This window comes from Dreissena polymorpha, chromosome 6 (assembly GCF_020536995.1).
Source record: "Dreissena polymorpha isolate Duluth1 chromosome 6, UMN_Dpol_1.0, whole genome shotgun sequence".
In the NCBI taxonomy this organism is placed as follows: Eukaryota; Metazoa; Mollusca; class Bivalvia; order Myida; family Dreissenidae; genus Dreissena; species Dreissena polymorpha.
The window spans coordinates 39832173-40074546 of record NC_068360.1 but is presented as its reverse complement, the minus strand read 5'-3'; the positions used below and the strand labels follow the sequence as shown (position 1 = coordinate 40074546).

The following is a 242374-nucleotide window of genomic DNA, read 5'->3' as shown; positions in this document are numbered from 1 at the left end:
CAGTGCTTTGTTTCTGTTAATAAGTTTCGACACATTTCTTTCATTTTGAGTATTTTGGAGTTAAATTAGTCCCAAACATGACTACGCAATACTTCCACAACGAATGGATACACGTTCTGCCTCGGTCTGGAATTCTGCGAGTCACGCGACATCGCTATCTTATCAATTTTGGCTGATTGTGAAAATGGTCTATTGCCTCATCAAAGACATTCGCACGTGTTAATCCCTTTGTAAAAGCACCGCAGAGTAAATAACAGGGCGGTAGAATTGCTAAGCATGTAAGAACACCCGACACTACATCCAGTTTTTTTTCGGATTTTCAATTCAATTAGTAAACTGCGCAATAACTATTTCTACAATGCAGTATCTAAAAGCACGGACTCTGCCACTTATCCGATCGCAGCGAGAATAATAACTAGAATGTGTCCTAATTCAAACTACACTTCTATACGCAATACAATTCAACTGCTACCATAAGACCAGATCGTCAGATATTACGGTGAAAACAATATGTGCAGTGTAACCTTTTCTTTCGCTTTGCTCTAATGACAATTCACAACTTCCGCCATAAACGGTGTTTTATCAAGTTCATGTTTTGAGCATTTCACAACAAAATACACGCAAATTGATGTTGATAGTAACAGCCTAACAGGTACTGTGTTTGTAACAATGTAGTAGGTTGATTGAACTCGATTTTATAGACATACGTGATACATATATTTTTTCCATTAAAAATGGGTTACAAGGAAGAACTCTGAGCTGTACGTATGTACTCATAAAAGCTCAGAGCATTCAAGAAGATCTGAGCTGTACGTATGTACTCATAAAAGCTCAGAGCATTCAAGAAGAACTGTACGTGTGTACTCATAACAGCTCAGAGCATTCAAGAAGAACTAATGACTGTAGGAGAATTTCCAGATCGGAATCCCCCCCCCCCAAAAAAAGAAAGTGTTTTTATTGGAGACAATTTAGTCGGGAAGATTATGAGATGGAATCACTCATTCAATCATAAGAAAACAGTGCCGAACTTCTTCATTTATAAAATTAAAATGTAAACACAATATCAGGAATTGAGAAAGGTCACGGTCGCCATTTTACTTTCGTTTTCAGTTGTAAATATGTTGGTTTTTGTCGATATGTTGGGCATATAACCATACAAAGTACAGCTGATTTAAATAATAACACTTACCTTCTTTAAAGTCAAGTTAAATCCAAATACTATTATTCGCATCAAGCTAAGATCGGTATCAACATGTGTTGAAGAATTTTCTGCGGCTATATATCGGCAATGGCCAACTTTGGTAAAAGGGGAGTAATAGGTCAACTCATTGAATTAAAAAGGTCAAAAGCAACTATTTGTTTGATCGAAAATACTTTAAAGGACCAGTGTGTGCTGAGGTATATATTACTTAAAAAGATAGAATTACTAATAACAATAGGCAATTTTAGCAAAATTAAGCGCAAATTTAGCGACGTCATTTTGAGTGACGTTTTCTCACAATGAGGCTTGCCGAATTAGGACCAAAAGTCTCAGAACATATTATATATATATATATGTAACGAATTTATGAACCATATAGGAGTATCATGGATGTTATGGATAATCTGGACTTAGCTGTTTTATGTTGATTTATAGGACAATGTGTATTTTAAGGATTGTTAGTACATGGGATTAAATGGATCATTTAGGGCTATAAAGGGACTTGATTGTTAGTGTAAGTTGAGTTGCTTTGAGGTGTTTAAGATCAGTTGTGTTGGATGTTAATTAAGGTCTGTTACTTGTGATTTATTGGATATACTGTGAATTACGTTGTTATTGTGTCTTTGGGATAATACAGCTAAAACGGGTTAGAAGTGTTTATTATTCTTGTGTTGCTACACCTGTCCAGAGAAAACCAAAGAGCGTTACATTGGTGGCAGCGGTGGGATGCAATTCCTATGTGGATAATTGCATCTCACGAACAATCTACGTTGGGGTATTCTCGAAGTTCTGTGATTTGTGATTAACGGTGAACATTACTGGCCAGGATGTCCACCCCTGAAAGTATTTCAGATCAGAACGGACAGGATGTCAAAATGAAGCCGAGTATAAATTCTCCGACCGCATGTTCGACTCCCATAGGGTATAACTCGGATTCAACGGATCTGAAGCCACGTGCTCCATCCAAAGATTCAGGAATAAGTCAAGTATTTTTCCCAGATGATTTTGATAGTGACGTGAATACCTTGTCTCCAATTTGGAATAAAAAGGACATTGTACCAGTTGTCACAGGCAGACCAAAGAGAATAAGATGGATAAAGTTTGTAACATTCTGGATGATAGTCGTACTGGTGGCTGTGCTACTCCAGTATCACAGAAATAGTATTCTGGAGATCCATACACATGTTTTGGAGAGGGCGATGGTTTCTGTAAAATAATTTTTGCCACATCTAGTGCTGGTATGTTCCATTTTAGTATCGTCTCTGTTGCTTCTCTGTTATGACTGTTTCTATGAGCGTCCATTAGGGACTGATAATAAGTTTTCTGGTGTCGTGAATTATGAAGTATCAAATGTTGCGACCTAAAATGTGCACAATGTTGATAGAAAGGAGCAGTATACTGCAAAGTCTTCGTCCCGTGATTTCCCGTGTCGTAGAACATTCAGTGGAACTGGAAGTGATGTTTGGCATGATTTAAGAAGGTACTTCGATAATTTGACCACTTTGAATAATTGGTCCAAAGAGGAGTCTAGGAGAACCTTTTTGTGTTCCCTGCGTGGTCAAGCTGAAGCTTATGCTTACGGATTACCGTCAATAATGCAATCCGACTGCGACCTACTGTTTTCAAGAATGGAACAGAGATTTGGCTTAATCAATATGAAGGAAAGCTATTTAGCAGATGCCAGATTGAGAAGAAAGCGGCAAAACGAGACATACAGAGAATTTGCCCAATCCATTGAGGACCTTCTGAGGAAAGCCTATCCAGACTGTTCAGAACTAGTAGGGGAATTGTCGTTGAACACTTTTCTTTCAAATTGCCACGATTCAGCCGACTTTAGAGTCTCTGTGAAAAGAACCAGACCGAAAAATTTGCAAGACGCGGTTACAGCTGCAATTCAAGAAGTGTGTTTAAGACAGACAGAACGTGAAAAACAATGAGCTGACCACAACAGTGGACGTGTTTTTCACTTAGGACGTTTTCGTGGCCGTGGAAGGCGTGGCAACTCATCTTGGAATAGTCGGAACTGGAATGGACGGCGTAAAGATCATTCAAATCCAAAGGATCAATGGGAATCTCCGATTAATCGGGATCCCAAGGATTCATCGGAAAACTCGGATCGACCGTCTCGAGAGGTCAGAGCACGGTCGAACTGAACATTAAAGAAAGACCTCAACAAAGTGACGTGAGTGACAATAATTTGAAGTGCATCCGAGTTAGACTGAAGAAAGAAATGAAAGTCTCAGGAAAGGTGTGTTATCAACAGATAAACTGGAAAATTGACACAGGTGCGAGACGAACATTTATTACATCGGATACATTTTAAAGCATTCGTTATCGAAATAGGCCTGGACTTAAGACAACAAGGTGCAAATTCAAGGCTTCTAATGGGAATAAAGTGATTTGTGATGGTGAGGCATTGGTAGTGCTAAACTTCCAGGTTACCGAGATATTCTTTCCAGTTATCGTTGGTGGTGTAACGGAAAATTTATTAGGAGATGACTTCATTGAAAAATTTTAGTGCAATTTCAATTATAGTAATAGAGAGTTTCTCATAAATGTTGTAAATGACGTTGTTGAAAACACGCTTACTTCATCTGCAAGTATGTACAACGGAAAAATGTGAGGTACCGGCAGGCTGTGAAGTACTAGTAAACTCAAAGGTGAAAGGTGACGTTGCGGAAAGAGAAGGATTCCTTGTTCAAGATAGTAAATTTGTGGAACAGCATAGCATGTTAGTTGCTAGGGTCTTGGTTGATTGTGGAAATACTTTCCATGCCAGGATTTTAAATCCGAATAGTTCAGCTGTAATGATTCCAAAAGGAACAGTGATTGCATTATTCGAGCCAATTCAAGAGATTGCTGAATATGATTCAAATGAGGACTCAACAGTGTATCGTGTTACTTAACAAAAACGCTGTGATTTGCCGCAATATTTAACCAATACATTCGAAGATGGCAAGTAAAATCTTGATTCCGATCAGTCCGACAAATTTCATTAACTACTCTTTCGACGTCAAAATGTGTTTGCAAAGCCAGGAGAAGTGGGCCGTACAAATGTCGGTTTACATAAAAAAACTCTAACGGATGAGACTCCAATTAAAGATGCACCTAGGAAGATTCCATTGTTCAAACGCAAAGCCATCAAAGAAGAAATTGAACAGCTCGAAAAGAAAGGATTGATAGAAAAATCAGAGAGTCCTTGGAGTTCTTAACTTGTGATGGTTCGTAAGAAAGATAATAGTTGGAGAATGTGTTGATTATCGTAAACTGAACAGTAGAACTGTTAAGGATGCATACCCAATTCCAATAATACAAGATAATATTGAATCATTAGTTGGTGCAAAATGGTTTTCAAGTTTAGATTGTGAAATAGCATATCATCAGATTCCATTGGAAGAACGGGATAAAATCAAAGACTGCTTTCGCAACGCCAACAGGGGGCTTATACCAATATACAACGATGCCTTTCGGATTGTGTAACGCCCCGGCGACTTTCCAGCGTATCATAGAGACAGAATGTGTTGGGCTCCAATGGGATATACTTGCCCTCTACTTAGACGACATAGTTGTGTACAGCCGTTCGTTTGAAACTCATTTGACAGATTTGGAAAAAGTGTTTAATAGGCTAGAGAAATCTGGACTGAAGCTTAAAGCCAGCAAGTGTCATTTCTTTTATAAAGAAGCAAAGTTTCTCGGCCATATTGTTTCACAACATGGAATAAGGTCTGATCCATCCAAGATTGAAGCTGTGACTTCTATTAAAACTCCGGAGAACATCACTGAATTACGTAGTTTCCTTGGTTTCACGTCGTATTTCAGGAAGTTTGTGAAAGACTATGCTGTTATAGCAAGACCTTTGTATGATCTCACACAGAAAATGGCTGTGTGGGAATGGAATGGAGATTGTGAAAAAGCGTTCGAAAGTTTAAAGTGCAAACATACATCAGCACCAATTCTAACATACCCTTATGTCGATGGAGGTGTATTCATTTTAGACTGCAATGCCAGTAACTATGGGATCGGAGCTGTTTTATCACAGGAGCAACAAGGTGTTGAAAGAGTGATAGCGTACGGGATTAGAGTGCTCGATAAAGCGGAAAAGAACTATTGTGTTACCCGGCGCGAGATGTTATCTCTAGTGTACTTTACTAAATATTTCCAAGAGTATCTGTTGGGTAGGAAATTTCTTATACGTACGGATCATGCTTCATTGAGGTGGCTTCAGCAGTTAAAAGATCCGGATGGTCAAGTGCACAGGTGGTTGGAGCAACTTAGTAAGTTTGATTACGATATAGAACACCGCCCAGGATCGAAACATGCAAATGCTGATTTTCTGTCTAGAGTAAGCAGAGGTGATGTAATTGAATGTAGACAGTGTCATATGTCATTAGAGAAAGCAGAGCATCTACAATTTGAGAAAGAACCAACAGTGGTAGTCGATATAAGTGCCCTTGGGAATACAGATGAAAGTGATATAAAAGTAGAGATGCCAATACCACGAGTGAGACGAAAACGAAGTCGGAAAGCGAATAGGCAAAATCAATCAGAAAATATTCCTGAACCGGAAAATTCTCTTAGCAAGCAAACACTCTATATTGCTCAACGTGACGACAGTGATATAAGCTATGTTTTGAATTTAATTAGATCGGGAGCAAGTAAACCGACATGGTCGGATATTGCAGATAAAAGTGCTGGTGTGAAATTTTGGATTTCAAGATGGGACTTATTGGCGATAAAAAATGAACTTCTCTGTATCAAATGGGAGTATTCGAAAAGGGACATAAAATGGCGGATATGCCTGCCGCAGGAAGAAGCGAAGAAAGTATTATGGTATCTTCATGACGCAAAAGTGTCAGGACATTTTGGTATAAAGAAGACTATGAATAGGGCCAAAACATGTCCATTTTATTGGATGAACATGCGCCGTTCTGTGGAAGATTATGTAAAGTGTTGTAGAATATGTTGTGAGGCGAATAATCCTAACAAAGGCAGGAGACATCTGTTACAAAAATACGTAGTTGGTGAACGTTTTGAAAGAGTGGGTATTGATATAGCTGGTCCTTTTCCTGAAACGGACCGTGCCAATGTCTACGTGTTAGTGATTATGGATTATTTTTCAAAATTGACGGAACTATTTCCTCTCCAGAATATCCAGGCAGAAACTGTGGCTGACTGTGTGGTACGAGGATGGGTGAAAAGATACGGATGTCCTCGTAAAATTCATTCGGATCAAGGGAGGCAATTCGAAAGTGCAGTCTTTCGCGAAATGTGTAATCTACTTCAGATAAACAAGTGCAGAACAACACTACTTCATGCTCGCTCAAATGGATTAGTTGAACGTATGAACAAGAATATTCAGAATATGTTATCCAAATATGTCTCTGAAAATCAAAAAGATTGGGATTTGCTGCTAGATTACATGGTGATCGCATATAATAGTTCAGTGCAAGAAAGTACAGGCTATAGTCCCCATCGAATAGTATATGGGACGGAAATGTCGTTTCGATTAGATATTCAAACCGGAAGTGAGTGTCAAAAAAACGCAGCAGCAGAACAATCAAATAGCATCCCAAGTTTCGTCAATGACCTTCAAGAAAACCTAACAAAAATGTCTAGTTTTGTGCGTGAAAATCTGTCAAAGTCAAGTGAAAGACAAAAGAAGCATTAGGACTGTCGCATAAAGATACATAATTATGATGTCGGAGATTTGGTGATGAAAAATCAGAAGAAAACAGTGCAAGGTGTTAAATCGAAGATTGTGCGTCACTGGACCGGACCATGGATTATTACAGAAAAGCTTTGTGATGTGCTGTTTAAAATTCGCTATTAAGAGTCGTCACCACCCGTTATAGTTCATGGTGATAATCTTAAGAGATTCCATGGTGATTCAAACCTGCATATTCCGCAAGAACACAATGAAACAACGGAGGTACGGCAACCGAATTTGCGAGATTTTATTCTGAACAATACAGAAACAAACAATAGAACTTTTGCGGAAAATGGAGATAAACATTCAACGAGAAATGAGACTGTCTTACACGATATAATGAGAGGAAATCAATTAAATACAGACGCACATCGTACGGACGGACTAACGGACCGTATAGGAGCAGATCAGTACATAACGGATCAGTTTGTACAAGAGGATCAGTTGGATCAATCGGAGCGGTCACCTGAAGTGGAACGAGCACGGAATGTCCATGCAGAAAAAGGCGCGAAAGACAGTTTACGAGCACGGGTTTTACATGCAGAAAAAGGCGCGAAAAACAGTTCAGCACGCCCTTGTGATAGAAGCGGTGCAACTTTCAGCCGAACAAGACGTGTTTTTAAAAAACCGAAACATTTAAAAGACTTTGTGTTATTAGTAGAAATGGGATATTGTTGTGATACGTGCGGGAAAACATTCAGCACTAAAAGTAATATGAGGAGACACATAAAAGAACGGCACGCATCTGAGCAAAAGTACTTTGTGTGTACAGAAAAGAAGTGTGATGGATTGTTTGTCAGGCAATCGTATTTGAGGTATCATTTGGAACGGAAACACGGACATAGTGCTTCTAGAGCGAAACGTGTAAGTGGATGTGCTCGATTGATGACGACGAAAGAGTGGCGTGACGCTTATTACAGTGATGTTAGTTCAGATGAAAGCTTCTTTGAAGGATTAGTGACTGGAATTATCGAAGAAAGTTCTTGTGCCCAGCAGCAGCAGTTTCAGCAGCCGCAACAACAATCTTCAGCTGTTGAAACATTGGATAGTGATGTTGACCATGTCGATGTGTCATCTTGTAATTTCGGACAGAAGGTTCCTACAGCGAACGAGACACAATCAGCGTGTGTTGATGACGGAAGTCTGGAAGCCATCCCAGATTTTGAAGACTATTTAAAAGCTATGGAGGAGCTAGACGCCCCCATGGGGATTACTGTGCAGACTGTTTTTTATTATAGTACACGTGACAATACTGAATCCAATGTGCAGTGCGGTGATGAAACTGCAAGTGCAGTGAGTGATAGGACTATTTTGCAGGATGAACATGGTGAGGCTGCAGCATTTGTGAGTGAACCGGACACGAAGCAGCGCCTATGGACGAGGATTTTAAGGAACAAGTAAATCAGGATACGGTCGATGATGGCGGGGTTGCCGACGACGAATCAGCGCCTAGGTACGAGGATGTAAGTCAGGCCGATGACAGTGATGACGTCATCATCATTGATGACGTCAACGACGAGGATCAGCATGAAGAGTATGTTGTTTCATCAATTAACCTTACTCTTCAGCGCACCATAAAACTTGTTAATGGAAACCCTACCGAGGTCAAGCGCACGGCATCAATTGGCTACAGCGAGACCATAGACTTTAAAGAAGTGACCCCTTGGAAATTATTTGAGATGTTTCAGGACGAATTCAAACATTATGCATCTCAATATCATGACAATAAGTAACTGGTAATTCCAGGACGGAATAGACTAATAAATATCAGTGCTTAATATGATGAACTCTTGATATTATTTTTTTTTGTCAAAATATTCATAGTGAATGAATTTATTTTGCGTTCTGTTAAAGTTTAATTTGTTTTGCATTTTTAATTTGTTTTGCATTTTATAGGCATAAGTTCATGTGTTAATGAACTACGAACAGTGTAAGTTCTGTCTCCTAAGGAGGGAGCAGTGTAACGAATTTATGAACTATATAGGAGTATCATGGATGATATGAATAATCTGGACCTAGCTGTTTTATGTTGATTTATAGGACAATGTGTATTTTAAGGATTGTTTGTACATGGGATTAAATGGATCATTTAGGGCTATAAAGGGACTTGATTGTTAGTGTAAGTTGAGTTGCTTTGAGGTGTTTAAGATCAGTTGTGTTGGATGTTAATTAAGGTCTGTTACTTTTGATTTATTGAATATACTGTGAATTACGTTGTTATTGTGTCTTTGGGATAATACAGCTAACACGGGTAAGAAGTGTTTATTATTCTTGTGTTGCTACACCTGTCCAGAGAAAACCAAAGAGCGTAACACATTATATATATATATATATATATATATATATATATATATATATATATATATATATATATATATATATATATATATATATATATATATATCATATAAGACATATAATGTATACATGTATATGATCATAAAACAAAGTAATACTATGTAGCAGCAATAATGTTAAAATATGTTACACAAGATATGCTAATATGTGGTTTCCTTTTGATAAAAAAAAAAGTTTATATGTATTTTTTTTTCTTAAGTTGGTTGTGATAGGTGTATTTAAAAAAACAAACAAAAAAAACAACAGAATAGTTAGGAATAATGATGAGTTGCATAAAGTGGATAGAAAGCATACTGGACTTGTTATGAAAATTTAATGTTTTTCCATTTTTGTTCAATTATATGAAGTGTATCATTGTTAAGGGCAAATTCTTGTTCAATTTTAATCTTCAGTTTTAAATAGTTGATGAAACAGTTCATTTAAGGTACTTGTTTTCTGTATTTCATGCTGAATATAAAATATTTCATTAATATAATTATGTAATTCACGGCGTTATTAACATCTTGTATTTTGAAGGTATTTACCCCCAAACTGATGCCTAAGAGAGATAGTTTAACATTTAATTGTTGTGTCTGTAGAAAGGTTGTCAATTCATTCCACTGAGGTTGAATATGTTTACACTCCCAGAAAAGGTGTTTTATTGTTTCTATATGTTCACTACACATATCAAATAGATTCGTGTTAGATAGGTTGCACTTAAAAAGGTATTTATTTGTGGCTATAATTCTATGGATGTATTTATAGTGAAAATTTCTCAGAATACTATCAGTAGTTGATTTATATGGCATGACAAATATTTGTTTCCAATTAAATTCTTTTTCGCCAAGAAGGTTTTGCCATTTAGTTTGAGCTTTAGATATTTCGGCAGGGTTTTTAATTGGAAGTGTATGAAATATTTTGTTTGTTTTGCAATTATGTTTTCTATGAAAGTTTTTTTAGTACATTATTTGTATTGATAGCATTTTTAATATGTATGGGTATTCTTTTGATCAATGTGTAGTACATCAGGAAATTACTTGTAGGTATTCCGAATATGTGGCATAAGTTATCAAAAGAATAGAAGTCGTTTATTCTGTAGTCGTATAATTGATCTACATATTTTATGTTTCGTTCGAACCAATTTTTATAGAAAAACGTATTATTATTAGTAGTTATGTCTTTATTGTTCCATAGAATGATTTTACTGTTTATTTTGGTTTCTAAATTAACTTTACACCATTCCGATAGAACATTCGATAGAAATATGTTTTTTGTTGATATTTCGTCTAAGATACTTTTGTCAAAATTGCATTCAAAAAGTAAGGCGTCACCATATATTTTAAGGATTTTCTGGTAGAACACTTTCAATTTACTCGTATTGGTGTTATCTAAATATCTTTTGACCCAACTGCATTTGATTGCGTTTAGGAATGAATCTATATCCGTTAGTCTAATACCCCCATATTCTACTGATTGAATTAATTAAGTTCTCTTAATTTTATCAGGTTTACCGCCCCATATGAAATTAAATATGTCTGATTTTATATCTTCAATAATATCATTTGGTGGGTTTGGGAGAACTGTTATTGTATAAATTAATTTAGGGAGTGCAAACGTTTTCAACTCGGTGTTTTTTTTCCAATTAGTGTAAGTTTAAGATGCTGCCATGATTTTAAACAATTTTTAAATTTTTGTAATTGAGGTAATATGTTTTTTAGAATTGTTTCATTTTCATTGTTTGTAAAGTTTATTCCTAACGTTGTTGCTTTATCTGATGTCCAATTGAATTTCATTTCTTTTTTAAGAAAATATTACTTTGTTTAAATTTACCTACTCGTAGTAGAGTGCATTTACTTTTGTTTAGTTTAAGACCAGATGCATTTCCAAAAGGGGTTAGCGATTCTATAAGATTATCGAATGAGTCACTACTGTCATTTTAAAATTAGTTGCATCGTCAGCAAATAGGGACTGTTTAATTTCTTCGTCGGGTTCTTGCGATATTCCTTTTATATGATTATTAGATTGGATATAGAGTGATAGATAATCGATGCATATAATAAATAGCGAGGACGAAAGTGGACAGCATTGTCTTACCCCTCGTTCGATGTTAAAACTGTTTGAGAAACAACCATTGTTAATAATTATACTGTAAATATCGGTGTAAAATAGTTTTACCCATTTAATTAGACTATCACCGAAATTCATGTTTTCTAAACAGGAGAACATAAACGAATGGTCTAGTGAATCAAAAGCCTTTTCGAAGTCTGCAAAGAAAATGAGGCCAGAATTGTTTGGTTGGTTAAAATAATTTATGCATTCTTGTATCAGACGTACGTTTTCACCAATGTAACGTCCTTTAATGAAACCAGATTGTGATCTTGAAATGATTGATGGTAATATTTTGTTCATTCTGTTTGATATACTTTTAGTTGCAATTTTATAATCATTGTTCAGTAAACTAATGAGCGCTTATTTGATAAGGATTCTAAGTTTTTTCCAAGTTTTGGAATGAGTGATATTATACATTGTTTTTATAGTGTAGTTAAGTTTTCGTTGTTAAATGAATAGTTAAGTGAGACTATTTTATAAAATTCGATTGTGATGCCATCAGATCATGGACTTTTGATATTTTGCATTTCTTTTAGTGCTAATCCACATTCATATTCATTAAGTAGTCCTTCGCACAGTAGTTTTTCCTCTTGATTTAAAGCATGATGTGTTTTTTTAAAGGGTGTTATTTACAACATGTTTTCGTTTATAGATGGTTTCAAGAAATAAACGTTGTTCTTCTAGAATTTGAGTTCTGTTTGTTATATCTTCGCCAATGACTACTAACTTGTGCACAGTTTTTTGCGAAGTATTTTGTATTTTTTCATTGTGTTCAACATGCTGTGTGCGTGCTCGTAGTAGTATTCCATTAAGATGTGTATGGTAAATTCCTTCTAATACTTGTTATTTTGATGTTATTTTATTTTCAATGGTTTCGGTGTTGTAAGTGTTTGTTTCATGTATTTTTTTTCGAAGTGTTTCAATGATTTTAATGGTTTCAGTTTCAAGTTTGTGTGTTTCTTTTTGTTTGAATGATGTGTATCTTATTGTTATGTTACGTATATTTCCTTTAATTACTTCCCATGAGGTGTTTGGGTTCGCATCTTTATTATTTCGAACTGTATTGAATATTTCTTGTTTTATTTGTGTTTGGTATTGTGTATCTAATAAAAAACTGTTGTTAATTTTAAAGAATCCTGGGCCTCTTTCAGGTTGTATTTTGTGTAGTTTAAGTTCAACTAGAGAGTGGTCAGTCATAAATCCTGGTTTAATGCTACATGTTTCAATAATGTTGCAAAGTGACTCAGATATTAAAAAATAGTCTTATCTACAAAATATTATCGGTTTTGTATTTGAGTGCCACGTGAATTTGCTTTCGTTCGGACTTACTGTACGCCAGATGTCTATCATATTATAGTTTTCAATTATGTTATTTAAAACGTTTCTATTTTAGGATGAGTATAAAGGTTTCCCTTCTTTTTATCTAATAATGGGTTAAGAACAGTATTGAAATCACCACCGACTATAATGTTTTTATCTTGGTTTTTAATTATAAAGGATTGTTTCGTAAAATGTGGAATCATCTGTGTTAGGGCCGTAATCGTTGATTAATGTTAATTGAGTTTCGTGTATTTTGATATCTATACTTGCTTGTCTGCAAATTATTATTTCGTTGAAGTTATCGACTGTGATCCCTCTATTATTTTTTATCAAAAAGACAATGCCTTGTTTATTAGTATGTTGTCTACTAAGATAAATGTCTCCGTCCCACTCATCTTTTAAGATTTGTGCTAAAGTATGTGTCAAGTGACTTTCTTGTAATAGGCATAAACTTTTTTTTTCGTCTAACCATCTGAAGATTTTTGTTCGTTTGTCTTTGTTGTTTAGCCCTTTTACATTAAAAGTACAAATATTAATACTCATATAAAAGGACGGTGGAGTTCATGATAATTCTTGGTCTGCGCGTCCAGTTGCTTTCTATTACAAGCCATAGATAATATATTTTCATGTTATATTAAGAGCCAGAGGGAGGTATGGGCTAGAATAAAAATTTATTTATGTAATTTATCAAAACTGAATATATGTGTGTACTCATGTGCTTGTACGTGTGTTGTTGCGTGTGCGTGTACATGTAATAACGTAAAGAAAAACAGTGGGTCGATGTTTGAAAGTTAGTTAGTATGCGTGTGTGTTTGTAAAACTATTTAAAGTAAAAACGTGTTTTCATTTACATGTTTGCACAGCACTTGTTAAAGCAGTATAATGAAAAAAAGCTTGACATATACTATATATACGAATAAACTATACTGTACATGACATATTATAGACAAACGACAACAAACAAAACTTAATGTGAGGTCAAAATGTCGTTTACAGTGTAATACGATGAAATAGAAGACAACAATGTTAACATCAAAGTTAAATGTATCCATTTCTATAAGTTATCCATTTAGTACGAGGGTTGTTTACAGGTTAGGCAACTTTACTTATTTCACAATTTCAGTACGTATCAAAAGAGAACCATGCTATATATGCTATATGTATATAACTAAAACAGAGTAGCAGTAAGATAACCCAATTTCATCTGCAGCAAAAAAAACACTTCAAGATTATCTTCTAAGGAAAAAGAAATGTCAAGTGTATTGTTGGTATATGCATTGATTTTCTCATAAAAAACAACATTATCTATTACATGAATACCCTAGATTGGAGATAAGTTTATATCTACTTCACAAAAAAAACAGTCTTACACTGGTAAGCTAACATCTTATTATCATTATTTAGTAAATGTCCGAGAATGTGCTATTTTCAAGTATACAAAGACATAATTAAAGAGCGTATTTAATTGTTTGTGGCAATTTCACAAATATAGGTCAATACAACCTAATGTAGCTGCAAAAAAGAAACGAAAACTCATGTTATTTACCACTTACAAGTATTTTTAGTTTAAGACGTTTACACAAAATTAGGTCAATATACCAAATTTAACTGCATTTCTGCATTTGCGAAGTTCCTTGCTATTTACAAGTAAACACGTTCAACTAATTAAGCCTCTAAAGCAATAGCAATTTACATGTTCACGGAACTATCAAGAGCGAACACTTGTTGTTTTTTTTGTAGGCTCACGGAAAAAGGACAGCAAAGAAAACAACGTCAACACCCAATAAGGGCGCATATTTGTTTTTGGCAAGCTCACGTACACAAACAAGCATAAAGAAAACAAAGAAACAAACGTTAATACCAACAAATGTATCTTCAAAACTAATATTCTTTGAAGAGAGTTCAAACATAAAACTACATTTTTATGCGCAGAATAGAAGACAAATGACTTTATTATTTTTATTTAAAAAATTCAGTGTTTTGTTGTTCCAAAAAAACAAACACAACTTGTTTATTTGCGCTACTTTGTAAAACATACTGGTCAAGTGAGCAAATGCTTATAAATTTTGAGGATAAACAACTAGACGAAAAATATATGTATTCCATTAAATTTCAAACAAGCATATATATATACTATATCTTTTCTTTAGCACATATATATATATATATATATATATATATATATATATATATATATATATTACGTATATATATATATATATATATATATATATATATATATATATATATATATATATATATATATATATATATATATATATATATATATATATATATATATATATATATATATAAATATATATATATATATATATACGTACACACACATACACATATACACATAAACACATACATACACATATATACATACATACATACATATACATATATGTTTAAACACATACATATATATATATATATATATAGATATATATATATATATATATATATATATATATATATATATATATATATATATATATATACATATATATATACACACATATACACATATATATATATATACATAAACACAAACATATACATACATACATACACATACATACACATACATATATAAACACATTTACAAAAACACATATACATACACACATGTATATATATATATATATATATATATATATATATATATATATATATATATATATATATACATACATAAATATATATTTATACACACACACATACACACACACATACATACATACATACATATATATATATATGTACATATATACATATATACACATACATACATACATATACATACACACATATATATATATACATACATAAATACTCATACATACATACATGTACATATATATATATACATACACACACATACATATACATCCATACACAAACATATACACACACGGTGAAAAAACGTGAATACATGTTTTATGTTTTTATCTAGAATGTACAAACAATTTTTCAGTGAACATAATGAAGATACGCATTTATAATACTATATAATCACGTACATTAAAAGAAATAACAACATGCTCATGTAAGTCTTCATAAAGAACACATTTTAAATACTACTTAATCACGTGTATAAAGAAAACAACAATAATATGTTCATGCATGTTTTAGTATTTTGTACCATTTATTTAAGATTAGATATGTGTTAAAAGGAATTATAAGCCTGAGTCTTTATTTCTTTAACGAAATCGTTACATCAGACTTTTATTAAAGTAGCGGATCTTCGAAAACTAAACAGTGACAGGGGCAGTTTGTAAGATTTGTGTATGTTAAAAGTTATATTTACGTGTAGTTACTAAACCTCATATATATGATGTCCCTCAATGATTTTAGGTGTTGCTTTTTTCAAAGCATTCCCCCTATATCGAACGACCTAATGCCAAGCTAGGTTTATCTAAGGGGTTGTACGTTAGAATTATTCTATTTCTATCAATCTAGGGTTGAAAAACGAAAAGACCTAGATATTTTGATCCGGAATTAATACTAAGAATAAGTTGATATAGAACCGCTCCGTATAACCATGTTTGTACGACATAAACAATTATAAAAAAAGGAAACATGTATTTTTAATGCTGTAAAGTTTATTGGTGACCATATTAATTGAGTTTCATTCATTTTCTTAGAGTTTAATGTGTTTTTTTTACGACCTTCGAAGTTAAACTATGTGACAATAGAATAAAATATATGTATTTCACTCATTAATTATATATTGATATCTAAGTTCAACAAATCAGTGTTTATTAAAATTTAACGTTTTTGCTCGACTATAATATATGAAATATATATAGTGGAGCTATCCTACTCACCCCGGCGTCGGCGTCTGCGTCTGCGTTAGCGTTAGTTTGCAAATGTTAAAGTTTTCGTACTACCCCAAATATTTTCTTTGTCCCTAGACATATTGCTTTCATATTTTGCATACATATTTACCAACATGATCCCAACCTATATACAAGAGCAGACAACTCTATCAAGCATTTTGTCATAATAATGGCCCCTTTTCCACTTAGAATATGCAGCAAATGTTAAAGTTTTGCTACTACCCCATTTATTTTCATTGTCGCTTGACATATTGCTTTTATATTTTGCATACTTGATAACCAACATCACCCCAACCTATAAACAAGAGCAGACAACTCTATCAAGCATTTTGTCATAATAATTGCCCCTTTTTTACTTAGAATATGCATATTATTGATAAATCTATCTTAAAGGTTGCACACTACCCCAAATATTTCCTATATCCTTTGACATATTGCTTTTATATGTTGCATACTTGTTAACCAACATGACCCCAACCTATAAACAAGAGCAGACCACTGTATCAAGCATTTTGACATAATTATGGCCCCTTTTACACTTAGATAATTGAACATTTTTGCTAAAATTGCCATAACTTCTTTATTTATGATCACATTTTATTATTACTTTGACAAAACAACACTTATCTGAATACCACAATGGATTCCAACCAAACAATACTCCACGCCCCTACCAGAATTCCCCCCCCCCAAACCTCACCCTCCCCCCCATTTTTTTTTTTAAACATCATCTAAACAAGAGCAGACCACTGTATCAAGCATTTTGACATAATTATGGCCCCTTTTACACTTAGATAATTGAACATTTTTGCTAAAATTGCCATAACTTCTTTATTTATGATCACATTTTATTATTACTTTGACAAAACAACACTTATCTGAATACCACAATGGATTCCAACCAAACAATACTCCACGCCCCTACCAGAATTCCCCCCCCCCCAAACCTCACCCTCCCCCCCATTTTTTTTAAACATCATCTAAACAAGAGCAGACCACTGTATCAAGCATTTTGACATAATTATGGCCCCTTTTACACTTAGATAATTGAACATTTTTGCTAAAATTGCCATAACTTCTTTATTTATGATCACATTTTATTATTACTTTGACAAAACAACACTTATCTGAATACCACAATGGATTCCAACCAAACAATACTCCACGCCCCTACCAGAATTCCCCCCCCCAAACCTCACCCCCCCCCCCCCCAATTTTTTTTTAAACATCATCTACTAAATTACCACACCTCACATTACACCCCCCCTCTCACCCTCCACCCCCCTACCCCCCAACTCCCCCTCAATTTTTTTAAACATCATCTAAGAAATTATCACACCCCACATTATACCCCCTCTCACCTCCCCTTACCCCCCTACCCCCCCCCCCAAAAAAAAAAAATTATTTTTTTCCTTTTTTTATTTTTGTAGGTGAAGGTCATCCTTCAAGGTCAAATGTCAAATATAAAGCGTTTGTCTGTCTGTCCGAAAACTTAAACATTGGCCATAACTTTTTAAATAATGGCGTGCATGCGTATCTCATAGAGCTGCACATATTGATTGGTGAAAGGTCAAGGTCATCCTTCAAGGTCAAGGTCAAAGGTCAAATTTTGCAATATTGAAGATAGCAACTCCATATTCGACATGCATGTGTATGTCATGGAGCTGCACGTTTTGAGTGGTGAAAGGTCAAGATCATCCTTCAAGGTCAAAGGTAAAATATATTGCTTCAAAGCTGCGCAGCAGGGGGCATTGTGTTTCACAAACACAGCTCTTGTTTAATATATTTTCTGCACATTCCTTCAAAAAACTTACATCAATACATGATTTTCTTCGTTAATTCAATCATTCCTGACATACTTGTGTACATATTTCGCTTACATTTTGACGCGCGTAGGTAGGACCGCATTACCGCTTCCGAAACGTGTATTCATACTATTGCCTTCGAGGAACTTATCTGATGTTTTTTTTTTAAAACATCATCTAATAAATTACCACACCTCACACCTCACATTATACCCCCTCACCCCCCCCCTACCCCCCCCCCACCCCAGCCCCCCCCCCCCCCCAAAAAATATTTTTTTTAAACATCATCTTATAAATTACCACACCCCACATTATACCCCCTCTCACCCCCACCCCCCCTACCCCGCAACCCCCCCATATTTTTTTTAAACATCATCTATTAAATTATCACACCCCACATTATACCCCCTCTCACCTCCACTTCCCCCCTACCCCCCCCCCCCAAACAAAATTTTTTTTTTTTTTTCCTTTTTTTATTTTTGTAAGATCGTCTAATAAATTATTGAATATGAACAATTTCCCCATGATGGCTTACGTTATACTCTCAATTACTCAAATAGTCGAGCGCGCTGTTAACAAATTAATGTATATCAATATTTTACGTTTTTATATATAATATATATATATTAATTTCAGCAGTATTTCTAGTCTATTTGTTGCCATAGCAACCATCATTTTTGATGTAGGAACAAAATGAAATGACGTGCATAATGTCCATATTGCCATCTATCCGTGTTTCAAGTTTCATTAAAAAATATTATGAACTTTAAAAGTTATCGCAGGATCCAGAAAACCACCATTTTCAGCAGTATTTCTAGTCTATTTATTGCCAAATCAACCAGAATTTTTGACGTAGGAACAAAATGAAATGACGTGCATAATGTCCATATTACCATCTATCCATGTTTCAAGTTTTGTGAAAAAAATATTAAGAACTTTAAAAGTTATCGCAGGATCCAGAAAAGTATGACAGACTCACGGACTGACGGACACACAGAGCGCAAACCATAAGTCCCCTCCGGTGAAACCGGTAGGAGACAAAAATGACCCGCCCCTGGTGACCATGTTTTTCAACCAACCAGACCCTTTTTTGAACTTGTCCAAGATAGCATTGGGACAAATCTTCCTAACAAATTTTATGATAATCGGACAATAAATGTGGCCTCTAGAGTGTTAACAAGGTTTGCAATTGACATATAAGGAACAAGGTATCATGAGAAAAAATGTTCTGACGACATTTCAAGTAAATTGGACAATAAATGTGATTTCTAACAAAGTTTTACTATAGCCATATAAAGAAAAATGCCCTGCACCAAGGCAGGCATGCTTTTCAACCAAACGGAACCATATCCAACTAGGCCAAGATATCATTGGGATATATCTTCTGACCAAGTTTCATACAGATAAGAAAATAAATGTGGCTCTTATATGTTAAAAAGTTCTTACTGTAGCCATATAATGAAAAATGCCCCGCCCCCTGGCTACCCTGGTTTTCAAAACAGCGTTCGTCACTTTGACAGTACTCAGAATGTGAAACCAAACGTTGGCCATGTAGATACTTGATATGATCACAATCAAAATAACAACGATGACAGCATTTGGGATTTCTAATGTTTGTAATGATTATAGGTCATGTTGGTTTATTTAACTTAATGGTATAACACAAACTATATAAATACCAAAAGCTAACACTTCACCTAAGTAGTAACATGTATCCTGTAAATTTAATATTGCAAAACCAATATGGATATACCATTATTGTTACATTTCCAAGTATATAGATATGGGGATCATAAGCAAGTGTTAAAATAAAGTCAATGCCAGTAAAATGTAATGATTTCGAAAGAAACTAAGTGAACAAAATATTGCCATTCAGTGTGAATATGCCATTATTGTTTCTCCAAGAATATAGGTATATTAATCTCCAGTGTTCAACTCCAGTGTTCAACTCAGTTCCGGTGAATGATCAAAATTTTGAAAGCAACTCCAGTCAGTTAAATATAACAACTCCAGTCTCAACAGTGTGGGTATGTTATTATGGTTTCAACTCCAAGTATATAGATATATGGATCAGTAATCAGTGTTTAACTCCAAATTAGTGCCAGTGTAAACTCCTTAGATCCAGTAACAGATAAACATTTCGAATGCCACTCCAAGTCAGTTTAATATACTGACGGAAAAAGTTTAGCTACATATGTTCACATGCATATAAATATTGACACATTAAAATTGTTTCCAATTTATTTTTAAATATTGAAAGATTAACCATTAAGCCACATTTCTGTATCAAAACAAATTCATTTCTACAAGTTCATCTGGTCAAAAATGTTACGTGAATTTTGGCATATCATAATCCAATGTCACATACTGTCAATATATGTTATGGCCTCCCGCTTTAGCAATAACTGCCATGCATCTTCGTCTCATGCTGCCAATAAAATCACGTATGACTCCAAGAGGGATCATAGCCCACCCTCTCTGAAAGGCCCGCTCAAGGTCGTTTACGTTGTCGACGTCATGACGTTTACGTACTCTTCCGCCTAACACGTCCCACATGTGTTCAATTGGAGAATGGTCTGGAGATCTGGCAGGCCAATCCAGTGTTACAATATGGTTTTGTTGTAATACAGCCCGTGTATGACGTGCAGTGTGAGGACGGGCATTATCCTGTTGAAATATTCGGGCGTGTCCTTTGCGTATCATGTACGACAACAGGTCTGATTATCTCGTCGCAATATAGAACGGATGTTAGTGTCCCGGGGACGTGAACAAGATCTGTTCTTGACTGGTGACTGATTCCACCCCACATCATAACACTGCCACCTCCGTATTTGTCGTGTTCCTTAACGTTGGCGTCATGAAACCGTTCGCCACGACGCCGCCAAACCCTCACTCTTCCATCGGCAAAATCAACGGTGAATCTCGATTCGTCCGTGAATAAAACATCGTTCCAGTCGGCACGTGTCCATCGCTGATGAAGTATCGTCCATTTGAGCCTTTCCTGGCGGTGGCGTTGTGACAACGGCAATCGAACGTATGGTCTGTAGGCACGTACTCCTGACGCTCGCAATCGGTTGCGCACAGTCCTATTGCAAACGAGCGTCCCTGTAGTGTTGTACAGCCTAGCGGCAATCTTACCACTCGTCCAAAATCGATGACGCCTCGATGACGTCACGATGTTATTGTTTTCACGTTGGGTGGTCTTTTTAGGCCTACCGGAGCGAGGTCTGTCTTTAGCGCTTCCACTTTGCTGATACCGTTTCCTTAGGCGACTTACAGTACAACGTGATTGGCGACGTCATTTACGGGCATGCCAGCAACAAGCTTTCCAACGTCAGTCCTGGAACACGTCCCATTTGGAATATCGAATTTTTTTATCCGGCTTTCTTTATGTCACTCCTCTACCAATCTACACATTCAAATCGTTTTGTTTTTACAAAGCATAAATTGCTGTGAACTTGCACGACGTGGTTTTGTGTTTTTCCGCCCGTATGCTTTCAAGGAACAGTATTACACACGATAACATATTGAACCGATTTAAGGATCAACACCCCAACGAAATGCAAAGATAAACAAAGCCCAAGGTCATTTGATATTTCTTATACCGTAACATTAACCATGTAGCTAAACTTTTTTTCGTCAGTATATAAGAACTCCAGTCTCAACAGTGTGGGTATGCCATTATGGTTTCAACTCCAAGTATATAGATATATTGTTCAGTAATCAGTGTTCAACTCCAAGTTGGTGCCAATAAATATTAAGACATGGAACACCGGCTCTTAACTATTGATTTCAGCATAAATAAATTTTCTTTGATACCAACGTTTTATCTCCTATTTTCCACTGATAAAAAACACCCATAGCAGGTACCCATGTATGCGCAACTGTAGTTTTGAAATATAGCACGTGATAGAACAAAAAAGTATTTTATTTTTTTTTAATTATTATTAAATTTTTTCAGCAAAATATATTAATGTATGGTCTGACCAGTAATTTTCTATTACACTTGATAATCGTTCAAGTTGAGTGAATATCAAATCTAGAGTTGATCCAAAGTCTGTTGTGGCAGAATTGATTAACTGTTTACATGCATACGTGTCCATCATCATTTGACAGAGCATGTTGTCTATTTGAGCATCAATGTTAAAATCTCCAATAAATATTGTATCTATAGATTGAATTAAATATTGACTTACATGGAATTGGAATATTTCTTTAAAATGAGTGTTTGACAAAGACGGCGCTTTGTAAATGAATACAATTTGCTTTTCATCACAACCAATTTTTACATAAAGGTACAGAATGTCAAGGTTTTCATCACTGAAAGTAATGCTGTTAAGGATTTTGAGATCTTGTTTAATATACACAATCAAACCATGTGGAGGTCTTCTATTTGGATTTTTTTTCATTTTTCTTCCTTATCACACTGAATCCTGCAATAGAGTAGTTTCCATCGGCATCTTTGGAATATAAACGTGTTTCTGCAAATGCAGCAATGTGTGAAGATAGTACATCATGATCAACCTTTATATCATCAAAATACAAGTTTAAAGACCTGCAATTATTGAAAACAATTTTGAAAAACTGATTTGAATCAAGCTGCTCTAAGGGAGTATAACACAGTTGAAGTGAAGCATGTTATCGCAATCTTTCCATTTCTGCATGCACCTTTTCATCAACGTGCAATGCAAGCTCATTTATATTCAAAATTTGTAATTTTGATAGAGATCTTACTCTACTAAGTGCAACATAATGCGGATGTGGCAACTTTTCTAATTTTGCGCTGTGATAAATCAATCACAACTTTGTCTATTTAAAGTACTTCCCTGAGCTCTGTGCACAGAACGACCTCCTGATGGCTGTAAAGGAAACTGAATTCTTTGGAATGTTTTCCTGTTGTAAGTAAAAGATCTTTCAACATCAAAAATATGTGTCCAGTTAGCATCAATTTCTCCATGATAAAATCCACGATTCTTGTATTTCACTCTTGTTTTCTGTCCGGCTATTTCATTATCTAACTGGACCCAAATAATGCTTGGACGAGTGGTTTCTGTCTGTTTGTATTCAATATACTTGACAACACATGTTGCACCATTTGCAAACCCATCTTCTGTATGAATGTTCACAGTTAAGTCATAAATCATGTCAACTACTACAGTTAGGGAACTGTGAAGGTTTGCAGTTTTATTTGGATCATTGGGCAAAGTCCTAATTGCATTTTCTTGCCTGTCTCTGGTAAGCTTTGGAGAAACCACACTGGTATAACTTGATATTATAACCTTTTCTGTAACCATTTTACTGATAAGGGAATCATTGAAATAGTGCATGAAAAAGTTCTCTGCAAAGAGATGCGGGGCATTGATGTCATACAAAGGAGAAGAAACGCTAATTTCACAAAGTTTGAGTCTTACCATATCAACATCTGAAGCCTGATTTACTCTGAGCCTGTTGAGTAACTCGGAGAATTCAAGGTCGTCTTTTTGTTTCATTACTTCAGTTAGTCCAAAAATGGTAAAATGTTCTTTCCAAAGTTTGGAAGCTAACGCTGTAGCATCACAAGTTAAATCATTAAATATCCAATTTCCACTAACAGGTTTTAACTGATAGAGATCACCAACAGCAATGACACTTACACCACCAAACGGTATTCTTGTTCCTTTAAGTTCTTGAAGTCTTTGATCAATGAAGCAGAGCGTGGTATTGCTGACCATCGAAACTTTATCAATGATTACTACTGATAAATTCCTATAGTTTGATCGAAATGAATTCAAATTGTCACTAGTTAATTTTTGATCAGATTGCTTATACTTTTGCCTAAATGCTGATGAAATAGTTGAGTCATTTATATTGATGGCAGCTGTGCCAGTAAAAGCACAAAGAAGCACTCTTACGTCATCAGCATTTTCACCATCTTTCATGTTTAAAAATCTATATAATGTTTGGTACAACACTTTTATTACAACACTTTTTCCAACACCAGTACCTCCAGTAAGAAATATGTAAATAGGCACATCTCTGGTTTTGATCCAATGAATTACACGATTGTAGAATTTGTTTTGTTTTGTATTTAGGTTACGTATGAGTTTTCTGTAGTCAGTTTCAGATAAAATGTTTTCATTTGTTACAGTTGTTGGAACAGAAACATAACAACCTAGTTCATTGCCAATATCATATTCTTTGTATTCAAATACTTTATCAGGATTGAAGTAAATAAATGATTCAGAATCAATAGCTTTTTCTTCAGCAGTGTCGCCTTCTATTTGTTCGGTACTTGGTGCTATGTCATCAAACCCATCACAGTCTGCTTCAGCTACATCTCAAGCTAGCTCTATTTCGTCTGCAAAATGTTCATACTCTTTACATTTGGCATCAATGATTCTCCGCATAGACAGATAGTGAGATTTGAAAGTATCAAATTTCCAGAGCAAATCTTTATCTTCATCTTTCCTTGGATAAAATAGCAGCAGCTTTTCTCTGACGTGATTTTGTTTATCAGTATGTTTTTATTGAAACGGACATAACGAATGACTCTCTTATTTTTCCTTCTACAGATTTTTACACCATTTTTTAATCTAAGAATAGTATTATCAGTTCCAAATGTGATATCATCACACTCATGAGAATCCTTGTCATCATCTGCAACTAGATTGTCCTCACTTTCTTCATCATTTAATTTAATGTTGGCAAATTTTCTGGAAAATGAATGTTGATCTGAGAAACATAATCAGCTAAGCACCAATTGTTTAAAGCTGATGGACGCCTAGAATATGTTTTTAAGAGGTTGTCTGACATAACATCTGTTGAATCATTTGGCATTTCATCAAGCAGTGATTTTTGCTTTAACAATTGAATACGTTGATTTTGAGGGGAAGTGTTGATGAATACAACATCTCTGGAGCTCTTTGTGAGTGACATTCCAAGAACTAAATACACAGCTTCCTGGGCACTTACTTCAACACTATTTGAAAAGATAAAGCCAATGTGTCGCACTTGTCTCTTGATATCAAGATTTCCATTTCTTGCTTCTTTTGCTGCAGCATGCATTAAATTACTCATACCTCTCTATATGATTTACTTATGCATGAAACAATGTACATTGCACATGCATAAGGGTAAAGAACAAACTGAATGTCTGTTTGCCTTCCAAGCTTTCAAAAGAGATTCATTATATAAATTGACTCGTTTGTCTTTAGGAGATCGCTTTAAGAAGACTTTGGACGCTGCCAAAGAACTTCGTATGCACTTGTTGTATTCTGCTTCAGGCATCTGCACAACAGCTTTGAGAAACTCCTCATATGTAATATCATACCCATCTTTGTGATCATTTGTTATCGTTTGAAGTTTTTGATACAACTTATTATATTTGTCTTTGTCTTCTTCAAGAGGATCTAAAACCATGGTCTCAGGAAGTGGAGGCAGTGGATAGCCAAACCGACACAATTTGTCGTCTCTCAAGCGACAGGTTCTTGAGTGTTTATGAGTTGCAGTTCATTTAAGGAGCCAGGAGCATCATTTTTAGAACAGCACTGGAAAAATTGATTCACATAAAAAGATATTTCTTCATTGATGTTAATTCCAAACTTTGGAGCATTTTCTATACATACAAGCATGTGAATGTGTGGAGAACCACGCTGTTGGAATTCAACTCTGTAAAAATAGTCTGTTAATTTACCAAGTGTTGTATGCTCACTTTTCAGCACATTGTTGATAAACTCCTGAAGACTGTGGTCAAACTATCTTGATCATGTTACAGGATCTTTTTGTATTAGCTTTATTTTTTCTTCTCAAGTAAGATTTTCAATCTGTGTTTTATTATATTCCTTGCCTAGATTCAAATTTGAGAGCATTTTTAGTAAATCAGGCCACCTAGTATCAGCAGAAGATAGTGACATAAACCATGTTGGCAACCCTAATTGCCTAATCATAGCAAAAACATCTTTTTTCTTTGTTTCCAAGTAGGCCGGAGAATTGCGCAGTTGCCTGAATATGTAATAGCACTCATCTTTTTTAACCATATTGTCCATAAAATTTGGATCTTTAGCCTGAATGACAGTAATGTTCGTTGTGCTATCTTTGCATCTTCGAACAGCGTGATTAACTTTATCATTTAATTGTTTCATTTGTATTTTCTTCAGTTTGAAAAATAAGTTTGGAACACTGTTAGCAGCTCGTCTATCTTTACTGCGTAATTCCCATTTAGCAATGTCGCTATAATGAACTGGAACAAGCCTTTGATCGTTATCCAATCGTCTCTGACCACAGAAAATAGCAGGAAAACAGAGATATTCTGCATCTTTATCTTGATATAAACTCAATGGCCTTTGACCCTCACCTGGTGCAAATGTGAATGTTGCATTTCTATTTTCAATATTTGCATCATCTTATAAAGTATCAATGTTTCCAACATTATCTTGATCCACTTCTTCAGCATTTGTTTCATAAAGGTCATGTTTTGATTCATTTTGATTTGAAGACTCAGAGTGAGTACCATCAGGTAGTGAGTTAGCTGATTTGTTACACAAAAAATGTTCTACTTCATCAGACTTAGACTCGGTAACAGCAGGTACATCAACAGGTACATTTACAACATTTCCTTTTATAGACAACTGTCGTCCCCTGGGCAATTATCGTATCTGCATGAAAGGTATTCTTAAAGCAATTAAGCGTTCCTCTAATGGATGAAGATCCAATTCTTTTGGCTTAACTGGCCACTGCATACCATTTATTACTGACAGCTTTACTATTTTTCTTTGGGCGATATTTACTTTACATGTAGTACAAATCCACTGTTTTGCATCAACAGACACTGAAGTAGTCAAATACTTTTCCTTTTCTTCTTTTGACAGGCATGTAGCTTCAGACACACTTTGTCGGAACCAGGTTTGTTCACAACAACTGCAGATGAAAATTGGCCCAATCTCAATTGCTGCATGAAATTTTTCAATACAATCATTCATAGTTTTACCTGACTTCCTTTGTTTACAAGCAATACATTCATGCTCTAGGTAATCATTACTTTTTATTTTTGCTGCATTTTGCAATCGATATTCTTCAAAATTGACCTCCATTGTTTTGTCTTTATTCTTTCTGTTTCTTAATTATAAGGATCTCATCTTGCTTTCCTCATTGAATTAAATGTTCTTTTTTTTTCGATAAGTTGTATTTTAGGTGATTGCCTAAAGATTTTCTTTGCGACCTTTTTTTTTTAAATTCTTAATTCTGCCTTGCTTTCCTCATTGAATTCAATATTCTTTCTTTTTCAATAAGTTGTACTTTAGGTAAATGCCTAAAGGTTCTCTTTGCGACCTTTTCTTTTGCTTGAAATTCTTCGTTTTGCCTTGCTTTCCTCATTGAATTTGAATGTTCTTTCTTTATCAATAAGTTGTAATGTAGGTGATTGCTGAAAGGTTCTCTTTGTGACCTTTTCTTTTAAATTCTTCATTCTGCCTCGCTTTCCTCATTGAATTCAATGGTCTTTCTTGTTCAATAAGTTGCATTGTAGGTGATTGCCTAAAGGTTCTCTTTGTGACCCTTTCTTTTTTTTTAATTCTTCATTCTGCCTTGCTTTCCTCATTGAATTCAATGCTCTTTCTTGTTCAATTAGTTGTACTGTAGGTGATTGCCTAAAGATTCTCTTTGCGTCTCTTTCTTTTAGCCTAAATTTGTCAGATTACCTTTGTCTTTGTTTATACAAAGGCAAGTATGCTTTTTTTTCAATGTTCTGTGTTTGTTTATGAATTTCGTGTCTCTGTTTTTGATCATTACAATATTTACTTATCAAAGTTGCTGAATTGTCTTTAGTGCAGATATGCGGAAAACGTTCTTCATTACATAAAGTATTGTTTCCTGTTTGATAACTCATTCTTTGTTTAGTAACAGAACTATTGTTCACATTTTTCTCCCCAACAGTCCACGTGTCATGTGCTTTAACAACACCAATATCATCATTTGTGAAGTCTTAGGAGCTATCATCAGCATAAGTTTCACAGCAGTCATGATCTGTTTAACAATACAGTCCAACAGGCAGCAATTCAGTTTCTCCAGTGATGTCAATATGCATACTTGTATACATAGAGTACAAGAAAAGTACTAAATCTTCTTAATTATTGAAAGTTGCTAAGGCTGATGTGCCATCAGGAGATGATAAACCATCTGGACCATGAGAGTGGGAGTCAAATAAAAAATACTTCTCACATTTTAGGAACACTGCTGAGCAAATGGCACCAGTCATAATCAGTGTGTATGAACTTTGATCAAAAGCAGTATGGAAGGCTTCGTATAAAGTTGGCAAATGAGAACTATTGAATGTTTGTATGCATACACTTGAAACAATGACATATTTATTTACTATTATTTGTCTATCAATAATATTCACTGAAATAGGAAGTTCTTCAAAGCACACTAGCTTATTAATGGACCTGTTCGCTCTTTTTAATGTGGAGACTGTTTTATTGTACACAAGGTCTCCATCACACAGTATCTGGTCTAAATGTTGTGATGTTTCAACATTATAATATTTTGTATAAATCAAAGAACATTAAGCATTTATTGAACATTGGCTACCACGAGATTTAAAACTAAATCGACCATCAGACTGATTGAAAGATCCTGTAACTATATTTGAAAAAGCCATCCCACCCAATATATTTATGTTCTGTTGTGTAGACTTTGACATATATTCACTGTAAGGATGTTTTTGTTTTGCACACTGCAAATTTGTTGGCTCATACCCATAGACAAAGTTGTTTTTAATACTTGTGAGGTTTACATTGTGAATGTTAGCATCAAGGTCGTGAACATCTTTTGTTTGTTTTATGCCTCTTTTGTTTTGAGGGTGTTTTGGAAGTTTCTAATTGAATTGTCAGCAACTTATTTGTAGACGTTTTACATGAACTATTCTGACAGTGGAAATCTTGATCGTAACTGTTTGTGTCCATATTTAACAAATTTTGTTTGGCTTCATTACACTTCTGAGCAGATTTGATTTTTTATGTATAATGTCCTTGCATGCTTTCTGTTTTGTCTCTCTATTTTTTAATTCAGTATGAGCACGAGCTTCTCTAACCGCATTCTTTATAGTTTGTTTAGACTTCATTGCATGTGCTTGCTTTCGCATACATTTCGTAATTGATTGTGCAGCTTAAGATGTAGACGTTGTTGCTTCAACCACACTTGTAGTACACTTCAGAGCAGATTCTGTACCAATCATCATATCTGAGGTACAATTTTTAGCAATTTCTGCGGCATTCACATCACATGTGGTTTTCATGGAGTTCATATATAAACAACTTGGCTCAGATGTCACAATAGGGTGAATCATACGCACATCTGAATATAGCGACCTTTCATAAAGAACTCCGTCACCAACACCCATCTCTGAAATTCTTTTCTGCCTCATCATCTCCCTCCTGGCAGCACTTCTTTGCTGAACAGCTTTTTTAGCTCGGGCATCCTCCTAAGAAAATTTATGTTTCGCATGTAGCAAAACAAGACTGAAGACATTTTTTTAAAGCCTGTGGTAAGATCTGGGTAACATTTATCTATGATAAACATAATGATTTCTTGTGTAATAAAAAGAAAATAATCGAGACAACATCAAACATGGCGTTTAGCTTGAAACAAGGTCTAAAAGCATACATCAAATTCAAAAGTACACTTTATAATGGGCGGGTTATACGACTTGGAAAAAATATTATGCTCATAAAGATTGTCACCATGTTTGAAGATGATATTATTTAAACTCATTGAGTAAACAAAATAAAGATATCATAAGAACATGTGTACTCGGCTAGTATCATTAAGATTAAACTAAGAAGGTGACTAACAGTATAAACAATGTTTCACGAGAGACATACAAAGAAGCCTTGATTTTAAACAAACAGAAATTGACTCACCTTGCAATGATAATTCCAATTAAAAAATCAATAAATACCGTTTAAAACGTAAATCTTTGATAATCACACAAAAAATGCACAACTCATCAATAAACTCAAAAAATAAAAAAATCCTGTTCAAAACACAAATATATGATAATCACACACAAAATTCACAATTCATCGATCAATAAAGTCAAAAAAGTCAACAAATCCTGTTAAAAACACCACACCTCATAAGTTAAGTGAATGCCTCAAAATGACTCAGAAATCAAAAGTCTTTAATGTAGTTTCCAGCTGAGGCTTTCCAGACATCAAAGGTCTTTGATGCAGTTACCAGCTAAGGACTAGCACATGCCAGACGGTCAAAGGAGTTTTACCAGACATCCGATCATTGTTGACCACCTTTGATCTCCCAAGTACTGCTAGATTCACAGCATGAAATGGCACCATTAATTACAGAAGCTGTGCTACACTGATACATGATACAGGTGTTACACAATATTATAGGAGATGGCCAGACTGTACCCATTTATTCATGCTGATGGTTACGGTGAAAAAACTATAACACAGTGTATTTAGAACACAGAATAACTTTTATTAAACAATCAGAATATGCAGATCCAAATTATTGAAACCTCTGTTTTGAGTTATCATTAAATTTCATGTAACACAAATTATTTATAGGTGTTTCATGTAAAAACTCAATTTAATATCAATATTAAAAGTCAGCATAATATGAACGATTTCATTCATATTTTCAATGCCCTATTTACACTTGCTGATGCAAACATCATAATGAAAAAATATGTTCTTTCATTTAGATGAAAAAGCGTATGAAAATAATTAGTTATCATTAATATAATGTATATATAACAGCACTGTTAATACCTGAACAACAGAGGTTTTTCTTTGAAAGTCAAAAATCATTTGTGTGCAAAATATTGTAATCTAAATAAGCATACAAAAGGTTACGAATAATATGAAAATGAATGTACCTTTAAACACTATAAATGCTTAAATTAATGCACATTAAACATACAAATGAATCTGCAAGGGAGTAAATTGGAAAAATGTACATTTGCTCTTTTAACAATATTGTAATATACACAAATAAACGTATTTGATTTTCTTAACGTTTCTTGTCTAGAAAACACATATTCTGACCAAATTTCATGAAGATTGGAGCAAAAATGTTACTTCTAGAGTGTTCACATGTTGTCACTATATACATATAGAGAAAACAGCCCCGCCCCCTGGCAGCCATGTTTTTTCACCGATCTGGACCATTTTCGAACTCGTCCATGATATCAATGAAACCAATGTTTTGATCAAGTTTCATGATGATTGGGATAAAAATTGTGACTTCTTGAGTGTTCACAAGGTTTCGCTATAGCCATATAAGGAATACTGTCCCGCCCCCATCCCCTGGCGGCCATGTTTTTCAACGGACCGGAACCATTTTTGAACTCAACTTTTTTGTACCTAGTGACCTAGTTTTTTACCCAGCATGACCCCATTTCGAACTCAGTCGAGGTATCAATTGGACAAATGTTCTGACCAAGTTGCATTACGGTCGGATAATAAATGTGGCCTCTAGAGTGTTCACAAGGCAAAATGTTGACGACGTACTACGTACTACGCACGACGGACAAAAGGCGATCACAAAAGCTCACCATGAGCACGTTGTGCTCAGGTGAGCTAAAATGAGGAGTGCAATTTAAAAAAGAGGAGTAAATGTCACCTCTATGCCACCGTATAAAAGCCATCGATGTGCTTCGTTTGCTTTTACAATATAAACACGCACCATGATTAATAGTCTAGTTACAAACGAAAACAACAACGTAACGTCTACCAACATGCTTTATTGTTGTGATCATAAAGGACAGATACGTTGGTAACAGAGATTGGAAACTCGCTCATAGTGTATAATCCGGCGTGCCGAGTTCTCACACGTTACGGGATTTCGCGAGACTTGAAGAAAAATATAGACGACGCCATTTTATTTGCGAAGCGGGTAAAAGCTACAAACTTAAGAGCGAATTTAGAGCGAGTACTTTGTTGACATTGACTGAATGTTACTTTTAAATTGCTGGGTAATGTTTTCACCAGACCAGTTCAGTAAACAAGCGACATCATCGGAGGTTACGGTAAGAATCGTTACAAACATTACTGCATTTTCACGCTATTCTCGGGAAACACACGTTTTGCTCCAATTGCAGTAAACTTGTGACACATTTAACTAAGAAAATAAGACCTGAATATTATTAAATTTGATTTTTGTATTAAAGTAATGATTCGGTTTAATGAATTCACACTTTTTTATAGTGATATTCTGTAAGATAATAAAATTACACCAGATTGTATTTACCCCATTTATTTATATTCTGCCGATGCATTTGATTTTCAATTTAAACTCCTCATAGTTTTAGCGAATAAAACTTCGAATATAAACTATGGATCACATCATATATGGTATCATTTTAAAGTGCTGATTGGGTTTTATGTCTGCCCATATTTTCATTGTGATATTTAATTAAATAATGAAGTTGTGCAAGTTTTAATTTTACCCAATTTTTCACATACTTGCTTTCAGCCATGTTCGTTTTCCATAAAAAAAACATGACTATTTCCAGTGACATAAGCTATAAAAGGGTGTGTTGCATCATATCATAACTGATATTTATTTAAAGTGCTAATTTTATTTTATTTTTTGCACATATTTTCATATTGGTAACTGGCTTTTGGGGACATCAACTGCAGTAGTCTGTTATATCTTATGGGGAAATTGTCATTATTACAATATGCAGTAACAAGTCAATTGAACACCCCGAATGTTGTCGGATTGCTGATAGAAAGAAAAAGAATTCACCTATGAAACATTATAAAATGCATGCTTATATGCATTCTTTATTAACTTCATTAGGCCTTAATATTTTTTTATCTAAATTTAGAATAACGTATACTATGATTTGGTGTTCATCTGATATGCTCATTTGTATTTTCAGTTTGGCCATGCCCAGGAGGAAGCGACTGAGTTATGGGGTGCAGAAGCAGCACGAGCAATCTTGACATTTCGATTCACCTGACATTTCCTGCTCGATGAGGATGAATCCATAACTGATAACGGAGGATGATACTTCTCTCAACACCGCATTGTATGAAGACAAAGCAACTCAGGGTGGTTCGTCATCGTCAACAACAGAACCAGACTCAGCTGCCGTAGGAGACTGTCAAGTTGAGATCACTGTGTCTATCAGGGTTGAGTGTTACATACTGAACGAAATGATCCAAAGCCATATTTGTCAATACGCACGCAAGAGACCTGGACATGCTCTGTTTACATTCAGATCAAAGCAATGACATAACATATTTAAGTATGAAAGTATGTGTTAATGAAGCAGGACAAACTACTGTGTATGTTCATGGTTAGAAAGTTGCCCATGACCATTTTTTGTGGGAACAAATTTCTAGTGATTATCTTTTTGCCCTTTAGCTCACCTGAGCACAATGTGCTAATGGCGAGCTTTTGTGATCGCCTTTTGTCCGTCGTGTGGTGTGTGTTATGCGGCGTAAAATTTGCATGGATAACACTGTAGAGTCCACATTAATTGTATAATCTTAATGAAATTTGGTCAGATCATTTGCCCCAATGATATCTTGGACAAGTTAAAAAATGGTTCCGGTTTATTGTCCGTCATCATGAAACTTGGTCAGAAGATGCGTCACAGTGATATCTTGGACAAGTTCAAAAATGGTTCCGGTTGGTTGAAAAAAATTGGCACCAGTGGGTGTGGAATTTTTCTTTATATGTCTATACATTGCTATAGGAAAACCTTTTTAACACTTGAGTCCACATTTATTGTCCCGTCTTTATGAAACTTGGTCAAAACATGTGTCCCAATGATATCTCGGACAAGTTCGAAAATGGTTCCGGTTGGTTAAAAATATGGCCAGGCAGCGGGGCATTTTTCCTTATATGGCAATGATAAAAACATGTCAACACTCTTAGTCACATTTGTAGTCCAATCTCCATGATGAAAAATTCTAATGTGATTATAAAAAAAATTCAGAAACATTAGTACTCTGCTTCATACCATAAAGGCTCTTATGCTTACATGTTTGTTGCCTGCATAACTGCATAAATAAAAGCTGTTTTCTTATAATACTATTATGTTATTTGTAATATCAACAACTTGCTTAATATGTGTTATGTTTTATAAATTGCTTATGTTTTGTTATGCCAGGTGTATTGATATATTTGTCCATGAATTATGAAGTTTCGATAAATATCATTAAACTGTAAAACTATTTTCATGCATTCTTTTATTGCACAAACTAAAATTGTTACTACAGAGGTTTATGAAGAGACTTTATCACATAAATGGTTGCTTAGGCTCCTCTGTAGATGCCGGGACACATTCCATTTTCTTAATCGTAATGTACATAAGAGGACATAATTTTCAAGTTTAGATGATGCTTTATTTTACAACATACGGAATCCGTATGTTTTTTTCATTAACTTTTGCATTTTGTGCACTCATACACAACTGCGTAATGTCCTGAACAAATTACAAAAAATTATAAATTCATTTATTCCAATAAACCGTTACTGGATCTTCTAATGTATTTTTTTGTGATTTGTGATACTGATTTGTGCGTATAAACTGATTTTTTTTAACCTATTTCATTACTTCCTTTTTTATGTATAGTTGTGTATACATACAATTGACTATATTGTTTATGAAATATTTCCTTTATTAAATGACTAGCGGATGTTATGAATATTTTAATACGTGATCATTGCTGTGTTCCGTCGGTGATCAATAATAAAATACTTATGTATTCAATAGCTATAAATTATTACAGCGTAAGTTGTATACATACAGTTTAAATACAACTTCCAAATAATACAAATAGCTAACATATTTAAATTTAACTGTTCGATTTTTCATTGAAAATGACTAGGAAATGAGCAAGTATTGTCTGTAAAATGAATGGCAGCAAGATATTTGCATTCGCTTCAAATAGAGCCGTGGCCTAGTTGTTAGGTAGAACGCTAACAGTGATTGAGGTTCAAAAGGCACTCAGGGCAGGTTCGGACGCCGTTTGCCGTTTGACAACCCTTCAGCTTTTAGTATCGAGGGATTTCGTTTGTTTTCCTCAAACCCCTAATATAAAGGATATGAATCCAGAGTAAATATAGTGCATTTGTAAAGGGGTCTCACATAATAAACTTGCAGGCGCTCTATCGAGAGGAGTTACACATAAATAAACAGACACTTTACTGATAGAGAGGAGCTACCATAAATAAACAGACACTTTACTGATTTAGAGGAGTTACACATAAATAAACAGACACTTTACTGATAGAGAGGAGTTACACATAAATAAACAGACACTTTACTGATAGAGAGGAGTTACACATTAATAAACATACACTTTACTGATAGAGTGGAGTTACACATAAATAAACAGACACTTTACTGATAGAGAGGAGTTACACATAAATAAACAGATACTTTACTGATAGAGTGGAGTTACACATAAATAAACAGACACTTTACTGATGGAGAGGAGTTACACATAAATAAACAGACACTTAACTGATAGAGATGATTTACACATAAATAAACAGACACTTTACTGATAGCGAGGAGTTATACATAAATAAACAGACACTTAACTGATAGAGATGAGTTACACATAAATAAACAGACACTTTACTGATAGAGAGGAGTTACCATAAATAAACAGACACTTTACTGATATAGAGGAGTTACTCATAAATAAACAGACACTTTACTGATAGAGAGGAGTTACACATAAATAAACAGACACTTTACTGATAGAGAGGAGTTACACATTAATAAACATACAATTTACTGATAGAGTGGTGTTACACATAAATAAACAGACACTTTACTGATAGAAAGGAGATACACATTTATAAACAGACACTTTACTGATAGAGAGGAGTTACACATAAATAAACAGACACTTTACTGATAGAGAGGAGTTACACATAAATAAACAGACACTTTACTGATAGAGAGGAGTTACACATAAATAAACTGACACTTTACTGATAGAGAGGAGTTACACATAAATAAACAGACACTTTACTGATAGAGAGGAGTTACACATAAATAAACAGACACTTTACTGATAGAGAGGAGTTACACATAAATAAACAAACACGTTACTGATAGAGAGGAGTTACTCATAAATAAACAGACACTTTACTGATAGAGGGGAGTTACACATTAATAAACAGACACTTAACTGATAGAGAGGAGTTACACGTAAATAAACAGACACTTTACTGAAAGAGATGAGTTACACATAAATAAACAGACACTTTACTGATAGAGAAGAGTTATACATAAATAAACAGACACTTAACTGATAGAGATGAGTTACACATAAATAAACAGACACTTTACTGATAGAGATGAGTTACACATAAATAAACAGACACTTTACTGATAGAGAGGAGTTACACATAAACAAACAGACACTCTACTGATTGAGAGGAGTTACACATAAATAAACAGACACTTTACTGATAGAGAGGAGTTACACATAAATAAACAGACACTTAACTGATAGAGAGGAGTTACACATAAATAAACAGACACTTTACTGATAGAGAGGAGTTACACATAAATAAACAGACACTTTACTGATAGAGAGGAGCTACACATAAATAAACAAACACTTTACTGATAGAGAGGAGTTACTAATAAATAAACAGACACTTTACTGATAGAAAGGAGTTACCATAAATAAACAGACACTTTACTGATAGAGAGGAGTTACACATAAATAAACAGAATCTTTACTTATAGAGAGGAGTTACACATAAATAAACAGACAATTTACTGATAAAAAGGAGTTATACATAAATAAACAGACACCTAACTGATAGAGATGAGTTACACATAAATAAACAGACACTTAACTGATAGAGATGATTTACACATAAATAAACAGACACTTTACTGATAGCGAGGAGCTATACATAAATAAACAGACACTTAACTGATAGAGATGAGTTACACATAAATAAACAGACACTTTACTGATAGAGAGGAGTTACCATAAATAAACAGACACTTTACTGATATAGAGGAGTTACTCATAAATAAACAGACACTTTACTGATAGAGAGGAGTTACACATAAATAAATAGACACTTTACTAATAGAGAGGAGTTACACATTAATAAACATACAATTTACTGATAGAGTGGAGTTATACATAAATAAACAGACACTTTACTGATAGAGTGTAGTTACACATAAATAAACAGACACTTTACTGATAGAGTGGAGTTACACATAAATAAACAGACACTTTACTGATAGAGAGGAGATACACATTTATAAACAGACACTTTACTGATAGAGAGGAGTTACACATAAATAAACAGACACTTTACTGATAGAGAGGAGTTACACATAAATAAACAGACACTTTACTGATAGAGAGGAGTTACACATAAATAAACTGACACTTTACTGATAGAGAGGAGTTACACATAAATAAACAGACACTTTACTGATAGAGAGGAGTTACACATAAATAAACAGACACTTTACTGATAGAGAGGAGTTACACATAAACAAACAAACACTTGACTGATAGAGAGGAGTTACTCATAAATAAACAGACACTTTACTGATAGAGAGGAGTTACACATTAATAAACAGACACTTAACTGATAGAGAGGAGTTACACGTAAATAAACAGACACTTTACTGAAAGAGATGAGTTACACATAAATAAACAGACACGTTACTGATAGAGAAGAGTTATACATAAATAAACAGACACTTAACTGATAGAGATGAGTTACACATAAATAAACAGACACTTTACTGATAGAGAGGAGTTACACATAAACAAACAGACACTCTACTGATTGAGAGGAGTTACACATACATAAACAGACACTTTACTGATAGAGAGGCGTTACACATAAATAAACAGACACTTTGCTGATAAAGAGGAGTTACACATAAATAAACAGACACTTTACTGATAGAGAGGAGTTACACATAAATAAACAGAATCTTTACTGATAGAGAGGGGTTACACATAAATAAACAGACACTTTGCTGATAAAGAGGAGTTACACATAAATAAACAGACACTTCACTGATAGAGAGGAGTTACACATAAATACACAGACAGTTTACTGATAGAGAGGAGTAACACATTAATAAACTGACACTTTACTAATAGAGAGGAGTTACACATACATAAACAGACACTTTACTGATAAAAGGGAATTACACATAAATAAACAGACACTTTACTGATGGAGAGGAGTTACACATAAATAAACAGACACTTTACTGATAGAGAGGAATAACGCATGAATAAACAGACACTTTACTGATAGAGAGGAGTTACACATAAATAAACATACACTTTACTGATAGAGAGGAGTTACACATAAATAAACAGACACTTTACTGATAGAGAGGAGTTACACATAAATAAACAGACAATTTACTGATAGAGAGGAGTTACACATAAATAAACAGACACTTTACTGTTGCGCATTAGTGAGGTAATCAACTTTACATTTATTAGTGGTCAGAATAAGCTAACTACAAAACATGATTGCACGATAGCACGTCACGATACAGTTATCAATCTGCACAGAAAGGTTTCTACTTAGATCAATGCTATCTGTATTAAGGGTTATCTTGTATATCGAGAATCGAACTGGTTGGCCATCATTACGTGTGGGAGATCACCAAAGAATTGCATGTACTTCGTTTGCTCTTACAATATAAAAATACGTCATAATAAAAAATTATGACCGAACACATCATCACAACATAACAAACTTTACTATGCTACAAAATTGTATCAATTATGATTATTAAAAAAACATCATAGACCAGTCGAAATAGGTGTATTGTCAGTGTGCACACATATTTATTGATGCGCAAAAAGTGTGTCGTCATTGTATTAGTTTAATTTATAGTACATAAAGTCAAAATGAAAGTCCAGAAAAATTATTAGGAGAGTATGTGTTGTTACCATTAGCCAGCTGTACACTACGGTGTAATAAATACATCTGTTACCATTAGCCAGCTGTACACTACGGTGTAATAAATACATCATATTACCAAACAATAGTTAAAAGATTAAAGATGTATTCACCCCCTTAGAACAATCATTGAACATCATTGATATTTCCTTGACAAATTTTAATATTTGAAGACTGAATTCAAGAAATCAAGTAAATTTCGTATATTGGGTGTAAACAGATCACTGATAACAACAAATCACAACACAAAACACCCATACCCATGTGTGTGGAACATCTGCCAGATATTGCACTTTTCTTTAAACATATTATGTTTACTTCATTTTGTTAAGCTGCATGTGGTTGAAACCAGTGCAGCTATGTTTAACAACAAAAAAGCATAACATTTAACATGAAGACAGTGAAAAGGAAGTTCATGATATCAAGATACCTAATGCACAGTTTGTGGCTTCAAGATGAACGTCAACAGTTGAATGAAAGCCGATTATGATGGAAGTTGCAGCGTAATTAGTACATGTATATTTGAAACTATCGATACAGCATGTTATTTTGACATAATTCTACATAGACAGTTTGGCAATACATGTTGCTGTCTCAACGGTGGAGACAACAAATACAACAGACATTGTTCATTATTTGAAAGTTTTACCAACTGCAAACGGTACTAGTGTAGTTTCAATAAAAAAGATGATTTTCTTCAATGTGATAATACAACTGTATAATACCAATAATTAATATGCCATGTATATTCGAATAATTTAACATATTTTTAATAATATTCAAACGCAAATTTATTAATCGTTTTGCTTCATATAATATTAATTTTGTAAGACACGGCACGAGCAAAGGATAAATGAAAAATGTAGTTATGAAAATAAAATAATCGGATATAGGAATGGAAGTTTTTCAGTCTGCTGTTAATTCAGTTTCGCACACAATGGTAAATGCGAGGTATCTTATTAGAAATCAAGTAAACACCCTTGTAAGGAACATATTTATTTCAATAATAATATGACACATACAACCCCACGGAAGCTATTCATCTTGGTAATGATTTAGTAAACACCATCACAAGAAGGCTTGTATTGTGCCTATTGCAAAGCTTCACTTGATAAAGATCTGATCTGAGCACGCTATCTGAACAATTCAATCCTTACTCGATTATCAAATAAGGAAGCCACATGATACAAAAACAAGCCCAACGAAGCCAAAAATGGCATCTTTTTGACAATGCTATCAAACGCATCAGGAAGAAAATATTTTTACCTGCAGTCTGATGTTTTTGTAACCAATCTTAATACTTGATCTTTCACTAACGTACCTAAGAGTCTTGGCATATTCAAGTATTCTTTAACCTTCATCAAGTGAAGTTTTCTTTGTTCCGTACAAACCTCTTGATTCGGAACGAGAAAATTAGTTACAGAACCGTTCAAAAAGGGGAAGAAGGAAACACAATTATTACTTTTTGCAAAAAATAGTATAATGACTTAAGGCTTAAAATATTAACTAACCACTGCACTTATTCTAACATTATGATGCATACATAGTATCATGATAATTCTGTTATATATATTACCTATTTTATATTCCAATTTAATATTATATATTAAATGAGACAATAGCCAATACAAGCTAAGTTTACTTGATATATATCCCTGCACATAAATGGTACCACATTAGGCAAACAATATATTTATTTGTATATGTAATAATGGACACGTTAAGACAGACGATGCTAGTTGCAAAATGAATGCATCATATGAAAAACATGTTTATGTAAGAACTTGATCAAACATATATTTACAATGATAGTTTCGCATGCTTTGCTGTTCTACGTGTGGTACGTAATAGAACACGTAATTTGCAAACTCCTTGCAGTGGTTACCCCCACCCCCACCCCCAAATGCGGGTAAATGGAACCTATTGAATTCACACGTTAGATTCTTTCAGATCTTAAAGCATGTTCTGTTGAAACCTTTACCTAATTATTCTGAAAATCATACAAGTATCTATGGTTGTAAGATATATATCGTTTGGTTATGACGCATGCATAGTTACATTACAAATGTCTATCAAAACAGAGTAAAGTTAATAAATAGTAAATAAACAATATTCGTGTAGATCTATTAGGCTATCATGAAGTGGTGACTAATGACGCCAGGGATTTGATACGAGATATGATTGAAACCAATCGAATGTCTACGCGAGGTGGATATATGTAAGCAATGATACGTAATAAAAAACAATACTTATCTACACTTTTTGTTTTCGTTTTAAAACAACAATATACACATACATTCAATGCCTTTAAATTTTAACCTTAAATCACATCACCCCAGCTTTATAGTGCTGCAAACAGGCGCACATAAGTCGCTTATTTAGGGGAGTAACTGGCCACTGATCATAAACAAAGAGTTTTATATACAGAAATGTTCGTCTGGATCTGTAGATTATGGTATGAGATTTCATTTGTTCGAAAAGTGCTGGAGGGCTTCAAAATCCAAGATTGCGTTTAAGATGGCCGCCAAAAGTGTCCAACTCACTGTATACATTACAACTTTTATTTTAGGTGGGGAAAATTGCTATCCTCCTTCTAAATTAACATTAAATGAAAGGGGTGTGTATCTTAAATGCTTTATTTACCTATTACCATGTAATGGAATGCATTTTTGTGCATATTTTACTGAACATCTGCAAAAAATGCTCCAATTTTGGGGGCAAAGTCTAATATCTTAATGTATAACTATCAAGTATTTTATTAAAATGTACTTAAAATCAGGTAAAATTAATAAGTGTATTAATATCCTTTAAAACAAATGAAAAAGAAAACTTTATGGTCAAAAATACGATCCAGATATCATTAAATAATATTTTAATTGATGAAGTGATTTGTAACTGTACTTTCATTTGATACATTGTGTTAATTCATAGCTTAAAACTTAAATTATGATTTTATACCAGTAATATGTTATCCATTTAAATGAAATTATATACCATATTTATGAACTGAGACAACTTTAAACTCTGAAAGCTATGACAAATATAATAATGTAAAGTATTATTTTATTTTAGATACTAAACATTTGTTGAGTTACTCCCCTTTGATATAAATTTACCATATACATAAAAGTTAGCAGACACCAATGTCAAACTTGTTTTGTCATTTTCACAGTTTTCATGTCCATGATCATCATGGAGTCACTCCATGTACATCTAATATGGTAAGTATTTAACATGTGTATTCATTGTTAGTTTCATAACTACATGCTATGTTTAAAGATTTTAATTGATTTAACATTTTGCTCAAACATCATCACAAGGAATTTTTTCTGCAATGTCATTGATGTTATTCATCACATATATTTACTAAAATCCGTTTGAATACATGCAAAAGTAATGTGCGTGAAAAATTGAAACCCTAACATGAAACCTACACTGTCTTTTGTATTTAATAAGAGGTGCTAATATTTGTTTTTCCAAAACTTGAGTAGTACTCGGATAGGTACTAGTAAGCGGATATTTTCACTCATTTTATTACTTGTAAATTAACGTATTTGAATTTTTTATATATTTTTTCTGTTGATGAATTATTGTGTATGCCTAATATATGTTAATTTCTGCCTATTCTAAACTATTGTTTGGAATATATTAATAGGTTCGACAAAAGAACTTCATCAGCCAAGGGAATGCCACAGTCTGCGGGGAAGAAAACATGGCTACATCTGGAGAGAACTTAAAGATCTTAAAGATGACTGCAAAGTAAGAAAGTATGTATTGTTAATTGTAATTCTGTTGATCCATTATTACAGTCATTTATTAAAGAGGTTTGTGTATCCTAAATAGTTAGATATAAATGTACTTACAATGAGAACACAGGCAAGTTATAATTATTATTAAATCAAAGATGATTTTTGTTTGCTTCAAAAAAATGAAGCAGAGGAGTGTACTGAAGACATATATGACAACCATGTGGTGATCCTGGTCTGGTATGACAATGGTAATGATATTCATAAATATCATAGTTTGATTTCTCTTAAACATGATAATTGAGAGTAGAACATTAATGTCATTTCAAATTCTCTATTTTTCTGCAAAGGATTTTATATGTATTTCTGTTTTTCAGGCCCAGATGGTCCTATGATGACTCAACAATGGATGACAAGGAAAACACAAGAACACCTTTTTAAGACGAGGTCCACTTTTGAGAACTTTGAGTGGAAATCATAGTGCTTCATTTGTGGCGAAAAGTGCAGCCGTCATAGAGACAATATATCAAGAGGTTTTAGCAGAAGTTGGTCCCTAGGGCCAAACAAAAAAAATCGTGTGTTTCGGGAAACGGCTGAATTTTTTTTAGGTAAGGTAGGTATATTTTTCTGGTCTTTGCGATGGCTCACATGCTTTTGCAATGGGAATATCCGGAAAAAAAAACATCGTACCGAAGTATGCGCGTGCTAGAAATTGGACCATACTCCGTTTCTTGTTGAATTCTAAAATGCGCATAATTTAATTTGTAATCCGAAACACTCTTCCCTATTTTTTTTACTCGACGTTATCACATTCTTTAAACAAACTGTAAATGTACAGTGTGTTTTAAGCTTTTCTCTCGAGAAAAGCGCGCGCAAATTATTCCCTACATGAACAACGTCACGTAAAACGCATGGAAAGCGTGCGTGCATTACATTTCCGTTTAATGTTCCATGGTAAATTTTAACAGAATGATATAGCGAATGATTTGGACTTTTACATTTCCTCAAAATTAATTGCAAATCAAACACACTGTATATTAATCGTTACGGACGTTTACATAAGTCACTATTGAAACAGTTATTGTACTGTATACTGGTGCAACAGTAAATCCAGACAAAACTGGATTAAGTGTTGGGTGTTGTCAAAACGAATCCCGGAATAAACCCCCTTCTGAAGAAATACCCTTCCCTAAAAACAGCATAGCGGAAGAAACCCCCTTTTACATTTTGCATAAACGGAAGAAACACCCTTCTATAGCGGAAAAAAACCCTTCCAGTTTTCAGACAGGCGGAATAAACCCCCTTCATAACTGTTATTCAAACTGTTCGAAAAACATTGACACGTAATTCGATTCACAATTTTCCTGTTTGAAGCAATAATAAACATTTTGTATATTACATGCTAGTATCACTACATTATATATATATATATATATATATATATATATATATATATATATATATATATATATATATATATATATATATATATATAAGTACCAATAGGGATCGTCGTCAACCGGGTTTCGTGTTTTAGTTGTATACGTATACCAGGCCACTTTTATGTACTGAAAAGCATTTAAAAAAAACAAAATTATGAAAAAAATAGTGGTTGATGTATTACAACAAAAACACAAATAACACTATTAAATAGTCTTATAAGCAATACGTTCACCATATCTTGTGTCAATTTCATAGATCTATATGTGGGCTTTTAATTGCTAATTATATATATATATATATAAACAGATTGACATAGTTATACACCGAAGTTTGACAGGGAGTTATGTAGGAGTCACGCTGTTGGGCGGTCGGTCGATTGGTTTTTCGGTTGATTGGTTTGTTTGTTTGTCCGAATCAAATGTTTAAAGTTTGTTGAGCGACTTCATTTGTAAAGCTATTGAATTTAAACTTGGAATATGTAATCCCCTTTAAAGTGAAGATGTGCAAGACACTTTTTCATGAGCAGTGATCCACACGTTCTTGATTTATTTAGCCTTGATAGTAAACCTATTATGACAAACGTATACAATTTTCTCCGTTTGTGAAGTGATCTTTTTCCATATTTCTCAAGCGTTAGAATTGAAACTTGAAATATGGTAATAACATGAAGTGTATGATGTTAAAGACAGAATTTTGTTTGCTGTTTCAAAGTGGTGAGAGGGTATGTTAAGTCGTGTTTGTGACAAAGCTGTAGTTTATGTACGTAAAATGCATCACGTACAACGATCATGAAGTTTAAACTTAATTAGTTTAAACCCAATTCCAAATCATAGAACAATTGTTAATAGTTTAATGGACAGATATATTGACTTTAATTTAACATAAATGAAATAATGCATAATGCCACTTTTAACCTGAACTTGTTTTTAAATAAACCTTGTAAAATTCTACTTGCAAATTATCTGATAACCTGTGTACTTATTATATTATGCTTGCAAAAACTGTGCATATTTGTTTTAAATGAGACACTCCATACATATATATCAGCGCATGTAATTTAATCATGAATAAGGCACAATTATAATATTGGGAGATTAATCTCCAAGTATAAACATGCTTGACATTGATGTCAATAGATGCTACAAAGTGGTTCATTTCTGCAAGATTCTACACATCCATGTTCTCAACAAGATATTGTTTCCAAACAGTCGATACTTACAGATAATGCTTACTCACTTTAAGATCAAAACCGTCGGTGGATACCGTAATCCTGACAAGTAAACAAAGATGAGAAGCTATTTATCATACGTGATATGGAGAGTCCTCAGTTAATCTGCACTAATCGGAGCAAATTATCAGCTTCATTTGTTCGAGTGGACAGAAACCAACGCGTTTATCTTGTAATCTAAAAGTGCTCAGTTTGAAAATTATTATAGGGCGGTTAACTGCATTGCTTGTAAAACTTGGTTGACAAATTAAATTGTTGCAAAATTTTGCCCAGATCTTCGACTTTAATAGAAAAAGCCATATATACATGAACATAATAATCTGCAATTCTGTCGTGTGTGTTTCTCTCCCCATAGTAATACTGTATTCGAATAGTAAAGCTTAATACGAGTGAACTCGTTTATATTCGAGGGTGAAGATATCTTACTAATAGCCCTCTACTGCTTGATAACCCAAGCTAAAATAAGTCGTAGCTTGCTGATTCAAGCCGTAATAGGTCGCAGTTTGCAACTTCGATGATACGCGTGTCACAGTACAGAATGCATGCTTAAATATACGTAGTACGTATGAAAAAAAGAGTCTTGCTAAACTACAATTAGAACTTATAAAACAAAGTGTCTTTTATTTCATTGAAACGAATTTTACTTGAAGAAAAAAATGTGTCTGTTCAAAAGCGCTTGGTGCGATATATATGTTTACTTATTTTTGCGTGTGTACTTAATCGATTAACTCTTAAGGCTTCTAGCGCAATCGCTTGTATAATTCTATCTATGCAATTAATTATAGCAAATTGTTCGTTATTCTACCGATTACAATGCGTTTTTTTTCAGTAACGTGTTCATCTAAATCATATTTTTTCCAAGTGTGTTTGGAATTGGATTAAAGGTAGATCAAAAAGTGTGCTTCTGCTCGTTGGCGCTGTTCGGCAAATGTTGCTGTAATTTCACCCGACTTATATTTTAAGTTGGGTCCAAATACATCCTTGCTTGAAATTAATTCCTGAGTCAGACAAAAAAAATGTGATAAAAGTCATAAAACTTATCCTCGGCGGTAAAACAATTTGGCCGCCTGTGAGAAGTTTGTTTGAAAAGCTCTCCATAAACAAGGATTTTATCATTACGTGTGGGGAATCTTAACTCTGCACAAATGTAAAGACAATTATCCCCATCAAGTGATTTCTACTGATAGCATGTTCTGATTTCTTCGCCAAGCTGTTTTTTTTTTCACTGCTGAGGTGTGCACAATGATTTTATCTTATCTGAGTACAGTGCTCACGAAGACCTTTTGTGACAATATTGTGTGCGTCGTCTGTTCGTTATCATGTTCCATATTAACACCAGAGCACACATGGATTGCTCAATTTTCACAAAACTTTTTCAACAAATTTGCCGCAATGATATTTCGGACAACGTCACTTGGTCAGATTTAAAAAAAAGGACTTGTGAAAACTCTAGAAGAAACATGTGTTACACAATGGTCATGAAGCGTACCCAGAACATGTGTTTTTATGATATATCAGCAGAGTGTTTGGAAACGATTTTTGTTCGTTAAAAACATGGCTGTCTGCGGGATGGGGGTAGCAGCTTTTATAACATGGGTATAGTCAAACCTTGTGACACTCTAGAAGTCTGATGTTTTGCACAATCATAATGAGACTTGCATAGAACCTTTTTTTTCAAATGATATATCAGCATAGTTTGAAAATGGCCCTTGTACTTTAAAAAAAACATGGCCGCCGTTGGGTAGGGCAGTTTTCTTATGTGGCTATAGTGAAACAAGGAGGTGAGGCAGTTGTTCGAGGCTATAGTGATATATTGGACGCGCTATAAGACAATCATCATTAATTTCGATCAGAACAATTTTTAATGATATATCGGCTGAGTTTGTAAATGATTCCGGTCTGGTTTTTCTTCTTTTGCGTCTGGGAAACCATGTAAACACTTAAAAACACATAACACGCTTAGCGGTTCTACTGGCCTTTTGTGTAGACAGCGATATGTCAACAAAAGGGATTAAAATGTGCGCAAACGACTCTTACGGATAATGGGTCGTGTCTGTCAAAATCGTCAATACTATGCGTATCCTTGGAAAATTATGAAATTCTACGCTGGATTATAGTGTGCAATCGATAATTGCCGGGCGTAAAATCGGATGATTGATAACGATAGCGGAAGTGGCAAATGCGCGGTCATTTTCGGGCACTACTTTTTTCAGAGATCTTTTTTTTTTACAAGACGAAAACAAGTAGGGTCGGGACCAAAATCGTAGGTAGGGTCGGGTTACCCGAAACACACATTTTTTTGTTTGGCCTAGTTGAAACTTCTTTATCTTCAGACTCTAACTCTATATATCGCAAAGTGTAAGATATTGCTACTGCAATACATGATGTAGCCATTATTGACTGATTGGAAAGTGTTCCAAATGGTGATCTTGTAGCAATTGAGGCTCGATATCATAGAAAAAAGGTTGTTTGACTTATGCATTTTCCGGGCTGACACCCAATAAGGCCACTTCTGAAAACCAAACAATTTCATACACAATAATTGATGAGATAATTAAAATGAATTTGAGTATTGTATTGTTGTTGATAAAAAGGTGTTTCTTTCCTACATTAAAAACGTTTTGTTGAATCAGAATGATGTTCAAATGATGCAAACTCTTATAAAAGTTCCAATTTGAAAAGGTTGTTTGAAAAATTATGGCCAGATATATCCTTTATTCATCAGCATGAAAAGCCTGACCAAGTGTGTTCGTCTAGTTTGACTATAAGTTATGCTGTCAGAAAGTCAAAGGAGATGAAACAGGTCATTCAAGATGACAATGAGTGTTCATACGATGAACTACCAGAGTCAGAGGACGACACAGATGAAGCTGTAGTTCATAAACGATGGGTATTTTGAGAAGACGAATTATAGAGAATAATCCTAAATTTGATGACTTCTTTTACGTTCCAGAAGAAATCAAATTGTCGGATCAGAAGAAGTTTGTGGAGCCTCTTCTTCACAAGGCAGTGTGTTGGTTACATGACAAAAATGCTACAAGGAAGCTTCTGAGAGGACCATTACAAGATGTCTAGCTGTTGCTTGTGACCTTAATACACTTGTCACGTAAAACCCATCCCCTAAACACATGGGCTTAGGGATACACCTCAACAACGAGTTTGGCAGCCGCCATCTGATTGAAGATATGTACTCTCTTGTTTATTCCATCTCATATCCAGATCTTCGGTTGTTCTTGACATCAGCAGCCCAACAGAACATTGCATCACACAAAATAACAGACTCTGGTGGTATTGTACCAGACAATATACTACCTAGAGACCAAAGGGGGAAGCTTGTAGTGGCAGTTGCTGATAACTGGAATCTGAATGAGCGAACAGTTGATGGTAAAAGGACGACTCCTGCGATGACAAGCATGTTGGTCAGCAGTGCGCCAGCCGAGTCAACGAGGATTCCACGACTTCCGAAAGCAACAAGTAGGACGCTTGACAGTCAGTCGCTTCCTGGTTTACAGGAGTCGTTTTTCAGAGTTTGTAACTTGAAAACATAATTTGTTATTTGCTTCATTTGTATTAGTAAATACAATGTAAAACCTCATAATTTACAACATTTGTAAATAACGTTTATGAGTCTGTATCAAGCACTAATACCTGGTTAGATTTGATTGTTGAATAAATATTTATTAAAGATTAAAAGCTTAAACTTATTAAACTTGATGGTTATAATGCCAAATGACTTTCCACGAACCAGGAAAATGGCCACATAGAGTATGTAGTCTTGGTTACCATGGTTACCAACACAATTTTAGGCATTTACTTTTGTTTACAATGAAGCTTGTAAATGTGGCTATATAATAAAGAGGTAAATTATCACAGCAAATGTAAAGCATTTGAATTAAAAAAGAAAATGATATGTCAATACTCAAATTTTCGTTAATTTTTCCATTTTGATCATGAAATCACCTTGACCTTGACCTTTGGTGACCTTGGTGATCTGTTTGGTAGAAGCCCTATATCAATGGATTACTTCTATCAAATATTAAAGTCAGTACATATAGGTGTTCAATAGACGTATTCAATTCATCTTTATTAGTAATTGAATCATTAAACGGCGCCCATCTTGGACGCCATCTTGGATTTCTAAGCCCTCCAGCACTTTCCAGAAAAACGACATCTTGTTCTGAAATCTACAGACGCTGACGAACATTTTTGTATATTAAACCCTCTGTTTATGAGTTGTGGCCAGTTAGATGTTATAAAGCTTAACAAATTTGCAGCAATATTAGTCATTTTAATGTGAAGTAATGTGTCGAATGTTATGTCAAGTATCGTGCATGCGCACTTTACTTGTCCTTAGTAAAATATCTGCGTATGTAAACATTTGTTTCTCTACTGATACTGTTCCTGAAGATTCATGGTTCCTATGGATAATGAACTCAAAGCAGTAAACAAACATTATGTTTATGTGGCCTATGTTTTGCGGGCTATAATAGCATTCAACAAGCACCTGAATACACCATTACCTTTCAGGTGAGTTGTTTAAACCACATCTCTGTTTACTTTAAAGTAAACAATCGTCGCATTTAAAATGAAGAAAGGGGTCACATTTTCTCTGTGTGTGCTTAATCTCGTCGTGAGAGCACTAACCATGGAGCCATCTTGCCCTGTGTGTTCCAAATATGAATATGAAGAGAAATTGCTGGAGCGAGTCTTGCGGAATGAGCATGCACTGGAGCACACACTTCATGACATCAAGGCAACACATGCAAAAGTTGTGGACGCACTGAAAACGATTCACGACAAAATTGGTTCAGTCAATACTGCTATTGGTACAATGGATCGAAAGCAGATTGTTATGGAAGAAACACTCGACAATGCCATTAAAACAGCGCAGACAAACGTGTCTGAATCTCTGTCTCACATTCTCGCTGAATCGGGACGGGCGATCAAAGTCATTGAGGAAAGAGTAGACCGTATTAAAGGTAAAATACATATAAAAAATTATTCATATATTTAACAAATATCATTAGCTTGTTAAAATTATATAATAGTCCTATTTTAAAGTTGGACTATGCATTTCTTACTTTGAAATTATCGCAACCTTTCATTTTAGGAAGGGCGATACTTTATGTTTATAAGAATCATGCGTGTGCTCTCAATTACAATTTACATTTAAATGTTACATTAATCACAAATCATGCAAAGTTTGTTAAGAGACCATCGTCATATTCGCAATAAATGATATTCATACTAATGTTTTAAAAGTATAAGACTATAATTAAAAAAATTGAAATATTTTCTCTAACGGAATAAATCATTGCGTTGGATTGTTACATTGAACATTATTTATTAATTCAAACATAAAATGCAATATGTTACGTACAAACTCTTACAAGAATATTAAGTATTTATAATTACATAAAAACGGGTTAATAAATCTTAATAATAGGCAACTGGTTCTTAGACAAATTAAAACTAATTATAGTACACACAAGAATTACAGCGCCTATGAACTGATATTGCTATAACAAGTCAACCAAAATAAACACTTCACTTTGTAAGCGTTGTTATTTCAGGAGATTTGAAGACCCCCACAATACAGTTTCGTGCCCAGCTCGCCTCCTCTGTAACTGTCAACACGGGTCAAGATGTAGTGTTTTCACGAGTTGAGGTCAACGAAGGTCAAGGCTATGACAGTAGAACAGGAAAATTCACCGCTTCCGTTGCCGGTCTATACAATTTTGACGTACACTTTTGCGTTCAGCAAAACTATTGGGTTTATCTGGAGATAGTACACGTTGGCAGGTCTGTACAGAGATTAGCTCACCACAATGGTGGTCCCCACGGTTACCAGGGCTCTTCTCTGCAGGCCAATATCGTGATGTCAATGGGCGACATTGTGTGGGTGCGAGCTACCTCGACATCTTACTTTTATCAAACTGATAGTTATTGTACTAATGCTTTTTCCGGAGTACTGATTCGTGTATGATATCCACAAGTGTGTATACATGTATACCGTACTTTGAAGTTAAGTTAACGATCGATCAAGAATTAATTGTAACTTCGCATTCTTGTTACAAGCAGTAGTATGCGATTTAGTATGCTGGTATATTGAAGAAAAACGTGTATATATTCAAACATGTTGATATTTATATTTGTTAATGAAATATACTTGTGTTCAAGTATCAAATATTAACAAAACATAATTTCTCAACGTTTCTCATGCTTCGCACTTGCACAGGCATTGTTGCAATCTAACAGTTATAAGACTCTCTATACATTTTAGTTGCATAGTGTAACTAAATACAGACTATAGATAGCTGCATGCTTGAATAACCTTACTATTATATATTGTACAGTGAGCTGATAAGCCAGTCTCACTTGAGTCGCCAACGAATTAACATAATTAAATGTTATAGCGCACATAAGTGTTTGTTATTACTATGATTATCCACATTCGTGTAATAATATATTGAACACAAGTTCAATAACAATGCACATAACATCAACAACAGAAACAGCTTTGAGAATTGTTTTTTATAGTTACACCAGCTGGCTTAATACTCGGCTTCACATTGTTGACCTGTTTCGACCTAGATCATTAAAAATAAAACATATTTATTGTATGATTTAGTTTTTCGTAATTAAGCCCAAGCTCATTAAATGTGTTTACATATTCAACATAATTACACGAAAATGCATTCATAACATCACAGTAAACCATTGAGTTATAAATAAAACACACTATTCATAAACATACTAGATCACATTAATAAGGTTCGACTCGACAATAAAATGCATTACTGCATCTATAAGATTCTGACAGATCACAAACGCCGAGTTCATGGTATTATTTCAATTGGATTTATATTTAACTTTTCGCATAACTTCATTTTATGTTAAGTGTTATTGCGTTTACATGTAACGTACCGCATTGTATAGGAAATCGACCACTTGCCTGGACAAATCTCGTATGATAATATTTCTCAAGTTCAAGAGTTTCAATATGCAATAACTTATTAATAAATGATAACTTATAACAGTGTAAGTTGTGTAAATTTTGTTACATCACATCTACCGAAAAATACAAATAATACAAATTTCTAAACAAATAAGTATTTTTTCAGTAAAGTGCAACCGCGCGTTTGTAATATGAAGTCCCCAAACTGATCCGAAATTTTTCTAACCGTTTAAACGCGCGGTTGCACTTAACTGAAAAAAATAATTATTTGTTTAAAAAGATCATGAAACCTATAGAAAACTCTTACGAATGAGCGGGCTTTCCACTTCATCCCATTACAAATGGTGAAATATTTAAAAAGAGACCCTTAAAAATGTTAACTGGGTCGCGCTTTATTCTCCCAACACAGATCCGAAAAAGTCACGTGGTATAGGCACCGTGTAACCAGATGTTTGACCGAGACCGAAGAATCCTATGGCCATCCACGTGGTTTTCACAGAAATTTAGCTGACTGGAGGCACCTTTAAAATTCATGCAAAATTAGCCTTCAGAGCTAGAAACCAGCATGTACGTATTTCATGACCTTGACAGCCCAGCAGAGACAATGACTATGCACTGGACACATTTTCGAATTCACTAAGCATGCATTTCCAACCACCGCCACTCAAATCTGATACTTTAAACTTGTAAAACTCTATTATTGCTGCTTAGTTTCATCGTATCCTTATTTATTTCTCCCCTGCCAATTCGACACAAATGCTAATAACTGTATAGTGCTACCGAAGGCGTTTCTAATGAGTTTCAAACAGCTTCCGGGACACGTTATGACGTTTTCGGTTACCAGCCCTGCAGCTATTTAAATCGAGGGATACCGATTTTTTTTCCTCTCAAGCACCCGATAACAAGGATAAGAATCCCGAGAAAAGACTTGTAATTGATAAAGATATCTCATCTCATTAGTCAAAACTTGTTGGACCATCATCGAAACGGGTTAAAGTGGCCTTTTCACAGATTTCCGCATGTTTTGAAGTGTGTCATTAAATGCTTTATATTGATAAATATAAACATTTGATATAAAAGCTGCAGTAAAAAATCAAGAATAATTGTTTTTAAAGAAAAAAAGTAACCCTAAGCAGGACTCGAACCACTGACCCCTGGTGTCCTGGAGTAAAAAGTGTACGACTTAGACCACTCGACCATCTTTCCGGATACAATATCAGACGTATTTTATACTTTATATAAGCAATCTTCGTAGTTTCCAAAAATGTAACGACAACAACAGAACTCTCCAAATTATTAATTCGTTTCGCGTTGCAACGCTTTATAATTTTCGGGTATTTAAATTGTCGAAAGATGCGTATAATGGCTATTTTAGAGCATGGTATATGTTCCTCACAAATATCATAACTAATATTTTTGCAATATTAAAGATAGCAACTTCATATTTGGCATGCATGTGTATCTCGTGGAGCTGCACATTTTGAGTGGTGAACGGTCAGGGTCAATGTCATCTTTTAAGGTTATAAACCTATAGAAAACTCTTACGAATGAGCGGGCTTTCCACTTCATCCCATTACAAATGGTGAAATATTTAAAAAGAGACCCTTAAAAATGTTAACTGGGTCGCGCTTTATTCTCCCAACACAGATCCGAAAAAGTCACGTGGTATAGCACCGTGTAACCAGATGTTTGACCGAGACCGAAGAATCCTATGGCCATCCACGTGGTTTTCACAGAAATTTAGCTGACTGGAGGCACCTTTAAAATTCATGCAAAATTAGCCTTCAGAGCTAGAAACCAGCATGTACGTATTTCATGACCTTGACAGCCCAGCAGAGACAATGACTATGCACTGGACACATTTTCGAATTCACTAAGCATGCATTTCCAACCACCGCCACTCAAATCTGATACTTTAAACTTGTAAAACTCTATTATTGCTGCTTAGTTTCATCGTATCCTTATTTATTTCTCCCCTGCCAATTCGACACAAATGCTAATAACTGTATAGTGCTACCGAAGGCGTTTCTAATGAGTTTCAAACAGCTTCCGGGACACGTTATGACGTTTTCGGTTACCAGCCCTGCAGCTATTTAAATCGAGGGATACCGATTTTTTTTCCTCTCAAGCACCCGATAACAAGGATAAGAATCCCGAGAAAAGACTTGTAATTGATAAAGATATCTCATCTCATTAGTCAAAACTTGTTGGACCATCATCGAAACGGGTTAAAGTGGCCTTTTCACAGATTTCCGCATGTTTTGAAGTGTGTCATTAAATGCTTTATATTGATAAATATAAACATTTGATATAAAAGCTGCAGTAAAAAATCAAGAATAATTGTTTTTAAAGAAAAAAAGTAACCCTAAGCAGGACTCGAACCACTGACCCCTGGTGTCCTGGAGTAAAAAGTGTACGACTTAGACCACTCGACCATCTTTCCGGATACAATATCAGACGTATTTTATACTTTATATAAGCAATCTTGGTAGTTTCCAAAAATGTAACGACAACAACAGAACTCTCCAAATTATTAATTCGTTTCGCGTTGCAACGCTTTATAATTTTCGGGTATTTAAATTGTCGAAAGATGCATATAATGGCTATTTTAGAGCATGGTATATGTTCCTCACAAATATCATAACTAAAACGATAATTTGCGAATCTGAAACAACTTTTTTTCAATTTTTTCAATTTGTCCAAACGTGAAAAATTCCCTTTTAAACGATAGAAACAAACGTTTTTCTTCTACTTGCTAGGGAACTGCCATGCGTTCGATGTCGGTGATGCCAAAAGTCTTCAATGTGCTTCGTTTGCTTTTACAATATAAACATGCATCATGATTAATAGTCTAGTTATAAAGGAAAACAACAACGCAACTTAGGATGATCACCATACCAACATGCTGTATTGTTGTAATCATAAAGGATCATCATATACATGTTGGCTAACGTATGTTATCAATATGAATATATATTAATGACTCAAAACGATATTGAGATCCGCTAAACGTTCTTGGTCGGTACTATTAAGTGTGTTGGAAGCCAATTGTTATCGTTTACTTACTACTATAAGGCCATAATGAAACTCCGCAAATGTATCGGTCGAGTTATTATAGCTACCTCAGCTTATATGATAATACGATCCAAGAAATACATCAAACACAAATAGTTAAACGATATAAGCCCATAATGGGGAGTTGTAAACTTTACTTGTATGCGTTAGTATTTTAAGACTGAATATTCGAAATCATATTATTTTCCCATTTTCCGGTATGAACAAATCTAGTGATTGAACAAATCTAGTGATGATACACACAAAAAACTAATTAAAACAATACAATTTGTGTTGCCTATCTGTTGGAAGAAAAGCAACACTGCTGTTTTCTTTTAGATGTGTGGGTCTACACCAGGTCAGCAATTTTTAATATCAACAAGAAATGTGTTTGTCAGAAACACTATGTCCCCTACTGCGCCGCTTCGAAGCTATATATTTGACCTTTGACCTTAAAAGATGACATTGACCTTGACCTTTCACCACTCAAAATGTGCAGCTCCACGAGATACACATGCATGCCAAATATGAAGTTGCTATCTTTAATATTGCAAAAGTTATGGCAAATGTTAAAGTTTGACGCAAACACACAAACAAACAAACCAACAGACGGGGCAAAAACAATATGTCCCCCACTATAGTGGTGGGGGACATAAAAATTATAAATTGATTTATTCCAATAACAAGTTACTGGATCTTCTTACGTATGTTTGTTTTGTGATTTGTGATACTGATTTGTGCGTACTCGACAACTTATCGAATGACATGTATGATTTTACAAACATTTATGATGCCACTTTTTACGTCGTTCGACTAGTGTATGTTTCTTCATTGAAATAAAATCGACAAAAAAAATCATCTGTGCGAACTGTTCTGTGAAGATTTATTCATACGACTGATAGGCGCAATTTTGTGGCTGTTGGTAAATACCTATCCAACTTCAACAGCATAGTAACACACCAGCTCATTCACACATACACACACACACACATATATGTATACATATATATATATATATATACATATATATATATATATACATATATATATATATATATATATATATATATATATATATATATATATATATATATATATATATATATATATGTGTACAAAGATATGTGTAAACAACCAGATACGCAGACATACAAACAGACATATTCCTATTAAAGACTTCGGAGTGGGCGCCTTGCTACGATGCAGAATGAAGCTGACATACTGTGAAATCCCCATCCCCATTCAAAGATGGTTCATTCACAGTTATATACCCCACCCTACCACCGCAACACATCTCCTAAGTTGGAACAGTTTTACATACACAGAAGGGACAGTTACATTGGCATTTATTCACAAACATGAAACCATAGTAGTATTCGGGCACGATCCGATCAGGATTCATAAATACCCTAACACTATGTTAGAGACACTGTGGAAATACGTTGGATCTAGAAGATATAGTGAAATAATGAGTATTTTTGTGTTTCAAGGGAGATAATTATATTTCACAACAACGTTATTTCCATTTTCCGGGATCTATTACTAGATACTCGTTCATAAATATTATTTATAAATATGGAGAAAGATATGTGTGAACAACCAGATACACAGACATACAAACAGACAGTCTCATACAATATACCCCCCTCCACAGCAAATTTCACTGTGTATAATGTATCCTGCATACTTGTGTTTAATGCCACAGGATGTTGACAATGGAGCAGGAACATCAATATATATATATATATATGCTCCCAGCTCCCCCCCTCAGACTCATGACAATCATACACTTACGTCATACCTTGTTTGAATGTGCGATCTTTGCATGACCTTGACTATTACGATGCCCTGTGTTTGTTACAAACGGTTATACTTAAAATTGTACAACTCTTGTTGTAACATGTGTTATGGTTAAAGAACAATTCTCTGTTATTTGAAGTATTGCAAGGATTAAAAAATATTCTTTTAACTTGACCTCTTTGGAATTGTTTGACTTTCCGGCAAATGTCATCTTCCCTGCACATGTTAGTATATATTGTGCCTTGTTCCTTTTCCGTGCAACCTTACTCTTTACCTAAGCCACTTATGGAATTTACTGCTGCACTAGACAGCAATGGACGCGACACACAAACCTCTCATTTTCGACATGTAATTATTTCTTTAGTAAAATAATTGATGAAATTATGTATTACAACTATCACATAGGATTTGTTCAAGAAGTTTTTTTGATCTATTTGTGCGAAGTTTCTCAGATTGTTCCCTACGTTTTCGTACCTTATACTCATACAGTAGCCACAGTGTCTGTCTGGTTTAATCAAGTTCTATGGAGCTCCAACCTTCACATTTAGCCCAGAGCCTATCTTTTATAATATGCCATTATTAACATACTGACAACACGCACACACAACAAGGGCTATTTGTAAAACATGCATGCCCCCATATGGGCTGTCAGTTGTAGTGGCAGCCATTGTGTGAATATGTTTTTTGTCACTGTGACCTTGACCTTTGACCTAGTGACCTGAAAATTAATAGGTCTCATCAAAAAGCCATGATCAATGTACCTATGAAGTTTCATGATCCTAGGTGTAAGCATTCTTGAGTTATCATCCGGAAACCATTTTACTATTTCGAGTCACTGTGACCTTCACCTTTGACCTAGTGACCAGAAAATCAAAAGGGGTCATCTGCCAGTCATGATCAATGTTCCTATGAAGTTTCATGATCCTAGGCGTAAGCATTCTGAGTTATCATCCGGAAACCATTTTACTGTTTTGAGTCACTGTGACCTTTACCTTTGACCTAGTGACCTGAAAATCAATAGGAGTCATCTGCCAGTCATAATCAATGTACCTATGAAGTTTCATGATCCTAGGCCTAAGCATTCTTGAGTTATCATCCGGAAACCATTTTACTGTTTCGAGTCACTGTGACCTTTACCTTTGACCTATTGACCTGAAAATCAATAGGGGTCATCTGCTAATCATGATCAATGTTCATATGAAGTTTCATGATCCTAGGCGTAAGCATTCTTGAGTTATCATCCGGAAACCATTTTACTGTTTCGAGTCACTGTGACCTTAACCTTTGAACTAGTGACCTGAAAATCAATAGGGGTCATCTGCCAGTCATGATAAATGTACCTATGAAGTTTCATGATCCTAGGCCTAAGCATTCTTGAGTTATCATCCGGAAACCATTTTACTATTTCGAGTCACTGTGACCTTGACCTTTGACCTAAAAATCAATAGGGGTCATCTGACAGTCATGATCAATGTACCTATGAAGTTTCATGAACATAGGCCTAAGCGTTCTTGAGTTATCATCCAGAAACCATCTGGTGGACGGACGGACCGACAGACCGACATGTGCAAAACAATATCTTCTTCGAAGGGGGGGCATAATTAAAACATTAAAAACATTAAAAAGTTCTGTGATCACCACATCGTAAGGCTAAATGCATAAACACATTTGGGGCAGTAGTACTAAAAACAAATCCGAGTTGAATGTTATTTTACACTTTAATTTTCATTCAATACATTCAACAAAACATACTAAACTGAAGATGAAGCCAAGTATATCTGTTTCATGACATGATATTAAATCAACACAGTATGCTACAATTCTCTGTAACAGGATAAATCGCCCCCTTGGTGCAAAAAAGGTACCATGCAACATTGAAATCAAACGGCACATGGTACCTTTTTGCATCAATCGGGCGAAATGTACACGAACCAGTGACTGTGTATTTTTTTATAGCATCTATAATAACATTAATCAAGGGTGTGATTTAAGTACCACCTCGAGGATGCAGAATACCTGAACCTCCAGGGTTCAACTAAATTCTTCATTTGTATATAGATATAGCAAAGTTAATAACTGTTTTTAAATGTTTGTAAAATTAGTTTGAGGTTGAAAAGGAGAAAAAAATCACACCTCTGAGTAATTTGAAGGAATAGATCACCCCAAAAATTATCTTAACATTTGAGTCGCATTCTGAGAAAACTGGGCATAATGCTTGTGCGTAAAGTGTCATCCCAGATTAGCCTGCGCTAATCAGGGAAGACACTTTCCGCCCTTAAGACATTTTTTGTTTAAATGAAGTCTATTGTTGGCAAAAATCCAATTTAGGCGTCAAGTGTCGTCCCTGATTAGCACAGGCAAATATGGAACAACACTTGACACACATACATTAAGCCCAGTTTTCTCGGAACGCCACTCATCTTAACATTTTGATATGCAAGTTTTCACATTGATTCTGATCAATGCATAATTTCAAGCATATTTCAATACAAACAAAAAATGTAAACAGTTAAACCATTGTATGCCTGGGCATGCAATTCTTAAATAAAGATAACAAAGTGTTGAAAAGTGCAACAGTAACAAAATGAATATATAATACAATTTGTCATGAACAATGTTAAAACATGTACACACATTGACATCTATTAAAATAATACTTGCAGAAATATCATAAAATGTTGAATTCATTGCAAAAAGATATAGCATTACACAAATGCATTTGAAGTAAAAGCAAAAATTTGTTCTAAACTATACCAAAATAATTAGTGAAGTTATGAAAAAATATACATAAGTAGGTTTCTTTCTACTGCATTTTAAAACACAAATGAATAATGTTTTGTAATAAATATTAATGTCTCACTAGTATTCAAGCGGACAATAAAGATGTTATCTGAAATGAACAAAACCACAAAAGAAGGTACTTTTATACTAATGCGTGCTTCAAATTTTTAAAATTCCATCTAAACATGTAAGTACATTTTAATTAAGAAATAATATCAGATACCCTATTGTATTTTGGTCATCAAAAAATACATTAACAATATTGTCAAGTTGTGAATTGCAAGATAAACCATAAAGATGTTTTAACCCATTTATGGTTAGTGTCTAGAAAAAAGGCCTTGGCAAACAGCGAAGACCCAGATGAGACGCCGCATGATGCGGCGTCTCATCAGGGTCTGCGCTGTTTGCTTAAAGGAATTTCTGTAAGAAATATTCTAATAATAGAAATAAATATACTAGACATCCCTAATTTTGGAAATAAATTGATCCAATTTAGAAGGATAGGAGAGTCCACTTGGCATAAATGGGTTAAGTTCCATAAGTTAAAAATCTAAATGAGCCCACTCGGGAAAAAACATGCTTCATTAATGTGGGAAAAGTGTTGTATAGATTAGCCTGCGAAGTCAGCACAGGCTTGATATGGGACGACCCTTTTTGCTTTGACTGGATTCTCATTTAAAGAGTATTTCTTTTAATGATTTTCCATTAAAGCGGACTGCGCAGGCTTATCTGGGACATCACTTTACACACATGCATTAAACCCTGTTTTCTTAAAGACAGACTTAATTAAACACAATCTTCACACAAGTTTCACACATGACCCTGTATTTTAAATACAGTCAGGAACAAAAACTTCATACAAACATTTTCCATTTTACGTCATTCGTTCTTTATTACCTCTTTAAAGTCTATATAGTGTTTCTAAACAAATAATTGAAAAATATATTATGCGTTTATGCTTAAAGTGAAACATAAATAAATAAGACTGTGAGAAAAGTTTGCAAAGACAATAATGAAACAAACGACTTGTTTAAAACAATGTGATTGAATTTTAGTGGCAATATAAAATTAGCAGAGAGCTATTTTAACCCTTTAACACTCAGAAGCAAAGTGTAAATAGCTTTTGTGTAAATAGCTTTTGTGTAAATAGCTTTTGTGTAAATAGCTTTTGTGTAAAACTATTGTGGCTAGTGTAAAACAATCATAAAACTAAAACAGTCTACAAGTAGCTCGAAGGCTGTTCATGTGATATGCTCTTTGCTGCTCAAAGTATCGAAGAGTTGGAAATGAATTTAAAAACTTGAATCTAGTAGGAAAGGTCTTTATCTTTAATTGATTTTTAAGGGACTAAATACGCGTCAGAGTGTGTACCTGAGTGGTAAAGGGTTATCAATATTAAACACAATAACTAATGTATCCATAGTTAATACAGAATGGAGAAAAGAGACATAAACAATGAAAAACAAACACATAATTATTTGCAAAAAATAACATCAATACGAATGATAACAAATGGCGACACATTTGACACCAACAGTCATACAAATATGTCACAGTTTCCAGGACAACTGCCCTGTGATACGCAGCAGAAAGAAGTCACACTTTGGTACCATCACTTACACTGAATCTGCTTCTTAATGATTTGATGATGACAATGTCTTATAAATAGAGCCTCTTTCTGGGAAAACCTGGCTTATTGCATTGCGTTAAGTGTCGTCCCAGATAAGCCTGTACTATCCGCACAGGCTAACCCAGTACAATACTTTCTGTTTTTATGGAAATCTGCCCTAAACACAAATCCAGTTAAGCGAAAAGTGTCATGCCAGATTAATCTGGGACTACACTTTAGCCCTTTCACCCATAAGAAGCAAAGTGAAAATGGCTTTTGCAACCAGCAAAAAACCAGAACAGCCAGTGAGTAACTCGCAGTCTGTTCAGGTTTTATGCTGTTTGCTGCTCATCAGTAACTAAGGGTTTGAAATGAAGCCTGTAAAACTTGAATCTAGTAAGAAAGGTATTTAACAAACTGTTACTTTCTAAGGGACTACAAATGCTTCAAAATGTGAATTTAAGTGGTTAAGGGTTAAGCCCATGCATTAAGCCCAGTATTCCCAGAACAAGGCTCACATGAGTTAATGAAATGATGATGACAATGATGTCTTATAAATACGTGATGATGAGATATGAGAGGTCCTGATGGCTGGCTGTACAGTCTGTGAGTGATGAATCCCTGCTGTGTAATCTGCAATAAAATGAAACCTGACAATCAGTATTGTCTTCTTCGGATGGTACAAGGATCGTTACTGAAACTGTGCTATCTGACAAAGAACTATTCAACAGATACAACTGTTTTTCAATCCACTCTCATTGATTGTCTGTTGTTGTTGTTGATTTTATTAAATTTTTCAAAATAATATTAAACTGATTGCTGCCTAAAAGACAAATTTAAAAAAATGCCATTCAAAATAATTAAGGCACATTTTAGAAACTAGAAAAAGACAAATACAAAAAATGCCATTTAATATTATGAAGGCATATTTTAGATACTAGAAATCTATGAACAGTCAATTACAAATAAAACCTCCATAACAAAGAAGTATATAGGCATATAAAAACATAAAATTCCAGACCTAAATTTAAATTCTAACAAATCTCCTATTCCAATTCATAAAGGTTTCCATGTAAAAATCTTGCTTAAGTATATGGTACACTCACAATTATTTGTGGAACATTAATTTTTGTTGATTTTTCACGGTTTGATGTATTCATGAATTTAACAATGACAAATCTGAAAATGGCCAGCGCAGATTCCTTTTTTTCCAACATAAAAATCCAAAACTTTACATATCCACAAAAAGCAATTTAAAAAACACACACAAAAAACACACACATCCTAACTTTGATGCCTACAATTATGATTTAACAGTAAGTGTACCCCCTACCTAGTATGTGGTCCCTCCGTACCTAGTGTGTGTTATGATACCTAGAATGTTTTACCACGTTCCCATTTTGTGGTCACCCCGTACCCAGTATGCGGTTCCCGTACCTAGTAAGTTGTTCCCGTACCTAGCAAGTGGTTCCCGTACCTAGCAAGTGGTTCCCGTACCTAGTAAGTGGTTCCCTTACCTAGTAAGTGGTTACCGTATCTAGTAAGTGATTCCTGTACCTATTAAGTGGTTCTGTACCTAGTAAGTGGTTCTCGTACCTAGTAAGTGGTTCCCATAACCAGTAAGTGGTTCCCATACCTAGCAAGTGGTTCCCGTACCTAGTAAGTGGTTCCCGTACCTAGCAAGTGGTTCCCATACCTAGTAAGTGGTTCCCATACCTAGTAAGTGGTTCCCATAACCAGTAAGTGGTTCCCGTACCTAGTAAGTGGTTCCCGTACCTAGCAAGTGGTTCCCATAACCAGTAAGTGGTTCCCATACCTAGTAAGTGGTTCCCATACCTAGTAAGTGGTTCCCGTACCTAGCAAGTGGTTCCCGTACCTAGCAAGTGGTTCCCGTACCTAGTAAGTGTTGATCTGCCTGGCAGGTAGCTGCATAGTGAAGCTGTTATAGATGGCAATGAGATCTTCCAGTCGGTGCTGGTTGAGGACTACAAAGCCCTCCAGTTTGGGCTGCATCTTCACACTGCAGCCCTGGCAGTGCACCACAAACTTGCTATCCTGTTCCTTCACGAAGAGGATGTTAAACACCTCCACCTGGCAAATGTTAATATATTTCCTAATCAAGTTCAAAATGTAACAATCTTGCTAAAATACTGTACAATCATAATAAGTTGTGGAACATAAATTTGTGTTGAGTTTCGTGGATTGACCACATAAAGAATTTAACACAAACACATTGAAAAATGACCAATGCAAATTCCTTATTTTTATCCCTCATATCAGAAATCTACCAATTAACATGTCCACAAAACAGTCATATTTTGAAAAACTAAGAAATTTCATGCCTAGAAATATATATTATTTAAATAGTTTGTGGTCAACCCAGTGAATGTTGAACATCTCCACACTGCAACAATACATTAGCAACCACTTGAATACTGATGATTTTATCATCTCATTCTTGCCTTTAATGTTATTTGGAAAGCATGTTGGTATGTGCCTTCGCAACATCAACTACAACAGCAATGATGTTGTACAGAATATATGTCATGTGGCCTCATTGTGTCAACCACTTTCCATACTATTACAAAAAGAATTCAAATGAAAGATAAACCAGAAAAAAACACTAAAATTGATATCCCCCACCGTTTAATATATGGGTGCAGAACTCAAAGGTAATGTGAAGGGTAAAGCAATTTTCCTCATTGATATCTATACACCCATGAAGTTTCATGCTAAATTATTGAAATATTGTAGAGTATCTGAGATATAGCCCTCAAAAGTTCAATCATATACAAACAACAAAGGGCATTAACTCTATTTTTAAGTGCATGATAATAGTTCTTGTGCACTCACCTCGCACACGTTACAGTAGTGTGCAGCCTCCCCCACCCTACTATGTAGCCCACTCACCTCGCACACGTCACAGTAGTGTGCAGCCTTCCCCACCCTACTATGTAGCCCACTCACCTCGCACACGTTACAGTAGTGTGCAGCCCCCCCCACCCTACTATGTAGCCCACTCACCTCACACACGTTACAGTAGTGTGCAGCCTCCCCCACCCTACTATGTAGCCCACTCACCTCACACACGTTACAGTAGTGTGCAGCCTTCCCCACCCTACTATGTAGCCCACTCACCTCGCACACGTTACAGTAGTGTGCAGCCTCCCCACTCTACTTTGTAGCCCACTCACCTTGCACATGTTACAGTAGAGTGCAGCCTCCCCACCCTACTATGTAGCCCACTCACCTCGCACACGTTACAGTAGTGTGCAGCCTTCCCCACCCTACTATGTAGCCCACTCACCTCGCACACTTTACAGTAGTGTGCAGCCTTCCCACCCTACTATGTAACCCACTCACCTCTCACACGTTACAGTAGTGTGCAGCCTTCCCCACCCTACTATGTAGCCCACACACCTCGCACACGTTACAGTAGTGTGCAGCCTCCCCACCCTACTATGTAGCCCACTCACCTCGCACACGTTACAGTAGTGTGCAGCCTCCCCTCCCTACTATGTAGCCCACTCACCTCACACATGTTACAGTAGTGTGCAGCCTTCCCCACCCTACTATGTAGCCCACTCACCTCACACACATTTCAGTAGTGTGCAGCCTCCCCACCCTACTATGTAGCCCACTCACCTCGCACACGTTACAGTAGTGTGCAGCCTCCCCACCCTACTATGTAGCCCACTCACCTCACATACGTTACAGAAGTGTGCAGCCTTCCCCACCCTACTATGTAGCCCACTCACCTCACACACATTACAGTAGTGTGCAGCCTTCCCCACCCTACTATGTAGCCCATTCACCTCACACACGTAACAGTAGTGTGCAGCCTTCCCCATCCTACTATGTAACCCATCCTACTATGTAACCCACTCTCCTCACACACGTTACAGTAGTGTGCAGCCTCCCCACACTATTATGTAGCCCACTCACCAAACACATAACAGTAGTGTGAAACCTCTCCCACCCTACTATGTAGCCCACTCACCTCACACATGTTACAGTAGTGTGCAGCCTTCCCACCCTACTATGTAGCCCACTCATCTCGCACATGTAACAGTAGTGTGCAGCCTCCCCACCCTACTATGTAGCCCGCTCACCAAACACATAACAGTAGTGTGAAGCCACTCCCACCCAACTATGTAGCCCACTCACCTCACACACGTTACAGTAGTGTGCAGCCTTCCCCACCCTACTATGTAGCCCACTCATCTCGCACATGTTACAGTAGTGTGCAGCCTCCCCACCCTACTATGTAGCCCACTCATCATACACATAACAGTCGTGTGAAGCCTCTCCCACCCTACTATGTAGCCCACTCACCTCACACACGTTACAGTAGTGTGCAGCCTTCCCCACCCTACTATGTAGCCCACTCATCTCGCACACGTTACAGTAGTGTGCAGCCTCCCCACCCTACTATGTAGCCCACTCACCATACACAACAGTCTGGTGAAGCCTCTCCCACCCTACTATGTAGCCCACTCACCTCACACACGTTACAGTAGTGTGCAGCCTTCCCCACCCTACTATGTAGCCCACTCACCAAACACATAACAGTAGTGTGAAGCCTCTCCCACCCTACTATGTAGCCCACTCACCTCACACACGTTACAGTAGTGTGCAGCCTCTCCCTCTACCCTGCCGTGCCATTTGATGTCCAGTCCCATGTCGGTCACAAAGTCCATTGTAAACTGGATGTTACGTAGAGAGGACATCAGGGTGGACCTGCAACAAGAAACCAATAACATAGTAATGATCAATACAAATAATTGTGCCTCATTTTGGGAAAACTGGCCTTAATGCATGTTTGTATAGTTTAATCCTAGATAAGCCTGTGTGGTGTGCACAGGCTAATCAGGGACGACTCTTTCTATCACAGTCGTCGAAATTCGCACTAGTCCGACAGCAAAAAACTAGTATTTTTTCTTTCGGGCTTGTAGGAAATCCAATATTACAAGCCCGACGTGCTTGTACAATTCATTAAACAGAAAACGAGTTCCACTTTCATTTTCAATATTTGTAAACAAAGTTTTGAGCCGCTTAAATCAACAGCCGCTTATGTTTTAACACACTGCGCACACGTGCTGGGCAATCAGCCGATAATTGGATTACTGCGCATGAAGGGCATGGTTTTGTGATTCCCGGATTACTATTATATAAAATAAATGTTTTGCGTTGCGTTCGGGACACAGAGAGTAATGGCCGAACAGTTGTCATTAAAGTACGTCGTTGAGGAATGCGAATCTGAGGTAACTGTGATTGACGCATTTGTCAACTGGCTTTTTGTAGAATAACCTGGCTTTTTTTTTTAAATTGCTTATATATTTTCAGGTGGTTCAGGTTTGCTCTCTCTTTCACATGGATATATGGGGTAGCTTTCTGCTAATTTTTTACTTAAACTTGATGTATATATTTATAATTGTGATTTGATTGAAATCCGTGTGTGAAATGAATTTCTTCTTATTTCAGGATCCGAAAGAGGCTGGCTCAGATGACGAGGAAGCTAACTTGGATTAAGATGAAATTAATAAGAGATTTGTATTGTGTTCTAAAGATTGAATAAATGAATCAGAATGCTTCTTTTGATGTTTTATGTTATGTTTATCTGCATTTTTAACAAAAATGTTTGGGCCAGTAAAATCTGACTCGGGCTTGTTCAAATTCCCATAGTTCTAGCCCGACTTGCTTGTAGATTTAAATCTCAATTTCAGTAACTGCTATCATGAATAGATTTTTGTTTAGAAGAGGCTTCCTTTACACAAGAAATTCCATACAAGCGGCAAGTGTTGCCCCTGATAAGATTGTACTGTTGAATGCATAATTATGTAGGACATATTGATTTTTATAGAGAAATAATTGCAATATGTGGGTCTATGTTAACAATTTAACTACAAATTTGATAAAATAATCTGCAAAAAAAATTCTTGTTTCATTTGCATTTTATTTTTAAAAACACCCACTTTGCATGGTTTTATCAAGAAGTAATTTTACAGGTACCGGTATAGAAAAGGCTGACATACTTGAGTTTATCACATGCCATACCCTGTTTCCCATGTAATATAACCATTACATATATTTTTATCTAACACATGTGTAATATACTTTTTAAGGATTTCCATTGGCTTAGTTTTTGTTTATTGACCAATGGCATTTTGTTATTTTGTTGAAATGACGTTGCAACGTCAAATGACGTCACGAAATGTAATAAACATTCGGGATTTATCATCATGTTTGCGTAAATATTTATTCAATTTGCTCATTTAAAAGCATCTGATAAAAAAGATCGGACACTTGTTGTCATATCATACCAAATTTTATTAAACTCGTCCAGGAGATTCGTTAGTAAGCTTGCCAAAGGCTAGCTTACTAACAAAATTCCTGAACTCGTTTAATAAAATATGGTATGATAGGACAACTTGTGCCAGATCCTGTATAACTCTAACAGTTTCTAGTCTATTATTTGACATACTTTTATCTTTTATAGTTATATACTTATCTGACATACTTGAGTAAGTCGAACAGTTTCTGGTCAGTAATTTTCACATTCTTTGCGATATTCCACACGAGGTGCAGCATGGGCACAATGGACTTGTAGTTCTGGAGTTTGTTGAACTCGTATCGTTCCAGTCCCATCTGTAGCTGCCGTGTTGTCATGGGGCCCACGTTCCAGGCAATGTTGTTACACCAGCCCTACAGCAGGACACACAGTAACATAATTGAGCTGCAATCTGGGAAAATAGGGTTTAACCCATTTATGTCTAGTGGACTATCCCATCCTTCTAAATTGGATCAATTTATTTCCAAAATTAGGGACGTCTAGAATATTTATTTCTACATTTAGATAATTTCTTACAGAAATTCCTTTAAGCAAACAGCGCAGACCCAGATGAGACGCCGCATCATGCGGCGTCTCATCTTGGTCTACGCTATTTTCCAAGGCCTTTTTTCTAGATGCTAGGCATAAATGAGTTAAATGCTTGTGCGTTAATTATCATCCCAGATTAGCCTGTGCAGACAACACTTTTTGCCTAAATTGGACTTTCACTTAAAAGAGACTTCATTTAAAATGTTATTACAGCAGAAAATATCATCCATCGCACAGCCTTATTAGGCAGGCTTTCTGATGTTATGACATTTTTGTTGAAAGGAAGTATCTTCTAAACATAAATATAGTTTAGGCAGAAAGTGTTGTCCCTTATTAACCTGTGCTGACTACACAGGCTGATCTAGGATGACACTTTATGCACATGCATTAAGCCCCATTTTCTCAGAATGAGGTTCACATTTGAACAATTGACAAAACCCATGCATTCCATAGCTAGCATACCAACGCTAGCACAATAGGACTCGGAAATGATGTCTTTACTAAGACCAAAGTATAGAACAGCAGTCAACATTCTACACCATATCAGAAATGATATCTTTACTAAGGCCAGTATAAGTATAGACTGGCAGTCAACATTCTATGCCATGTATACTCACAATAGCCTGCACCCAGTGGACACACCCCGGCCCAACCCAGACCAGGTCCCCGGGCTTCTGTATGAAGCGATACACGGGCACATTCTCATCATACAGGTCCTCCAGTATGGGCCACCAAGAACCAGACGCATAGTCCACGTTGTTCCTAAAACAGAAACATGCATTGGAATTATAAGAACTGAAATATGCTTCTCTCTACAATGACAAATTTCAAAACGTTGTTCCTGATATGGAAACATGCAGTGAACCTTGTTCTTGAAAAAACTGGTTAAAATGCAAAGCGATAAGTTTCTACCCATATTAGCCTTAGCATATTGCACAGGCTTATCAGGGATAACACTTTCGGATTGTATGAAATTTTTCGTTTAAAGGAAATCTCAACTAAATCTGTTCAATCTAAATACCTCTCACACATGTTGCAGATCACACCCCAGCACCTACCTCTAACACATGTTGCAGATCACACCCCAGCACCTACCTCTAACACATGTTGCAGATCACACCCCAGCACCTAACTCTAACACATGTTGCAGATCACACCCCAGTGCATACCTCTCATACATGTTGCAGATCACACCCCAGCACCTACCTCTAACACATGTTACAGATCACACCCCAGCACCTAACTCTAACACATGTTGCAGATCACACCCCAGCACCTACCTCTAACACATGTTACAGATCACACCCCAGTGCATACCTCTCATACATGTTGCAGATCACACCCCAGCACCTACCTCTAACACATGTTACAGATCACACCCCAGTGCATACCTCTCATACATGTTGCAGATCACACCCCAGCACCTACCTCTAACACATGTTGCAGATCACACCCCAGCACCTACCTCTAACACATGTTGCAGATCACACCCCAGCACCTAACTCTAACACATGTTGCAGATCACACCCCAGTGCATACCTCTCATACATGTTGCAGATCACACCCCAGCACCTACCTCTAACACATGTTACAGATCACACCCCAGCACCTAACTCTAACACATGTTGCAGATCACACCCCAGCACCTACCTCTAACACATGTTACAGATCACACCCCAGTGCATACCTCTCATACATGTTGCAGATCACACCCCAGCACCTACCTCTAACACATGTTACAGATCACACCCCAGTACATACCTCTTACACATGTTACAGATCACACCCCAGTACATACCTCTCACACATGTTACAGATCACACCTCGGTACACAACCCAGTACATACCTCTCACACATGTTACAGATCACACCCCAGTACTGCTCTGGCACTGCAAACCACTCCGTGTCCCCAGGGCCGATGTTGATGTTGATAGAACAGAAGTTGTTGTTCTCTTGGTGGCCTAGAAAACCAGCAAACACAGTTTATTCATAATGACAAAACTCATATAGTGTAACAGTACAAATGCAGTGTTTTTTCTCTGTATTAAATTGCTACTGGAAAAACTCAACCATTCCCAGACACATTTTCTGACCATTTTTCCTATTTGATGGTAACAATTTCCAAAATATTAAAATAAAGCATAAAAAAGACCACAAAAAGATTTATATGTTTTTATTTTATTTTTATCAATAAAACGCTTGTAATTTAAATCAGTGCTCTTTAAACTCTAGGGGAAATAACTGTGATTTGTGTCGCTGATTATCAACTGCCAATACAAGTCAATGCATGCAATAAAATTGTGTGTGAGAAAGGGAAGCAGCCAACCTGGTGTCCTAGAGCCTGGCACCTTCATATAGAGCTGCAGGGTGTTCATGCCCAGTATGGTGTGGCCAAGGTGACTCAGCATGTTGCTGCCGGACACCAGGCGACAGAACGCTGGCAACTTGGCAATCTCCTGCAGCTGCTGATACCACTTCTTGGGGTCAGATAGGTCCACATTTGTGCCAAACTTGATCATCTTAGCCTTCTTGCGCCTGCATGGATGGGGAATAGGATAGCCATTACATCAAGTAATTGTAATATCTACGAAACTTATGCTGGCTAAACATAGTTATACTTTCTCCCAAAGATAAATTTCAATGAATGGAAAATAGTTTTGGTTCTACCCAATAACAAAATCAATTTTTTTCATAAATTAGCCTACAGCTTAAGAGACAATAGAGGTCAAATAACAGGTTTTAAACTTCAAGTATTCTCTGATTTAACCATCTACAACTAAGATATGAATTTTTAATGATTTGTCCCTTAGAAAGTTATATTTCATTTAAAACCCTTCTTTCTAGATTCAAGTTTTTCAAGCTTCATTTCCAAACCCTAGATACTGATTTGCAGCAAAGAGCAAAAAACCTGAACAGACTGCTAGTTATTCACATGCTGTTCTGGTTTTATGCTGTTTGCACATAGCCATTTTCACTTTGCTTAGAAGAGGGAAAGGGTAAAAGATAATTTTTTTGCTTTATAATTTTACAGCCTTTAGGATTGGAAAATAGCATGATACATTAGGACATTGGGAAAAATAAAATAATGTAAGTATTAATAAAATGTTATATTATTAAATCAATAAAATACAAATTACAATGTCAAAACGAATTTTAATACAAGAGCACCACATAAGGGGTGCCACGCTCGGCTGCGAAAGCTTGTCAGATTTTTTTATATTTTTTTTAGAGGTCACAGTGACCTTGACCTTTGACCTAGTGACCCAAAAATGGGTGTGGCGTGTAGAACTCATGAAGGTGCATCTACATATCAAGTTTCAAAGTTGTAGGTGGAAGCACTTTGATTTTAGAGCCAATGTTAAGGTTTTAGGCTGACGACTGTGGCGGACGACGAGCTGGCTATGACAATACCTCGGGTTTTCTCCGAAAACAGCCGAGCTAAACATTAAGTTCTACTTCAGAATCTTCTCATTCAATTAAATCATAATATTCAGTTCCTATTCTTTTTATTGGCCATCTTTGAGAAATTTAAGGTTAATTTTTTATGCAAATAATTATTGTTTTACATTTGGAAACAGTGCAATTTCTGTGCTAACTTTAAGCAAAACAACATACAGTGTAAAATGGAAGAGTTGCTAAGGTGTACAAACCTTGAAGTAATGGATGAGTTGGAGTCACTGTCCGACTCCTTAAAGATGCCCTTGGCCTTCTCATGCTCCTCCTAAAATGTACAAATAGCAAATATAGAGCTACAGCTGTAATTAAGTGGCCAATTATATGGGACAATTCTTCATGAAGTCATAGGAGCTAAGGGATGTAACTCTTCATGGAGATGTTGGAGCTAAGGGATGTAACTCTTCATGGAGTCATCAGAGCTAAGGGATGTAACTCTTAAAGGAGTCATCGTAGCTATGGGATGTGTCCCTTCATGCAGTCATTGGAGCTAAAGGATGTAACTCTTCATGATGTAATAAATTGGAACTAAGGGATGTAACTCTTCATGGAATCATTTGAATAAAGGGATGTAACTTTTCATGGTGTAATTGACATTAAGAGATGTAACTGTACATGGCGTAATTGGAACAAAGGGATGCTACTTTTCATCTTGTAATTGGAACTAAGGGATGTAACTCTTCATGGTGTAATTAAAGCTAAAGGATGTAACTCGACGTTGAGTCCTTGGAGCTAAGGGATGTAACTCTTCATGGTGTAATTAAAGCTAAAGGATGTAACTCGACGTTGAGTCCTTGGAGCTAAGGGATGTAACTCTTCGTGGTGTAATTGGAGCTAAAGGATGTAACTCTTGATGGAGTCATTGGAACTACGGGATGTAACTCTTCATGGTGTAATTGCAGCAAAGGACTGTTACTCTTCATGGTGCAATTGGAGCCAATAGATGTAACACTTCATAGTAATTGAGGCTAAGGAATGTAACTCTTCATGGTGTTGTTTTAAGAAGTGTAATAACTAAGCACCCATCTGCATGATTAATAAATTTCTGCAATTATGTTGATTTCCTTCAAATCTTTTAAGAGCCCTTATTTAAGCAACACAATTATGGATCATATGCTTTTGTGTAAAGTGAAAATTTTATTTACTTAAATTGAGCCTCACTCAAGGTCACCCAAATCAAACAAACTGTGAAATGCCTATGCAATCACTCACTGTCCTCCAATATTGCCATACCTTGAGAGACTCCTGGAAACTGGCGGCCTGGTACTGGGCATACCGGGCTATCGTGGTGCGGTTACGTGAACTCTCACACTGCCACACCTTGTTACCGTACTGGTCCCTGTTCTCGTCTGGAGCCTGCATCTTCTGTGTCCTCACCTCCACAGGGTGGTCTGCATTGGCCTCCACCAAGCTCTTGGTGGAGAACAGGCCGAGATCTGGGAACACAATACACAATTGAGTTGCGCTCTGTGAAAAGGGGGTTTAATGCATGTGCCTTAAGTGTTGTCCCAGATGAGCCTGTGAACCCTGCTATCAGGGACAACACTTTTGGCCTACACTGGATTTTTGCTAATAAGAGACTTTCTTGAAACCAAAAGATCATAAAAGCGGAAAGATTCTTGCCTTGTTAGCCTATGTGGACTGCACAGGCTTTTCTGGGACGACACTTAATGCACACCAATTAAACCCCTTTTCACATATCACAGCCCATTTTAAAATTCTTTTTCGGATCCGGTAGAACAATCATCAATTTAAAATCAAGCTTTTTTGCAAACAAATTGGGGTACTTAAGTTTTAACCTGTTTATTTATATAAACTTATTGCATAGATAGCCTTAGGTTATTTGAAACACTTGTGTTAACTTCCTTGGACTAGAACCAGTACTTGGTATCTTTGGTGGGGTCCACCCCGTGACCTCCCGGTCGCTAGAACTTTTCAGGGTATGGTTGGAAATATACACTTTCAAGTCCTCCAGATTGTTTTTAATGACTTTTCAAGCTAAACATTAATTTTTAGCACTTTTCAAGGTCTGTGTGAACCCTATCGATTCAGAAACCTTATTTGATGTTAGAAGAACGGCAATAGGAAATGACTATGATGAGATGAACATGATGTGACCCACAGCAGAAGACATAATTTATTTTTCTTGGAAACTTCTAATAAATTAAACCTTGTGCTGGGACAACTAGGCTTAATGCATGTGAATGAAGTGTCTCTTCACAGGTTATTCGGGGACAACACTTTACCCTAATGCATTTATTCCACTTTAACAAATCCCAAAATGATGATAAATATCCCTTTGGTTGCATCGCAAATCTTTACATATACCTGAGGTTACACATACCAAGTTTGAGTGCGCTGGCCATGCCACGTATGACCACAACAGGTTGGGACTGGCAATACTGCTGGAGCTCCGGGGAACTGGCATCCTTCTTCAGCTCCAACTGTGTATGATAATCATATAAACAAACTAAATGCAAGTTTGTAAAGTGTCGTCCCAGATTAGCCTGTGCAGTCTTAACAGGCTACTTAGGGGAGACACTTTCGGCTTTAAGCTCCGGGAACTCGCATCCTTCTTCAGTTCCAACATTTGTTGGCCAGTCCAAGGAGCAAAAGTTTCTTTAGTTTAAACTGATCTTTTCACTATTTATTTTAGCTCCATTGCCTAAGGTTTATTGAAACACCCCAGTCTGTTCCTGAGTAGATCCAGTCTTTGTTTTCTATGGGGAAGATTTTAAGAACCCTCCCTAGTGGAGATAAAATACATAACCTCCTGATCGCTAGGGATATATATCCACTATGCCATGGTGACAAGTTGCTTTGATGAGCAGATCTCAGATATATCTCACTAGCTTTAATATAACTTATACCTCATAGATGAATATATTTAAGTATTCATGAAGCAGGTGTGTAAAGAAATTGCCTCTCAAAGCTAAGTCCACACAATTTAGTATAAGTATATCCCCTGGCAGGGAGTCCTACTCACATATACACTGGGTGTTGGGGGGTTCAGGCGGTCCTTTGGCAGAGGGGGTTGTGGGGGGCTGGGCGGGCGAGGTGGGGGCCGGTCACCTAGGATACCAGTCTGTAGACCACTCTTCCCTGAATACACAACAAACAATGAAAAGCCTAAAAATGTAATAGAAAATTTAGGAAGAAAAGTATCCTCCTAAATATGCCATAGAAAATATCACTCCTTCCTGAAAATACAAGAATAACAAATATCACTCATTCCTGAATATACAACTAACAAATGTAAGTATTAGCCTAAATATGCCATAAAAAGCAGCAGCCTTATATTTATACTGATATCAAAAATACACACTGACTATGCCATGGAAAACATCAGACTGAATATGCAATGAGAAAGAAGTAACGTCTTTTATATGCAATAAAAAGAGTAAGCCTAAATATGAAATGCAAAATACCACATTGAAAAATCACTATTTTACATCAATACCAAATAAATACAAAACATACATTTATTTCAACTATTTAGTTAAAACCTATTTTTTTACATGACTAGATGAAAAGCTTTGTCTTTATATAGACACACGAGACTCTATTCCTTGGGAAAAACCAGAGCTTAGAGTCTTTGAACAGATCTTTAGAAGACTCACACCTCGTGGTCACAAGATTATATATCAATTACAGATTTTCACTAATTCAAGCTTTCAAACTAAAGTGACCTCAAATCTTTTGTCAATGTGCATATATTAATGTTACACAAGGTGATTGCAGTGATGAGGATTAGTAAAGTTCCAGACCATGTCTATTTTGCTGATGGAGTGCATGAATATCAGGCATATTGAGCCTTTTTCTGGGATAAATGAGTTTAGTGAATAGGGTGAAGTGTCATCCAATGTTAGCCTATGCAGTCTGCACAGGCTTATCAGGGACGTCCAGGGCTTACTCTGCCATTCGCCAAATTAGCCAATGGCTACTAATAAGGAAATTTGGCTACAAAACAATTCATTTGGCTACAAAGGATTTCTACATAATAACCCATAAAATATCCAAAATGATAAGAATTAAGACATAAAAAGGTAAATTTGGCTACAGAAAATTTTGAGCCAGAGGGAGCCCTGGACGTCACTATCCCATTCGGCTGTATTTTCCTTCAGAAGAGCATTCCTTTAAACAAATAATGCGATGTCAGCAGGAGGTGTCCACCCAGAAAATACAGTGCGATGTCAGCAGGAGGTGTCCACCCAGAAAATACAGTGCGATGTCAGCAGGAGGTGTCCACCCAGAAAATACAGTGCGATGTCAGCAGGAGGTGTCCACCCAGAAAATACAGTGCGATGTCAGCAGGAGGTGTCCACCCAGAAAATACAGTGCGATGTCAGCAGGAGGTGTCCACCCAGAAAATACAGTGCGATAAAAGTAGGAGGTGTCCACCCAGAAAATACAGTGCGATAAAAGTAGGAGGTGTCCACCCAGAAAATACAGTGCGATAAAAGTAGGAGGTGTCCACCCAGAAAATACAGTGCGATAAAAGTAGGAGGTGTCCACCCAGAAAATACAGTGCGATAAAAGTAGGAGGTGTCCACCCAGAAAATACAGTGCGATGTCAGCAGGAGGTGTCCATCCAGAAAATACAGTGCGATGTCAGCAGGAGGTGTCCATCCAGAAAATACAGTGCGATGTCAGCAGGAGGTGTCCACCCAGAAAATACAGTGCGATGTCAGCAGGAGGTGTCCATCCAGAAAATACAGTGCGATGTCAGCAGGAGGTGTCCATCCAGAAAATACAGTGCGATGTCAGCAGGAGGTGTCCATCCAGAAAATACAGTGCGATGTCAGCAGGAGGTGTCCACCCAGAAAATACAGTGCGATAAAAGTAGGAGGTGTCCACCCAGAAAATACAGTGCGATAAAAGTAGGAGGTGTCCACCCAGAAAATACAGTGCGATAAAAGTAGGAGGTGTCCACCCAGAAAATACAGTGCGATAAAAGTAGGAGGTGTCCACCCAGAAAATACAGTGCGATAAAAGTAGGAGGTGTCCACCCAGAAAATACAGTGCGATGTCAGCAGGAGGTGTCCATCCAGAAAATACAGTGCGATGTCAGCAGGAGGTGTCCATCCAGAAAATACAGTGCGATGTCAGCAGGAGGTGTCCACCCAGAAAATACAGTGCGATGTCAGCAGGAGGTGTCCATCCAGAAAATACAGTGCGATGTCAGCAGGAGGTGTCCATCCAGAAAATACAGTGCGATGTCAGCAGGAGGTGTCCATCCAGAAAATACAGTGCGATGTCAGCAGGAGGTGTCCACCCAGAAAATACAGTGCGATAAAAGTAGGAGGTGTCCACCCAGAAAATACAGTGCGATAAAAGTAGGAGGTGTCCACCCAGAAAATACAGTGCGATGTCAGCAGGAGGTGTCCACCCAGATAAAAGCAGGAGGTGTCCACCCAGATTAGCCTCTGCACCCTTCACAGGCTAATCAGATATTGCACTTCCCCCTTTTCTTAAAGAAGAGACTTTTAAGAAGAGACTACACAAGTACTCACCGTATCCCCTGCAGGTTTCTATGATCTGCTCCCCAGACATGTGGATGTTCAGACGGGGCAGTGCGCCATGTTTGGATCCCTCGGCCTCAAACTTCAACATCTCACTGTCAAGCTTGAGTATCTTCTCAACGCTCGCACCGCCGAGCCTTATATCCTGAGAATTACTGGAATGTAACCCACCGCACACACCCCCCACCTCCCCGAGTCTTATATCACCGTGACTAGATTTCCCGTCTCCTCGAGTAGTCAACTCCACAGAGCGAGAGTGGTTTCCGAACTGTTCCAACAGATCCTGGGCAAACTGAGTGATGTCTTTCTCGTTCACTGCACTAGCACTGCTGTGTTCCAGATGCGGGCCCTGAGACAGTGCCCCATATGGAATGTTGCCCGGATGGCTAGAATACCCAGGCGGCAGCTGTGGCCCTTTTAAAGGGCTACCTTTAAAACCAGAGAGACATAGCATATTGTGCTTTGCAGTCTTAATGTTAAGCAATATAGCAAAGTCTACCTTTCTAGCATATTTTGCCATAAGTAGTTTATTTGTTTGTATTGTATTGCGTACATGCATATAAGAAGAACTAAATAAATATTGTTCAACCTAAGGACTACCTGCGCTGTTACCCTGAGGGGGGAACTTTGGGAGCCTATCTAATTATGTTTGTATTGTATTGCTTACATGTGTATAAGAAGAACTAAATAAATATTATTTTATATCAAATACTTAATTTTATTTAAATTTATTATTTTTATCTAAAATTTTATTTTATTTATACATAACATAATTTTATAAACATAATTATTGTTATATTTAATTTAATTTTAAAATTATTTATTATAATTAAAAAATGCATACAAAATAAATGTTACCTGTGGTAGGGAGCTGTGAGAACCTATCTAGTGATGAAGGATGTCCCTGAGGGTAGGGGTCCTGGCCCCTGCTGGTTTCGGATGCGCTGGTTCCCGGCGTGGTAAAGGGCTGGGACTGAGATCCATTGGAGGGGCGGGCACCGTACAGGCCGGACTGTGAGCTGGTCCCTGAGGTCTGGCCTTGATGACTCTGAAATACACAGTGCTTATTGATTTCAGGGTTAACAGGGGTCAAATTTATGAAGCAACTATGGGGAGGGCAATACCCTAACCCCAGTACAGGGTTTAAATAAACTCATTTGTATATAGATTTAGCAAATTTAATAACTTCTGGTAAAATAAGTTTGACATTGAAAAGGAGAAAATCTGCTGAAATGATGAGAAATCGCACCCATGTAATAACGAGAATCGTTCTGGGGAAATGGGGCTTAATGCATGTGCTTAAAGAATCGTCCCGAATTAGCCTGTGTGGACTTGGAGACGACATGTTCCACTTGAAGTGGATTTTCATTAAGAAGAGGCTTCCTTTTAACAAAAAATACAATAAAAGAGAAAATGATCACTGATTAGCCTGAGCGTGCTGCAGAGGCTAATCTGGGACTGCACTTAAAGCACATGAATTAACCATTGTACCTAACCTTTTACCACTCGGATACACCCTTTGATGTGTTTGTAGTCTCTTAGACAATCAAATTACATTTTACAACTTTCTTAATAGATTTATGTTTTAAAGCCTTCATTTCTAAGATACAGGTAATGAGTTACTCGCAGGCTGCTCTGGTTTTGTGCTGCTGGTTGCATACAGCCATTTTCACTTTGAGGTCACTGTGACCTTGACCTTTGACCTAGTGACCTCAAAATCAATAGGGGTCATCTGCGAGTCATGATCAATCTACTCATGAAGTTTCATGATCCTAGGCGTATGCGTTCTTGAGTTATCATCCGGAAACCATTTTACTATTTCGGGTCACCGTGACCTTGACCTTTGACCTAGTGACCTCAAAATCAATAGGGGTCATCTGCAAGTCATGATCAATCTACCCATGAAGTTTCATGATCCTAGGCGTATGCGTTCTTGAGTTATCATTCAAAAACCATTTTACTATTTCTGGCCACTGTGACCTTGACCTTTGACCTAGTGACCTCAAAATCAATAGGGGTCATCTGCGAGTCATGATCAATGTACCTGTGAAGTTTCATGATCCTAGACCCAAGCGTTCTTGAGTTATCGTCTGACAACCACCTGGTGGACGGACTGACAGACCGACCGACAGACAGACCGACCGACAGACTGACCTACAGACGGACATGAGCAAAGCAATATACCCCCTCTTCTTCGAAGGGGGGCATAACAATTACCATAAAATGATAAAGATATAAATCCTTTTCTTATTTTCCAAGTTCTGAAAACCCACAAATACAAGCAAATAAATCAATCAATCATTTTTGCCAATGTTGTGCATCTAAGGGAGATCACTGTACCTGCTGATTGAGTATACTGAGCTTGTCGTGTTGCTGTTGTAGAAACAGCTGGCGTTGTAGGTCCTGCAAGATTTGTCTCCCCTGGGCATCCAGGTTTGGCTGCAAAACATGTGGGAGTTGAGAGTCAGATACCAGTTATACGACTTGTATTTCATTGTGAACTAGATCTTTGTTACAAATGTGACTTGTTCTCATTAACCAACTTATCAATAGGGGTGAACAACCCAATCTAAAATGAGGGCCATTCAACAAAGTATATACTCCTGTAAAATTTTCTATCTGAGATAAGAGTAATCCTCGTTTTGCATAAAAATTGGGCTTAACCCTTTGAGTGCTGGAACCGAATTTAAAAGGCCTTTGCAAACAGTTTGGATCCAGATGAGACGCCACAGAACGTGGCGTCTCATCAGGATCCAAACTGTTTGCTATTCTGGTAATATTCTTTGAAAAAAATCGAAGAAAAATGCTAATTTTAGAAATTAAGCAGACAATATTTTAGCAGACGACAAATTTCCCAGCATGCAAAGGCTTAATGCCTGTGCATAAAGTGTTCAGTCAACACAAGCTTACCAGGAACAACACTTCATTATTTTACGGAATAGTCCTTTTAAAGCAAGTCTTTTCTACACAAAAACCAGTTAAGGCGGAGAGTGACGTCCCAGATAAGCCTATACGGTCTAAACCTAAACTAAGCTTGTGCACCTAAACTGGATTTTGGTTACAAAAAGACTTCCTCTAAATGAAAATTGTTAAAAACTCCGAAAGCATTGTCCCTGATAAGCCAGTGCGGACTGCAGAAGCTAATCTCATATGAAACTTTTTGCACATGAAATAGGGTGTTAAACAAAATGCCCAGTCCTTGTTACCTCGTTCTGTCTAAGCTGGTGCAGCAGTTGTAGCTGCTGACTGGAGATCAGTTGAGGGGCGGCAGACTGGGCAGTGGGTGAACTGGACTGCTCCATCTCAGATGAGGGCTGCCAAACAAGTACAAACAGACATGTAGAGGTGTTGTAGTTAGGGTTGTTCACAAAGTCATGATATTGTTTTTTTTTATATGCTACAAAAGAAAAAGAGTTCAGCAGCCAATTGAATAAATATGGATAACTTTAGCCAATCAAAAAGATAATCTTTATTCAGATAAAGATAACCAAAGTCAAATACCTTGGCTAAATCTTATCCAAAATGCAACCAAAACGCTCACCTGTTCGGATACATGAATCTATTTGTTTATACAATCGCTAACCAAAAAGATATCCTAAAATTAAAGATAACCAAAAGTTATCTGCTGGATAAAAGTTATGCAGATTTATACCATTGGCTGCATATGAATAAAACAAGATCCCTAGTTTTTTACCAAACAGGACCCAGTTTTGAATGCAACAGAGATTTCATTGCAACAGATTTTCTGACCAAGTTTCATAAAAATTGGACAATAAATGTGACTTCTACATATAGTTGACAACTATTATTCTCACTGTAATACAATCAATTGGAATGTTTTGCTCAGAAAACTTACCCGTTTTCTTGCCTGCATTTTCTTTTTCTTGTCGTCAATTAGTGAGCTTTGGGCTCCAAAGGCCTGCTGGCCGGGTGCTGGACTGGCTCCCCCAGACTGTGGCACTATGGGGGACTTCTGTACCGTGTGAGGGGTACCAGAGCCTTGACGGGACGTAAGCTCTGCGGGGATAGGCAGGGCCCAGGCTTCCTCCAGGCTTGGCAGAGTCCTGGGCCTGTAAGCAATACACAGTTTACAGCGTTTTAACTCTTTCAGTGCTGAACCAAAGTTTGAAGCCCTTTGCAAACAGTTTGGATCCAGATGAGACGCCACAGAACATGGCGTCTCATCAGAATCCAAACTATTTGCTATTCTGATAGAATTCTTAAAAAAAAAATCGAAGAAAATGCTTATTTAAAAAATTCAGCAGACAACATAATTAGCAGACAACAAATTTCCCAGCATCCAAAGGGTTAACTCTTTATCCCTCAGAAAGGCACACTTTGACGCATTTGAAGTCCTTTAGAAAATTTAATTAAATTTAAGTCTCTTCTTAATATATTCTAGTTTGAAAGGCTTCATTTCCAACCCTTAGATTCTGATGAGCAGCAAAGAGCATAAAACCTCAACAGTCTGAGAGTAACTCGCAGGCTGTTCTGGTTTTATGCTGTTTGCACATAGCCATTTTCACTTTTGCTTCTGAGTGGAAAAGAGTTAACCACCATATTGGGAATGGGGAAGGATTGGGAAAAATTGCGTTCTCTTTTCCAACAACTGGAAAATTTGTGTTTTCTGCTAAGAAAAACTTTATAATTGAGAATACAAGTTTTCAAAATTATTTTAACCAAAGTTTTATTAATACAGCTGAGAAGTTCACTAAAAGCTGAGATTTATATCATAACTTGATTATCCTTCAGTTGAGAATTTACGGCAGTCATTTTGGAAAAAATATTCTGACATCGGCAATTGGGTCAAATTTCTGCTCCAATTAAATTAAAAATAATATTTTTATTTAAGAATTCCACAGTTAGAACTATTATCAGGGCATGACTTTGGTCACAAAAGGGGAAAAAATGTGTGAAAATGACAGATAGTCAGTGGTCAGTATGGGGTCAAGGGTTAAGGTTGCAAAGTAACATAAATCTCAAGGTCATTGTTCATTTTGTTTGTTATGCAATAAATGATTTTTCATATAAAATAAGAAAGACACTTTTACATTAATTGTTCAGAATAAGCTGCATTAAGCACATGATGTCAATACTCACTTGCTTTGGAGATGTTGCATCACCTTGGACAGGTGCTGCTGAAGAAATTTGATCTTTCCACCTAGTGAAGGGCTGACTATTCCTCCTGCAAGAGACATTTACTGCTCATATGTATATACTAGTGGCTATCATGTAGCATTGGTGTAGCACATGAGTATAGGAGTCACACTCTCTGAGAAGGGTTTAGTGCATATGCGTAAAGTGTCGTCCCAGATGAGCTTGTGCACGGGCTAATCAGGGATGACACTTTCCATCTTAACAAGATTTTTGCTATGAAGAGAACTTCTTTAAATGAAAATACCATTAAATTGGAAAGGGTCATCCATGATTAGCCTGTGTGGACTGAACAGGCTAATCTTGGACAACATTTTATGCACATGCATTAAACCACCTTTTCACAGAGCACTCCTCGTATAGTTGTGGCTGTTTTTGTAGCATCAATGCACAATACGTACTTTCGTTTACTGTGTGGGGCGTTAATGTAGTAAACAATGTAAAACATAAGTATGCACCTTTGGCAGTTGTTGCAACATAAATGCAGCACATACCGTTTGCTGATTTTGTAGCATAACCAAAGCACATACCATGACTATTTTTGTAGTGTTAATGTATCATAAACCTTTGCCAGTTTTTTGTAGCATAAATGTAGCATAAACCTTTGGCAGTTTTTGTAGCATAAATGTAGCATAAACCTGTGGCAGTTTTTTTAGTGTTGATGTAGCACATGAATACATACTTATGACAGTTTCTGTAGCGTTTATTTATCATATGAGTCTATATTTATGGCAGTTGTCTGAAGCTCATATGTATCATTTTTGTGCATTCCTCAACAATTGGTGTAGTTGTTCTGTAGCAAAAAATGTAGGGTAGTTATGATTAAGGTAGCACAATAATGTTTACCTTTGGCAGTTTTTGTAGCGTTGATGTAGCAGGTGAGAGCGTCCTTAGGTTGGCTGCAGGTTTCATATAGGAGTCCCAGATCGGTCCAGGCGGCAGAGTGAGACTTGTCGAGCTGCACAGCACAGATGTACGCCTGCAGAGCGTCCATAGGCTGACTCTGCTGCTGGTACAGAACCCTGGAATAAACAACACACACAGATGGATGGTACATAACTCTGTAATAGACAACACACACAGATGGGTCGTACAGAACCCTGCAACACTCCACACACACAGATTTATGGTACAGAACCCTGGAATAGACAACACACACAGATGTGTGGTATAGAACCCTGGAATAGAAAAAACACACAGATGGGTGGTACAGAATCCTGGAATAGACAACACACAAGGATGTGTGGTATAGAACCCTGGAATAGACAACACATACAAAGGGATGGTACAGAACCCTGGAGTTGACAACACATACATATGTGTGGTATAGAACCCTGGAATAGATAACACACACCGATGGATGGTACAGAACCCTGGAGTAGACAACACACACAGATGTGTGGTATAGAACCAGGGAATAGACAACACACACAGATGGATGGTACAGAACTCTGGAATAGACAACACACACAGATGTGTGATATATAACCCTGGAATAGACAACACACACAGATGGGAGGACCAGAACCCTGGAATAGAAAACACACACATGTGTGGTATAGAACCATGGAATAGACAACACACACAGATTGGTGGTACAGAACCATGGAGTAGACAACACACACAGATGGCTTTGTACATAACTCTAGAACACACAACACACACAGATGGATGGTACAGAACCCTGTCATAGACAACACACACAGATGGATGGTACAGAACACCGGAATAGACATCACACACAGATGGGTGGTACAGAACCATGGAATAGAGACACACACAGATGGATGTTACATAACCCTGGAATAGACAACACACACAGATGGATGGTGCAGAACCCTGGAACACACAACACACAAAGATTAATGGTACAGAGCCCTGGAATAGACAACACACACTGATGGATGGTACAAAACAATGCAACATACAACACACGGATGAATGGTACAGAACCCTGTCATAGACAACACACACAGATGGATGGTACAAAACCCTGGAATAGACAACACACACAGATGGGTGGTACAGAACCCTGGAATAAACAACACACACAGATGGGTGGTACAGAACCCTAGCATAGACAACAAACGCAGATGGATGGTACAGAACCCTGGAATAGACAAAACCCACAGATGGGGGATACAGAACCCTGCAGCACAAGTTACATACATACGGTTATATATTTGTGGAAGTTTCTATAGCGCAAATGTAGCCCATATTTAGGTACCTTTGGCAGTTCCTCTGTGTAATATCACCATTACCCATGGCCCTGGATATGATCTCATGACATACAGTCTCAAACATGGTCACTGCGCACTGTCACTATGCACTATCACTATACACTGTCACTATGCACTATCACTATACACTGTCAATGTGTTCACAACTATCTGATTTTGTTCACCTCTAGTAAGGTATATAAGCGCCTTAGTAGAGTTTCTTCAATAAATTGTGATTTAATTGCAACCAGAAATGAGAAAGAAGTTATATTTTTCTACAAGCTAAATATTCTGAAGTTTCAATAATTTGACAAACAAAAACATTTGGATCTACCATTCAAATTGTTTAAGTTTACATGAAATGCCTTTAAAGTCTCAAAATAGTTCTTAATCTTATTTCATAAACATGTATGTAAGTCCTTTTAAACCTTCAACTTCTCTCTTCAATATTTCTCAACTTGTGATACAGCAGATGAAAGCAGTTTCAGTATTTATCATGATTTATTCCAAGGAAAAAAGCATAAACTAGTAATAATTGACTTTCTTTCCCAACAGCATAAGTGAAAAACTACTTGTTAAACAACAATGTCAATCCAATACACTGATACTCAGCACATAGACTTCATATGAAACCACAAGTCTTTCCCTGTAAACCCACTCAGATCATTATTTTATAAGTACTATATCTTATATATACACCATAAGGGATAACGTTGCCAATACTACTGGTTGTGAAATTCCAATAGTACTACAACTACAGCCAGACTGATCAGTTCCAGAACTAGGTCAGACTGCACTCATGCTACCACATGGCTGTTAATCACTGGCACCACCTCTTTTTGGAGATGCTTAAACCCTTTATTATTTTAATATGAATCTTGGCATGTTTGTAATCTCTTAGAAATTCAAATTTAATTCATACCTTACTAAATATATTCAAGATTTTAAGGATTTAGTTCAAACCCTAAGATACTGATGAGCAGCAAACAGCATATAACATGAATAGACAGCGTGTTACTCTTTATCTCCACACAGAGGTGGTGCCAGTGATTAACAGCCGTGCACCATGTGAGTGATGTATCTTAGGTCTTTGATGCCACTTTCACAGTCTCTTCAAACACAGATCTAGAACAGACACAACGATCAATTCAAGAATTGTTTGGGAAAAATGGGTCAGCCGACATCTCCAATAGACAATGATCAGTGACAGTCTCAGTGGCTTCAGAAAAATATTGGTTTTACATTGAGTCATATACAACTATACACAGAGGAAGAAAATGGTACAATAAATCAAGACATGTGCTCAGTTCCTTTGACATATAAATCTACCAGATATAATGTGAGAAAAAATGATGCATATGAGCTTTACTCTGAGAAAATAGGGCTTAATGCATGAGTGTAAAGTGTTGTCTTATATTAGCCTGTGCAGTGCCTGTGCAGTTTGCACAGGTTAATCAAGTACAATTTTTGCTTTCAAGGGATTTTTAGTTTACAGGAATCCTCTCCAAAACGAAAATCCAGTCTAGGGGAAAAGTGTCATAATAATGTGATTAGCCTGTGCAGACAACAGAAATAACGTTATATTTATATGCAGGTTAAAGAGAGAAAAAAGAAAACTAGAGAATTCTTGTTGCAAAAAATGGTATGGTAATTCATAATCAACATAGTACTGGATTTCAAACATAATACTATAAATAATAAGGGCACCGGATTCTCTTAATAGTACATAATGTGTGACACGGAGAAGATAGTACTAAATACAGCACACATAAGGCAAAGATATGCAAAAACAAGGAATTGGACTCCAGTCCTTAACTGTCACACCCACAATAGTATTATATTAGACATGTCCATATAAATATATTGTCATGTTTCTGATACTAATACAACCCACAGACAAACTGATGCTACTACTTTATGCACATGTGCAATAGTATTTGCAATATTTGTTTTACCAACGCTGCACACACTTTTGACATTTTCATTCACTAGCAGACGATTTTTAGCCAATTACTGCACTACAGTTACCCCTAACATTATTGGTTACGTACAATGAGATGTTGTCAACGTAAGTAAAACCACCTACGTACGCTGAACACTCCTCCATGACTGTAAATCACGTGTTTTTTTAAGAAGTTATTATCTCAGTCCGAATTTAGTGATAGAAGACACTTGTGGTCTTCTAGAAATGGCAACATTGGCTTATAACTAGGATAATGTTACAGAAGCTCATGACATTCGTCATGGCTGTTCGCCAATTTTCAGAAGAAGTCAGTTTGTTTATCAACATATTATGAAATATCACGATTTCACATTTTAAAAGCTGTATGTTTTATGCAACCATAAAAACATGAACATAAATCATAATGGTTTTGTTTACTCAAAATCAACATTTGTATTTTTAAAATGTGTGTAATTCTGCTTGTAAAACTATCTCTTACCCTATTGAACACCAGGTGTCGGCGCTGGCCTCCGACTTGTCAATGGATTTCCGGTACGAGACAAACGCATCATGCACTTTACCAAGGCTCGAATAACACCTGAAATATGGTTCAAATTTAAATGTTTTCTATAAGAAAAATATTTGTGAGTGACCATAGACTTATAGTTGTTAGTGTGTACATAAACACATTTGGCTTCACTTTGTTTAAAATCTTTGTCGAAAACATCAGAACCAAATTAACCCTTTCCCACTCAGAAGCAAAGTGAAAATGGCTATGTGCAAACAGCGTAAAACCAGAACAGCCTGCGAGTAACTCCCAGTCTTTTCAGGTTTTATGCTGTTTGCTGCTCATCAATATCTTTGAGTTGGACATGAAGACTTTTAAACTTGAATTTGGTAAGAAAGGTATTTAATTAAATTTTACTTTCTAAGGGACTTCAAATGCATAAAAAAAATATCTAAGTGATAAAGGGTTAATGGAGTTGTGGATGTTTGCACTTTCATTCTAATGGGGAAGAGTGGAGACGGGGTATAGAAAACAGTCTGTTAATTCACTCATCTGTTGTGAAAGCATAGACCAAAAAATCATCTCACTCAAATAACAAATATTGTACAAATATGAGCCTAGCCATTGGTACACCAGGTCTTCATGCACATGTGTAAAGTGTCATCCAAGATTTGCTGTGCAGTCCTGGGCGACACTTTAAGAACTTGCATTAAGCCCAGATTTTCCAATGCGGGGGCACAAAAATAAAGACTCTCTTGTGCTCAAATAAAGACTATATTGGGCTCAAATATAGACAATCTTGTGCTCAAATATAGACAATCTTGGGCAAAAATATAGACAATCTTGGGCTCAAATATAGACAATCTTGGGCTCAAATATAGACAATCTTGGGCTCAAATATAGACAATCTTGGGCTCAAATATAGACAATATTGGGCTCAAATGTAGACAATCTTGGGCTCAAATAAGGACTATCTTGTTGCTGGTGGGCTGTGCCTACCTGCCCAGGAGGTACCAGGTCTGACCGTTCGACTTATCGTAGTTGAGAGACTCCTTGAGGTGCTGTAAAGCAAGCTCCTCCCTGACAGTCTTCTCTCCCAGACAGTCTACAGTGTGGTACAGCCAACCTGAAATATAGGGTACAGCTAGCATGGAATATATGGTACAGCCAACCTGAAATATAGGGTACAGCTAGCATGGAATATAGGGTACAGCCAACCTGAAATATAGGGTACAGCCAACCTGAAATATAGGGTACAGCTAGCATGGAATATATGGTACAGCCAACCTGAAATATAGGGTACAGCTAGCATGGAATATATGGTACAGCCAACCTGAAATATAGGGTACAGCTAGCATGGAATATATGGTACAGCCAACCTGAAATATAGGGTACAGCTAGCATGGAATATATGGTACAGCCAACCTGAAATATCGGGTACAGCTAGCATGGAATATATGGTACAGCCAACCTGAAATATAGGGTACAGCTAGCATGGAATATATGGTACAGCCAACCTGAAATATAGGGTACAGCTAGCATGGAATATATGGTACAGCCAACCTGAAATATAGGGTACAGCTAGCATGGAATATATGGTACAGCCAAACTGAAATATAGGGTACAGCTAGCATGGAATATATGGTACAGCCAACCTGAAATATAGGGTACAGCTAGCATGGAATATATGGTACAGCCAACCTGAAATACAGGGTACAGCTAGCATGGAATATATGGTACAGCCAACCTGAAATATAGGGTACAGCTAGCATGGAATATATGGTACAGCCAACCTGAAATATAAGGTACAGCTAGCATGGAATATATGGTACAGCCAACCTGAAATATAGGGTACAGCTAGCATGGAATATATGGTACAGCCAACCTGAAATATAGGGTACAGCTAGTAGTGTTTTTCCCAGGCCATTTTAGCGTGGCGAAAAGCCATGCCGCCCTCCTGGATCGCCACGCTGCCCTTTTTAAAGGCAAATTTCGCCACGCGCCCTTTTTTTCAAAGGCAAATTTCGCCACGAAGTTTGCCTTACGATCTAACTTGGTCCGCAAAATCAGCTTCCTTGATTGTCTGTGACGCTCCGACTGTGCTTGATTTACTCGAGAGGCGTCAACGTTTAATCGACTATATTTAATTGAGCAGATTTAATCTATAACAGTGCTCGATTAGGTCTTACTGGCTGCCCCAAAGCTGTGAATTAGTCAAGCGTGAATAACCCCGTGTCAGTATCAATCGATAATGCCGGAGGCTATGTTATACCAAGCGCACTTTTCGCTCGGCAATGTGTATTCCTCCACGATATAATCATTACTTCGGAGACATTTGATGAAAAACTCGATGTTATTCTTGTGGCAATTGTGCTTTGCATGTATTATTCAGTTATATCAAAACATATTTTTTTACGCATAATTACTTTTAAATTCACAAACAAATTTATTCTTTATCGATTTCGTCTTTAAGATAATTAGATCTAATTATTGAAATAATTACCGAGACGTATACCAATTTAACAAAATACTAATCGCGTATACGATTTAACGTTGCTATGCGCACCTGTCGCTTACATCATTTGACATTTTATCAACATGGCGGACTATACAGAATTAAATTGTGACTCGGCAAAGATGGCAAATAACGTCGTAAACGATCGAACTAACGATGGAGATTATACATTAAGAAGGAATAAATGAAATGTCTGTGATAATCAACGATGCATAAAAATGTTTTAGATAGCAACAACATAATTTATTTATTTGTAATCTACTCGGTGGATGTATGTCACGGAAACGAGTGTTTGCATATTGTTAGAGATCAATTTACTCGCAATGTTATTTTAAACATCTGTCGAGATTATTGTTAGAAAATGGGATAAGACAAACATGGTTTCATTTATATGTTAGTGGATCTGTGTATAATCAGATTCATATGCATATATTGCTTTATTATGTTTGTCGTGCTGTACAGTTTATTGAAACAGCATGGAACTTAAATGTTCATTGCAAGGTAAATATATTAATATAAATCATAGTAAGTTAAATACATCTATTACCATTAAATGTGCTTGTTTATATGTTATTTTTTCCACAACTGCTTCGTGGAGCAAATAACATGGAACGTTTTTGCCCTTTTTTGCCTAAACTGCGCGCTAAAATGCCCTTTTTGAAAGTAATGCGCCATGCCCCTTTGCCCTCCTGGGAAAAACACTAGCTAGCATGGAATATATGGTACAGCCAACCTGAAATATAGGGTACAGCCAACCTGAAATATATGGAACAGCCAACTTGAAATATAGGGTACAGCTAGCATGGAATATATGGTACAGCCAACCTGAAATATAGGGTACAGCCAACCTGAAATATATGGTACAGCCAACCTGAAATATAGGGTACAGCTAGCATGGAATATATGGTACAGCCAACCTGAACTAGTGACCTCAAAATCAATAGGGGTCATCTGCGAGTCATGATCAATCTACCTATGAAGTTTCATGATCCTAGGCGTATGCGTTCTTGAGTTATCATCCGACAACCACCTTGTGGACGGACCGACATACCGACCGACCGACCGACATGAGCAAAGCAATATACCCCCTCTTCTTCGAAGGGGGGCATAAATATAGGGTACAGCTAGCATGGAATATAGGGTACAGCTAGCATGGAATATAGGGTACAGCCAACCTGAAATATAGGGTACAGCCAACCTGAAATATATGGTACAGCCAACATGAAATATATGGTACAGCCAGTGTGAAATATGGTTCAGCCAGCCTGAAATATATGGTATGGCCAGTGTGAAAAATGGTACAGCCAACCTAAGATATAAGGTACAGTAAACCTGAAATATATGGTACAGCCAGTGTGAGGTATGGTAGAGCTGTGAAATATTGTACAACAAGTGTGAAATGTAGTACAGCCAGTGTGAAATATGGTTAAGCCAGTCTTAAATATATGGTTCAGCAAGTGAAAGGTACGGTTCAGCCAGTGAGAAATATGGTACAGCCAGTGTGAATTGTGGTACAGCCAGTGTGAAATATGGTAAAGCCAGTGTGAAAAATGGTAGAGCTACCACAAAAGATGATACAGCCAGTGTGAAATATGGTAAAGCCAGTGAGAATTGTGGTACAGCCATTGTGAATTGTGGTACAACCAGTGTGATATATGGTACAGTCAGTGTGTAATATGGTACAACTAGTGTGTAATACGGTACAGCCAGTGTGAAGTATGGTACAACCCGTGTGTAATATGGTACAAACAGTGTGTAATATGGTGCAGCCAGTGTTAAATATGGTACAACAAGTGTGATTTATGGAACAGAAAGTGTGAAATATGATACAAACAGTGAGAAATATGATACAGCCAGTGTCATATATGTTACAGCTATGTGAAATATGGTTCAACTAGTGTGAAATATGGTACAGCCAGTGTCAAATATGGTGCAGCCAGTATGAATTGTGGTACAGCAAGTTTGAAATATGGTACAGCCAGTTTGAAATATGGTAGCCAGTTTGAAATATGATACAGCCAGTTTGAAATATGGTACAACCAGTTTGAAATATGGTACAGTCAGAGTGAAATATGGTGCAGTCAGTGAGAAATATGGTACAACTAATAAACCAGAATAGTGACTAAAATATACCACTTCTCAAACTTCTTTTGCGGGAAATATTACAATCCTTCCCAAATGGTGTCTCTATATACCTGGACCCTTCCCTTGATCCGTCCCTAAGCCCCTATCTGCTTCCAGTGTATTTTTTATTCAAAGTTTGGTCTTGTAGGGGACCCATTCCCAATAGAAAGAACAATTCTATATTTTTCCCATTTGGGACCTACAATGTCCAAACTGCATGGTTACAATAAAAAATGTATTTGTTGTAAATAAGTCTCATCAACTAGTACATTTTCTATCCAGTATTATAAGTTAAACCTCACTAAATGTAGAATATAAATACCTTTCATTCTCAATTAAAAAGTATTTTTAGCAATCATATCCCAATTGAAGTGAAAAATAACAAGATTTTTCCCAATCCAAAGGAACCTGGTCCCATTCCCAGAATGGTGAAAAACACTGCTGCCTCCCTGCCACTATGTACCCCTCCCTGCCTCTATGTACCCCTCTCTGCCTCTATGTACCCCTCCCTGCCTCTATGTACCCCTCTCTGCCTCTATGCACCCCTCTCTGCCTCTATGTAACCCTCCCTGCCACTATGTACCCCTCCCTGCCTCTATGTACCCCTCTCTGCCTCTATGTACCCCTCTCTGCCTCTATGTACCCCTCCCTGCCACCATGTACCCCTCCCTGCCTCTATGTACCACTATGTGCCTCTATGTACCCCTCTCTGCCACTATGTACCCCTCCCTGCCTCTATGCACCCCTCCCTGGACTCACCAAGCTGTTTGTGTGCGGTGGCCTTGTACAGGTCCTCACTACCGTCCTCAGATGCTATGAACTGCTCATAAGCCTCCTTGGCTTGCCTGTACTGGCCCTGAAATGAGACAAAATTATATGAGCCTCGCTCTGTGAAAAGTAGGTGAAAAGTAATTTATTACTAGACTCATTTCTCGATTCCACACTCATCATTTAACATGTTATGATTTCGTTTAACATCAAACAATCATGCATGGAGAAACTCAAATAAATCTTTCATTTAACAAGGGCTGTTTGTAAAACGCTCATGCCCCCCAAATGGGCTGTCAGTTGTAGTGGCTTCAGGTCACTGTGACCTTGACCTAGAGTCTTGACCAATGTCCCCATGAACTTTCCTGATCTTAACCCTAAGCATTTGTGAGTTACATGTAACATCCAGAAACCATTTTACTATTTCGAGTAATTGTGACCTTGTCCTTTGACCTAGTGACCTGAAAATCAATAGGGGTCATCTGCCAGTCATGATCCATGTACCTATGAAGTTTCATGATCCTAGGCCTAAGCGTTCTTGAGTTATCATCAGGAAACCATTCGGTGGACGGACCAACGGACGGACCGACCGACATGTGCAAAACAATATACCCCCTTTTCTTCGATGGTGGGGGCATAATAACATGCAAATCACAGCTCAGTTAACAACTCACTAACTTTACACCAATATCCAAGAAAAACAACAAAAAACAAAAAATGCAATAATAAAAAAGGCAACACTTTTTTTATCGATCATCTAAATTAAATCCAAATCAAAAACGTTTGAATCACAATTCTCTCTTATATAAACCTTTAAAAAGTCCCCTGGGAAAAAAAACTGAGAAAAACAGCAATACTAAATAGGCAACACGCTTGTTAATCAGTCATCCAAATATAATTTAATTCAACACCTTTTTAACACATTTATCTCCCTGCAACCTTTTAACAGAGTCCTGTAATGGTATTTGATATGTTTCACATTCATGCCTTTAAGGTATGCAGTTATTACTCAAGATATCAGATAATCTCTTTATTCTGGGTCAATGGTTTAAGGATGGAGACCAAAGGGTGTTGATCCTCCTGTAAATACATGTGTCATCAATGTAAACCTGTAACCATTATGCTTGCAAGGATTGCCCTATTTCACTGAACTGAACAACTGTAACCTCCATGGGTTTTCTCAATAGGATATTTTCATCAAGGGCAGCTGCGATTGGGAGTGGGGCATGTTCTATTGAATGATGGTTAATAATTGATATTTATAATAAATTACTGGATTGTAGATAATGACTTGTAAAAAGTATTCATCCAAAATAATTAACACTCCTAAGATAAAGACGGTATGAGTGTATGAGTGCAGCAGAGGTAAAAAAGTTCAAGATTACACATGAGAAGAAAACTTATATTGGATTTTTCAGGAAAAAATAGCTCAGTTCCATATGCCCAATTACAACAGAAAGCACCCTAAACATGCTTGTCATGTTATAGCAAAACAGATAACACTATGTATATGAGTCCCGTTCTGAGAAAACTGGGCATAATGCATGTGCGTAAGGTGTCGTCCCAGATTAGCATGTGCAGTCCCCACAGGCTAATCAGAGATCACATTTTCCACCTAAATTGGATTTTTTGCTAAGAAGAGACTTCATTTAAACGAAAAATGTAATAAAAGCGGAAAGTGTCATCCCTGATTAGCCTGTGCAGACCGCACAGGCTAATCTGGGACGACACTTTACGCACATGCATTATGCCCAGTTTTCTCAGAACACGACTCATATGCTAGTCATGTTTATGATTTCACTTGAAAGACACATTTTCTTACAAAACAGACCCCATTCACTCCTACCTCAGTGATTCACACTAAGCAGTACTCCCAGTGGCTTATCAGTCAAGCCTTGCTGTGGGAAAACAGGGCTTAATGCAAGTGCACAAAGAGTCATCCCTGCAGATCAACCTGTGCACTCATCTGCAGACAGGACGACTTCCCAGTGCCACTGAACAGAACCATCCCCTACCCCACAATATCAGATATCAGATTGCAAGGTATTAATACTAAAACTACGACATATGTGTAATTTTATGCAGGAGGTCTATCTTCATAAAACTGGAATAGACAACTCACAAGCTTAAAGTTTTCACCCCAACTCTTCAATATTTAACACATCAAGCCAAGAAATTAAAAACTAATTGTGATGCACATGTGAAATTTTGGCACTCAAGATGAAGAAATCAGTTGAAGGAAATGAGACCACATGATTGTCCTCACCCTAAGACCTCACAGGCTTAAGTCAACTTCAAGAATTCAAACCATAATTTCTCATCCATGCACCCCCCCCCCCCCTATCCGTCCCTACCTCTATAAACTATTGACACATCCATTATTGCAGTGATATTACGGATATTAATGGCTGAGGGAAATCACCTACCCCCCTGCTCATCCCCCCTAATACACCCACACTTATTATTGTTCATTTATCTTTAACACCAGCATTGAGTTATATCTCGGTTGAGTAATGCACACCAACATCATAAAAAGTAAATATTTGTCATGCATTGTGAATAATTCTACACCTATTCAGGCGCCTTTACCAATAACAGTGCACAGCCATTAACATTACATGAGTCTTTAAAAATATAAATGTGGCTGAATTTGTAAACAATCTAAAGCAATCTTAAAAGCTTTTCATCAAAGCATAAAATAATGACATTTTTTTTAACCAACTTCACTTGTCAATATTTCAATATCTTATTGCACATCAGTTAACAACAATGAAAACCGTTAACTAGACTTTTAAACTGCCTGCGTAAAAAGGGTGTTTTCATACTTCACAGACTGATGTAAACATATAAATAAAAAAACTTTCTTTTTAACATTTTGTAAAAGAAAGAAATGTGTGTAAATAGGATTAAAATGGCTTTAGGGACAATTCTCTACATAACAAGCAGCAACCCTTTCTAGAGAGATTTATGTTGTCTTGTGATTATAAATGAGTCTCGCTCTATGAAAATGGGGCTTAATGCATATGCGTATAGTCGTCACAGATTAGTCTGTGCAGTTTGCACAGGCTTATCAAATTTAAAGGCATATGACATATGCTATGGTACTTCTTTGAAATTGTAAGGAAGTATAATTTTTGCACACAAATAAAACTTTCAAATAACACTTTTTTCAATTGTATATCATTACCATATATATGTAAAAAAAATAATTCTTATTTCTGTTATCATTAAGACTGATTAAACATTTGCATCATGAAATTCAGGGTATAAGATGATCCTTGTACTAAAAAGAACAAGGTCTGGTAAAATCTGGTAAGGTCCAATGCCATTCAAAAAGTACAGGACCTTTTTTGTTTGTCTTAAATAAGGCTGCCTTCGACTTAAACAAAACATATTGACTCTTAACATTTAACATTTTACCAAAAGTAATTTATAACCAAGACTTTTGACCTTTAAATTATTGTAAACTTTATCATTTAATGTTCACTTGGTTTGTGACCTAAATAACAAACATTTTGCTCATGTCAAATTTACTTGAAGATATATTTAGCAATAGCTTCAGGAAAAATTGGGCTTTATTGACTTTAAATACTTCTTTTACCTCACAGTTAATTATTGGCAATGCAGAGCAATACCGTTTATGTCCTTATTGACGCGCACTGTGCGTGTTTTTTCAAGACCCCTGCGCGTTTAATTCAAACAACTATTACTTATTCCTCATATTTGAACAGTGTAACATTTTCATTACCTGCCACTCACAACATTGTTTAATCCAATCTGCTGCAGACCTGCTACATCGCAATGTCCAATTTTACGAAAATTGTCTGCGGATCCCATTTTATTTTTCATTGACTTAAATATTTACCCATTAAGAGACGCTCACCATTAAATACAGTTTGACCCTGTATTTTTGCTTTCACTGCATCTAGTTGATAAGTATTTATAGCGTGACGAACAATACACTCCAAAGCTCAATACCATACAGTTGGCGTCATCGGCGTAAAGCGCACATGCCACCCATGACATCGTCACTGACTGCTGCCTTGCACCCGAGTTACACGCAGTCCTCGAGGAATATACATCGAAAACATATATATGGATGTGGAAACAGACTATGATAGCGCTAAGGCCATCAGACAAATATCATTTGTTTGTCTCTAAGAAAGAAAAAATACAACGCCTGTCTATATCTATAACATTTTCATTACCTGCCGCTAATAACATTGTTTAAGCCAATCGTATGTATGACATAGTCTGCTGCAGACCCATTACATCGCAATGTCCAATTTACGCAAATCGTCACCTGTGCTGAGGACCATAATAATTATTTTTGTTGGTTTGTAACCTACGTACATGAAGTATACTCGCATGGTAGCATATTTATGCAGAGATCGCAAAATCATCGATAAATGTGTTCGTTGTTTCAATGCTTTGGGCCGAGTAATTTCGGCGAATTGGAACTCAACTTGCGTAAAACACTTGCTCAATTAACCGTTAAACTCCACCTCCGTTCTCTGCAAAAGATTCGAAGGCGGAGCTATGCACGTGCTATAATTAAATTTGACGATTGCCATTGAGGAACAAACAAGCGATTGGTTCGGCATGTTGATTGCTAGACAAAGGAAGCCAATTCTGTCGGCAAGAAATTTGTCGCTTTATTGCTTCAGACAGGAAGCAGCTTTCAATTGATGACGTCAAACTATCAATTTACACAGAGTGCAATTTTTCTGAAGACTTTACCTGACTCTTTGTTTACAATTTCAGTAAAAAAAACACTTGCTAACATTAAACTTTGCATTAAATTATCAAAATAAAGCAAATCCGAAGCTGAGAAATTTTATTAAATTTATTCGCGTCAGTTCAAATAAGACGTTTTGGGCTGTAAATCAACGAGTTTTCATGAGAACCAAAACAAACAATACCGCAACGACGCGGGGATCGATATACCTCGATTTTTTTCCTGAACGATCTCATAAGTCGAAGAGCAAACAAATAATTTGTGTAAGAGTAGTTTATCTTATATAAGATTTAAACAACGGGCATCGCATTGCAAAATGGTGCGCATCGAATTACACAAATGATGCACACTTTTTCGTTTTAATTAGAAAAGAGTGCACTGCGCACCTTTATACCGATCTAAGCAAATTACGGTGTCACCGTGTTGCAAACAAAATGGCTGCAGAAACGATGTTTTCAGATGTTATGTCTCACTCTTTAATGGATTATGGGCTACATAAATCTTATCTTATGGTTCTGATAAATTCCGATCAACCCCAGATAAGACGGCCTGCGCGTCTATTAGGGCATGAGCGTCAATAAGGACATATACGGTATAACCTATTCCAGAATGCATAACAAAATCAATATCACTTAATACAATGATACAGTTATGAATGAACATTGAGGCACTTGCACTTAACAGCTTGGTAGCTAAGTTTGTTTAAATGCCTTTCAAGATAAAAAAAATCATGAAGGTCAAAATTGATTTTACATTCCTATCAATTGCTGGTTCAGTGTAAAACAAATTTATCTGTTATAGAAATAAAAAGTACATAAAACAGTGTAACATTAAACCCACTGTTAAATCAGGGATGAGATTTATTGAAATTCCTTCATGACTTTCATAAACTTCTAAACAGAGATCCCCACTTAATGCAGACATGTTTCCATTCATTATTCCTTGAAATAACTTTAGCAAGAACTGATTTCAATTGGACAATGCCCGAATCATGTTTATATGTAACTATTATTTCCTGTCATCCAGTGTCACTATAAACGTGACATTACTACATGTCACACTGACGTAATAAATATGGGCCGTGCTCTGTGAAAAGGAGGTTTAATGCAGAAGCGTACAGTGGTGTCCTAGATTAGCCTGTGCAGTTTGCACAGGCTAATTAGGGACTACACTTTCCACTTTTATTATATTTTGTAATAAAGAAAGTCTAATCTTAGCAAAATCCAGTTAAGGCCGAAAGTGTCACCCCAGATTAGCCTGAGCGGACTGCACAGGCTACTCTGGCGGACTGCACAGGCTACTCTGGCGGACTGCACAGGCTACTCTGGCGGACTGCACAGGCTACTCTGGCGGACTGCACAGGCTACTCTGGCGGACTGCACAGGCTACTCTGGCGGACTGCACAGGCTACTCTGGCGGACTGCACAGGCTACTCTGGCGGAATGCACAGGCTACTCTGGCGGACTGCACAGGCTACTCTGGCGGACTGCACAGGCTACTCTGGCGGACTGCACAGGCTACTCTGGCGGACTGCACAGGCTACTCTGGCGGACTGCACAGGCTACTCTGGCGGACTGCACAGGCTACTCTGGCGGACTGCACAGGCTACTCTGGCGGACTGCACAGGCTACTCTGGCGGACTGCACAGGCTACTCTGGCGGACTGCACAGGCTACTCTGGCGGACTGCACAGGCTACTCTGGCGGACTGCACAGGCTACTCTGGCGGACTGCACAGGCTACTCTGGCGGACTGCACAGGCTACTCTGGCGGACTGCACAGGCTACTCTGGCGGACTGCACAGGCTACTCTGGCGGACTGCACAGGCTACTCTGGCGGACTGCACAGGCTACTCTGGCGGACTGCACAGGCTACTCTGGGATGACACTTTACGCACATGCATTAAACCCCCTTTTGACAGAGCGTGACTGATATCTACAAATGCAGCTACCAAGCAACTTAAATGGGGTTTTAAAGTATATCATTACCAAACAACATCTTTCAAAGAAACTGAATACACTGTCACAAGTATCAAAGTATTGTATTTCTCAAAATCACCACTTGCATCAAGGACAGAAATGGAAATACTCTAGCATATGAAACAGGAAGAACACTCAGATAATGTTACCAATCTTTTCCCATTTGTATTATTTTATTTCCTTTTTTTTGAAAATTACTCTCCCTCATTATTCTTTTTTTAACCTTTTTTCTTTTCTTAAATACAATTTTTGCATTTTTAAACAAATACTTTAATTCACAACGGTTTTTTCTTACTATTTGTAAGCATTATATTTCAAAATTATAATATTCTGCTAGGTAATAACTATTTGGTATATAATCAAGTAGGATATTCACGTTTTAAACAATCTATAAATTGCAAACAACATTCACTGTCAATTGAAACAACTACTACATGTTACCCACAAGACAGCTAGGATCATTAACTTGTTACACCCCTGATGTACACAGATTTAAAAAATAAGACAGTTTAACCTATACCCAGTCCTGGATTATCCATAAGGCAAGGCAGGCAACTGTCTATGGGCCCCGGAACTTTTAGAGGCCCCATATGACCGTTATGAAAATTATATTACTTACGTACTTGGCCTGATCTGATTACTTGCCAAAGCCAATTATTTTATATCAATGCTATGTGGCTTGGCACTGGATGGCTTATTTAAACCAGTGAAATTGACTGGCCACTGGTGTTATGGTCGGCTTTAAGCAAACTAGGGGCTGGGGGCTGGGCCCCAAACATTTAACCGCCTAAGGACCTCTACATCGCTTTCCGGCACTGACAATACCGAAACTAATACATTTCCTGGATGCCCTACGATTTTTTTCTCTATTGTTTATTCTTCTCCCATAGCACATACAACTTATGGATTCTTACCTGAACTTCATACAGATGGGCTATATGCAGCTTGACTGAAATATGAACACAGTTGTATTAAACACTGCATGATGTGAATTTTGAATAAGACAACAATCATGGAATGGGCATCATTTTGGTGATTTTCTAAAACAAAGCTGTTGATTTCAATTTCTGAATATAGTTGTGTCACATTCTGTTTATACTTACAGTAAAATAAGAAATTTACATGACTTTTCAGTTATTGCATTTTCTATCATTTTAACTGTATTTGTAGTAAAATAAATTGAAGATGCAATACATATACAAGTCTCTATAATTTCATTGCCATCAATGCATATTAAAAACTGGATTTTCGCTACGAAGAGACTTGCATTAAACGTAAAATATCATTGAAGGGGAAAGTATTGTTATGTGGAGCCCATATCATTGAAGGGGAAAGTATTGTTGCTGTAGAGCCAGTGCAGACTGAACAGGCTAATCTGCAACAACACTTTAAGCCAGTTGAAGTTTTCACAGAGCAAGGGTCTATTATGTCAAGTCAGCATAATTTTTATCTTGGCAGATCACAAACAAGTGTACATACACTTACAAACAAGGCGTAACTTACTTTGAGCTTTTGTCAGTGAGCAGGGATTACAGTCCGACAACGCGTTACGGAAGTGCTGAAACACACAGGTTTATTGCGGGTCAATGGCTGATCAAACACAATTCATGTACACAGCTCATTTTTATAACTTTATTATACTTAAAAACATTACTAATGTTAGATATAATTTGTTAAACGATTGTGACTTGTCAATTGGGTACTAAAACATTTAAATGTAATTAACAATATGTTTCATAAAGTCACATCTGGGCTGATATTTTCAGTAAGTTTAATTTAAATTTAATTGCACTAACTGCTCAACAAGCAACTTGAAAATAAAACTATAACATTCCGAAATCTCAATTAATTCATATAGATAAGTTTGAGTTAGAAACATATATGTTGTATACAACAATGGTCCAATGAGAGGGCTGCTAAAAATAACTTCTAAATGCTACCGGTATATTTGAATGTGATCTTAAACAGAGGACATTGAGATAGACAGACTTCCAGTACATAGTCCATAACTGAAGGATTAAATTCAATATCATATTTGCAGTGGCGTAGCCTGCCTTTCTGTGAATCTGTGAATATAAAATTCAGTGGACAGACTACATTTTAATGGAAGCACTGCTCTCGACATGTACAAAGCTTTCATGCCAAACCAATCTTGGCAAAAATAGATTATTTAGAATGACGTTCAACATTGACCTAAAGCAAAGTTGGAAAACCATTACAAATATGGCTTCTCATTTAAAAATACATGTACTGGCAAAAAATGCTGAAACTTAAACCAAATTGTCCTGCTTCTTTTCTAAGAATCTCTTTTTATGACATAGAGAACTGTCAATGAAGCCAGATCACATGTGTCTCAATAGGATTCTTCTTGAAACTGCACTTCTGACATTTTCTCCATGTGTAGTTTATATGAGCCGCGTTCTGAGAAAACTGGGCTTTTAGTTTCAAGGAAGTCCCTCCTTACCGAAAATCAAGTTTAGGCGGAAAGTGTCGTCCCTGATTAGCCTGTGCGGACTGCACAGGCTAATCTGGGATGACACTTTACGCACATGCAGTTTGCCAAATTTTCACAGAACAAGACACATATATTCATAGTGTTTCAGAACGTGCCTCCATTCATGATTGCTAGTAGTACGTAGTACCAGTACCTTGAGGCTTTTGTCGAAGTCTTTGCCAATCTTGAAGATGAAACCCAGGCGTATATGGATTTCGTTGGCGCGCTGGAATCCTGGCTCAGTGTACAACACCTGCTGGAATGCACGAGTCGCCCTGGAAACACAAAAACAACTGTAGAATGATGGAGCAACATGTACAGTAGAATTTTGGGGCAACATGAACAACATCGACAACAGAAAAATTATGGAGCACCCAAAACCGAGAACATCAAAAACATAAGAAACAATTGAGCAACAACAACATTATAATAATGGAGCATCATGGACAAAAACAACAACAATCGAAACAATTGAGCAACAACAATAGCAGAATGATGGTCAAACATGAACAAAAACAACAAAATCATAGAATCAGATAAGACAACAACAACACCTGAAGGTTGCAGCAACAACAACAATGTTTAACAACAATAGATTCAAGGATATTGAAGTTCTACAAAATCAATTCATGCAGAATCATGCCTTTTGATATAAGAACATTGCAATTTGTTTATAATAGAATCGAGAAAATGAAACTGCCTTGAGACATTTAGACAAAAACGAAGAAAAAAACATTTTGATACACACAACTGCACAGGATTATCAGGACAACACTCACAAACACATGAATTAAGCCCCATTTTCCCAGAACAAGGCTCATATATCAAGAACATAACACGAAGTCTTCACTGATCTTAGCAGCTGACAACTTAACCCTATGAGCTGGTTGCAAAAAAATCTGCCTATTTTTGCACAATTACTCATTGAATTGGGCTGTTGACATGTGTCTCCAATTGCAAAAACCTCTGTGTCTACATTTCAATAGTTAACTAACTGAAATACCACACTAAACAGGAGTATAACATGTCAGGTCAAGTTGTAAGGCCTACAACATTTACAGTTGTGTTTCTGTAAAAAAAAAAAGGTGTTGAATGCATGTGCGTAATGTGTCGTCCAAGATTTGCTTATGAGTGGGAAAGGATTAAAGAAGACCAATGCCTGTGCAACAGCAATCAATAGTTACTTCTCTGGCAGTTATGAATTGACAATTTTTATGCATTTTATGTCTAACACTTTCAAGATAATGGTTTTTGCTTTTATTTTCCCAAATTTAAGCCACACACCTTGAAATGACATACATGTTAATCTATACATATAAAGATGCAATTTGAATTGGTGCAAAATTGTCATTAAATCTATAGCCTAGTTAGCAAGTAATTTATTTATTTTTTTAATTTTCAAACCGAAAGTAGGATTTCTATATGTATACGTCCATTCAGACAAACCCAATTATTTTTAGGTTTTAAAGCGCAAAAAAAGACGGATTTCTACCTTGTAACAATGACCAGATAATTTTATTCTAATTGGCATAGATAAAATTAAATCTATAGCCTAGTTAGCAAGTAATTTATTATCTTTTTAAAGGGTGCCGCTTTTAAAACTGAAAGTAAGATTTCTATATGAATACGTCCATTTCTACAATCACGATTATTTATAAGTTTTAAAGCGCAAAATAGACAGATTTCTACCTTGTAACCACCAGATATATTCTAATTGGCATAGATAAAATATGTTTCTTATTTATAATTAAATTTACTATGCCATGTATTTCATTTTAATGTTCTTGGATAAATACGTGTAGTAAAACTTTCATAATCAGAAAATTATTAGTACCTAATTAGTATACATGTTCTTATAAAACTTTGTTTACAAAGTAATTATTCAACTTGTGATATCGGGGTCATTAGAAACATTACAATGTTCTGGCCTAAATATGTAGACATCTAGATGTTTGTATAGTGATTTCCACCACTGTTGATAAACTAGGCTAAGTACCATGTATGTGACATGTCAGGCTGCATTTTATCAACTACCTGGCTAATAATACACTGATTACCAGACACATTCATGAAAGGCCTTCTTGGCTTTATACAATCTGAGGCACCAAACAAATGGGAACACAATGGCATCAAAATTTACCAAATAAATCAGTATTCTGATAGTAACTATTCTGTTTTTTCTTCAGGATATGTTGAACAAAAAGACATACACCTGTATACTTATGGGTAATTTCTGCCAAATAGTTGTTATAAGCAATGTGCATTAATACATATTTTGAGAAAAAAAAAGATCATAAGTGCAACAAAAATAACAAAACAGCAGCAAGTAAGTACTTTTGTGTAGTTTTTTCATATAACAAACTGTTAAAGCAGACTCTTTAACTTCAGGAAAATTCTTTTTAGTAACCACACACTATCTTAAGCCTGCCTCTCTAAGTTATTATAAGTAACCACAAGACATTCCTTCCACAGAAAATGTGCCGCACACATGCCAACAAAGACATCTGCCTGTGGTTGACAAAACCAACACCACGATAAGCGCAAAACCATTGTATCCGATACATCAAATACTCAACAAATACAACAGTTTTAAACTCACATCTCTTTGACAAATCTCTGTAAAGATTGAGGTTGGAGTAATACACCTACGCTGCTTTATAACTTCAAACCACATAACCCACAATTAAAAAGCTCTCATAACAACTTAATGAAATAAAATTAATGCTCAATCATATAAAAATTCTACAAAGCCTGCACTCGGAAATATTAACCAAGGATTACTCAGAATCTCAGTTTCATATGGCCTAGGCTTGTACAATTGTCTTTGTCCAAACTAATTCAAGTAACAGTGATTGTTCTTGCCCAAAACTACAGCGTAAGAATAAAGAATACACTTAAAACCAAGAAAAATATGTTCAGTATTTGAATATTTGACTATCTTTGGTGATTATACCACGAACAAAATATTCTACAGTACAATGGGTGAAGTTTGACTAAGAACTTAGGCAATTCTTGAAGATATTCCAATTTAAAGAATATTTTTATGCTTAGATTAACCCATTTATGCCTAGCGTCTAGAAAAAAGGCCTTGGCAAACAGCGTAGACCCAGATGAGACGCCTCATCATGCGGCGTCTCATCAGGGTCTGCGCTGTTTGCTTAAAGAAATTTCTATAAGAAATATTCTAGATATAGAAATAAATATACTAGACATCCCTAATTTTGCAAATAAATTTGATCCAATTTAGAAGGATGGGAGAGCCCACTAGGCATAAATGGGTTAAAGTCTAAGAATTGTTTGGTGATTATGGGCCCAGTTCCTATTGGACTGTATTCTCAACAATCTCTGTAATCTCCCAGAACATACCACAAAATAATAACACAGCATAGAAGCAGAAAACTGTAACAAATACAACATGTTAAGGAGGAAACTTAGTTTTGCATCCAAGCTTTCTTATTAGGGATCAAGATCATACACATAGACTTAAAAGTTATTTTGACACCAAATGAAGATCAAACTAGCCATTTATCACTATTACTTCATTCATCAATTGTTTGATGTAGTAATAATGCTGTCATGCCTAGTGTGTTGACTAAAGAAGAGTTTGTGGTAGGCATGAATTCAAACATTCAAATAAAATCAACTGTCTTCATACTACACTTAAAGGCTCTACAAAGGTCACAAATCCAATTATTATGCATATCAACTGGTCTAATTTTTACCGGATTTGAGTTACTTTTGCATAAAAACTGCTAATAACACAGCTTAGGTACAAGGTTGTCAAGAATTATGGAAGATAAACCCGTTTCATAATTGGAGAAATGTTTACATTTTTGCAACTAACATGATGTGTAGCCTCAGAGCGTTGACATATGCTAAAAATAGCCGAAAGAAAATTCAATTTTAATTCTATTTTAACAACTTTTTACCAGCACAAAGTAACTTATTAGATCACTACAAACGTTTTAACCATTTAGAAGAGACCTACTTTGTGAGTGATACCGGAAAACGTTAAAAGTCATCGTTATATTTTTGGTGACCTGAGTCACTTTCACTCTCTCTTTCGCTAGAAACAGCGATGTAAATAAACTGATTGTTTGTAAACACAATTGACTTGAAGGACACTTTATTTTGAGCTCAAAACAAGTTGTATTGCTCATTTTTTTTATTATTATGTCCTATAGCATATATATATTGTTTTTTGAAAACCTTTATAAATAAAATATGAAAAAAATATTTTAAAATCTGTAAATAATCACGTATCTTCACCTTTATAGAGCCTTTAATAACTTCATAATGATTAACCCATAACTTCTCAGCTAAGCATTTTCACCAGTTTGTAGTCTCATAGAAAATACAATTAAATACTTTTTAAAAGATCAAGTTTTAAAGACCACATTTCCAACTCTTAGACACTGATAAACAGCAAACACCATAAAACCTAAACAGACTGCCAGTAAGATTACCGGTTTTTATGCTGTTAGCATTTAGCCAATTTCAGTTTGTTTCTGAGTGGGAAAGGGTTAAACAAATTTAAGTCTTACAAATAATTTATTATTGAAATTGGTGTTATTCTTAAAATGAGAAACATATTACAGAGGTAATATTGACAAAAATGTAATCGCATCAGGGAAAGTGTTACTGACTGGGGATTTTACTACTTTCAGGTGTTTGGTTGACCCAGAATTGGAACACTGGTAATCAGGAATGGATTAATTGGCCACCATCACAAACCAGAGATCATAAAGATAGAAAGCATGCAAGAACCAAACTGCACTCAATAATGCTATATTGATGATGTGGAAGCTTGTACAAATAGCCCAGTGTGTAATCCAACACATGCCTGCATTGATGTCAAAAATGCCAAGATCAGTGCACAAGTGGAAATGGGCCACAAGAACTTAATTGGGCAGAAAGTAGTGCAGGTCTGATGTAAAATGTATACGTCTGGATGGATTAAAAATAAACCTTGAGCTGTGTTACTGGGTCAGCCAGACTTTGTTTGGTTACATTACACTCATATTAGGTTACATTATATGCCTGTCACAGAGCAACAAAGGTAGGCAGTCAGGTAATGACAACTGTATTCGATGAACAAAGCCCATACAATATCTCATGTCAGAAAGCTCCTGCTGTCATTTTCAAACTACTCTTAGGATTTGAATTCTGACAATACAACAGTGTGGGGCATTTACAGCTGTTATTTTCAAATTGACATGATCATGTTTTTTTCAAATTGACATGTTTATGTTATTTTAAAATTGACATGTTTATTAAGGGTTAATTTAATGTTCTGTAATTTGTGGGCCATTCAATACTGACTACACTATGATGAAACAAAAGACATCAATAGTAGACAACAGAAGATAACTACAGCCCTGGCCTTAATTACCCTATCTGGCAAATGGAGCAAACAGAAAATAGCACGGATGTAGCATGTGACACTGCCATATCTGATTCACCTATTCTATATAAGATACAATAGTTGTGTGCTCCACCCTCAAAATTATCAGGTTTGAAGCGATTTACTAGCAGTTTATACTAAATGCAATTTTGCACAATAAACATTAAAATTGTGTCCACCTTTTCATTTTAAAAAAGATAATTAAAACCTGTAACCCATTTTAAACCAAACAATAACAGGGAAAAATCATTGTAAATATATAACATTTTAACCTTACACTACGCGACCCGTGATTGCATTCAATCTAAATTTAAATTCGCTCATCTAATGAAAGCTGTGTCCCATAATGAACTGTATTCTAAAGATTATTTTTTCGTCATTGATATTGTAATTATATTGGATTATCGGATAAATGTGAACATTAGAAAAGCGGTATGTATACAGTTATGGACTATGATTCGGTTTATATGCATGAATTGGCAAATCACCAATGTCACCAATATCCACGGCGAATCGCGGCAAATAACCACAAAATTGCGAAGATTATCTTGCACTCGCGGGACGATGGAGTGACGAATTACATGATATCTCTGTGATTTTCCACTAAAAAATCAAACTGTGCACTGTGACTCCGCGAATATGGCAAAAATCACGGGTCGTGTAGTGTATTTGTGTTAGGTATTTTAACGTGTATCAAAACATCAATGACAAAACACATTGATATGCCACATGGAATCAAAACACTGAATGCAGTAAGCTTCTAAAGGACAGCTCAGACAGATGTGTGAGGAAGATACTAACAAGGGCTGTTTGTAAAACATGCATGCCCCCCATATGGGCTGTCCGTTGTAGTGGCAGCTATTGTGTGAATACGATTTTTGTCACTGTGACCTTGACCTTTGACCTAGTGACCTCAAAATCAATAGGGGTCATCTGCGGGTCACGATCAATGTACCTATGAAGTGTCATGTTCCTAGGCAAAAGCGTTCTTGAGTTATCATCCGAAAATCATTTTACTATTTCGGGTCACCGTGACCTTGACCTTTGAACTTGTGACCTCAAAATCAATAGGGGTCATCTGCAAGTCATGATCAATCTACCTATGAAGTTTCATGATCCTAGGCGTATGCGTTCTTGAGTTATCATCCAAAAACCATTTTACTATTTCTGGTCACCGTGACCTTGACCTTTGACCTAGTGACCTCAAAATAAATAGGGGTAATCTGCGAGTCATGATCAATCTACCCATGAAGTTTCATGATCCTAGGCGTATGCGTTCTTGAGTTATCATTCAAAAACCATTTTACTATTTTAGGTCACCGTGACCTTGACCTTTGACCTAGTGACCTCAAAATCTATAGGGGTCATCTGCGAGTCATGATCAATGTACCTATGAAGTTTCATGATCCTAGGCCCAAGCGTTCTTGAGTTATCTTCTGACAACCACCTGGTGGACGGACCGACAGACCGACATGAGCAAAGCAATATACCCCCTCTTCTGCGAAGGGGGGCATAAAAATGCTGTATGTTCCATTTATGTCTTTAAGTACAAGTATACCCCACCCCTGCCCTCCACCCACACTACAGGACCAAAAAAACACAGATGTTCTCCCAGGAACAAAGGTTCAGTACAAGTCTCAGATTATTGGGGCAATTCTATTTGCCAAAATTTAACTTTTTAGGCTGCTAGATGTTAAAGGGACCTTTCCATGTTTTGGTAAATTGACAAAATTGAAAAAGAACTGTTTCAGATATGCACATTTTCGTTGCAGTTGCATGTATGTTATTTGCGAAGAAACACTAATACTGAACATTAACCATGCTTATATGCAAATTTTGACGATTTGAAAACCTGACAATTAGGCCACGACTTTTTTTTTTATTGGTTTACAAAAATTATTTTGAAAATGGTCCATCGGGCGGTCGAAAAAAAAAAAAAAAAAAAAAACATCATTGGAAAAAAAAGTTAATACTAATAACATCAGAACAAAGACAACATATCTTTTATAACCTTAACACAGAGACAAAAAATCCAATTATGCAATGAAACACATCTATATCTTCAAATGAAATGAGTCCTAACAGCACCTTATGTAACATCAGGCAATTTTAAACACTCCATTACATGACATGCGTTCTTCTCCCATTAAAACGAAAAACTGCGCTTCATTTCCAAAATTGGATGCGCACCATTACGCAATGCGATGCCCGTTGCATAAATCTTATATAAGATAAACTACTCATACACAAATTACCCGGTATGTGTTTGCTCTTACTCGACTTATGAGATCGTACATGAAAAAAAATCGAGGTAGATCGATCCATGCGTCGTCGCGGTAATGTTTGTCAAAGTTGTTGTTGTCATGAAAACTCGTTGATTTACAACGCAAAACGTCTTATTTGAACTGACGCGAATTAATTCAATCATATTTGTCAACTTCGCTTTTGCTTTATTTTGATAATTTAATCCAAAGTTTAATGTTAGCAAGTGTTTTTTTTTTACTGGAATTGTAAGCAAGGAGTCAGTTAAAGTCTTCCGAAAATGTGCAGTCTGTGTGAATTGACAGTTTGACGTCATCAAAGGAAAGCCGCTTTCTGTCGGAAGCAATTAAGCGACAAATTTCGCGCCGAAAAAATTGGCTTCCTTTGTCTAGCAATCAACATGCCGAACCAATCGTGTGTTTGTTTCTCAATTGCAATCCTCCAATTTAATAAAAGCACGTGCACTCCGCCTTCGAATCTTTTGCAGAGAACGGAGGCGGAGTTTAACGGTTAATTGAGCTAGTGTTTTACACAAGTTGAGTTCCGATTTGCCGAAATTACTCGGCCCTAAGCATTGAAACGACAAATACATTTATCAATGATTTTCCGAGATATACCGATTCGTTCCGATTTCCAAACTTTCTGTACAGTTCCTATAAACTATGGCGGACGTGTTTACAAAATTCCTAAACACATATATCGTAAATAATGGCAGTGTTTTATTGGATTATTTATACTAATTATCAAATACTATCGGGTTTGTTTAATATAATTAACATGTTAAACAATATAGTTGCGTCACAGACACGGAAATAAATTTTGATGGGGTCGACATTTGACTGACGCTGATTTTCTTATTGTCTGTAATTTTTACCCGAAATAAATTTTGAGAAGTGCCCATAAAAGGACTGGTACATAATGTGTCACATTGAAAAATATCCCGATCTCTGCAATATATGTGAACCAATGGTTGATTGTACTTACTTGATTTTATTCGCAACCGTACTCAAACCGGATCATTTTTTTTCTCGTTTCGCTCGTTTTGCAGTGCGGTCGGGAATAAAATATTTAAAAAAAAGACGATTTTCCGATTTTATTTTTTTTTCCATTTTCCAAAAATTAGGGTCGGCGGTTTTGTAAACCAAGAAATATAAAAGTCGTGGCCTTACAAAGCGTTACAAACGCAAAATGATTGAATAATTTGGAGAGTTCTGTTGATATTGTTATACTTTGTTATATTACAAGGATTGCTTACATAAGGTATTAAATACATCACTCATTTTATGTGCACGGTTGGCCCAGTGGTTTCAGTGCTAGACTTCTACTCCAAAGGTCAGTGGTTTGTGACCACTTGTGGGTTAGTTTTTTTCTTTCTTTAATTGTATTCTTGTTTTTTACTGGGGCCATTTAGTTCCATTGTTAACATTCATCAAATTTAAAGCATTTAATGACAAACTTCAATACAAAACTAGAAATGGCGCGGCAGAGGCCAAGGTGTCTCCCCATGTCGCATGTTTGACCCAGGGGTAACGCCAGGGTTGGTGGTGGGGCCATGGATAGTTGAGATTGACCGTATTGTCATAAGGGATCAGGGGTTTTTTACCTTATATAACAGACGCCGAATATCGGCGTCTTCCCCCACCAAACTAGGCTGGGTTTTTCCCCTTTCAGAACCAAAATTTCCCCTTGAAAAAAAAAATTTTTTTTTTTTTTTTTTTTTTAATAGAAACATGTGTCTCATGATTATAATATCTCAATTCTATTTCAATTTAATCTTGCAAAACGTAATAAATTATGAAACAAGAGTGCCAAACTGTCACAAGATACGCCCGTTTGAAGGTTTTGGACAACTTGATAGCTTTACCATTTGAGTGGCAAAATGATATATTTTTGAAAATTAAGCAGCACATATTTGAACTTGACCTAGATATCAATTAGACACAACTTCTGACCAAATTTGGTAAAGACAGGATGAAAACTACTTCAATTAGAGAGCGGACACCATGCTAAATGCTTGAAATGCATTAAGTGACCTAGTTTTTGACCCAGCAAGACCCATATTTGTTCTTGACCTAGATATCATTTAGACTCAACTTCTGACCAAATTCAGTGAAGATCAGATGAAAACTACTTCAAGTAGAGAGCGGACACCATGCTAAACGCTTGAAATTCATTAAGTGACCTTGTGACCTATTTTTTGACCCGCCAAGACACATATTTGTTCTTGACCTAGATATCATTTAGACACAACTTCTGACCGAATTCGGTGAAGATCGGATGAAAAATACTTCAATTAGAGAGCGGACACCATGCTAAATCCTTGAAATGCACTAAGTGACCCAGTGACCTAGTTTTTAACCCAGCATGACCCATATTCGGACTTGACCTAGATATCAACTAGATGCAACTACTGACCAAGTTTGGTGAAGATCGGATGAATACAATTTGAATTAGAGTCCGGACAAAGTGGCGCCGTTGAAAATGCACTAATTGACCCTATGACCTAGTTTTTGACCCGGCATGACCCATATTCGAACTTGGCCTATATATCAACTAGATGCAACTGCTGACCAAGTTTGGTGAAGATCGGATGAATACAATTTGAAATAGAGTCCGGACAAAGTGGCCCCTTTGAAAATGCACTTATTGACCCTATGACCTAGTTTTTGACCCGGCATGACCCATATTCGAACTTGGCCTAGATATCAACTAGATGCAACTGCTGACCAAGTTTGGTGAAGATCGGATGAATACAATTTGAATTAGAGTCCGGACAAAGTGGCGCCGTTGAAAATGCACTAATTGACCCTATGACCTAGTTTTTGACCCGGCATGACCCATATTCGAACTTGGCCTATATATCAACTAGATGCAACTGCTGACCAAGTTTGGTGAAGATCGGATGAATACAATTTGAAATAGAGTCCGGACAAAGTGGCCCCTTCGAAAATGCACTTATTGACCCTATGACCTAGTTTTTGACCCGGCATGACCCATATTCGAACTTGGCCTAGATATCAACTAGATGCAACTGCTGACCAAGTTTGGTGAAGATCGGATGAATACAATTTGAATTAGAGTCCGGACAAAGTGATGCCTTCCGCCCGCCGCCCGCCGCCCGCCGCCAAGGGGTTTCACATAATACGTCCCGTATTTTATACGGGCGTATAAAAAACAATAAATATAGTGCAAACATGTACAAATGTATTGTAATAATGAGAGAGTAAGTAAACGAATCCCCCAAAAAGGGGAACGCCGCGAAAATTCCCATGCGCACAATTTTTCCCCAAAGTGGAAAATCCCGCGTAAAATTTCCGCCACATAAGGGCTAAAGGCCCCTTCCCCCACAACCCAAAAAAAACCTGGGGATGTCCAGTAGCAATTGGAAGTGAATCGGTGTAGAAATGAAGAACTTAATGTAAAATAACATAAAACAAGAGATGTGTTTGTCAGATTGCGCCGCATTTTTTTTTAAATTATCATTTGGCAGGCTCATTACTTACCTCCCTTTAAAGCTTATTACTTCCCTTGGATTTGTTTTTTTTACCTTTGACCTTGAAGGATGCAGACCTTGATCTTTCAGCACTCAAAATGTGCAGCTCCATGAGATTATAACACATGCATTCGAATCAAGTTGCTACAGTACACTCCACGCGTTTTCCCCAAAAAACGCGCTCCCTCCGCGGTTTTTTCTGCTAGCGAGTGTTCACGCGGCGTTGGAAGAGCGAGGTGAACTCGATAAAACGCTCGGCGTTACGCCGCATTCGCTAATTCCCGCGGTGTGTATTACTTTAGGCTAGTCAGTAAATGCAGACACCTTCCGTTCTTATCAGTGATCGCCGCGCAACGCCGCGTTAGCAGTGTGCTACTGGGCATGCCAAAAAATAAAAACATTGTTATAATAAATTGTTTAAATACTGTAGTACATGTATAAAAAGATAATTGTATAGAAAATTAATACGTATAAAAATTATGTTTTTTAATTCACAGGTACGTCTACAATATGAATTAGTCTAATATAATACATTTGACAAATTAATATTTTAATCATAACACATACGACATAAGAATAAATGTTCCGTAAAATTTCCAAATGAGAATAATAATTAGTAATCAGAAACACACTACGATTTTTAATTGTTAACACGACGTTTACAAATGCTTCCAATATACAGTCATGTATATTTACCGACAAAAGCGCGCGAAAATTATGCTGCAATGTACAAGGTCAAGGTACAATGTATACTCCTGCAAAGCGTGCGTGTATTGATTTTTTTTATACAAACTTTGTAGCGCAGAGAACATTGTTGATTTCGTTTAAAAGTTTCTTTGGTATTTGTTAACGAAATTATATCGCGAATAAGTTGATATTTCCTCTAAAATAATTTCAAATCGAACACGCCGAATCTTTATCGTTACGGTATTTTAGTAGAGTAATTATTTTAACACTAATTGTACTGTAAACTGATTACAGAAGACATCTGGGCGGAACTGGATTTTAAGTGTTTGACGTTATGAAAACACGCAAAGCTTGTCTACTGACCTATTGTGTAGACTGCTGTATTCGGTGTTTTGACAAAAGGGATTAACATGTGTGAATGTCACTCTGCCGATTTGGTCCATAATTACTGGTAAACATTGTTTAGAATGTCGACGCAACAAGAATACAACTGTGAATATTAAATGCAATTATCAACTCAATAGTTACCACCTTTTAGCAATCATTGGAATAACCTACAAACAAAGAGAAAATCAATGCATTAGCGAGCAGAGAATAGACTTTGTTCCGACAATTAAAACCATTCCTTATGCATTCGTTGAACGTGTTTACTTGAGTAAGTTATGCCTTTAGACAGGAAGCGGCTTTTCTTTGATTACGTCAAACTGTCAATTCACACAGATTTGCGAGATTTTTAGGGTCCTTGGTCATTTGTATACATGTTCATTATAGAAAATCACCTGCTAACATGAAAACTTTGGATTAAATTATCAAAATAAAAACAATGTTGCAAACTGTGTTTATATTAATTGGTAAGTATTAGTTAAAAGACGACGTTTTGTGTGTCGTAAATCAACGAGTTTTCTATACAACCACAACTACTTCTACAACCACGTCGGGATCGATCTATCTTGGTTGTTTTTTTTAATTGTAAATATTATACTACATGTACATGTATGTACTTGTAATAAATGTAATTTTATTTGAAAATCAGGAAGTCAAACAAAATTAAATTGATCGTTATCTCGTAAAACGCGGAGTTTCCCCGCGTTGCCAACGCCGAGGGCCGCCGCGTCGGTTTATCAGTTTTGCCGATAGTTAACCGCCGCATCCAAAATCATGCAAACGCCGCGTATAGCGGGATTTTCTTAATCTCCCTCCAGGTCGAAACCCGCGGAGTATGGAGGGAAATTGGGGAAAACGCGTGGAGTGTACTGTATCCTAAATATTGCAAAAGTTATGGCTAATGCACCATACCGGAGGCATAAAAATGAGGGAATATCTCTGACCCGGCCCCACCTCAACCCCCATAACTTTTGACCCAGGGGTCAGATCAAAATTCCAAATAGTGCAGGGTCGCACATATGCTCATAGCTACCATGTGTGTAAGTTTCAAGGTTCTAGTGCTTATAGTGTAGGAGGAGATAGTGGCCAGGACAGATGGACGGACGGACAGACGGCGAAGATAACCACAAAATCCCCACACTTTTAAAAAAGCGTGGGGATAAATATGAGCCGCGTTCTGAAAAAACTGGACTTAATGAATGTGCGTAAAGTGTCATCCCAGATTAGCCTATGCAGTCTGCACAGGCTAATCAGGGAAGACACTTTCTGCTTTTATGGTATTTTCAGTTTCAAGGAAGCTGCTTACCAAAAATCAAGTTTAGGAAGAAAGTGTCGTCCCTGATTTGCCTGTGCGGACTGCACAGGCTAATCTGGGATGACTTTATGCACATGCATTAAGCCCAGTTTTCTCAGAACATGACTCATATGTGAAAATGTCCCTTTAAGACTACTTCTGGAGATTAACATTTGCGTCCAAACCAAAACCAGAATCAAAGATAGCGACTTCTCAGTACTCTCCCAATCTGTTGAAAGGCTTGAGATATATCTCTAACAGTGCAGGCTGGTAGGATAGCAGATATTATGGACAAAAGCCAATGAGGAAACACTTTCCCTCTGGTCTGTATAGAGCTCACACAGTCTTACTTTCCTTCCAACATTATATACCAGCTGAGAGCAAAACAGCTTCATCTCATCTAGAAATTCCATACAGATACAAATATACAACAGTCTGGAGGCTAAGAGAACCAGATTGCCAGTTTCCCAACTCTGTCTGGAATCAAGCCATTAGGATGGCATATACCCAGAATAGAAACAGCTTACTACTAATATTTCATGGAATACAGCCTCATCAATATATAAATACCTACTGACTGAGTTCTCCTGGCCCAAAGAGAAAACAGTTCATCAGCAAATAATTAAGCCTTGCTAAGGCAAAATGGGGTGTAATACATGTGCACAATGCTCTCAGGTTAGCCTGTGCAGTCAGCACAGGTTAATAAAGAACGACACTTTCCGACTAGACTGGATTTTTGTTCAGAAGAGACCTCCTATAACCAAAATATTCCACAATATTACACCTCAGAGATATTGGTCCTTCTATATCTATATGACCGGTTATAATATTACACCTCAGAGATATTGGTCCTTCTATATCTATATGACTGGTTATAATATTACACCTCAGAGATATTGGTCCTTCTATATCTATATGACCGGTTATAATATTACACCTCAGAGATATTGGTCCTTCTATATCTATATGACCGGTTATAATATTACACCTCAGAGATATTGGTCCTTCTATATCTATATGACCGGTTATAATATTACACCTCAGAGATATTGGTCCTTCTATATCTATATGACCGGTTATAATATTACACCTCAGAGATATTGGTCCTTCTATATCTATATGACCGGTTATAATATTACACCTCAGAGATATTGGTCCTTCTATATCTATATGACCGGTTATAATATTACACCTCAGAGATATTGGTCCTTCTATATCTATATGACCGGTTATAATATTACACCTCAGAGATATTGGTCCTTCTATATCTATATGACCGGTTATAATATTACACCTCAGAGATATTGGTCCTTCTATATCTATATGACCGGTTATAATATTACACCTCAGAGATATTGGTCCTTCTATATCTATATGACCGGTTATAATATTACACCTCAGAGATATTGGTCCTTCTATATCTATATGACCGGTTATAATATTACACCTCAGAGATATTGGTCCTTCTATATCTATATGACCGGTTTCAGTCTGTAAAATGCGATAGAGAAACCTAAGAGTATATGGACCGGTCACTATTTTTTGTATATGGACCGTTCGGGGTTACACACCACTAAATGCGCACTGTTTTGAAGCGTTTTATTGAACAGTATTGATACTTTTTCAGGTTTAAAAAGAGTAAACAAAAAAAAACTAATTTAGAATAAACGACACGCTTATCTCGATGCGAACGTTAATCCAATGTTTATAACAATAAAGTCGAAACGATATTCACTTCCATTTTCTATTCTTCCATCACTTTATCGAAACTTATTTTAAATCACACTATTTTATTGTAGATCTATTCCTATCGAAGTTTACAATTATGTATGATAAACACACAATCCGAAATACGTTTTGCATTCGTTCGATGCCTTAAACAAATAACTAACTGTTTAAAAAAAAACACCACGTCCGACATGTACTTAACATAAAGAGAATTTAGCTTCAACTGGAATGTTTCGTCAGAGAAACTACGTCACACAATATACGTCATCGTTTGCGCATTCAGTTGCACGAAAAATAGAAGTACGGAAAAGCCGGTACAACACTGTACAATGATACAGGGGACACTCTTCAGTGTAATATAATAAATTATAGTAAACTCCACTTTGGTCCCAATGTCATTATAGTGACCAGCCAGGCAGCCTCAGGCTTCGGTCCATATACGGTTTGTGGCTGCCTGGCTGGTCACTATAATGCCATTGGGACCTCAGTGGGGTTTACTATTTCTTAAATAGTGTAAAGTATCATCCCTGATGAGCCTGTGCAGACTGCACTGGCAAATCTGGGACAAAACTTTCAGCATGTGCATTAAGCCCTGTTTTCCTACAACACAACTCATACATATACACTTTCAAGCGAAGGACAGGGTGCATGGTAGATAAATACCAGAGATTGCATTCATTAGTTTGCACATGAATTGGTACTCAAAGATATCACATTGCTTTCAATAATTGAAGCCTATTTAAACCTTCTGTAAAATCAAACATTTTTTTTTATTTCTTCAGAGCAATAAACCAACCATTATGCGCAAAACAGGGCAATAAACTAAATATGATTATTAACGAAAGATAAATCAGTGCTTTCCACAGGATTTTTGTCAGGCGCCCCAGGGCTGATAGGGGTGGTTCGGGAGGGGTGTCCCCTCCCGACGTTGATTTTTTTAACGTGTCAATTGACGCTCTGTGGTGCGTTTTAACTCAAAGAAAAACAGCGTCGAAGAACGTCAAGTTGCTATCTTCAATATTGCAAAAGTATTCATAAAATGAGCGATTTTGGCCACATATATTTGACCTCTGACCTTAAAGGATGACCTTGACCTTTCACCACTCAAAATGTGCAGCTTCATGAGATACACATGCATGCCAAATATGAAGTTGCTATCTTCAATATAGCAAAAGTTATTGCAAAATGTTAAAGTTGGCGCAAACAAACCAACAGACCAACAGACAGGGCAAAAACAATATGTCCTCACTACTATAGTGGGGGACATAAAAACCTTTGACAACTCAATCATTTGAGTTATAAATAATCAAAATAATAAATCTGACAGTAACTGTGAAAAGAACTTCAATTCTTGGTACAGGGTTTTCATTAGGATTCTTTGTAGCAGGCTTTTGAGTTATTTGAGGAGGCCAATTTTTTTAAATAAAGGTGCCAAATCGTGGCTTTTGAGCGATTTTGGGCACATATTTTACATGATTTTCCTCAGTTAAAATAGAGGATGTTAATGTGAATTGTAAAGTCCTCAGGTTACATCAACTCTCAGGGGTGTCAATTGTCCCAAATTTGAAATCCTGAAAATAAAATCTGGGTGCCGATAGGGCCACGGTGGGTTCAGGGCACACCCTGGACAGGGGTGCAGGGGGCCAGAGACCCCCGGAAGCACCTGCAATTTAACTTATTTGAAACAAAGAAATCGCTTCTCCTGAGCTTTAAGACACCTGTATTTTTAAGAGATTCAAAACAGAAAAAATACTTTGGCTAGCAAATATCAAAATCTATTTCTTTAAATTTTCATGTAGATGCATGGGTCTGAGGTGGAATGTCCCCGTCGGGGGCGAAGGGCCCGGGCCCTAGCTTAATGTATAATTTCTGTGCAGTACATAACATGTATTCTTTACAGTATTAATGAAAATCTGAATTAAACAAACACTGAAAATTTTAACATTTTAATAAGTTGTAACTTCCAATAATGACTATGACATTTCAAAATATATAACTAAACCAATTTAAATGACTAGTCCACAAGTAGTTATTGCAAATAAGAAGAAACAGTACACACTGTAAACATCTTTATCACATGTCAAACAATAACATTCAATATAATTAACCTCTACTTAACACGATCCCATTTTACCAAGAGTATGTGAATAGCAATTCAAATACTATTACCAAAGGAGTAAATTACCTTAAGAAAAATAAAGTCTGATAAACATCACAATAATTAAAACAATAATACTGAAGCATTTTATGAGCAAATACCTGAACATTTATAAGTAAAACTGTGTTAAGAGTACACAATGACTGTCTTTTTCTGAAATAATTGATTATTAAGTTTATAAAGATTGTGTGCCTGTTGACATGAGAATAATTGTTTTTTTTATTAACTTAGGCAATTATTTGGGAAAAAAATCGGGCATATGTTGCCCCAGCTGATGCAATCTTAGGATTTAAATATTTTGCTGAGGAATCTTCTTTGGGCCATTTTTTTCAAATACACATTTGGACATAGCTTAACATTGCAGTGCCAATTCAATATATTTAGCATTTAAGCCAACCAAATCCGACCTTAATCAGGAAAAAATCAGGAGAGTTTGGGGCTCGAGAGTTTCATTTATCCTAATGAAAGACTCACCCTCCTGTAAAATGTGGTAACAAATAAATCCACTTACCGCTCGGAGGATCAAAACTCCGCGGAAAAAAAAACAAACATCAACGAAATCTGTCGAAAATCGAATAAAAAACGAAATGTAAGTGTAGCAGGAAAGTGCATTTATCCGGAGGTGCCGGTAAATGATAAACGTTAAAAAAACTGGAACAAGATAACTTAAACAGCGAACTATCGTTCTTACTCGAAACACAAACGAAAAAGTCGTTTATTTTTCTTTTTTTTTACATATCCAATTGTTGACTTTGTCACAGTTTGTGACCTTGAATCAAAGTCGTACAGTCTCGTTACCCGCTCCGCGATTGGACAATTATATCGATACGACCAATGAGAAAGCAGTTAACATACTGTGAAACCATTATTAATCGTCAGGCACTAATTTTCATAAATTTCGTCTGTCGACCGATCGGCGAATTTAAGATCCTAACGAACAATCATGCTCTATGTTTGAACAAACACAAACACTAAGTTGAACAATATTTTAAAACTTTACCGTAGACATGCGGCATTAAATTCCAACATAATCCATGCACACATTCACTGCTGTTTCGTAATCAAGATTAATCCGGTTTAGACACAAAGGGATGTAGATTACACAAGGTACTTAACTGACACGTTACACTTCTTTAAAACGCATGTGCAGTACAGCTGTATCGAATGCGTTAACTCCGTTTATGTAGAATGGTAATGAATTAGCGCTAATTGTTTATAACTTTATTACCCATTAGGTGCATTGTGTTTTTCAGGGGTGTTGCATATATGCCATCACGCATCGAATGCAGATGAAAGACAATAAACCAAATGAAAAGATGACGATGTGTGATCAACATGCGTATTTATCACAAATTAATAATAAATATTTTAATTGCTGTTTGTTGTTTGATTGTTTGCGTTTAACCACACTTACTACTATTTTATATGTATCAATCTATTTATTTTTAAATTATTGACATTATTGATCTTTATACCGGTAGTTTACTTTTGGCAATTATAATAATAGAATAAGACTAATTGGCAATTGGCTTCGTTGTAACAAACACTCGCTAACGGTTATTCGATCCCACTTGTCCGCTAATCATAACAATGAACATGTGAATGGCATACATTAAGAGGGTCCATTACTGTCCCTTGATAACAAAAGACTACTTAATTGGCATGTGACAAACAGGCCCCACCTCCTGCAGTGATTCTCAAGTGTGTTCCCGCATTCGTACCACGATTTTTCGCAACTGCGATTAATCGCGAATATGTATTACACACAAATCGGATATTGACTGACGCTTTTTAAAAAAATTAAAAATAAGAAATCGGCGAATTTAAGTGCTGACGAAATCGTCATTTTTATAAAAATGACGAAATTTTGTGCTGTCGAAAATAAATGGTTTCACAGTATATCGGTTAAGGTTGTTTACTTCCGTTTCAGACAGTTAGTATATTAACGAATACTAAATATCTCGTCATCATCGTGAAAATTTGCCGATGTTTTGTTTTAATTTTCTTTCAGAATTTGAGCCGGCCTGAATAACATTTGAGGCGGTCAAATCGGCCGCCGGCCGCCTCCTAATGAAAACCCTGTTGGTAAGGAAATATATAATATGATATTTATAATTATATAAATTACTTCCCTTGAAAATAATTGTCGCTTACAAATCTCTATTTTTAGTAGCAAATAATTAAAAGCCACAACCGTGACTGTGATTGACCACTCGAAATGTGCAGCTCCCTGAGATACACATGCATGCCAAATATATAAAGTGGCTATGTTCAATATTGAATAATTATCTCCCTTTTTAAAGCTTATTACTTCTCTTAAATTTGTATTTTTTACCCTAGACCGTAAAGGATGACCTTGACCTTTTACCACAATGTGTTTATCAGAAACACAATGCCGCCTACTGCGCCGCTTTGATTTATTTAACAAAAATATATACGTAGGCAGGTCAGATAACTATGTCCATTTAAAGCTTATTACTTCCCGTGACTTTGTTTTTTCGACCCTAGACCTTGAAGGATGATGTTCACCTTGAAATTTTACCACTCAAAATGTGCAGCTCCATGAGAACCACATGCATGCCAAATATCAAGGTGCTATCTTCAATATTTAAAAAGTTATGGCCAATGTTAAGGTTTTAGCATGAGGCCTACGGCGGACGGCGGACAACGAGCTGGCTATGACAATAGCTCGGGTTTTCTCCGAAAACAGCCTCGCTAAAAACTGTGTGAATGATAGCCTTCGGCCTTATAGTGTCATTCAACCTTCAACATGTCAAATTAAAACAGTTAACTACAACATTCATCAACACACAATAAAACATACCTAGTGAAGGTCAACCTTACAATAGAAACTCAGTAGTTTTTAAATCCAATCTGGCTAAAATGCTCAAAATGCAAAGCTAAACACAATCACAAAGTCTCAATTAACACACTCTTTACATATATCCTGATCTAAACAAACACAAAGAATGTCAAGTTACACAAATCCTGATCACTAAATCCCTGTACTCCACTGAATGGTCTATACTACCAAATGTACAGTCACTGCACTGATCAATAGTGATATTGATTGACTGACCTACTTACAAGAGTCAGTACACCATACACCTGTTCAAATCACTGAACTTGTAGTGGTCAGTTAGTAACTGCCCAGGGGTCAATATGCCGGTCAACCACCTTCAGTGGGGCGCCCAACGGGGGAAAACATTCTTACAGTAGCAAGCAGAATATGACCACTGTGGTTTAAACAAGTAATAAATAAAAGTAAAATTAGTTATAAGCAATTTATGAAAAATCTTGATAATAATTATTAGTGGCAATTACTTATAAAAAATCTTGTTTTAATTGAATCTCTGTTTAAAAAGTACTTATTTTCCATTCAGTTAAATTGAATGGTTTCCCGGTACCCTATTTTGATACAGCATTCCTAAGCATGTGAGAGTATGCATGGTTGTACACTGGTTTAAATACGTTCATACAGGATAATGACTTGAAATCCTGCTAGTTTAACTATGGGCCATGCTCTGTGAAAAGAGGGTTTAATACATATGAGCAGTCCACACAGGCTAGTTAGGGATGACACTTTCCACTTGTACTGTATTTTCATTTAAAGACAGCCTCTTCTTAGCAAAAATTGAGTTTAGGCGAAAAGTGTCATCCCTGATTAGCATGTGCAGACTGCACAGGCTAATCTGGGACGACATTTTACACACATAAATTAAACCCCCTTTTTCACAGAGCATGGCCCGTATATAAGCATAACCCCAGGCTTACACAAATCATGAATGGAAAACGCATAAGATTGAGCTAATTTTGACATTTTATAGCACGAGTTAAAATATGAAAAACATGAACTCTCATCATTGTATATAAACAATCTATAAATTTAGGTCTAATGTAAACAATCATAGAGTAGATATTGCATACAGTATAAATTCTGTCTGACTACTGCACAGTGTTTGGCTTGCAATCTGAACAGGTAGAATAATCTCTCTCCTCTGATGTAATGTCTAAACATCCCAGCCTTTTGTTAACAGATAGGACCAGAGATAGCAACATCAATATGAAGATAGATTGTGTACATGGCACAGTTTGTTTTGTATATGAAATGTCATGATTTAGCACTTTCAATATTAAAGCTACCTTAATACTGCAGACATAATTCTATTATAAATTTGACAGTAAACTCTATAATATCTATATTTCCTAATTTCATTCAAAACCACTTGATTTTTCTGCTTTCAAACAGCGCTAGCTCCATTACTAAAATAGTTTTAAAAAACACCATTAGTCTAGCGACTTAACAATCTAAACAACAAATAAATATCACACCTCTGTCCCAAAATATAGACCAAAGTTTAAATAAAATATACATTTTGCAGAAAGAGACTTTGAGGCTGAGAACAGAGTTAACCTGAGACCCACTTTGGATTTGAAAACCATCTATCATCAGTTTATTCATTAATGTAAGCAATTTGGCCACTGTTTGTGCAACATTACAAATCATCAAATATTCATAACATTATTAGTTTAAGGTCTAGGCATGTCTTTCATTAGACTGCTTACTCAATTTCAAGACACTAACCCAAAAAATAATTTCAAGACACAAACCTTCACTTCCACACAGCAATGAAATTAAGTCATGCTCTCGGAAAACTGGGCTTAATCAGGGCTAGCGCTGGCCCAAAATTTCTTCTAGCCAACCAGTTTTCGTTTTTTTGGCGCGCGAAAACTGGTTTTGAAATAATAATATATAAAATCAACTTGCTTATATTTCTTTTAATGACAAAAAGGGCATATCACATATCATAATTTATTACATACAGTTTTCAATATAGAAATAATGATTATGGTACTTGTCAAAGTACAAACATAAGTTATTTTATACATGTACATTTAACATTGGTGTTGATATGTCTCAAATTTGAAATCTTGAAAATTAGGCCAAGGGTCTTAAAGGAACCGCAGCCGTAGGAACCGTTGAACCCTAAAGGAATGGGCAGAGCCTCCACCCCACCCAGAGCCCTTACTAATTGTTCTTTTTTATAGTCTTTCCAATTGCAATTTCAGGTGAATACAATTCGATATATTACAAACTTCACCGTCCGTATCACCGCACGTGTATTCGTCATTCTATTTCTTCTATAAAGAACTTCGAAAATAAATTATTATCAACGAAAAATAATGTATCCGAAAACGAATGTCCGAAAAAGTGTGTGCGTTTTGCACATGAAATAAATGTGTCGTTTGACTGCAGATGATGAAAACCAGTAACCTAGCAAATACGTAATTAATATACAATTTGGTTGACATATTGCTCAGAACAATAGCACAGTTTGTGGGTAAAAAACAACTTAATTATCACCATTTAATTTAAAACAATAATCAGTAAAAACTGAGAAGTGTTACAGCATCGACATAGAACTAATTATATAATTAGGCCTATCATCCTTTAATTCTGATCAATAGTCGGTAGAAAGGTGAAAAGTGATCAGCATAGAAATTATTTATTTATTATTACGATTTTTTTTCATTTGTTTATCTTTAAATACGACGTTTGCCATCCGCCGCTATGTTGTTGGCAAACTGGCAGATGACAATATAAACTGTGTATTTCAAGTATCCAGTGTCTGCGCATGAATGACCCAATATTATGTGTGAGCGAACTCAACGTTGATTGGCCAGCTACCACGTGCGCTTCAATAACAATAAGGTCAAGCGATGGCTCATGTTTTGGTGCAGATCGGTTTTGCAGACATTTATTGTTCAATTGCGAACACTTTCATTGAAACAAAGAGAACACTATAGAAAACCAGTCTGGATTTAAATGGAGGATGTTTTCAATGAAATTTTACGAGATTTTAGCATTTTCGCAAATCAGATTTTTCTTGAGCCAAATTCTCAATATTTTCACATATGGCTCAAATGGCGAACGACAGCGCGTGCCCTGCTTAATGCATGAGCTTTAGGTGCTGTCACGAATAAGCCTGTGCAGTCGGCATGGTCTTATCTGGGACATCTCTTTCCGCCTAAACTGGATTTTCCCTTAGAAGAGAGATCCTTTAAACACAAAATACCATCAAAACAGAAAGTGTAGTCCCTGATTAGCCTGAGCGGACTACATACATGTAGGCTAATCTGGTACAACACTTTAAGCGCATGATTTAAGCCAGGTTTTACTAGAATGTTGCTAAAATTATTTATAAAATATGCTCAATTTTAACCTCTTTTACTGCATTTCAACTTTTCTATCTCTCGATCTCCAACTTCCTCTTTCAAGTCCTAGCTTAGCATTGTTACCCTTCTTCATAACATCACTGTTCTTGAAGCTGAGTGTAAAGTAGCAAGCTCCTGTTTTCATTGTTTCCTCATGCTCCCCAATATTATCTCATGCAAATTTTCGTTTCCAGTAATTTTCTATCCAGTTGAGGCAGAAAGTGTCATCTTCACAGAGCAAGGTTCAATTATTATTTAGTACAACATTTAATACACAAATATATAGCTAGAGCATACATTACATGTATTATAATAGCAACACACAATACATTCAAAAAGTCAATCAATGCATTGACATCAAGTTTATTCAACTCAAATTCATCACCTTTCAATAATATAAACTACCAATCACAATCATGGCAAGTGTCTCTACAGTCAATAGAAACATCACAATGCCAAGGTCATTCATGTTTCCACTCTGAGAAGCAGCTGCTGTTAAAAAAGATCACAAAGGCCCAGGTCTCCAATATCCAGTAATTAATTGAGGATGTTACACTCCATCAAATACACACCAACATCAAGTTTACATCTGTACCAACATAATGATGCAATACATGAAAGCATGGATTCTTCACAAGTTTCTACTCCAGCAACCCTCATCATTTCATGTGCATAATCTATCCATGATGCAGAAGAAAAATCCTGCTAAAGCAGGACAATTGCAGTACTCATGTCACTGCACATCCATAATATAACTTACCTGCAGTCAAATATCCAAACCACAACCACAACAGTCCCAATCAAAACACCAATATCTACTCTCTGCACCCACTGTCCAAAAAGGGCCACAACAGGCTATCTTAAGCAAAGACCCTATTCAAAAGCCATATTTTCAAGGATGAATTCTTAAGGAAGTCTATTTTTAGCCATCTCAGCTATGCAGTGGAGTCAAGACTCAAACTGATTGGGTGAGCAAAATCAATAATGTGTTAGCAGGCTAAAGTCTGTATCAGCAACTCTGGCTCTGCATTGGAGTTATTGACTCATGCAATGGTACAAGGAAATATGGGAAGAATCTCTCACAATTTCTTTGCAGGTTGTGTCTTTCTAGATAACACTTCAGGGAAATACTCCAACCTCTTGAGATCCTTGCTTGCTTTTGAGTAAATTTTCCCTCTATTCTGACATTTACTGCTGTATTCTGACATTTACCAAGTACTCTTTAATGTTAACACTGCAAAAATGAGTTCATCATTTATATATTCAAAGAATTCTTGCTAATAGTAGAATGACATTAAAATGAAATTAACTGCAGTGTACCAACACTTAATTTTAAACAAGTCAACATACAAGCTCAAGAAAGAGAAATTATCATACATTAATTAACACATTAATAATTGGATATAAAAGTACAGAATAATAAAACAAGAGCTGTGTTTGTGAAACACAATGCCGGCACTACTGTTTGTCAGAAACACAATGCCCCCTTCTGCGCCGCTTTGAAACCATATATTTGACCTTTGACATTGAAGGATGACCTTGACCTTTCACCACTCAAAATGTGCAGCTCCAGGAGATACACATGCATGCCAAATATCAAGTTGCTATCTTCAATATTGCAAAACTTATGGCCAATGTTTAAATTTGACGCAAACCAACAAACAAACCAACAAACAGACAGGGCAAAAACAATATGTTACCCAGTAAAGAGTGGGAGACATAAAAAAGTATATAATTTCCCCAAATTCGACCTTAAAATTCCCAATTGAAGGTTTAAAAGAAAATATTATATAGTTTGTACATAAATCTCAACATTTAGTTCATCTCCCGTCAAAAACCTTAATTTTTAATCAGTTAATTTATTTAAGCCCCTTTAATTCTCAATATTAAAGTATTTCATAGCAAAAAGACAGCAACACTTATTTGCCAATTGTAGCCAAAACAACTGATTTTTCCTAATCTGAAGCGACCTGGCCCCATTCCCAGTTAAATGGTGAAAAGAAAACAATTATATCTGTATCAGTGTAAACTTGTTTGCAATTTAAGTTTATTCAAAGTAAACAATATTGGATTAATGAATAATGTTTAAGATTGTTAATAATTTTAAATAACATTCCTCGTTTATATGCATATGTTGCTTAAGATTGGGAAGAAAAATGTGGACAGTAAAATCTTACATACTTGATCTAATATGAGATAGAATGACTCACAAATTATGTCAATAATAATGCTGCCAACATCATTTCATGTTATATTTGTAATGCCAGGGTTTTTTTGGGGTTGTGGGGGACAGGGCCTTTAGCCCTAATGTGGGGGAAATTTTACGCGGGATTTTCCACTTTGGGGAACAATTGTGCGCGTGGGAATTTTCGCGGCGTTCCCCTTTTTGGGGGATTTGCTTACTTACTCTCTCATTATTACAATACATTTGTACATGTTTGCACTAAATTCATTTTTTATTCATAATTTATTACGTATTGCAAGATTAAATTGAAATAGAATTGAGATATTATAATCATGAGACACATCTTTCTATAAAAAAAAAAAAATTTTTTTTTTTTTTTTTTTTTTAAGGGGGAATTTTTGGTTCTGAAAGAGGAAAAAAGCAGCCTAGTTTGGTGGGGGAAGACGCCGATATTCGGCGTCTGTTATATAAGGTAAAAAAATCCTGAATGCTCCAAATACACTCTTTAGATCACAAATATGTGCACTCACATATAAAAGGTCAACGACCTGACAGAATTAAACAGATGCCTATGTCAACTGCCTTATGACTATCTACAACAATGAACAATCTGATGTCAGTGAACTTTCTGTGGATTTAGGTCAGTGCTTTATTTCTAAGAGTGATCAATAAGCTATTGGTTCCAGGAAAACAGTTACATTCATGCTGCACTGAAGTACAAAATGAAAACAGTGAGTATAGGCCAGGAAAGTGGGTCAAGTAAAATCAAGAAGTGGGGCAATTGATCTCAGAGGAATTGAGTTTCAGTAAGTCTGGACAAAGCTGTACTAATGGAAATTTTACTTTTGTTTCATATTTGCAGTCCCTAAAAATTGAAAGTTCAATCTAATTTAACACCTTCTTAATAGATTCAAGTTTTAAAGGCTTCATTTCCATCCCTAGGATATTGATGAGCAGCAAACAGCATTAAACCTGAACAGACTGCGAGTTTCTCCCAGGCTGTTCTGGTTTAATGCTGCATGGTTGCATGTAGCCATTTTCACTTGCTTCTGAGTGGGAAAGGGTTAAAATGACTTGCACTTTTTAAGGATGAGGGCCATACATGTCTGAAATAAGGCCCTTGCGAGAATGACATATGAGCAGCCCTCTGCTAAAATGGAGCTAAATGGATGTGCATAAAATGTTGTATTATGTTAGCCTGCGCAGATCACACTGACCGATCAGGGTAGACACTTTCCACCTTGAATTGATTTTCATATACAAGAGACCCTCTCCAACCCTTTCCCCCATAAGAAGCAAATTGAAAATGGCTTTTTACAACCAGCATAAAACCAGAACAGCCTGCAAGTAACTCACAGTCTGTTCAGGTTTTATGCTGTTTGCTGCTCATCAGTATCAAAGGTTGGAAATGAAGCCTTAAAAACTTGAATCTAGTAAGAGAGGTCTTTAATTAAATTTAACTATCCAAGTGACTTAATAATACCTATCTAAGTGGTAAAGGGGTTAAGCAAAATATACCAAAAAAATGAAGTGTTGTCCCTGAACAGCCTGTGCAGACTGGGACAACACTTGAAGCACATGTAAAAGTCATTATCTCTCATGCTGTTAATTTGTTTCACTTAACTCTTCAACACCAATGCCATGGCATGACATACCATCATGGGGTGTGAATTCTTCACATGTTGCTTTGAATTGCTATGCTGAAACATGTTCTCATCTTTGTTTGGGATGTGAATTCCCAAACATTAAGGGTTCCATGAAATTAATCAACATGACCTAAATACACAGACTTAATTCATATCTCATCCAGCGATTTTCCTCCTTCTTTATAAAGTACCGGTAAACGGTACTTTCCCAATCGAACGAAAATTCCCAAATTCCCAAAACGGTACTTTCCCAATCGAGCGAAAATTCCCAAATTCCCAATCGGCATCTGGAAAAATCCCAATCAGCGTCCGAATTTTTTCTCAAAACGATAGAAAGTTTCGTAAAAAAACCAACTTTCGGCGAGCGAACAAAGAAAATCGTATAGTTGTGTGTAACCACGCGCTCGATTAATTTCGGGTTTTATTATTCAGCGCATTCAATCAATAGAGTTGTTACTGTTTCCGGTTCTTTTGCCAGGCAGCCAGCGTACTGTTTTACGTCGGTTTGTAACCTTATCGTAGTTTGAAATGAGTCATAATAGCAAATATTATGCCAAAAAACCAATCGGAACCATCAATCACAGGACACATTGACAGCAATAATGATGCTGTGCAGGGAGGGATGCAAGCAACTGAGTGATGATTAAACATCAAAGATTGTTGAAATTTCACAAAAATGAAAGAGAGAGACATTGCTTTAAAAGAGATTAAAACAACTAGTAATTGATTTGGTGTGTTCTTTATAATATTTTGTTATTTATATAAACTTGATAACTTAATGGTCATTAAGGCATGCCTGCAAATGATTATTTAAATGGGTATGTTCAATTAAGTATGAACTGTATGATGTATTCAATAAGACCCAAACTTCACGACGCGATTTTCCCAATTTCAGGATTTCACGACTCGATTTTTCCCAATTTTGAGGTTTTCACGACTCAATTTTTCCCAATCGGACCGGTACGGGTACTTTTCCCAATTGGACAAGGAAAATCGCTGTCATCACACTGAGCTGGAAATTTTGTAAACATTTTACCATGTTTTTATCATGATCACATGTCTGTGTCAGTAGTGAAAGCTTATTATCATCATATTCATCGTGAACAATGCATCATTGTCACCATCATCAGGTTTTTTACCCTAATCTTTAGCAGGGCCTTATAGGCATTATAGGCCCCTTCCACCAAAAGAAAGGCCCCTTCCCTTAAAGAATATCTTTAAAATGATGCAATTTCCTACAAATTTTAAGCTTACTTTGGGAATGTCTTCCCCTTTTTTCAGTTTTGTCATTTTTTCCACAAAATGGAAGGCCAAGCCCTTTCCCAAAATCATGAATTTTTCTTATTTCAAAATCATTATCAAAATAGGCGGTCATTAAAATACTATGATTCCTGATTGATAAATAGGTTACATTTTCACTAAAACAACATCAACCACATAAGTTCAAAGAGCTTTGGGAAAACAAGGCTTATTTAATATATGTGCCTAAAGGGTTGTCTCAGCTCAGCCTTACAGTCCGCACAGGCTAATCAGGGACAACACTTTCCACTTAGAATTTTTCATTTAACCCTTTGCATGCTGGGAAATTTGTCGTCTGCTAAAATGTCGTCTGCTGAACTTCTAAAATTAGCATTTTCTTCGATTTTTTTCAAAGAATACTATCAGAATAGCAAACAGTTTGGATCCAGATGAGACGCCACGTTCTGTGGCGTCTCATCTGGATCCAAACTGTTTGCAAAGGCCTTAAAAATTCGGTTCCCGCATTGTAAGGGTTAAAGTAAGTCTCTTATAAAGGAAAATCCAGTTACGGCGGAAAGGGTCCTCCATGATTAGCCTGAGTGGACTGCACAGGCTAAATTGGGATTGAACTTTTTGCACATGCATTAGCCCTGTTTTCCCAGAACCAGGCTCATAAAAACCCAACAGGCCAGTAACATGCCGATAGGCATGCTATCATTATAGGCCTACATGCCTTTAGGCATGATATCATTATCATGGGGGATTATCAAATGCATGACCTGACATGACTAGCGGAAGATATTTGTAAACAAATAAACCCCATTGGTAATCAAATAAGAGTTGCATACCACTTAAAAATAAACAAACATGCTCTGTTAACACTTAAAACAGCAAGACCACAAAATGTCAAACAAAATCTTATCAAATTACGCGATTAAAACATCAAATGCTCAAAACCCCAATGAATTTGCAGAATTCTGCAGAGCCAGCATATTTCTACTTACCAGTAAACATGAGAGATCAAGCTTGTCTAATCAATATTTCCTTTGTTTGACTCCACTAGTTACAATCTGCTCTCATTCACAAAATAATCCTCACATTTGGCCACTGACACAGAAATTCTATCCACAGAGACTGTGTAAATCACGTACATACAATAATTGTGAAATTTAAATCATTAATAATTCAATCACACAAACTATTTTCCCAACTCAAAATGTTAAACAATTAATTTAAGAAACAATTCAAAACATAAAAATCACTTGAAAAAACTTAACACCAAAATAAAAAATCCTCGATCACTATCCAAAAATATTCAAGTCCCTTGATCACTATAAAGGCTATAAATCATAACTGAACACTTTATGTGTAGGTCTAACTTAAATTAGATATATAGACTAGTACATTGATGGCAAGCAGATAAAAACCTGCTCGCCAAAGCAAAGAGGTCATAGATTGACTTTGTGATGTGGTATATATAGAATTACAAGCAGACATAGTTATGTCCTTATTTTCGGCTACACCTCTTTGTCTGGGGAGACCAAACAAAGCGGCCTACATTAACTGCCAGAGTTCTCAAGTGTGTGCAGATGTTCAGAAGGCAGTGGGAAACAACAAAAAAATCTACCACAAATAACAACAACCAATTAGTTCTCACTTGGTTGGACACAGGGAGTAGAGACATGAGTATGGAGCACTTGTTATGATTTTTGCTTCATTTAATTGGCAACTTCTCTGTCACAGGGGGAACAGGAATGACTGTAGTCATGTACGCCACAGTGAATGGGGGGCTCCCCATGGGAGAAATTGGGGCCCATAAAAAAAACTGGTATAAACCAGGTACCCAGGCAGATCAGGGGTCACATAACTGTGAGGTCAAGATGAGAAAGGGTTCACACACTGTCAGGGTTCATTTGAAAGTCAATTTACAGGGGTCCAAGGGTTAAAAATTATTTTAAAGACAAATCAAATCACATTTATCTCAACCTAAATGCCTTCATTGTGTAATTAATTGTCATAGCATTGTGAAAGGGGCCTCATTCAAAAATGATGCAACTACTGTTGATAAAATAGTTCCTTGCTGTAGTGCACACTAAAATATGAAAACAGAGGTTGTCTAATGGAGACCCATACTGACAAAATTGGGCTTAATGCAGTCCGCACACGCTAATCAGGGATGGCAATTTCAGCTTTTATGGTATTTTTAGTTTCAAGGAAGTCCCTCCTTACAGAAAATCAAGTTTAAGCGGAAAGTGTCGTCCCTGATTAGCCTGTGCGGATTGCAAAGGCTAATCTGGGACGATACTTTACGCACATGCATTAAGCCCAGTTTTCTCAAAACGTGGCTCATTTTATCAATATTACCCTTTAGGAAAACTGGGCTTAGTACCATTTTGCACCTTAACTGCATTTTCTGTAAGAAGAAACTTCCTTTTTACAAAAAATACAATAAAGTGAAAAATGTTGTCCCTGATTAGCCTGTGTGGACTTCACAGGCTAATCTGAGACAACACTAAACAAATGCATTTAAACCCATTTTCCCAAGGCGTGGCCAATATAATGTGTATAAAATTTTATATATCTTACAGACCCAGACAGTCTACCTAACTGCTGTCACATATTTTCTACTAACAATTAAACATGTTGTGAAGCTAATATACATGTAATTATTTAATGAATGTATTGGTAAACAGTCATTTTCTGATTGAATAATCCACAATACTGAGCACTGCATAAGTAATAAAAACACTCGACCCTTAATCAATCATCAGAACCATAACCTGAACCACATTTTTGGAAAAATGGGCTTAATGCATGTGCGTTAAGCATCGTCCCAGATAAGCCTGTGGAGTCAGCACAGGCTAATGAAGGACGACACTTTGCATGAGGAGATTTTTGTTCTGAGCAAACTTCCTTTAAATGATAATTTCGTAAAAGTGAAAAGTGTCATCCCTGATTGGCCTGTAGGGACTGCACAGCTAATCTGGGACAAAGCTTTAAGCACATGCATTAAGCCCATTTACCCCAGAATGAAGCTCATGTGGTGTCTTGAGAAGGACCACAATGGCATTGGGAAAATAGTATTTTTAAATAAAAGCATTCCAATTGTGTATAAGTGCATGTTTAACTATTAAATTTATACTCGTACACACACACAACATGTAAGTGCTATGGTAGTATATTGCTGCAATAAAGTCAATAAACCATTGATTGAGTTTATTTAAAAAGTTTGGAACCATTTTGGGGAAAATTTTTGTCAGATTTTGGCTTATTTTCTGCAGTCGGGAAACAGCTTTAAGAGGCTGTAATTTTGGTAAAACAAGAGCACCGCATAGTGGGTGCCAATGCTCGGCTGTGGGTGCAGTTTTGAATGTATGAAAGCTTGTCAGAAGTGACCTTGACCTTTGACCTAGTGACCCAAAAATGGGTGTGGCCTGTAGGACTCATCAAGGTGCATCTACATGTGAAGTTTCAAAGTTGTATGTGGAAGCACTTTGATTTTAGAGCCTAGTTTAAGGTCTTAGCACGACGCGGACGACGGACGACAGTCGCTGGACCAAGATGTGGCTATGAGCATACCTCGAGTTATCTCCATAAACAGCTGAGCTAAAAATCACTGCCATGGAAAGATAGACCAGTGTACTTACAGTTGGTAGGCATTGAAATGGAAGTACACGAATCCAAGTCCATACAGGAACGGGGCATTCTGAAACAAGGAAATAGTGTGATATCAACATTACCTGTAACAAGTTAAATTTAATTGTAATCACTTGGGGGATTCAGTACCGTTAAATTGCTCTGTGAAAAGGGGGTTTAATGCATGTGTGTAAAGTGTTGTCCCAGATTAGCCTGTGCAGTCCACACAGTGCGACACTTTATTTACACACATGCATTAAACCCCCTTTTTCACAGAGCGTGGCCCAAATGATTGGAATATGCATCTATGATTTATTATTTATTGCACACACATGTATATATATCCTTGGATATAAACTGATAATTGACTAACTCAATACTTGTTTGAAAAGTTGCATCTAGTACATTTTACACTTAAGCTACAGTTAACTTGCTGTAAAATGCATACTTTGCACTTTTTTAGAAAAAAGCTTTTTTTTTTTAAATAATATAAAACATCAAACAATTACACATTTTGTTCATTTCAAAATACTCAACAATAACAATATACACCCACAGGTAAATTATGTTCACATTTTACAACAAAGGTACAACATGACTGCTATATATATATAAATATCATTTTACATAACTGTATCTAATAATACCATACTAATAAATTTGTTTACTTCAAAGCCATGTGAGCTGCATACATTTGGACCATGCACTGTGAAAAGGGGGTTTAATGCATGTGCATAGTGTCGTTCCAGATTAGCCTGTGCAGTCCACACAGGCTAATCATGGACGACACTTTCTGCTTTTAGGTATTTTTTGTTTACAGAAAGTCTCTTGTTTGCAAAAATCCAGTTAAGGCAGAAAGTGTTGGACAGGCTAATCTGGGACTACAATTTACCCACATGCATTAAACCACCTTTTCACAAAGCACGGTTCATATAAATTAAAAACGTGTCTTCTACATGCACACACAAAACAACTCTGTTCTTTTGACACACACTAAAGAAAGTACCTTAATATTTCAAATCAATTACTTAGTTTAACTTTAACCAAAAATAAGTTACAAACATTTTTAAATACTATTATTCTGGTGTTTGTGAGAGTTCTTATTTTATTCAAAAGAGTTCTATTTCTACACGTCTTCAACAGTGTTTAAATGAGCCTTGCTCTGAAAAAACGAAGCTTAATGTTCCTGCGTAGTGTCGTCCCAGATTAATGTACGTGCGTAGTGTCGTCCCAGATTAATGTACGTGCGTAGTGTCGTCCCAGATTAGTCGTGTACGTGCATAGTGTCGTCCCAGATTAGTCATGTACGTGTGTAGTGTCCTCCAAGATTAGTCATGTACGTGCGTAGTGTCCTCCAAGATTAGTCATGTACGTGCGTAGTGTCCTCCAAGATTAGTCATGTACGTGCGTAGTGTCCTCCAAGATTAGTCATGTACGTGCGTAGTGTCCTCCAAGATTAGTCATGTAGGTGCGTAGTGTCCTCCAAGATTAGTCATGTACGTGCGTAGTGTCCTCCCAGATTAGTCATGTACGTGCGTAGTGTCCTCCAAGATTAGTCATGTACGTGCGTAGTGTCCTCCAAGATTAGTCATGTAGGTGTGTAGTGTCCTCCAAGATTAGTCATGTACGTGCGTAGTGTCCTCCAAGATTAGTCATGTACGTGTGTAGTGTCCTCCAAGATTAGTCATGTACGTGCGTAGTGTCCTCCAAGATTAGTCATGTACGTGCGTAGTGTCCTCCAAGATTAGTCATGTACGTGCGTAGTGTCCTCCAAGATTAGTCATGTAGGTGTGTAGTGTCCTCCAAGATTAGTCATGTACGTGCGTAGTGTCCTCCAAGATTAGTCATGTACGTGTGTAGTGTCGTCCCAGATTAGTCATGTACGTGCGTAGTGTCATCCCAGATTAGTCATGTACGTGCGTAGTGTTGTCCCAGTAGTGTCGTCCCAGTAGTGTCGTCCCAGATTAGTCTTTGCAGTCCACACATATACTTCTGCTTATATGGGATTTTTCGTTTTCTTCTTCATAAAAATCCAGTTAAGATGGAAAGTGTAGGCGCTCATTAGCCGGTGCAGACTGCTCTCCACAATATTCCCAGAACAAGGCTCAAATAATAATTCATTGGCTATAAAAAAAAAATCTTTTAACCTTTTCCCACTTAGATACGTTTCATTACAAATTTGTAGTCCCTTGTAAAGCTAAATTTAATTAAAAGACCTTTCTTACTAGATTCAAGTTCTAAAGGCTTTATTTCTAACACTTAGATACTGATGAGCAGCAAACAGCATAAAACCTGAACAGACTGTTACTTGCAGACTGTTCTGGTGTTATGCTGTTTGCACATAGCCATTTTCACTTTGCTTCTGAGTGGGAAAGAGTTAAATAGTGCAGCCATAAATTGACACATTGAGGAACAGATGTTAAATAATAATTGCATGTCACATCTTGCAACAAATTTAATAAAGTCCCTAACACAAAGAAATATTGGATTTCAAATTCATAAGTGGGTAAGATGGCATGTTGTAATAATTTAGGAAACGAGCATATCTTTAACATTTGTAATAATTTCATAAAATGTTCAGATTAAAAATAGTTTGCATAATTTTTTCATGGCATTATGGACACCAATAAACTGCACTTCCAGAAATTCCCAGATATACAAACTTGATAAGCATCTTATAACAATGCTTTTTGTCAACATTTTGGGGAACAGTCCATGAATAGGGACATATTGGGTCATTTGCACCGGGACATATTGGGTCATTTGGACCGGACATATTGGGTCATTTGCACCGGGACATATTGGGTCATTTGCACCGGAACATATTGGGTCATTTGGACCGGACATATTGGGTCATTTGGATCGGACATATTGGGTCATTTGGAACAGTCAACATTTTGGGGAACAGTCCATGAATAGGGACATATTGGGTCATTTGCACCGGGACATATTGGGTCATTTGGACCGGACATATTGGGTCATTTGGATCGGGACATATTTGGTCATTTGGACCGGACATATTGGGTCATTTGGACCGGACATATTGGGTCATTTGGACCGGACATATTGGGTCATTTGGATCGGGACATATTGGGTCATTTGGACTGGGACATATTGGGTCATTTGGATCGGGTCATATTGGGTCATTTGGACCGGGACATATTAGGTCATTTGGATCGGGACATATTGGGTCATTTGGATCAGGACATATTGGGTCATTTGGACCAGGACATATTGGGTCATTTGGACCGGACATATTGGGTCATTTGGATCAGGACATATTGGGTCATTTGGACCGGACATATTGGGTCATTTGGACCGGACATATTGGGTCATTTGGACCGGACATATTGGGTCATTTGGACCAGACATATTGGGTCATCTGGACCGGGACATATTGGGTCATTTGGACCGGGACATATTGGGTCATTTAGATCGGGACATATTGGGTCATTTGGACCGGACATATTGGGTCATTTGGATTGGGACATATTGGGTCATTTGGACTGGGACATATTGGGTCATTTGGACCGGACATATTGGGTCATTTGGACCAGACATATTGGGTCATTTGGATCGGGTCATATTAGGTCATTTGGACCGGACATGTTGGGTCATTTGGACCGGGACATATTGAGTCATTTGGACCGGGACATTGGGTCATTTGGACCGGGACATATTGGGTCATTTGGACTAGGTCATATTGGGTCATTTGGACCGGGACATATTGGGTCATTTTGACGGGGACTTTTTGGAATGTGTTTTCAACACTGCATATATTTATATTCCTTGGGCACTCAATGAGTAGCTACTTATATAGAACAGTATTGTTGGTCGATCTCGTCAGATGTTTTAATTAATCATTATAACTGGGTGGAGAACATGCGGTGAAACATTTATTTTTATGTCTTTTCTGCATTATTTTGAGGGCTTAACATCAATCGCCAAAAAAGGATTAAGTTAGCAACAAAAAATATAAACAGTCAACAAAACGAAAGTTCCAACCGTCATGGAAAAATAATCGACCCTAACTTTGTTTTATTGTCTCCAAGCAATGAAGAATTGATTCCAAGCCTGCAATAGCTGACCGACTGGTATGTGCATTTCATACATCTTGTTAAATAAATGTTAACTCTTTCAGTGCTGGAACCGAATTTTGAAGGCCTTTGCAAACAGTTTGGATCCAGATGAGACGCCACAGAATGTGGCGTCTCATCAGGATCCAAACTGTTTGCTATTCTGATAGTATTCTTTGAAAAAAATCAAAGAAAATGCTAATTTTAGAAATTCAGCAGACAACATTTTATCAGACGACAAATTTTCCAGCATGCAAATGGTTAAAAACATGCAATTAAATTATCACCCACCAACTTACAAATATAGTTTCTAACAGGTAAATGTTATCTCTCAACGAAAAAATCCTGGCAATAAATTCAAAAGTGCATCACAAATGCTATACCATAATTTTTTGAGAAACTAAAAATGAGAGTGAGATGTCTGAAAACCTTGTGTTAATTTGATAAGGAATTGATTAAAAGCTTGCGAGATGTCATTTGGACACACACACAAATACTGTACAACATTTACAAATTCAGTTGCCACACATTTTAAGCAAATGAAATGTTACAGTACCGTGGCTGGATTGCCCTTTTTTATAGGGCTTTTTCTTTAGCAAGGGCCTTAAAGGCCACTTCCCAAAGAAAAAGGCTACTTCCCCAAGAAAAAGGCCCCCCCTGCCCATATGAGAATTTCTTTAAAATGATCCATTTTTCCCCAAATGTCAAGCTTACTTTGGGAAATGTCTTCCCATCTTTTCAGTTTTGTTGATTAAAGTTTTTCACAAAAGGGAAGGCAAGCCAAAGGTTAGAAAAAAAAACTGATTCAAGATGTATCCATAATTATTCAAATTTTATCAATCCATAACAAATTGCTGCAACACCTCCCCCTCCTCTACTAAAGTACACCCACAAACAACAAAACATTTCTTTGTTATCTTGGCCTCTCCCAACAATGATGCAAAATATTGGCAAGTAAACCAAGAGGGCCTGCAGCCAATGTTCAGTCTATCAATGGTTCAAGCCATGTTGCAAGAATACTGAGCATCTAACAATTGTCTTAGCTTGGCACAAAACTAGGAAGAAGTAGCCAATATTATGACTTCACAATACAGTATTGCTTTTTTGTTCAAAATCGGGGCCAGTATTTGGCCCCATTCCAAATAGAACAAGAGCTGTCAGAGGACAGCGCGCTCGACTATTTGAGTGCTTGACAGTATGACGTGAGCCATCATGGAGAGGGGGGGGGGGGTATAATGTGGGTGTGTGGTCTTTAATAGATGATCTTTCAAAAATAAGGAAAAAAAATATTTGTTTAATAAATTTTTTTGGGGAGGGAGGATTCTGGGGTGGGGCATGGGGTATGGTTTGGTGGAGTGCATTGTGGTATGTCAGGTAAGTGTTGTTTTGTCACAGTATGAATCAAATGTGATCATAAATAAGGAAGTTATGGCAATTTAAGCAAAATGTTCAAATATCTAAGTATAAAAGGGGCCATAATTCTGTCAAAATGCTTGATACAGTGTTCTGCTCTTGTTTATAGATTGGGGTCATGTTGGTAAAGAAGTATGCAAAATATAAAAGCAATATGTCAAAGGACATAGGAAATAATTGGGGTGGTACGCAAACTTTAACATAGATTTATCAATAATATGCATATTCTAAGTATAAAAGGGGCAATAATTCTGTCAAAATGCTTGATACAGTTGTCTGCTCTAGTTTATAGATTGGGGTCATGTTGGTAAAGAAGTATGCAAAATATAAAAGCAATATGTCAAAGGACATAGGAAATAATTGGGGTGGTACACAAACTTTAGCATAGATTTTTCAATAATATGCATATTCTAAGTATAAAAGGGCAATAATTCTGTCAAAATGCTTGATACAGCTGTCTGCTCTTGTTTATAGATTGGGGTCATGTTGGTAAATAAGTATGCAAAATACAAGAGCTGTCAGAGGACAGCGCACTCGACTAATCGAGTGCTTGACAGTATAACGTAAGTCATCATGGGGAAATTGTTCATATTCTATAATTTATTAGAGGATCTTTCAAAAATAAAAAAAGGAAAAAATAAATAAATTTGGGGGGGGGGGGGGGGGGGGGTCTAGAGGGGGATATAATGTGGGTGGGGTAATTTATTAGATGATGTTACAAAAAAATTGTTTGGGGGGGGGTTGCAGGGGGGGGGGGGTAGGGGGGTGAGAGAGGGGTTATAAAGTGGGGTGGGGTAATTTATTAGATGATGTTACCAAAAAAAAAAAATTTTTTTTTTGGGGGGGTTGAGGTTGGGGGAGGGGGGGTAGGGGGGTTATAATTTGGGGTGTGGTAATTTAATAGATGATGTTTAAAAAAAATGGGGGGGGGGTGAGGTTGGGGGGGTAGGGGTGAGAGGGGGGTATAATGTGGGGTGGGGTAATTTATTAGATGTTAAAAAAAAGGGGGGGGGGGAGGTTGGGGGGTAGGGGGGTGAGAGGGGGGTATAATGTGGGGTGGGGTAATTTATTAGATGATGTTACAAAAAATTGTTTGGGGGGGGGTTTGCAGGGGGGGGAGTAGGGGGGGTAAGAGAGGGGTTATAAGGTGGGGGGGGGTAATTTATTAGATGATGTTACCAAAAAAAAAAATTTTGGGGGGGGGGGGGTGAGGTTGGGGGGAGGGGGGTAGGGGGGTATAATGTGGGGTGTGGTAATTTAATAGATGATGTTTAAAAAAAATGGGGGGGGGTGAGGTTGGGGGGTAGGGGGTGAGAGGGGGGTATAATGTGGGGCGGGGGTAATTTATTAGATGTTAAAAAAAATAGGGGGGGGAGGTTGGGGGGTAGGGGGGTGAGAGGGGGTATAATGTGGGGTAATTTATTAGATGATGTTAAAAAAAATGGGGGGGGGAAAGGTTGGGGGGGAGGGATCCTGGGTAGGGGCGTGGGGTATTGTTTGGGTGGAACCCATTGTGGTATTCAGGTAAGTGTTGTTTTGTCAAAGTTTTAATAAAATGTGATCATAAATAAAGAAGTTATGGCAATTTAAGCAAAATGTTCAATTATCTAAGTGTAAAAGGGGCCATAATTATGTCAAAATGCTTGATACAGTGGTATGCTCTTGTTTATAAGTAAGGGTCATGTTGGTAAACAAGTATGCAAAATATAAAAGCAATATGTCAAAGGATATAGGAAATATAATTTGGTGTAGCACGCAAACTTTAACATAGAATTATTGATAATATGCATATTCTAAGTATAAAAGAGGCAATAATTCTGTCAAAATGCTTGATACAGTTTTATGCTCTTGTTTATAGGTTGGGGTCATGATGGTTAAAAAGTATGAAAAATATGAAAGCAATATGTCAAGGGACATTGAAAATATTGGGGAAGTACGCAAACTTTAACATTTGCTGCATATTCTAAGTGGAAAAGGGGCCATAATTATGACAAAATGCTTGATAGAGTTGTCTGCTCTTGTTTATTGGTTGGGGTCATGTTGGTAAACAAGAATGCAAAATATGAAAGCAATATGTCAAGGGACATTGAAAATAGTTGGGACAGTACGCAAACTTAAACATTTGCTACATATTCTAAGTGGAAAAGGGGCCATAATTATGACAAAATGCTTGATAGAGTTGTCTGCTATTGTTTATAGGTTGGGGTCATGTTGGTAAACAAGTATGCAAAATATGAAAGCAATATGTCAAGGGACAAAGAAAATATTTGGGGTAGAAGGAAAACTTTAACATTTGCACGCTAACGCTAACGCAGACGCTCACGCCGACGCCGTGGTGAGTAGGAAAGCTCCACTATATATATTTCATATATAATAGTCGAGCTAAAAAAGTATATATTTTTCCCAAAATGGGACCTAAAATTCCGAATTGAAGGTTTCCAAAAAATATGTATAATTTTTATTTAGATATCAACATTTAGTTCATCTCCCATCCAGCTCTATAAAGTGAAGCTTGGTAAAAATAATATTGAAAACACTTCTACTCTCGATTTCGAAGCATTTGTTACCAAAACAACATCACTAATTTCCCAATTTAAGTCAAAACGCCACAATTTTTACCAATCCAAAGGGCCCTATTCACAAATTGTGAAAAGACATTGCAATAGTGCCGTTACAATGGATAGCACCCTATACATTTAAATGTTAAAAAGACTGCACGGTGGGGACCAATCTTTGGAATTGCAAGACAGAGGACCAATGCTTCTAAGTCATTTCTATGGCACTCAAAAAATTGTTTCTAACAATTAAAATATATAACTCAAAATCACAGGATGTTAGCAAGTGGCTATGATATTAATCAGTGAAAACATCATTTTGACTGATAAATAATCAAATAATAACGAAATCACAACTTTTCTGAAAAAAAATCACTTTCAAATATATATATATAACAAGGTATTCAACTCAAAATCACCCGAAAACGGGGTGCATTGCTTTGAATAGACATAAATTCATCAATTGTGCAGCGATTTTCACTCAGTCTTATTCAACGCAGGAATAAATTTCCTTTCTGGAAATGTACATATCTTGGAAAAAAATTACAAATGCTGGGCCAAATTTTAAGAATATTATCATTCTTAATTAATTAACAAGGTAATTTTCACACAAAATTGACCCTATATAACCACGTATTTGTGTAAATATATTCATTCTTGAACAGGGTAATTTCCACCCAAAAGAGGCTCTAACTAAACAACTAAACACTGTAGTGTTTTTCCCAGGCCATTTTAGCGTGGCGAAAAACCACGCCGCCCTCCCGGATCGCCACGCTGCCCTTTTTAAAGGCAAATTTCGCCACGCGCCCTTTTTTTCAAAGGCAAATTTCGCCACGAAATTTGCCTTACGATCTAACTTGGTCCGCAAAATCAGCTTCCTTGATTGTCTGTGACGCTCCGACTGTGCTTGATTTACTCGAGAGGCGTCAACGTCTAATCAACTATATTTAATTGAGCAGATTTAATCTATAACAGTGCTCGATTAGGTCTTACTGGCTGCCCCAAAGCTGTGAATTAGTCATGCGTGAATAACCCCGTGTCAGTATCAATCGATAATGCCGGAGGCTATGTTATACCAAGCGCACTTTTCGCTCGGCAATGTGTACTCCTCCACGATATAATCATTACTTTGGAGACATTTGATGAAAAACTCGATGTTATTCTTGTGGCAATTGTGCTTTGCATGCATTATTCAGTTATATCAAAACATATTTTTTTACGCATAATTACTTTTAAATTCACAAACAAATTTATTCTTTATCGATTTCGTCTTTAAGATAATTAGATCTAATTATTGAAATAATTACCGAGACGTATACCAATTTAACAAAATACTAATCGCGTATACGATTTAACGTTGCTATGCGCACCTGTCGCTTACATCATTTGACATTTTATCAACATGGCGGACTATACAGAATTAAATTGTGACTCGGCAAAAATGGCAAATAACGTTGTAAACGATCGAACTAACGATGGAGATTATACATTAAGAAGGAATAAATGAAATGTCTTTGATAATCAACGATGCATAAAAATGTTTAAGATAGCAACAACATAATTTATTTATTTGTAATCTACTCGGTGGATGTATGTCACGGAAACGAGTGTTTGCATATTGTTAGAGATCAATTTACTCGCAATGTTATTTTAAACATCTGTCGAGATTATTGTTAGAAAATGGGATAAGACAAACATGGTTTCATTTATATGTTAGTGGATCTGTGTATAATCAGATTCATATGCATATATTGCTTTATTATGTTTGTCGTGCTGTACAGTTTATTGAAACAGCATGGAACTTAAATGTTCATTGCAAGGTAAATATATTAATATAAATCATAGTAAGTTAAATACATCTATTACCATTAAATGTGCTTGTTTATATGTTATTTTTTCCACAACTGCTTCGTGGAGCAAATAACATGGAACGTTTTTGCCCTTTTTCGCCTAAACTGCGCGCTAAAATGTCCTTTTTGAAAGTAATGCGCCATGCCCCTTTGCCCTCCTGGGAAAAACACTACACTGGTGTGTGTACTCACCTTCCAGTGGTTCTCTTCTAGATGGTAGTACTTCTGATAGGCTGACAGGGCTGTAACACAAACACAGAGTGAATAGGTAACACAAACACAGAGTGAATAGGTAAAACTAGAGCTTTGTCACAGACATGATGTATACCCCCACGTGCTGTATTGACAGACTATTTTGCATGCTGTCTTCACAAAACAAGAGAATCTAATTGATGGCGATTTTTAAGAATTATTATGCCATTATCATTTATTGCCATTTCGACCTTTGAACTCTTGAATTCTTTCGCATGACACGCCGTCCAATGACTGTGAACAAAATTAATGTACTGAGTCATTTTCAAATCTCACAATGAATGACATAGTTATGGCCCGGACAAGCTCATTTATGGCCATTTTTTACTTTTGAACTTAATTCTTTCGCGCGACACACCGTCCAATTATGGTGAACAAAATAATGTGCCAAATGATTTTAAAATCTCACAATTAACAATATGGCCCGGACAAGCTCATTTATGGCCATTTTTTACCTTTTTTGAACTCTAAGTGTGACCTTGACCTTCGAGATATCGACGTAATTCTTTCGCGTGACACACCGTCCAATGATGGTGAACAAATTTGCCAAATGATTTAAAAATCTCACAATAAATGATAAAGTTATGGCCCGGACAAGCATTTGACCTTTGAACTCCAAGTGTGACCTTGACCTCGGAGATATCGACATACTTTTTTCACACGACACACCATCCCATGATGGTGAACAAATGTACCAAGGCATTTTAAAATCTAAAGATAAATGAAATAGTTATGGTCCAGGGCTCGCGCTGTTGCTCGCCATTTGCGAAAATATTGAGAAATTGGCTCAAGAAAATTCTGATTTGCGAAAATGTTAAAATCTCGCAAATCATCATTGAAATTATCCGCCATTTAAATCCAGACTGGTTTTCTATAGTTTTCTCTTTGTTTCATTAAAAGTGTTCGCAAATTGAACAATAAACGAAAACCGGTCTGCACCAGAACATGAGACATCGCTTGACCTTATTGTTATTGAAGCGCACGTGGTAGCTGGCCAATCAACATTGAGTTCGCTCACACATAATATTGGGTCAATCATGTGTAGACGCTTGGAATACACAGTTGATATTGTCGTCTGCCAACAATTTAGCGGCCAATGGCAAACGTCGTATTTAAAGATAAACAAATGACAAGAGCAACAATAAATAATTTCTCAGCTGATCACTTTAGACCTGTCTACAGACTATCGATCTGAATTAAAGGATGATCATTAAATAATTAGTTCCATGTCAGGGTTTTTTTTTGCCCAATTTTATAGCCAAAATTCGGCTATGTTCCCAATCCCAAAAAGTATACTTTTTTCCCAAAATGTGGCAAAAAATTCCCAATTTAAAAAAAAAAAAATTTTTTTTTTTTTTAGAAAGAAGTGTCTAATGCGTATTTTATCTCAATTTTAATTCAATTACATATAAAAAAAGTATTATATGATTTTGTTCTTTTAATTTGAATGATTATAAAGAGGCTAAAGCATAAAGAGTTATATCACATTTAGTATTTCCCTAATCAGTGGACTTTTCGTGTGGAAAAAAAGGCTAATTAATTTATTTTCCCAAACTTCATGAAAATGCCGAAAAAATTCCCAATTCAAAAGCCATGGGCTATCTTCCCAAAAAGTGGGGAAAAAAAACCTGCATGTTGATGATGTTACACCTTTCTGACGATTATCGACGTTATCGTTTGAAATAAAGGTGATAATTAAGTTGTTTTACCCACAAGCTATGCTATTGTAAAGAAAAATGGTATATTTATTACGTATTTGCTAAGCTACCAATTTTCATTTTCTGCAATCAAACAATATGCAAATTTTATTTCAAGTGCAGAACACGTACAATTCATATAACTGTCCTTTTCGGATACATTATTTTTCGCTGATTTAAATTAATTTTCGAAGTTCTTTATAGAAGAAATAGAATGCCGAATACACATGCGGTAATACAGGCGATGTGGTTTATATTATTTCGAATTGTATTCACTTAATATTGCAATTGGAAAGACTATAACAAAGAACAATGTGTAAGTCTCTGGGTGGGGTGGGGGGCTTTGCCCTTTATTCCTGTTGGGTTCCTGGTTCTAAGACACACGGGCTAATTTCAGTATTTCAAATTTGGGACAACATACTTCACTGTTAAGTGTACATGTACACATTAGTTTATGTTTGTACTTTGAAAAGTACCATAATAATTATTTCTATATTGAAAACTGCATGTTATATTATATGTGATATGCCCTTGTTGTCATAAAAAGAAATATGAACAAGTTGATAGTATATATTATTATTTCAAAACCACTTTTCGCGCGCCGAAAAAACAAAGTCTGGTTGGCTCAAAGAAATTTTGGGCCAGCGCTAGCCCTGTGGTCCGGACAAACTTTCGGTTTAAAACACGCTAATTGACCCTTGGACCTTGTTTTTGACCCCGCATGACCGGTAACTTGACCAAGACATCATCTAGATACAACTTGTGACCAAGTTTGGTGAAGATCGGATGAAATTTTGGGACAGACGGACAGAGCGACCTACAGACAGACCGACAAAGTGACTCCTATATAGCCCCCATTACCAATGGTAATGGGGGTATAATAAACACAGAGAGAAAAGGTAACACAAACCCAGAGAGAATAGGCAATACAAACACAGTAGTTTACATGGGCTAGTTCTAACTTGAAAAGTTTAAATTTGAATATACACAATAAGATATTGTTGGTCCAGCGAATTCAATTTTGCATGGCAGGTTTTGAAAAGTTGTCCAGACTTTTAGGGGGGCTGATTTTACAGCCACTATTAGGTCATATTCAATATGGCAAAAAGGTAATTTTTTTACAAAAATGACAAATCCAGTGCCAAAATTCCCAAGTGATAGCTGGACTTTTAGATGTTTGGAACTAGAACTGTTAAAAGTAGACAAAAATATATTGAAGTATTAATTTTCAATATACTGACAAGCTTATGTATATAAAACAAATTAAGTCAGTTTTATCAAAAATCATTTATAATTGAAGCAAATTGATACTTCAATGCCCAATGTCACAAATATAGGTTGTATTCACAAAATTGTGACAAAAAAAGCCAAGCTGTTGAACCGATTGTCGGACACTTTTCTGGGGCGTTCTGGAAGTGTTTAAAATTATTTACTTTTAAATGCTTGCGAAGGATTTGATACACACATGTAAACTAGCATTTTTATTCTTTTCAGTATTTTACAAACATCATTTGAGAATTCATAATTTCCCTTCTGTATCTTACTCCCAGACTGTCTTATTTTTAAGTCCAATATCTCACCTTTTTCATACTGTTCCAGAAGTAGCAGTAGGTGACCCAGTCTACAGAAGATGGCTGACTCAATGGCTGGCTGGCCTGACTTGTCTCTCTTGGCCTGCCTCACTGCAGCCTTGATCACGTACTCGTAGAACTTCACGCCCTGTAAATGTAAACCAACCCTGCTACACAGCTTCAAATGATCTGCATGGTCAATGTTTTTCAAATAATTTTATTTTTCAAAATATAGTGTTATATAGTGGTTTTTTCGTTGACATTTGGGGCCTGTATACAGCCTCATTCCCATCTGAAAAACAAGATGTGTTTGTGAAACACAATGTCCCCCTATATGATGTTTGACCTTGTAGGATGACCTTGACCTTGTGAAGGATGACCTTGACCTTGACATTTCACCACTCAAAATGTGCAGCTCCATGAGATACACATGCATGCCAAATATCAAGTTGCTATCTTCAATATTGCAAAAGTATTCATAAAATAAGCGATTTGGGCCACATATATTTGACCTCTGACCTTGAAGGATGACCTTGACCTTGACCTTTCACCACTCAAAATGTGCAGCTCCATGAGATACACATGCATGCCAAATATCAAGTTGCTATCTTCAATATTGCAAAAGTAATCATAAAATGAGCGATTTTGGACACATATATTTGACCTCTGACCTTGAAGGATGACCTTGACCTTTCACCACTCAAAATGTGCAGCTTCATGAGATACACATGCATGCCAAATATGAAGTTGCTATCTTCAATATAGCAAAAGTTATTGCAAAATGTTAAAGTTGGCGCAAACAGACAGACCAACAGACAGGGCAAAAACAATATGTCCCCCACTACTATCGTGGGGGACATAAAAAGTATATATTTCTCTCAAATGAGACCTACGGGTTTCCAAAAAAATATGCTTAATTTATTTCACACTATTATTTCCTGTACTTAAATCAACCATACGTTCAAATTCCCTTTATTAACTTACTTTACTTTGTCTCTCCCGGACGCTTGAAATTGAGGCCTGTAAAATTAACAACTGGCCTGTAAAATATTTTTCCTCGTCGGCCAGTATAGCCTGTAAATTGTGATGGTTATTCGCCATAACTGGTAATGTGATAGAATCTCCCTACCTTTTCTAACAGCAGTTTAGTTTGTGCTTCATCTGGTTTATCAAGCTTCAAAAATCCAAAGTGACAACTGAAAAGAAACCAAACTTTAATTTAACAATAATTTAACTTAACTCTTCCAGTGCTGGAACTGGCCTTTGCAAACAGTTTGGATCCAGATGAGACACCACAGAACGTGGCGTCTCATCAGGATCCAAACTGTTTGCTATTCTAATAGTATTCTTTGAAAAAAAATCAAAGAAAATGCTACTTTAAGAAATTCAGCAGATGACATTTTAGCAGATGACAAATTTCACAGCATGCAAAGGGTTAACAATTACACACTAGTCACTTGTCTAAGTTAAGTTAAAATGTGTTTCCCTACTGTTTAAAGTTGCTTGATAGTTATACGGGTGAAACAATCAAAGGCAAATATTAAGATAGAACACAAACTTTAATTTAAATTATTTAACATAGTGGCAAATTTCATTAGTGACACCATAATTTTTGTCTGTGCTAATTTGTATAACAAGAAATCTGGTCTTGTACCTATCAACGAAGCATAATAAGTCCTAAGTACAAACAAACCTAAGGGTAATTCTTGTTATTAGATCACTAATTGGCCCTTTGTTCCTGATGGGAGTAACATTAAGTGGCAGATTATCTTTAACATACAGTACGGGCACCGTGTACTTAAACAAACGCCACTCGCCGTGGTGTTCATTTCACTGTGTTCGCTTACCAATTAAACACCGCGATGGGTGTTCTGATCAAATGTCGCGGGGGCCGTTTGCCATAAGGCAAACACCGCGGACCCATAATATCTACTGCGGTGTTCAGCGTGTTTGCTTTAAATAAAAAAATTGAACAGGAACATAATGAATTGATCCCTTTAATTTAAAAGTGATAATGAATAATGTATTTCACACTTATGCCCATGACAGTGTTTTCTGTCTTTTTAAACGCCGCGTATACAAGAAAACCGTGTTCGCACCTAGCTGCAGGATACCGCACCTGCCATGGAGGAGTGTTAATTGAGTGTTTGATTAACAGTTTGAAGCCATGGAGAACTCATAACTGATTGTAGTTATCGTATTTTATCCCGAGTCCTTGGATTCCCCGATACATACGTGTCAACTGTCTCAATCGCATACATGCAACTTCTCCCATCTTTATCCATTACTCGATAATCCCATATATGCCCGATTTCCATGTTTAAAATCAAATTATGGGTGGGTAATACTGTATACACGATAAGAGTCATAAACACAAACTTTTGCAATTTTCGAAAGTATCAAACGAATATCGGCATATGATTCTATTTAAAGATTTGATGAAATAAGCGCCCAATTAGGACAGTTCTATTGCAACATGCGTATATCATCTGACACGGTTTGCACGCGGCGTGTACAGCCAGGGGGTTTTTTTTAGAAAAAGGGGAAGACGCTGGACGCTGGGTAAAAGGGGAAAATTGAGCGCAAAAGAGACATATTTGGGGAAAAAATAAAGACTGTTCATTTCAATGTCTATAACTCGCCTACAGACTTCAGGTTTTTTTTATTAGAAAAAGAGGCATGTCTCTGACCTTTTTGTTCTTAAACACATGAACAAGTATGATATTAAAGTCAAAGTCCTCCGAGATTTAAGATTCATAAGACATTTAATAAGTATTATAAATAAATAGAACAATCTCAAAAACACAATTTTTAAAGATAAACGTTGAACACAACTTACAGGAGCGAACAAATATAATTAAGAAATTATAAAGCAATGAAAATTAAAATCACTGCCAAAATAAATTAACGCTAAAGTGTACCTGTCATATTTCATTATTAGTCGATGTTCGCCTTCTGTCAACTCCAAATTCTCATTATCCGAGGCCATTTCGAGCATACTCTCACTTTTTAAACAAAGCAGCTTCTTAGTCCGATTTAAAAGTTAACAAACTTCCCTTTAATTTCCGAAATGAAAAGTAAAGTTCTTAGTTTCCTGAAGGAAGCTGTGCTTGGTATATTGAAATAAATCACGAATAATTACAAAATCGCATTAATCGATCAGATCATGTCAGAGGCTACACAGCACCAATTGCCACTAAGTGTAACAATTTCAGCGATACCATTATCCACTCTCTTACACTGCGGTTCATTACATGAGGTACGAACGACAACTCTGCTAGGAGAATGAACATTATCCTTCTGGGTGGTAGATATTAAGAGATTTAACTGTCAACAATCGTGCTGGATTATTACTGACAGGGACACTTGTTGAGTCCGTTTACTTGACATGCAATAAAAATGAGACTCAATAAACATTAGCAGGTGGTAAATTGTAATTAACTGAAGCCAGTTTTCTGTTCGAGGCAATTGACCAATACAGTGCAGGAAGAGACATACACGACAAACCACATTACAATGATTAAGGCTTGAGTTACCGTCTTGAACTAGTTATTGCAAGGAAGTGGGATTTCAAACGGGGTTAATGACGTGTCGAACATCACACATAGCACAGAGTAAATAATTATTATGCAAAAAAACATTATATAAAAATAACATCATAGTATTTTCATTCAAATGAAAAAGCAATAAACAGAATTCGATTTCGATTGATTTGCATTTTGCTGAGTTAGTAGCACAATGTTTGAGCATGACATCGGCTTGGTACCCGTTGTTTGACGTTCAATGCCTAATATATTAACAAATCGAGCACAAGAACGTTTCCTGGCAGTGACCATGACTTAGTCCTCACCACCATCAAGATCACGTTAAAGAGCAAGCGCATCACAAATGATACTGGCGTTAGATTTGACTTCGAGAAATTTGAATGATCCAGTGATAGCAGAGGTATTTTAAGCACAGAGAGGTGGCAAGTTTATAGCCCTGAACATCTTAAACAATGCCATCGACACCACTAGTAACAGGAGAGAAGAACAAGCCATGGGTGACGACCGAAATCGTGGACCAATATGACAAAAGAAGAGAGCCGATGCACGTGAAGTACACCAGCCTTGTTGAAAAAAGTTTTAAAAACTGCTTACACCGGCTTTCAAGTCCGGGACCTCTTAATGGGAAGCCTATCCAAGAATCTATCGGTCACCCCGATATCTAAAATTAAAGTGGTTATTTGAATCTAGATAGGTGACTCACGTGTTGTCACCGGTTGTCAACAACTTTCTCTGAACAACATTAAAATCATATCATTATCGTTTTTTAAAATTGAAGAGTTGTGAAGGATAATTGATCGATATTTTCAGACTAATTTTAGTACATGTACTTAGTGTTGTTTAAAAGTCCCCATCTTATGTAAATACTCTAAATAACGACATTTTTAAATACGTGAGACAAAAGCTTCAACATGGTCAATGTACTTCACTATGTTAATACTCTTTAAATTTATAGAGTTTAACTAAACAGTGGTTCATTGTCCTGCAATCTAATTCAATAAGCTTAAGTTATTTCTCTTTTAGACAAACAAGTTGAATAAGATTAAAAAAAACTCACTAATATAATAAATTAATTTTTCTGATGAACCGTTGTCCAAGATTTTTAATCAGATTTGAGAATTGAAAGTAATTATTAAATAGACAAAACACAACAACACAGCACGTTTGTGATCGAAAAATAGAATCTTTAAGTCGTTTATTTGGTGATCATCATCATCATCATCATCATCATCCTTATCATCATCCTCATAATCTTCTTAATCCTCATCATCCCTATACTCCTCCTCCTCCTCCTCCTCCTCCTCATCATCACCATAACAATCACCATAACAATCATCATCATCATCATCATCATCATCATCATCATCATCATCACCATCACCATCACCATCATCATCATCATCATCATCATCATCATCATCATCATCATCATCATCATCATCACCATCATCATCATCATCATCATCATCATCACCATCACCATCATCATCATCATCATCATCATCAGCAGCAGCAGCAGCAGCAGCAGCATCCTCCTCCTCCTCCTCCTCGTCATCATCATCGATATCGACATCTTCAGCATAATATTGGGTGGGCTCCTTTAAAACTGTTTTTCGAAAATATGTTTTTTATTCCAGCTCTAGTCGGTCGAACGAGTCGTCATATTCGATAATGTTTAGAGTTGTCTGGTCTTGCAGTCTAGGACGCTTCTCCATGTTAGATTTTTTCTCGAGATCCAGTTGACGCATAAAAATGAAACTAAAACGATTTCTTTTAAGATACTACCCGCCAGGTAATAAAATAACTCCGATTTTGAAACAAAGCATGAACGCAATATTTAACGAGACATTGTATTTAATGCGTTTGTTTAAAGTATTGATCGACCATGATGTCACTGTAATATGTTTTCTGATTGTGTTCTCGTCGGCAAGTTCAAACAAATGATCATTCTGAAAATTTCCACATACACTTTTGTACTGTTTATGATTTAGATAAGTTTCCAAAATAGAGATTAAGACTTTATTTTAAACTTAAATGTTCTTAAACACTCGGACTTGGTAAGTCACTGTTGGATGATTGATTCGCTTTTTTTCATTCACAATAAAATGCAACAACTATAGGGCTGCGGTACTTTGAATATTCATTTTGGTCTAGATAAAACCTTCATATATTAGTGAAATGATTCTAAAGACAAACATATTTGACATAACCTCATTGGATAAATGCCTTAGTGTGACAAAAAAACCTTTAATTTAACTGTGGTAGCAAGAAATACAACACCACTGTCAGCGATTATTGTTTATTTTTTAGTTGGGTTGATCTGTGGTAAATAGCTTAACCAGGACTAATATCAAATTAAACATGAATAAACAAAGACCTCCATACCATTCAAAGTAGCAATCAATGACTTATGTAACAATTAAACTATAAGGAATTTAAGACATCACATAAAATAAATATCACATTGATATTCAAGCAGTGTCTAATTTTATTTTTAATTCTCAATATTCACAGAATGTAACATTTTCATTAATTCTTCTGCACAATGGGAACACCTGAAGAAGCAATCCCACCTATCTCACCTCAAGAACAATACATAAATGCAGTAGCCAAGATGTACCCAATGCATACACACACCAGGGTTAGACACTAAGGCATGCCCGACAGACATTGTCTAGTAAGATCGGTGGTCGGGCTAGTAAAACTGCGGGTTAGCTTGTCCGACTGGTTGTACATAAAAAATCTGTACTGATTCATGTAACTATAACTAACTTCTGTAAAAACCTTTTTCCTTAATGTGTAAAATTACTCTCGTATCCGTTATTTACATCAGAACTAAACTATCGTATATAAATTAACGCGGAGCATTCACATGATTCATCGCTATTTTTAGACACGAATGAGAGCTTCCACAGGAATTGCTTGTTTCCATTGGTCAAGTTGTTACGAATAATAATGATTTTCTGCAGTGTCGTAAAACTTTACAGCGTGTTTTTATGACTTCTATCAAAAAATCGGTATCGTCAATGTAAACATTTTTGCGTAGCAGACAAGATAATGTAATTTAAATAATGGCTTTGTCCAAGTTCGGATTTTTGTCTGACAAAACAGTTAATAAAGAAGAATCCAACGGTAAAACTGACAGGAAACGTAAATATGAAGAAAAATGAAAACATCAATTTTATCATATGGAAAATTGAGTCTGTTCCCATGGCTTGAATTTGATGAAGAAAAGCAAAAAACAAATTTATTTATTGTTTTACTGTATGCATCAAACCAACTTTCTGGTGTTCACTGATTATTTACTGATAAATCCTGATTAAACAGTTACATGAAACAATTGTGTTTATTTGCTATGTCATTTATGGTCTAGTAGACATCAGATTCGGGCTAGTACATTTTAAGAGGAGCTGGTCCGATGGTCTCGCTGTAAAAAAAGTTAATGTTGAACCCTGCACACACATAATACATTCACCCTATTTAAAAACAACAGTAGCATCCTTCCTCAATTCAGGTGGACTACTTTTTTGGCACACACAGCATACATCACCACTTTCTGTGTCACTTTCAAGAGTTGAAACTGAACCTGAATCACCAAGTGGGAATGACTTTGCTGGTTTTGATGACATTCCAGATGATGATGGCTGTTGCGCCTGCTGATTTTGTTTAGCCTTAGGTGTTCCTAGCACTTTTTGGACCTTGGAGCCCCTCTATACTTGTTGTTTGTGCAGGGAATCAGCATTTGCCCCAGAGTAAAGATTCCTGACAATCTTCAAATGGTGGGAGAAATTTCTTCTTAGGATGCTGCACAAATTGTGTTATCTTTCTTGCGTTTAAGACCTTGCGTTCTTGCCTCAGAGACTTGGGCGCTCTCCTCAATGTACCCATTGGGGAATATAGAGAGCCAGGGCTGTCTGGACATCAGAAATGGCACTGCCAATGAATGGGTATATGCCAGACTTTCTGAAGGCTGATGAAATGTTTTCTGTGCAAGTGAAGGGCTCAACAGGGGTGTAGTATTCACAGGCTAATCTAAGTCGACATGTTCCCCTTCATTGTTTTTGTTTAAAGAAAGTCTCTTGTAAGCAGAAATCCAGAATAGGCGAAAAGTGTGGTCACTGTGACTGCACAGGCTATCTGAGACAACACTGTATTTAGACCTATTTTCCCAGTGTGTGGCTAATTTAATGGACTAAGATTGTATGCATTTGTCTTTGTTTCAGGAATTATTTTGGAGTACGAACAGGGAGGAAATTTGAAGACAAAATCAATAGATTTATTGGACCTAAAACCTGAGTAAGGCAATTGCACATAATGATAATCATACAATGATCTATTTACAAATGCTTAAATATTTATGTTTGCGAACATTGATATAAAGACCTTATTCTAACTTGTCATCTTAAATATAATTTATAATGTTCATTCCATAAATTTGTCTTACTGTATTTTACTATGCAATAATGTAGTGAAGTCAAAATGTTATAGCTTAAAACATACTACATAAAATATATTTTATACTGTTGTGAACCCTTTATTTTTCAGAACTGATATAGATGCTGTTGTAGATGAAATAGCAAGGAAAGAGCCACTAATCACAGCCTCAAAGACGGACCAAGTTCGGAAACTGTTGGGGCGTATCCTTGCGAGCTAGATGTCAATTACCCTCTCAATTTTTAGTTTGACTCTTCACTAAATAATCCTAGCTGAACTACTCACCCAAATGTCTGCTTCTGTGTTATGCTGTGGTAAAGGTCAACATACAACACAGTGTTTTTTTTCCACCATTTTGGGACTGGGTCCATTTGGATTGGATATTGCATACTTTTGCCTTAAATTGGGAAATTATTGTTGTTAATTTAATGCTTACAAATACTTTAAAATTGATAATAAAAGTGATTTTAATATTATATTTTCTAAGCAGTGATTTTTTTGCTCAAAATTACCGCCGAAATTTGGCTGCATCCCAATTGCAAAAATCCACGTTTATTCCCAAAAAATCTGGCCAAAATTTCACCCAAAAAATCCAAATTCCCCACCCCCCCATTTTATTTTTTTTTAAGAAATAGAGGATATTTTTTCATGTAAGTGTAAGATTGTTTGTTATTTCACAAGTGATCATAGAAAATATATTTTCACGAGTGGCACTCGTGATCATAGAAAAATAATATTTTCACCCGTGGCACACTGACATGAACAAATTTTCTAGGGATGGCAACGAATACTGATTTTGGTATTCAAATATTTGGTCACCCTTCCGAACGAATATTCGGATATTCAGTCAACATCTGTTGGAAAAAAGTCAACTTTGTTTACTGTACCATTACTCCATGAATTCTACTTTCGTTTTTACCGGAAGTGCACCGGAAGTGACTAAATATTGACACAGCGTTGCCGTCGCTAATTTGAAGCTGATTTTGTTGATTACTTTTTATGTCCCCCACCACTATAGTGGGGGACATATTGTTTTTGCCCTGTCTGTTGCTTGGTCTGTTGGTTGGTTTGCGCCAACTTTAACATTTTGCAATAACTTTTGCTATATTGACTATAGCAACTTGATATTTGGCATACATGTGTATCTCATGGAGCTGCGCATTTTGAGTGTTGATAGGTCAAAGGTCAAAAAAAAAGTCAAAGCAGCGCAGAAGGGGACATAGTGTTTCTGACAAACACATTTCTTGTTATTGTTTAAATTGCATGACAAAAACTGTTTTTTTATTGTACATCAACAATAAAACCAGAAACATAATATTACATGACAACAAAATAATTACATGACAAAACAGTTAGATCTAAATATAATTTAAGCTGAACTTAAACTAAGTATGTACATAGCCACAACACACTTTGAACCTGTTTAACAGACTAAACAGTCAGTCTTTTAAAGTTGCAACGTTTAAAAGTCACTTGGATCGGCGACTTCTTATCGGATGATGTCGTGAAATACTTCCAAGCAGCGGAAGGCGTAGGTGGCATTTTGCTTGGACAGAGATTTACTTAAAGCGTGTAGCAATTATAATATTTTCAATTAAATGAGGGCGAACTACCAAAAGCATTTCTTTAAGTAAAATACCTGATTGAATATTGAGTACTTAATTAAAGTTTGGACCATACGATACGCAAATACTCATTAGAGGTTAAGTAAATTATTTTCTAAAAGCTTTTTTGATTGGACAACGTGATTATAACCATAAGATCTTTTTTGTTTTTCACACCAAGTCGGCTCTTTCTTTACTCATTTAATCTTTGATAATTTTAAATGTAATTCGAGTAATTAGATCAAGACGGGTCGGTGTTTTAATTGCCATACGGTCTTATTTGTTTTTTACACCAAGTTGGCTTTTCCTTTACTCATTTAATCTTTGATAATTTTAAATGTAATTGGAGTCATTGGATCAAGTGCAGGTCGGTGTTTTGATTGCCGACGCGATTTGCACCTATCATAATTTTGACACAAAGTGTCTGTCTTTGTTAGGCAATAAGCGGGATTTATGACCGGTATACTGTCATCACCATAGCGACGCATTATCACGCCTACCGGAATAAACATTATGACACGAGGAACAACTTTTTTTACAATGTTTGAAGCATATTTCACGAATACAAAGTCTCTGAAATTACTCGATTTTTTTTTTTTCTTCTGAATATTCTATTCTTTTATTCGGAAAACTGTATCCGAATATTTGGTCCAGGACCGAATATTCGGATCTTCGGATATTCGTTGACATCCCTCAAATTTTCTGTTTCTTTTATGCCCCTTTTTCAAAAAAATAATTAACAGCTGTTTCCCTTTGCTGAAAATTTACCCTTTCTCGGAGTTTCTCCCGTGGCGTGCCTCAATACATTTCAAAACACAAAATGACGTCATTATACAAGCAAAATTCTCTAGTTAAACTCTTATAAAATGTAAATAAATGGTGAAAAAGCATGAAATAAAAAGAAAATGTATTGGATTCGGTGGAATGTCAATTTTTATTTACTCATGATCATAGAAAATATAAATATAATTATTTTTGATAACCAAAAAATAGAAAAAGGAGTTCCGAAAATGTGTTTTTTTCACAAATAACAATTTGTTCTTTTCACTGCTAATATTTCACTGCAGAAATGTCATATTTTATCATTAGGTATAAAAGATACAAGTCTCTTATGACCTAATTATGATTTCTTAACTCTAGATCTTAACTTTATTTTTTAAACATCCTACAAAATATATAACTTTAGTTTAGTCCTTTTTGTTGATAAGTAATTCCTAAATTTGCCACTTTTAATTGATTTAAAAAAATCCCAATTTGACCAGATTCCTTTTCCCAAAATGACTAGAAAATCCCCTGAACATGCACTTAAAAACAATATTAATTCTGTTACTTATAATCATAATTATATTGCTTTATTTTTCCCAATTTCATGGTGAATCACGCTATTTTTCCCAATTTCACGGTTTAACGCGCTAATTTTCCCAATTCAAATGGCAACAGGCTGTAACAAATAAAAGCAAAAAAAATCACTGCTAAGGTTCAACTTACAGAGCTGGATTTAGAAATAATTGATATGTTTGGAATTATAAAAATTAATCTTTTTTGGAAACCATCTATTGGTATTTTTTAGGTCTCATTTGGGAAAAATACCGTAAATCCACGAATATCATACGCCCTCGTGTATAATACGCACCCCCGAGTTTGGTCAAAATTTATTGGGAAAAATTGAAATTCCATTTAAAATACGCACTAAAAAATCAGTGTCCGAAATCGGCCATTTCCGAAAAAAATTGTCAATATATTTTTGTGTTGTGAAAATAGCAAATCAATTTGGTGTTGTCAACTATCGGTTTCACAGTAATACCCCAGTATATTGATCGGGCTGTGTTATAGTGCTGTTGTCATGACAGTTGCATAATAAAATTGATTGTTACTGATAACACACTGGCCGCTTGCTGACATCCGGGTCAAGCAGTCATAATTGCAAAAGAAAGAAGCAGAAACGCTGTCTTTTGTTTTCACATTTAATTCGATTCGACAATATTCAGGACGATAATAATTATAATAATAATAAAGTAATAAGAAGACAAAATGGTTACATGTACTTCCGTTTTTATAGTTGTCTAGATGAATTACTTTTCCGAAGTGTTACAAACTCGATACTTTAATTAAACTTAAAATACAATTAAACCGCTCGTGTTTTTCATAATCTCTTTGATTAAAATACGCTGCTGTCAATAAGGCTAGTTTAGGAGTAAAAAACAAATTAATTATCACCTTTCAATTTAATTCGGCAAGAGGCAGAAAGGTGTAATAGACTCCATTAGCATCATAAAACTAATTATTTAATTACCACTCTTTACTTCAGATATGGTAAATATGCGGTAGAAAGATAAATAGTGGTCAGCTAAGAAATATTTATTTACGGGTATTGTCAGGTTTTTTTTCATTTGCTAATCTCTTTATACGACTTAGCGTCCAGTCGCTATTTTGAAGGCAGACGACGATATTAACTCTGTATTCAAAGTATACAGTGTCTGCGCATGAATGACCCAATATTATCCGATAGCTCCCGATCCCACGTTTCATTCGACAACGTCATTTCATGTGTAAGCGAACTCAATGTTGATTGGCCAGCTACCATGCGCATTTCAATAACAATAAGGTCAAGCGATGTCTCATAATCGGGTGTTCGAATTGCGAACACTGTCATTAAAACAAAGAGACAAATATAGAAAACCAGTCGATATAAATGGCGGATGTTTTCAATAAAATTTTACTAGATTTTCGCATTTTCGCAAATAAGATTTTTATTGAGCCAAATTCTCAATATTTTTGCAAATGGCGAACGACTGCGCGAACCCTGTTGCACCCCTTTGATGTAATGGTGTAGTTAAAAATGGCTGCCGCAAAGCGAATAACAACGATTAAGTTGAAAATTTGCACAGGAAAAATTTTGTTCTGCTCTAAACTCGTATATTATACGCACCCCCTACTTGAAGAAAAATCGGCAGGTAAAAAAGTGCGTATTATATTCGTGGATTTACGGTATATGCTTTTTTCCATTCGGAATGGGTCCCACTACCGGACCCAAATTTGAATGGAAAAAAAAACACTGCAACATTTTCATAACTCTGTTTCTTAAACAGGTATTCATTGAAACACCTGTTTTGTGGGGTCACTGACCAAGTCATGTAACTCTGACCTGCAATTAAGCAGAATTATATCTCTCTTTTTTACAAAGAACATTCTGGTAAATGTTCTTTTGAGCTACTCTATATCTCTTTAACTTCTACAGTTATTGAAATAAATTTTACATTATGGTGTCTCGGTCTTCATCTTGTACCACTTAGATACGTATTTTCATGCATTTGTAGTCCCTCAGAAAAATATATTTAATTAAAGACCTTTCTTTCTAGATTCAAGATTTTAAGGCTTCATCTCCAAACCTTAGATACGGATGAGCAGCAAACAGCATAAAACCTGGACAGACCGAGTTACTCGCAGGCTGTTCTGGTTATATGCTGGTTGCAAAAGCATTTTCACTTTGCTTCTGAGTGGGAAAGGGTTTAATCAAATTGCTATCATATTTTCAAAATATCGTAGAAATAAACTTTTAAAATCTTGCAGGGAAGTCTTCCTTAACTGATTTTACAGGTCTACAAGAAAAACTTGCCATCAAAGATGATCACCACTTTTATTTATTTAAAGTAAGTACCCAGACACTGTGCATTAACCCATTTATGCCTAGTGGACTCTCCCATCCTTCTAAATTGGATCAATTTATTTCCAAAACTGGGGATTTCTAGTATATTTTTTTCTATATTTAGAATATTTCTTACAGAATTTCTTTTAAGCAAACAGCGCAGACCCAGATAAGACGCCGCATCATGCGGCATCTCATCTGGGTCTATGCTGTTTGCCAAGGCCTTTTTTCTAGACGCTAGGCATAAATGGGTAAAACTTTTGCTGTATACTGGTATGTTGCTGAGCAAATATTCACAACAAAACATTATATGCCAAGCTCCTTTTGGCTATCAAACCAGAAATGCTGTTTTGCCACCACTGAAGGCAAGCAAATATATTACCTTCCATACTTTCACAAATTCTACAATTTATTTCTTGCCGTGAGTTTAGGGACCTTATCTAAAAAGCTCTTTAGTGAAATTCATTTATTTTTAGCTCACCTGAGCACAACGTGCTCATGGTGAGCTTTCGTGATCGCATTTTGTCCGTCGTCCGGCGTCAACATTTGCCTTGTTAACGCTCTAGAGGCCACATTTATTGTCCAATCTAAATGAAATTGGGTCAGAAGATTTGTCTCAATGATATCTTGGATGAGTTCGAAAATGGTTACGTTTGCTTGAAAAACATGGCTGCCAAGGGGCAGGGCATTTTTCCTGATATGGCTATAGTAAAATCTTGTTAACACTCTAGTTTACGTACTAAATTGTTTAAATTCACACATATACAGACTCCTCTGAAGGCTTAAAAGTTTAAGCATTCTTGAGATGTAAAGTTGTCACGTAAAGAAGCATTTTTATTTTAATTGGCCAGATACATTCAGACTTTTGATATATGAACCTCCTAATGGGAAAACTGGACTCTATGCATCTGTGTGAAGAGTCTTCCTAGATTAGCCTGCGCAGTATGCACAGGCCAATCACTGATTGCACTGCCTGCGCAGTATGCACAGGCACATCAATGATTGCACTGCCTGCGCAGTATGCACAGGCACATCAATGATTGCACTTAATGCCTAAACTGTGTATGTTTGTTTAGATGAGACTTTCTCAGACATTCTCAAAAGTGTCGGACCGTCGGACCTGACCGACGTTTTAAAGACAGGTCCGATTGAAAATGCCATGTTGCCGGTCCAAATGTCCGGGAAATAATTAAAGAAGAAAAGTTGATTTATTTTATAGAATTCGTTCCAGTGTGCGATCATTTGAGAACGAATATTCCTAGGCATTCCGGAAATTTGCCCTTGGTACCAATTTCGTCCGGTCTTTTATTTATCAATTTCTAATTGGTTAGCGGCTGGCAAAGAATGAACGGTAACTGACGAAACCTCTTCTCTACTTTCCAAAAAATCTAACGATTCTGCGAAATGCTGCTAATGTCCGCCATCTTGAAATTTTAAGTGAGCAATATTAAGCACTGCAGTAGCATATTGTAAGGCAATATGTTAACCGAATTATATATTGATTACATATTTGCTAGGTTACTGGTTACTCAATTACATTTTCTACATTCAAACGATATGTATAAAGCACATTTTATTATATGTGCAAAACATGTACATGTTTTAATGGACTGTCGTATTCGGATACGGTATGATTCGTCAATTTTAATTTATTTTCGACGTTCTTTATAACATTTTTATAGAATGACGATACACATGCGGTGATACGGATGGTATGGTTTATAATATTTCACATTGTAGTCACCAGAAATTGCAACTAGAAATACTACAAAAAAGTACAATAAGGTAGGTCACGGGGGTGTCCCCCATAGGGACTCGGCCCTTAATCCCCGTTGGGGTCCTGCGGTCCCAGACCCCTGGCTTAATTTTCCGGATTTCAAATTTGGGTCAATTGACACCCCTGGAATTAAGAAAACAAATATGTAACCATACTACTTATCGACTTAGGAAAACAACCAACACTTAGTATTAATGGAGCATCTGAGTTGTTGCCGAACAACATAACACTTAACTTCACAAATATATAAATACGATATATATATTTGTACATTGATGTTTCGGTCCTATGAATCCCAGTCCGGTCCTGCAAGTTATCTAAGACTACCGGACCAGATGTCTTGTGGACTCAAAATACTTTTGGGAATGTCTGCTTTCTTTCAATTAACCCTTTGCATGCTGGGAAATTTGTCGTCTGCTAAAATGTTGTCTGCTGAATTTCTAAAATTTGCATTTTCTTCGATTTTTTTCAAAGAATATTATTAGAATAGCAAACAGTTTGAATCCTGATGAGACGCCACAATCTGTGGCGTCTCATCTGGATCCAAACTGTTTGCAAAGGCCTTCAAAATTCGGTTCCAGCACTGAAAGGGTTAAAAATTCCATAAAGCAGACAGTGTCGTCCCTGATTAGCCTGTGCAGACAGTGTCCCCCCTGATTAGCCTGTGCAGGCTTCAAGGTTAATCTGAGACAAATCTTCACGCTTATGCATTAAGCCCAAATTTTCTATAATGAGGGCAGGCTCATATGTTGGTTTATAGTACACTATTTGTTTATATTTCAGGTTTTACGTGCACATATCCTTCCATTAACCAATGTAGCCTTCAACAAATCCGGATCAAGGTAAGTACCATAATGTTACTTTTAAGACTAATACAACCTTCAAATCATAGTGTGTCAATTGGTATTGTTTAATGGTTTGATATGTAATTTTAGTTCTCTGGTTCATTTGATTAACCCATTTATGCCTAGCGTCCTGAAAAAAGGACATTGCAAACAGCGTAGACCCAGATGAGACGCCGCATAATGCGGCGTCTCATCTGGGTCTGCGCTGTTTGCTTAAAGGAATTTCTATATGAAATATTCTAAATATAGAAATAAATATGGTAGACATCCCTAATTTTGGAAATAAATTGATCCAATTTAGAAGGATGGGAGAGTCCACTAGGCATGAATGGGTTAAATGCTGATTGACAGATCATGGATTATCAACAAATACTGTACAATAATTTATGTTGGTCTGCATGAAATTAAATGCTTACAAAAAGATTTTGATAAAAATAGAGAAGTTTGCAAAATGGTCATTTTCAATTGTGTTTGTGTTAAATAAGGGGATCGCTCAATCAACACCATAGTAAAAATGTATTTCCCACAAAAAATATTGATTGTACAGTTATTACAGATTCTGCTGTTTTTGAACTCAATTTTTATGCCCCCGGATCGATAGATCGGGGGTATATTGTTTTTGGCCTGTCTGTCTGTCATTCTGTCCCAAAACTTTAATATTACAGTAAAGTTTTGCAATAACTTTTGAAATATTTAACATAGCAATTTGATATTTGGCATGCATGTGTATCTGATAGAGCTGCACATTTGCAGTGGTGAAAGGTCAAGGTCAAGGTCATCCTTTAAGGTCAAAGGTAAAAAAAAAAGCGGCACATTAGGGGGCATTGTGTTTCTGACAAACACATCTCTTGTTCAAAATACATTCGTGGCATAATTTTCTGTAAAACAAATTTGAAAAATTGAAAGTATTAATAAATCATGAAAAACGTTTTTAAAATTATGTTAATTGGTGTGGTTCTTAAGAAGCACCCACTATCATAAATCAATACCAATTTGGCAAAAAACTTTATACAGTTGATGTTTATTAACAATTCATTGATCATTGGTCTTAATTTGAGGACACCTATAATTTGGGACTTTTTCAAGAATCTAAATTTTCATACACAACAATTTAAAATTATTTTAAAGTGTCCAAAAAACTGAGTTATGTATCACTATAATACAATATTGAGTTTCCCTATCTCTGCCAAATCAACTCTGTCTTTTCCCAAAGGCTGAAATAAATACAGAGAACTATGTGTGTTTCAGTTTCATCACAGGTAGCTATGACAGAACATGCAAGGTTTGGGACACAGCGTCTGGGGAGGAGTTACATACCCTTGAGGGCCACCGCAATGTCGTGTATGCAATAGCCTACAATAACCCCTATGGGTGAGTCAATGTCGTGTATGCAATAGCCTACAATAACCCCTATGGGTGAGTCAATGACGTGTATGCAATAGCCTACAATAACCCCTATGGTGAGTCAATGTAGTGTATGCAATAGCCTACAATAACCCCTATGGGTGAGTGAATGTAATGTATGCAATAGCCTACAATAACCTCTATGGGTGAGTGAATGTAGTGTATGCAATAGCCTACAATAACCCCTATGGGTGAGTGAATGTAGTGTATGCAATAGCCTACAATAACCCCTATGGGTGAGTCAATGTAGTGTATGCAATAGCCTACAATAACCCCTATGGGTGAGTGAATGTAGTGTATGCAATAGCCTACAATAACCCCTATGGGTGAGTCAATGTAGTGTATTTAATAGCCTACAATAACCCCTATGGGTGAGTGAATGTAGTGTATGCAATAGCCTACAATAACCCCTATGGGTGAGTGAATGTAGTGTATGCAACAGCCTACAATAACCCCTATGGGTGAGTCAATGTAGTGTATGCAATAGCCTACAATAACCCGTATGGGTGAGTGAATGTAGTGTATGCAATAGCCTACAATAACCCCTATGGGTGAGTGAATGTAGTGTATGCAATAGCCTACAATAACCCCTATGGGTGAGTGAATGTAGTGTATGCAATACCCTACAATAACCCCTATGGGTGAGTCAATGTAGTGTATGCAATAGCCTACAATAACCCCTATGGGTGAGTCAATGTAGTGTATGCAATAGCCTACAATAACCCCTATGGGTGAGTGAATGTAGTGTATGCAATAGCCTACAATAACCCCTATGGGTGAGTCAATGTAGTGTATGCAATAGCCTACAATAACCCCTATGGGTGAGTGAATGTAGTGTATGCAATAGCCTACAATAACCCCTATGGGTGAGTGAATGTAGTGTATGCAATAGCCTACAATAACCCCTATGGGTGAGTCAATGTAGTGTATGCAATAGCCTACAATAACCCCTATGGGTGAGTCAATGTAGTGTATGCAATAGCCTACAATAAGCCCTATGGGTGAGCCGTGCTCTGTGAAAAGGTGGTTTAATGCAAGTGCGTAAAGTGTCGTACCAGATTAGCCTGTGCAGTTTGCACAGGGTAATCAGGGATGACACTGTTAGCTTTTATGATATTGTTGATTTAAAAGAAGTCTCGTTTTAGCAAAAGTTCAGATTCCGCAAAGAGTGTCGTCCTTGATTAGCCTGTGTATGCACATGCAGTAATCCCAGATTTCCCAGACGGGAGCTCATATATTTCCCAGCAGCATATTTCAAGTCCTTGGTATCACATTTTGTATTGCAGGGACAAGATAGCCACTGGTTCTTTTGACAAGACGTGTAAACTGTGGAGTTTTGAGTCTGGCAAATGTTACCACACATTCCGAGGGCACACTGCTGAAATAGTAAGCAGGTTTTCAGTGTTAATTCGTCTTGAAATATGTTGTCCCTTATTCCTCTTACTAATTTTATTAGCTTGGCGGTTTTCAGAGAAAACCCGAGGTATTGTCATAGCCAGCTTGTCGTCTGCCGTCCGCGTTGTGCTAAAACCTTAACATTGGCTCTAAAATCAAAGTGCTTCCACCTACAATTTTTAAACTTCATATGTAGATGCACCTTGATGAATTCTACATGCCACACCCATTTTTGGGTCACTAGGTCAAAGGTCAAGGTCACTGTGACCCCCTTAAAAAAAATGTGACAAGCTTTCATTTATTCAAAACTGCACCTGCAGCCGAGCGTTGGCGCCTGTTATGCGGTGCTCCTTATGAATATTAGTAAGAGTCCTTGATTTTTATGTCCATCAGTCTACCAGTCTATACTGGGGAACATATTGTTTTTGCCCTGTCTGTTCCCCATAACTTTTGCAATATTGAAGATAGCAACTTGATATTTGGCATGCATGTGTATCTCATGAAGCTGCACATTTTGAGTGGTGAAAGGTCAAGGTCAAATATATGGGGGAGGGACATAGTGTTTTACAAACACATCTTGTTTTATTATTTTTTATTTAGCATTTGATGAAACTCCTGAAACTCTCTTCAGGAGGGAATTTCTTCTCCTTATCCACTACTCTATAAGAGAACACCAACTATAATCATTAAATAATTAAAACTGGGATCATGATCATGAATTTAAACCGTTTTAGGGCCAGCAAAACCTCTCACCACCGAACTAACCCTTTACCACTTAGATACGTATTGTTAATCACAAACTGATCAAACAACTTAAACATGTTCAATTTGGTATTGAGTCATGAATTTTGATTTGATAAGTGTCCTATGATTTATAAAAAATTGCCTGTTTTCATCACATTCTGATTTGAGATTTCACACATCAAATATTGCTTTTTAATAGGGGAGGTGGGCATGTTTACATGTTTTACAAATATCTCCTACCCATTTTTACTTTATTAGATATGTATACAGTAGACTTAGTCCAAAATATGCTTGATTTTGGAAAAAACAACACTAATTGTATATTAGTTTTTTTAAGATGTTTTAATCCTGGCAACAGTGTGCTTGTATTTAAGGTATGTCTGAGTTTCAGCAGGCACTCTGATCACAGAGTACACTGATAAGCATTTTTTACACTGTAGATTAAACCTTTAATTTGCACTCGAATGAACTTGTGCAAATTATAATTTTTTATTTTTGTTACTAAATTAAATATGTCAAAATAAAACTGTAGCCTATTTGTTACACTTTAACCCTTGTTTATCCCAGGTCTGTCTGAGTTTCAACCCTCCCAGCACTATGATAGCCACGGGCAGCATGGACACTACAGCCAAGCTATGGGACATCCAGACTGGGCAGGAGGTCGCCTCCCTCAATGTGAGTACTCATGCATGGCAATGAGCGATAAATAGCCTCCCTCAATGTGAGTACTCATGCATGGCAATGAGCGGGAAATAGCCTCCCTCAATGTGAGTACACATGCATGGCAATGAGCGGGAAATAGCCTCCCTCAATGTGAGTACTCATGCATGTGCTTAGTGAAACCCGTCTTTATTTGAGCCTTATTTAAGCCCAAAATGGGCTCAATGCATGTGCAAAAAGTGTCATTTTAGGGCAGTCAGCAGACACAAATTGTAGAGTGAAAACCCAAAAACTTGTTAGACTGCAAAGAATGTGCAAATAAGGGATTTTTAGTTTGATAAAAATATGCAGATTAATATGAAATATATGTACTATTTCTACTTTATTGCCTATAGAAACCTGTTTCTTACACATGTTTGTGTTTCCAAAAATTACAAGGAAGTTCATATTTTTATATAGAGTTTCACATTAAATGTTTGTATATTTTGTTTATGCATTTTTTCAGGGTCACTCTGCGGAAATTATCTCCCTTTCATTCAACTCAACTGGTTCCCAGCTGATTACCGGCTCCTTTGACCACACAGTCATGGTCTGGGACGTAAGCAGTGGCAAGTAGGTAGAACAGATACTGTGCTATCGTGTACAAATATAGAAAATGACCTGTCTTTGCATAATGAGGGGTGGTCCAGAAATACAAGGAGTTTTACATAAAAAATTTATTGCAATAAAAAGAATCAAATATGGGCCGCGCTCTGTGAAAAGAGGGTTTAAAGCATGTGCGTAAAGTGTTCTCTCAGATTAGCCTGTGAAGTTTGCACAGGCTAATCAGGCAGAACCTTTTCCATCAAAACTGGATTTTTGCTAATAAGAGACTTTCTTTACACAGAAAATATCATAAAAGTGGAAAGGGTCGTCCCTGATTATCCTGAGCGGACTGTACAGGCTAATCTGGGACAACACTTTATGCACATGCATTAAACCCCTTTTCACAGAGCACAACTCTTATTAAGTACATGTGAAATCTTTCCGTTACAGTCAAAGTGTGAACAACATAGTTGAAACTGTTTACAAATAACAGTGCATTTTGCAAGGCCATGTGCAACCATAAGGAGCACTGAATAAAACATCAGCAACATCACTGATTCAAAACTTCTTTTGATGCAGTTCTTGACTTGTTGCAAACTTGAGGATTCATGAATATGTGCTGAAGTACTGTTTATCATAGTGTACTTTGTGATAGATATCTTAATTTGTACCAAAACTTAGCAACTTAAGCAGAGCAATTTTCTTTAACAAGTATGCAGAAGAAAATTTACTTTATTTCATCATCCACTGTGAACATTTAATTGAATTGGTCAATATTCACAAGTAAGATTTTTATGCCCCCGGTAGGGTGGCCTATAGCAGTTGCACTCTCCGTCAGTCCGTCTGTCAGTCTGTCAGTCTGTGCGTCCGTCCGAAAACTTTAACATTGGCCATAATTTTTGCAATATTGAAGATAGCAACTTGATATTTGGCATGCATGTGTATCTCATGAAGCTGCACATTTTGAGTGGTGAAAGGTCAAGGTCATCCTTCAAGGTCAAAAGTCAAAAAATACAATCCAAGGGAAGTAATAAGCTTTAAAAGGGAGATAATTTCTAAACCTGCCAAATGATATATTGAAATTTTATTTCAAAGCGGTGCAATAAGGGGCATTGTGTTTACAATTCAAGCTACAAAGACCTGGTGAAGAGGCCAGTAGGACCTGTTAATAAACTCTGATACACACACACGGGCATTGTGTTTCTGACCAGGGTTTTTTTTCCACTTTTTGGGAAGATAGCCCATGGCTTTGGAATTTGGAATTTTATCGGCATTTTCATGAAATTGGGAAAATAAATTCATTAGCCTTTTTTTCCACATGAAAAGTCCACTGATTAGGGAAATACTAAATTTGATATTACTCTTTATAATCATTCAAATTAAAAGAACTAATTTTTTTAGTTTTTTTTTGTTTTTTTGGAAATTGGGAATTTTTTGCCACATTTTGGGAAAAAAGTATACTTTTTGGGATTGGGAACATAGCCGAATTTCGGCTATAAAATCGGGCCAAAAAAAACCCTGCTGACAAACACATCTCTTGTTAGATAGTCATTTCTCTATGTGTTGTTTAATATTTGGACACCACGTATAGTATGAGATGTACCCTTCAACCATGTATTAATGAAACCTCTGTCTCTGAATATTTTTCTGTAATCTTTTTTTAAATCTTGACCCATCCTTTGAACTTGTATTGGAATTGGTTTAAAAATTATTTTTATGGCAATTTTCTTCCTACCTGTGATTCAAGAATGACAAAAGTCAGTTATTGGCATACATATGTGAACTTAGTACTGGTTCACCAATGAACTGCAGTGAAATGACTGTTTAACCCTTTACCCCATAAGATTAAGAAGCGAATTGAAAAATTGCTTTTGCAACCAGCATAAAACCAGAACAGCCTGCGAGTAACTCGCAGTCTGTTAAGGTTTTATGCTGTTTGCTGCTCATCAATAACAAAGGGTTGGAAATGAAGCCTTTTAAACTTAAATTTAGTAAGAAAGGTATTTAATTTAATGTAACTTTCTGAGGACTACAAATGCGTCAAAATGCGTATCTAAATGGTAAAGGGTTAAAAAGGCAAAAACTTCCTCAAACAAACAAGTCTCTTGTTGTTCTTGTTTCGCAGGCGTATCCACACACTGATTGGACACAAGGCTGAGATCAGTAGTGCCCAGTTCAACTATGACTGCTCCTTGATAGCCACAGGGTCCATGGACAAGACCTGCAAGATATGGGAGACCAACCATGGTAGGTGCCTCTGAAAGAGTGTGCGCACAGCTATGAAGAGAGCTTGAGCTGCGCTCTGGGAAAACAGGGCCAAATGTATTTGCATGAAGTGTCATCCTGGATTTGTTTGTGCTTCTGCAGAGGCTAATCTGGAACAACAAGTTCTACCCAAAGAGGATTTTTTCTAAGAAGATTCTTCTTTTAGTTTTTTGTTCATACAAGCAGAAAGTGTTGTCCTTATTAGCATATGCAGATGGCACAGGCTTATAGGTACGACACTTTACGCACATGCATTAAGCCCCATTTTCCCAGAGCGAGGCTCATTTAAAAGAGGAAGTTGCTCTTGAAAAGTACTTAATGCAGTATAGCCTTAATGGTACTTGATTTCAATACAAAATGCCTGGTGTTCAGAAAAATGCATTGCATTGATTATTTTATGAAGAATCTTTCCAAATGAAATCAGGGCTCGTATTCACTAACCCTTTCTTAGACTTAAGAATAAAGAATAGACTTTGAACGTAGGAAAATGCATTCAGTATTTGAATACTTACAGGCCTCAACTGGTGATAATGTCATTAATAAAACGTTCTACATGAAGTATTATATAGATAGAGGTGTTTGATGCCAAGTTTTACTAAAAATTCAAGCAATTCTGGAATATTTTAATGTAAAGAATATTCTTTATTCTTAGAGACTTAAGTCCTAGAATTGTTTGCGAATGCAGGCCCTGTAATATTGGAACAAACATAAGAAAACATTATTATGTGACAGGTACATGTATTGGGACGCTGCGAGGCCATGAGGATGAGGTGCTGGATGTCTCGTTTGACATGACGGGGCAGTACCTTCTCACTGCCTCTGCGGACGGCACTGCACGCTGCTACAATGCCAACACCCATACACTAGTGTCCAAGTTTGAGGGACATGAGGGGGAAATCTCTAAGGTGATTTGTTAAGTCTGAGAAGTGCAATTGTTTTGATGTTTTGTTTAATTTGCTTCTACAATGCCTGCACTCATACCCTTGTGTCCAAGTTTGAGGGACATGAGGGGGAAATCATTAAGGTGGAATTTTTAGCTTTTGATTTGTTAACCCTTTACCTGTCAGATAAGCACTTTGAGTAGTTCATAGTTGCTGAAAAATCAAATAAATTTATTGACCTTTTTTAATACTAGATTAAAGTATTTTAGGCTTCTTTTCCAACCCTAAGATACTGATGAGCAGCAAACAGCAATTAACCTGGATAGACTTATTGCAGGCTGTTTTGGTTTTATGCTGGTTGCATATAGACATTTTCACTTAGCTTCTGAGTTGGAAACAGTTAAGATTGAGCAGTCCAAAAGTTATTTAAAACCATTTCTCATGGTTATGCTTATGTGTTATCTCCAATGATGGTGTAGATGTTTATTTCATTAGGAAAAACAAGGTGCTATGTATTTTGGCAATTACCTCATTTCCTATAATGGCAGGTATTGACATGCAAAAACAACACACTAAATAAACTTATATTAGTCTACTTACATAATTATAATTTTTAATTTCCATGTACATTCATTATTGTATTATTGAGATCTTTCAGACTATGGGACATAATTTTTAAGCCTCACTAAACATATATTTACATCTTCTTAGATGACTGAATGTGCTTGTAGATTACGTTCAACCCTCAAGGCACCACTGTTCTGACGGCAAGCTCTGACAAGACGGCCCGTCTCTGGGACCCTGAGAGTGGGGAGTGCAAACAGATCCTGGAGGGACACACAGACGAGATCTTTAGCTGTGCTTTCAACTATGAGGGGAACACCATCATCACTGGTAAATAGAGAAACACCACCATAACTGGTAACTATGGGGGAAACATCATCATCAATGGTAACTATGAGGGAAACACCATCATCACTGTTAACTATGGGGAAACACCATCATCACTGTTAACTATGGGTGAAACAAAATCATCACTGGTAACTATGGGGAAACACCATCATCACTTGAAACTATGGGGGGAACACCATCATCACTGGTAACTATGGGGGGAACACCATCATCACTAGTAACTATGAAGGGAACACCATCATCACTGGTTACTATGGGGGAAACACCATCATCACTAGTAACTATGAAGGGAACACCACCATCACTGGTTCCTATGGGGGAAACACCATCATCACTTGAAACTATGGCGAAACACCATCATCACTGGTAACTATGGGGGCAACACCATCATCACTAGTAACTATGAAGGGAACACCACCATCACTGGTTACTATGGGGGAAACACCATCATCACTTGAAACTATGGGGAAACACGATCATCACTGGTAACTATGGGGGGAACACCATCATCACTGGTAACTATAAACACCATCATCACTGGTAACTATGAAGGGAACACCACCATCACTGGTAACTATGGGGGAATCACCATCATCACTTGAAACTATGGGGAAACACCATGGTCACTGGTAATTAATAAATTACGTTTAGGTCTTTTGGACTGACAAGGCATTGGGCAGTTGTCAGGGTAAATTAATATAACTTCAAAGAAGGCCACACAATTAACTTGCTGCATTTGTAAATGGGAGATTTTATTAAATGTTATGTAGATTTTTATTACGTCACAGGGAAACACCATTATCACTGGAAATAACGAGAAAAAACACAATCATGACTGTTGTTGTGTTTGAATCTTGCAATTGTTTTAGGAAGAATGGAAGAGTATATTTGTGTCTCTCTGTCAGTGTTGTGTCAGCTGAGTAGTTTATAATACTACCTCTGTTAGGGGGTATATTAGATTTAATCTGTTAGTCAATGGATTGTTGATTGGTTGGTTGGTTTATCGACACACATTGATGGAGCAAAGTACGTCCATGTTTCTCAAGCAATTAAAATAAAATGTCACATATGTCATCACCAAAAGGTGTAGATGTGCAAGAAGCAGTGTTCATCCCCTGTCATCTACACATGTTCATCCCCGGTCATCTACACATTCATGTTTATTTATTCCCTGAAAAAGAAATTGTTGCAAGGATATAAATCACCTTTGTGACAAAGAGTTAGTTGATGCAGCACAAATTATAAAGCCATACAATCAAATAAATAAATTTAACAAAATATGGAAAAGATAAACATGTAAAAAATATGGTTATTTAACAACACTAGCCAAAGTAAGTGGTTATTGTTTTTCCAGGAAGTAAAGACAACACCTGCCGCATCTGGAGATGAGAAAGTGGAGAGATAGGACAGTTCTTGAGTCGTTGTAATGTTACCATGGCAGCCTAGAGTGGTAACTGTTTGTGAAATCAACTGTCTGATTTGTGCAAACATGCTTGTAGCCGCAGACAGATGACACAAAAAACAACTTACAAATCTCTTGTGTTAAGTTATAAAAAGTCTATATCTGCAAACTTATTCTTTATTTATTTTTGAACACTTTTTCCTAAGTTATGCTTCAGGTTTATGTTTTTCAATAATAATTTATCAAACAAATAAATATTGATATGCAATTTCATTATATGATGAAACTGTCTTTCGGTTCATCGTTCACGTTTTTGCTCAAAGCAAACACAAATCACTTTAAAGCTTAGGCAAACAAAATAAAAACATTTTGCCATTAACATATGGAGTATAATGATGTTTAGATGGCCATTTAACAAAATAATAATAAGACTACAAAGATAGGTGACATTTTTTGTGGAGTTGAACAGTTCACCACATAAATAAATAACTTGAAGTATTGTATGTAAATCATTGGTATGAACTTGTTGTAACATCTGAATATTTTTGCCTCGTTCTGGTTTAATGCATGTGCATAGGGTGTAATCCCTAAATGCATTAAGCCAGGTTTTCCCAGTGGGAGGCACAAACGTTCAGCAGTTACAGCAGTTTCACATGGACAGATGATTACCATTTATTAAGTTACAAAGAAATTTATCAAAACATTACTGATGCAAACTTCATCTATGTAAAAAATAATGCCTTAAGGAGTGATTTTGATGATGGAGCATCAAGTTTTAGAATGCATTCCTTTTGAATGTGATTTATTGACATTTTGTTCTATTGCTATTTTGAAAACAAATTGAGTCTCTTATGAATAATATGTTAATTATGTATAAATAGGTATATATACTTTTGTGTATAGTTAAACTTTTCAGAATGTGCTTTTTGCTTTGACATTCAACATGCATTATTTTTTGCTTTTAGTTGTTTATGAGCCTTGCTATGTGAAAACTGGGCTTAATTAATGTGTGTAAAGTTTCTGCCCAGATTAGCCTGTCAAGACGTGCATTGTCGAAATAAACCACTGTGGAATAAATTTTCCTCTATTTCGGCAGTGCTGAAATATAGCTGTCACGCGCGGCGAAGAATGTTCATATTACTCGGAATCAACTATAAAGTAATCATTTTTAGTAAAATCGAATCAGATTCAACAAAACAAACAATTTGATACCAAGATGTAATATATTTTTAACACATAATGCAACTCAAAAAGCAAATAAACATTATTTACAAATATTAAGTGCGCGTACTCGTGACTGTCTTTATTAACACGTCATACGACACAATGCATGTTGTTTCACGCTAAAGATGCAGTGTCTTTTTTTCATTATTTCTTAAAAATTGGGGACGTAGAGGTATGATAAACAGAAAAACAGGTTAGTTACTGGTCTTTTTGTAATGTATGAGGCTCGACACGATTTAAATAATGAAACAATGTTTGCTTAAAATGTCTTTGGGATTTTCCGTCTAGTTTGATTTTCCTATTTTATTTTTAAAGAAATAATTTACGACTAAGAAAATTGATGGGATAAATCGAATACTAGGTCGGTGCCGAATAAAGCAAAGTTTATCTTGCTCGGCATGAAAATCTGAACCACTCGCCAAGGCTCGTGGTTCAGATTTTCTAAGCCTCGCAAAATAAACTTTGCTTTATTCGGCACCGACCTAGTATTCTCTATATCCTGCAGATCAATCAGGGATGACTCTTACTGTACGTTCATTAAGCCCTGTTTTCCCAGATTGATGCTGATATCTATTTATTAGTGATTGAAACATTTCAATATATTTTGTGGTAACACTGCTGTTCATATTTATGCATTTTTGGTTGTAAGTCAGAGATGGGGTGTCAATGTACTAGAAATTATCATCAGTGTACTAGTGACTGTTGTACTGAATGGAATAGAGTGTGAATTAATAATCAAATTCTAGACATAGTCATTTATTCATGAACTTTATCACATTATTTATGAATACTTCAGTTGTAAATAAGCTACATGCCATCCTGTTTCACCATGATTTTACTGTAAATCATTCCATTTCGCATTTTGTGCAGTAATAGTATTTAAAAAAACAATTAAATAGGAGCATGTATTTTTAAATCCTTCTTTTTAAATTTCTTTGTTTCAGAATGTCAGTTGACTTAATAATGATAATGTGATTGAATGCCATTAGTCGGATTTTTTCAAATGTACTGTGTTTTTATTACACAAATTATGTAAATTACAACTTTTTCTTCTTAAAAGCAAATGATGAATGTATTCATCATGAAAATCTGTTGTTAACACGAAATAAATGCAAAAAATGAAACTCTTAACAGCAGATTGTTGCAATATAGCCGCATTCTGGAAAAACATGGGTCCATGCATGCATGTGCTTAAAGTGGAGACCCAGATGAGCCTGTGTAGTCTGTGTAAATCTTTCAAACAAATACAATACGACAAAAACTCTCGACACAATTATAATTTATCGTCCTCTCTAAATTCATACAATTTTAATGAAAGTTTTCTGTATCTGTGCTAATGTGTCTCAAATGGTTGCGATCAATTGCAGAACATGTCCGGTCTTTCAAAAACTATTTAGCTATACAAGTATTTGAAAAAATCTTATATATATTAAAATATGTGTTACCGGTATACATTATGAAATATAGTATCGAAAATTTAAATTATATGGGAAATAACAATACTGGTTATTTGTTAACTGTAATTGCAAGTATGAAAGTAAGAATAGCAATAATGGTAAAAAAATGACATGTTGTATAATGTGTGTTTTTTGTTGCTTTATTGTGTCTTGTATGTTTTATTGAATCAGTAAACATTGAACCAAAGGACACGTGTTTTTGTCGTTTCATTACACAAGTTGCGCAGATGTGCTTGCTTCATATTCTTGCTGAAGGAGTTTCACAGAGTAAAAAAAGTAACAGTGTAACATTGAAACCAATACTTGAATGAATGCAGCAGCCAATGTAAAGTTCAACAAGTTTCAAATTCGTTTCAAATGGTCAACCTGCCGATGAAAATACTTAAAAGCTTAGTCGAAGGAATGTTTGGTTTTCTATGGTATATTCCACTCTATGATATGATCCATCATATCATCAATACATCTAGAAGATGATTATAGATAGATATTTTATCTCATTTTAGTGTAATGGCTTTATGGACTAGTGAGCCGCAAACCAGAAACACGTCTCGCAGCCAGATACGTGTTTATCAAGGGGTAAAAATGCCCGGATGTGGGATGTTGGCAGACGAAGTAGATACGATATTTAACATATAATTTCTCTATGCTTAGAAAGTAAAGGTTAACCTCTGTTCTTTACAATTTCAGGCAAGAGTTAGCAAAGCTGTGAAGTTGTATCGAGTTTTTTAAGCAGAGACAGAAGAGTTAATCACAAGAGAATTTGTGCACATTGTAATATTGCAATTTATTTCAATATAATTATAATATTCGGACACCTTATTTTTTCCCCTAAATTGTCGGGTCATACGAAAATGGGTCTTATGCCATATGCGGGTAGCGTAGCTATGGGCCAGCCTGCACATCTCGCAGTAGGACAGAATATACTTAATGAGACCACGAAACCTTTCGTGATTCATAGCGAACAGCGCAGCTCTTGACCAGACTACGCAACTGCGCAGACAGGTCTTCAGCTACATTAGCCAACGCGCCATAAGACCCATTTTCGCATGACGCGGCTCTTAAAGTTTGATTTGAATGTGTCGAAAGAAAACTGCGTGTTAATCAAATATCAAAATACCATATATTTCGATGGGGAAAAAATAAACTAATAAAAAGCAATGTGAGGACACAAATGTAGTATAATTTTTATTTACCAACATTTACGTGTGGTTTGAACACACGTGCAATTAATAACACACATTTCATGCGGTAAATATGCGACTAACAAGTGACCAAAACAACAACAATAATTTAAATCTTTTTGCTTAATTAAATTATTTAAAACGTATTTTCTTGTTTTATTTCAAAGTCAGGATATTATATTTTTGCGTTTCCGATCGACAAATTCGCCAATGGCGATTGAATCTGTCAGCTGGCGATTAAAGTTGAAAATGTAAATGGAAAGGGCGATTGTCAAAAAAATCAAGGTTACTCTATAAATGTAATAGTAATCCCTAGTTTAAAAGAGCTCGGTCAGCAGCTGGAGCGTGAACGTCGCGACCGGGGCGAGAGATTTTCTTGAAGACTCCGAAAAATCGCCAAGCGGAATGGTAATGTCCGAAGGTGGATAGTGGTTTCACAACATCGTCTGAGGCATGGCGTACCACTTGGGTCAAAAGTCAACAAGACCTACTAGGTAAAAACCTAAAAATTGTACTTCGAGGTACAGTTTTTACCGACCCTTGAGTGTTAGCCAATCAGATGACGCCTTACATCTGTTGCTTTGATCCGCATATTAAACATTTACTGCGCGTGATTGCATTTTTTTTTCAAAAATATAAATAAAAACATAAAATGTATACGTTTCTGTATTGACTGGTAACATTTTTTAGTAAAATTGGCGAAAGAAAAAATTATGTTTTAAATTTACATTTTTCCAATCGAAAAATTCAGTCGCGGCGACGAGTACACATATTGTTGAACCCGTATTTGTGTTTCTATTAGGAACGGTATTTACGCCTCTTAATTCGCAAAACCTTTCTAGTATATTTATATCTTCGCAAAGGTAAGATTTCCAGCTTTCAAATGATACTAGATTGGTAGAAATCGGTCGAAAAATAAATATACAGCAATCGAATGAACAAACCAGGTAGCAAAAGAACCGGCGAATAAATCTGAAGGAAAAGAGCCTCAAAAGTACAAACATGTACGTCGAAGTACAAATTGTACTTCGGGGTACTAATTTATACGTCGAAGTGTATTTCATATTTGTACTTCGAAGTACAATTTTTGTACTTCGAAGTACAATATGTACTTCGAAGTACAAATTTCTGTTTACCTAGAAGGCTACATAGACTTTCGACTCAAATAGTACGCCATACTGAGGAGGGTTGGATAGGGGAACTTCTGCGGGCTGCTCTGTTAATCTAGCGAGTACCGTCATCCCTCGACTCGGTCGTTCTCTCCCGCTGACTTCGTTGACTCACAGAACTTGGAAGGATCGCCAAGCGGAATGCTAATTGTACGCAAGTGGATAGTGCACTACATCGCCGGAAGAGGGACGAGAGCAGCGGAGGAGGCAGCATAGAAGACGGGCGGGGCGGATCTTGGGCAGATATATAGGCCAGGATTTCGAGGGGATGGCCCTATGAAGATCATGGAAGTGTCCCAGGACGGCGGTACGCTCAACGTGCTGGGGAAACCGTTCTGAGATTCGGGTCGACGACTTGTGGCGTCTAGAGAGGCCATAAAAGCGGCACAGCGCGCGAGGAGCGATTAGAAGGTCTTTTTTGTCAGCACTCCCTTGACGGAGTAACCTTGTCCTTTGAAAGGGACCTTTTCACAGATTTGGGCAGGTATTTAAGTTTGTCATTAAATGCTTTAAATTGATAAATGTAAACATTGGATGTAAAAGCTCCAGTACAAAAACAAGAACATAATAAAAGCAAGGAAAAAAGTAACTCTCAACTGGGCTCTAATCACTGACCCCTGGAGTAGAAGTATATCGCTTAGACCAATCGGCCATCCTCGCTCATACAATGAGAGATGTATTTTATACTTTATATAAGTAATACTCGTACTATCACAACATATAACAACAACAACAACAACAACAACAACAGAACTCTCCAAATTATTCAATCCTTTCGCGTTGCAACGCTTTATACTTTAAATGTGCTTTATTTACATTATGACTGATATTAATTCTAATATGCTTCATTACAATTCCACCATGCTTCTTGTCTATTCGTTTATACTTGATTATTGTTGCAACATGCTTGGTGACTATCCAATGTTATGTGTTCATAATTCCTGATTCCTGATCGAATAACAAATAAATTTACTGTCATAAATGTGTACTTCTAAATTCTTACAAACGTCATGAAACTGTACTTTAACACCAGTCAAAATCAATTTCGACACTAAGCGTCGTAAACTCATGCAGTTAACAACAGTTAGTAGGCAGAATGCAACTAAGCCGAATGCAAGTAGCCAAATTATGACAGCAGGTGGCGCATGTTTTTTCCGTATGTTCAATAAATTACTTGTCGGAAAAAAAGATAAAACTTCCGAACCTTTTTGACTGCTATACTGAATAAACTGAATAATTAGTTCCCTTTGTTTTCTAATATCAATTAAGATTAATGTTTGTCATTTAGACTAATTGCCCTACTGCCGTTAATATTTTTGGTATTCGTAAGTTGAAGTTGGTACTCCAGAAAATATACATCTATTTTAGTCGGGACATATCGGAGCTCATGTGTTGGAAGTATGTCCTATCCCTATTCCAAATAATTACAGTAGACCTAATCTACCGATGAACATTGTATATCGACCTCATATGTATAAAGTAGCCACACCTCCCATGGCAACATAACTGTGCGTGTAACTTGCATATTTCTCTAGTCTGTTTATATATTTAAACATATATATCATGTATGTCTTTATAATGTCTTTGGTATATAGTGAAATCTAGATGTTGCAAAAACTTGTTTAACTGGTAACCCTCGCTGAGAAAACATAGTATTCTACTATAAACACATAATAAGACAATAACAAGTCAAGATGGCGTCAAAAAGAAACGTAATGACGTTGTTTGAAATAGGAATATGTGAAGGCACTGAATAGAAATGTCGATGCGTGTATCGATATTGGTAGGCTTTCTATAGTTCGAGTTATAGGAAATTATGTTACGGTATTCCTAAAATTGTATTTCGCTACATGGTAAACATTACAAAAACATATACAATATAAATTTTAGTAAATTCAGTGAGTGTCAGTAGTATTAACTTGACAACTGTTCTTTGTGTTCTGAAGTGAACCTGTAATAAAAGCATTAAAACGCTTTCATAGTGTATACATTACAGTGCACATTAAGATATAGTATATTTTAAATCAAACTCGAGATTGAGCCTCTTTGTTGTTAGCACCTTTGGTTTACATGCGTTTAAATAACGACTGACGTGCACAATGCGTTAGGCTTTTAATCTAAAATATACGTGCATTCCAGGAATGCTCGACATTGTTATCATTAATATTGATTTCCTATTGTCAAACTACTTATTTGGTGAATATTTCATCTGCATGCATTTAGTATTATGTTTATTGTAAATGTATAATATAGTGACATCAAAACACAAAAACCATACACTGAATCACGGTATTCCAGTAAATGCAATACAATAAGGTGAATTTCATAATACCATTTTGTTTGATCTTGTGTTTTTCCCAGGCCATTTTAGCGTCGCCCTCACGTATAGCCACTCTGCCCTTTTCAAAGGCAAATGTCGCCACGCGCCCTTATCGATAACATCTTTTTTGCCTTATGACCTAACTTGGTCCGCAAAATCAGCGTCCTTGATTGTCTGTGACGTTCCGACTGTGCTTGATTTACTCGAGAGACGCCAACGTCTAATCGACTATATTAATTGAGGTCACATAACCCCAAACCGGAACTCCTGTTTGCAGGGTTACATGCAGTCAGTTTGATACTTAGCACACATTGTTCAGTGCATGCTGCATAGGATTTGTAAAATACATTGCAAATGGAATGTTTTGGTATCAATTTGAAGGTATATTTGTAAGCAATAAGCAATAAGAAAAAAAGCCATTTTTGTGCTCTACTTTTTCTGTTGATGGTTCCCGGCTTTGAAAGTAGGTCATACTATTTGAGCCCAAAATGGTCGCCTGCACAGCTGTCAAAACCGGTTTGCCTATTCTAAGGTGAATATTTTGAGTTACAACATATAGAATGTAATGACATCCATTTTTTCAAAGATTATGCATTTATCTTTCCAATGATGTATGATGATATAGTGGGTCATTGCTTGATCATGGTAAAAATTGATATCGAACTTCAACTATTTTATATGTAATTTAGAAGGAAATTAATTGCGCATGCGTAACCTTTAAGCACATCCGACCAAGTTAGTCGTCTGCCAGAATTTTGACATTTGACCATCAAAAACTCTATGTATTGCAAAACATAACTGCCGGATGTCATTTTGACCCAAATTAGGACTGTTTGCAATTGGGCTGTTGCACTTGGGGTAATAAGGGGGGTAAATGCTGGAAAATCACACCGAAACCTGTTCCGGAGACATATTCTAAGACTACTTAAACACTCGGTATTGTTTTTCAGTGCCATTTTGACATTAATTTGCATCAATCTCAATAATGAACCTAATGTATGTCTTTATTTCATCTGTATTTATTATTATTGTTTACTTTTTGAGCCTTTTACTGTTAAAAATGCCCGCCAATTTTGGACCGACACTTCTATCTGCCTTCGCCTTCAACCCAGTCAGGCAGATCTACTCAGAATAACACTACTTTGCCTTATTATACCTGTTTGGATATCTTGCTGAGTTCAAGTAAAATCAAGTATTCAGCTGAAAACACAAAAATGATAATAATATTATGCTTTCTTTCCTAGAAGAATGTTGTTGTGATAGACCCTGCGTGAAAAACACCAGGGAATCTGTATTTAAGTGACCTCAATATTATGCGTAAACCTAATTGTGCATTTGTAGGCGGTGTCGGAATGGGTCTATAGCTCTGCCTGAACGGTCGTCCAATTGGTTTACAAGTCCGGCTGAAGTGACAGGCCATCAAAAACTGTACAGCATGACTAATTCGGAGACGGCCCTCAACACTCGCCCAGTCGTGTCGAGAGGATCGGTGTCTTTGCAGGTTAGTACGCCGTTATTTTCAATTAAATCTATTGTAAAATGATTTCTTTGATATCATGGCACACTTTTGTCACTAAAATTAGGAAAATTGGGTGTTTAACATCGACTGCAGCTCTGAAACCACATTTTGTGGCAATAACTTTGCCGGTGTGCTCGACAATGTGATGCCGGCGTGGTGAATTAACCATTTGCAGCAAATAAAGCAACACAGACTATTGAAAGCTTACTCTAATTGTATCTAACTTACATTATTTGGCACGGTAATGGGTAAATGTGCACAAAAAACCTTTTTTGTTTTCTCAGATAACACGGAATTGAGCACCCGGGCCAGACTGACACTTTCCGGAATATTGCCATTGATGATTTTTTTTCACTTATTAAGTCATATGTAAGATCAGCTTTGCCTATTAGAATCGAAAGTCATGCCTTGTATGGTGTCTAAGTGCTGCATGTATGATGTAACCAAGTTTGGCTTTTCTACCTTAATTCTTGACGCGAAACGCTGTTACGCATGGCGCTTTCAACGGCAACTTTTATGAATTAATCTGTGTGTCATTGTACCGGAACTTTGTGATCTTTCTCAAAACAGATTATACCTGTGGGAAAAGTGCCTTTAATTTAAATTTGAAGGGGTTGGGTTCTCTTAAAGGTCACATAACCCCAAACCGGAACTCCTGTTTGCAGGGTTACATGCAGTCAGTTTGATACTTAGCACACATTGTTCAGTGCATGCTGCATAGGATTTGTAAAATACATTGCAAATGGAATGTTTTGGTATCAATTTGAAGGTATATTTGTAAGCAATAAGAAAAAAAGCCATTTTTGTGCTCTACTTTTTCTGTTGATGGTTCCCGGCTTTGAAAGTAGGTCATACTATTTGAGCCCAAAATGGTCGCCTGCACAGCTGTCAAAACCGGTTTGCCTATTCTAAGGTGAATATTTTGAGTTACAACATATAGAATGTAATGACATCCATTTTTTCAAAAGATTATGCATTTATCTTTCCAATGATGTATGATGATATAGTGGGTCATTGCTTGATCATGGTAAAAATTGATATCGAACTTCAACTATTTTATATGTAATATAGAAGGAAATTAATTGCGCATGCGTAACCTTGAGCAGATTTAATCTATTACAGTGATCGATTTATAGGTTGGTCTTACTGACTGTTTCAAAGCTGTGAATTAGTCATGCGTGAATAACCCCGTGTCAGTATCAATTGATAATGCCAGAGGTTATGTTATACCAAGCGCACTTTTCGGTCGGCAATGTGTACTCCTCCACGATAAAATCGTTACGTCGGAGACTTTTGATGAAAAACTCGATGTTATTCTCGTGGCAATTGTGCATTGCATGCATTATTCAGTTATATCAAAACATAAATTTTTACGCATAATTACATTTAAAAACACAAACAAATTTATTCTTTATCGTTTTCGTCTTTAAGATAATTAGATCTAATTATTGAAATAATTACTGAGACGTATACTAATTTAACAAAATGCGAATCGCGTATACGATTTAACGTTGCTATGCGCACCTGTCGCTTACATCATTTGACATTTTAACAACATCGCGGACTATACAGAATTAAATTGTGACTCGGCAAAAATGGCAAATAACGTCGTAAACGATCGAATTTACGATGGAGATTATACATTAAGAAGGAATTAATGAAATGTCTGTGATAATCAACGATGCATAAAAATGTTTTAGATAGCAACAACATTATTTATTTATTTGTAATCTACTCGGTGGCATTTATATATCATATACGATTTTTTTTTGTGCCGGATCCCTATGGTATGTCACGGAAACGAGTGTTTGCATATTGTTAGCGATCAATTTACTCGCAATGTTATTTTAAACATCTGGCAAGATTATTGTTAGAAAATGGGATAAGACAAACATGGTTTCATTTATATGTTAGTGGATCTGTGTATAATCAGATTCATATGCATATATTGCTTTATTATGTTTGTCGTGCTGTACAGTTTATTGAAACAGCATGGAATTTAAATATACATTGCAATGTTAATATATTAATATAAATCATAGTAAGTTAAATACATCTATTACCATTAAATATGCTTGTTTATATGTTATTTTTTCCACAACTGCTTCTGATGCGATTACATGTTTCCCCGTAATTCAGGTATTCAGGGACCGTTTTTGCCCTTTTTTGCCTAAACTGCGCGCTAAAATGCCCTTTTTGAAAGTAATGCGCCATGCCCCTTTGCCCTCCTGGGAAAAACACTATGATCTACAATAATCTCTCATTTTTACTATCCTTACTTTACAGCAGCGAAAAACTTACTTGCGTTTTTCTTTAGGAAAACAACTGTTTTTGGCCACCTGTTCACATAAGGTCACTAATCATCTTTTTATTGTTAAATACCAAATTATTAAAGTACAATTGTACATTAGAATGAATAAAGTTACCTTGTTTAGTGGCCGTTATTTAAAGATTGTCAGCACATCTATTTTAAACGTATAAGTGGTGCAACGTTCATTCTGAATTAAACGATGTTTCAATTAGAGTTGACATTGTAACGTAACCAGGACAGATGTATCAAATTTGATAAAAGTGAACATCATTTACAATTTGTTTTTGTACTGGATGTATTGCTTAAAGTTGATGTTATAACAATTGTGTAAAACATTCGTGAGACACTGACAACCATTACCAAAAAATGTAGCAGACACTGAAGATGTAAGGTGTGCTATGGTACAGAAACACACGTATTTTAGTTAAGTTTTCGTCCTTAGTTAAGTGCATTGAGTTAATCATTGTTTACTGACAATTCACTCTGCCTTAGACTAAATATTATTAAATGCAGTGTTTATATGATGATAGCAATTGCAAATGTTGCTACTATGACTATTCAAACGACGTATGCGTGGCAGATATTTGCAATATTTTCCTGCCCAGTTGTCACGACAATCAGGTTTTAATAAAAAATATCTCTCCAGATGACATTTGTGGACATTTAGTATTTCCATATTGTTATACTTTATTTCTCACGAAGTTTTATATTCATGCTCAAAGTTTGCTTTCATTCCGCCATTTGGGTCAAAATTGGCCACCCCAAGCGGCCACATTTATATAATCGCGCATGGTATGCTAACTTAAACATCTTATTTGAAATCTTATTTGCGCTTCCCACATATTTATTATTTGTTATGTGACATCAGATATTATTCCCCTACACAATTCTTCACTCGATAAATTTTGGATAAAACTAGCCCCGCAATTAAAATATTAAAGAATCTGTTCTGAAATTTATATGTGGTTGTAATGACAAATCTTAATGTTTACTCTAAACCTGTCGAAGTTGTGTATTTGACTTGTGACATCTTATATTGATCGTTTACTAAATTTGTTGAAATCATGCCCATTAGGTAAAAGTTTGCTACGTCGCTTAGATCGAATGTTTTATATGATGTATATAAAATTGTCTAGTAAATACAATACAAACTAGCCATGAGTACTATTAAGAAGCATGTATTGGTTACTGGTTACATACTGCACAACTTAAAATAATATGGATATGTAAGTACAACTTACGAAATACAGCAATTTAATTAAATGTATTATTGGCTAAACTCAATATTTTATTTGAATTTAAATACATCATCACACAATCTTCAAAGTAGTTCATAAGCATTCACAATTATTCAGAAATGTATAAATGTCATGTAGCTGGTCGCGGATTGAAAACACAACAAATGTTGGTATATGCAGGATTTGAGAAAAATATGACAAATAATATTTAAACGATGTTTCGACTTGCCTATAGGATCAACCATGTAAAGCTGAATAAAATATAAAAAGTAACTGGTATTGCAGTTTCACAGAGTTAATCATGCCGTTCTATTTTCATCCTTTTTCCTAAAGGAGTATGTTATGTACTTGAGTTGTTGCATATATATAAACATGGCTTTTAAAATAGTGAGGCTAAATGTAGTCACATATTTGTTTTACAACTGGAAAATTAAAATATAGAATAAAAAAAGAAGAAGAAATATTATGTTTGTTAGGCGCTCATAAATATATGATACTTGTAGTATTTGATAGTGTTTGCCGTCAACAAATAAATAAAGACAATTAAAGGTTTTATAACTATGAAAAATAAACGTTTGAATCATCAAAAAAGTCAACCAGCAACGACCAATAAGGCCAACAGAAGAATATATTGTTAAGTTATGTGTTTACTATTGGAACCCGGGTTTTTGTTGCAGCCTGGTAAAAAGGTCTTTTAATAATAATCAATTCTTACGCTTATGTTTCATGAATTGGATTCTATTGAAAAAGTGTGATGCATAACACTGGTTATCAAATGTCTTCTTAATTTAAAACATTATATAACAATTACACTGGTAACTCGCGTTTCAGTTAATATTCTTGTGTAGAAAAGAATTTTGACATAATAACATAAATGCTCATGGGCGATTGATTGTCTGTTTATAAATATAAAACCCAAAAAATAACCTGGTGCTGGTTGCCAGGCAGAGGGTCCAGCCACAGGAACAGCCCATGTGTAGCAACAAAGTGTATCGCCAGGACCATAGCAGAGCACATGTGTAGCAACCCAGTGTGTCGTCTGGATCATAGTACAGCACATGTGAATCAACCAAGTATGTCACCTGGACCTTAGCACAGCACATATGTAGCAACCAAGTTTGTCGCCTGGACCTTATCACAGCACATATGTAGCAACCAAGTATGTCGCCTGGACCTTAGCACAGCATATATGTAGCAACTAAGTGTATCGTCTTTGCCGTAGAACAGCAAACGTGTTGCAACCAAGTGTGTAGTCTTGACCATAGCACAGTACATATGTAGCAACCAAGTGTGTCGTCTCGACCATAGCACAGCACATACGTAGCAACCAAGTGTGTCGTCTTGACCATAGCACAGTACATATTTAGTAACCAAGTGTGTTGTCTAGACAATAGCACGGCACATGTGTAGCAACCACGTGTGTCACCTGGATCATAGCATAGCGCACGTGTTGCAACCAATTGTGTCGCTTGGAAAAACGCACAGCACATATGTAGCAACCAAGTATGTCGACTGGACCATAACACAAAACGTGTGTAGCAATTAAGTGTGTCGCCAGGACCATAGCAGAGCACATGTGTAGCAACCAAGTGTGTCGTCTGGACCATAGCACAGCACATATGTTGCATCCAAGTGTGTCGTCTGGACCATAGTACAGCACATGTGAAGCAACCAAGTGTTTCATCTGGACCTTAGCACAGCACATATGTAGCAACCAAGTGGGTCGCCTGGACATTAGAATAGCACATGTGTAGCAACAAGGTGTGTCGTCTGGACCATAGAGCAGCACATATGTAGCAACTAAGTGTATCGTCTTTGCCGTATCACAGCAAACGTGCTGCAACCAAGTGTGTAATCTTGACCAAAGCACAGTTCATATGTAGCAACCAAGTGTGTCGTCTCGACCATAGCACAACACATATGTTACAACCAAGTGTCATGTAGCACATAGCAAAGATCATATTTAGCAACCAGCTGTGTCGCCTGGGCCATAGCATAGCGCAGGTGTTGCAACCAAGTGTGTCGGTTGGACAAAAGCACAGCACATGGGCAGCAACCATGTGTGTCGCTTGGACCATAAAACAACACGTGTGTAGCAACCAAGTGTGTCGCCTGGACCATAGCAGAGCACATGTGTAGCAACCAAGTGTGTCGTCTGGACCAAAACACAGCACATGTGTAGCAACCACGTGTGTCACCTGGACCATAGCAAAGCACATGTGAAGCAATCAAGTGTGTCGCCTGGACCATAGCAAAGCACATGTGTAGCAATCAAGTGTGTCGTCTGGACCATAGCACAGCACGTGTGAAGCAACCAAGTGTGTCGCCACTGCCTTTGCACAGCACATATGTAGCAACCAAGTGTGTCGCCTATACCTTAGCACAGCACATATGTAGCAACCATGTGTGTCGTCTGGACCATAGCACAGCACATGTGTAGCAATCAAGTGTGTCGACTGGACCATAGCAGAGCACATATGTAGCAAACTATAGCACAGCACATTTGTAGCAATCAAGTGTGCCGCCTTTACCATTGGAAAAGACATGTGTAGCAACCAAGCGTATCGCCTGGACCATAGCACAGCAAAGATGTAGCAACCAAGTGAATCGTATTGACCATACAACAGCATGTGTTTCGCTTTGTCCACAACACAAGACATATATAGCAAGTCTCAGTCATGGAGACATACAGACCATTAAAATGCAGAAAATTGTTTCGCTGTTGAAAACAAAACGGCTAAATTTATATTCACTCTATGTAAAATCATATTTTAAAGAAAGATGCATGAAAATACCACACTGTAGTAATGTTATTATTAAGCAATTGCAAAAAATACTTTATTCTTTTATATAATATTATTTAAGTATAGTATTTAAGTATATTTCTTTGTAAACGACATATGTACGTTTGAATAGTGGTCGTGTTGTTTATTGTTTATGCTTTATTTATCGAAACAAAACTATAATCACACAGAAACACAAGTATACAAATTCCTTAAAACGGACGAACAACACAAAAACAAGTGTATGACAACTGTAAATATTTCATATGTATTCGCCAAATGTATCTTTTACACAGATTCCAAATCCACAACACTCACGTTGACATGATATGCTGCTAAATTTCCAAATATCTTATAACAGAAGAGGGTGGCAAAGTATTACAAAGTGATATATAAAACTACAATGGCATCTCACCGAAACATCTTAAACAATACTTTAAATACAGAATTGATAGTAGTAAAAGTAGTAGTAGCAGTAGTAGTAGCAGTAATAGTAGTAGTAGTAGAAGCAGCAGCAGAAGCAGTAGCAGCAGTAGTAGTAGTAATAATAATAATAATAATAATAGTAGTAGTAGTAGTAGTAGTAGTAGTAGTAGTAGTAGTAGTAGTAGTAGTAGTAGTAGTAGTAGTAGTAGTAGTAGTAGTAGTAGTAGTAGTAGTAGTAGTAGTAGTAGTACTAGTACTAGTAGTAGTAGTAAAAGTAGTAGTAGAAGTAGTAGTAATAGAAGTAGTAGTAGTAGTAGTAGTAGTAGTAGTAGTAGTAGTAGTAGTAGTAGTAGTAGTAGTAGTAGTAGAAGTAGTGGTAGTAGTAGTAGTAGTAGTAGTAGTAGTAGTAGTAGTAGTAGTAGTAGTAGTAGTAGTAGTAGTAGTAGTAGTAGTAGTAGTAGTAGTAGTAGTAGTAGTAGTAGTAGTAGTAGTAGTAGTAGTAGTAGTAGTAGTAGTAGTAGTAGTAGTAGTAGTAGTAGCAGTAGTAGTAGTAGTAGTAGTCGTAGTAGTAGTAGTAGTAGTAGTAGTAGTAGTAGTAGTAGTAGTAGTAGTAGTAGTAGTAGTAGTAGTAGTAGTAGTAGTAGTAGTAGTAGTAGTCGTAGTAGTAGTAGTAGTAGTAGTCGTAGTAGTAGAGTAGTAGTAGTCGTCGTAGTAGTAGTAGTAGTAGTAGTAGTAGTAGAGTAGTAGTAGTAGTAGTAGTAGTAAAAGTAGAAGTAGTAGTAGTAGTAGCAGTAGTAGCAGTAGTAGTAGTAGTAGTAGTAGTAGTAGTAGTAGTAGTAGTAGTAGTAGTAGTAGTAGTAGTAGTCGTAGTAGTAGTAGTAGTAGTAGTGTAGAAGTCGTAGTAGTAGTAGTCGTAGTGTTCTTCGTCGTAGTCGTCGTCGGGTCGTGTCGTCTCGTCGTCGTTCGTCCGTCTTCGTCGTCGTTGTCGCCGTCGTCGTCCTAGGATAGGGCTTCTGCCGGCAGGTACCAGTGGCGGTAAATGCAGGGCGGGAGTTCGGTCTTCTGTGATACACCTTCCTAGCCAAGGGAATATCCCGGGCTTCCGTTCGACTGTCGGGGTGCGTCTGAAAGCGGTGGAGACCTAATTTCATATCTGCGTGTGATAAAACTTAGGCGTCCGTGGGAGAGATGGCCAATAATGTGGCCCAGATATGGAAAGTGGCCCTGGAGGATTGTTTGCGCACTACTTCTGATAATGAAAATCGTCTCTATAACCTGGATGGGGTCAAATGCCAATACATATATGCAGTTTGCGAGATGGAGTCGAACCCTACGAGGGTGCCACTATTAAGGGCGTTCTCTAGCGTGTGAGGAATGCGACCAGATGTCTCGTTTGCACAGTTTGCGGTAAATGGGTAGTTTTTTTTAGACTATTAGAAGTGCAAGTTGAACGCTAAGGGAGGATCATATGGATATTTATGGTCCATCATGAAATTAGGAGTAATGTCAAACAATGGAATATGATTAAGGATTGAGAAATGTGGTCTAGGTTTTATGGAGACGTATGAGCAATCAATTGAATGTTTTCTTGGATCTAGTCATATGACAAAGCTAATGTTGAAAGGCAATTGGCCACGGGGTCTATGCAGGTCAAATAATGAATACATGCATGATTTGTTCAAGAAATTATTAAGGCGGTATCTTTGTTGTATATGCTAGATAATAACGGAAAGATTAAATAATGACTGGATCGCCAAGTGGGAGATCATAGTATGTGGTCCTGAAGCGTGTTGTGGAGAACATGGATAGGAATTTTGAAATTGACCGAACTGTCGTGTGACCGTTGTGGCCGATTGTCCACTCTTAGCGTGGTGCAGAGATAACTCAAGTTCTCTTGAAAGTTGTTTTTATATGTGACAACAGTCTATAGAACTTAGTAACAAAATAATTAATTGTTTGGTTAATAAAAACTATTATAATTATTCGATTTTATGTTTGTAAATGATTTTCTTTAGTTCAGAGGATACAGACTGTCCGACAATTGTTTGGGTTTAAAGTGTTGAACATATATAAATAGTGAGGATTGTTGACAAATTTGCCTGTACTTTTATTCGAATGCTTTGTATAAGTATTATAATCATGTAATTGCAAAACGTTTCTCTTTCAAGTTAATTCTGAACAAATACAGGAACAATATCTGGCTTCTCTGAGCGCAAATAGTCTTTTAAGGAATTGTTATTATTTTCATGGTTGTATTCAATTTGATTATAAAGCATGGTATAATTCTAAAATATTACAATCGCTTTGCTATGTAAATAAATTAATGACCGTAATCTTCTTAGTTGATTACATAATGCTGATGATGAGCTTTAATAATATCCATCATTCGTCGTATGTAAGTCCGTGTGTGTGTGAATGTGAATTAAGTTGTTCTATTTTTGACGGCGTCTCCTGAACAGATTTCAATGACATGAGAAAGACGTATATGACGTTTCGCGACACCGATGACGATGACTTTGACGACGATGATGATGATGATGATGGTGGTGATGATGACGATGACTTTGACGATGATGATGATGATGTTGATGATGATGATGATGATGATGATGATGATGGTGATGATGATGATGATGGTGATGATAATAATGATGAGTATGACTGATGATCATCATAATTATAATTATCGTGATTCTGGTCCTAATGATGATGATTACGACAACCATGATGATGATTATACTAATTATGTTCGTGGTGAAAGTGGTCGTAATGCTTATAAACTGCACAGACAAGTATGACGTTTGGCTGATGTGATTTAAATGCCAAACATATTACACACGTGTAACATACTCGATCCGCGACATATACGTAAAACACGGCAAGTCAGTCGGTCATACTTACCACTAAAGTAACGATTATATCTTATTGTGTCTATTTGACATCACCCATTTTCATTGATATCTAATAATATGTATGATTGTAAGGCATTATTCTGCACACTTAAATAATAAAGTGATGTTATCCAACTTTGTGAATTCTCTCTGGCAGAGACGTTGGATGCAGCTGCCTTGAACGTTGCTTACGAGCGGGATTCGTAGTGTAAAACAGTAAGCAGTATATAATTTTAAACTGTATTGTATTATTTATTGTTGTACGACCTTTATTATGCAATTACTTCTGCATATAATGTGTTTAAGACGTGTACAAACCAAAGTCGTAATACTCTGTATCAGTCAGTCGGTATATCCAATTTTTGGACTTTAGTTGGTACCTTGTTATGTCAGCAGTATCCTTGTACATCGAGATCATACAGCATTAAAGGGAAATGTTCACAGTTTAGTAAAATGACGATTGTCAAAATAGGTGTCATTTATTAAAAAATAAATGTATGCATTATGTTTAAACAGACGAAATCATGCTCTTGATTTAGAAAAATGTTTAAAATATTGATTCAGTAACGGAAAATCATCATTCGAAATCGCTAAAATAATAAAGCATTTGTAAAAGTTTTCCTCGATAGTTTGGCAAATACTTCGGGCAATAATTTATAGCGGTAATATTCCTCATGTAAATATGAAAATCTGTGTGGTGCAGTGGGGCCGCGTTGGCTATTGCTTTAAGTGGACCCGGGTTCAAATCCGTAGGTGGGTCATTTGTTTTATTTAACTACTTTGCTTGCTTTTTTAATTATTTGGGACTTTTTAAAATATTATAGATTTGTAAGTAAACATGTTTTATCTCATTTTTCAAAATTCAAAAATCTTTGTGAACAAGTCCCTTTAACGTTTTCAATTCATTATGGTGTGGACTGAAATAATATATTGTAGTTATCCTTATTTCTGATTTGTTTGTAAAGGCGTTAGGCGATTGATAGTTGCTTACGAGCGGAACTGGTACATATCCTGAGGTTTTGGGATGGTATTATAATTATGGTGTGTTTTGACCTAGAATGCCAAAACTCTTAATCAAATATAAAAAGAGTAACAAGGGTTTCAACTCGAACCAAATTATTGTCTGAGAGTCATTAATCAGAGGTCAATGTCATTTCCATAAAGTATTGCACTTTAACTCATTTAGCATGTACACGTAGCTAAGACATTCCTCTATTAACAAACAAATACAAAGTTTTTCCTAAAACAATGAAAATTCGTCAGTTGGAACACATAGGCACCACAGAAATGTAAATATTGGTTAGTCGGTCGAGAAAACACTACGATAAAGATATGTAATTAAAGATTCAATTACATTTGTGTAGCGGATATGCGATAATGACAGGCAATTGCATGACTCACTGGCAAAATTTTGAACATCGAACACTATTAAAGTGAACGTGAAGTAGGAAATCAACGAAACATTTCCGTTTTATTCATTTCCAATATATACAATATGGAAAATCATGTCGGAAACAACAAAACATAAACTTAAAATCAAATACTCACACCAAAATAAAACGTTATTTTCATAAATGAATGTAATTTTCATACGGTTGATAAGATATAATTACTTAATGGTAAGTCTTTTATTTTCCACGTAACACGTACGAAACATAATAATTTCTTTCGTTTTCGTTTAGATAAAATCCCACATTTTGTATATTTAGTTGCAGCAATTAATGCATACACCATATGTTAGTGCACATTGTCTACACAAGTTGAGAGACCATCAGCGACAGAAGGAGCGCCATGGCAGATATTATTGGTGAAGCCCCAGCGCTCACACAGTTATTGTCCACTAAAACATGTAGCGGCCAATCGGATGTCTCGGATCCAGACGTCAGTGTAAGTGTCGCCTTGTAGTAGACCTTTGTGCTGGACGTCAGGGCCAATTTGGCCTTAAGTGCTCCGGCAGTTGTGATCTCAAAGGAAGCTGCATCTTCGCCGGCTAAAATTACCAGAACAGAACAGAACAATACTTTATTTCTCCCAGGTATACATAGATACAACATGGGGAACATATAATATACATGTTACAAAATACATATCATGTTTCCGGTTCAAGTGTGGTACATTTTGTTGTATGGGGGAAGTCATATAAACAATGTGAATCAATTTGCAGCTTTTATATATAGATGCTTTGATATTTTATAGTATTAATTCTTAATACGGTAAAGATGGAATAAGCATGTTTACAAAAAGAACGTTTGTAATAATAGTAAGACATGTAGTAGTCATCACAACAACGGCGAGATAATAATAATAATAATAACAATAATAATAATAATAATAATAATAATAATAATAATAATAATAATAACAATAATAATAATAATACGATGAAGAATAAGAATCAACATCAATGTCATAATCATAATAATCATAATTATAGTAATGGCACAATTACAAGTGACAAAAAGGATCAGGATAAGGAATGATTTTCGCGATCATTAATCAAGCACATATTTATCAGAATTACAGTGTAGGTTGCTCTCGAAACAATTATCAGGCGTTTAATTTTGTGTTTTCAAAGTAAACTCTTTATAAGAAAAAGCTATTTTTAACAAATATGATTATAGATATGCTATGTATTGTATATAAGAGTAATTACATCTCGCAGTTAAACATCGTGCTATAATAATATAAGCGACAGGTGGCTACGCCGCTTCGCTATTTACAAACGGGTCTTTGCGACCTCGTTTGAGACCGTGTGCAGTTAGAATTGTACATTGCCTCGTGTGAAGATTATCGGTTATGGCAGGCGCTGTTCTACAGAGTTCAAGTGCACAGTTAATTGGATACTGCTCGAGAGATTAAGGTAGTGAAAGGTTCACTTAATGGCACAATAATGGTCACTTAATGGCACAATAATAATCTGTGAAAATGTCATAACATGATTTTAATAAATAACATCGACAAGAGATATACAAACAAAAACTGTCAAAATTTAATTGCTATTTAATTTGTAGATATTTTGTAGATTTATAAGTAGTAGTAGTACATGAAACAAAAAAGTTGTAATAGTATATGTGGTAGAAGAAGTAGTAGCAATAGTCTTATTATTATTATTTTTATTATTATTATTTTTTTTATTATTATTATTAGTAGTAGTAGTAGTAGTACTATTAGTATTAGCAGTAGTCGTAGTAGTAGAAGTAGCAATAGTAGTAGTAGTAGTAGTAGTAGTAGTAGTAGTAGTAGTAGTAGTAGTAGTAGTAGTAGTAATAGTAGAAGTAGTAGTAGTAGTAGTAGTAGTAGTAGTAGTAGTAGTAGAAGTAGTAGTAGTAGTAGTAGTAGTAGTAGTAGTAGAAGTAGTAGTAGTAGTAGTAGTAGTAGTAGTAGTGGTATTATTATTATTATTCTTCTTATTCTTATTATTAGTAGTAGTAGTCGTCGTAGTAGTAGTAGTCGTCGTAGTAGTAGTAGTTGTTGTTGTTGTTGTAGTGTCGTCGTAGTAGTAGTCGTCGTAGTAGTCGTCGTAGTCGTCGTCGTCGTCGTAGTCGAAGTCGTCGTCGCCGTCGTCGTCGTCGTCGTCGTCGTAGTCGTCGTCGTCGTCGTCCTCGTCGTCGTCGTCGCCGTCGCCGTTGTCGTCGTCGTCCTCGTCGTCGTAGTCGTCGTCGTCGTCGTCGCCGTCGTCGCTGTCGTCGCCCTCGTCGTCGCCCTCGTCGTCGTCGCCGTAGGCGTCGTCGTCGTCGTCGTCGTCGTTTGTAGTCGTCGTCGTCGTAGTCGTCGTCGTCGTCGTCGCCGTCGTAGTCGTCGTCGTCGTCGTCGTCGTCGTCGTCGTCGTCGTCGTCGTCGTCGTCGTCGTCGTCGTCGTCGTCGTAGTAGTAGTCGTAGTCGTAGTAGTAGTAGTGTAGTAGTAGTAGTAGTAGTAGTAGTAGTAGTAGTAGTAGAAGTAGTAGTAGTAGTAGTAGTAGCAGAAGCAGTAGCAGTAGCAGTAGTTGTAGCAGTAGTGAAACAATAGAACTAATATTAGTTACATAAGTAGTAGTAGTAGTAATTGGTTTTAGTTTTTAGTTTTTACCCTTTACGGTCCAAGTAGCACCAGATACAGCCGTTGAAGCAGTTGTGATGGCAGTTCCTATAAAAGACAGTTTGTTTAACTTGGTATTTTTAAGTGTGTATTTTTATTTATAAAGTAATCTCAAATCATATCAGAAATCTTGCGATTCGTTTTTACATTATACCATGTTAACATACACGTTATGCCATGATAAGCCATATGACACAATAAACGCATCACATTCAATGTTTACATAAACTGTGGTTGAACATTGATTTATGATACACATTGGAAAATGAAGAACACGAACCTGCAGCGGTTGGATCTGCAAGGCAGAAAGAATACGCGGTATCACTGCTGGCTGGAACGTCTGTTACCTTGATCGTCACTGTTGCGGTCGCTGTAACAGGGGTATTTGCAGTGTCAACAGCTCTGAAAAATGCATTACATCACCACATTTCGTTATGTATTCTGACATGCCTGATTCAGAATTACAATATTAGTATAGAAAAACAAGATTTTTCTTAACGATGAAAACTCGTACCAATGCTCATAATTAATTCCCATGCCCATGTGGAAAATAAACATTTATATTTATGTCGCCTTTGATCACTAAATTCGATCAGAATTTTTAACGAAGTTACCGACAAAGTCTCAATCTGTCACGTCTATTGCATGCTGGTATATATTAAAGAACATGTTTTGGTATTTTGCTGACAATTACAAATGATGTTAACATTGTTATGTTCCAAAGTGATCAATTTATAAACGAATATCAGTGTGAATAAGTAAAACTCATAATAACGCTTTTCTGTATCCTAATTTGTTCGTTAAAATTAATCCGAATAAGTTGGTGGACAAAAAATCTGAAGCATACACTTTAAAGTTTTGTTTGCATTGATTGAGGGTAGGTAATGCCATGGATGTAATTTCACACGTACTTGATTAGAACCTTAAGCAATTGATTGGTTTCAAAGTCTACAGTTGCTGAAAGCGTAACCACTCCGTTGGCATATGTAGCTTTGCTAGCAGGATCAGTGCTGTCCAACGTCAGTGTTACAGAAGCAGCGTCAGTAGTAGCCCCGACTTTGAAAAGTGAGGTGCCGACCGCAGCAGATTCCGATATTGTTGTGGACAATGTAAACTGAGGACCGACGCCGGAGATATCCCCTGTCCATCCGGTAATTGCAGCTCCTATATAGAGAGAATTATATGTTCATGACGGGTATTGTGTTAACAATGTTAATTCTTTCTTTTTTGTACTAAATAGAACATATAATATTAAACAAACTAAATGGATTACATTTTTAATCCCCGGCTTTCTATTGGAGAGGACTAATGGTTAAACCTTCGTCCGTTGAGTGTGCATGTGCGCGTGTCCGTCTTACTGTCCGTTAGTCTGACCGCCCGACCGCACAACTTGATATTTTGATTTTGCAAAAGGTATCGAATATGCTTGGATGAAATTTAAAAGACTTATACAAGGCAATTTAAGGACCAGGCACGATCGTTTTCTTTTTAGAAAAATGACAGATTAATAACATTAAAATGCCAAAACGATTATTTAACAGGATACGATCATTGTCTTTTCAGCAAATGACAGATAAATAACATTAAACTGCCAAAACGATTATTTTACAGGATACGTAAAATAAAAATACTTTTAATAACGAGTGTAGTATTAACATATTTTGTTCAAAATAATTAAATTAAAATAATTTAATAATTAACAATAAAGATACCCAAAACATTTCGATCATGACATATAATGAGAACAAAATGCATTCCCTGAAATTTGGAACTAAATTTAAATCTTCAAGACCCATACTATTTGCATACAAATCTTCGTCCAAGGTTATTAGATTACCACAGTAGTTTAACGCATGGCTATCCAACCCATTTATTGTACGGTCGAAGTGTAAATTGAAATTGTAAGACAGTATCCGTAATATATTTATCTGAATATCAAAAACAGAGGCATACTAACGATCATTGTAAAGGGATGCTACAAATATAATCGGATAGAGCATGAAGTCAGTTTATAACCTAATTCAAACGATTTTTTATGAGTAAGTTGATCTAAACGATAATTAAGTGAACTAACAAAAAACAGACACACAACTATTCGTTATTAATGGCAAGGCATAGTTTAAATGTTTGTAACGTATTCTTTTTTATGCAAATCGGTGTTTTGCGTAAATTGAGTTATTTAAATACGTTGAAGTAACAAGTTTCTAAGATCGAACACAAATATCCGATCTGATGAATATAAGAAATTTTATGCCAACGAAAATAAAATAATCGATTGAACATTCTCCTGTGACAAAACACGGCTTTTAAAAATAATGTAAATCATAACGCGGTTTTTAATTACGGAAGGGTAATTAGTTAGTAACTAGTTATAATCGAATTAATTAGTAACTAGTTATAATCGAAACCGTGCGCGTAGGCTAGGTGTAAACGTCGGCTACCAAGCAAATCGCTTATGATTACAACGGATGTGAGAAATAAGTAAGGCATTTTATGGACACTGTTTTTAAATATAAACACTGTTCCTAAGTAAAAATGTTAATGCTCTAATGCGATGATATGTTCAGACCTCTTAAAAAAGTTCTACTTTCAATCGTCATAAAATGGGCATGTCACTTTCAGAACCATCTTTGAATCATGGTTTATTGTCTTTGAATTTGGCAATAGATTGTTTAAATAACAATCGATAACCTTATCATGACAAGTTCCTTAGCACTTATGTGTCCATTTTCGTAAATAAAAGTGGATATTGTTTGTAATGGCAAATGCTTTCCCTATGTGTTGCACACATGTACTTTACTTTTTTATATTTAAGCGTTAGATCTCCCTCATAGACACGTACTTTTTCACTCCCGGGAAACGGACTCGATGGCGTTTCAAATAATTAGTACGTACATTAAATGCAACAGAGCTAAAATAAAATTAGGTTTAAACTAAATTATATACGAGGTTACTTTTAGACATTGTAATGACATTATTTTGGCTAATGTATTATTTTAAGATTTTTGTTAATCTTGGTTAAAGTAGTGATTGTATATGTTTCTTATGGACACCTTGCGGATAACTTTCAATGATTTAAAACATATTATTACAATTTCAACTAAACGACTGCATGCTATATTAACAAGTGTATTTTAGTTGGTAGTTAAATTTGTTAACCGTATTGTAAATATCAATCAGTATTCGATTATGGAGTATTTGACTGAACTGCAGCTTGAAAAAACTCTGTTTGGGAGTTCATAGACAAAATAGCCATGTGTAAAACTCAAGCCCACCTATTTTGTTTAAGTGCGACTTATCTTCTCGTCAAAGCTTCACCGCCAGCTATCATGAATGATTTTCGAAACCCAAGTTTACAGCCCAAATATTAACGTTAGTTTTTCCCAATCAATGGTTAGTTTTATTTATTCGCATAATAAGCAATACATGCATTTTCCAAAATAAATACTATCATAAATACATATACACCTTGAGATGAAGTTCGGATCTACAGAAAATTAGTGTATGATATATTGATTATTATTATTCCACAAGTATAGGAAAGTAAATCGTAACATACAAAAAATTTCGATAGATGATATCAATAAAACAAAAAAAAGCCAAGAAAAAAGGAAAATGTAGAAAAAAACAATGGAATATAGTTTGAAGGAATTTAAAACTACTATAAGGCAACAGAAGAATCCATGATATCGTTTCGTTTTAGCATTGCAAACTATATTAATTCCGATATTTTACGGAAACGTTTTACAGACTTTGATTACATTTTTTGTTTCAAAATAATTCAATGTGTTAAATGACAGACTGATTTGGTATTTTGACCTAAGATCTCTATAAATTCGACAAGTACATAGAAAATGAAATTCAGATTCAATCATGCCAGTAGTACACACTTGACACTTCATTACGGTCATTGACGTTAATATGATTAAATCTTCATCTCTCTATTTCTAAATGATAAGGATACAATCGGAATCTACTCTATGCAATTCTATACTTTTCATTATATATACAATTCAAGTAGGTCTAAAATCAAATTCTTTTTTTAAATATGTCATAATATTAAAAAGGATTTGGCAAAGCCTGTAAATACATGTCAATCGGGAAAATAGAACGGTTTCTTTTCAGATCATAAAATGCATTCATAAAGATTATTCATCTTAAAATAAATAGCAAATGGAAATAGTTTGTTTTGCTTTGGACAATGCAACAAAGGTGGAATTAAACATTTAAATGAAGACATTAATTTGAATTAGGCAGAATTTCTCTTTTTATTATATGGAAACAACGCGACATAAGTTATTGGGTTTAAAATAAGCAAAACCATGAATCTTTGATGCACACTGTTTACAACGCATTTGTTTAACTACAATTTGTACAACTAGGACCAAGAATGTTTTTCAATAACTAAAATGACGATTTAAATATTAAAATGAAATAAACCAAATATTACAATATCAGTTTTACAAAAATTGGCACGATACCATGTGTAACCAACTACATCTAGAATACCATAATAAAATATAATGGACTGAATTTCGTATGAAAAAATATTTAGATGGCATTATTCATTATCTATAAAATGACAAAATATCAAGATTTGCACTTAGCGCCCATAAATTGAAAACATAGACTGGCATATATATCTACCAGCATAGAGATGACCGCAAACGTAAACTATGCATCGCAAACATTTTTGAATCCGAAGGTAACTTCTTTCAAACTTTCGTTAAACGGATTTTTACGGCTTATTGAAACGCTCTCGAGTCAGTTAAAGTTTGCTGGGTATAACCAGTTCTAAGTATAATAAACATTCTCAATCAATCTATAAATATCTACGAACAAATAATGTATTCTATCCAACTGGCAAAATTTAGTGTAATGTAAAACATATTCACTTGTACAATAATATAATTATTACAAATGTTTATATATTATGACTGATGCCATGAAACTTCGTGAGATAAAATTACAAGTGCTGCTCCTTAAATTAATAGTGTATGTAATCAGAAATATATTGTCTAGTTATTACTTTTTTTCTTATCAGGTTGTTTTTAATATGTTCACTTTTGTACATGATGTTTGAACACTCCTCATTTTTGTGCATGTCCATTAACACGACTGTTTTTGTATTGTACTGATGCACTTTGACGTAATTTTGTTTTCTTCGTAAAAGGCGTCTTACCGATTTTCTAATAAAAATACTTGAAATTATACTAAAGGGACTTATATACAATTGCAACATGACAAAACAAAAATGTCATCATACAAAGAAGAATATATGCATTTTATTCAAACAAGCAAACAAACACTTCTGGCTTACAAACATGATAAAACATACGTTTGTTTATTGATAATCGTTTACCGAAATCATAAAAATTATTACAGCGTTTGTTTCGCTTTTCACCGACAATTTAGCAAAAACGGGTATTCCGACAATGGTTTTAAAAAGCCTGCATTGTGTAGTTGTAGTGATTTGGATTTTACTTCTAGAGTTGCCGGGCTCGATCGACTGGGGAGAAACATTTGATTTCATTGGTATTCTAAGTATTTTAAACTATTCCAAAAATTACAGTATTGCAAGAAAATAAATTGTGTGATTTTTTATATACGAAAAGATATGAACAACTCCCTTTGAGACTAAATGAAATAAAATATTAATGAAGAATTTATTTTAAGTCGGAAAATATTTCACGACGTTTGTTTTAATTTTGTCATATGTCGATGCCACAGGTTTATCCTACTTGATTTCGAAAACGCCGATAAAATGTGGCAAAACAAATATTAAATTATATGGAATAGTTAAGATAACGACCAGAAAACGTTGTGTTAATAAAAGATTTTTTGTTTCAAATCCCCAGTAAAATATTTAGTAATTGTTTTATTTACCCAACTGCATAGATGTGTTTTCTTTTTAAATCAACTGTTCCATAATATTTTGTGAGAATTCCTTTTTGTATAAATAGTTTTTATAAACACCTTACCGACACAATACGAAAAAAACGACAACAAAATTTACTTAATGTCATATAAATTTAATTTTCAAAGTACCTTTGTGAAATGTGTTTCATTTTTAAGTAACTGTTTTTGAAATTAAACACCAAGGGCGTTTACATCCTCACATACACTAAAACATGTATACTGAATTATTATTTGAATTGGAGCTTCAAATTTAACTTCTTAAGACATTTTGGATTTTGTTCTGTATGATTGATTTCTTCCGAGAGAATACCATCTTTACACAATATTATTGAAGAGTATACTATAATTCTATGTGAAATAGACTTGAATCGAATATATAAATATGACTGCAATATGCATTAAATGCAATTGTAGGTTGTTTTATGAGTACGTTTATAAGTGTGACACGTTTGGCACTTTCAGTGGCATTTGTTTCAACATGGAACCGATAATTTAATAAATTGTGAAGACATAAAACAATTATTATTTAATATTTATGTCCAATATTCTATTTCATATGTGTGTTTTATGAGCTAGTACTAAAAAATTGGCGGTCGCTTATTCAAATGTATTATAAATCTCGCAAATTTCAGTATTTTTCATAAATTAAAAATATATTTTTATACAAAAATCTTTAAACATAAACCTTTGAAACTTGATGGAATTTGATAGTCCTGAGATATCTATATTCACAACTCAACTTTACATTTCTTTAACAGGAAAATGTACACGAACGTAGGCTGTACAAGGGACTACATTTTGCGTTAGCGAATTTATAACTGTCTAAGAGACTGAGATATTTAATGTCAAAAAAGCTTTTGCATTAAAAGACTATCCCTGCTGCGTTGGAATAGTTGCACACTTCTTTAAAGCCCATACACACTAAAAATCAACTAATATTTCGTAATATAATATTTCGTACAATATAGCGAAAATAAAGTAAACACATAAAACATCAATATTCCTTATAGCAATAGCCAAAATTTCAACGCTAGACGTGGTCTGGTAACATAGATTTAACACGCAACAAAACGCTTTATTTTTTTGGTGGGACAATATATTCAGCACATGTTCATGTACCAAGTGAGTGTTCATGTGTCGTATCCATTTATATCGTTGCAGGAAATTAAGATGGAATATATTGTGCCATAAAAAGATAAAATTGAGCAATGTGTATCTCCTTCACTGATTGTTTATGGGTGAACTTAATTTTAAGAAATATTTTAAGACATATTTGTTGATTTTGAGTATTTATGTTACTTTAACCATTTCATTTAATGTTGGTGTAATGAAATGTGCGTTATATTAATGCATTATCAATGGTAGTAATCCACTAGAAAAGGCCTTGATCGATTACGTTTTATTTTCACAACATCATATACCTAGACATACTTGGTTATCACAAGTTTTATCGAAAGTTTTAATTGTAAGTGAGAAATATTTGATGACGTTTGTTTTAATTGTGTCATATGTCGATTCAACGGGTTTATCAGACTTGATTTGAAAAAAAGCTGATAAATGAGGCGGTAAGAAGAATATAAAACTATACGGAATATCTATGAAAAAGTTACAAAGGAGTTGTGTGTTAAAAGGGAATTTTGTTTCACATACCGGAGATAAAATTTAGATGTTTTTTTTAGTTTTACCCCATCGCATAGGTGTGACGTTTCACATCACTAATTCCGAAACAAATATTGAGAATACTTTTTGCAAAAATCGTGTGTTTATATATATCTAACATACAAAATACCAAACAACAATAACAACAGCATGCACTACATGTACTGTTTATTTCATTTTTGAAATGTATTTGTGCAATCGGTTTCATTGTAAGATACAACTTTTGAATAAACATCCCGTGCATTTAATTACCTCCATACAAACATAAAACTATATTCAACTTATTATTTGAACAGGGGCTCTAAATGTGCTTCCAATTACATTTTGTTTGCAGTATGAATTAATTAGTTAAAAAAAAATCTTTAAAAAATATTACAGATGCCATTGAAAATCAATATAAAATAGGCATTGCATTAACTATATGAATATGACAGCAAATTAATAAACCCTATTGAAATAATATTTTAATTGTTTCATGATTTTATATGTTTAATTTGGCGTAGTTCTATTAGTCCATTTATGAGTGTGGCATTAAGAGAGGTCTTGTTTCAATATGGAATATGGAATTCAATTTAGTTAATTATGAATACATTAAACAATAATTGTATTCAATATATTTACAAATAGAACTTTAATCATTGAGTTAAAGAAGCTTGCGCTACCAAACTATGCCATTCTAATTCATTATGAAGGGACTAAAACCCGTTCTTTGGTCTGCGATTCACCCAATTATTCAACGAATATTTTTTAACAAATAGTCATCAACTTGTTATGCACTTTCAAAGCTTTTATTTAAAAAACAAATGTATGAATACATAGTTTTGATTTATTTTAAAATAGTAAGGTCTATACTTTACGATATTTAAATTAGCCCATTAAAATATTGAGGTATTCTCTATCGCCCGATTGAATGAAATATTGACATTATTTAAGAACACGTTAAATTAAAAATATAAAACGTAATGAAATTATTTGCCTACAGTGTCATTAAAATGTGAATTAACATCGCATTTTTTTTATTTCCCGCATTCCACGAGCTTGTTGTTTTGTGAATTAAAAACGTACCAATGATAAGTAACCTACATCCCTGCTTTCACAAGACATATTAAGCACAATATAATAACCTTATAGTTTAAATATATAATCTATTGTTTGTAAAGATATTTATAATAGTCCGAGAGATTTCAAAGACCACAATTTGAGTAATCCAGTGCGACACCATGTATCCGTAACAAAAAATTACCTTTTCAACCGCGAATACAACGAAGTACACATATATATACATCCAACAACTTTAATTCCACAGTCTGTTTATTCCAACGGCATATTGATCACACAGGTTTGCAAACACATTAATCCTCATATATTTTAATAAAGATTTGTCAAGTATCTTTGAAACAATTCTGAATATAAATTGGAGTACCACATTATGCTTTTTAGTATCACTAATGAAATAAAAAATGCGCAATCAATTCACATATAGTTATTATAAGAACAGAATAAACTAAAACCAATAAACGCAAACCTTGTTCTCGCGAACAATATAAAATGGATATGCATTTTATTAATTTGTATAATTGATTAATATATAAGCATTTAATATAAAAAATAAATTATTTAATCAACAAATCAATTAATGAAGATTCGGGTACACGAGTTAAATAAACATATTATCTTCGTACAATCTCGCATATATAATTTGGTAAATTAAAACGGTTGTTATTTAGAATAAATATCGCGTGTGTTTAATTAATTCCGAAACAAATGTTTATGAACACTACAATTTTAATTAAGATCATTAAGCTCTATATAAAACAAATCAACATAAAACCTATGATGGCAAAATCTTACTTTAAAACACTTGCCGTAAATGATTTTTTATAGCCAGACAAGCGCTTATGTTCATTTTCAAGTTACTTAAACGCTGTCGTTGAATAAACAATAAATGTAGTTCTTAAGCAAATAAGTGCACATTTATTTAAAAAAAAAATCATTGTTACACAAATTTCAATAAATCCATTAAAAAAATATCCACACCTGCATTCCTGGCCAACAACACCGCGCACATAAATCCGAGTAGTTTATCCATTTTTTATTCCTCAATCCTTGAGTAAATCCAACGCTAGTGTGACACAATCTTAGAATGCATTGCGGTTTTTATAGCCATCATGTTCCTATAGAGAATAAACAAACAAATCTCAAGTGCCAGCTCTAATCGTACTTGAATACTGGTTCCACAAGTTAAAAACATGTTTTTGCTGAATCAGGTATGAATTGGAACATGTTTTCCATTGGAATATTCCAGTAGATTTCGTTGCAAAATACGTATGAAAAAAATAGCGCCACTGAATAAGCGCCACCTGCAAACACAGCATATTTCAATCACAACAGCCCAAGGTTAAAGCCCCGGCAGTAACCGAATAACCAAGTTCAATATTTATATTGACAATTAGTGGTTTATACTTCGTGCACGACATGATCACGCGCAAGTGCATGCTTACGCTGTTTGATCATGCTAAACAACGTCGATAATTATTTTTGCAACGAACTTATTGACTTTGCAGCATATATTGTCCAGCGTAATGTGTTTTCCAATGCGTACTTTGTTCAGGCGTATTAAAGGGATCTTTTCATTTCATGTATAAAATACATCGCTCACTGTATTAGCACAGATGGCCGAGCGAACTAAGTGTTAGACTTTTACTTCAGGGGTCAGTGATTCGAGCCCAGTTGATAGTGTTTTTTTCTTCCTTTAATTTTATTCTTATTTTCATTGGAGCTTTTTATTCAGTGAAAAGGTACCTTTAAAACAAAACAAAAAAGGTAATTCGGTACATAAAATAACGTTATATAAACAAGAATTATGTTAATGCTATTTAAACGAATAAAGAATAATTTTTATTTTTAAAATTACATAATACCATGTTATAAACGATGCTTGCAATCTCAATTGTTCATGCTTTCAAATTTTATGTTGGAAGGCCAAATTAAAAATCAAGCCTTTAAATAAAAACGATCAATGTGGAAAACATTACAACTATCATACGGGTTCAAACATGAACATCTTGAAATATCGCATACGTAAAAAACGTGTTTTCTTAGTTTAGGCCTTTATCAGTTTAGTCCACATTCCCTTCAGGGGTCCAATTAAGCAAGTGCGCATTCAGCCAGTATTCCCTTCAGGAGCCCCATTTAGCCTGTACCCGTTTAGTCAGCATTCCCTTCAGGAGCCCCAATTAGCATGTACCCGTTTTGTCAGCATTCCCTTCAGGAGCCCCAATTAAGCAGGTCGCCATTTAGTCAGTACTCCCTTCTAGAGCCCCATTCAGCATGTACCCGTTTAGTAAGCATTCCCTTCAGGTCCCCCATTTAGCAAGTACTCGTTAAGTCAGCATTCCCTTTCAAGAGCCCCATTTAGCAAGTATTCACTTATTAAGCAATCCCTCTTGGAGACCCATACCAATGTCACAAAAGACTCAATGACACTATTTAACTTGAGCTCTTACAGTGGCGGCGAAAAACAAAAGAAGTCAGTGTATGCCAATATTTAATTTATTAACAATATTTGTGGTACGGTAAATGGAAGTAACTGGGGGTTTAAAATCGTTTAAAGGCCGGCCAGACTTAATCCACATTATCAATAGAAAACACACACATACGTAAATCAGCATTTGTCTCTTTTCAATAGAAATATGATTTAACAGCATAACAGAGAACTGGAATTAAATATATTTATTATTGTATTGTTCGATGCTTTTTGAATCACCATATAAAAATAACTATAACTTCCTAAAGCGCCATGCAGTTAGAAAACTTGTAGAATATAAATTCTTACATGCAGATTACAGATCCCAACACACTATACTTTCCAGAAAAACAAAACTATGGTTATATACTTTAGACATTATCTAGTAATTATGCCAATGTTAACCCAATCAATATGACATGTTTTTATTAATTGACAAATGATGTACTAAAGTATGTTGAATACACAAAGCAAGCTGTATTCTTGAAAAAAAAAACGATGATGCAAACCGCCCCTGTAGCATTGGATTACACTGGGTAGCGGTATATCCATTTATATATATATATTCTATTTTTTCCCCAAGTATCGATATGTCCAAGTGTATTTGTATTTATCTATGTTTAAACCATTGTTGGAGTTTATGTCCGTGTGTATTTATAATTATCTATGTTTAAACCATTGTTTGAGTTTATCATATATATATTTATACCTATACCGGGATTCCAATGGCATAGTATATTTATCTTGATTGAGGACTTTTCAAAATCGATAACGCTAGGTTCTATTTTTTTCAAACTGCGGTGCATTTCGAAATATACGCTTGTCGCAATTACACAGCTTAGTGTTTCTTTAAGGCATTTATTTGATAAAAAGAAACACATAAAGCGGCGACAGTTTTGTCTTAAATGGTTAAGATGTGCACAGATAACGTTTTCCAGATATTATCATTTGCCTTATAACCCAGTTTGGTTAATAATTGCTTCATAAATAACTATCTTGAGACGAATGCGCATGTGCTAATGTTTTAGTGTGACCTAAATCGAAAAGCGCATATCAATAAGTATGAACTTCGTAATGAAAAAACATTCTTTAAGTATGAACTAAATAACAAAAACACATATCCTTTTGTGTGAACTAAATAAAAATAACATATCATTTAGTATGAACTTTATAACAATCACAAATCTTTTAGTATTAACGTTATCAAAAACACATATTTTTAGTAAGAAATGTATATGTAAAATTTCACCTAATATACGCCTATATTTTTATGCTTTCCGATACTTTATTGAGAAATATCATTGATTTCAAACTGATACTTCACTGTTTCAAACAGTGAAAAAAACAGCAACAGTGAACATTACCGATAACTTTCAGTGTTTGATCGGAACTATTTTTTATATATCTTTGGTTTCCACATTGTGACCCCCCCCCCAAATGTTACCAAGGGCGATTACTCGGCATTGAATTTTTATAAATACATACGGATACGCTTCCCTTGAACATACATGTAAAAAAAGTTCGGGGAAGCCAATGGGTTGTTATATTGTTCGTGATGGCAAAACTATTTAAATAATAATTTGTAAGTATAAAATATTAAGACAATTTGTTGCATGTTGTGAAATATCGATTTAAATTCAGCCGTGATCCCAAAAAATATAATTGTCTATGATTACTCGTGGATTAAAGGGACTGTCAACCGCGAATGACGAAAAAAGAAAAGTTCTAAAATGCCGTATTTTTTTACAATTATTAGTTTATATTGATTAAAATTTCACGACTGGTATATTACATTACTTGAAAAAAGTTCATATGTTCAGTATGTTCGGTAATACAATTTCGCGATGTGAAATCGAACGTACATCGCGAAAATAGATGACATAACGATAATCACACTATAAATAACGCAAGTAGATTGTTCATTATATATATAATATATATATATATATAATTCACTACGCATGCACGATTTGCATTCCTGGGTTGACCAGGTGACGATGATGATCAATCTACTGGCGTTATTCACAGTTAACTGGTAGTTACCTGGTAGACATACCCAGTAAAATTTATTACCGAATAAACTGAAAATATGAAAACTTAACAACTTTGTTCAATACATGTAATATACCAGTCGTGGTATTTTAATCAATATAAACTAATAATTGTAAAAAATACTGTATTTTAGAACTTTTCTTTTCTTCGTCGTCGTGGTTGACAGTCCCTGGATTTAAATCGATATTCCACCAAATCCAACAAGTATTCTCTATGTATTATTTAAACTAATCAAGTTGATTACCTTTGAATTTCGTCCATTGGTTTATCCGAGTAAAAAATGCAATTTAATCTTTGCTGCACTAGTCGGATAGAACATAACGTAGGTGAAAAACGTCCAAACTGTCTGACACAGCGAGATAACAGTAGAGACAATACAAAAGCATTAAACACTGCACAAAGCCCTAAAACAGACACAAAATATAAGGTTACCGTGTACACCGATTATTGTAAATTTTTTGTGAGTGAAACAGATCAAAACAATATTATAAACCCTGCGCAATTGAAAAGAAATGGCGCAATTACACACTCAAGATTACGTCAAAGATAACACAGACACAGACAGGGGCGATGAATATGTCTTAGGCTACCGCATCGACACATTTATTGAAAAATCTAAGCTGTAACAGCACAAAGTCAAATCGATGTTAAAATCTGCCGTCAGTGGTTTTGAAATGTTATCTACACAGTTGAACGGCCCCTTTCATTTGTGTAACTCCATTCAGTATTTCTGTTCATTACTTTGATACTTGATCATTAAGAACATCTTTTAAAAAGGTACGTTTCGCATTTCGGACGTTTCATTTAAACCTCACTTTTGAGGTGGCTTTTGTAAATGGTAATATATTGTGTGTAAAACGTTTTTGTTTGTTTTCTTTATCCTCTTTTAAATTGTAATACAATTAGATGCAATAAACCCGTAAACAAGTAAACGTACAATTGTGTCAATTGTTTACCTGTTTATACACGAATTTGGTTTAGAGATATGTTTATTATTATCAGGTATCACTTACGAGTGCGACATTGATGTTGAAGGCATTAAGGACATTGCGAATAAACATTGACATGCTTTGAATATCGTAATAGGGTAACTTTGTATTTTTACCATCGTAATTATTTGATGATACACATGCGGAAATAACTTAAATTTATTGGTAGCATGCGAATACTGAATCCCATATTTATTCGATTTCCACCAACATCAATTATTTTTATTCAAACAGACGGCTCTATCTGTTATAATAAAAAAACAGTCTAAATTGCACAACATATGATGTTGAATGGAATGCATGATTGTTTTGTTTTTTGTTTTTATTTTGTGTAGGTAAACTTAAAAATGCACACATTACAAAGTAACATCAACTGAATACAACACATATAAAAATCATCACTGTCTTAAAGCACTCAAATACATTAAAATTCAAAACAGTTGACTGATAATGTGACATTTCTAAACAATCGGTGTTTTCAAAACATAATTCAAACTCACAGAAGTGCATTTAAATCATTAATGATACAAAATAAAGAAGTGAAACTCCAGTTGTTCCAGAAGTATTGCATTCCTAGTATACACACGTTCGTGGTCCTTTATAGATGTCCTTTATAGATGTCAAGAAAACAATTGCAAAATCAGTACGGCACAATACGAAACAACATACACACATAGTAGAATAAAGCTGGGGTCACCGCTTTGGAACGGTCAATGCTAAGCATTGGAGTTTAAACCGGTTTTAGAGAGCTCAACCTCACACATTGCCCATTACTACTTAATACAGTTTTCTGCAAACAATTACGCTGCGGATGTGTATAAATATTTGAACCTAAAAAGAAACTTGCTATCAATCCGTGTATTGATGGTTAACTCCCTTGTAAGTTACTTACTTAAACTTCTGTTTTGTAATTGGTTTTACTGGTGAGCGTAACATGCTTCGTTTTGCCAAATATGTCGTGGTTTGCATTTATTTATGTATTCATATATAATTACGGTATATTTATTATGCAAATATATGTATGATATATAAATTAGTAAAACATAGATAAAGTAAACGATGATTAATTTTCAAGAACTTTTAACTTGCGCCACAGTTTATGAACTTCGTGTCTGAAACTTTAACATGCAAGCAAAGAACTTTCGTTTCGCAGACACGTATCTTGAGTGCAGATGTATCGAGTGTCCACAACTTGTGCATCTACCCTATGATATAAGCTCATGTTGGAAGTTGGTAATTGATGGCTTGTACTCCCAGCACAGGTTTCGGCGTAACTGTCTTGTTTGTGACCATTTGTGGACAGACGTTTGGCATGCCTTACAACTTTTATAAAAGCCAATGTTTTACAATGACAGTTCTTAAACAGTGATCCGAGTTTTTATCATGTGTGCATTTTCAATGTCGTGTGTTACGTATTGTAATGTATTGAAGGATGCATTGGCCATATTAAGTAAAAACAAGCGAACGATACTATCTCTCGTGATAAAGTTTCTGGAGTTTCATTATTGATCAGAGGCACATGATTGTTGCTGTTCGGTTCCCTTGTTTGATATGATGGGAGCTAAATCTAGTTGTTGTTCTGTTTGTATTGAATGCGTATGTTTTGTTTTGATATACTGGAGTATGTTTTCTTTTTCTCTGAATTTCCTGATGTACTTGTTTAACTGTTTACGCAATTTTAAGTTTAAACTGTTAGTTCGTTGTAAATAGTTGCAGGCGACGTTTTGCTATTTACAATCGTAGATGATCGAATAGAGTAGGTGATGGTGGTAGTGAAAGATGAGATGAGGTTTTTTGGTGAAAAAAATTAATTGTATGGCTTAAAACATAAGGTTAAAATTTATATATGCTTTGTGTTGTGTAATCAGTTCTGGGCTACATTTAAGTGTGAGGTTTAGCGCGTCTTTCAAAAAGTTGAACGCGGAAAGTATTTTTAAATTGGATGGTTCAAAGCGATTATTCCAAAATTAATGATTTTTGATAATATTTGTTGTTTCTTTGTCATTTCAATGGTGTCAATTTTGTAACTAAACTGAAATTGATTATTGTTAGATTAGGTATGCTTTTAACTTTCAAAGACGGTTAAATCAACTCTATTATGATTTAAAGTTTATTGTAGTATATCACGTAATGTCACATATTGTTCAAGGGGCTGTAGCAAGGAAAAAATCGTGGACATTACAGACAAAAACGGACATTATCTCAACAAAACGTGTACACAGTTTCAATTAATTATATTGACAACGAGCAAAGTGTTAAGCAAATTTCTAAGTATTTAAAAAAAATATATCGCTTATGAAACATTTAGCACCTTTATTTTCGTACACATACAAGAAACAATGATATTGTCCAATAAATGTGCCAACTGCCCCTATTATAGACGCGGTCATTTACCTAAAATAAAATACAAGCGTTCAATCAATACTAGCTGATAATGTTTATGGAGTCTCGAATTACTATATAATATATCTATGGATGTTTAGCTGCACCGGTTCACCTGGGTGCTACCTCACCCATTCCTTACACTTCAAACAAAAATATGAATGGTCCGAAAATAAAACAATCCCATTATTGGGTAATGTGCGACGTTCGTGGGTGGGAGAACTCAAAGCTATGTAACATAGATTCTTTCGTTCATCCTGGATGAGATTTATTTTTGAGTTATGCTCACAATTTGACCAGTTGTATTATGTCACTGATCTAACTGACCTGAGAAATACACAACCAATGAATTCATATTTAAAACGCTGACCGAAAAATATGTAGAGTAATGGTAATCTCACCCCAGCTGCTACACTATTACCAGCTATGATGGAGGCATATTTGCTTTGGTTCAAGTTAACGAATTTGCCGGGTACTCTTTTACGCAAAACAGCTTTCTGGGGTTGTGTTTTATCGATAACAACGCGATACTTACAGAGTACTCCGAGAGGGCAAATGCATGACAGTTGTTATTTGATTATACTGACATATTGGAAAGTCAGTGAACCATCACAGGAACCCCAGATCTTGATCATGTAATCGAATGTACTCAAAAGCTGGGTCTGCTAGGTCAGAGTATAAGGCCTCTCTTTCAGAACCTTCTTATATCCCGCACACCGGTAACTTGCAGCTTGGTAGACGTACCAGACATGCATTTCTCTATTACAGCAAACTTCTGTCCGTCGTCTCCTGTGCATCTCAAAATTGGTGATGTGAGGCAGCATTGAATAGTTATTTAACCTTTTGAAAGAACAATAAACATTTATAAAAACCCTAGAAATACATAACAAAACAAGTCTTGCCACTCAGAAGTTTAAGTCAGTTAATTAGTGTAGTATACTATCCATGTATGGCATATGTAAAGCGATCTGTCATGCGCACCGACTACCTACATCATTTTTACTACGGAATGTTTTCATGGTTATACTTCAGTAGCAACAACCGCCATATTTGCAATCAACCCTTAAAAACATATCAAACCTGTATATATTGTGTTTATAACATCTTATTTGTTGAAACTGTAAAACATTATTGTTGTATGTATTTGTCCGACCGTTTGTTGGTCAATGTTTAACACTTGTTTACAAAATAAACCGTGGGAACATATCAATTGGACCTTGGAAACCACGTGATAATTGGGCGGTTTCTGATTACATTGCCCGATTGTATACACTTGTAAACAGTACCCAATGATTTTATTTTCAATGTAAACCAGTCAAGTGTTTGAAATAAAAATTGATCGACTCCAGACATTATCAAGTAACCGTTTATAATCATGCGGAAGTAATCGACCGGGTTGTGTGTCCTGGTTCATAGGAAGATAATGTGAACAGAAAAGTTTGCGGAATCTGGAAGCTTGTGTTTGCCTCAGGGCGTACAGATATTGGTCATTATAAATAGTAATAGTAATTGTAAAAGTTTGTATTTATTAACATTAAACAAAATTGTTTTGTTTTTACTGAATATATTTCAATTACTACATAAGTGCTTCATTGGCGATAGATAACAAACTAAATGTTTACAACATTGTTCGTGTAGTTTGTTGGCGTATTTAGTATTTGTAGTAGAGAACAACACATTCATTGACTTGCTGTATGAATGAGGATGATTTGGTTATGACGAACAACTTTATCCTTTATGTCAAGAGGACGACCAAAGCTACTGAAACCTTGTTCAAACATTTGTTTTATATTGTATTTGATTCTATTCAGTCATTGAGCAACTTCATTCTCATCAAGGTAAAACCTATGAGGGCCAGGTCATTAGAGAACTGTATAACATTTCAAATATTCTGAAGACCTGTTCAACACCTTTGTATCCTATCGATCATCCATCAGCTGCGTTGTTCATCCGTACCTCGCTCCGCATGTTGTGATTAATGAAGAACTGAGCTTGGAGGTACAGCTGTATGGATGTAATTTTTCCTTCTCTGTGAAGTAATGAAGACGGAACAATACATCCATGTTGGAATAAGTACTTTTTCCAGTTCGGATTCTTTTCAATCTTTATTTATTGATTCTGTTTCACAGTTTCCAATGCTCTAATCACACACAGTCACGACAGTGTTTTTTCCTCCTTCCCATGTGAAATGTTCTTAGAAGAAGTCTTTCTCCAAGCCCTTTTGGACATTAAAGTCAGACTGTCAATGTCGCCAACCAAACTGTTTTACCCATTATTAAACCGATTATTGAGTTTTATTGTTGTTTAATATACACATTTCGCTTCAAATTAAGATTTTCGCCCTGCAACTAACATACCTAGTCCATGTTTGTTATGAAATCAGTATGTACGATTAAATACATTAATTGTGCAATTCAGTTATTTTATTATATATTTTTCATTAAGTTAAAAGCAATGTCATGAGTGTATATATGGTTTATAGTATTTTCAAGACCGATGCAATGTATGATAAACATTTACATTCTGAAATCAGTGAATGTGTTGTTAGTTGTTTATGTTACAATATTATTTTGCACGCCTTTCACTTACATGGTAAAGAGAAGTTTCCTCTTTATGTGGACAATCTCTTTCCTTGAATTTTCAACCAAATCCAAAAAGTATTGTCATTATTTCATTAAGTGTCAATGATGTACATATCTTTTATCATTGTTTTTTTGTGCAAGTTTATTCAATATCTTTACAGTGATAACATTTATGACTTTCACCATCACTATTGTCTGTTTATTTAAAAATATTTAAGGTAGCGCACCCCTAATGGGCACATATCCAAATATAATCTAATTAATTATTTTCTTAATCAGTATCATTTCACTGAACTACCTGCAAATTTGTAGGTATGCTTTCCATCCTTTTTAAAAAAATATACCGATTTTTTTCAAAACCACCCCCACGCTCGGCTTTTGTCCAGTTTATTTTCACCCCTGGGGTATATAAAAGTTCCATAATTCATTCAAATTTCTAAATATGGGAATGCAGTTGGTGTGTACAGATGCAGTAAAGGTGTTTAAAGTTTTAACAAGAGGAAATAAGTATTCTTTTACAGACGTTTATTTTTTTACAATTTTTTTCTATGGAAGAGCGCCATGAAATGTAAGTGATTTCAACCAAGTAAAAATTGGAATAAAAATAAAAATGCAACATGCATCATTCGTATTTTCAGCAGTAAATCACCCAATTCAGCCATAACGTTGTTTTAATTTTAAAAATTGAAGGATGTGCATAAAAATTTCAACATATTTAACAATAAACATAGCTTATATGCTATATTAAATCAAATTACGTTAGAAAAGAAATGAAACGCGTCGCAAAAATTATGCGATGTCGGCAGGATTCGAACCTGCGCTGGAAGATCCCAAAACATTTCTAGTTCATCGCCTTAACCACTCGACCACGACAATTTCACATTAATGCTTAAATTAGATATCCATAAGTAAACAGGTAAAAAGGCTCGTCGATCTTTGAAGAAATCGCAAAATCGTATTTTTCAGATGATATTTGGATCAAAGTCAATATTTATTGTGAAAATAATGTATTCAAAAGGAATTACGTAAACATATATCAAAATTCGAAGTTTGAAAAAAATAAAATGCATCACTCGGAAATAGCCGATCATTGTAAATCGGCAATGATCGTAAAATAAATCGCGGGAAACCTTAATATTGCAATATTGTACTTTGAGTATGTGTTACCTATATTAATATGTTTCCAATGTTGCTTTTGCGCGTTTAATGTTTAATGTTTCTAAATTTTAGACATGTCCTATTTTGGCTCTTCATTATTTCCTAAAGCTAATGGAACATGGGAGACAACTGTCTTATTACAATAAAATATTGAACTGGCGCAGTTACTTCTCGTCATTCATGAAAGTCGATTTTACTTAGTATATCACATGTGTGCAATTGTTATGCGAGGTTCAATTGCTTTTCATATACATTTTGTATTTGTATATCTATGTAGCTTTATTCTATGGTTCTCTTACTTCTTTTAGGCCGCCTTTTAAATTTTTATTGATTCCACTTGCTGGAATTGTTTATTACAAGTTCGATGATATTTTTCAAATGCCTGGCAACATTTACATGAAGGAAAGGGCCGTGAAGGAAAGGTAATTTTATTCCTTTTTTTATATATTTTTGTTTATCTTTTTGTCTTACATATCCTATAACAGTGTTTATTCCCTTGTTTTGTATGACTCAATTTGCTTGATTGTTAGGTTCCGTCCATTATACTGTGCGCCCAGCCATGCACTGTCATATCACACATCTGTTGTCATAAAACACCTCCCCAAAGGAAGTGTCGGGACTTTGTTTTATGAAAGTAAAAGACTTACGCTTTTATTTTACGACTTGCTTACCAAGTGTGTTTGGTTATTTTAAGGTCAAAGTTACGGTTCAAGGTAATATTGTTTTACAAATAGCTTTTAATGACTTGTCCGAGCTAAACATTGTTCAACATAAAATGACGAAATTGAAAATAACTTTGCACACATTTAAACCAATAAAAATATGACCAGAAGTTGCTCTGTCAAAGTCATATTCAACGGTCAAATGGGATGTTAAAACTGAAAGTGTGTTTGCTCAAGCTATAATTTCCTCATGTTTTAACGGAATTAAAAACAAATGTGCACATATATTAACCAATGCCAGGCGGTAAGTTTCACAAAAAAGTTTGTTTACGGTCACTGTAAAAAATTGTACTTTAACATTACAACAGAGCTTTTTCGAGCTATATTTAGCTGATGTATAAAACAAATCAAAGTAACTAATATCAGACAGTGTGATAGCTGCCTTCAAGTACAATGTCATACTTAACGGTTTAATGTCAAAAACGAGCTTTTAAGTTTTTCAGGATCTGTATTTTTTCATCCATTACGTTTCTATTTTAATATTGTTTTAAGACAAGGTTATATTTTAAGATCACATACCAAACTAGGCCACATTATAAGTAACATACTATTAATGTTTTTCCTGCCTCTGTTGCAAATATTGACCTAATAAAGCAGGGTTGAATAAACTAGTTGATATCTTGAAGTACCTCGCGTGACCGCGATCTAACGTAAGTACGTATTCCTACGCGCCGATTAACATGTTCGAAGATTTGACCTTTGAAATATATTGAGTCGCATCATGCATGTTATCGTTTGATAACATGTTCATATTTGTTTCTTCTTAAATATATATTACCGAACCAGCTTTCCGTATTTTTCATTTTCATTTACTTGATTTCGCAGTTGATGACGACCCTAGTGTGACGTCATTTCTCTGACCAACCATACTAGATAGTTTAAGCAAGACTTTTTGGATTTTAGGGACAATTTTGACATGGCGGTTGTTAACAGTTATATATTATTTAAAGCATGAACGAATCCATTACGCATTTCGGATTGTGTGTTTGTCTTGCCTAGTTGCTAACTTCGAAAGCCGTTTTTAAGGAATAAAATAACTCGTTCCCACAGGATTACGATTTCGTAAATCTTGTTTCGGGTAAGACTCAGAGTCTGAGAGTGGTAAGCATTCGATACAAACACTATCAAAAATAGTGTGGTTTAAACTACAGTGCATTAAAGGGATGGAAGAACGGAAAATGGATTTCGATAAAGAGAAGGAAGAACAGAAAATGGAAGTGAATATCGTTGTAACTTTATTGTTATATTATTAGTAATGAATTCAAGTTGTAATTGAGGTAAATGAAAATTGAGTTTTTGTTTTGCTGTTGCATTTTTTTAAATTTCTACCGAGAAAAAGTATCACATTCTCGATTCCTTTTTTTATTCTCATATTTTCAATAGGAAATGTTTAAAAGGAACAGTTTAATGTGGAACTATCTTTTACGTGACACAATCGATAGTTATTCGGTCGTACGGAATGCTGTGTACATATAGGAGGCCCGACCAAAATAATTATTTTATGTCAATCAATCATTTGTCTTTGATAAAATGTGTTAACGGCATAAGTTAACGTGAAGCAGGATAAACAGAAAACATGCTTGGTTCCGAGATGGAGAAAGTAAATAGGGCTCGCTAAAGCTCGCCCTATTTTCTTTTTCAAAGCCTCACCGGATAAACTTTCTCCATCTCGCCACCAACGATGTATTCTCTTTTTTCCCGGACTCTAAAGATCTATGGCATTAACGGATTTAATTAAATTGCCCCAAATTTCGTACCCATATGAGGTCTTGTCTTACACAAGAGCCTTTTGGCTAATTTACTACACAAGTCATTTGTAATTCAAAGATTGAGAAAGAGAATTAACTAGCACGAAAATGTTTGTTTTCCAATCTCGAACATCTCCATTCAGTGACGTTTGTTGATACAACTTTGCACCAATGTTAACCTATTTTGGTGGTGTCACAGTAGAATAGTTATCTTCATTGAAAAGGTCTTTCTGCCCGTTCATAGATCAAACAAGAGCATCTTGATAAGGAAAATACAACATAAAGTTAGAATATCGAAATTACGTGGCAAATGTGCTAAACTATATTAGAATAGGTCTTTAGCAAATTTACCAGAAGACTTCATTTAATGTCATCGAAGTTGTACTTAAACATCAAACGTAAAAGCAGATTTGTGTTGTAATTCATTTGTGTCCCTTGTATGTGTGATTTGTATTTGTGAAGCCGAATATGATTTCAAAAATTCACATCAAATAAGTGTAGGGGACCAATGCCTAATTTTAATAAGATTAGTCACACGTATATTTTATTAATAGATCACCATTACATAACAACATTACGGTCATGTGGTGTAACGTGTTTCATGTACAGCTCATAGGTATTTTGTTGTGTTATAATGTATGCGATGTTTCCTTTTAGCGTTAAATAGCGCAATTGGTGACTTGCAAATAAGTACTTTTAACACGACACGACACGATATTCATTCCGTTTTGCAAAGGTTTTCAAGCGTTGTTTTTTTGTAAAATTATTCGCAACGGCAGCAGAATTTCTGTTAACGAATTACACAACTAATAAAAGACGCATTTTAGTGCGATTGAATATTGTTTAATTGACTGGATTTATAGAAAAAATAACATATAAACGCTCATAAAAATGGAAAGAATTTCAGGAGATAAAAACTCGCGAGATAAATTTACTAGACAACAATTGTGCTATAACATTAAATGTTGTTGTACTGGTTTGAGTGTATAAAGAGCGACCAAAACACTACACGACCAAACAAGTTATCGGAAAACCACCGCGGTACAGTGTGTAGATGAAAAACAATTCTTTGTTTAAAGTTATAAAGTTTTTTTGTCAATTTTATAATGGAATTAAATTGATAAAACGTGAATGTCGTGTGCAATCAACTAGAAGTGAATAAAGTACATAGATATTTAGAAATAACTAAATATATCTTGAAAATGCTATAAATAATACACTTTTGCACCTAAATCATCATTAGACATTGTAGTAATTATAAAGCGCTACTCTCGATGAAATAATAAATGATTGTATATGCTGTTTTGTTCTTTGTTTGTCTTAGTTGAAATGCATATACGCTTTTTGTTTTATAGTGTATGAATTTTTTTATATTGATCACGATGAGATGCAAAATACTAGAGTGAATTCACCATTCGTTCTGTTCTGTTCTGTATAATCAATTCAGGGCTAAATCTGAAGTTGAGCGCGTCTTTTAATCAGTTGAACTTGCAAAGTGATTTTACATTGAATGGTTTAAGTCTATGATTTCAAAATTAATGCTTTTTTAAAATTATATTCGTGTATGCTTTGTAATTTCTATGTTGTCAATTGTGTACCAAAACTGTAAGCCACGGTTCTTGTAAAGAGCCGAACAATGATTTAAGAAAGATCCAATAACATCTGCATCTAATATTCGCAACAATGCACATCCCATGGCCGACAGGTCAGATAAATTGAAAATTTTCTTGTATAATGTTTTTATTTATTTAAATAATGAAATGCTTTTGAATAGTTAAATTATCGCTTATGAAACATTTAACACCTGCGTTTTCGTATACATATAAGAAACAATTACATTGTTCAAGAGCGGCCTCTATTATTTGAGATCGGTCATTTACATAAAATAAAATACACTTGTTCAATAAATATTAAGCTGATAATATTTCTGGAGTCTCGAAATTACTATAAAGTTTTTATATGGATGTAGAGCTACACCGGTTCACTTGGGTGTGAAATTGGTCATGCGCATCGAATTGTTACTGACTTTACTATGGAATATTTTCATGGTTAACCTTTGGGAGCATTTATCGAAAAACAGTCAATTAATCCTTAAATCCTTTATGAAACTTGTGTAAAATATTTTTTTTATTATATCTTCTTTGTTAAAAATGTACTTACCCAGCCGTATGTTGGTCCATATGAATCATGTATTTACAAAATAAACCGTGTGAAAATATTCGATTGAAACTAAGACAGAAGGCGACTGATTTTTTGTCGGTTTCGGATTACATCGGATTACATCGCAAGATCGTAAACGATGGTGAACAGTACTTAATTATTCTGTTTTCGATTTAAACATGTCCTATATTTGATTAATGCATTTCTGGCACAATCAACGTGTATGTCAAATGTCAGTTTTTAAAATCAGAATTGCTCTTCAGCAAAATTCTGAAATACTGTTTAGAATACCTGATACCAAGAGTATCCTGGTGTCACCAGTTTTCGCCGATGTATGAAACAAACTGTTTTTTACAATAACGAATACAAACAATTTGAAAAACTAAATAACTGAGAGGAAAATTGACCACTTACCAACACAAATTTAGTGTTTTTGTTGAGTTATTTAATGGCTTCAAATATGTAAACACATCCATTTACAGGTCACTATAAATAAATGTCAGTGTTAGTGACGTCACCTATTTTCGCCGGTTACACATAAACTTGTTTATAAGGTTTATACAACATACATCATTTTTGGTTACAACATATTCCCCAGTAACTCTAATGTGGTGATGGCATACCGCATTCCATGCATTTTCAAACGGACCGAAACACAAAACGTCCATGGTTTGAAGTATATGGCTACAATGGGGCGTAAGAACAAATAGAATTATATGATTTGATTTTGCCCATTCATTTAAACCAATTGAGGCATGGCTTTTATGACCGTCATACAAGATCAGGATGGGGTTGTTTGCATCACGTGTTGGCAGTAAAAAGTGTTCTAGAATCAAGATGGTATTTTTATGTAATGGGAAAATATGTCGGTATTGGACCAACTGGAATCAGACACTGTCCCATACGTTTCTGGTGTTGATCCTAGTAGGGCTGTATACATTCGGGCACCAGGAAATATAAAATATGGAGGAATTTGATGCCCTGAAGCGTTACCTCCACCAATAAGGGTCACCGTCTGGGACTTACCAGCTGTCACCGCCTGTGCTTTGTAGGCCTTGCCTGTAACAAGTTTAGGTGGTTTGTAATTTGTACTTAGACCTTTTTCGTCAATATTGTAGATTCTGGATGGCTTGTCTGTCAAATTATATTTGGTTAATATATTGTCCAATTCTTTAAAATAGTTTTCAATTGTGGTCTTAGTGGCACTTCTGGCCCTTGCTTTTTCTAGTGACTGAGTTTGTTTTACCTTAGACTTCGGCCATCTACTTAAAAACCCATACATCTATTTCAAGCTTAACCTTTCCCCTTGTTGTTTTATTCCCAAATGAATGGAATAATCAGAGGCTAGGTTAATTGTTTTTTGCCGAGAATAACCCATGCCAATTTCAGCCATAGTTTTAATATGCTTACATACCAATGTTTCCTGTATGATATCAAAGGAAGGGGAAGGGCCGGATTTTACTGTGTCTATGTCAATTTTTCCACGAACTCTGTCCTTTAAAGTGTTTATCGGAATACCGAACTTTTTAGCAACTCTCTCAACAGGAAGCCCTTGTTCAATACACATATTGAATGCATTTGTCAGATCATCGTGTGAATAACTGGCCCTGTAGCCGCTGCCTCTTTCCGAAGGAGGAGCCTGAAAAAAAGACTTTGTAAATCATGAAGAGTGATAAGGAAATATATCACGCATTTTCACGGGCTTTACATATGCTGACAAATATTTGACAAATCGCGCCTATGTGACGTCATACTGTGTCTGCTGCACATTTTACAAGTAAGATAATGAACAAAGTCACACTATTTTATAATAACATAGGAATTAACATGAACGAAAAATGGGCATTAACAAAATTTGCATTTTGTTGTAGGTTAGTTTTCATCTGTTTATTTCTTACCTTTCGGATGTCCATTTTAAAAAGAAATCACGGTGTATTCATCCGTGACAATCTTGTGTTTTCTCGGACTAGGTCAGCTGTGAAATCTCGCGTTACGATATATAGGTTATATTGCACCAAATGCTATCGGCGACAATAGGAGAACGTCGAAAATAGGTGACGTGACGATATAACAGTTTGGTCTACAACTTCTAAACACTATGTTTATGCCATTTTGCTTGATCAGTTTATGTTTATAGCTGTTCTTCTATTATTAGAGTAGTTGGCAAGAACCCGAGTTTTCGCAGTTTGCTTTATTAGCACTTTGAAACTTGTGTCATTGTTATTTTTAGTGACAGTTGTATATTTAGGTGGGGTGCAAAATTCTATTTTGTTTATAAATATGAAGTGTGTCATTTAACACTAATGAAATGTTATGATACAAGTGCGCAAGAACAATCGAGAGTATATGTTTAGCAAACGTGTACGTAAGGGGAAACTATTCCGATTATTTTAATTTTAGCATTCACGTGCAAGGTTCCAAAGAAAAATATTTTGATTGCATATCGATAATTGTCACATTAATATTGAGGCAAAACGAGAACTTCGCCGAAACAAAATGCAACTGATACTCTTGCACCAGGGAGTATTTTAATTAATATTATGATTTTTAATGGATGCAAGTTTATTTTTATTTGTGTATAGTGATCTCATTTTTTTTAAAGCTGCAATAATTGCACTTGTCGCTGTAAATTGGTTGATATCAAACTTTCATTGATATTATTTGATACCCATATTATTGTGGATATTATTGTATCCACTTGTTGTTTGTGCGTGAGTTAAATATGTTTTAAGTTTCTATGTTCGATTCCGTCTCTACTGTTTATTCAATTTTCATAAATTAAGCTGAAGGCACCCGGGAGAAAATCTTATTACATACAAATATTGGACTTGTCCGACATGGCTTGCGAAAAGGCTCGGAAAGAATAGCACTGCCCTACGCCATATCCTATGGCAAGCGGTTCGACGCATAATCCCAAGAAACTAGGTTTTTCATGAAAACCTGTGTTCTCATTCTGAGAACCTAGGTTCTCGCTTGAAGATTGCACATGGCTTCCAGAACCCAAGTTTTTATTCGATATCCTACGTTTTCACCAGAACCCAAGTTATCATAAAGTGTGCAGCAAACGGCGATAGCTTAGGTTCTTATTTGAAAACAAATGTTCTTGTAAGAAAATAAGCTCTCAGAATAAGAACCTAGGTTCTCATGAAAAACCTAGTTTCTTGGGATAATGGGTCGAACCGCTTGCCATAATCCGTGGTTTTCATTTGGGAACCATAGTTCACATGAAAACCTAGGTTCCCAAAATTACACAGTGAAAACCATAGTTCTCATGACGAAAACTTAAGTTCTCATCTTAAATACTAAATCCGTGGTTTTTATTTGTGAACCATAGATCTCATGAGAACCTAGGTTCCCAGAACTTCGCGTCGGACGGCGTAAACGTGCTCGTTTGGAATATGGCAAGCGGTTTGACGCATAATCCCAAGAGACTAGGTTTTTCATGAGAACATAGGTTCTCATTTGAAAACATTATTATACGCTCGATAACCCATATTCTCATTTCAGAACCACGGTTTTCGGCGCGGTTCGACGCATAATCCCAAGAAACTAGGTTTTTTATGAGAACCTAGGTTCACATTCTGAGAACCAAAGTTCTCGTTTGATATACAAGGTTTTCACAAGAACCTCGGTTCTCGACAGCTTTTCGCGTCGTTCTCTCGGATATCCTAAGTTTTAATGAGAACACAAGATTTCATTTGGGATCATAAGTTCTGGTAAGAACCTAGGTTCTCAGAATGAGAACATAGGTTCTCATAAAAAACTCGTTTCTTGGGATTATGCGTTGAATCGCTAGCCATAATATCCGACTCGTCCGCTACTACAAAAAAACACAAAGAATGCATCGGAATTCTATGAGGGAATTTCCTTTCATATTCCCTTTTTTCTTTGCAAAATGAAGAAAAACAGGGTTTTTTTTCTCACTTTTATTGCACACAAATTTAACCTTGAATCAAAATGCATGAACAGGAATTATCAAACTTGTATATTTCCTAAAAAAAAGTGCGTAAATTTACGAACATTTTTAATGCAAAAAGAACACATTTGACATCAACTAAGAAATTATTCGTAAATTTACGAACATTTTAAGGGATATATCCATCAAGAGGGAAACTTAAAGGAAATCCAAAAATACATAAAAAAGGCAACCCGTATAGAACAATCGTAAATGGCATTGGAACAAGTACTGAAAGAATGGCAGAGGTAGCAGAAAAGGAGCTAGAAACCTATGTTATAGAAACACCAAGCTATATAAGAGACACCACAGCATTTTTAAACGCTATAGAGAGGGAAATAACTACACCATTACCAGAAGGAATTATCTTATACTGTTTTGATGTTGTCAAGTTATACCCATCGATTCCAAAGAAAGAGGGCCTAGAGGCGTGCAAACAAGTTTTAAATGAACGCTGTACTAAGACCATCAACACTGAAGCGGTGATTGAAATGATTGAAACTGTTTTAGAAAATAATGTGATCGAATTTTGTGGACAAGAATACAGACAAAAAGAGGGAGTAGCTATTGGATCGAAACTTGGGAGAAATTATGCCTGTTGTTACATGAGAAAATGGGATGAACAATTATCTGAATACAATAAACAACCAATATTCTATAAACGTTTCATAGATGATGGGTTTGGACTATGGACACATGGAATTGACGAACTCATGAAATTTTTCGACTATGCTAACAAAATACATGAAAACATCAAAGTAGAATTAAGATGGAACACAACACAGATAGATTTCTTAGACACAAAAATTCAACTAGAAGATAATAAAATAACAACTGATTTATACTCAAAGCCAACCGATAAACATCAATATGTCCAATATGACTCAGACCATCCAACAAATGTGAAGAAAGCAATACCCTATGGATTAGGAATACGTTTAAAAAGAATATGTTCTGACGAAAACAAATACAGACATCGTAAAAAAGAACTAAAACAGAATCTACAAAAAAGAGGATATCCAAATAAATTTGTAAACCATGAGCTATCCCGAGTTGATAATTTAAATAGGAAAGACTTACTTAAGAAGAAAGAAACAAATAAAACAGCCAACAAGAGAGTACCACTAGCTATAACTTATTCAAACAACCTTCCAAATATCCACTCAATAATTCGAAAACATACAGACAAACTATATAAATCAGACAGAATGAAAAATATATTCCCAGACGTACCAATAGTTGCATACAGACGAGATAGGAATATCGGTGACATTTTAGTTCATGGAAAAACAAACAAAGAAATAAACAAACGTTTTCAACTAATACCACAATCGTGTAAGACTAATTGTATAGTCTGTAAAATGTTGACAAGAGGTTTTCATAACAACCCAAAAAGTGACATTCCAAACGAAGCAATAAAACAGAACTGTAACATTTATAACTTGGTGTACGGTATATTTTGTATTAAATGCCAAAAGATGGTATACGTCGGAGAGACGAGCAGATCATTAAAGGAACGTGCCAAAGAACACGAGGCTGACGTGCGACTACGAAGAGAGAAACCAATCTCAGAACATTTCAATGGTGCAGGCCACAGAGTGCAGGATATGGGTGTATCAGTGTTAACACAAATAAGAGACAGTTCCCATTATTACAGACTTATTAAAGAATTGGAATTTATAAAATAGTTTCAAACGCAATCACCAAATGGACTAAATACAAAAAATCAACTTGATGTCCTGCTACGGGAAACTATCTTGTAAAAAATATATGTGAAAAACATTTGATATTAATCATCAACATAAATGGATGTAAAACTAATAGTACTTTATGCAATTTATCTTGTCCATAATGTGTATATGATATATAGAATAGCAAGTATATATGATTATTTAATCAAATATCATTTGAATATTATACATAGATATGGATTGAAATAATAAGAGTCATTAAATAAGTTTACCCTATTTAATTTATGATAATAAGTTAAGGTAGATTATAATTACATATGATGATGATTATTTTATTGTAAAATATCAATTTATTAAATATATAAAGCACACATTTAACATAGGATTAAGATACAATATGTAAGTGTTTAACGTCATTTCATTTTTGGCGAATTTTTACATTTTTTTGGCGCCATTTTATATAACGCCATTTATGACGTCATCATGTACAACGTCATTTGACGTTTAAAAACATTTTTCTTTGTTATTTAAATTGTGCAGTCAAAAGACGTAAAAATGTAGTTAACATATAATTTCCAATGTTTTGATAAAGGCATTATGCCAAAACGTCAATTAAAGGAGTATAATCAGAGAGTTATAATTTTTTAATATCCCTTCGGATAATTCAACTGAGCTTATATGTTTTTTAACTCCGAAAAACAAAATGGAAGATGTGTTGGACTGCAATAGCCAAGAGATGGAAAAATACTTACGTTATGTGTCACATAAAGATTTTATATCAAAGTGTGTAAGACATGGGATTGTACCAGAAGGATTCAAGATCAACTGGAATATTCAGATAGACTGTAGCGATGAAATACTAAACAAGTGTGAAAAAATCAAACAAGATGCGTCGGTGAAACTCATGGAACTCACATTGGTAGCTTGTGAAGAGAAAATTAACAAACTAAGAAGCGATGTATGTGTGGAAGATTTAAACAATGACGACCATAAACTGTTTTCAAAACGGAAGCTAGCTGAACTTACACAGAAAAAGAATGAAAAATTCTACAAGCTGTTGAACTGTAAGTTAGATTTTTTATCTTCATTGGTAACAATAGACAATTTTCAAGAAAGTTCCATACAAATGGATGGGAACTGTTTCTACAGATGTATTGCAAAAGAAATATATAACAATGACAACAAGCACGAAATAGTTAGACAAAAAATTAATAACCATATGAAGGACTTAAAAGATGTTTACAAAGAATACGTAGATAGAAGTATCACAAAGCATATAGAAAATCATTCATTTAGTGACGGAAGAGTTGAATCGTGGGCAACTGAAGCCGAAATATATGCAGCAGCAACCCTATTTTTAAGTGAAATATGCATATTTGCTGACGACCAAAATATTACAAGTAAACTACTTTTCCAACCACTTAATGGAGTAAAAACAAAACGAAAAATATTCCTAAGATTAAGAATGCAGCATTTTACTTTACTGCATATAAAATTGGACCAAAACAAACATCAATACCTTCCTGAATATGAGAGAATGAATAGGGAAGTTCAAATAGATTGGTTTACAATGGAGTCCTGTTGCAATTTTGAAGAAAGAGGGCATAAAATGAACTATCAAGATAAGAAAAATAGAAAAACGCAAGAGTGTGATACACAAAAACTTAAATCAAACGATAAAAGAACTAAAAACAAGGGTGAAAATAAACCAGCAAAAAAAGACACAATTGAAACAAATAATAATAGTCTTGACACTGTTACTAATCTGTCTTCAAGAAAGTTAACAGAAGCAGAAACAAGTCTATTATCCAAAGGAATATCTTTTGTACCGTCTAAAAAACACGTAGATTTATCTAAGATACACAGTGACCTAGCAGAATGGGAGAGACGGATGCGACTCGCAGAGTATTTCCATAGTGATGAAAATCAAGAAAGGAAAAATGAAAAGGAGGAATATGAGATTAAGAAAGAAAGCCGTTTTACTCCTGAACCTGGTAGAGAAAAGTGGCTAGATGCTTATATAGAAGCAGTTAAAAATGATATTCTAAATGGCATAAAAGAAAATGGACAGTCAAATATCACAAGACAAGAAAAACAAGCATTGCACACGTTACTAAATGATTCCAGTATAATAATAAGGCCTGCAGACAAAGGTTCTGGAATAGTGATAACAGACGCAAATGAATATGTAGAAAAACTCCGGAATGAACTTAATGACAGCACATCATATGAAAAAACTAATGGGAATGGACTTGACAATGCAAACACAAAGGTGAAGCAACTAGCAAATAAACTATTTAAAAACGGCATTATCTCAAAGAAATTACAACAATACTTGATACCAAAATATCCATCAAGAGGGAAACTTAAAGGAAATCCAAAAATACATAAAAAAGGCAACCCGTATAGAACAATCGTAAATGGCATTGGAACAAGTACTGAAAGAATGGCAGAGGTAGCAGAAAAGGAGCTAGAAACCTATGTTATAGAAACACCAAGCTATATAAGAGACACCACAGCATTTTTAAACGCTATAGAGAGGGAAATAACTACACCATTACCAGAAGGAATTATCTTATACTGTTTTGATGTTGTCAAGTTATACCCATCGATTCCAAAGAAAGAGGGCCTAGAGGCGTGCAAACAAGCTTTAAATGAACGCTGTACTAAGACCATCAACACTGAAGCGGTGATTGAAATGATTGAAACTGTTTTAGAAAATAATGTGATCGAATTTTGTGGACAAGAATACAGACAAAAAGAGGGAGTAGCTATTGGATCGAAACTTGGGAGAAATTATGCCTGTTGTTACATGAGAAAATGGGATGAACAATTATCTGAATACAATAAACAACCAATATTCCATAAACGTTTCATAGATGATGGGTTTGGACTATGGACACATGGAATTGACGAACTCATGAAATTTTTCGACTATGCTAACAAAATACATGAAAACATCAAAGTAGAATTAAGATGGAACACAACACAGATAGATTTCTTAGACACAAAAATTCAACTAGAAGATAATAAAATAACAACTGATTTATACTCAAAGCCAACCGATAAACATCAATATGTCCAATATGACTCAGACCATCCAACAAATGTGAAGAAAGCAATACCCTATGGATTAGGAATACGTTTAAAAAGAATATGTTCTGACGAAAACAAATACAGACATCGTAAAAAAGAACTAAAACAGAATCTACAAAAAAGAGGATATCCAAATAAATTTGTAAACAATGAGCTATCCCGAGTTGATAATTTAAATAGGAAAGACTTACTTAAGAAGAAAGAAACAAATAAAACAGCCAACAAGAGAGTACCACTAGCTATAACTTATTCAAACAACCTTCCAAATATCCACTCAATAATTCGAAAACATACAGACAAACTATATAAATCAGACAGAATGAAAAATATATTCCCAGACGTACCAATAGTTGCATACAGACGAGATAGGAATATCGGTGACATTTTAGTTCATGGAAAAACAAACAAAGAAATAAACAAACGTTTTCAACTAATACCACAATCGTGTAAGACTAATTGTATAGTCTGTAAAATGTTGACAAGAGGTTTTCATAACAACCCAAAAAGTGACATTCCAAACGAAGCAATAAAACAGAACTGTAACATTTATAACTTGGTGTACGGTATATTTTGTATTAAATGCCAAAAGATGGTATACGTCGGAGAGACGAGCAGATCATTAAAGGAACGTGCCAAAGAACACGAGGCTGACGTGCGACTACGAAGAGAGAAACCAATCTCAGAACATTTCAATGGTGCAGGCCACAGAGTGCAGGATATGGGTGTATCAGTGTTAACACAAATAAGAGACAGTTCCCATTATTACAGACTTATTAAAGAATTGGAATTTATAAAGAAGTTTCAAACGCAATCACCAAATGGACTAAATACAAAAAATCAACTTGATGTCCTGCTACGGGAAACTATCTTGTAAAAAATATATGTGAAAAACATTTGATATTAATCATCAACATAAATGGATGTAAAACTAATAGTACTTTATGCAATTTATCTTGTCCATAATGTGTATATGATATATAGAATAGCAAGTATATATGATTATTTAATCAAATATCATTTGAATATTATACATAGATATGGATTGAAATAATAAGAGTCATTAAATAAGTTTACCCTATTTAATTTATGATAATAAGTTAAGGTAGATTATAATTACATATGATGATGATTATTTTATTGTAAAATATCAATTTATTAAATATATAAAGCACACATTTAACATAGGATTAAGATACAATATGTAAGTGTTTAACGTCATTTCATTTTTGGCGAATTTTTACATTTTTTTGGCGCCATTTTATATAACGCCATTTATGACGTCATCATGTACAACGTCATTTGACGTTTAAAAACATTTTTCTTTGTTATTTAAATTGTGCAGTCAAAAGACGTAAAAATGTAGTTAACATATAATTTCCAATGTTTTGATAAAGGCATTATGCCGAAACGTCAATTAAAGGAGTATAATCAGAGAGTCAAAAAATACTTTGTAAATGTACGCACTATTAAAAAAAAAAACAGTCATAGATTCTTAACAAAACCATACTTCGTAAATTTACGCACTATTAAAAACTTTCAGAAATACTTGGTAAATTCATAGATTCTGAACAAAAACATACTTCGTAAATATACTTGGTGAATTCATAGATTCATAACAAAACATACTTCGTAAATTTACGCACTATTAAAAACTTTCAGAAATACTTGGTGAATTCATAGATTCTTAACAAAACATACTTCGTAAATTTACGCACTATTAAAAAATGTCAATATTTTGTGAATTCATAGATTCTTAACAAAAACATACTTCGTAAATTTACGCACTATTTAACATTTTCAGAAATACTTGGTAAATTCAAAACCATACTTTGTAAAATTACGCACTATTAAAACTTTTCAGACATAATTGGTTAATTCATCTTCTTAATAATACCATACTTCGTAAATTTACGAACTAGTAAAACTTTTCAGAAATACTTTGTCAATTCATATATCCTTAACAAAACCATACTTCGTAAATTTACGCACTACTTTTTTTTTTCAGAATTACTTTATCAATTCATATATTCTCAGGAAAATCTTACTTCGTAAATTTACGCACTATTAACAATTTTCAGAAAAATACCAGGTCAATTCATATATTCTTAACAAAACCATACTTCGTAAATTTACGCACTATTATATTTTTTCAGAAATACCCCGTACTTTGTCAATTCATATATTCTCAACAAAATCATATTTCGTAAATTTATGCTGCATTAACAATTTTCAGAAATACAAAGTCATGTACTTGGTCAGTTCATATATTCTGCAGTGTTTTTTTTTATGGCAATTTCGGGGCCGATATTCGGCCCGATTCCCCTCAAAAAAGAGTATATATTTTCCCCCCATTTTGTAGAAAAAATCCCCTCCAAAATAAAAAAAAAAAATTTTTTTTTTTTTAAATAACTGTCTTATGATAAATATACAGGGCTCAACATTTATGGTTGTTCTATTGCCCCTGGCAAGTAAAAGTTGGGCGTGATTTTTTTTGCTCAAATTTACAGCCGAATTTCGGCTGCTTCCAAATCGCAAAAATACACGTTTTTTCCCAAAATTGTGACCAAAATTTCCCAAAAAAAGCCCAAATTCCAAAAAAAAAAAAAAAAAAAAAATTTTTTTTTTTTTTTTTTTAGGAAGAAGTCTCATATAACTTAATTATGATTTCTTAAATCTAGGTCTCAACTTTATTTTTTAAACATCTAACAAAATATATAACTTGAATTAAGTCATTTTTGTCCATAAATCATTCCCAAACTTGCCACTTTTATTGATTAAAAAAAACAACCAATTTGACCAGACTCCTTTTCTAGAAAACTCCCTGAACATGCAATGCACTTAAAAACAATATCACTTCTGTTACTTATAATCCTATTTATTATGCTTAATTTTTCCCAATTTCATGGTTTATCGCGCTATTTTTCCCAATTTCACGGTTTATCGCGCTAATTTTCCCAATTAAAATGGCACAGGCTGTAACAAATTAAAGCAAAAAAAATCACTGGGGCAAGTTATTTTATAATCTAGTTGTAAAAATGCCAAAAAGAACAAAGAGCATTTAATTTATACTTCAATTGCTGTAACCATTTTGTTAAATGTTCAAAAATAAAAAAGATTTTGTGGTGTATCATTTTGGTTTATTAAACAATATGAGGTTTACAGTTGATGTGATATTACATGTTTGGGCAAGTTGCTTTACGTTCAGTGCAAGTAGATTTTGGAAGTACTGGCCCGGTAGGGCAAGTTGGTTTTTCGATTAATGTTGAGCCCTGATATATCTCAAATTTATTTCATAAACAACTAATTAAGTATATAACTATAATTAATATGATTTTGAATTATTATAAAGAGTTATATTAAGTTAGTTTTTCCCAAATCAGTTAATTTAACATGAATTGCATTTTTTTCCCAAAATGGCCAGGGAAAGGCCTGATGTATCTATATTGTGTCAATATTCGTTGATCAAAAACATTCCAATTTGGTCCATTTTATTGATAAAAAATGCTCACATTTTCCATTTTATCGATTTAAAAAATCCCAATTAGACTCAAAATGGCAAGGAAAACAAAGACTGTGCATGAAGGCTGAACTGTCTGAAACTAATGTTGAAAAAATCATTGGTATATATTTAAGAAAAAGGGCAAAGACATTCAGCTGTGAATATTACATTCATGCATTCATGTGTATTCATATAATAAATATCATTACATATAAGAGTAAATTTTTAATTTTCCCCTTTTCCTGAAAAACGACGTGTTTTTCCCCTTTGGACGGGCCCCGCCACCATTCCCCTTTAGGTGAAAAAAAACACTGAATTCTTAACATACGTTGTACATTTACACACTATTATATATTTTCAGAAATACTCGGTACTTGGCAAATTCATAGCAAAACCAGACTTCCTAAATTTACGCATTATTAAACAATTTCAGAAATACTTGGTGAATTCATAGATTCTTAACAAAACCAGACTTTGTAAATTTACGCACTTAAAAAAAAAACAGAAATACTTGTATAATTCATAGATTCTTAACATAACCATATTTCGTAAATTTACGCACTATACATTTTTTTCAGAAATACTTGATAAATTCATAGATGTCATCATTGTTGGTATTTATACGAACATTTTCAGGGAAAAGGTCTTTTTTTTTGCATTAACAATCAACATTTTTGATATTTCGTATTAATACGAACTATTATTAACTGTCATCTTTGTTCGTATTAAAAAGAACATTTTCACAAACAAAGTCATTTTATGCATTAAAAATCAACATTTTTGATACTTGTATTAATACAGCTATTATAAATTGTCATCATTTTACATATTAATACAAACATTTCCACGGATAAAAAGTCAGTTTTGTCACTAAATATAGACAGTCGCGAGAGAGCCTAGTATTTTTTAAGGAGAAATTTGCACAGATTTTCTCCCATATTAGTGTCAGATACTGTTGGATTGTTTGTGGATTTCTTGATGAATTCTTGAACTAGATTGTCAGGTTTTACAACAGGCAAAGTTTGCAATTTGAATTTAATGTCTGGTGCAACATGACTTTCTGACCCATCAGAGCCTTCGACATCATGCTCTTGTAGTACCTTTACTTCTGCAGCGTCGGCTTCAAAAGCTTTTTGCTGAGAAAGAACTTGAAGATTCGCTTCTGATTCAGCCTTTTGTTTCAAAAGAGCTGCTTCTTGTTGAGTATATTTCAGTTTTATCTTGGCAGATTCGGCTTCTGCTTGTTTCAATGCGATGAGTTCACTCCTACGGCTAGAGGATCTCGAACTGTGTGTCTTCACACCACCATGGACAGAGTTTGGCTTCATGCTTGATATGACTTTTTTTAATATTGATAGTTTATTTTGGTCAATCTTTTCCAGCGTATGTAACTTCGCTTTTTCCTGTAGCGACACATCTGTAGTGAAAGCCGATAATTCTTTAAAACTTGCTTCACTTTTCACATTTTTTTAAGTACACTTCAAATTCGTCTTTAACTTTTACGTAACTTTCATAGGTAATTGCTGTTCAATCAGGTTAATTTCACCAACATTACTCTCATAAGTTAAACTACTTACTATGCACAAACTTTCAGTCACTTTGCGCCATGAAGCAGAACAGCGCTTCCTAAAGTCATCAATTCTCTCTTCATAAAGAGCCCTTCCTTTTGCAGAAAACGGACGTACATGCTGTGTTGACATACAATAAACTTTCTTAAGCCTGTTGAAATACAGACGAGACTTTAGTGCGACCAATTTTGAACGTGGATTTAGTACGATGTCCAGTACCAGTCATCTCCATCTGCTACTAGCAAAGTGTAGGTCAACTTACTTTTCTGTTCTGGAAACAGACAGCGGACCGATCGTGTCGAAAAAGAACACTGTATGTGGTGGTATTCAGTATTTATTCTTAGATTCAACTCGATGTATGTGGTAAATTGCTGTAATAAAACAAAATAAAAGATGTTCAGTTCTGCAGTAAAGAACAATGAAAATGATGTATTGTAATCAAAAAATACTTTAAATAACTGAAAAAAGGTAAAACGTATAGCCTATATCTAAGTTATAAACAATGACATAGTTACGAAAGCAGAGCTTTGGAAATTACCCTTACATATAGGACATATAGCCTCAACTGGGTCGAAAGTAGCGACTTCAATGATTTTTATTTTTTTTAGATAACCAATTGATGTTATACATAATTTTGAAGGGAATTACATCACAAGTACAAAAATGAAAAAAAAATGAAAATCGGTTGAACGTAAGTGGAGTTATCCCCCTTTGAAAATTTCAAAAAATGTGATTTTTCTGCTAAAAACACATTTCAAGCTATTTAATTAGTTCTTTGGTGAGAACTTAGTGATTATATGTATAGTTTTGAAAGGAATGACATAACAAGTACAACACTGAAAAAAAAAGAAAATCGGTTGACTATTAGCGGAGTTATCTCCCTTTGAAAATTGAAAAAAAAGGCGATTTTTCATGTAAAAACACATTTTGAGTGTTGAAATTATTCATGTGATATTATGATGCAGAATACAAGTTGGCTGCTGAGTAATGTTAAATATGTGAATGTCAAAGTAAGAAAAGAATTTATTTTATGCTTTCAGGTGGTTTATAGAAAAATATCAGTGAAATAAAACTGGTATTTCACTGTTTTAAACAGTGAAAAATGTCGATATTTTTCACTGTTTTATTGTGAAATGACGTCATTTTTTAAACGAAATGACGTCATAAATCCAGCGAAATTATACAGTTTAACTCTTTTACAATGTAAATAAACGGTGAAAAAAGCATAAAATGAAAAGAAAATTTGTTGGATTCGATGGCATATCCATTTTAATTCACTCGTGATCATAAAAAATACATATTTTATATGATCACTCGTGAAATAAAATCGATATTCCACCGAATCCAACAAATATCCTCTATATAAACAATCACATCTGCCATAAACAATAATGGCAAACTACAGTCAAACACAACATGTCTGTAAAATCACACACTGACAAAAAAAAATGTACAACATAAATGCAAGTATTCTGACTTAAAACATGTGGTAATAGCTCCCCTTCTGTTATGTTAATGTCGTTCACTAATCATTAAACAGCATGTCAAGATGCATTTGTCTCACCACCTTTCTTATATTCTAAACACGGATCAAAACGTCACCATCCTGGAACTCCTCTTCTAGCCTTGCCGTGTATATATCGTCATCATCCTCATATTTCAGGTTGAACCATTCCGGAAAGCCAGGAACCTATTGAACAGTGGAAAAAAATTAACATATTTATTTTAAACACATTGAAAGAAAACATGTATTCGTATGTGTGCTCTTGTTAGCTCACTTATTACTATTTTATTACATGAAATTGATTTATTATACAAATACTTATGCTGTAATGTTATATGTTACGTTATTTATATTGTATTAGTTATGGTCGCCGTGGCGTAATGGATATGGTGTCCACCTAGTGACAATGAGGTCATGGGTTCGATCCCCACTGTGAGAGCGTTTTTTAGATCTCCCCCATAGACACCAAGTACGGGTTTTAGTCCCAGGAAATGGACTCCAGAGCATTTCAAATAAGCCTTAGGCTTTCTATGCATTCGAGCTTAAATAAATAGGTTTAAACTAAAAAATAAACTATATTGTAACACAAAGTTGTCAGTCCAAATGAAGTTTTATGTAAAGCACAGACACATGTTGTTGTTTTGATTTTTAAGAATACCTGAGAGATAACTGTTCCATTGTACCATTTGTACTGTCCATTTTCTTCTATAAATCTGTGCATTATATTTCTACCAACCAAGTCATGTAGCGTTTCAGATGCAGGAATTTCCTTTGCTTTGTTCATTAGTATAATTACTTTTTCTTTTAGTTTATCGACAGATAAGCTTATTCTTTTTCCATTAATGGTTGAGCTCATTTTGTAAATATCTTCACTACATTGTTGTTTAAAAACATTCTTTCTAAATCTTAGTTGAACTTTTAAAGCTTTTTCTTGTTCAGTTTTGGATTTAATTTTATAAAGGGCATCTTCCATCTGTTGTTCATTCTGCCATAACCCGTAAAAAGTCATATCAAGTGTTTCTTTTTCTAGTTTAGCAATTCTCCTCCTTTCCATATCTTCTTTCTTTTTGAAATCTTCTAGCTGCTTTTCAAGGCGTTTTGCATGTATATTTTCTTCTCTTTGCTTGAATTTAATTTTTTCATTTTTTACCTCCTTTCGACTTTGTGTTATGATTTCATGAGCATTGCTATGTTCAGCAAGCCATTCTGATGTTTTGTTAAGTGAAAATGTAATGTGTGATTCCATAGTTATTGTATTAATGTTGGGTTTGCAAGACAGCAGATGATCTACATAAGAAAAAACACGTTCTGGGAATTTATTGTGTTTATCTACACTCTTAGTTTGTATGAGATTTAGGTTGACCAATGCACCACCAGGAAGATGTTCTTTATAATGATTTTTTATTAATTGAGCGAATGCAGGTAACATAACACTGAGTATAACAATAACATGCTTATCAATTTCAGAACTTTCCAAGAGGTATTTATATATTTTATCTTCTTTAACAGGCACATCATCATACAACATCATTTTTCCACAAATAAAATCCTCAATGTGTGATGAGGCATGTTTAAGGTAATCAGCAAGTATAATCAAACGATCATTAAACATAGATATACTAATTTCATTGTTTTCAAGCACATTCCAAAATGGTGTTGTAATAAGTTTTGAAACAAGGCCGAGAGCCTTACAACCTGCTACAAAAAAATCTTCTTTTAAATCATGTAATACAGATGCCAACAGTAAATTAAGGTTTGGTGTTTTATCCAAAAATTCACACATATGATTTAAAAAGTAATAAATTTGTCCAGCATTTGTGAAAAGAATATTAAATCGGTTGCCTTTTAAAGACTGCAATGGAAATGACATTTTTTCTTTTTTTTAAGTGTCACTCAGAAAAGTTAAAAAGTTACTATGGCAACCGTTCTTTGCATCACCCCGTCTTGCAAATGCTTTGCAAGATGTATGAATAAGCCGTATTGTACCTGGCTGAGAAGGTTTATCAAAATGTTTATTTAGTTTAGGAATGTCATTGTTGAAATGTAATTTTTCTGTTTCTAATAATGTTTTTTGAGCAGTTTCAGCTAAATGAACAAGAGTGTGGAGTCCACAAAAAAAATTATTCATTTCAGAATATGCAATTTTTTCTTCTTCACAAAATGAATCATAATTATTAAATACTTCTGGTAATATAGAATTTCTGTAATCTTTAAGTAATTCATTGAATTTTTTTTCAGTAGATGCACGATCGGACATAGTATTTTTTATATTGAATAATATTTTGTTTCCAACACCATCAGAAGAAACACTCTCTATATCTTTGAGTATGTTTTTAAATGTATCTAAAGTGTCATCACTTGACTTTGTTGCCATTTCTTGCAAACCGAGAAGAGTGTAACAACCATCATCATCTCTTGTTGCAAATGCTCCCCATTTAGTGCCATATTTTGAAGTTTCATCACTATGCAAGGTTGTATTTTCTTTTGTTACTAAATCTGCCATTTGTTTTTTTGATATTAATCCACGTTCAATCGACCAATTATGAATTGTTCCAACAGATGGCAATTTATTTGGCTGAATATTTACTAAATTAAGAACTGCTGACATTACTTGTCCAATTTGTTCAAATGCTACATTGCAATTTAATAATGAATATACACATAAATGAGCATCAGTGCTGTAAGTTTTACTTTCTTCATCAAAAATGATTGCCTCTTTAGTCTTTTTAAGTTTACAGTTCTCAACTTCCAATTCAGATAGTCTTTCATTTAATTCTTTTATTTGTTTGTTTTTGTCTTTAACTTGTTTTTCAAGTCCTGCTATTGTCATGTGTTTGGTTATCATATCATCTTCAGTGTAAATTCTTTCATCATAATTTAATTTCTGACATTTCTCTCTCCAATAAATCTCCCTACTTGATGTTCTTTTTAATTGTCTGTTTCTGTCTTGTATTATCCTTGATTGTTCATCTAAATTGAGACATAAATTTGTGTTCTCTTCAATCACAGTCTCCAATTCATCTTTCATCTGCAAATTCTCAGAATTTTTTTCTCCCAGTTCACTTGCTATACTTAATACAACAGTGGATAGTGTTTCTGTTGATTTCGGATCATTAATTGGACAGATCTGGCTAAGAGGTTTTAAGTTAATGTGTGCATCTGATTTGACTTGATTTTCAGGACATGTGTATTTGGTATCCATGAATCTTTTTAAATTTTCTTTTCCTTTGACTCGCGCTTTATTTTTGTTCAAATGTTGATATTTGCTATATAATCGTTCTAGAGATTTCATAATAGCACATCTGTTAGTATTTTCTTGTTGTTCCATTAACAAAACTTTGCATGTTTCACTCATGCCTCTGTTTTTGATCATGGCGATCACCTCTGCATTGGTAACTCCAGACATTTTTTTCTGAAATTGCATTTTAAAAATAAAAAATACTTACATGTGTATCATCAATCCTGGCTGCAAGCTTCTGGTATGTGCAACAATTGAACTGTAAAATATGGAAACAACACAACAAGAAATATAACATTTCAAAACATTCAAATACAGGGACCCATTGGTTGTATTTATTTCAATTAAAAGAAAATACATTTTTTTTTGGATTCCACTTTCAATAAATTAATTATACATTTATTTATATGAATCAGTACAACAACTACTAAAGATACAATTATACAAAAAAATGAAAAGTAATAAGATAAATATTGATGCATTATAATTAGAATTGCAATGTCAATGTGTCCCGGTTAAAACATATAATAATCAGTATCATGTTCATGCATCATGCAAACAGTTCTTTCCAATCACTTCAACTTCTCAAAATAACATTACTGTCCATTTAAAACTGATGTAATGTATCATGCTTTCAACATTTTCAAATTAAAAAAAAATGCACATCACCAGCAGAGCTGCATTATCATGTACACATTAAATCATGATAGTTTTTTAATGTCTAACAAGTTTATAGTGCAATACAAAGAACCTTCAAATCACCATCAATAATTCCCAAAAAGGTAACAATTTTTTAATGTTAAGACACATAATAAGTAAGATGTACTTGCCAAACACTGAAAGTTGAAACATGTCAAAGCTGTCAAATATCAAAATTCTATTTAAATTTGCAAATAAATAACACAAACGTTATTGCTACCTACTCAAATTATGTTTGTCTTTTGGTGTCAGTGAATTTGCATTACTTAAATCATGAAAATTAGAAGTTAAGTAGTAAATTATTTATCTCGGTCGAAATTTCGGGCACCTGTTTTGTTTACTTTCGTTTTCAATATTACAACTTCCGGTTTATAAACGATCGACCTTGACTTTGTAAAAGCAAAACAAATAAAATGCGCAGACGACAACTAGGTCAGTGTTTCTTGTTTCGAAATGAAAACAGATTCGTCTTCAATAAAATAAAATAAAATCGATGACAACGAAATTACAAAAAGGAAAAATATGCATTTAAAGTTCACCTGAGCCCTTTTTTTGTAAATTTTTTAAAGAAAATATTGTTTAATCTTCAATTTTGCAAGTTGTTTATGTGCGCACGTCTGATTACAACAGAAATGATGTAATGTCTACCCACAATTCCCAAAATCCAATCATTCAGGAAGCGGAAAATACGACACCTATGAAAACAAAAATGGCGGATTTTGAACGTTGAAATTCAAAACTATGATGGAAACTTTCGTTATAATCGTCATTAATTTATTATTAAAATAATTTATAACTATTCTGAAACACAAGAAAAATATCTTACCTTGCTAAAAATGTAATTTCCTGCTGAAAATTAAATGTGTTTTATACATGTTATGGCAATTTACAAACATGCTGTTCACCACACAATCAGAAGGGGAGCTATTTTTAGATGCAAACGTTGAAGTCGCTATCGAAAGGGTAGGTACGACGTAATTTGGGTACGAATAGCATTTACTGAAAAAACTTGAATGAATGAATATACCTCATAAATAATTACTGCCTTAACAAAATACAAGTTATATAGCATTGATAACATGTGGAAACTTACATCATGCGGGGCAATTGACCGGTATAAACGTCTTAAGAAAATGCCGAAATAGCAATATCGGCAAACGCCTCGATTTAAAATTCGTAGGTGAACAAACACTGATATATCCAAGGGAAGTAAGCAGCGCAATATTATACGGTTACATATGATCGATATAGCCAGCACACAGGTTTTGTTAAAAATGTATACAAATTGCTAGAATAATTAGTTTGTTTCTCATTGATTGTGTTTTGTTGTTTGACAATACATTTTTAAAAGGATAAAAAACAAAACAAAGAAATATTCATTTACATAGAAAAACAAATTTTGCTTTCGTGTTCGCTGGGTCGTCTGCACTGAGGAAGGTATAGCGTCCATGATCTTAATTTATGGAAGACATAATTGTAAATATCTTTGATCTTCATCAGTTTTTTTGCCAAAAATTATATACATGTACTTAAATTAGTATTGAATTCAGTATTTATGAAGATGGCTGGTCTTCTGATAAACAAGAATTGTAATCATGCCTTCT

The 242374-nt window shown here is 35.6% G+C and overlaps 4 protein-coding genes and 2 long non-coding RNA genes across 8 annotated transcripts; 3 read left to right on the top strand and 3 right to left on the bottom strand.

Annotated features, from left to right (window-relative positions):
- Positions 1-42916: 42916 nt before the first annotated feature.
- On the top strand, positions 42917-49358 carry LOC127834995 (uncharacterized). 2 transcript variants are annotated; one of them, XR_008028300.1, is made up of 3 exons: positions 42917-43029; positions 43394-43561; positions 48641-49358. It is a non-coding gene; the product is annotated as an uncharacterized LOC127834995 (long non-coding RNA). The 2 variants fall into 2 exon arrangements; XR_008028301.1 differs by having other exon boundaries at positions 42924-43037.
- Positions 49359-50189: 831 nt separating this feature from the next.
- Positions 50190-52082, top strand: LOC127834975 (uncharacterized). Its single transcript, XM_052361140.1, has 2 exons — positions 50190-50666; positions 51261-52082. The coding sequence occupies exons 1-2, from the start codon at positions 50273-50275 to the stop codon at positions 51671-51673; spliced, it is 807 nt and encodes a 268-aa protein (XP_052217100.1). The 5' UTR covers positions 50190-50272; the 3' UTR covers positions 51674-52082.
- Positions 52083-60321: 8239 nt separating this feature from the next.
- LOC127834953 (lysine-specific demethylase 6A-like) lies at positions 60322-151065 on the bottom strand. Of its 2 annotated transcripts, none has more exons than XM_052361096.1 (29): positions 150852-151065; positions 149060-149126; positions 147940-148078; positions 144603-144652; positions 134528-134586; positions 102339-102459; positions 101194-101248; positions 100605-100639; positions 92967-93063; positions 88568-88694; positions 87560-87658; positions 83746-83921; positions 82846-82930; positions 81602-81815; positions 80952-81059; positions 80086-80184; positions 78604-78793; positions 77737-78174; positions 75210-75325; positions 74568-74667; positions 73457-73659; positions 72421-72491; positions 71097-71305; positions 70617-70731; positions 69387-69531; positions 68410-68594; positions 66503-66629; positions 63766-63980; positions 60322-62522 (listed from the first exon to the last, which is right to left on the bottom strand). In XM_052361096.1, the coding sequence occupies exons 1-28, from the start codon at positions 150926-150928 to the stop codon at positions 63786-63788; spliced, it is 3702 nt and encodes a 1233-aa protein (XP_052217056.1). In that variant the 5' UTR covers positions 150929-151065; the 3' UTR covers positions 60322-62522; positions 63766-63785. The 2 variants fall into 2 exon arrangements, with proteins under 2 accessions (XP_052217056.1, XP_052217054.1); XM_052361094.1 differs by having other exon boundaries at positions 60323-62522; positions 63786-63980; positions 150852-151063.
- LOC127834992 (uncharacterized) lies at positions 111753-113027 on the bottom strand. Its single transcript, XR_008028297.1, has 2 exons — positions 112822-113027; positions 111753-112665 (listed from the first exon to the last, which is right to left on the bottom strand). It is a non-coding gene; the product is annotated as an uncharacterized LOC127834992 (long non-coding RNA).
- Positions 151066-153133: 2068 nt separating the features above from the next.
- LOC127834968 (dynein assembly factor with WDR repeat domains 1-like) lies at positions 153134-175072 on the top strand. The gene is made up of 13 exons (XM_052361128.1): positions 153134-153267; positions 155699-155771; positions 156021-156112; positions 161111-161163; positions 163720-163778; positions 165030-165152; positions 166472-166571; positions 167892-167999; positions 168490-168596; positions 170695-170816; positions 171567-171739; positions 172447-172609; positions 173982-175072. The coding sequence occupies exons 1-13, from the start codon at positions 153228-153230 to the stop codon at positions 174014-174016; spliced, it is 1248 nt and encodes a 415-aa protein (XP_052217088.1). The 5' UTR covers positions 153134-153227; the 3' UTR covers positions 174017-175072.
- A 63643-nt stretch (positions 175073-238715) lies between these two features.
- Positions 238716-240224, bottom strand: LOC127835612 (uncharacterized). The gene has a single exon (XM_052362049.1). It carries the CDS (start codon positions 240204-240206, stop codon positions 238716-238718), a length of 1491 nt encoding a protein of 496 aa, XP_052218009.1. The 5' UTR covers positions 240207-240224.
- Positions 240225-242374: the final 2150 nt, after the last annotated feature.

Coding starts and splice junctions, on each gene's coding strand:
- LOC127834975 (XM_052361140.1), top strand. CDS start 50,273: ATGAAGAAAGGGGTCACATTTTCTCTGTGTGTGCTTAATCTCGTCGTG. Junction 50,667..51,260: donor AAGAGTAGACCGTATTAAAG/GTAAAATACATA, acceptor TTGTTATTTCAG/GAGATTTGAAGACCCCCACA.
- LOC127834953 (XM_052361096.1), bottom strand. CDS start 150,928: ATGCTCGAAATGGCCTCGGATAATGAGAATTTGGAGTTGACAGAAGGC. Junction 144,653..147,939: donor TCTGGAACAGTATGAAAAAG/GTGAGATATTGG, acceptor TTTGTGTTACAG/CCCTGTCAGCCTATCAGAAG. Junction 75,326..77,736: donor AGAAACCTGCAGGGGATACG/GTGAGTACTTGT, acceptor TTGTGTATTCAG/GGAAGAGTGGTCTACAGACT.
- LOC127834968 (XM_052361128.1), top strand. CDS start 153,228: ATGAAACTAAAACGATTTCTTTTAAGATACTACCCGCCAG. Junction 163,779..165,029: donor TTCAACAAATCCGGATCAAG/GTAAGTACCATA, acceptor TGTGTGTTTCAG/TTTCATCACAGGTAGCTATG. Junction 168,000..168,489: donor AGGAGGTCGCCTCCCTCAAT/GTGAGTACTCAT, acceptor GCATTTTTTCAG/GGTCACTCTGCGGAAATTAT.
- LOC127835612 (XM_052362049.1), bottom strand. CDS start 240,206: ATGATCAAAAACAGAGGCATGAGTGAAACATGCAAAGTTTTGTTAATG.